The sequence below is a fragment of the Pelecanus crispus genome, chromosome 3 (assembly GCF_030463565.1).
Source record: "Pelecanus crispus isolate bPelCri1 chromosome 3, bPelCri1.pri, whole genome shotgun sequence".
NCBI classification, from domain to species: Eukaryota; Metazoa; Chordata; class Aves; order Pelecaniformes; family Pelecanidae; genus Pelecanus; species Pelecanus crispus.
The window spans coordinates 79,305,420-79,580,068 of NC_134645.1; the positions used below are offsets into that span (position 1 = coordinate 79,305,420).

General features: G+C 39.4%; 4 protein-coding genes across 5 annotated transcripts in view; 2 read left to right on the plus strand and 2 right to left on the minus strand.

Moving 5' to 3' along the window:
• TRAF3IP2 (TRAF3 interacting protein 2) overlaps window positions 1-4,472 on the plus strand; it is an 18,638-nt gene extending 14,166 nt beyond the window's left edge. Inside the window, exon 9 of the mRNA XM_009484637.2 lies at window positions 4,326-4,472. Coding sequence (XP_009482912.1) covers window positions 4,326-4,472 — 147 coding nt within the window. The remainder of the gene's footprint in view (window positions 1-4,325) is intronic.
• Window positions 4,473-40,833: 36,361 nt separating this feature from the next.
• Window positions 40,834-173,974, plus strand: REV3L (REV3 like, DNA directed polymerase zeta catalytic subunit). Of its 2 annotated transcripts, XM_075706686.1 has the most exons (32): window positions 40,834-40,972; window positions 93,783-93,972; window positions 96,947-97,021; window positions 98,499-98,659; window positions 102,389-102,485; window positions 112,850-112,944; window positions 113,512-113,616; window positions 114,592-114,676; window positions 114,762-114,910; window positions 115,212-115,340; window positions 117,939-118,176; window positions 123,191-123,330; window positions 126,240-130,446; window positions 130,824-131,806; window positions 132,406-132,488; window positions 133,569-133,694; window positions 135,292-135,484; window positions 137,921-138,032; window positions 147,403-147,518; window positions 152,603-152,721; window positions 153,349-153,467; window positions 154,459-154,600; window positions 157,560-157,804; window positions 158,816-158,924; window positions 159,802-160,008; window positions 160,645-160,754; window positions 161,820-161,934; window positions 163,715-163,852; window positions 164,733-164,923; window positions 167,977-168,223; window positions 169,682-169,891; window positions 172,871-173,974. In XM_075706686.1, the coding sequence occupies exons 1-32, from the start codon at window positions 40,834-40,836 to the stop codon at window positions 173,009-173,011; spliced, it is 9,516 nt and encodes a 3,171-aa protein (XP_075562801.1). In that variant the 3' UTR covers window positions 173,012-173,974. The 2 variants fall into 2 exon arrangements, with proteins under 2 accessions (XP_075562801.1, XP_075562802.1); XM_075706687.1 differs by lacking the exons at window positions 40,834-40,972; window positions 93,783-93,972; window positions 96,947-97,021; ... (1 more) ...; window positions 102,389-102,485; window positions 112,850-112,944 and having other exon boundaries at window positions 113,518-113,616; window positions 114,779-114,910.
• Window positions 173,975-178,123: 4,149 nt separating this feature from the next.
• SLC60A2 (solute carrier family 60 member 2) lies at window positions 178,124-185,267 on the minus strand. Its single transcript, XM_075708323.1, has 4 exons — window positions 185,058-185,267; window positions 184,752-184,920; window positions 181,621-181,737; window positions 178,124-179,337 (listed from the first exon to the last, which is right to left on the minus strand). The coding sequence occupies exons 1-4, from the start codon at window positions 185,265-185,267 to the stop codon at window positions 178,124-178,126; spliced, it is 1,710 nt and encodes a 569-aa protein (XP_075564438.1).
• A 7,823-nt stretch (window positions 185,268-193,090) lies between these two features.
• On the minus strand, window positions 193,091-265,803 carry SLC16A10 (solute carrier family 16 member 10). The gene is made up of 6 exons (XM_075708107.1): window positions 265,410-265,803; window positions 221,443-221,587; window positions 218,761-219,199; window positions 197,808-197,951; window positions 194,884-195,112; window positions 193,091-193,323 (listed from the first exon to the last, which is right to left on the minus strand). The coding sequence occupies exons 1-6, from the start codon at window positions 265,801-265,803 to the stop codon at window positions 193,091-193,093; spliced, it is 1,584 nt and encodes a 527-aa protein (XP_075564222.1).
• Between the last annotated feature and the right edge of the window lie 8,846 nt (window positions 265,804-274,649).

A 274,649-nucleotide genomic window follows, 5' to 3' on the forward strand; every position in this document is an offset into this window, starting at 1 on the left:
AAAATAAAGAGGATAATAAATATTAAAGTACTAGGCCATTGCCTGAACTTTGATGGGCCCATCAAAGGCAAACTATATAGATTTTTTAGGACTTGCAATTTCATCTGCCCTCCTTATTGGTTTTGAAGATTCATTTGAGAATAAGAAATAAGTAATGCAACAGATTCCCTTACCCTTCTTCCTCACTCTGAGAGAATCTCTTGGATTTTTACAAGGCTGGAAAAGTTAAACAGCTTCAGTTATATTTGAGAAATTGCATTCCTCCCCAAACTTAGAATGGATGTATTGCATTCGTGTTCACTTTTCGTCACTAAATGCTGTGTGCACTGTTGTGTAGCTGTCATGTTACCCCTACGTACAGCTGCATTTTGGAAGAGTATGGAAAGATTCTTTATATTTATTTGGGTGCCCAAATTTTAGAACATAAGTGAAGATTTAAACAATGTTACCAATGATTGTAAGGCCGTGAAGTCCCACAGCACTTGTGGATCTGAATGTGATCAAGTTCTTTATTTAGGCACTGACTTAATATAAGCTCAGAAATTTGAAAACATGTCGCTGGGTTTGTAAAATATGTGACGTCCTTTGGAATGAACTCTGGTAGTTCATGTCTTTCAGCTCCCTTTGTGAATGATCTCAGTCTGGCACTTGCCTTAAGTGTGAAAAGCTGGGAGACAGCACTGGTGGGAATTGGGCAGACCAAAGGCAGTGAACCAGTCAGCATTTTCAGTCAGTCTTTGCAGCTTGATCTGGGAGGAAAGGGCAGGACTGCTCCGAACTCTGGGGGCTCCCACGCAACCAGACCATACAGCCCGCAGCCATTTGGCACCTCAAGGGTTGCAGAGAGAAGTGGCCCAGCAGGAGCTAAAGCTGCCTTTGGACCTTGAGGCAGACTCAAGAACAATAAACTTTGGTTAATTTTGGCTGAATCAAAAGACTATTTAGCATATAGCAGTGGCTTGCTCAGACAGTGATCTATAAGGAATTTCCAGGGTTGGTTTATTCAGCTGCTCTTATCAAAGCGTCAGGCTCCAGGCAGCCTTCCTGCCTATCCTGTGTAGTCTACATCACCCTTCAGTTCTTCGAGAGGTGCTTTTCTCATCTAAATTATGCAGATCAGCATTTTCTACTGCTGTTAAGCTTTGCTCTCTTTCTTCACACATTTCTTTGATACATCATCTACCTTCATCTAACTAGTTAATGATAATATAACTGAGGACATCATGGGTGGAAGGAGAGCACCAGAGCCTGAACAAGTTGCAGTAATGAAGTCTGTGGGCAGAGGAGGTGAGGTACCTGAAAAATGCCACGTATATGTACAATTGGATGATGTCCGCAGGCAAATTACTTTCATTTTGTCTTTTTTATACTGTCCTTTACATGTTCAAGTACTACTGTAGCTGGCAGTGGAAAAGAGCAGGGGAGCAAGGTTTGGAAGGTTTCATTTGGGGATGTGGCTATTAGATGAGTTAATCTCACACAAAGCACATCATAAAGCACTGCTGGTATGTGAAAGTTAGTCGACCTCCAATGAGAAGGAATCTAGGTGATCCAAAGAGGATCATTAGGAAATTAAATAATGAGGGGAAAAAGCACAACACGCAGTTGAGGTAGAACTCACATTTCCAGCTTCCCATTGTACACTGCTAAAGGAAACCTGGGTCTTGCTGGTTCAAGGCTTGCATTGAGACAGTCCACAGAAATGTGTCCTCCTGATCCTGTCACTCAATGACCGAAGCATTAAGCCATGATCGCCCCACGTTGGAGGCTCCCTCTGGCAGAGTGGAGGCAGCCAGAGGGGTGAGGTGAGCAGGGTTGGTGCCAGAGAAGCCAGGAGAGCTCAAACTATGCTCCGCCGACACGGCCCTGAACGCACAGCCCTGCCCTCTGCACTAATATGCTCTGCTCTCTTTCTACCAGTTTGAGCCTCAAAGTTATCAAATACTCTCTATGGCCTAGAGAGAATTTCCACTCAGCTTACAGCTACATAGCCAAATAAAAAAAAAATTAAAATTCATCATTTTCCCATTACTCCCAGCCACAATGACAGCCAGTGTCATGTGGCAAGGAAAAGCCCCTTCTCACTTTTTCTGCTCTCCTTCTGGATCAAAATAGCAACTATAGTTACCCCTTTCCCCTACACACCTCCCTCAAGTTCAAATGATTGCCAGAGTTGATTAGCGTGCAGGTGCTTTTTGTACCGAGTTCATTATGGAGGATATTAAATGAAATTGGCTGCAGGAGCAGTTCTGGAAGAAAGGCGCAGAGCCTATCTCTGGATGTACAGTGCCTCTCTCACTGTATCCCCACTTGCTGGTTTCTTACCTACTATACATTTCTCACACTAATTTCCATCTTTTCAAGCTTAACTAATGATTTCCCATGTGGACCTATATCAAATGCTTTGCTGAAGTCCAGACCGACTAGGTCTACTGCCATTTCCTTCCTCCAAAAAATGTAGTCTCTTATCAAAGACAGAGAGAGGACTCATTTGGTAAACCCATGCTGTATTTTACTGCATTTCCTTCTATGGCTCTTAACAAGATTTAGTAAAGAAACAAATTTTAGGTAATAAGGGTGTGCACGTGCATGTAAACATAGGTTATCTTTCCCCCTCCCGGTAACATTTGAATGTCTTGGCCAATTTCAAACAGCTTTGTCAAAGGAGTAAAGTTCACAAAGATTAAAATCCATTCCTATGCAAAAACAGACTTGCAGGCGGAGGCAAGAAATCTTACTTTGTGCTCCCACCAAAGTGAATGTTGTGGGAGCTCACCCTTGTTGGGCAGTGGGGTGTCCACCTGGAAGAGCAACATATTAAAACCTCCACTCTGGGAGACCATTCACCAAAGCCTATGCCTTCTCAGTCACTGGAGAAAGCAGAAAGCCAGGTGTGATAGATAACTCTGCCACTCACCAAGCCGCTTGTTCAGAAGCCGATGTGAGGTCGGACTAATGGGTCTGTAGGCGCCTGGGTCACTTATGTCCTTCTTATATGTAAATCCTGTAGATTTAACAAAGAGGTCACACCAATTAACACAAATCACTCTATAAGCAGTGGAAATGACAATGCCTGGGCCCTACAGCTGTACAGCCCCAGGAGAAGACAGCCAATTTGAGAAGCACGAGGCTCGGGAGTGAAAGATCTGGACTGCAGCTAGGTTGCTTGCTGGCAGGCAGGACCTGTGCTGCTCATGCCAGGGCGTCCCCTGGCAAGACACCAGGGGCTTGGTGCATGCCAGCAGCTTTTTGCTCTGTCCTGTTGGAGCTAGCTCCACTGGCTTGACAGGGACTGTGCTGTTCCTAACAGGGGCCACCTGGGGAAAATACTGCTCTGCTAAATAAGAGGTCCAGGGAGCAAGTGCTGGATGTCTTGACTGCTCATGTTTACCTGCTGTCTCACTTTGGCTGTGTTCTGGTGTCTCCAACAACACATCTCCAAAAAGAAATCTCCATCTCCACAGTGGACATGAGCTGGTTTTGGCCAAGGATCAATCTTTGACCCTCTTTTAATTCGTGGTGTGAATATAGCCCTTCACCCCTACACATCCAGGCTGTCCATATGGAAACCTCCAAAGGCTGTGGAGACATGGGAACATGAGGTCTGAGCAGGCTCCTCTCCACCAGCCCGCTGTCACTGTCCAGAGCCATGGTGGTCCTATCTTAATTAGTTAATGGGCATTAGCCAACCCCTCTGAAAGGCTGCATCTTTCCCAGACTGCTGAGAGTGGTGGAGTTTTGACCCTGCTAATCTGGAGATGCATTAGCCTCTCCTCAAGCTCAGCATCAGCCTCAGCCTCCTGCTTAGGAGGTGGCTAAGAGACACCATGCTTGGTGAAGGAAGGTGCAAGGGCAGGGGGCAGAAAGCTACCAGGATGAGAAACACTCTCCTGTGGTCCTGCTCTTTCCCTATCGATTCTCATCTCAAGGTTGAACATGTTGTGTGGATCCTTCAGCAGCTACTAAGGTGGCAGCCTTTCCCTGGTAGGGGCACTGAAATGTCTCCCTTCCCTTCTCAATGTTTATTTTCACAAGCCTTTAGATGCCTGTCACTGAGATCAGAATCCCTTTGAAACGTGGTGAAATTAGCCAACATGATGGCAGAAAAGAGAGAGAGACAGGCAAGCTGTGAGATCACACCAAGTTCATTTATTTAGGAACCCAAATACAATTCTGAAGCCAAATTAAAATTTCTTGTTGTTACGGGAAGTGTCTAGAACAGACAAAATGAAATCTTGCTTGGCAGGCTCTGATGGAATCTGCAAGGTTCTGGTACAGATTCAGGAGGCTTTATGGGATTTCACTTTTTTTTTCTTGTTTTTTAGGAACACGTGCCTACCTGGCTGCAGAACACTCACATTTATAACTGGCCAAAGAATAAGAAGAACATCCTTTTGCGGTTATTGAGGGAGGAGGAATACGTTGCTCCTCCAATAGGACCTTTACCAACACTCCAGGTTGTGCCGTTATGAACATTATTACTTAAAGTGCACGACAAGCAGTTGTTAAAGGGTTGTTCTTGGCAGGGAGCCAACGCTCTTCCATATGGCTCTTTTTGATGACAGAAGACACTCTTTCTGCTAAAGGAATTGGTTTTCTTGGGTAACTCAGGCTCGGCTTGTTCTCTACCACGTTAAACATCTATTTCTGAAGCTGATGGGGCAGAACTCTTTTCTCTAGATTTTTAAATAAGCTGCAAATGGAAAAAATGCCCAGTTTTATTTCAACATCTGTTTTTAACATATTCCTTTATTCGTCGATATAGCAATCAAATACCAGAAATAATGTTGCAATAAGTGTAAAATAAAAATTACATCCTCCTTTTTGCTCAGGGTTTCTTTAAAGATATTCCTGGCTTGTATAGCATTATCGAACAGTTACTTTGTATATACACTATTAAATATATTTGCCTTTTGTAAGGCAACCTTATATATTGCGTCAGCTTTTATTACTGCTGGAAACAACGGAGGAATGGTAACTGTTGGGTAACGCAAGTTTTCCCTCGCCTGTCTTGCATAAAGACACTGTCTTCAATTAGAGGATTCTCAGATCTGAAATCTCTGGAGTTCCATCTCCTTACAGCTCAGCCCCTAACACCTTCAGCGTGTTGCAGCAATAGTCCACAAAAGGAGAGCTGAACGCATGACTATGTGTGTGCTGTCAGTACCATGGAACACTACAGCATTTTTTATAGCAGGCCTTTAGCTTCATTACTGCTCTTCAGCCCTTATTTAAAACAGAGCATGTCAAAGGACAATTGGCATTCGGAAAGCCAGCGATTGTTAAGAGAAATAACATCGACTCCTACAACTTGTATGCAGTATGGAACAATAAAATAATCAAAGATGTTGGAGAGCCACGGGGTGTTGGCAACCAGGAAGGCTCAACAACATCACATCTGCTAAAATTTGAACTTTTGTTTTTTACAGAGCACAGAAGTACGACTTTGGTGAGCTTTTTTTTTTTAAAACTGCCTTAACCTTACTGAGGTAACAGTGGACCCTGTTGGCTTGAAATTCTGCAGCCTTTATTCTTTAGAGTAGTCATACAAGAATGTCCTGCTCTGACACAGAGCACTTTATGCCTGCTCAATGCAGGCTCTTTCCAAGATCCCCCTCAGTTTTATTGTTACAGAATGACCCAAAACCAGCTTTATAAAAAAGCAGATGTGTCTGGTAGTCCAAAAAGTAAATTAGCCCAGAAGTTGATACTCCTGTTACATTATACAAATTATTTAATTAGCTTTCCATGTGGCAGTGCCAGTGCGGTGTGTTGATACAGGACATGCTTTGTGGTGCTCATGAGAAACAACTGAAGAACCACATTGCAGCTATACTCCGACTGTCCTTCAGCAGGCTTTTGCATAATGAGTTGCAGCCATTTAAGAGAACTGGGAGAAGGGTGTATCCAGTGTTGTCAACTCTTATAATTTTGATTGCGGTATTTGCTGTGCTTCTTACAACGCCGGTTTCTGAAGGCAAGCTCAACAACTGAAATAGGCTAATACCTGCCATGCCGGCAGCTTCCTGACAAGGCAGAATAAAATCATGTTAGGTAGTGGTACTTCTTGTTACCTACTTGCGTGTGGGGAGGGGAGGTCCATTTTCCATGGGATAAAATGAAAAACTAAGCTTCCAATTAAGAAAATAACTTTCTAGTATATGGTGACAAGCCTAAAATCATGACAGAAATCTTTCTTAAAAAGTTGCCAAAGTGAAGACAAAAGGAGTGGGATGTGGGTACCTAAACATTGACATTTAGGAGTGCCCTAACAGTACTGAGCTCAGCCTCCAGGTTGAGCAAGCCTCCTGAAATGCTACGGCATATCTGCCAACTCAATATGGCTGTCTCTGGTATTTTAAGATGTCTGAAGTGTTTTAACACTGTGAACTAGGCTGTCTCAAATGGCTTCTGAGCCCCTTAGACAATTTCTACCCCATTTAATAGGGAGAAGCTCAAAGATATTAAGTGCCTGTGAGTTTCATGGAAATAATTACCTTAGCAAAGAGCCAGCCCCAAACCTGCATGCTGTGGAGGGAGAGGCAGCGGGGCTTCAGGCCAGCGGAGTTCTCCTCCCAGAGGTGGGCAGCTGGCTGGCCAGCGCTCACAGGAGCCACAGCTGGCCACCCTGCCCCTGGGCAGGGCTAGCAGGGGGCTGGGAGGGCTTTTGGGGTGCGCAGCCTGGCTAAGGCTGGAGGAGAGAAATCTGCAGGGAATGAGGCTGTGTCAGTTTTGCCGCTTGCAAAGCAGCATATTAGGGAGCGCAGTTAAGCATTCAGAATCATTAGCGAGGCTGGGTAGTAAATTCCTTTCATCATTTTGGCTGTCATCCTAAAATATGTGCTCTAGATTTACCACAGATTTGCTTGGTTTGGGCCAGGGAATTTCATTAAGTAACTCCTGCATCATGTGATACACAAGGTTGCATTAAATGCTCCAGTGATCATTTCTGTTCTTCTGTTTTGATGATCCTTTTCCGAAAAACAATGCCAGTAGAATGAGGAAGAAAAACTAAGCATTGGTGTTTAGGAAGTACAAAGAGCCCAATCTATTTAACTGCTGGGGCATTATTTTTTTTTTAATTGAATAACAATTCCCGGGATTCATTGATCTTTACATTAGTTAGAGCATCCTACAAGGACAGAAACCACGACGGGGAGAGTGTGAGTAATGAGCTAGCAGCCTAGTGAATCATTTCCCCTAAAGCTTTGTATTTGTAGAGAGACAGATGGTGGGAGCTGTGAAGAGGGAGAGGGAGGAGAAAAGCCGTTTTTTGCAAACAACAAAAGTAGGGATAGAGGACAGGGAAAAAAAGAAATAATCAGCAGGTAAGGGAGAAGAAGAGGCTGAGAATACACCGGCTGTTTCAAAGCTAGCATGTTAATGTTAAAATGGATTAGGGTTAAGGGAAAATATAGGAAGGAAATTACAGAAAACAAGAGCTTTGTGGCCAAGAGGGGAAAAATTTACCAAGAGCAGCCCTAAAAATATATTTGTAGATGAACTCTTGAGTCAGTTATTAACTTTATGTGTAAATAATGGGAAGTAGCTGGAAGTATGCAAGTCTCCCTCCCACAGGCTGGCAGGCACCCACAGAAGCAAAAGGCATCGCTTGAACGGTGACAGTAGCGCCGGGGGTTTCTCTCCCAGCGCCTTTACATTTGCAAGGGGTGTGTGGGAGAGCAAATACACCATCCCTAACATGGAAACTAGGAAGCAAAGCAAGAGAGTTACATACTTAACGCTGGGATGAGTGCAGCATTAAGATAGAGATCATTCAGAAAGAGCCTGCTTTGCAGGCTTGCCAAAGCTCAGATGACATTAATGCATATAAAGGTTTTTTTATGCAAGTCACCTGTGTGACAAAAATATGGTTGTAAAGTTTTTATCCCACAGTTAAGCTAGATCGGCCTCTCCAGCGAGGGAAGTGTATGGCGGTTCTAATACAAAGTTAATCCAATAAGGCCTTGCATGCAAGACATGAAATGCTGCCCTAAGAGCTCATTTTCTCCTGGTAGGCTCTTAACTTCCATCATTTGGTGCCGCTTAAGAAAATAAAGCAGCAGACATCCCTGCAGCCTCTCTGGGACCAGCAGCAAGGCAGATAATGAAGCTGGCTCATTAGAGCAGCCCCACAGAAGGGCACCTTGCTAGGAGCATGACCTTCCCTTGTCTCCGGGTGGCAACTGGGCTGCAGGTACTGAAGACCTGGGCGTCTTCGTAACAGCATCAGTCCAGGCAGCAAACTTTGGTGGCGTGGTGAGGGGAGCTCCGCAATGACATGTAGCGATGGAGGAAACGGAGCGATTGCCACCATTTATCATGGTTCTGGGTTGTTGGATTGGAGGCGCTGGTAAAGCTGAGGGAGATACCTGCTCTTAAAAGGTAATGGAGGGAGAGACGGGGGAGCTACGTGGCCTCACAGTGCAAAAAGTCTACTGCGGTAATGAAGGAAAACACATCTCGGAAAGTTTCCTCGCTCTCAGTGTGCAGAACAGGTGCACGTTATCTTCCAAAGCAAACACCTCTCTTGTTACACTTTGGCTTTAATTTAGCAGATTCCCCCATGCCCACACCTGCGGGAGTCTGCTGCTGTTTAACATGTGTTTGGGAAACATCCTGCCTGGAAGGTCACGGCTTTCAGCAGTCTCCCCCTCCACCACCCTTTATCGCAACGTTGCCGCAGGAAAGCACTCCCATAATACTGGGTTTGCAGTACCGATGGGCTGGTGCTGTTCTTTCTCCCCGGTCCCCGACACGGGTCTGCTGAAGTTCAAGGCTGGCACACAGCACATCAGCATCATTAGAAAGCTCCGCTGTGTCATTCCTGCTCAAGCCGTGCCAACAGCTGCTCATGCAGGTCCCCACAGCCAGCACAAACTGTGCTGGCACACGAACATCTCACAAAAGCCACTTGTAAAGCCCTCTCTGAGATGCTAGGCCTTCAGACATACACCTCTCCCGCCTTTTCTAATGCTATTATAATTAGTGGAGGAAGAACTGTATCTATATTTGTGCGCTATTTGTATTAAAACAGTTACTGCCAGCAGTGAGAGGTGTCCTCTGGTCTGCGGGAGAAGCACGTCTGGAGCGAGCAGCGGCATCCATCGCACACCTGCTCTGCGCCATGGCCGCAGGCGGGTGCTGGATGCTGCTGCCCGTGCAGGCAAAGCCAAACCGGGCCCCGAGGTGCCGGCCCGCAGAAGGAGGCAGCAGAGTAGCAGCCTCTCCAATGTCAGCTCCAAATTAAGGCAGGAGTAAGCTGGGAGAGCTCAGCCCCGCTCCAGCCTCTGCAGGCTCGGAGCCCTGCCTCAGCCTGATCACGGAGCGGTGCACAGACCACCAGCTGTGTGTCCCTGTCCGCCGCCAAGACCACTTGTAAACAAAGAAAAAAACATCTAAAACTAAGTTTCCCAGCCTGACCAGATCTGCCAGCCAGGCTACATTTCAAGGGCTTGCTGGTGTAGGTGGGACCAGACAAATACAAACGCACATATCCTCCGTCGTGGTTCTAGGTACTGCACGCCATTGTGCAGATGCATGCAAACTGGAAGAAATGCCACCAAAAGCAAAGGGATGTTTCTTTTTCAAACACTTGTTCTTCATTGAAAGGTATCAGGGACTTCTCTAGTTTCCAGAGGGGGAGAGGGCAAGTGCCTGCCTGCCTGCCTACCTAACCCTTGGGTCAGGGGAGTTTTGCAGCAGCCTCTGCAGCTGCTGAGCCCTCGGGGCTAACGGGCGGATCCAGGGAATCTCAGGCAAAACACAGATGCACCCACTGGGTGTAAATCCCTGCAGGACTGGCTGTTGTGGAAGGGGGAAAGGGGTGGCCCAAATCCTGCCAGGGAGTAGGTGACTTCCCAACACCTCATTTGCAGGTTGGGCAGATAAAGTCCTTTCTGTTGTATCGTACGAGGCTTCTAATGGCGGGGCGGGGCGGGGGGGAATGCATGCTGTGGGAAAGCCCCAGAAAACTGTAGTGTGGGATTTTTGGGGGACTGCAGAAAAAGGTACCGTAATGACAGACATGGGACAAAAATTAATGATTAAAATAGTTAATAATTAAAGCTGATTTAAAAAAATCAAGACCAGCACCATCTGCAGTGAGCTCATTCTGGCTGTATTTCATTCTTTGGATTTTTCACTTTTTTTCCTGAAGGACTGTATTCTGGAAACACTATCTTGGAGGCTTTCTTCAAAGCTTCCTTCCTTTACTTGGGCTGACAGTCCTTACATGTCCGTTCTGTTTTTCATCAGCTACCTGTGGTTAAGACCTGCTAAATGCGACGCTTTGTGACCGGCACGTTCGGCACTGCAATGCTCTCATGTGCTGGCCTCGGGATTTCCAGCAAGCAGCAGGTGCTGCAGCTCGCTGTTAAAAAGCCTGCAGTCTTCAAAGGAAGCAATTTAGTGAGAAAGACTTCTAAACAGATAACACTACCAGGGATTGAGTTGAGTGGCCCAGGAGCAGTGAGTGCATTGAGAGTCTTTCATCCCTAGGCTGGGAGAGAGAATTGAGCCCAGCCTTGGCACTAACCAAACCCACTCAGGTTAGTGTATGGTAGCATCGCTTCAGCTCTCAGTGGGCCTTGTGTGTATCTCACTCGCATGTGTGAATGCACGCAGCCAGATGCACGCAACATCTGTCATAGTCTTCGTCCCAGATCTTCCCTCAAGCAGGTCGTGCAGAGACACTAAGATCCAGCCTCAGCATCGATACGGGCACTAGTGGTTCCTGAATGCCAAATGAAGAGCACACAGTGGACAACTGACCATTTCTCTTCACGGTAGACTAAAGAGATCCCTACCAAAAATGATTCCAGATGCTTGGTACTGGCTTTCCCCATCAACAGGGTAATGGGTCAGGCACTGAAAAATTATTTGGAAAATGGTAGTTTTGTTCTCCACTTTACTACTGCATTGCTGCAGACGGCAGAAAGTTATCAACTCGCCCTGCTCCAGTCTCCTTACCTAAGAAGCTGAGAAGATAGTGAACTGGCCGCTTAGGTAAAGTTATTAGAGGCTTACTGATTAAAGTACTACATGCATACAAATAACATTTATTTTTATGGGTCCATTCTCCTCCCAGCTTTACAAGAGAGACACTTTTTTCTTGAAGCACCGGCTGTGCAGAAGCTGAAACAGCGGAAACCCAGCAGTAAGACTGTCCCAAAAGAGAGATGAAAGGGGGCTCTTTAAATAGGCACAATAGAAACTAAGATGACAGACAGCGAGTATGATAAAGTAATGAGACAGAGGGAGGGAACTATACTGTAATCAAATTGAAGGAAGCAGCAAAACTAACCAGCTAGCATAGATTCATCTTTTTTGGCTACATGCTTTATTTTAAAAGAGGTAAAATAATTTAGCATTTACTATTTTTAAAATTAAGAGGATAAAGACAGCAAAACAGCATTTTCCTCCAGGCTTTTGTGTCCTGTTTTAACTTATGAGTTGGAAATCAACCTACTAAAGCAGCACAGTCTCTCCTGGGGACACAGCCAATGTCCCTGGGGACTGATGCCAATTTGATATATCAGTATATCAGCATATCGGTAGTCAAGAGACCGATGGCTGCATCAAGACAAGACAGCCAGGTACAAAGTACATGGAAAACAAAGCCAAAGCATCATCACATAACTTTTCATGTAACACAACGAATGAAAACTGCACATCTCAAAACCTCACATCTGTTGACTGATGCAGTCCAGACTCCTTGCTCACTCCAGGCTGGAGTTAATTACTCCCAGGAGTAATTAACAGGTTGAATTTTAAAGCTCTGGGTTGGTCGGACTTTGGCATTGGAGAGACAGGTTTCACTGTTCCCTCAAAGCGGTGCCTGGACGATGGTGTGAATTTTGTGCCCTGTTTCACTGGAGCTACGCTAGGGAAAAAGCACCATGCCCATCAAAACAGCTTGGGCTTTTTTGTTTCTGTTGCCCAGATTTCTCAGTCCTGCACACCTCCCTGTTTTTGATGTCTTAAAGAGTAGCTTGTCTGGCCAATGCTCCTTGTCCCAATGGCAGTTTCCAGTACGAAAGAAGGTTCATCTGGAGACCCACATCAGACTTGGCCTATGAGTCCCTACACAAAATCAACATTCGGTCTGGTGTGACCCTGTACTGCCTTCCCAGCCAAAACCAGGACAGAGGTGAAAGAAGAGGTGTAGCTGAGCAGCACTATCATATGGAGACAGGGTGGCGCTTGGGAAAATTATCCAGGGCATTTCTACATTAAGGTTGGTCCAAGCCTACATCTGTGGTGGTACCCAAACTGGTCTTTAGCAGACAGCAAGAGGGCAAGCCTTTATGAGATACTGCCTGTGAAATAGCATCAGTGAGAAAATCCAGTGAGTGCCAGGAAATCTGGTGTCACACTGCTCATGACAGAGCTCAGTAAAATGAATGTCTTCAAGGAGGCAGAGCAGCCCTCGACCTGCCTGCTCCCTACGACCAGAACAGTTCCTAGGTACATCACAGGGAAACGCATTTTATCCTACCAGACATACAGTGTACAAACACAGGTTGCAAACAGCATGTCTGCGAGCTCCTAGCTTGTCAGACAAGTCTCAGTATCTCAAACCCTAGCGCACGCTGGGATTTAGCAGGCTTTCAAGGCATTTTGCATCAGCCCAGATATCGGCTCTGCTGCTATTATGCAGTATATGTGCTATCGCCCAGCTAAAAGCATGGTTTCAGGTCTGATTTCTGTTTTTTCTCACACGCTTCCATTAGCTAACCTCTAATCAAAAGAAGCAAATAATTTCTCATGTGGCGTCTGTAGTTTACAACATTAGCACCAGCTACGTAGATAGCTGCTCTGTGCCTAATGCTGAAAACCAGAAGGCTGTTCTTGCGAAGAGCTTACGGTCTGACTCTATCTGGGATTTGAGTGGCTAACTAAAATCCTTTGCAAATTATCTGTCGCTTCTTTGTAAGCCCTGCTTCCTCTCTTTACGTCTGAATTCGGACTGGGGATAATGAACTTCCTGTATCATAGACTGGGATACAAGGAAACTCATTGTACACTCACCAAGGAAGAGTATATCAGCAAGTAGCTTATAAGGCAGCTCTGAAGGGTCTTGTTAGAATGACTTATTCTCCGAGTTTCAGTGGTTTGATTAAGTGGATCATGTGATAAACACTTATAATGAACTTCTTCAGATGCTGCCAGGGGAAACCCAGCAGATAAAATGCTGAATCCCATGGCATTGCTCTCTGCATAACAAACTGATTACAAAGATGGAAAAATCATGCAATTCACTTGCTGCTTCTCCTACTCAGGACAGCACAACAGTGTTATATAATTTTCTCTCTGCTGCCCCAAATTAAAATATCCTTGCTACTAAATCCAGTTCAAACTAGTGCAATTTTCCTCCTACAACTCACTAGGCAGATTACAGCTAAATGTACCCACTTGAGAGAAAGCCTAGTCATGCTTCTGAGTGATTGCTTTCTTATTAAAGAAAACAAAATAATACAAACAAACAAACAAAACCAACCAAATAAAAACTGAGCGTAAACTCACAAGTCACATATGCTAGCTTGATTTGTTTAAAAAATATAAATCTAAGTCAACCTGAATCACCACAGGGTAAAGCTCATTTCATTGGCCAGTGAGAGAGGTCAAACAGCAGGCCATGTTCAAGAGCATCCCTTGCAGTTTTGGCCAATACCTGTAGGACCAATGACCAGGGTAAGATACCAGCATCTGCTATGCTCTCTCCTCACACACAGTTAGCAGCTCGTTGTTCCTCCTTCTCAGCAGCACAGCCTCTCTTCTTTATCACACTCTCCCAAGTTGTCCCCACGTAACAAGCTACAGTGTCTCTGCAAAAGGCATCCTGGCTCAGGGATGAAACATGGGATGTACTTGTTCCTGCCCCATCAGTCAGCATAAATTACGGCGCTGCTTCTCCAAGGCCAGTGCTATATCCCTGACTCAGGTGGCAGCTGCAGCACGTGTGATGGATGGGCTGCCTTTAAGAAAGTCTTCTTCAGGTCCTGGGACTGAGATGAGGGAAAGACCCCAACAGCCTCTGCTCCCTGACTAGCAATACCCACGTGCTCCTGCTACCACGGGCAATAGCTGTCTGCACCAGGACACGCATGTTGGTCTGGTCCGATACCTGATTACAATATCCATGAAGGCTCTGCTACACAGAAAAGGGCTAGGAGCTCTGCTGGTGCTTTGAAGTGTTCGGGTAGAGGAGGCAACTGTTTCAGCTGGGCATGGTACTGCTGCCAGTGAGCATGTGGAGAGACACGCAAGTGCTGGGCTGTAAGTGAGGTAACTGGTTTTACTTGGGACCCTTAACTCAGCAAAGGGGTGGTGAGGGCATGAATGATGCCCTTCCCTTAAGCTACTTACTGACTGGGTTTCCCCCAGTCCAGATCCCAGACTTTACAAAGTGGTAGCTGAGATGGCAGAAGCTGCAAAGCCAGCCCCCCGTAACGCCTGTCCTCAGGCTACCTCACTCTGTATCATCCCACTGAGTAATCAGCTCTTTCGGGTCACTGGGTGAATCACCTTAAAGGGAATTGCTTTGGGAGTTCAGGTGTCAGGAGAAACAAGAGGGTAAAGGGTGGTAAACGGCATGTGACCTCAGCAGTTCTGTCCTGTGCATCGCCAGCAGGTCTGACATCTGTCAATGACATGTGGTGGAACTAAACTGGCAGTGCTAATTCCTCCACCACACTTACAGCCCTTGCATTTCCCTCCTGCTCGGCAGCCAGCATGCACAAGGCAAGAGTGCCCTGCCTGGCACAGAAGCAGCGTGATCGCTTGTGCATCGTCACTAGAAAGCCTGTATGGCCACAAGGCCGCTTTTGCACAGCACTTTGGAGAAGGATCTTGGTTATGGCTGGCATCTCGCTGTGCTCCCCACTCCGCCTGCTTCTCACGCACGCGAGCAGCCCCACATCGCCCGTCCGCTGCACTGAGCAGCGTGTTAAACCTCCTCACTGACTACCAACATATTAAACCACTAGACACGCAGACGACCTTGCAAGTGAGATCCTGTGCTTGCAGTTTGCACAGACACTAGAGCCGGCCCAGAGGCAAGCCTAGGAGCATCCTTGAAGCACAATACTGACATATTAACATGCTATGTGGAACGACAGACTCATCACACCTAGCACAGCTGTTACAAAGAGACCTAGGGATGAAGCATTTGCCAGATGAAGAACACATACATGAATATCAAACTGACTTGTCGAATGAATCAGAGCATCAGAGAGGTGGGAGGGATGCCTTGCTCCCTGGCTTGACCCATCAGAATACTTATCCATCAGTTCTGCTTTGAGGAATGGTCCAGCGGTTATGGCACCTCCCCGAAGTCCTAGGGGACAGTGCAAACTCTGTGTTTTTTTCAAGCAGCCAACCTGTAAATACGACTGCAGTTTAAAATGTACATCAAGCTTTGTATATCGGCTTTCCTATGCACCACTACTGGCCATGAAGTTTCCCCAGGTCACCTTATTTTTCAATTAATGGGATTACACAGGTGTAATCAAAGGGATAATATAATACCAATCAGCTCTCATCAGTTGTGATGGCATGTGAGAAAGAGGGCCTTATCTTGATTTATTTTACAGCCAAAGGGAATTCATGTCTCTAATAGTGAGAAAAAAGGTATCTTTAAAACATACTTTCTATGCAATCAGTAAGAATCAATAACAACAACAATACTGCTATTAGACTCAGTCATCAGAGAACAACAGAATTTCAATTCTGTAAACCAAGCGAAAATTTGCTCTAAATTATTTTGCTTCCACTTGACAAGGAAGACTCCTGAAATGTTGGCTCATTGTCCTTAATCACATTTTGGTATTTTGAACTGAATATGCTCTCCCAAAGCATTCCCCTCAATTCTACTTGAAAGTTTGCTATTTCAGATTAGGCATGGATATTGGACACGAAAGGATTGTTCTCTCCCACTTCACACTTCAAACAATTCAGGTACAAATCATTTAATTCTAGGAAGCAACTTAAAAGGAAAAAAGCCAGTATGGTTTTTCTGTTAAATCTGTGTGGTCCAAGCTCTGTGTGCCCGGTTTTAAGAAACTGAACCCCTCAAATTCCCCAAGAATTAAAGGACACTTTTGAAAACATGAGGCGTACTGAAGCTAGGTATTCCAAATCGAAAATCAGGCTACGGTACTTCATTTTTCACTCATCTAGCACCACATAATCCTATTACAAAGGTCTATTGTGAGACTTTAATATTTAAATATTTAGCAGCTGATGAGCATCAGTGAGCATTAAGTAACATTTCCTTCTGACTTACTAATCTTTACCACATCTCTTCCTTCTATATGACAAAACAGATAAAGGAGTTTGTGGTTTACACCATGGACGCTAACCTATCCACGATCTAGTCTGAAATTCTGAATTAGATCAATTTGGAACACCATTTGGTAGCTGCTTTTGTACTAGCCTCATACTTGTATGTATTAAATATCATCCACAGATTTCCTGTGTAGGCCTGTCCCCAGGGACCAAAAACCTGGTGTACACAACTCATAAATAAAGCTAGTGAGACATGAGCAAGAAAAAGCATAGCATACTTCTGGGAATCACTCCAGGAAAATAAATATGCAAGATGGCACATCACCCTACACAAAGCTGGCAAAGGTAAAATAACATTTGGGTTTGATCATTACAGAAAATAAAATAATTCTGTGTTCATATGTACATGCTGGTCTTCCACTGAAACAAAAGGGCAAAGGTAAGACCGGATTTTGACTCACAAGAAAACGAACCTGCTGGTAACAGTGTAGCTTATTTAATTAAATCGAGGGATCAAGTCTGAATTTGATCCCTGGCTTTCAGAAGGCCTGTGAGTTCTCTAGAAATGACCACCATCATTTATTTCCTATCTCTGTGGTTCACGACTCTTTGTATGGCATATGCTTGCTTTTAAGAGCCTATCTAAATTCCAGGCATACCTTTCCCTCAACAGTCACAATGCACGACTCTGTACAGAAGCAGGATTAAAACACGGTGAAGAACAAAAGAGGAACAATTGTCTTGCTTTTCTATAATGGGTTTGGATGAACATGCCCTCCTGTTTCCTTCTGTGCTTTACTCTCTTTTCTTGAGAGTAGTCCATTTACTGGTGTGGACTCTTTCCTCAGAGCTTATTCTTTTGCTCCCCTTCTGCTCTGCTTTCACTTTCCCAGTCTTTTCTACTTTTTTGTACAGTCTCCTGAATCCTTCTTTTCCTATCAGGCTTTGCACTACCTAGTCCCCAGTATTGTCTACTGTTGCTATTTATGAGACATTGAAAAGTTCAAGCCACTGTACATAAGGTATGACAACAATATGATTGCACAGAAATGCTCATTATTTAAGGGATGAATTGGCAGAAGAGACATCCTGCACCTACACAGATTGTAGACAGATACCTACCTGTGTTTTGCTTGGCTATAATTTGGAAATGTACAGAACTCTTTGAGAGTAAATGTGATGTGTTCTTGCCAATTTTCATTTCATTGTGGATTGGTCCATATTTTTGCTTTTAGGGATGAAGGCTTACCGTCGTCTTATAACCGTTTGCCTGGGATGCTTGTTGGTAATTTTGCTTGGGTTCTTAAATATTGTACACGACAGTAGAATAGCATACTTTGTGTGCAGATATAGCTTTAAAACAAGCTATTTATTGATGTCACCTTTCGTTAGAAAGTTTTAAGATTTGGAGTTTAAGAATAGTATCTTAAAAGTAGTAACTTACACTAGTCAAAATTTGTTTTGTTCAGGTACCGTTACTGTTGCTTTGGGTGTGGGTTTTAAAATTGCTTTATCCTTTGTATGATTGAACATGCTTATGCTATCAGATATCGCTACTTTCACTGCACAAAGAACCTGTAGGAAAGCTTTGCATGCCTCTGATCAAATGAAAAGTTACTTACGATATAGCACCAGGACTTTGATGAGAGGTATATATGCTTACCTCTGGGGTTGCACATTTGCTTATGGGACTGTGAGGCCTGATATACCTATATAGCACACGTAAACCTTGAGGCTCCTTAAGATTTTAATTTGGGCAATAGCACGCTCAGTGCACCTTATGTATATGAGAATCCCAAGTGTGCAGGAGTATAACGACAAGAGAGTGGGGGCTGTGTGGGATATGCACACGTCTAGCACTGATCGATTACTGATAGGTAACTAATTTTCTGTTCTCTTCCTAGCAGTTATCTGTATGCAATATATATCCGTATTTCCACCACAGTGTACTCAATAGCAATAATTTCTTTCTTCCATGGCAGACTCAGATTCTTGGGAGGTTGCAGTTGGAACAATGCTTTATGTTGTATCCCATCAAGAGTTGTTAATATACTCTATGTAACATCTGTTGAATCGGGAAGACAGAGCTTCAGGTCGATGCTCTGTACAGGTCTAAGATAAATAATTTTCTTGGTGAAATTGCCAGCACAGATGCTGCTCTGACAGAGTATGATCTAATGGTTTACCTGGAATTGCCGTAACGATCTTAAAACAGACTTGCAGTCTGGAATATAATGAGGTAGGAAAAGTCAAGTGAGTATCTTAAAATACTTCACTTTTTGTAGTTAACAGGGTACCTGTTACATCCCAAGTGTGGAGAAATGACTCTGTCTCCACAAACATGTGGTTTGAGGGAAGAATACAGAAAATACCATTTAGAGAAGAGGGACCAGCACTTCTCCTTCACTCTTGTCACTGAAGCAATGGCCTCCAGGAGGTCATCCTAGCCGACAAGAGTCAGCAAGGGCATAAAATTTTTGTCAAGGATAGGCACTCCTGGGAGCTGATGGGTCAGACACAGGTTCTAGTCTGAGGTGGGAGACCTAGCATATTTACCTTGGTTGGACCCTTCAAGAACCACAATTCAGTGAGGTGGGAGAAGCCACTGAATATAGACTGCTGCAAGTTCAACTTCTTTCAACCTGTCAGGATTCGCCACTGCTCTAAAGCCAGAAGATCGTTTAAAAGGTCATGTAGCAATTGCTCAAATGTACTTAAGATACTTCATAGCTCTAGGAGGAAAATCTCATTTCCTTCGCCAAATAAATTTGCCTCAAAGAGGTCTTCTTACCACTGATCAAGACTGAGTGAAAAGCAGCACTTCCTATTCTTAACAGCCATCCAGCATGCATGCAGGCTAAGAGAGGGAACAACTTCAAGCACAGATATCAACCCATTCCTTTGTTTGGTGGTTCCAAATGCAGGAAGTCTGTGAGTTCTGCAGATACTCTATTCAGGATATCTGGAAACCAGGACTCTTTTGGCAAGTGGAGATTAAAAAGGTTAATTTCGCTGAGTCTACTTGATTTTGCCAAGTAATCTGTGAATTAGAAGGACTGACAGGTAAGTATAAAAGGAAACAGCTATCCCTGGAACACGGAAATCATTGTCTTGTTGACTTGTGCTGTGAAGATGTCCATTCAGGACAGCTCTATTTTGAGAAGATGCCTTCAAATGTTTTTGATTTCCTGTCTGTGTTTTGAAGAGGAGCGTCTGCTGAAATCTTTTACCCAACTATTCTGCAGACTAAGCACAACATAAAAATGAAGATTTTATGCAAGTGCCATAATTTAATTTCTTCCTGGCACAGAGAGTAATGCCACATTCTCACACTATTGACACAAAGCCATATGAGAAGATCACTAACAATCATGATAGCTTTTCTGTTTTAGATATTTATCCACTGGAAACTGGTTTAAGGGTCTGACTTACCTGTAAAGGGGGCATCCAAAAACTATCAGACAACAATAACTTTCTGTCATGACTCGTGTGGTGTCAAGATCTAACCTACATCCTGTGAGTTACCCATTTCCTACATGAAATTCATCTTTGTACTATCATACAGCAGAATAGCAGCCATCTATTCTGCACTGAAAGAATGTCTGCTTTCTAGTGGTTCAATCTAGCAAGTATAATTCCCCTGAATTGATGGTATTTTTAGAGTAAAATGAGAGGTAAGGGTTCTGTGGTTTGAGGAAGTCAAAGGGGAATTCAATGTCTGATTCAAAACCAAATTTCCTTGTGACAATGTGCAAATTGATGGGTTTCTGTAGCTCACTGTCTCCAGCAAGACAAAAAAAAAAAAAAAAGAGGGATTAATTGATTTGTATTTGTGAAATATTCAGCTAATCTTCCTGCTTGACTTGTAAGAAACTGAGTGATGCATTTTGGGTTTGTTTTTTAATCCTCAGTATTTGGAAGCTCCATCTCTGAGATGATGAGACCACCACAACTATGTCGATACTGTAATGGAACAAAAAGTCCTTTGGACCAGAGGTAAGCATGGTATAACCTGTACCCACCCCGCCCAAGCCCCATCCGCTCCAGATACATTACGGCAGCAAGGACCACCAGCAGACTGCTTGTGAGCATTAGCATGCTAGTGTACTAACCCACCAAACTCACTCAGGTACCCGCTGCCAACACGCTCTAAAGAAAAGGCGACATGCCCATATCTGAGCTCAGTCCTGTATGCTTGCAGTATAAAATGAGGGTAAGTGTGATTTTCAGCAGGTTTCAGGTCTGCTTTCATTGGAGTACAGATCAAGGTCTTAAGTGATTATGCAAATGTAGTAATTATGTAAATCTAGAAGACTTATGACAATTGGAATTAAGGCTGAGAATGTAAATGTGGACCTTGCTATCTGGTGTTTGGTGAGAGAAGTTTTATTTTTCTGAACAATGTAACACATGAAACCTCAATTCCAATACAAATCTTTACTAACAAATCAGGTTGATGGGCGATAGAATAAAGGTTAAGCATAATTTGTTATTTACGGTTTTCAAAGTCATATACAAATCCCTATGTTCCCAGCGCTAAACTCTTATGCCCTATACATATGTTGTTTGTTTTATTAGACTACATGTGAATGAAAAGAACAGCTGTGACCTCCCCTTGTACTTTGAAAGGTCTCTGACAAAAAACAAACAAATCGTCTTTAAAAAAAAAAATTTGTAATTTGAATTCATTCATTCTGCATCTGTAAGGACCCACAGAATTATTCCACATTTTCATTACCTTCAAAATTAATAGTGAAAAGGCAGCGAAGGTAGAATTGCACACCTGTTCATATTTGGTTTTGGAGTTATCTCTTAACATCTCAGTTACACTGCATAGTTCATCACCACTGTTTTCTAATCTAGAAGTAGACTCATTGTAAACTGATATGACATTTGGGTAAGCCTCTACCTGGGCTGAAACTGTGAGTTCAAGTAATGCCATTTCTTCTTTGTACAACCTTTGGTTACTTAAAATATGTTATTAAAATGATTTTTCTTTTTCCATATATAATTTTAACAATTTTTTGTTGGATTGGGTGTGATTTTTTTAAGCATAATCATTAAGCTGATACAAGTATTTAGCTTATTTTAATAAATGCACTAAAATTACTGTATCTGCACTGCAGGCTTACGTCATTTTTATTACACCAAATGATTTGTTCCAAATAGCTAACAGTACACAAAAACTGGGTGTGCACAGGCCATAATTAAATTAATGCAAAGCCCTATATAGTCTTAAAAAGATTCAGCTTAAGTCAGTAAATGAAGTAATTAATCAGTATAGGTTTTGAATGTGACCAAAACATAATCATACACATATTTCATTGTTCAGCCCTCACAGCAATTATCTATCACCATCCCTTCTCTACGCCTTCTGGACTGCACGCACTCCTTTTTTCCCCAGAAAACACAGATCTTCAAATACAAGCACAAGTAATGAGAATACAACAAAACAAAACCAAAACCAAACCAAAACAAAAAGGCCTCTGAACTCAGCTGGAGATGGAGGCTGCTGCCTCCCCATCAACAAGATGGCATTGATCAGCTTGCCTTTCTATGAGGCAGCTGCTCACAGCTTCTGCTAAGCTGCACACTCAGTATGGGACGTGGAAGAGAGGAGATACAGGCGCTGGGATAGGAGTCTGGAAACAGGGAATATTGTAGTTCATATTATGGTGGGGAGGGAGGTAAGGAAGGAAAACGCAACCAAACAATTGATTTGTGACTCACTGACACTGTGTATTTCATTTGCCTTGTTCTTGGCCTGTGCAAATTTGAGGATCTCTGCCTTTTGGTCTTCTTCCACGTACTCCCACTGCTGTCTTAGCCTTCCTGTGTGTCAAATGACCCAAATGTTTCTCTTCCACTGACTGTCTTCCAATTTGACTGAGCCACTCCCGTCATTAACAGGCAGAAGGTACATGAACAGTGTGCATTTTCAGTAACAAGTTCTGCAGCTCGTTGAAAACTAAAAATTAATAAAAATACTTTTAACATTTAGGTAGTAGAAGAAATTGATTTGGTGTCTACTAATTTTGTTAATTTTCGTATGTAAACATATTTAAAGAAATGAACTTATATGATGAATTACCAAAGTCTGTTACAGAATCTCTCATTTTAAAGACTGAAGTAACAGCAAATTTGTTCATGCTTGCTGTGCCACTGCCTGAAGAGATACAGGAACAGGCAAAGAAAGCAAGCAGAACAGAGCTGTAGCTGGCTGTGTTCACGTAATCCAAATATTTAATAGCCAAATGTTCCTAACAATAAAAAAGCAATAATAATCTATTCTGTATCAAAGGATATATTTGAACTCCCTGGGCAGGTTTGGGCTTAAGCTTACAAGGCATGTGGTAGATGAAAGGAAATACACAACTAAAAGATAAACATTTTCTGAATTATTTTACCAACAAAGGGGAGGGGAAGGGGCAGGAATGACCTACACTGTTCTGGACTTTGCTCTTGAAACAAGCCAAGTAACTTCCCTCGAAGCACACACTGTGAACTGCACTGTCCCTGACAAGGTACCAGGCCTGGCCAGATACCCAAATCAGCTCAGCGTGCCCACTTGGAGCCACGTAATGTCAGCAGGCACGCTAGCTTAACGCTCAAAGCAGTGATAAGAATGTATTTACCCAGCCATGAGGAAAGTGCAATAAATCTCTCTGTGTCATTTTCCCCCATGTTCTTCAAACACAGTTACATAAACCCAACCCACATTTCCCTCTTACTATGTGCCAAATATAATCCTCACCCTTAAAAAAAAAAAAAATTCTGAATCTGAAATAACGTTAAATAATTTGCAGGAATTATTAATACTTCTGCTGACTGGTAAAAACCTGGTTAGAGCAGCTAGGGTATGACAGCTTTTTAGGAGCCGAATAAAGTTTATTTGATTCTCTGTAACTAAGTGTCCTCAGTTGAACCTACCAGCCCTTTGCTGTGCGAGGATTATAACTCACGCTGCAGTTGGATCAGCCTCCATTTCTATTTTTAGTGCAGATCTTGCTCCTTATTTAGTCCTGATTGCATAGCCAGAACTGCATTCTCAGCAGCTCAGTGAAAAGCTTGCCTGTTCTATTTTATAACTTTTCCAGACAAAAAGATGGGAAGCCTGTAGCTCTCCAAACAGTCTTATTTTAGGACCTTGCAATACGATACAGTCCAAAACCCAAGGGCCACATGAATCCCTGCTGAAATACTACTGACTTTCCCGGAGTTCTACACAGCAAGAATTTGGCTGCTTAGAAGTTAACCAGGATATTTAAAAAAAAACAAAACAAAACAACCTTCCCAAAAAACCTTCTTCTTCTAAATACTTAAAAGATATTTATTGAAACAGTAATATACATCTGGATCAAATTCTCCAGAAAACATTTTATCCTCCTTAGATTGATAGTTTATAAATCCCATTCATGGAGGCAACTACTAGCCAAAAAAGAAATAAACAGGGAAAAATGGAAAATGTTGGTTTTAAAGAATCTCCTAGCAGGGATGACCACACAGAAGTAATTTTCTGCCACTCAATTAAAACCATAAGAACATTTTTGGTTTTGAACAAAGTTTTCCTACTACAGCAAGGAGTTGCTGTAATTCTGTCAGAATCAGCTACAATGCTTCATCTTCACGTCTAGGATTTCTGGAATATCTCCTTAGTCATATACTTAGTAAGTTATATTTCCATATGTTGCATGTAAGTACACATAAGTGCAACATATGACTAAAACCCTAGATTAAGATGATCAAGGCCACTGTGAGGCTGTGAACACACAAAATGTAAAAAACCTACACTGATAATACATGTACTGAAATACACTGTTAGCCATGGATCTTATTTCCATGTGGGAAGACACTTTGCATCTTACTATAGATTGAAATTACACATACCTCCAAACGGGTCTTTTATTCCTAGCCCAAGACAAAGAGTCATATCCTCACACGCACAGATCTCTTCTTAGATGTAATCTTAAACCCTTTCTCTCCCAACCTGCCATAAATTGCTAAGGAATTGTTATGCTGGTCAGGCAGCGATCACTGAATTCAGCCATCTTTATTGTAAATGTAAGGATATCCAGCACTCCTCCTGCAGTGGGGAGACTGATTGCAGACAGAAATTTCCCTCAACTGCCCCTGTATTCAGGCCATCGACTAGTCCTTTTATGCTACACTGAAAACACAAAGGCAGATTTAAAAGAAAATTAACTGGAGGAGTAAAGAATTAAAATCAGTGAAGGGAAGGATGGACTAATATATTCCTATTGTAAATTCAGTAATTTAATTAGTCCTCAGTCAAACAGTGGACAAATTACAAAGCCAATACAACACAGAAGGGCCATAAAAATTATGTATTCAGCAGGTCTGAATTTGCATATTCTGTGTTCCCCAAATATCCTATTAATTCTGTGAAAACGGAGGGTATTCCAAATACATGAAGTTCTGTATCTTGATTTAAATGACACAGGTTTGAGAGAGAGAAGTTGAATGCCACAAGAAGTACTCAAGATCACTATCTCAAAGGCAGGAGGTTAGAAACTGAAAGGACTGGAAGTTATTAACTGAAAACAAAAGACCCAAGTACTTGAAAGCCTGTTCATCCTAGCTGCTATCAGGAACAGTGTACCCTTGTATCCTAAATGGAGACTACTGAAATTTGGGTATTTGGGATAGCGAGTGTCTTGGCTGTGCTTCTCAATGTGACACATAAAGTTGAAACTCCTAACACATTTAGAAAAATATAATAAAAATATAGTGGCACCGAGGTGCCAATGCTTGAATCAGGGCAATGGAATCATAAATTAGGAACAAAACTTTAAGCATGACCATTCTGACACAAAGGTATTTAAGAACAGAGCTTTATTCTCAAAGAGCCGTGAAGTCCACGCAGATTTTTTTCAAGATTCCACTGAAAGAGACTGAACTACATGTGAAATCCTTCAGAAAATTACTAAAAATACAACATAGCCAAAGACTGCTAACCTCCTTTGAACCCTTTTCAAGAAGGGGCTTTTGAGCTGATGCATGGCAGAGGAGCCCAAGAAGCTGATGCTGAGCTGCAAGGGGCCAAGACATAGTGTGGAAGTCTCTATACCTTTACGAGAATATGCCATGTTCCAGGAAGGTTTGGAGAAATCTTCCACAGGCACACTCTAAGAATAAAACTTAGAGGAAACACCTCAAGGAATCATGACAAGATTTTTCTCTAGCAAGCCCCTGGCATGGACTTTCTTATGAAACATGATAGTATAGTGCAAAAAGTATCAATTGGCCCACAACTACATTCTGGACATAATTTTTAATAATAAAAGTGACTGCTGAATCCATTTGGAAGAAATACTGATCTAAGTGTATATAGCCTTGTTTGTAACTCAACACTATAAAGAGTACCCTAACAAACGATGAGTATTTTATGTCTGATGTAATAGCTATTTTTGTATTTTTAGTTAGGAGTGACCAGTTCTCTGTTTTGAGTTAGGAAATGTGCATAACATTAAAATAAAATTATTCAAGTGCCATTTTAAATCGAAATTAAGTAGGTCACTTTGAAGTCAGCTTTGATAGACAGTTTTGTTGTTGGGTTTGTTTTTTGTTTTTTTTTTTTTAAATGAGAGCATGAGTCTGTTCCCTCAGCACCACTTAATCACTGGTAACTTTCATGAAGAGCAAACAAAAGGCCTCTTTTATTTATCCATTATGTTCCTAAGAGGTGAGAACAGCTTGATGCAAATGAAAATCATTAAAGCATTCTGCACTACCATTAACTGTCTGAATATCTGTCTATGCAAATACAGCACATAACCCAGTGAAACTGCAGCCTCGTGACCTTCTGCATTGAAAATCTACGCCTTATGACTCTCTTAACTCAACAGTTAAAATACTCTCTCTGACATGCCTTTGTAGAAGTGCTTGGTTTGGATAGGCATGGAAATGGAGTGCAAGCCATTACACAGATTCAGTTTCAGATACCCCTTCACCCTGACTGGGCAGGGGGTAACATCAGAGACATCTGATTTGTAACAGTGCTGCAGTATTGTTGTGGTTTAACCCCAGCCAGCAACTAATAAGCTAAAATGTGATTGCCCAGATCTGATCCTGCATGCAATTACACCCAAAGCTTCACTCAAATGAGTAGTTCCATTTAAGACACAATGAACATATAATAATGCAAAACCATAAGTGGTTTGTAGGATTAGAGGCCTAATTAGATATAAAACCTACTGACCTAATTCTTTAGAATTTTGTCATTTGTGTAGCCATTTATGCCCATGCAAACAGCGTACAGAACACTGCTATTCTAAGAAGCACTCCACCCGACCAAAGAAGATGGGTGAATGTATGGAGTCAGACAGTTTAGTCCTCCAACAGCAGTACCTAGCAACAGAAATGCACCAGAACCCCTGCATTCTTAATAGTTTTAACCAGAAACATACTTATGATAGCTCAGACAGAAGGTTACAGAAGGCCGTTTATTGCTGTTTAGCCTGTCTCTCTCCTTGGTGAAATTTAGGTCAGTCATTAGGCACAAATTTACATCTGCTGCCTACGAGCTTTTCTAGAACTAAGTCTTGGCAGAGGTTAAGGATATCTCCCCCTCCTTTTGGACCCATACCTTTGCTGCATACTCTTACGCAGCAGCAGAGGGGTTAGGACACTGCATTTTTCAATAGCAGCTGAAGAGAAAATACAACAGATTCTAGGCCTTCCATTGCTTGAATGACACCAAACCAGCTTCTCCTGTCTCCTAGGAGAGTGCCCCTATCAGCAGGTGGCTCCACAGGAAACATCTCTTACCTTCAGCTCGGGTTTTTGCCAATCAGTGCTGAGGAATGGAAGACTTAGAGGCCAAAAAGAATAAGGAAGCCTTAATCTCCTAGGCCTGCTTATATTTTTTTCATTAAACAGTAATTATATAGCTTGCATACATAGTACTGAGTGCAGGGACTAAGGACTCTTAAGCAAGTGCCCTTATTACTCATTTATTGGATGTTATGAAAAGTAACTAATGTATTGGAAGCACTTAGAAAAGAAATCAATCAGTGGAACTGAATACCCCTAAAAGTCTTGTTCTGAATTTGGCAAATCGTCACATTTCAAAAACCTTATCCGAGACACTGCTGCTCTGCCTATACTATTTAGCAAAATAGTACCAAGGAATACGCTTGAACACTGGGCTGCTCGTCACCCACGCTGTTAAGCTGCCAGCATGCTGCGTGGAAGCTTAGGCCCATAGCACCATCTCAAAGAGTACTCCCACACTGCTCAGGGGACAGCATTCGGAGGCAGAGGGATGCAGCGGTCTCTCTAGCCCTTTTTTTATTTCACAGTATAGATGTAATATATGGTAAGGAACATTACAAAGAAGCCAACAAGGAAATTATGAATTCTACTGTCACAGTACAGTTCATGCCAAATCATTTGGAATTTTTAAACCTTTGAAGTAGTAGTGTTATCATTTCATACATGATTAAATTAAAATAAGCTTTAAAAGTTTTATTTTTATTAGGGACATAGAAATAAATTACGCTAACAACAATACAGTATTTACAGAGACGTTGTGCCTCCAACATCCTCATTCATCTTTTCTGTCAGCACATAAGAAATAAGAAATAAAGTATATGTTTCCAAATAAAGGATATGTTTCCAGGTAGTGCACTTTATCCCTTTTGGCAACTACTGCTGTATTTTCTCTTTATTTGAGGGAAATTTACTTCTAAACAGAACTATTTAATTTAAAGAATACTAATATTTTCAAAGTGTGATAAAAGATAAAGCTACTGTGGCTAAGCTTGAAAAACATGGATGCTGTTGATTTCCTTGGTTTAAAATAAGCAATTTCTGAAGTACTCCAGGCAAAAAGCAATTCTGTGCTGGTCAGGAAAAGAAGAAATTAGGGAACTGACTAGTAATCTCGTGGTGGCTGGAGCAATAGAGAGAAACTCAGGCTACTGGTAGTGAAATCTTTATCACAGAACAGGTTTAAAAAGTTGCTGCTAGAACATGTGGTCTTTAAACACGTATTTTTTTCTCCAACAACAACTAAGAAAAGGTGGAGAGGTTTTGGCAAGAAATTCAATTTCCTTTTCAAAAAAATAGCTATTAAAAAACCCCCATACCTTACAGTGATTTAAAAAGCTTAGTTATTACAGTACAAAAATACAGTCTGGTTTTTAATGTGTACCTAAAGATTCACCCAGAGCAGCCACCATAACTGCTCTCTTCAGACAATTATGAAGAAAGACAATCAGGGGATGCAGGAAAGGTATTGTCTAATGAAAGACATACCCACTTTTCTCAAAGCACGAGAGGTCTTGGCACTGACAATTCTTGTTTCAAATGTCCAGTCCTAACGCCTTATTTCAGAATGATACGGTTTTGCAGACAAGCCCACAACTACATTTGATTTACTGACTGATTCTCTTCTGTTTCCTTTTAAAGATAAAGAATGTGTTTAAAGCTGAGTGTGAGAATGTGATCACTTCTTGGAAGGCCCTCTTCCCTCTCTGAACAATCTGAGACTCCTTCAAAGTTATTTTTACAGCATAATCATTTCCCATTTTCGCCTGCATATTAGTACTTTCACTCAACAATCATTTTCTTTGAAAAAAGCACGGTCCTAATGTGAACACGTCACTTAATTATTAGAGAAAAAAAAATTACATAGGACAAAAGCCTAAGTCCTGTGCTCAGGAAAACAGCTACACAAAATACTGTCTCCACACAATAGCTTGAAAAGTAGCATAGGAAAAGGAAGGTGGAGGTGCAGTGGGTGGGGAGACTGGAATATGGCATAGTACTTAATACTTTACAGATTGGGGGCAGTGTTGTTTAACCTTATTAGCCAAGACATCAAGTTCCTGCTTTTGGAGGAAAACAAATATCACTGATTTTCTAACTAAAACAGCTGCCAAGATTGCTCAAGAGACACCAGGAAACACGCACCATATTATAACAGAATCCAGTCTCAGTCACATAACTGCACAGCTTCCAGAGAGAATCTATCCATTTTCTGCACTTGACTAGGAGTCCATAAACAACACACACACATTTTCCTCCCAAGAATCTGGAAACAGAATCATGGTGTCTTTCCTTTCAATCTTCCCTAACTTCAATTAAAATATCACATTAGATTAGCAGATCTACTCTACGAATTTGTGTTTTCTTCCCATGTTTGTATCTCTAACTGTACCTATCTCATACTTTGAGATACAAAATGATCAATATACAGGTAAGAAAACTAATTTTATTTGCAAGACTCCAAAATTGTTGAGGCAGATCTGTGTGCTGATGGGGCCTGCATTTTCAGTATCCTTTAGTAGATACTACTAGAACTGGTAGATGATGATGATGATGATGATGATGATGATGATGATGATGATGATGATGATGATGATGACATTTCAAGCACACAGACAAGTATTTATAAATAGACCATATTCTGGATGAACTTCATCTCCAGTGATCTCTTTTGGGGATTACCTGTATACCACTGTTTGCACTGCCTTTTTCCATGTGGCATATGCCTAGCAATGTCTTCTTTGTGCACTGCATTGAGACTCAAGTTCACATTAAGTGAACTTACACAAATACAGTATAATTAATTAGCATAAATAGCAGTATTTTCATCTTTAAATGTAGGTGTGCTTTGATTTTGGAAAGAGTAAGAAGTTCAACTGTGTTTAACTGATGGATGTCACACTAAAATAACATGTTACTAATTTCTGGCTAAATATTACATACCTAGTAAATAGGTCCATGATATTTTGTGGCTTTCTGCATTTTATGAAGACACATTTGAATGTATGCACACCATTCTTCCCACCCCATCCTGTTTGTATATTCCCATTAAGATTGGTACTGGAGGCAGCAAACCCTTTAAAAAGTTGAAAAGTCCCTTCAATGTGAGTACTGAGCAAAAAAACACTAGCAAAAAGTGTTCAGTAAGTGAATGTTTTTGAAACTAGGTTTCAGTAGTCATAAAAGTAGGTTTTTAAACATCTAGGTAAAAGCACTACTTCTGAAATTCTAAACTACACTAAACTTAATTTCAGGTCAAGCAAGCCTGAAAATGTTAGCCTTAAAGGACAACAGAATACTAGGCAATATTTAGCTTGCAATAAAACAAACAACAACACTTTCCCCAAAAGCCAGAACAAAATACACAGTCCAAAGGAAACCTTTAGATATTATGTAACTCAATTTGGGGAAAGCATTTGGTACTCTCATGAAACCTCAAAAATCACTCAAAGTGTGTTGGATAGATTACAATGCTGAATGAGAGGTACAAAGACACAAGGACTGTGTAAAAATTCTGAAGCTTAAGGAAAACAGTGACTATTGTGGGGCTCAGGATAAACCTGTGAAAACTGACAGCAAATAAAAGAATCCTAGGATAAAGGATATAGCAACCTATCTATCTATATGTGTGGTGCCACAGGAACCGTTGTGAGGCCTTGTTTTATTTGACATCTTCATTAATCCCTGAGAGGCCACAATGTGGACAACTTTGAGGATACTGAGATACCTCAAAGTAACTTAGTGTGGCTAAAATGCAGTCAGAAAACAGTAAAATGAAACTGAGTACAAGAAAAAGCAAGCTACTGCCATGGAAAAGACTGAGAGAAATATTCTGGAATAGATTCAGTAGGACAGAAATACCCCAAAGGCATAGTTTTTGTAAACAATCTAAGGATAACAAGCAAGAAGAAACTACAAATAGATTTGTAACAGAGTACCGACAAAGAGACTAGTTTAGATTTGACTTGCACACTTGGAAGCACTGTACCCTGGAGCAGGAAGGTAACAGTTTCTTTATATACAGCTGTAGGGCAGACTGTAGAATACTTTATTCGTGGACAACCAACAAAGTCTTTCAAGCCTCTTGGTGGACCAAACATTAATACCCTCAAGTAATTAATTCTGCCCTACGCATGGAGGTCACATGGATGCCTGAAACAAAGTAAAAACTCTATCTGGACATAAACCATAAATTCTTCATCCACGCTCTTTACAACCATGCCTGGAATTCACCAATGAGTTCTAGGCATATTACAAGAAAGATCTCTGCAAATTGGATGGAATTCACATAAAAATAACAGAAATTCTTTGGGAGCTGGAAAGACTCAAAAGGAAATGTTACGAACCTAAACAGGTGTTACCTTAATCAAGGTAAGCAAGTACGAAGTTCAAAATGCTTTTTTCTTAACATTCATTTTTTTTCTGGAAAATTATTTCAAAGGAACAAACCCCAAGAAGGAAAAATAATTATTTGAGGTAATAAAAGGTTATATATACATATTTAATTAGGAACAGAAAGATTTAGACAGTACAGGAAACATATACTGAGTTCTAAACTATAGGCAATTATCCTAATAGGAAAAAATAGTAGGCATCTGAAACTGCATCATAATGTATACATTCATATATTACAGGGACCAATACTGGCAGATATGGACAAAGCACTTAATGGACCTCTGCCACCTCTAATCTAAACTTAAAACATTTTAAGTTTACTCTTATGGTGAGACTTCTCTCTCTTTTTGGATAACAGATGGCTGTTTGTGATCTGCATATTGGACTGAGGCTTCTTTCACTTTGTCTGATGCATGAATGAGGAGTGCCTCCCATAAGTCAGACTACATGGCAGAAAAAAATATAGCATCTAAAATTAAATGGATTTCACCACTTCCCATCCAGCCCCATTTCTGTGATTCATTCACAGAAACACACTTCACATTTTAAAACAACAAAAATTCAAATAATAACCACACACTCATGTATATTTGGCTACATAAGTTATAGGAGACTGATAGGGCTTTTGGCAGTTATAGCACTTGGAAAATTTTCCATTATGAAATTTTTTTAATTACTTACTATTTGAACCATTTGGCCTAACTCTCTTCACACCAGACTTATTTCTCAACAGGGAGTTTCAACTAAATGCTTCAGCTATTTATCAGAATTAGCATATGAAAAATTATGTTTTGCTTGCCTGTTTAAAAACAATTCTTACAACCATTTACCTGAGCTGCATTGTATGGAATAAAAACTTCAGAGTTTGGTAGGGCTATGTACACACATAGATACGTGTACACATAAATTAAATACAGTTTTTAAGTTAACAAACCCCACCCAGCCACAAATGCTTTCTCCTGGGAAGATGATGGAAGGATCAACCACATGAAGCCTCAGCTGGCAGCTCTGTTGTAAAAATAAACCATTTACTTTTATTTTTACAACAAAAGCTATTCAAACGCTCAACCATTTTTCTCTTTGTACTCCACTACTTGCCAGTAACTCTCACTGTTGAACATACCATTCCCACAAACAGTATTAATGTTCAAATGTGGTATGTCATTACACACAATTTTCTCTTTTAAATCCATACACAACTTTTATAGTCATTAGACACAAGCACTAGACAGCGGGTTTCTTTCTTATGCTGATTCAGCAATGCCACTCATAAAAACAGCTCTAGCACTATTCCTCAATTATCTAAGACTTAATCAGTTCATCTTAATCAAATTTCATCAAAATTCTCATTGTCGAACATCCAATCACTAAACTTCACTTACTGCTGTACTGTTAACTGTTCCCCAACAATGCATGTGTTCTTGTTATACTAAACTTAATTCCTTATGCAACCGTATAAATATTTTCCTCTTGACAATAGGTCATTCTCCAAGCATGGAAGGGAATCTCAATCGCTTCTTGACATGTAGAATTCTGTCAGCACAGAACAGATCAGAAATCTCATCTTTAGAATTAAAATTAGGTGGTTACTGACCATTTTCTTACATTATGCATATGCTGCTTCTCAATTAAACACACTTTCTCAATTAAAAAAGTGGTACAGTTCTACATTGTTACATGTGTAATTCTTTATTCATTTTTACATTTCAATTTATATAATTTTCTTGAATACTTATGCTTTTTCCTGTACGCATGTTCACTGGTAGGTTTTTCTGATATGAGGCAGCGGCAAGACCTGAAAATATTGGGAAAAAAAAAAAAGTTACTTTCAAAACAAAAAATTTAATCAAAACTTCTGTTTGAAATACAAGTTGCTAAATGCAAATACAACCCAGGAAACAAAAATGGTCACAGGTGGCTTTGCATTTTCATATAAACATGTTTGTGAATTTGTATACACAAATGATTTACAGAAACGAACACATACGTAAGGACGCAATACGTGTTGCAACAGGGTTGCATTTTGTGCTACAGTCAAGGTTTTCTGAAACAGAAAGCTATACCATATCTGTGGTATACAATGTATTTTGTATAATGATAATGAAAACTCATTTGTCCTAATGGCTAAATTGTCTGCATCGATTAGAGGAACCCACTACTGAAATGTTTGGTGAACTACATGCAATTCTCCTAGAATGTTCACCGTCAGGTGCAGTCATGTGCGATAACCAGCAAATATCATATAACCCTTTTCATAATCTCATCAACCTCCATATTAAAACTTGCTAAAATGCTCTGCCCTGTTACTTTCACTGAAAGAAGAAATTCATTCCTCCATTGGTTAGAAACGTTCTTTCATGGTCAGTTAATTTCCAGTTTATATCTAATAATTCTACACCAACACTGTTCTTTGGCTTACATATTTTTCCTTCTTGCTTACTCCAAAGTTACAGATATACTTACTAAGTTCACTTACATTCTCTCATCTTTTGTTTTTCTAGATGAAGCCAACTGATTTTTATCTTCTTGATAAAACAGACTTTTCACATCTACAGTCATTTTCAGAACCGCACTCTGTACCTCTTCTCATTTAAATTCATCCCTCCTGACAACTTAAAAAATAGTCCAAATAAGTTATGACCAAGATCTTGCATAATCACATTGATAATATCACTTGCTTTGACGGAAATAACTCACTTCATGCAGTTTAGGATTGTACTTATCTTTTAGACCCCATCATGGAGGTAGATTCATACTACTTTGACTCCCAGATCTTTTCTTCTGTCATTTGTGACATTCAGAAGTTCAGAGCAGAAAATTCTTAGCAATTTTAAAGTGCAAAATCTTTTATATGCAAGATGTTATGACATTTCTATTATTCCAATCCAAATCACACAATTCCTCCTATATGATATACCTGTTCTCCTCCAAACTTAAGGTTACCAGCAACTTTTATTTATATGCTAAATAGGACTACGCTAGAGACATTAAATGGGTGGACTCTACCTGTAGCCATCTTCCAGTTTTATGGTCTTTCTTTCAACACAATCCACTGTCATTTCCCATTAGCAATTCTTTACATTATGCATCCTACTTAATTTCTCATATGGCACTATACTAAATCTTTTTATGAAGTACAGATAAAATCTACTTCATTTCTTTTGTCAATAAATTAATTATTTTATAAAAAAATACCCAGTTACCCCAATAAAATCTACCTTTACTACACCAAAGATATTTTTTTTTTACTTCCATGCCTTTGCTTATCCTATGTTTTAATTTGTTTCCTATGTCCCACATACTGCAACAGTTGCACATAACGCTTCCTTGGGCTCCCCTTCAAACACATCTTTTACTTTCCAATCACATGGCACCATTCTTGCCATGATAGGTTTATTAAGAGTCTTTGCTAAAAGACTGCTTTGATACTTTTATTATTTTCATAATTGAGACCTAGGTGAGTTTTTCCATCAGGTTTCTAATGGCAAGACATTGTTGGTGTAAGGCCATTGATTAAAAGTGTGACTGCCCTGGCTCTGACAGAACCTGACTGCATGACTCTTCAGAGCCTATTGCCTAGCCTGTATTGATTCACTGCAAATTAAAAAAAAAAAAAAAAAAAAAAAAATTCTCATGAAGTAGGATCTTAAGCATTATTTCCAAAGCACAGTTACCTCCACAAATGAATTCAGCAGCCTGAGTGGCACTTTAAGCCCGTCTGGTATACTACAAGTTGCTCAATTCATTGCTGTTCACATGCTGTCCTTAGATTTTTATCTGATAACATCCAGCCAGCACTTGACTTCCCACTGGTATGATGGGCATGTGCAATGTTGCCTCCAATTCTGGCATAAGTGGGCCTAGCTACCTGGAGTATAAGCAGGGCTTGTCAGGACTCTCATATGAGGAATCGTCCTGTGTACCTTGCCTATGACGTCCAGTCTAACAAGCATTCTTAAAACATGAAAGACCACCAGAAATTAATCTTTCCTAATATTTTGCATAGGTGCATTAGTTCATCCATTAACCTACTGCTAAGGCACTCATGCATGAAATGCAGATCTGTGTTCAAATCCCAGATCGGCTCAACTTGGAAGAGAGGGCTATCTTTCCCTGTTCTTTTATCTCCCAAATAAGATAAAGGTTGTACTTGGTTAGGTACCTAACTCTAGGAGAGGACTCCAAACTAAGCATCCTGACAGAAGACTTCAGCCTTACTCCTTTGGGCAGGGGAACATGCAGTTTATACTTTCTCAGCATTTCTAGACAGCTTCTCATCCAGTGTACTCACTTTTGCGATGAAGAGGACTACTTGCACTGAGTGTTTAGGGAGCCTTAGAGGCTAACATGAGACTTCAGATTCTTATATGTGGCAAAGTATGTACAGGTTTGGCAGTCCAAAATTACACAGCATAGCACCAAGTATTTTAGTCTGAAGATTTAGACTTTTTACATTCACTACGTCTGTTGGGCACACTGGGAAATAAACTTCCCATGTAATGTAGAGAGTCTGACTGTCTATGTCAGGATACCAACTGGGTGGACCACATATTACTCCTGATCCATGTGCCCAGGTTTTCTCCCTGCAGAAACCACGTTTCTGTCACCTGAAAAAACAACACCTGAGAATATGTGGACCACATATTCAGCCCTCGATCTGAAATATGGTTTGGATAAATCCAGGGGATCCCCAGACTGAGAGCGCACTCCAAGATTTCAGACCATAGACCTCAGAAATACTGAACATCCTGGAGATCGATAGGAACTCGGATACATAAGTCAGTTTTCAAGTTAAGATGTACTGTTTGAAATGTTACCTTTGTGTTATACTCTAAACTTTTATCATCAAATTCTGTTGCATTCTGCTACTATAATTAGATATTTGAAAAATGTGGCTTTCCCCTGGCCCCCATAGTCGCTAGATGATTCTGTGTCTGCTCATATTTGCATTTATAAATTTTTCGTGAACTACAGATACCATTTTGTGACTAGTTTTTTTTTAAGTAGCTACATAGTAAGGATTAAGAGAAAGAAAAAACTGAAGTGCCTTTTGTTTAAAAAAACAAAACAGGCAAAACTATATTGATTTTACTCTATAGGGAAACTCTAAGACAGTCATCAGTTATGGTGATAACTAATACTCAAATTTTTATTGTACAGCTGTTTAACTGTGCATGATTAGAAGCAGTTATATATTCAAGCTTGATTATTTTCATGCAAATATGTGGCTGGCTAATGGGGAGAACAGCTGCTGCTTAGCAACTGGAGGAACAGAGAAAGGGGGTGACTTGCGTTACAACAGCAAACTGGATGAAACCTTAGAGAGAGTACATACAGAGTTTGGAGATACCAGGGAAAATGGGTGGTAGTGCTCTCTAACCATGATGTTTCCTTTTGTAAATATTGACATCCTAGGATGGCAGCATTTTCAGGTAGTAAAGGATAAACTACAAGAAAATTGATATATAGTAGATGCATACACAAATAAAACCAGTGCTAAAGACAAACCCTGACACACAAGCTGAAATGTAGGAAATCCAGAAACAGGCTTTCTGTCTATCATCTACTGTAAGGGTTAAACTGACTTTTAGACTTAAGCAACTTAAACTAGTGATCAACTTAAGCTACCACAAGCCAAGACTGCTGGAAGAAGTGTTCTCTTTTTCTTCCTGCTGCTCAAACTCAGCCCCTGCACTGCCTCCCCCTCTGTGCAAGTATAGGCTTTCACACACCTACATAATGAGGCAGATCTAGGTTAAAACTAACCTGTATTTTTTAGTTGGATCACTTTTACCTGGATCAGTTTCCGAATCCAGTTTGTAATGCAGCTATTCAAATGCTTGCACTGACATGAGGAGAAGGGCAGAAGACCTCCTGTGACAGTGCTGACTCAAACCTTTTCTGAAAACATATTCTCACCTTGGTGTGACCCTGCAGACTAACTTATCGACTCAACTGCAAGAAGAATATGAAAGCAGAAGTGCGCTCTAAGAAATGAAGGGAAACTGAAAAAGTACAGCTCAGAAAGCATGTGAGTTCCACATAAATGTCTGCATGACTCTAAGACTACCACTTGGATCAAGCTCTTTACATCAAAAAGGGAAGTAATTTTTTTTTTTCCTGACAGTAACATTCAACATTTTCAGAAATCAAATTAATACCTCATATGAACAGGAAACTGGCTCTAGGTTAGGTATCAGCTGTTCTTGTCTCAGTCCTGCTGTCTTCTGCTTGAAACAGTTCTTCCTAATTCAAAGCATGGTTCTCTCTGATTTAATAAACAACATTAAAAATTTGTAATGAAATAGAAGACTCTGAAGGACGTGCTTTTGATGAATCCTGCTTTCTGCTTCTAAGAAGTTAGTTATTACAGCTATCGGCACTATTCTGTTGTGGACAATTGCTTTCTCTTCAGCAAGACTACCAGATATGAACTTGTGCCTACACCTCACACACCACACTCATTTAGAAGAAGCCAGAATCCTCCAGTAGCTTAAATGTCTTGGATTATATACCAACCCAGCTGAGATGCAGATACACATCATGTTCTGCTGCCTACGTATATGACAACAGAATACAGCAGTGGACTGGTATCCCCTAGCACATAAGTGGACTGCAGATGTCATAGTATCTTAAACTCATGCAGGAAGGGGCACCAGAGCACATGTGCTGGTGTACAAAGACATTAAACTATCAATGAAGTAAACAGTGGTGGGAAGATAACAATGCTCAGGAAGTTAAGACGATCATGTGAACAGAAAGTCAACGGAGCATGGAATGGAGTAACACAAGAACATAGTGTCCCTGCCAGTCCTATGGAAAATGAGGGAAATTCATTTAGTTAAGCAGCAGTACAGAATTTATTCAAATAACATGAGTTAGATATGCTATTTGTTAACACGCTTCACCTGTAACCTCCTATTGATTTATTAGCCTTTGTGAAATTTAAGTATTCGTAAGAATATTCTTGCAGTTCCAAAGGTTTTCCAAATATTAGCCTTGCAAATGTAAATATCTGTCAAAAAAATTAAGGTTGTAGTTCAGATATTCTTTAGATACAATGAAGATAGTTTAGGGTTGAAACCCTATTTCAACTACTTGTGTGACACAAGATTTCTTGATGACTAGGTAGTTTTTTCTGTTTGCATAAAAATGAGTTTAAGGAGGAAAACAGAAGTGAGCTAGAGAAAATAAGCAGCTCACAAAGAAAGAGTAGGAAACCAGTTACCCGTGAGTAGACAGGCAAGCTTCCTGTTCATTACAATGAAAAAATGAAGGGTAGCAACTGCCTGACCTGTCTTTTGTTCAAATCTAAAACCAAAACATATGTAAGCAAAATGTGAAACATATGTTTTACATATTGGACTTTTGTCAGATTTTATAGATTTGTACATTTGTCTCATATCATCCAGTCATGCACGCACATGTAACAGTATCATTCTAAGTATATGCAGGAATATTTGGCCTCTTTATAGGCTGATCTTCCACGCTGCCAACTCTTTCAATATTTGCTGTGGGTTTTTTTTTTCGCCCTGAACCCTCAGCTCTGAGACAAAGAGACTGCAACAGGAATCCCAACTCAAGGTTTTTGTTATAATTTTAAATGAAAACTTGAGCGAGAGAGCTGGAAAAGGCAAAATAAGCTCTCCTAGAGGCCCAAGGACCAAGTAAGACAAACCTAAATCCTTGTAAATTTTACCCAAATTAATGACAGGGGGCAGGGAGGCACCTAGCTCTCAGGACTCGCTTCCCGCTGACTAACGCAGGTCTCCGAGGGGCTGTCTCGCCCACTCCGGCTGGGGTTCCGAAAGCCGGGTGCCCGACCCCAGGCTCGGGGCGCCCCCCCCCAGCCGGAGAGGGCCCAGGTGGCGGCCTCAGGACGACGAGAGGCCGCCCCCTCAGCCCCGCCAGGTAACAGCGCGGGCAGCTCCCAGCCCGACCTTTATTCCCGGGTCGCAGGAAGGTAACGGGCAAGCATGGAGAGAGGGGCGGGCGGGGGAAGAAAGAGACGCGGTAGCCGTGGGGAGAGCGGGGGAGGAGCGCGATGGGGGAGCACGCTGCGAAGAAGGGGGAGGAGGAAGCGGAGGCGGCCGCCGACGCGGGGCCGAGCCGCCCGCAGGGCCGGCGGGCAGGCTGCGAACAGGCCGCGGCCCAGCCCCCGCCGCTCCGCCGCAGCGCAGCGCGCCCCGCCCCGCCGCCACCCGCGCGCTCGGCAACGGCACCAACCGCCGCCGCCCTTCTCCAGGCCTCGCCCCCTCCCCGCAAGCCGCGCGCAGGGACCGTCACAACCAAAGGGGGCGCCGCCCCCAGCGGAAGCGCTACCGGCTACGCCCCGCCCCCCCCGGCCGCCCTGTGAGTAACGGCGGCAGGAGGTTTCCCCGTCTCCCTCCTCGCCCCCTTCCCTGCCGCCCCCATATTTTTTTTTTTTAATTTTTTTAGCGCCCCCCCCCTCCCCCCCGCAGGGTGCGGAGCCTCACCTTCCCGCAGCGAGGCGGCTCGGCATCCAAAATGGCGGCCGACCCAGCTTAACCCCATCGTGTCTCAGCAGCGCTCCCTCCCCCGCCCCAGCCCGTCCCATCCGCGGCTCGGGGTTCCGCAGCCTCACCCTAGCCCGTGCGGCCGATCGCCGAATCGCCGAGCTCCCCCCCCCCCCTTTCCCCGCCACCGAGGGGAGCAGCACAAGCACTGGGAACGTTTTCCCCCGCTCCCACGCACACTCGCGCCCCGTCTGCTGAGCCCACCCGAAGGGGGGGGGAGGGGGGCGTGTGCTGTGACGCCTCCCCTGCTCGCTACCCCCCCCCAACACACGGCCCGTCCACCTCCCCGTTCCCCCAATGGTTGCGTCCGTGACATCATCATCATGGCAACAACAGCTGCAGCCCGGAGCCGGGGAGCCGCCGCCGCCGCCGAGGTCTCCGTGCTGCTGCGTGGGGACGGGCCCGCGCTGCCCGTGAGGCGCTCGCGGCCGGCCGGGCTCTAGAGCCCGCGGGGCGTCCCGGCCCCAGCGCGCGCCGCCGCGCACGCGCCCGGAGGAGCGGCAGCAGCGGGAGGCGGCGGCGGCGCGGGGGGGAGGAGGAGGAGGGGGGGGGGCGGAGAGCGCGAGCGAACAGCGACAGACAGAGAAGGCGCGCGCCTGTGCGGGCGTGCGTGTGTGTCTGTGTGAGAGGCTGTGCGCGCGCCGGCGGCGGGGCGTGCGTGCGTGTGCGCGCGCGGGCGGGCGAGCGAGCGAGCGAGGGAGGAGAGGCAGGCGGGGGGCTGCGCTCGCTCGCTCGCTGCGGCGGGGGGGAGCCGTGCGGGCTCCGCGCTCGCTCGCTCCCTCCCTCAGTGCGTGCCTCGGCGGCGGCGGCGGCCAACAACATGTTCTCAGTGCGGATCGTGACTGCCGACTACTACATGGGCAGCCCGCTGCCCGGCCTGGACCCCTGCCAGTCCCACTTCCGAGAGGCCCCGACCAGGCGGGTGCCCGTCGTGAGAGTCTTCGGCGCCACCCCTGCAGGTAAGGGACCCCCGCCGCCGCCCCCCGCCCCCCCGCCGCCGCCTCCGCCCGGGAGGGAACGGCCCCGCTGCGGCGCGGGTCCGGCTGGCGCCGGGCCCGCCGCCGGCCCCCCCCCCCCCCCGCCCGCGGCGGAGGCAGCGGCAGCTCCTGCTCTTTGTGGCGGGGTCGCGCCCCCCCCCCGCCGCCGCCGCTGCGGCTGGTCTCACCTGCCAGCGGCGGCTGCGAGGGAGCGCGCCGGGCCCAGCCGGTCCCCGGCGCCGCGGGGCGGCGGCGGCCGGCGAGGAGGGTACCTGCCCCGGGTGTCCCCGCGGGGGAGCCCGGCAGCCGCCGCCGCGGGCGGAGGTGTCACGTCGTGTCGCGTCCCGCCCGCACCCCCCCCCCCCCGCAACCCGGCGGCGGGGGGCCGCGGGGCAGGGCCGCAGGTGCGGGCCGGGGCGGAGGGCCCGCGGCCGCCGGGGCTTTGTGCGCGGCGCGGCCGGCGTGGGGGCTGCCCCGGGCGAGCGGCCGCAGCTGGGCAGGCGCCGGGGGCAGGCGCCCGCTCCGCGCCCCGCACCCCGCGAAAGGGCAGGGTAGCGGCGGGCGGGAGGGGTGTTCCTGCGGGGCGAGTCGCGAAGGGGCGAGCGTGTAAGGGGAGACCTTGGAGCGTAGTCACGAGTGAGACTTCTGCGGCTCTTACGAAGTGGTTTTTTTTTTATGTCGGTCTGAACGCTTAGCGTGGTACAAATCGCGTGAAACGGTTGGCATTGGTGCTGCACTGCAGAAGGGAACGTCCTAACCGCTGGCCACATGTTGCCCCTTGAGACTTCCTAATGTCACATCCCACTTCTTTATTCCCTCTTCCCTGTGGGCTCATGGCTATAGCCTTCCCACATCTCAAGTATGTTTCCGACCGTCAGAACAAATTTCCAACACGTTTAATATTTAGGAAAATGAATTTAATATTTATCGTAATTTACCCATACATTAAATATTAAGTCGGAAAAAAAAATACCCACCCTGTTCTTTGAGATGTTAGACGTGTTAAGCATCATTGCTTGTGATCCCTTTATACTTATGTTGTGTAATGCTGACCTTGGGAATTAAGGTATTTCTGCATATTTTATTGACTTACATGTTGAAAATGAGGTATCGGTATGTATGCTAAATGTTAGGCAAGACAAAAAACATGTAATAAAAAAGCATAGTAACGGTATCTTTCCCTTCACCCAGTTATTATAGTAGAGCAGGTTTGTTGTTGTTGTTTTGGGTTTTTCTTTTTAATTTAGAATTCTCTCTCTGTTCTCTGTTTAGGCACAGAGGAATGCGAGATATAAAAGCTGTTGTGATCCGATGCATCTGCAGCGCCAAATTATTAAGCGGATGAGTGGGATTAATAGATACAATATTGAAATAGTGGGACCTATTTTATTGTAGTTCTAATTTTGCGTACAAATGAGATATTATGTAATAATATTTATGTAATGGCATGAGTAACTATTTCATTATTAAAAAATGTAGAGCCTGAGGTTGTCTGGCAGGTAGCAGGCTTTCTGTGCGTGCATGTGGTTAACTCATTAAGGCTTATTTTCTTTTAAGAAAATATTTAGGCTGTGCCATATCATGAATGTGGCATCATAAAGTAAACAGTGAAGTAGTTTAGTTGTCCAGCTATTAGGAACACAGTAGGAAATCCCTGGCTTCCCAAACTGTAAACTTTAGTATTAGTTTGCATAATATATTAGTGTTTCTAATTCATCTTGGTTAGAGGAGACGCTTCACTACAGTCTGCAAAGGAAGTGTGACTTGGCTATCTTCTATTTATTTCCTTGTTAAACTTTTTAATGCCTTTTTTTCCTTTCTGTACCTTTAGTAATATTTGCTAATAAGCTTCAAGAACTTCTTATTACATCTCTGTGTTACTTTTTTGCCTTTTAAAAAAAGGCAAATGTAATTCTGTCTCTTTTCAGAGGTGTTGGACCTAAGCAGTCATTGTCAGAAGTAGTGCATGTGACTTCAGAAAGAGGGCTATCCAATTATTTAATTGAGAGTTGAAATATGAAATGAAGTAAAATCACTTATATCCACCTTGACATTTTCTGTGAGGAAAAAGAAATACTAAAACCAGCTTCTAATATACTGTATAAGGCAATGGGGTGTACTTATCGTTTGGCTTACAGGCAGCGTGATGCTTGTCTTCACTTGAGCTGTCTGGATAAGAATAACCCTTTCTCGTTGGGCTTAACGTGTATATCTTGCCTGTGGGAAAGGTGCTCAGTTGCCATGCTGCCCACGTGACAGCAAACCACTATGTCTGTGTAGGCTGCTTCACCTCCGGCGTGATTAGCTCTGCGCGAATCTTGGTATGTTTAAAGCTGCGCGTCCATGCTGTGCAGCTAATTGGGAGTCAGGTTCAGAACAGACTCCAAATTCCACCTGCTGAGTGAAGGGGGATTGATTGGTATGTGGAAGTGGCTTATGCAGATGTTCAGAAAGACAAACGTCTAGCAGCACTGTAGCTTGTGTCTAGTATCAGCTACGGATGTTGGTTCTGAAGGCAGCTACCTACTCTTTCTGCCTCTTCTTCTGGAGGTGTTGCGCTCGGTGAGGTATGTGAATGACAAGGATTGCCAGTATTTTTATCTTTGAGGGCTTTTATGTAACCCTCTACTCAACAATTGATTTGTAAAGGTCTGCTGGTACAATCTATAAAATTAAAGCGGTTTGTGGTATGGTGGTTGGGGGAGGTAAAAACCAGACTTTTAATTACACATAATGGAAGGATGAACTCACAGAACAGACTACTGTGGCAATAACGTCTGACAACTTCTTTAGGTCTTTTGAAGAAGAAATCTCATTGTATTTGGCAAGACTGTGTGAGTCATCTCTTGATGTCCTACATCTTTGCGTAATAAGAGCTTGAAAGGCAAGGAATCAAAATTTGCTTTAAGCCCAAAGATCTGCCTACTGTTTTCAGTTGTTCTGCGAAATACAAAGAGTAAAATTCTGACTACAATAGCAAAAGGTGAAGTGAAGCACTATGAGGATTTATGTTTGAGTGCACCTTAGCTGGTTGAGCCATTTCATTCCATTTTAGCCGTTTGGTGTTGAAGCAGACTGGCATGTCTGTTGACATAGCGACTTGGACAAAAGTATAAAGTCAGAAATGCTACAACACTGCGATGGTGGAAATACAGTGAAAGCAGTGTTAAATTCATGCTTTGTTGTATAAGATCATAGATATTATTTGATACAGTAGTCTTTGTATCTCTAAAGGAGTCTCATAATATTGCTGCCTATATTTAAAAATAATAGATTTTAATTCACTGGGTAATGCTCAACTATGAAACAAAATTTCATTATATTCTCAGGCAGTATTTTTCTGCTAGCTAGCAATTTTTATAAATGCTTTTTATAAAAAAAGAAAAAAAAACCTTTGAGAAATTGCAAGGCCTGTTTTTTAGAGTGAAATCATAATGAAAATGGAATTTTCTGTTTACCTATGGTCTTTCGTTTAATTGGTAATTCTTGAATTGTCATTCTTGCTGCTAAGTTGTGGTCTGTGGAGATATCAAAGTTTTCCTACTAGCTATTGGCCATTTCACGCTCTTGGAGTCTTTCCTCAAGATTTCACTGACCACTTCAAAATAAGTATGTGAGTGCTCAGTTGGGTGTTTCTGTCAGGTGCTTATTCAACCGCAGGAAGACAGAACCAAGCTATAAATCCATCCATAAAGAAATCAGGGTGAGACTAGATGTCATGTTAGGAGAGACATTACCAAAGCAGCTGAGGTTGCTAAATCAGCGCTTCACTTAACAAGACTGAATGCAAGTAGCTGAGGACACTAATCGTAAACCACATACAAGATACCTGTTGGTGCATGATGAGTATTGTAAAACGGATAGTTGAAATATTTTTTTAAAAAATCAGAATTCTGATTTGGGTGTGATTTGAGGCTGATATACATGATAAATTTTACAGAAATAGGTAAACATTTTAAATTGCTTTTGAAGGGTGTTAGTCTGAGAAATGTGTGTTCAATTGACAAGAGGGCCTTTGGAGAAGGCAGATTAGGAATTTACCTAAGAAAGAGCAATGTGTAATTTGAGGAATAATGTGACTCTGCTGTCCCCAACTGCCACTTTATATATTTGTCTCTTTTTGAAGGTTTTTGTATTTTACATTATGAAATCACTGATCCAAGAATGAATCTTACTTCAGGGCAGCACAAAAACTCAGCCAAAGAGGAGGATGTTTTCAAGTTACTCTTGCATGCCTTTGATACCAATTTTTTTTGAGGCTAGGTGTAATTTAGAGTAGGGGTTTACAGTCAGCAAAATCTGCATGCGTTTCAGGTAGACGTCTAAGTTTGGTGGCTTCACTTCTTGGTTTTCTGAGAAGGGGGAAAAAGGCAGAGGCAAATGCTCCAGCTCAAACCTGGCTCCCTTCCAGCAGCAGTAGCTCTGGTATGATTCAGTGAGGGGGCCTGCTTATCTTCTTTCTTCTGTTTTTCCCTCCCCTTTCCCCCTTCACTGACCTGGCTGTATATCTGATCCCGTCCCAGTGTCTTTCCTCCGTTGCTGCTCGCTTGAGAAGGAATGAGCTCATTGCAGGAACTTGCTGCTTTCTACGCTCAGCTCATGGTTAACTTTTTTCTCCCCTCATTTTCATTACCATTGCAGACACTGTGTCCCACAGTGGTCATTCCCGGTGTCCTCCTTGGTTCATTATCCCAACATTCACAGCCAAGCATCGTTCCAGTTGCCGCTACTTCCCATATTCCATTTCTCAGAAGTGGGCACTTCTTTTTAACAGTCTTGCAGTCCCTTCTGTGGCTTCACAGTGAGGGTATAGGGATGCAAAATAGGATACAGCCATTGTGGTGAGGCTTATGCCTCTGCCTTACCTTTTCACACCCTCTCCCAAAATATACCAGCATACAACTCTTGATAGGGGGTTATTCTGTGGACTGCAGCATGGCCTAGAACATTTTCAGCATCGTGCGGTGTAGCTCCACTTCCAGCATACCATTTCTGTATCTTGTACTGGCAGGCTTCTTGTTCTTCTGAAGATTAGCCTCATGTCCATTTGTTTTTCTTCTCTCCAGAGGTTTATAGCTTCTGTGAGTTGTGAACAGGGCTGGAGTAGGAATAAGGATTTTGAGATAATGTATTTATTTTGAGATTGTTTTCAGTGTTTGAGTTTTGTCAATGATGTGATTGGAGCTCATTAGCCTGTAACTTACCTGGTTTTTAAAAGGATGTGTTTTCTAGTGTGTTGTGGGTGGGGTTTTTTGTTTTGGTGGGTTGGGGTTTTTTTTGGTTGGTTGGTTGGGTTTTTTTTTTTTAAGAACCTTCTCATTTTTTTTGAGGTATTTGTTACATACTTTGTATAGATTGCTGGCTGAGTTGTTTGAGCAATGAGAGGCTGCCTGAATAAACCGAGATTCTGCTCCACTGGCATGAAACTCGATAAGTAGCAAATTTAGTACCCATGCATATACGGCTTGCTTTAATTCTGTTTCTTAAAGAAGCCTTAAAATACTGTGACAAAATCGATGTTCTAACTAGAATCCAGCTATTGGTTTTATAACCATTCTTCTGTTTGCTACTGCAGAGTACCTCTTGGTCAAGTCACTGAATATATTTGTGCTTTTGTAATTAAATCAAAAAAATACATGTATCACTGACACTACATGCTTGGAGCTTCATGAGCTGCAGACTTCAAAGTCTTTCACAAAGTAGCTGCATCTATATTGGGTCTAATGTATAACTTGGGACTGATTTTTATGATCAGTGCCCCTGGAAGTAGACTAACAGCTTATCTATCTCAGCTACAACTTCCAGTTCTGTTACGTACTTCTTAAGGGTGCTTTTTGGCTGCTTGTTGAAATACCTTCTTTTTCAGTGTGTAAAATGAACCTCCTCAAAATAACACACTGGTCTGAAAATAGTTCTCTCTCTTATTTTTACCAGAGTAGCACATGCATATCACAACAGAGGTTGGCAGGATTAGACAATGTGTAAACACTCAGTGAGAAACAGCTCCTGCTTAGTAATTTTTGCAGCCTGAGTAGACAAGATAAATCTCTGGAAGAAGGAAACAGGTGCGGTAACACCATCCATGCTATCTGTTTCTTCTCAGTCTCTTGTTTCAGAGTTCTAGTATTGATCATTTAATACCTTGTTGTGCTAACTGTTGTCATTACCCTGTTTTTGTCCTTTACCCTTGATTGACTTGATTGACCTCCATGTGCAGTGGGCCTATGAGAAGGATGATGATGACAATGAAAATGTAACCATTTGGAAAGAGGCAGCATGAGCACTCACACTAAAAGATTTACAGTGGGTGTTCAGTCTCACAGATGAAGCAGCTGAAATCTTTGAGAATGATTGGACAGGGTCACTGGAGATTCAGTTTCATGTTAAGGGAGATCTGCTGATCAAAATCTCAGGACAATTCAAGTCAACTTCCCCGCCCCAGTTAAGCATTCTGTATCTCCAGCTATTGCAAAGCCAGCTTCTGAAAAGCCGGCATCTCATCCTTCTCATCTGTTATCTTTGGATGTTGAGTTGACAACTGATGAACTTGCTTTTTCCCCTCTGTCTGCTGTGTCATATGTACTACCCCTGTGTGTTACAATTGTGCGTGTTTTTTAAGTTCCTGTATATATCTCCTCCATATTACGTTTATTCTGTGGGGAAAAATTGTTTCACAGTGTATTGAATTGCTATCTCACATTTCAGGAACATGCTGTTGACAGACAGCAAGGTATACCTGTGTAAAGAAAATAATGGATTTGCTTAGGGTCCCACATCAAATCAATAGCAGAACTGGTAGTACAATGAAGAAGCTACTGTCTACAAGCAGTGTTATTTCCGTGCTACTACTCTGCCAAATAATAAATGAACGTAAACAGTAAAGTAATGTTCTTTTTTATGTTGACCAAAGCTGTATTTGTGGTAACAAGTATAACATTAAGGCCTAGGCTCGATTAACAAGGTCCAGGGACTGGTTGCAAAGATCTGCCATGAAATCTGTATAGTTAGGCTGTAATTTGTACTGTTATTCATGATACCTGTATGTATTCTGGTGAAACCAATAATTGTGAGGAATGCAGTGGAATAAGCAAGTATATGAGCTTGCAAACGGGCAGTATTTTTCTGCCGGTGATACAGTTACTTTAAGACTGAGGATAGAGCCCAAAATATAGAATAATCTAAACAAATGACCGAAAAGTTTGTACTAGGTATAGGGACTGTCTGAAATGCCAGTGTTTGCATAGGCTTCATTCATGCATGTTTGTTCAGGCTCTTTTCTTTCAAGAGCTGCTTTTTATTACAGAGAAGTTATAAGGTGTGTAGAAGTTTGTGGGTTTTTTGGCAGGGCATTTAAATAAAACTTCACGCTTGCTGGCTGTGGTGGGCCATATGGCTTGTTAGGGAGCCATTTGATGTCTGTATGCTCCACCCTTTCTGTGATCAGCATGCAGACAGCCATTTCAGATAACTTCTTCCCCCACTCATATATGTGCAGCCCGTCATGTTGACTGCGCATTTATGAGTTCATGTTATGTGACCTTGGTGGATGTGTGCATGCCTTCTCAGATTCTCAGGTTGTGGAGGTATTGGAGATATTCAGAAGCCATCTGGACATGGTCCTGGGCAGCTGGCTCTAGGTGGCCCTGCTCAAGCAGGGGGTTTGGACCAGGTGACCTCCAGAGGTCCCTGCCAACCTCAACCATTCTGTGGTTACTGAGATTACTCTTGTCAGCAGTGAGTATCCAGGTGCTCTTTACAGCCTGTTTGTGTGTCCAAGTAAACACAGTTGCATCCAAATGGTGTGGAAAGGTTGCCAGGTAGCTGTCTTTAAGTTGATTACCCTGCAGCTGTAAAAGTTACTGGAAGGTTTTGGAGGTGTTAGTGAAAACTGATTTAGATTTGGAAAGAAGAAGAAAAGAAAGAATATTCACTACAGAGACCATTGCTAGGTTGGCTTTGTCCCTCAGTGACAGGTTCTTTTCTTAAAAATTACAGAGAAAGCGGGAGCAGCCACTGCTTATTTACATTCAAGTTGTGCCTCTGTACTGTTTGCTGACTAAACCAGTGTTTACTACAGCAAGGCTGTATGTCCTATTTTAGGCGCAATAGCAACATGCGGTACTCGGTGCGAATATTGAAAGGGCTGTGGAATGTTGCACCTAATCCACAATACTTGACATTACTCCTCAGGGGAGGTTTACAATACAAGTTTTCTGAGTTTTGTATAATGAGATGTATAATGAGTCTTTCATTTTGTGTTTGAAACTACCTAGGTGGGTTTCTGTATAGCACAAATCTTATTAAGCAGTGGGAATTGGAAACTGATTCAGCCTTCGCTTCTGCAGGTACTGCCTTCAGATCAGTAATGAACAAATTTTTATTGCTGCCACCCCTGTTATATTTATTATCCAGTGGAGGAGGTTATTTTCTGGAGTTCTCAATATAGCAGCTTTTATATTTCCTTTTAAAAAGTTACCTCTTTAACCTAGCTAAAATGTTACAAAAGACTTTCATTACAGGTGAATCTTCCTTCATGTTCTTGTATATTTTTATCCATTGACCATTAAGCAAATGGTTTTGAGGCGTTCACATTTGTAAGCAGTGAAACCTATTTTACTGTCTGTAGGAAATCAGAAGAGATTACAGGCAGCTCCTTAGGTTGAGGTAAAATTTATCTATTTTTGTAAATACTTGGTATCAAATATTTTAATTTTTGAGCTGTTTGAATTAGTTTTGTAGAACTGAGGCTTAACTGTCTTTACTGTTAGACCTAAATAGTAGCAGTAAAAACAACACAGTTCTTCTGTATTATCTGTTTGTCTGTTTCCTACAATAGGAGTTTGTTTTTACCGTCTAATTAACGTTGAGGTTGGAAGGGACCTTTAGAGATCATCTAGTTAGTAGTCCAAGCGCCCTGCTCAAAGCAGGGTCAGCTCCAAGGATGGAAATGCCACAACCTGTCTGGGTAGGTTCCAGTGCTGACCACCCTCAGTAGAACAAAACAAACAACAGAAAAAAAAGAAAAAAACAAAAAAAAAACCCCAAACCCACCCAAAATGTTTTTTTAAGTTTCTTGTGTTTCAATTTGTGCCCATTGCTTCTTGTCCATTTACTGAGCACCACTGCGGAGAGTCAGACTCACTCTTCTTTGCTGCTTCCTATCAGGTATTTATACACATTGATAAGATTGTCCCCCCCCAACCCCCAATCCTTCTCTTCTCGAGGCCACAAAATCCTGACTCACGTGGCCTCATCATCTTCATGGCCTGGCTCCAGTGTGTCCATGTCTGTCTTGTACAGGCGAACCCAGGCCTGGACCCAGCACTCCAGATGCGTCTCACCAGTGCCGAGTAGAGGGGAAGGGTCACGCCCCTCAACCTGCTGGTGGTGTTCTTCCTAAATGCAGCTCAGGACACTGTTGGCCTTCTTTGCAGCTGAGGCACATTGCTGGCTCATGTTCATCCAGGACCCCTGGGTCCTTTTCTGCAAAGCTGCTTTCCAGACAGCCTGCCTCCAGGCCATAGTGATGTATGGAGTTATTCCTCCCCAGGTGAGGACTTTGCACTTCCCCTTGTAGGGCTTCATGAGATTCCTCTCTGCCCATTTCTCCAGTCTGTCAAGGTCCTGCTGAATGTCAGCACAACCCTCTGGTGTATAAGGCACTCCTCCAAATCTTATCATCTGCAAACTCGCTGAGGGTGCACCTGTTCAATGTCCAGGTCATTAATGAAGATGTTAAATAATATTGGCCTCAGTATTGACCTCTAGAGTACACCATGAATGACTGGCCTCCGTGTTCCATTATTGCAAGGCTGCTGCTCCTCACTTAAGTTAAATTTCTCTCCTGCTGCATAACAGTCAAATCTGTTTTAGAGCTCTCGGTGTGTTTTGCTGTTACCTCTTCCTTTTTTTAACATGCCATCCTCTGAGGTGAAAGTATATGCGCTTCATTTCACTTCTGGTTACAGCAAGGTTTGTTTTGTAGGGCTTATAAAAATTTCTATGTAGGTATCTCAGGTACGGCATGACTATGTAAAAGTAATAAATTCTGGGTCTGCGTTTTCTGGTTTTTGATGGTGTGTTTTACCTGAACAGAAAACATAGGAATGATGTAAAATAACTGAATATAAGTCATCATTTGACTAAAAAGGTGTTCTGTGTCAGAAACACAGTTTTAAATTGTCCTATGTTTTCCTTACTTCAGAAAAGTGGCATATGTTGTGCATAAAGTAATTTAACTTGCCATGGTAGTTTAGGTCATTCTTTATTACGCCTTTTTATGTATGGTTCTGAAGGAATTTGTGCATTCACGTGTACGTTTGTAAACCTGCAGTTACCATGCAGAGATGAATTTAGTATCTTTACAGTCAAATTCCTGTTTTGAGTCAGATGCATTTAAAAAAACCCCCCAAAACCCACCAAGAAACCCCCTCCCCCTGCCTTAGGATAGCTGGGAAGAACAGAATGAAGTTCTGCTAAGCATTTACAGATTGTGCCAGCATGTCAGGTTTTGGTGAGCATGTGTTCTTATGCCAGTAGTTGGAAACCTAATCAAGGAAATAAATAGTCATTTTAACCACTGCTGTATTAAAGATGAAAGACTTAAGAACAGAAACCAGTTGTTTTAGGCAGTGTGCAGATAATGGTGGATAGTCCTCACTCCAAAAAAATTATGTTCTGTAGGAACGGAGTGTTTAAAGGTGTAGAAAGAGTGATATGTTATGAAAACAGATGGCACGGCAATATTGTTAGTCATGATTTTGAAGTGGAATTTTGTAGGAGGGATTGCCTGAATGGAAAAACAGGAGGAGGGGAGGATGTGTTGAAAGGAAGGCTGGGAACGGAAAGGAATATGTGGAGCATGTGAGGTGAGCTGGGGAGGGGGGGTTGGACGAAGAAGAGTGCTGAGAGCCAGGACTGTGGAAAATACTGACGTTGGGAGTTGCAACAACAGGGACCAGCTATCTAGAGCAGTTCCCTTTTGATTTCACTTGCTTTAGCTCATGGGGCTGATTCATCCCCTGGAATTTCTTATCTCCAGACTTGTGGCTGGAAGTAGATGAGGTGTTATGTGAGGCTTATTGCTCTGTGCAGTGGGAGAAGAGAAAGAAAACAAAGTCTTCCCAATTGAGAACTGTCCAAGAGGTGTAGAACATAGCGGAGAACTACAGTATTCTCATGAGCACTGCAGTTTGTGAGCACGTTTTGTGCTGCCTGCTTTCGTGAAAATATGTATTATTATTTTCAGGTTAAGGGATGTGAAAATGTAAATAAAACAAATTCTAAATACCTGGTGTTCGTCTTCCCAGTGTATCAGTAGAATTAAACTAAAACCATCCAGAGTTTAAGCCTGACTCTGTAGTGTGATACATGCACAAGAAAATACATCTTTTGCTGGTAAAGATAGGTGGGTCTGCATAATGTAGGTGCATATGTGGCAGATTTAAAAAACAGAACAAAACCCAAACACAGTGAGAAACAGGTCACTTCTTCAACTGGTCATCTCTTCTTTAGTGTAAATGGGCTTTCTGTAGCCTGTTCGTATATCACGTTCTTCAGTTGCTTCCTTAAAAATCTTACTTGTTTTGTGTAAGATTGATTTGTTGAAAGAAAACCTTAGCAACATCTTATTCTTTCCAAGTAGTCTTTGCCTTTTTCAGAATGTCATTCTCTTATGGAAACCACTAGCAATACAGTGTTTTAATTTTATTAATAATTTGGCTTCTGTAGCCGTCTGACTCGGAGTAAACCATTTAATTTTACTGAATGTTTGAATTCTGTAGGTTTTAAAGGATGAGTGGTTGCATTTTTCATTTGTAGTACCCTCATGACCAGGCACTTAGTATTTGATATTTCTGATAGCAGAACACTGACGGTGAGAGGCTGAAGCTTATGCATTTGACAGTAAAGTTGTGGAGATAAAATGGTGATGGAAAAATAACAGTAGATCAGAGTGGAGCTGGCCAGAGAAACGTTAGCAAGAAGTTGGTTTAGGAGAAAACCTGGTGACGAAGATTGCAGTGCAATGCTTTTATTATCTGAAGATATGTAATTTGGTATACAAGGGTCAGGAGAAGCACAAGTAACGTTTAAAACCGAGTACAAAACTTTGGCTGTTTTTACAGCTGCTCTGCAGCAGCCATCAGTTGAAACTTAAAGCATGATCATACAGTCGAATCTCTGCACATGCCTCTAAGATGGATTGATGAGTTTTCAAATCCAGTAGCTTGCATTTTTTTTTCTCCCATAATTGGTTAATGATTTGAAACGTTTTATGGTGTGCAGTGTCGAACAGGAGTTTCTTAGTCCAAGAGTTTGATGCAGTCACTTTGCATAAATGTTGCTTTCTGAAGCCATCTGATTTTATTTGGCTTATGTTTGGACAAATGCACAGTGTGGTTATTTGATAGTGCTTTTACACTAGGAAGTCAGAATTGCGGGGAAGGGGGAAGAGGAGGGGAAGGACTGATGCAACATTTTGCTGATCTGCGGAGGCTTTGAGGGGAGGGTTGGTTTTGTTTTTTTTATGGAGGTAGACTCCTAAAATAATTGGGTTCTTTGTTAGCACAGTGTAATTGAGGTTTCAACTGTTCTAGAGCTGAAAATAACTTACTGTTTCAGAGTATTTTGTGAGCTGCTTATTGATGCTGTAATGGGTAACTAAAGAAGGGTAGATGATTTTCTACCAGTTGTGTGTTCTGAAATACTGCTCACATTGAAGCTCTGCAGAAGAATTCTCCTGTTTCAGTTCATCAAAATAGTAAAATGGGATACTGCTAGTGATAGAGGTAGTATATTCATGTGAGGATTGCAGGAAGAGACTTATATGAACAGCAAAAGAGGAAAAAATAAAACTTGGGGAATTAGAAGTCTATTCTATCTGCAGTCATGAAGGAGTCTCAAATTTTTTTCCTTCTAAACATTATTAAAATGGTTTCTTAATTTCTTCAAATATGTGGTGATCTGTTACACATACCAGCCATTCCTTAATGTAACTAGGCATGATGGAGTTAGATACACTCTGTTATTCTAAGTCCAGCTCTTCAGTATCTGTGAATTGTATATTTAAATGCATACCCAGAACCATAGTCTTTTTGACAGAATAGAACCTAGTATAGCTGTTACAATCTTATGATACAGTTTTCAACAAAATTTTGTATGTTAAAATTTAATAAAATTCTAATTTTTCACCTTTTTCTTTGCAATTAAGTCATAATGGGAAAATTCTGCAACTGTTATATTGATGCCCTTTATTTTCTTAGTTCTTAGGAGAGGAGAGGAGGAGTATGTGCTAGGGAGAGCTATCCCCTAAATCTTTGGCTCTGCCAATACCAGAGTGATTGGATATGAGTGCAGTCTCTTGTAATTATACTTTGAAGTGTGTGTTTCATTTGTTGGTGTGGGTTTGTTAGGAAAAATTAAAATGTTTCGGAAAATATTGTTTAAAAAATCAGTTTAAAGATTAAACTTGTAATTAAGGGTGATAGTGTCATCTATACAAAAGGAATGACTTCTAGTAAACTTCTAGAAAACTGATGGCAGTTTTGGTTTTGGGTTGGGTTTTTTTGTGTGTGTGTCAGTTTTCTAAATATTCTTAAAAATAGGTTATTGTCACTGGTGCCAGCCAAAATCTCTCATTGTTACTTCTTGGGTGGATTTTTCTATGAAACTTACAATGCTAGGCTGGCACAATGTTGTTGTCATAGTGGTAGTGAACTGGACCTTAATTATAACTCCACAAATTCTTTCCAGTGTTCCAGCTAAGGAATAAACCATGAAATCCTATTTGTGATTACTGTTAGAATACTAAACAATTATTTTTAAAAGTACGATTTTTCTTTCCTCATTGTAGTGCTTCTATTCTCTCCATTTTAAAACAAATGTGAGAACTAAATGTAGTTCTATGTAATGTCTTAAAAAATCACTTTATGAAAGAAAACAAGATTACATATTCCAAAGTACAGCAGCTGTTTTACAGCATCTGAATACAATGATTGTTTTTTCCAAAGCACTGTGTTTTAAGCAGTCTCTAATTTGAGTGTTTAATGTATTGTGATTATTAATACAATAATATAAAGGAACTCCATATTATCTGATATTATCGTTTGCAAGCTAGGATTGGAATTGAAAGGAAAGAACATGGGGGTTTTGTATGTAAGGAAATGGTCTTTTTTTTTTTTTTTTAACCTGCTGGGTTGGGCTTTTTCCTATTTTTGATCAGTTTTCAGTTGACCAGCAAAATTCATCACCATGATACATTACATATTTTACAAGGAGAAAAGTGTTTTTTTCATCAACCTATGTTCTAGTAGCTGCCAGCATTTAGAACAAGGAAATCTCCAAGTTGATATTGGAGGCTAGCCATGTAAGAGGATAAGGCGCCAACTGCATGAAGTGTTGTTTTTCTGGCAAATAGCTTCTGTGTACACTCATCCCTAACTCAGAAGTAAATCTGATCTGAGGTAGTTTCTGCTTTTGTGAGTTAGTTGAAGTTTAGCTCTGAATTCATGAACCATAGGTCACATCTGTAGTGAAAATTGTTGTTCTTTGACTGTTTTTGTAGTTGCACAGTGAGGTCAAGAGCTCTTTTTCCATTCAGGAACTTTGGTTACAATTTAAAATCAGCTCAGTTGAAACTGGACATCATTGTCTCTCATTGCCAAGCTGTATGTTGAACTATTTAGCTTTAAAAAGGCTTCTGAAAATCATTCCTCATGAGGCTTAGTGGTATTTCTACATAGGCCCAATCATAGACAAAAGGCTTGACTCCAAAGAAGGTTTCTAACGGTTGGAATTGTTGTAGTTTTGTATTAGAATTTGCTCAAGTAGTTCAGAAATCTGTTTAGAAAATGTCTGGTTTTTTTTTTTATCATGAATGTAGTGAAAATGGAGTGATCTTGTCCAAAAGTGTGAAATAAACTGATGCAAAAGGAAATTGTGGATGCAATTAGAACTCATAATTCCCATTTAAGTGAAAGGTGAAAAAAAGTGAGAAGTGCAGTAGATGATGATTATAATTCATACTTGTTTAGAAATGGGTTGCACTTTTTCCAGTGGGGAGACAAATATTTATGTTCTCTAATTGTCTGTTAACAAAGACCTTGATACCTAGCTATTGAACAGTAGCAGCCACAATAACAGGATTGGGGGGGGGGGGGGGGGGAGGTCAATTTAAAGGTTTTTGTTAACTCGCCATTGTTGTAGGAAATCACATATTAGATCTTCCTTTGTTTTAAGACAGTTTCCTAATATTTGAGACACGATTAAAATTTCAAGGGACAATTCTTCAGCTGAGTGCAAGGAAGTTTGTCAGTAGATGATCTGGCTAATGTGGTTCCCTAGCATCAAGACTTGATTTTTCAAAAGTATATAATCACTCTTCCTATAAAATCAGTATATTTTCTGGCTACCTCCAGGAGTTCCAGCCTCACAGTCATTTTTTTAATAGAAATGTGCTACAAATGTTTTTATTTAGAAACAGTACTTGGAGTCCTGTGTTTTTTTTCTAGTGCATAATTGTCAAGGGTAGTTAGTTATTTGTGGGAGAGAATAAGCAGAACCCACAGTCTCACTTGTGATTTGCGTATTAGGTTAAGTTTTTAGTTTTTATGACTGTAATTTTTAAGTGATTGCTATTTTTCATGCAGTCATAACTTAAGGTTTTTGTCTCCCCCACAACTCCCCAGTTCATGTTCTAAACAGAATTTTATACATCAAGACCTGAAAACCTGATAATAGCAGGATAAACCAAAAGACTTGTCACATCAAACCACTGCCCTTTTGAGCAATATCTCTGTTGTTCGGTCATTACTTTGTACTTTTACTAATTAGAGTTATTTTAAATGGGATTAAAATCTTGCAAGAGAATAATTCATTCAAGTTGGCCTTTCAAGATTACATTCAGATTGAAAGCTGAGAATCACATGCAGAACCTTTGCAAAGACATTTGACTTTTCTTTCTTTTAATTCTACTCCTGCAAAGAGACTTTTTTTTTTAGTGTTTATCACATATATAGACTGCATTTCTGTCTGAATGCCATATATGCAGTCAGCGAATGATCTTGTGCTTTAAAATACTTACATAATTCTTAATTTGGTATTATAGATATAGAGTCAAGACTGAGGGATTGAATAACTTGTACAAGGTCATGAGGGGTTTGAAGTGGGATTCATCCTTTTCTTGTCTTTGGGTGTCTTAATCACAAGACCATCATTTAAGATAATGATATGCACCGGTGCTTCTAAGAATTCCTCACAAGGTTTGTGCTTTTATGCCATAATATTGTGTGCAGATTTGTACAGCTAAACTAATGAGCAGACTGAAAACAGACATTGTAGAATATGTATTGAAAAGTTATAAACCAAAAGGTGTTATTAAAAGGATGTATTTCAAGGGGAGCCAAAGATGGCTGTGTTCATCAGTTTCAGCTTATTTCATTAAAGTTTTTGCTCTTTTTCATCACGTGCTAAGAAAGATTTTGAGTATTCTGTGCTGATAAATGATTTTGGAGACTGCAGCATAGCATTTTGTTTTCTGAAGACTGAAGTTTTGACTGTGCTGTGTCTTCTAATGTTTTTGAATCATATTCAAATACAAGTCTGCATACGTGCTAGTGCATTTCCACTTTCTGAAAGAATTGTTTGAAGGATAGTCCCTGACATAGTTTGGCTCACACAGTTCCTTTCTTAAGAAAAAAAAAAAAAAAAAGAAAACCTGGACAGGGAAACTTGGCAGACCATCATATTGGAAAATAATAAACACGCCTCTGCTAGAAGTGTTTGCATTTGTTACAGTCATCTGGTCTGGACTAGTAGCTGCTTAGAGATCTATGAATAGCAACAGTAGAGGCAGAGGAGCAATTTTTCTACAGGCATAGGGTTGAAATGATTCTTATTTGGAAGTCTGCCTTTGTCATCAAAGAGTTAGAAACATAGGTTTTTTTCTCTTGGAAGTTTTTTTTTTTTCCTGAAGAAATTAGTAATATATAAGCAATAAACATAATTTAAAATTTGCTGAACATCCATTTTAGAACAGGACAGTGCAGAAACACCCTGGTGACACTGATGATGATTTTCCAACCAAAATAAATAGCCTTACCTATGTTTTTAGATCTCAAGGTCTTTTGGTGGTTTTGGTGGCAATTATTTTTTGCTTTTCCTAGAAATAAAGGAATTCTTTGTCTCTTAAAGGGCTAGAGCTGTAGAAGTTTTTAATAGTCATCTTCTCTTTAGAGTTGCACAAGACCTGCTATTACTTTCTCTCAATACAAGGTTTTCAGGTTGTTTTCCCAGTCCACAGCCATCACTACTAATACTATGATGTAGCGGGCACCTGTGTGAGAAGTTCCTGTTGGTCTCTGCTTTGCACTTTGTATTTATTTTATTTTCGATGTATTCAAGTTAATTGACTAGGCTTTGAAATAATCAGTGAAGTGTTGGACTTAAATATGCAAAATACTTTTTAAGCACAGATTTTTATTCCTGGTTATGGTCTGTTTCCTCCAGTTGTCCAAGTGTTTGAATGTCCACTGGAAGAGTAAGCGTTGAAGAGCAGTCTGATGGTTAGGGTGTTAAGAGTTCAGATTTTGTTTTTTCCATCAACGTCCTGTGAGACTTTGGAAAGTACTTCTAATATCTATAAAAATACAAAATAAAGTAGAAGAAAAGTCCTAATTTATAAATTGGCACAGTACTGCACCAGTAATCTGATCTAAATAATTTGAATCTACATTATCATATTTTCACCTTTTGGTCTGATTGCTTATAAAAAAATACATCCTTTTCTTCATTGTCCTGAACTTTGCTATCAGTACTTCCATGTTCTTTTGTTCTGGATGCCTGAACAAGTTCAAGTGTGTCAGTTGTTTCTTAAGCTCATTGTTAATAATCTCATCATTATTGTTCAAAGGATTGAATTAAACCTTTCTCTCAGAAGGACCAGGAGCTGGGACAGTGAAATAGATTTCATTGTCTAGGATAAAAGTGCTACCATTAGTACTGGAAATAAAATACAAATACTTCCAAATCTGAAACACGAGAACAGGAATATTTGTAAGTAGTACTTTTACTGGTTTACAAAACTGGGTACATCCTGAGAATCTTTTTTTTTTTTTTAAATGAGTGAGAGATGATGGCAACTTTATGCTTCAACAGCCCAAAAACATTTTACTAATTAGTAATCTTTATGGACTGTGAGTTAACTGCAGCAATAACCATCCAGCAGACCTCAGGGACAAAAGAAATCGGTGGTATGATTTGTCAGTGTACTTCTGAACTTTTATAAACATCTTCATCTGTCTCCTGACACTGGATGATTAGCATGAAGTCATGAAGTTGTTGCATGGCTTCAGGAAGACAGCCTTTCTTTTCTACTCTTGAAAATGTAAATAATTGCTTCTGAGGAAGACTCTAAGTGCTCTTTTAAGGTGTGTCTTCACTAAGCAATAAGCAGTAGTGCTTTTGGTTCTTGCCCAAAAGTTTATCATACCATTTACATTAACAACCTGCATATGCTTTCAGATTTGGTCAAGTTTACAGACTTTACAGAAAGTCATAGATTGGAATTCAAGCACATTTCTTACTCAAGTTTGCCATGATGATGCAGGTAAAATTATTTGAGGGCCTGTAGTCCTCCAGTCCTCTTGTTGCAGTTGTTCTCGAAGGGCATGTAAGCTGACATAATGTGCTGGTAAAAGCTCTTAGAGTATCTCGGCATGAAAAGTAGAATATACCGGTCAGGGTACATGGATGAACAAAAACAGTATTGAAGATGCAGAATCATGGAATGGTGTTTTACAAGGTTAACCTGGGTCTTCGGATTTGGTTGCTAATCTTTTGAGTTCTCCATGGGGTAACCAGCTGCAAGGGTATCTAAACACACGTGAATAAAGCAAAAACTATTTTCAGAGAGATGGAGACAGTCACTTCTCTGACAATGGAAAGAAAAATATGTTCAGTAGCTTGTAGTCTTTGTTTTCTTTTAGGGCTAGCTTCTACTGTTCCAGTAGTTGTAGCATGGGAAAACAATGGTTTGGGAAGATTACCATATGTATATTCTGCTGTTGGCTAAAAAAAAAAAAAAGACCTAATAAACGCTTGTTTTTGTAAGCCCTTGGGTAAAAAGCAATAAAGCCACTACAGAAAACCAATTAGTATGGAATAAATTCATTTCAAATGCTTACTTTGTAACAGTTACATCAAAAGTTATATTCAAAATGCATAAAATTACCTATGAGAGGTAATCTGTAGTGTTATCCCCAAGTTTTACCTGTTACTGTGATAAGGAGACTTCATCCTGTGTACTTATGAAGTATACAGTGTCCTGGGAGTTAAATGGATTATATTTTGTTTAGTTTTGTTCCCCGCCCCACTGCTCCCACTTTTAGCTAATACTTAGTCCTAAAACTCTCCTACGTGCTTTTTGTTGTTTTGGTTTTTTTCAGATCTGTACTACCCCTGCTTCTGTATGAACCTTTAGTCCATGTGGACCTTTGATTAATGTAGTGAGATGTCTGTATTTTGTTTGGATGTTGTTATTTCAGTTATCAGGTTGTAGTGAGGAGCTTAATTAAGTCCTATGGGTATCTTAAATGTGGGATGTCCTCCATCCTATTACTAAAATATGTAGCTTTTAAACAAATTACAGATAAAAAGTGAGGACTGGCTTTGATCCAACTAGATGATGATTATGATTATTACTATTTTCTCAGTGCTTTGGAAATGCAAGTTCTCTTGCATTTTTTAAGCATCCCTGTTGCTTTTGATGATCCATTCAACTCAAATGCTTAATACAGTAAGATTTGAAATATTTATATTGAACTTGTATAGATATTTGATTCCTTTTTCTAAACATGGTGATCAGTAGACATAAATTTTCAAAACCTGAATCAATAAAGTTCTGTTAGTGGAACTTTGTATGCGGGTTTGTATAATACATGCTATTCCTTGCCATCTTCAAGTTAAGCAGGATTTTGTGTAAAGCCAAACTTCTTAGAATAATAGCAGCAATCCCAGGGGACATAAAAGAAAACATTTTGGGAACACAGGTAGACCTGTGTTTTTTGATTTGTTGTCTTAACTTTGTTTTCAAATGAGAACCAGTTCTGTAGTTGTAGTGAGGAAATATTCAACAGCAAAACCAACTCAATCCAATAAAATGCTGTCTGCTTGAGCTGTCAAAGAGCTTGAAACAATAGCTCTGAGGTATGAACTAACCCATTCTCAAAACTATGCCAATTTGAGTGCCAATAGTGATATTCTAAAATGTCAGAGTACTTTACTGTTTCGGTATTCATTGAGCTCTAGAAAGTAGTGCCATATTTATATGCATCTTGCGCACATTCTGAAAAACGTAGAGCTGATAGAGTCAATAAAATGAGTAAAGAACATACGTATGTGGATATTAAACTAAATAGCAGCAGACTCTTAGGTTTGGAATTGCGTCTCTGAAATAAGTATTATAAAACTTTAGACTTGCTGATATAATTACTGACAATTCAGGATGCTTCAGTCATAGGGCGTACACATGTTAATCGGTGAAGTTTAATGATACTTGTTTCCTTGAAGAAAAACTTACCTTCACTGCTTTTTCTTTTGTTTCTCTTTGTTGTTGGGCTTAAGGTTAACTGTGATTAGATGGCTTAAACATTTGTCAAAATACGTTTGTGTAGAAACTGGAGTCAAATTAAAAAAATCCTACTAAAATACTAAATGAGGTCGTAGGCAACCTGCTTTAGGTGACCCTGCTTTGAGCAGGGAGGTTGGACTAGATGGTTTCCAGAGGTTCCTTCCAACCTCAACTGTTCTGTCAATCCGTTATGTGACAGAAGAGTTGCAGTTAACATACCTGCATTAAAATAGGTTTATCCAGCTAGTTTGTATTTCAGATTTTGTTGTTTTGTTGAAATATTTTAACTCATTTTGTTGTTTTCAATTAAAAGAAAGAATACCTAAGTAATTTCTACATAGTATTTGTTAATGGAATTGAAACTAAAACCAGTTTTCAGCTCTTTCTCAGTTTTGAATGCTTATCATTGATCTATTTGAGAAAACTGAAGATGTTTGTTGGGCACTGGCTTGAGAGAGATGGTCTCTGTCACAAGCTGGATTTAGAAAAACTCTGTAATTGTGGGCTGCTTACTTTTCCATTTCCATGGTTTGATTTTTCTTCAAAAACGTTTGTGTTGGACATGGTTTCCTTAACTTCTAAAAGCGTTTAATTGAAATTATGTTAATGGATTACAGCAAACATAAACCTCAGTATAAGTTGTTACACTTTCAAACTTAATCCTTAAAAGGTTTTCTTTAATAGGAAAGGTTTTGTTTGAAAGTTACTTAAATGGAAACAATTTGGGTTTATGGCTGTCTCCTCCTAATATGACCCTATCAAAAAGTTTTAATAGTTTTGTGGTATTTAGTTGCTGAGGGGTTTTTGGTATCCATTTTGTGAGAGTCAAATGGTACTGCCCCCCAATTATTTTAGTGATTTCAGGCTCAGGATTGGGTTGATTATATTTTAGTTTACATTAATTGGTCCTTTCAGAAATGTGATTAATGAATAGTGCTAGCATATAATTTGTGACTCCCTAAAAATACAAGGGTGACAGTTAACTATTTGGATAAAGGACCACGATTTTAACTAGGTGAAATTAAGGGAGACATTCAGTACAGCTAACAGAGATGTACTCCAGTTGCTCATGCTGACATTCTGCAGCTGTTGCACTCAAGCATTACAGACTTCTAAGAACTATCTGAGTTTGAGGAGAAACATACTATTAAGTCAGTAAGTGATTAAATCTTCAATCATGGAACAAAGGCAAACAGCCAACACTTAGTGAAATTTGCATAGTTCAGATTAAGTTACCTTTGATTGTTGGCATTTAGCAGCTCACTTAACATGCAGAGTATCCCTTTAGCAGGTTTATATTTGTCAGTTTTGGTGATTGCAATGAGTGCCAAAGAATTTTAAACAAGGAATACTTCAACACAAGTGAAAAGAAAAAAGGAAGAAAAAAAAAAAATTCTGAGTTTGACAGTGCTCTTTTAGTCCTGCAAGTAAAATTTTAGAATGCAGACATTTTAACTGGAGTGCTCCTTATTTGAACAAACACACCCAAACGCTGTAACTACCATATATATAGATAAAATGCACATAGTTAGAAATGTTACTATGTTTTTTAATATACAATGTATCTTCTGTTCAGTTTGACTGTTTCTGAGCTCTATCACAAAAATATTAATTCTTGCATGCTTTTGCACATATGTTTTTGGTATTGTTATTGATGCATTTTTATTCTTCTAATGTTTGTTTTATTGCAGCTTTATTGTTCTTTAGCGATGTGCCATGAAGTATAAGCGTACTGGCTCTTTCTGGCCTGGTGAACAACAATATTCATTCTAACTGTAATAAAACTCATGGAAGTAATTTATTGAGAGTAGAAGACACAGAAGAGCTGCTTGGCAGTATTTTTTTTTTTTTTTTAATACTCATTGCAATGTACAGAATTCAAGGTAAAAGTTTTCTGATAACTCAGAGCATGTCACCTGATACTATATGCTTTCATTTGTTTTGAATTATAATATGCGGTTGCAGAGTAAGAGCTGGAGTTTGACTTTTTAAAAAGTTTAATAACTTTGGGGTTTTTATCCCTTTAAGGAGCATGAATATTTCACATGAGAAGCTACTGGTTATAATATTTATTTATAATAAACTATTTTAGTGCAAGTTTACTGTGTAGTTAGTTTGTATCAATAATGTATACTGTTAATAAAATTCAAGGAAGGCAAAGAATTGCGGAAAGTTAAATAGTGCAGCAGTCATACATAGTTATTTAAATCACTTGATAAGAGTTTGGGTATTCATACAAAGTGGGATGTTGTATGTAAGAACAAAGAATGTAGGCAGTGTCCATGGTATAGAAAGCAGTGACTGTGAAAAGAATTTCGGGTTGTTGCAGACAAGCAGCTGAATGAGCATCAGTGTGATGCTGAAAGAGCTAATGTCATTTTTGGTTACATTAGTAACAGGAGAATGCTGAGGAGGTTGAAGGTAGCATTTGTGAAACAGATGTGAGAAGCCATGTGTCCAACTCCTGCACCAATGTATTTTAAATTATGTTGAAGATACATAGAAGGCTCAGAAGAGAGCTCAAACATGTTTTTTCCTTCTCTAGAGGGTATTAAGATATATTTTTGTTAGATTGTATCAGGAGCTTGTGAAGAAGTGATGAGAAGTTCTAGTCTAGTGAAGTAAAACCACAGAAAGAACAAATACCTGAAATTTAAGCTAGTCAAATTCAAACAACTGTTCAAACAAATACTTAAGCAAAGAAGAGTTTTAGAGAGGCAAGTTTAAGGGATTTTGAACTGCCTGCTAAAGGAAAGTGGTAGCCTCCTCTTCTCCTAAAGCTGGACATGGATCTCTCTAGAATGACTGCTTTTGTCATGTGAGCTACTGGACAACCAGGTTAACTTCTAGATCTGTAATATCCTGGAAGGCAGATAAATTGACCAAATCTTCCCCCCGTAACTTAAAAAACCCAGTACATTAAGTATCAATCCATGCGTCAATATGATTCAGTGCTGTATCAGTGCAGGGCTGTGTCTGGGTGCGAAGTACTGCTTCTAGTTCAGTCTCAGCAATGTGGAGTACTAACCGTAGGCTTGTGAAGTAGAAAGATTTGAGTTCCAGCTCCCCATTAGGCTCCTTGCGTTATCTGAGAGCTTACTGACTTGTGCTGATCTGAGGTGTATGTAAACAGCTGACCCAAAATATTTGGGGATTTAGATAAAATCTGTGGGTAGGATTGTGCTTTCTGTATCTTGGAGCTCATGAGAGAGGAGCTCACTAGCTTCCCAGCACCACTCTAATGGTGTTACCCTGTAGTAACAGCTATGCAAACCGTCATGGCAGGAGCAGCTGATACGTTGTAAATTTATGTGGTAGTTCTGCAACTTGTGCATGTTGCTCATGCTTCCAGGGATGACAAGCAAAACAGCATGCCTGTGCTTTCATAAATAGAATCATAGAATTGTTTAGGTTGGAAAAGACCTTTAAGATCATCCAGTCCAACCATTAACCTACACTACCAAGTCCACACTAAACCAATCAAGGGTAGACTAGACTAAACCATGTCCCGAAGTACCACATCTACCCGTTTTTTGAACACTTCCAGGGATGGGGACTCCACCACCTCTCTGGGCAGCCTGTTCCAATGCTTGACCACCCTTTCCGTAAAGAAATTTCTCCTAATTTCCAACCTAAACCTCCCCTGGCGCAGCTTAAGCCCATTTCCTCTCATCCTATCACTAACTACATGGGAGAAGAGGCCAACACCCACCTCACTACAACCTCCTTTCAGGTAGTTGTAGAGAGCAATAAGGTCTCCCCTCAGCCTCCTCTTCTCTAGGCTAAACAACCCCAGTTCCCTCAGCCGCTCTTCATAAGGCCTGTGCTCCAGACCCTTCACCAGCTTCGTTGCCCTTCTCTGGACACGCTCCAGCACCTCAATGTCCTTCTTGTATTGAGGGGCCCAAAACTGGACACAGTATTCCAGGTGCGGCCTCACCAGCGCCGAGTACAGGGGCACAATCACCTCCCTGCTCCTGCTGGCCACGCTATTTCTGATACAAGCCAGGATGCTGTTGGCCCTCTTGGCCACCTGGGCACACTGCTGGCTCATGTTCAGCTGGCTGTCTACCAACACCCCCAGGTCCTTTTCCACCAGGCAGCTTTCCAGCCACTCTTCCCCAAGCCTGTAGCGCTGCATGGGGTTGTTGTGCCCGAAGTGCAGGACCCGGCACTTGGCCTTGTTAAACCTCATACAGTTGGCCTTGGCCCATCGATCCAGCCTGTCCAGGTCCCTCTGCAGGGCCATCCTACCCTCCAGCAGATCGACACTCCCACCCAATTTGGTGTCATCTGCAAACTTGCTGAGGGTGCACTCAATCCTCTCATCCAGATCATTGATAAAGATACTAAACAAGGCTGGCCCCAAAACAAAGCCCTGGGGAACACCGCTCGTGACCGGCTGCCAACTGGAGTTAACTCCATTCACCAGTAGTCTCGGGGCTCGGCCACCCAACTAGTTTTTTACCCACTGAAGACTATGCCCGTCCAAGCCATGAGCTGCCAGCTTCCCAAGGAGAATATTGTGGGAGACGGTGTCAAAAGCTTTGCTAAAGTCCAAAGCATTTGAGCAGTCAGTTGTAATGTCTTCACTTGGTGTCACTGTCACCATGGGCATTGTCACATTGGAATCAAAATTTGAAGCTAAATGTAACTTTTCTATGAAATGTGTCCTTGGGTAATCAGGGTCTCTCTGACATCTTACTATGGGGAAAGGAGTTTGAGTGTCACAGAGCAGGGAAGCCTGTAGTGTCTTCCAAAAGCAGCTGTTAAATGCACAATTTGAGTAAACTTGAGCTCAATAAACCAATTATTGAGATTGGCTTGTCCTGAGAAATGCATCTGATTAATAATTCAGCTCGTGCAGGATTGGATTATCCTGACTGCTTGTGACCTAAGAGAAGATGCCAGTACTGTGAGTGCTCTCACACCATGTAGCTCAGGGCATAAGGGGCAAGTGGCTTCAACCTGCTGTCTGTTCTTTCTGGTTATACGAGAGAATCCTATGAGGAATGCAAGACCTTACTCGTAGTAACTCACTTATTCAGTTCTTAGCTTATAAAATAGATGTGATGTGGATAGAATTTCCTTGCCCCGTGATTCTTTCTCCCTTTCAGATAAGATAAGCAGTGTTTCTTTATGTATAGTACCATTTCGGCCAGGTGCAAAGCCAGAAATGTTTGGGTTGAATCATTGGGCTTCATTATGTATCCATTATTGCTAAATATTTCTGATGCTTATTGCATTTTGGCAGATACTATTTCCTTGTTTCCTTTGTGTGAGGAAACCCTTCTCCAAAAGGATGTAAAAGACACATGAGATACCTTTTCAGTCAGTGTTCGATCTGGTTAGATCTACAGAAAGATCAGGCAAGCATGTCAGCCTAACAAAGCCAGTATTTTAGTAAACAGAAATGCAGTTTGGCATACCCAGTCTATTTTTATTCAAACCTCTTGTTGTTATAGAAAAAAACTAACACTGTAAAAATAGCTTCAGGAGAGTAGAGCATCAGGCCAGACCTGGTTTGGTTCTGTACTGCATAAAATAGAAATAGAAAGCCTCTGCTGTTCTTTTCTAAAGCAAGTTTACATTTGTTCCTGTTAGTGTTGAGCACTTCAGCATCAAGTGTACCAATGCAAAATACAGCATCACAATATTCTTTGAAACAGTTATCTTTATTTCTAGACAGATTTATTTATTTATGGCAATACAAGTATTACACTGGTATTGCTCAGATTTATGGCACTGGGACACCTTTCTGGCACTATCATTGCCCTTGCCTCTTTCTGAGAGTGTGAGAGGTCATTGCAAATACCAGTCAGTATTGTTTTGGAAACAAATGTTTCCAAATAGTCAGGCCCATCTACCGAAAGAAGCTCACCCCGAAAGAAGCTCACCCCTTGCCGTCAGAGATTCCTTGGTCAGTCATATTTTACACAACCCATGTTGATGAAATACAAGTTAGAATGAATTATTGGAGAAATCTCAGTGGACTGGAAAGATAATTGTGGTCATACAAGGGGCAGCTGACATTGTTGTGTTTACTCCAGTACCTGCACTAATCACAGGAGGACTGAGCCTCTTCTAGACAACTGGCTTCATTTGTTGTCTCTGAAGTTAGATGTCCTTTGCTGAATTTTCACTGAATTCAGTATTATTCATTTATGTCCTTCGTGGAGTATACAGTCCATCTTGAGTGAGTATTGTTCCTGGTTGAAACCCAATTCTTAAAGGGGAGAAACTAATAAAGGAAAAAATTATTTGCCAGAAGATCACTGCTTTCTGGCCAGTCCAGCTATCAACAATTTGCCTGTTGTTCCCCTTCTGTCAGCAGTCTTCATCTGTCAATTTGAAGGTTCAGGCAACTCACAGAAACTCCTAAGCTACAAAGCTATGCCAGATCTTCCTTTTTGAGGGGCAAAAGAGAGGTCTAAAAAATGGCCTTAGTTGAGAGGACTTTATACTCTTCAGTGTCAAGCTATCAAGCGCTCTTCATTGTCTTCTTTGTAAAGCTTCATAGCATAGAATCACTATGATTTGCTTGGCAAAGTAAGTTGCATTTGATGTTTCTGATTAAACATTGCTGTGACCTTGCTTCTTTAAGCAGAATGTGCTCCTAAGACTTTGACGTGATTACCATTGACCATTCCTCTGCTTAAGGAAGGCAGTGAAACTTTTAATTTAATTTAAAATTTCACAAATATCACAAAGAAGTGATTCTCTTTGTGCTTATGAAACATCATTTTGGAGGTTTTTTCCCCCCTCAACTTCAAAGGGAAATGATAGCAAGTCGTGCTCAGTTTCTGTTTCATGTTGTATATTTGTGTAAAGTTTTAGCTTGGATGGTAATAGGGAGAAACCTGATTTAGTATCATCTGGTAACTACAACACAGAGGTGAAAAGTACGGCAACTTTAGAACATGGTGGAAAAGTATTGGAAGTTTGTTAGAAGATGCATCTGGTGGTGAGAACCTGAAATTTCACACAGCTCTTCCAAATGTTTATGTATGTAACATGCCTGTAAAATGTAGTTCCAAATTTGCATGGCAGGGAATCACTTTTCCACCTTCTATTGCTATTCTGCTTTCTAGCTGTTTCTAGATGTAGCTGATTGTGTCCCTGAAACACTGGAGAGGCGTTGTCTGGAGAACTGCTGTCTTAAAGTAGGATGAATTACCTGTTGAAGGGGTCCATCTGCCCCTGCTCCTCTCTGACTTACAAACAGCATAGTGCTGAACTCATTAGACTTGATGAACTCCATGCTTAAAAGAAAAGGTAGGCCCCTGGACCAAGAAAAAAGATCCATCTGACTCATAGTAGGTATGTATAATATGCAGCTTGGTAGAGTTGATGGTGCTGTTCCTACTATTTTTTTTATGGTTCTTTCTCAACACTTACCTTTTTCCTTTCTCCTCGTAGGTCAAGCTTCAGTGGTAGGAGTCCTTAGGCTCATTTCACTGTTAGGTTCATGTAAACAGTACAGTTCTGTTGACAATTAGACACATGAAAATAAATGTACTCTTTTTTTTCCCCAGGGGACAACAGTGCAGAAACATCTTTACAGAGTGAACAGTAGCACAAAGTATGTGATGCAAGTTTTGGATTCAAGTACACATAGTGAAATGAGCCAAGATAGGGAATTCAAAATAAAGAGCCTCACACATGTACACAGGATGTATGGGCCCTAAAAGTGTAGGCAGGTAACTAGACAGGTCATGTTATTTATATATGGTGTGATAACTACATGCAGAGTAATTTTATCGGTGTATTGTCTTGTATCTACTTATTTTTGCAATGATTCTACTTTTGCTGAAATAATTGAGTTGGGACTAGGGAAGTTTTAAAAATTACTTTGACCGTATTAGCTCCATTTGAAGTTAGACAATCCTTTATTAGATCTGTTTCCATTAGAAAAAGGAAAGTTGTATTTATGCATGTTTATCGTGTACACTGGGGGCTTGTCTGCACAATTTTTTTTTATAAGCAATGAGCTGCAAATTAGACTGTTAAGCATTTTTTTTTTAACTAGAATAAAGAGACTTTAGAAAATAGCATGTTTTGTAATACATATCCCTAGAGCTATATGTCTTCCAGTTGAGTGCAGATGTTAATTATTAGTTGGTTAACCTCAAATTTCTCTGGAGCAAAAATGTAAGCCTGGTCACATGGCAGGCCACAATGTTGATTTCTGTCATAAGTATTTCTTAAAAGTTTTCTTAGCAATAGTCTTACTTTTTTCTGAATGTTTAAGTGAACTTGCGTTCTTTTGCGTGCCTAGCTACAGATTGTGGTGGGTGTGTCTTTTAAAGTGATTGATAAATCATAATTCTGACACAGTAACTAAAAAGCGTGCTGTACTGTCCCTGAGGAGGTGTTGCTTCATTTGTGCAGACATGTTTGAATCAAGTGTGAATGAAACACATGGTTTCACATTGGATATTTATTCTGTCCAATAAATAACTGCAAAGTATATAAAGCTTTACTGGTACATTTCTTGATTATGAACACCCCCCCCCCCCCCTTTTAAAGAAAAAAAAAAGCAGAAATTTAAGTTTCCCCATTCAATAGCCACTGTCCAAACTCTGATCCAGTTATATTAACATTGATATAATTGCTCTGCTTTTAGAAACACTTAATTTGCTTTACACTCTGGATTAATTAGTTCTTTTTCTCCACATGAAACTCAAGTTATGTTATGTTGTTTACAAATGATAAGAGTAATAGGATTTGTGTCCTGAAAATGTAGAACAAATCCCTTTCTGTTTTATTAGTCTTTGGAAGTTACTTGCTTTGTCAGTCTAGTTTGCCAAAACTGTTATAAAATACTGGCTGGCCAGCTTGCTTTAAAAGTAAGGAACATCTAGAGATCGTTATTGTTTTTAAAACCGCTTACAATGCTTTAAGAGTTTTCTGTCAATAGCTCATGAAAAGCTGACCTCAAAAAAGACTGTTTGCTCAAATATTTTATAGCAGTTAGTTAACTGGTGTTCTAGTATTTCCTTGTATTTGCAGAAAATACTGCTTTTTATCTCTCTTCAGTAAAATCATGGAGGGGGCACAACATAAAAGTTATATGGGTGTACAGACTGTCTAACCATTCCTTCCCACTTTTAAGAATGTGGCAGTACCGGATTGTTTTCCTTTGCTTTTAAAGTAGCTAACGTTTAGGTTATAGTTTTGAATACTGCTTTTGCTGTCTGTTAGCTGATGTTGATACTGCATGAAGCAAGAACTGCGCACAGCTGCCCTGTGCAGCTTTGCCTTTGTCTGTGCTGGCACAGTTAAGTTGTGCAGTTATGGTGAACTTGGGGAACTGATATATGTTGAAAGGGTAATCTTTTTGCAGGATGAATTTTTAGCCAGATTGGTGTTCCAGCTCAGTTCCTAGCGCAGATATCCAAAGTCTTATACAGTCTCAAAAGAGAAACGGCGAACGGGAGCAAGAGCAGATGACCTAGCGGTTTAGTCTCTGTTGTACAGCTAAATTGCTTTTTCTAAAGAATGATCTTTCTATGTCATGTCTTCTCTGTATAAACACCTGGAGGATATTTTTGTATTGAAATGCTTGGAGCACAAAGCTGGGGTTTTGGTTTTGGGTATTTTTTTCGCTTTTCTTGTGCTGTATTTTGCTTTTTTTCCTTTCCCTTGCCTTTCCTAGAGGAATAAAAGGGCAAAAATTAAAAACTGAGGAGCGTATATAGCAGGTTTAATACTTTGGTTTTGTATAGCTGTGTGTTATTTCACTTCTTCCTAAGTGTTAATGTTAAAAGTCGGTGGGGGAAAGGAGGTAGTATCTTGAACATTGACATGTTTTCCATTCAGTTCACCGTAATCTGAAAACTCAAAGATCTAGATGGACAGTTTTCTAGATGCTACGTTCAAATGGTGCTTTAATAAATCTTAAAAAATTTACTTTAAAATGTAATAACTTGAGACATGCTTGAATTTCAGCAATAAGTCATAGGTCATATTTAAATAAATTTGACATTTTAATTTGGAAAAAACAACCAGTAAGCAAGTACTTTACCTCTAACTCGAATCTATATACCTTTATAATGTAACTTCTGATGTGCTGGTATGAGACGTAAATCTTCAGCAATTCAGCTCTAGTATTTGCAACCAACTGCATTCATCGTTTCACCTTCTGATGCACTTGCTGACGTTGATGCATGCAGATGCTGAACATGCAGTACTGTCATAAAACTGGTTTTAGATTAAAGTTTATAAGGAATCTAGTACATTATTCATTCCAGCCACAAGGTGACTCATGCTGTTACGTTGCTCTTACAGGGCTGGAATTGTATGAGAAAGTATAGATTCACAATAAAGGGCAGCAAACAGAAATAGCTGAACCAAATGTGGTTTGTAACATACCAGGTTCCCTCTCTTTGGCCTGGCCTGATCTTGATTGAGAAGATTAAATAGTGTTAAGAAGTCAGTTGTGCTGAGGTTGAACTTACTGTTGGTCAATTTGCGTTCGGTAGATAGTTGTTCTCAGAAATGGCATGTAAGAGCTGATGTCATTCTTACACTAGCAAAGCATATATGTCATGATACCATTCATGGTTGCTTAGTTCTGTATGTTCTGGTAAGATATTGCTGTTCCCTATAGGAATTTTATGACTTATCAGCAACCTTGAACTTCAGTAAATTGATGTTTTCAGCTTGAACACACCTAGCTTTTACCTATCTCAAACTCTTCCGTTATTCAATATCTTATTGTTAATTGGCTTGTTTCTTTATACTGTTTATCAAAATGTAGTAAATCATCAGAGGCCTAACCTGAAATACCAGCTACATCTAGGCAATGAAGGAGAAATACAGGCTTATGGACCCTTGAAAATACCAACAGAAATTTTGATAATAAAGACTTTTGGTCCTTCTGTGTCCCGAGAGAAGGTGCAAATTACTTTAGTTCTTGACCTAGCTCAGCAAGGTCTGTCAAGTGGCATTTAGTGGCCAATTCAAATTGTTTTTTCACCTTCATAGAATCATAGAATGGTTTGGGTTGAAAGGGGCTTCTAAAGGTCATCTAGTCCAACCCCCCTTCAATGAGCAGGGACATGTTCAACCTTCAGAGTTGCCGAACTTATAACTACTTCCCCTCCCATCTCATCTTTTCCTCATCTTCTGTAGGAGTTCTGCAGTCCCTGTTTATCAGTGTTGCATATAAATTTTTTGTTAAAAGAACACCAGGGTTACAGTCCCTAAAAAGTATGAAGCTATGCCAGAAACCTTTTCCTGTGTGTGAAAGCATTAGGATGATTTCCAATAATGTGATCAAATGCTATCTTTTCATATTCTCTATAGCAATTAGCGTGTGGTGCTTAGTGACTTTTTGTACAATTACTCAGCATGTAGGCATAATCTTATTTATCATCCACAGTCAAAAACTTAACCCAAATAAAGCATTCATTTTGAGAGGGTTTTTTTCCTGTAATATTGATGTATTTATCATTTTTTGTGAAGTTACCTGCAAGTCAGAGCTGAGGTAATGATATTATCTTGAACATGAAGAACTGAGATTCCAAAATGAAGATACTAGATTTAAAATTTCTCAACTTTTGTGGGGTCTCAACCTGAAAGTATTAGGGCTTAACTTTTTATAATGTTACAGTGCTTAATGATTTAATTAAGCATAGAGATAATTAGCAGTTTTCTAAATCATTTTTAGTTGTCTCAGTGTAAAAAAGGCTCCCTCTGCCTTTTTTACATATGACTTACTCAGCATCACAATAAAAATTCCAAGAGAAAGGTGGGTATGGTATTTGTTTTCTAGAATGATATTCCTCTGCCTCGATGATGAATCTTTCTGTATTTGTTGGTGCCTGCTTTACTGGCATAAATTGAACTACTGTGACAAATGAGATATGTATTATGCAAGTAACTTATTCAGCATGTAGTTCTTACTTGCGGATTCCAGGTCTTTCCTATGTATCAGGTGAAGCTAAGCTTCTGTGAAAGAATCACTATCAGTTGCACAATTAAACTTTTATTTAATACATATACCTGAAGAGCCAAAAGGCTTAACTAATAGCACTTAGTTCTGACACTTACTAAGTTCTGTCAATTAGATTGGCTGTTTGAGTTGCAAGTTAAATTCAGGTTGTTATCAGTGGTTATCATCTGCCAGACTGCTCTGTCTATCTTTCCTGTCATTGTCAGACTCCTGCTTCCTGTTTTCTCCCTGTGTTTCTTTATCTCCCTGTTTATCTGTTCGCTCCCCCTCTCCAGGCATGGTTTGGTTTCTGGGGTTTGTTCCCTGCCCTTCCTTCCCCCCCCCCCCCCCCCCCCCCCCCTTTCTGTGCTTACTGGATACTAGCAGTAAGGCTACTGAGAACCTAGGGAGGGGGAGTCTTTGTATTTGATTGCGGTTATTCTGCTCTTGCTGCACACTTTTATTTTTTTATTAATACTCTTAGACAAAACCACTGAAGAAATCTCCATTATTGCTTGGATTTTATTTTTATTTTTAAAGGAAAACTTGTAGTGTGTAGTATGTCACTTAGTCACAAAGTATTAACTTGTCTTTTATTCTAGTTGGTCCTACAGTTATTCAGGCTTTTTCCTGTTAATTTTTGTTCTAACAAGGTGCTACAATAAAGAAAAATTAAATATCCAAACAGTTTCCATTTATAGCACTACTTAAAAGTACCATGATCATCCACATAGTTGTTATTGTAAATATGTGGATACACATTCCATTAAATTGTCAATGATAACGGTGATAAAAAGAACCTTTCAGTAGGTGTAGGATGCATCTGTGCTATTAAGATTCAAGGATAATTCCTAGTGAGCTGCCCAAGTAGTGAGTTCATTCCACAGTGACCTTGCAAGAACACGAACAATGCTGATTATACCCAAAGTATGTATACCCTTATCTTTGCCTCTGATTTCAGTCTGCTGTAGGACATTCAAAACACGGGATGAAAGGAACTTCTAAAGCATAGTATCCTGACTCTTAAAAGAACAGGAAATCTCTTAAAGCATTAACAGAAAACTACATTTAGAAAAAACTGTGGACTGGTAGTGAAAATTAAACATCCTTTTTGACAACGCATCAGTGCTGGAAGGACTTTGTCGTGCTTCTGTCACTTTTGATAATGTTCTAGTCTTGCTCTTAAAATTTTAAGGTCAAATGTGAGGAATACATTTTTGGGAAGGCTGGTTAAAAAGTGTTAAAAAAACATACTGCCTATGTATCGCTGCTGTCATTGGTTTGGGAAAAGGGATAAGTAGGGGTAGAGGGGCTTCAGATCTGAACAGAGCAAGGGAGCAACTGGTATTAAGTACTCCCTCTGAGCATTTGTTGGATTAGAGTAAAATGTGAAGCTAGATTGCTAGCTGTTTTTTCTCCCCTTGTTCTTTTTAATTATATGTGAGGGAGAGCTTTTGTTTTCAGTGCAGAAAGGTAGTCAATAATTAGAGTTGTGCTGTGCACAGAATTTCAACAATTTAAAATTTAATGGCCAGTGAGATGACCCTGTCAAATAGGAATATCTGGACTGGATGGTGCTACATCAGTGACAGATACTTCTGAGTAACACTTCAAAACATTTCTTAAAGGATGCAGACATTGCTATAAATGCCTTGTCTTAGCAAGTGAAACATCCAGTCTACACAGTCTTTACAGCCACTCTGAAGGTTATTGGGTAAATAAAAGACAACCGCATGAAATGGTCTGTACAAGGCAAGCAGTCTTTGGATAGATGCTTTCTGTAAAGTGCTCAAATGTTTAAATTCTTTTGCTGTAGCACTGAGACAGAAAAAGATCTTGCAGTTCTAATTATGTGAAGAACTAGAACAGTGTGTATGTTATCAATTAATGACTGTAACAAGCCTAAGATAGGAGTGCTACAAAGACTGGGCATTCTTTGCAGAAAGAAAGGCTAGAGCAGGCAAAAAGCCATGAAACCCTTCAAGTGCTGCCAAGAGACAGCAGGCTTTAGAGAAGATGAAAAGAGGGGGATGGATGCCTAATTCAAGATGAGGAAGTGAAGTAGCGTGTCACAAAAGAAACCGAAATAGGAAGTAAGATACTTAATAGTATTGCAAAATGTGCAGAATAAAATAGTAACACCAGCTGTATTACTGAAAGAGCATTCATTTACATATTTTGTAATATATAAAAGAACAGAAGAAGGCATAAAAAGATCACATTTGAAGAGTGACAGATGCTGTGCCTGCATTTAGCATCTATTGACTTTAGTGGATGCTAAGGTCTTTGTTTACCTGGAGTGGGGGGAAAAAAAACCTGCTTGTTAGTAACCACAGCTGAGGGTGTGGCAGAGATCTGAGGACTATATTCACAGTAGAAGACAAAAAGCTAAAATAGAGATTCTTTTGAAATACCATGGATAAATCAGTGGGAAAAGAATAAGTCTAAAAAGAGCAAGTCTCATTTACTTTTGGTTTCAAGACTTTTTTCCTGGTATAAGACTCTTACCCTCCCATGTCTTTTGACAAGCAAGCAGGCTATCTAATATTTTGCCAAGCAAAATGAACATAGAGAAATAACATTAGTGCAACATGATTTCCGTATACCACGCTATTGTAGTGTAAAGGAGGAGAACATGGTTCATCAGAATTAAAAAAAAAAAATACTGAAAAATACTATAATCTGAATTTGATTTTTCTAATGCTGCTATTGTTTCTACTGTTTAAAATGGTGTCAGGGTTTAGACCCGGCCAGCAACTAAGCACCACGTAGCTGCTCGCTCACTTCCCTACCCCGATGGGATGGGGGAGAGAATCGGAGGAGTAAGAGTGAGAAACACTCCTGGGTTGAGATAAGAACAGTTTAATAATTGAAATAAAGTAAAATAGTAATGATGATAATGATAATAACAGTATACAAAGCAAGTGATGCACAATGCAATTGCTCACGACCTGCCGACCAATACCCAGACAGTTCCCGAGCAGCGATCGCTGCTCCCCGGCCAACCCCCCCCAGTTTATATACTGAGCATGTCATATGGTATGGAATAGCCCTTTGGTCAGTTTGGATCAACTATTCTGGCTGTGCCCCCTCCCAGTTTCTTGTGTACCTGGCAGAGCATGGGAAGCTGAAAAGTCCTTGACTAGCATAAGCAGTACTTAGCAACAACTAAAACATCAGTGTGTTATCAACATTATTCTGCTACTAAATCCAAAACACAGCACTATGGCTGCTACTGGGAAGAAAATTAACTCTATTCCAGCCGAAACCAGGACAAATGGTTATTTTTGCACTTGCACAGTATCTCTCAAGTTAATCCTGAATAACTATTGAAGATAAGAATAATAATCATTGAACAACTGTTATACTGGAGGAAGAGGCTAAAAATGATCTGAAGGAAAAGGGGACAGTAAGGTTTTTTTTTTTGTTTTTTTTTTTGTTTTGTTTGTTTTTAGTGTGTGCATGTTGTGATACAAACTATAGAATTGCTCAGGATTTACAATTCTGTTAGACGAATCAGGATTCAGACCACCAGCTTTCAAGAATACAGCTTCTGTAAATCGTCTGAGGAGCTGCTGCTCCCTCTGTAACAGCTCTATAGAATTGAATTTGGCTGGGGATCAGCTCATAGCAAGCCAAAGGCTGCTATATCAGCTGAAAATCATTTCCCTTGTGTAGCTGGTTGAAGGGTCCTATCATGAGAATCCTTAGGGAAAACTTCGAATAAGGTTTTGAGGTATGTGCAGTCTCAATTTATAGCGGCTTTTTTAAAAGCTTCAATGAATTAGAGCGTTTTATTGCCCTATCTGCTTGCTGTACCTTCTTTTTCTCCCACTTGGAAATGTCTTGAACATTCTGCACCTTCATGCATAGCCTTTCTTGGAAGGCTCATGAACAGGCATATCATTCACTAACATGTTTTTAAATAGGTTTGTTATAAAGAATAATACTTTCTCCCACATTGTTTAATTATTATATTAATACAACAAATGGACAATGTTTATACCATTGTGTTATTTAATTTAAGTTATGGTAATATGACTAATTTATGGAAAGGTTGTGGTTAAATATGTTAACTTTGCATCGAAAGGTTTTATTACTTTGGGGATTGGGTCTGTATGTTGGTTTTTATGAAGTTAATATGGGTAGACTGAAACTTCTACTCTGAGTAAAGGTTTAAAGCAGAGGCTTTCAGCTGTAACACCCTCTGAAATCTTCCAGTGAAGTAATAGATCACAAGGTAGCAGGTATAAATCTACTAATGCTGAGACTTCCAAGCCTTCTGAAATAGTTTGTAGGCTCTAGAAGTTGACATCCAGGGGATCATTTCTGTTAACTGGGGTGTGCTGGGTTAGACTTTGCTAACAGCCAGTTTCCACCCAGCTGCTTGCTTGTGGCACCCCCGCTTCACTATGGTAAGGCAGGGGCATAAAATAGGAAAAACAGAAACAGTAAAGCAATAGGTTGAGATAACAACAGGGAAATTGCTTACCAATTACCATTGCTGGCAAAACAGACTCTGCTTGGGGAAAATGAACTAATTTATTGCCAATTAGAATTGATTCAGGTAGTGAGGAACAAACTCAAACATTTAAAATGGCACACCTTTCCGCCCCCCTCTCCCAGGCTCAGCTTCATTCCTTTAGACTCACCAAACCCCATACCCCAGCCCTGCCCTGCCAGCTCACATGGAGGATGGCAGGGGGGTTGCGGTCAGTACATAGCGGTATCTCTCTGCCATTCCTTCCTCCTCAAGTCTTTCCTCTGCTCTGGTGTGGGCTCTCCATGGGCTGCAGTTCCTTCAGGAATATCCTATTCAAGGTCAGGTTGGATAGGGCTCTGAGCAACCTGATGTAGTTAAAGCTGTCCCTGCTCACTGCAGCGGGGTTGGGCTAGATGACCTCTAAAGGTCTCTTCCAACCCAAAGCATTCTATGATTCTGTGATCCTTGTGCTCCACTGTGGGGTCCTCCAGGGGCTGCAGGGGATGTCTGCTCTGATGTGGGCTCTTCTGTGAGCTGCAGATATCTGCTCTGCCATGGAGCTATTCCTCCTCCTTGTTTCTCTGACTTTGGTGTTCCCTTTCTTAAACATGCTTTCCCAGAGGTGCCCCCAGCTTGGCTTAGGGGCTCAGCTGTGCTCTGTGGTGGGTCTGTTGGAGCCGGCTGTGTCCTGCATGGAGCAGCCCCTGGGCTCTTCCCACAGCAACCACCCCTGCAGCCGCCACTCTGCCAACAGCTTGCCACACAAACCCTGAACACAAAGTTGGTAAGATACTAAGAACCCAGTTTTTCTGGGTTATGAAGTTCTGTTCCCTGCTATTACTGTCACACACCATATAGCACTTTCAAAAGCTTATAGAGGAATTTAAAAGGTGTCTAAAGTAAGGAAGTACTCCCTAAGTAAGTTGCTGCTTGTCCAAAAACGATAAACTTAGAACATACAAAAGATGTTACAAACTTCTTTAATGAAATAAAAAGGTATGTGTGATAAGGAGTATCAAGTGTCGCCAATTTGCTTATGGGTGTCCTAAAGAACAGTGCTTGTTTTTGTGGAGCATGTCATCTAGCTTTCATCAGCTAGAGGAACAGGCTGACATGACAGTTACTTGTGAGTGGGAGACAATGCAAATACAAAAGAAAAGAAAAATTCCAAGAAATAGTCATAGAATTAGTTAGCACTGTTTGAAGAATAGAGGAAGAGAAAACAAACAGAGTGTGGTGTCATTTACTTGTTAACGTAAACTAATCTGACTCATGAGAGTGTGTGTACTCCACGGTGAATCATTTCTCTGGGATTACACAAGCTTGCTGGTGTTCAGGAATTTATAAATAGTCAACATTTCTGAAAAGTGTCTATGGGAGATAATACTGATGAAAACACTGTTAACCTTATCACAATTAATGTCAAGGTTTTTTGCCTGCAGTTTACAGTAACAAATAGACTTTGGCAATATTTATTGTACTTTTTTTCTAACTAGCTATCTAGCTGACAGAAAAATACCTGTTTTCTTCCAGTCGAACAAAAATGTTTCAACTGGTTTTGTCTGACACAGGAAAAAGAGGGGAATTGTGATTGGAACAGTGCACACTCACTACAGTATTTAATAGGCAGATGAGTCTCATGTGGAGGTGAAAGTTCAAGTTCAGTTACCAACCATCAAAACTTTTTCTCCTTTGAATATATATGCGCCAATTTCCATTTACATGTGGCTTGTGTTACTTTCATCAAGAAAGACTGCTAAGATGGCTAAGAGAACTTGTGTAGCAGTAACAGTCTTTAATGAAAACTAGTTGAAGGAGATGGAAACAAAAGGCTGTGTGACTGCTCCCCCTTTTTACTGCTGACTTATTTTTTCATCTTTTACAGGATGCAGTAAAGTACACACCATTAGTTTGTCGGGGACTAGTAAATATGCTCTTTTCTATTCAGCTATGCTTCGGTCAGTGTGGTCTAATATGGTCTGCCTCTGTTACATTCATGTGGTTGCTTTTCTTACCGGAACTGTAGCTTGGCCTGTGTTGCCAGCCTGTGCATGCCAAGAGCCTGGTATGATAACTAGAGTCTGTAGCTGGGGCCAGCTACATTTTCCTCTTTTATGTGTTTTAGTTCATTTTAGCTGGCATTGTAGTGATTTTTGACACTCATTCTAGAAATATTACTGATATTGTCTGGCTGCTTACGTGAGTAATCTGTCAATAGAGGAAGTGAGAATAACATTTTGTATATGGCTCGTTTTGTAGATGGGTATTTAAGCAAATACCTAACATCGCCTTATGTGTCTACTTGTTTCTACTAAGAAAAGAAGAAAATACTGTTGCCATTTCTCAGAACTCACAAGTAATCAAACTTGTGAAGAATGGTTTGTACATAGTTCATCCTTGATCTTTGAGGTCCTTAACTTCTTCTGTTCAAAAAACGGGTAGATGTGGCACTTCGGGACATGGTTTAGTCTAGTCTACCCTTGATTGGTTTAGTGTGGACTTGGTAGTGTAGGTTAATGGTTGGACTGGATGATCTTAAAGGTCTTTTCCAACCTAAATGATTCTATGATTCTATTATTCTTTGGTCTCCATTATTTCAGGACACTTGTACTTTTAAATTATCTTCTGCATCTCTGGACTTTCCTGGTTCTAGTTTGACTGCAAAACAGTAAATTTAATGAGTTATATTTTTTCCTACAATCTCCACTATGAAGTCAGTTATTTTGCTTGGCAAAAACTGTAGGTAATAGCTGTTCCTTTATGATGATGTACCTGTACATTCTATAAATGTTAGGTTTATTGGTAATTCTTCTGCAGTTGGAAACCAAATTGTTTTCTAATGTGACAGCAGGAATTCAAAGAAGGTCCTAATCAATTCAAGGCAGGAGGAGGTAGTTTTATGGAGATCATCAGAATATCTTCAATGAATTGACATATTAAGTATCCTACGTCAATTTTTATGCTTTTTTGGGGGTTTGCCAATTATTTGTGTGAAAAGGAATAACAGAGCCTCTCTTGCATACTGGAATGAAAAGATACAAGTTAAAAATTCTCGGTAAGACAAAAGTAGTAGCCTTCCTTTTGGGGCTTACAATTGATATTTTCCATCAACAGTAATGCCCAGTGTAAACTCTAGCATGAGAGGCCTCAGAGATTATTTCTTCTGTAGATACCTCACAGTTCAAAGTATCTAATGGACTTCAGTTTTGTGTGACTATTACGTGGCTTTCTAGACTGGAGAAGACAAGACTTGGTGAACCAGCTGGTCTCTTGGGCTTAATGTTTCAAATGATCAAGACAGCTTATATAAAAAGCTGTCTTTGAGCAAATTAATTGTATGGATATCAGTTGGAAATGTGACAACTGAAGCGTGTACTTCGGCACTCAGTAAAAATCAGTGTTTCAAATGTAATTTTGTTTGGTGTTATCTATGCTATTATTTCTGAACCTCTGAGCAGTAGAAACATCTGTTCCAGGGTTCTCAGACCTCTGGACCTTGGCACCTGACACATTTGCTAGAGAACTTGAGAGGAATTTGTCTTTTGGAAGAAAATGGATTCAAGGAAGCTTGTGGACTTAGTGCTCAAATCTAGAAACTGGCCAGAAATGTGGAATTCTGGGGAGAGGATCTTTGTGCTGCTTTCAAAAGCACAAGAATGCTCAAAGCACAAGAACCCATTATGCTTCTTGGTTTTCTTCTAATTTGTGAGATCTCCTTATCTGCTTTTAGGAGCCTGCTGAAGTGGTATGATGCTCAGTCCAAATTTTGATCTTTGTTTTTGAATATAGAAACTTTCCTCATATTAATTTTTTACCTTTTTTTCTCTTGTAGTGGTATATTTAGGCATCTTATATATTTGGATTCTTTTTTTTTTGAACGTAATTCAACTTCACATCTGAATGTTCTACTTCTCTCTCATCCTTTTCTCCCCCCCACAGTTCAAGTGGAAGAATAAATTTGTTGACTGACTTTTCTTGCTGCACTGAGCCGTCCCATAAGTGGAAGATTGAAGGCATATATTTTTCATATGGTCAGGTTTTTCAATTTTGCTGATGCAAAAGTGTTGAAGAAAGCTGGGTACAATTTCAGGGTTTAGTAGTGTAAGATAAAAAAGGATGAGGGGGCCTGCTATTGGAAGAAGAATATGTTCAATAGTGTGATTCTAGGCCTACAAATTACTTAAGAAAGTTTGCTTTCCTTTCTTGAAGGCTTCCTGAGACAGACATGGCAATATCCTGAATAGCATACTGCTGCTTGTTTGAACACTTTGCCCTACGTCTTCCTAGCCATTGTGTACTCCTAGAACCCATCTTTCTTTTTGTCTCAGAGTGTTCCTTTTGTATATTTATCCGTTTAACAGATTTTTCAGATAGGAAAGTACTGTTGTATCCATTTCACAATGAGAAGGTGCATCATCTATGGCAAGTAACTTGCCCAAGGCCACACATGGCGTCTCCCCAGATGGGAATTGAACTGTTGTCTCTTTGATTCTAGGCTAGGTATTACTTCAGTATGTGCCTAGTTATACAGAGATTTCTAATTTTAAATTACAGATGGAAAACCCAGCCTGTCTCCCTCTCTAAGGATCTCTACGTCAAGGGTGAGGAATAATCTAGTTGTAATGAGTCACAGGCCCTCACTTTCCTAGTGGATAAGCTTTCTTTTTATGACAGTAGAGGTATTACATGTTACAAGGAAAGGAACAATTACTGACTAAAGAATTGTAAATAACCAAACACTCCCATTTGGATTAAAACAAATCTAATTGAAAATATTTTTTTCTGTCCTGTTTACAAATCTTACTGAAGTAAGTGTTTTCTCACATGCCAGACTAAAACTGAAAGCCTTGGTACAAATATATGGTATAATATATGAAATACAGTCTTTGGCCTCTGTTCTTGATTTTGTTTTGAGGTTATCTTGCTGCTGAAAGACCTTAATTTATTATTCTTGTTTCTCTAGTATCCAGTATTTAAGACTACAATGTGTGTAGTCCTCACTTTCTTTTCATCCCTTGGAAAAAAGCTGACTTGTTTCAGGACTCTGGGAAAAGGTTGAGAGTTTCGCTTAATCACTGAAGAAGTTACATTAATGTAATATGCTACTAAAGAACTCTTTGGCATTAAAACATTAAACTCTTATGTTTTTGAATGACATAGCAAACATTTTAAGAGGGAAAGACCTTCCCAAGTTTCGCTAGGGAAGGGATTTGTCTTCATCAAAGTATTACCTTACTTGTATCAGTCCGTGTACGTGATTTATTTGCTTTCTGTGAGAGAGATAAAGAATGGCGACTTTAATTTCATAGACAGTATTAGCACTATAAAGTAATTGAGTCCTGTCCATTTTCAGTAGCTCAGTTCTGAGTGACATTCAGTGATCAATGTCTTGACAAGCCCAGTCCAGTGAGCGGCATAGCTTAAATTTAAAGCACCATCTACACTGTGCAGAAGATGCTCTGTTACAACTTGATGTTGCTCTCTGAAGCCTATTCCTGGAGAAAGTGTAAGTGAGATTGCCTGTGGTATGGTAGTTTTTATTGTGGGAAAGAAATTACTTTGAAATTGGGTTCTAATATTTATCCCATTTAGAAATTTTCATTTTAGAATTGTTTTTCCAACAGGATTGTTACTTTTCCCACAGTTTGTTTTTCAGGTTTTTTTTAATCTAGATGGTTCATCGGTTATTTGAAAATGCCTATTAGTCTTTTAAGGATGGTAGTATCATATCTTTTGGTTTCTAATGACTTTGCTTTACTATTGCTGTTAAAGGAAGGAAATCCCTTATGACTGTCTAGCCTTTTCCGCATCCTGCAGCAACACGCTTCATGTGTTCACGTGCTTTCTTCTGCTAATACTGTCCATGTTTAATTAGTCCTGCCACTTTACAAAACTGCAGTTAAAGTACTTTTAATAGATGGCAAGTGTATAAAAAGCTCTTTTTCTTCCATCTTCTGCATCTGTTTTTAATCTCCAGCCAGAATTTTCCTAAAATCTTGGGATTTTGCCATGTATTTAAGTGCTGCTGCATTCTCCTTTTTACTCCCACCCCATTGTATTTTACAATTGTCTGGGAGAAATGGATCATAGTTCAGCAATTAAAATAACAGTTTTAGGGAGAGTTTCAACAAAACTGGTTGTTCACTTACATATGGTAAGGAAGGAGACTTCAGTACAGACAGTAGGTTGCAACTAGTGCCTAGACCCTTCTGGAGAAAAGGTAAATACCTGCAAAAGATGTGCACAGGTTGATGATCTGTTGCGTCAGGTGGCCAAGTTGCAGGAAACAGTTAAAAGGCTGCGCAGTATTAGAGGGGCCGAGATGGAGATAGATGAGTGGTGTCAGAACTGTGCTCCTGTGGCAGACACCACAGAGAATGAGGCACCTTGGATCCTGTTGACCCAGGACTCTGCTTCAGTCCCCACCCTCCAGCATTACAACCAAAACCAGGTATGAAACTTTCACAGCTATAGACACCCACAAGCAAGGTTTGCAAGGAGAAACTGTACCAGCAGCACACAGTGGATACCACAAAAAGAAATGACAGGTGCTCATAGTGGGTGACTGTCTATTAAGAGGCACTGAGGTGCCCATCTGCTGGCCTGACAGCGAGTCGCGAAAAGTATGCTGCCTTCTGGGAGCTAAGGTCTGAGATGTTGCCGACAGGGTGCCACAACTTGTCAAGAGCACAGACTACTATCCGTTGCTACTCTTTTGTGTGGGCACGAATGACACTGCAAGCCGGAACCTGGACAGAATCAAGGACAACTGCAAAGCCCTGGGGGTGCAAGTGAAAGGTATTGGTGCCCAAGCTATCTCATCTTCCATTTTACCAGTTAGAGGAAGGGGTGCAGCCAGAAATAGATGTATAATGCGGCCAGAAATAGATGTATAATGCGAATCAGCTTCTGGCTTTATGGCTGGTGCTGTCGTGAGGGGTTTGGCTTTTATGACAGCGGGACATTCTTCAATGACTGTAGCCTGTTAGGGAGGGATGGGATCCACCTGTCTAGAAGACACAAGGGAATCTTTGACAGCAGGCTGGCCAACTTGGTGAGGCGGACTTTAAACTGAAGGACTTGGGGCAGGGGGGTCCAAAGTGTCAATGCTCCCACCATTGCAACCAACTGGGGAATAAGGCAGGCCAACCGGAGCAGTGACAAATGTTCCTTAGCTGCCTCCCAAGATGAGAACCAGAAGACCAACCACCTCAAGTGTATGTATACCAATGCACGCAGCCTGGGGAACCAATGGGAGGAACTGGGCCTCCGTGCCCAGCCAGAAAGTTTTGGTATCATGAGAATAACTGACACATGGTGGATCAGCTCACATGACTGGAGGATCATGATGGATGTTTCATAAAGACAAGCAGGGAAGAAGAGGAGAAGGAGTCATCGTGCTCTATGTTAAGGAGAACCTTGAATGTATAGAAGTCAGCTTTGGCCATTGTGGAAGCCTTGTTGAATGCCTCCGGGTCAAAATCAGAGGGGTCATCTCCAAGGGGGATCATACAGTAGGTGTCTGCTATGGACCTCCAAACCAAGACAGTAAGGCCAACGAAGCAATATTTGGGTCACTTAAGCAAGCTTCAGGTCAACAGAACCTGGTTCTCATGGGTGACTTCAAGTATTCAGACATTTGTTGGAAGAACAATACGACAGCTCACATGTCATCTATCAAGTTCCTGGAATGTGTAGAGGACTGCTTCCTCATACAAATATTAGATGTGCCAACCAGGAACGAAGCACTGCTGGACTTGCTACTCACAAACCCAAGAAAACCTGCTTTGTAATATCTCGGTTAGTGATAACCTTGGCTACAGTGATCACAATAATGTGGAGTTTGGGATGCTGCTGAGCATGCTGAAGGTTAATACTAAGGCAAAGGTTTTAGATTTTAGAAGAGCAAGCTTCAGTTAACTCAGAACTCAGTTGGGAGGGATTCTGTGAGAAGCTTCCATGGAGGATAAAGGAGCTAGCAAGTGCTGGGATTTTTCAAGAACGCTCTCCTGGAAGCACAAGAACAGTTCATCCCCTGTAAAGGTAAGGGAAGTAGGTGGAGCAAGAGACCCCCTTGGCTTAACTGCAGGCTTCTGAGTCTGTTCAAAACCAAAAGAGAAGCATACCAGAGATGGAAAAGTGAACAAGTACCCATTGAGAACTACAAGTGCATTACCAGGGTGTGCAGAGATGCGGTTAGAAAAGCAAAAGTTCAGCTCAAATTGAAATTGGCCAGAGATGTCAAAAATGCCAAGAAAGTGTTCTTCAGGTACGTAAACAAGCAGCAGAAACAGAAGCAGAGGCGAGTTAGTCACCAACAACGCTGAAAAGGCGGAGGTTCTCAACACTTTCTTCACTTCTGTCTTTACCAGCACTGTTGGACCCCAGGCTTGGGAGCAAAAATCCAGGTTGATGCAGACGCAGACCCACCGTCCGTGAAGGAAGAGTTGGTGTGTGAACTATTACAGGAGCTTGACCCCTACAAATTAATGGGCCCTGACGTTATCCACCCGAGGGTGTTAAGAGAGCTGGCTGACATTGTTGTGAGGCCACTCTCCATAATCTTTGAGAAGTTGTGGAGATCAGGGGATGTTCCAGAAGACTGGAAGAAGGCTACTGTCACTCCCATCTACAAGAAGGGCTTAAAGGAGGATCCAGGAAATTATAGGCCCATCAGTCTTACTTCAGTCCCTGGGAAAGTTATGGAACGAATCCTCCTGGGTGCTGCCACAAGTCAGAGGAAGCATGTGATTGAGAAAAGGCAGCATGGATTCACCAAGGGCAAATCGTGCTTGACAAACCTGATCGCCTTCTACAACAAAGTAAATTGCTCAGTTGATGTGGGGGGAGCAGCGGACATCATCTACCTGGATTTCTCGAAGGCTTTTGATACGGTTTCCCACAGCCTCCTCCTAGAGAAACTGATACATTACAGCCTGGACAAGTGGTCTGTGTGGTGGGTGGGGAACTGGCTGACAGGCTGCACCCAGAGGGTGCGGTAAATACCTCCTTTTCAAACTAGCAACCTGTCACAAGTGGGGTCCCCCAGGGATCGATATTGGGCCCAATGCTGTCTAATATCTTCTTAAGTGATCTGGATGATGGGATCAAGTGTACCCTCATGAATTTTGCTGATGATACCAAACTGAGTGGGGAAGTGGATACTTTGGAAGGGAGAGACACCCTGCAGGAAGACCTGGGTAGGCTGGAAGAGGGGGCTAACAAGAACCTTATGAAGTTCAACAAAGACAAGTGTAACGTCTTGGGAAAACATAATGCAGCACAGGCTGGGATCTACCAAGCTGGGGAGCAGCTCTGTGGGAAGGGGCCTGGGGGTCATGGTGGACAAGCAGCTCAGTATGAGTGAACTGTGTGCTGCTAAGGCAAAGAAAGCCAACAGGATGCTGGGTTGCATCAACAAGGACATCACCAGCACAGATAAGCCATTATCCCACTCTACTCAGCACTTGTCAGGCCACACCTGGAATACTGTGTTCAGTTTTGGTCCCTGCTACACGAAAAAGATGTGAACAGGCTTGAGAGGGTCCAGAGAAGGGCCACAAAGATGATTAAAGGACTGGGAAGACTGCCATATGAGGGAAGGCTGAGAGAACTGGGTTAGTTCAGCCTTGAGAAAAGAAGGCTTAGGGGAGACCTTGTCACGTGTTCCAGTATTCAAAGGGTGGCTACAAAGAAGATGGAGACTCTCTTTTTACAAGGAGTCACATGGAAAAGACTAGGGGTAATGGGTACAAGTTACTCCTGGGGAGATTCTGATTGGACACAAGAGGAAAATTTTTCACAGTGAGAACAATCAGCCAGGGAAGTGGATTCCCCAGCATTGGCCACTTTTAAGGCCACAGCTGGACAGGGTGCTGGGCAATCTTGTCTAGACCATGGTTTTAGCAAGAAAGTTTGTACCAGATGATCCTTGAGGTCTCTTCCAACCTGGTATTCTATGATATAGGAGTGGATTCCATGTAGTTGTTCCCCACAGCTCTGCTTAGCTTCTTATAATGGGATCAGCTGTTCTGTAGCAGAAATATCAGCAATATATGTTTGCATGTAGACCAGCATTGAATTGTTTTCTGAAGTCGTATTTACCTAGATTTAGTTTCAGTTTTCTAAATACTAAATGAGATGAGATGATGTCTATTCAAAATGTTTCCAGTATTGACTTCAGTTTGTGAGGGTTCTATAGTCCGTTCCTAAATTAAGAATTACAGGATAGGAGCTAAATGGCTTCAATATCATTTATAAAAAGTTAGTAAAACTGTGTCACAACTGTAGGACATGCTCTCATTCATTATTAGAAATGTCAGATGCAGGGATTTTGTATTTCAGAATCTTCCTATCTAATGCATAAACATTACTGAAGCTGAAACGCCCCTGAGCTGCCAAGTCAGGCTCTTATTCTTACTGTAGAAATCTTGCACTCCTGTCTGCAGTGATACAAATTCACGTCTGTAAAGCTTTGCCTGTAGCCTTGTGGTTAGGTCAGTCTAATGTGAAAACATTGAGTTTAGCTATTCGTAGGTAGAACAGATCCTACAACCTGGTGTGTGTGGTTTCCTTGGGGTGCCTTGACCTCCGTATTGACTTGTAGGCTCAGTAGATTCCAGTGTACTTTAATATTCTAGGCTATAAACTGCATTGGTTTAGGATCATCTACATGTTCTGTTCAGACAATCCTCCCATGAGAGTGTTCCAGAGGAGATAACTGGAGGCAGTATCTGCATGAGCTCTCCCCTTGCTGGAATATGAGCCAGCAGGTAGTCATCTATGTGTGGAACAACATCCAGAACAGATGGACTTCTGTCTTTTCCTCCTCGAATACATATACAGATTTTCATGTGCTAGCTGTGGTGAATCTTTAGGTGTTCCTTGTCTAACTTGCTTGCAAACTTTATTCCTGAAATGGACAATACAGTAAAGTCCCTTATTAATAATTTTCACAATTTTTCTTTTCTACAGAAATTTGTCCAATTTGATTTTAGCGGAAAGAAATTTTTAGAAGTTTAAAGCAAAATCAATTTTTTCAAAGGGTGAAAAAGCACTTCTCTGAGGACACTTGAATAATAATCCTCAGGTTCTCTAGCTTGTTGTAGTGTGAAATTAGGTGTTCATGTGCTTGTGCAGGGCGGGCTGGACCAGATGACCTCCAGAGGTCCCTTCCAACCTTAGCCATTCTGTGATTCTGTATAGATTGCATCTCAGTTTTATCCATACTAGATCATCCTGTATGGCTGAGCATTCTGGTGGTCAGAGGACGTCAGTTCTTGCATCTTCCTGAGTAGTTGTTGAGCAACTTTGCATTCCTTTATCATACTGCTTTCAGTTCTCTTCTAATTCTATTGAAGTTTTCTGTCTCCGGGTTGCTACAGATTTTTCTTCTAATATTTTAAATGATACAGTAGCTCAAGGATTGTGGTTGGTACGTGTTCCTAATAGTAATGCATATGGCAACCATCTTCAGAAAAATAGGCTGGCTTTCTTAATCTCTTGTGGGTTTCAAGTATGCAAAATGCTATATTTTGGTTTAATACTTCAGTAACATTTATGCTGCTTGCTTTTGCTAAGTATGGATTTGGGGAGTGGCGTCACTTTCTTTACTGTCTGAAAATATTGCATTTATATTATTTTGAAGTATTGACTCATTATTATTATGGCTATTCATCTATATTGACATTTAGTTTGGAGTTTCGTTTCTTCTTTTCAGAGAAAATAGCCAGTTTGCTAGTTGAGTATCTCATAATATCTCAAGGTTTTGTGTATTGCCTCTTTTCTGTGTTATAGCAGCACTTTTTGTGTTCCTTCATTCACCACTTCATTCAGTGCCTGAAAAAGACGTGTGAATAAGTCTCAGTTTTACCTCTAGATTTCTGTATGTTTACTCAGCAACCCCCTTGAGTCATACACTGGGATGTTTGATCTGTGATTTGCAGATAATTCAACCAGTGCAGACCCCATTCTTTAAGAGAGTGTGGGCCAGAGAAATTGTCTGGGCAGCAGCCTCCTCCTGGCTGATAACCTATTATCACCACCAGTCCTAGCATTTACATGCTCATTATGTTCATTTGTTAATGGGGACATCATATGTACTGCTTGTGTATAGAATGGTTGTGATACACGTGCGCAGTAGGTCCATGATGAGGCCACAGCATGAAACATTTTAGTGGCCTGTCCCATCTGAAAACTCTGGGAATCAATTCCAGGCATCCAGTTTTGCATTGGGAAATTCTGAGGAGAGCGATCATATAAACCGTATGGCTTTTCTGCAGAATCTGCTGTCGAGCACCACTTCCATTGATTCTACAGATGTAAAGGAAACTGATGAATAGATGTAAATGTTTCTGGGGAAACATAAAAATAACATCTGCTGGTCACTGTAGCTGTTTCTGCTGTTCTAGTGGTACAAATTTGCTTCTGTCTGTATCTCTGAAAAGAAACAGAAACATAAGATTGACACATTTAAAGCATAAAACTTCTTAACCTTATCCCAAGCCAAGTTTTTAATTTATGTTAATTGTTGAGCCTGTGTGGCCTGAGATCCTCAGTGGGTAGATCTGTTTTCTCCTTGTGGCTCTATTGGAAAGAATCCACCAGAATTTGTAATGGCTTAGTGCAAACTGTGGTTGCTATTACTGGAGTCCGGGCTTCAGACTCAACACCGTGACATTTGGTGCAATTTGATGCTTTTACATAAATGATGGAAGCAAATGGTTCTGTTCTTAACGCTAGCAGGGTAAGACTTGTAGTAATGTGGACTGTAAATAAAAATAGAAGTATAACCAAATATCATGGTAAATGAGTCAATACTAACAAAGATCAAAGTGAGTAGCTGTATAAACGCATGTAACTTGACAGCTGCTGGCCTACTAGGAGTCTTAGATCAGCGGTGGCTTGTTTGCTTTCTTGGCAGAATCAAAAATGAAAAGCGGCTCAGTGTGTATGTTTTATAAGCTTTCCCTGGAGTAAGGTGGTAATTTGAGTCTTTGGTCACTTGAAAGCTATGGTGTTTTTCATGGGTTTTTTGCACATAGAGGGGAGTACAGGGGACGGGGACAGAAGGAAATAGAAGGAAGCTTTCTTCGTACATGTTCATTTTTATTCAACAATAAAATGACATTTCAGTTCAGCAAGAACTGTTAAATAGCTGCAGTAGAAATGGATATATTGGTTTTTTAATTTAATTAACTTGAATAATCAGGTGCTAGCTATAAAACCATTATTAATGAATTGTGTTGCATAACTTGAAAGGAACCTGAATTTAAGTACAGTAAGTTTAGACTGTACTCCAGTTCTATTTAGTCTGGGGCTTTGTAATTTTGTTTCTGGGGAAACATAAATTAACTGTAACTCAGAGTAGTTGGGCAACCATTAAAGCAAAGGTATTTTTTTAAAGTGTTGTCAGAAAGAACAAGAGTTCATAGCTGTTAGTATAAAAAAAAGTAAGTGCAGAACTGATTTTGACTGACAAGCTGTAGGTAGAAAACACCTGAATTTATAAAATTCGTGGGGGTATAGACCTATATATTTGCCAGAAATTGTTAGTCTGTAGGTCCAATATCAAAATTAGTTTGGAGTGGGTTGGTTTGTTCACTTGCTTTTTGAAAGCTTCAGTAGGCATTCAGACAAATAATATGTATGAATTCATTTGAATTTCTCCCTGAACATGATCCTGGCATACATTTAAAAAAAAACAACCAAAAACAACCACCCCAACAACCCCTCCCATTCCAACCCAACCAAAAAAAAAAAAAAAATTCCAAAGCCCTCCCCCCCAAAAATTCAGTAGAGGAACTGTGGAGGTTTAAACAACTATTAATTTTCTGTTAATTATATTGGGGGGAGGGAATCCTTTATTTCAAAGTCAGTCTTAAGTACACCCATGAGTAAACACTCAGATTTGTTGGTGACCCAGTACAGAAAATAAATGGTCTGCTACCACTGCGCAGATCGATACTCTCTCAGTTCACGTGCTACTAATAAATTACTTCTCCCACATTACGGGGGCAGAGGTTTTCCTGCGATATAAAGCTGTTACTGTCCTGTATTTTGCCATTAAAAAACCCCTCTGGTTCGTAGTTTCTCTTTCTTTAGTCTCCTCTCTTTCTTAGTGTATTATTATTTGAAATACATAATACATAAATAAGAAATTTCTTCTCCTGAAATAGTTTAAAAGCATGGGCAGAATTCATCATAGATGATGACCTCAACATTATGCATATATAGCTTGCATTTAAACATTGCTGAAAAGACTTGATGGGGGTGACTTACAGGAAGAATAAAATTAACCTTGGAAAATGGACTTGTACTACCATCCTTAGAGCATTTTCTTTCACTTCTAGGCGCTATGTGAAGGTCTGATAAATATTTGAAGAAAGAACAATATATGACCCCCAGGAAAAAAAAAATGCTATCCTGTTTATGGTATTTGGAGGCATGCATTTCACAAGTATAAAAATTTGGAAGCAGACTTGATTCTGAAACTCTGTTCTTCCTATGCTTAAATGTACTTACAGCTGTCTTCACTGGGTGGCCAGTGGTGCACTAATGTGGGTATGAATGAGTGTAAATAGTTCAGGCAAGTTCCACCTGCTGAGAAATAATCTCAGTTTGAAAGAATGGACTTTTGGAAGTCTTTTCATTGGTCTTGTGGGCCAGTGAAGTTGTGCTGCCTCTTTGTCTGTAATATTTATCTCCTGGTTGATGAAAGCACTGCCTTTAGATACTGTTTCGCTATCTTCATGCAGGGAGTTTACCCAAACAAAATGCAAGATGATATACTTGGCCTATCTAATGATAGATAGTGTGGTGGGGGTTAATCAGTGACATGTTCATATAGTATTTTTCTGTGAAACTTTTTCATTAACCAGTGAGAAGTCATGAACGATTTCTGGGGCTGGACGGGTGGCGAGCAGGACCTGATGTTAGTTTCAGCAGTGAGTGCATGCTGTGTTGTATTGTGGTGAGGAAAGAAGAGAACATGCATTACAGTTGAGACTAGCCCCCCCAAAAAACATGGTAGGTTTGGGAGATCCCACTCCCCATCACTGTACTGCATTGTCTGAAGCAGAAGCTCAAGCTGTGGTCTAGTACAATGGTTTTCATGGTGTGTTTTTTCATTCTGCTGTTACTGCAGACTCATGAAAGCTAATGCTGAGAAGTTAAGTGTGTTGTTAGAAGGCTAGAGATCTGCATATGCTGTAGACACCTCTCAGGGATCCACAGATTTAAAAAGTTGAAAGTCACCTGTTGTTTTTCCATATCCCAACTTATGCCTTAATAACTAGAATCTTGAATGGCCTCTTAGATGCTCTGGATGTTCTTTTTAGTTTCTGAGAGGTTGTATGCTTATCCCAGTGAGCAATGGGAAAAATTTTGATACGGCAGAATTTTCACAAAGGCTGAGAAACCTGACTCAGTATACAAAATTATTCTCAGAGAGGTGTTGTGTTATTACTATAAAGAAAATTGTTAGGATTACGCTTGTATAACAGCAGAATTTGTCACTGTGTGTGTCATGTAACCCCATCTGTTCTGTATTGCTTTTGTCAACGAATCAAATGTGAGTACTGTACTAAATTGGTACCTTTGGTTTGAAATACACCTGAACTTGTTTCATAAATTTATCCTGTCTGCAGAACCTGAAAATAACCTGAAAAAATTCAAACTTAGGGACTGCTTGAAAGAAGAAAAAGATGCAGTCATTAGAAAATAAATGTTTACCTTTTCTTTTTAGGTCAGAAGACTTGTCTCCACTTACATGGTATCTTTCCTTACCTCTATGTACCATATGATGGTTTTGGACAGCATCCAGAATACTATCTTCGTCAAGTGGCATTCAGCATTGACAGAGCACTTAATGTGGCTTTAGGCAATCCATCGTCTTCTATTCAACATGTTTTCAAAGTGTCATTAGTATCTGGAATGTAAGTATGACCTGTTAGGATTTTTGGTTATTTGTTTTGAAATGTTTTTGCAGTTGTACTACATAGAAGCAATTACTATGGACTTGGGTGACTGCAGTGCTTTTCTGTTTTCTTTTCCAACATGTGTGTCTTCATGCAGGCCTGTACAACTATTAAATAACTCTTCTAACTTGCATTGATTTTAACGTAATCAACAGGTTTTCCCCAAAACGCTTGACACAGCCATTTTTTTCCTAAACTTGGATCCTAGTGTCTATCATTTTTCCAAATCTATTCCTTTTAGCTTTTTCTGTCTCTGCTATTACAGCAGTACTTTCCAGCCAGCATTTTCTACCTGTCTGGGTTCTTTTAGGTTCCCTGTGACCAGGCACAGTCTTACAGGAACCTGACTCTAGGTCTCCTTTGTTCATCTAAGATGGCCCCTTTAGGAAGCACATCACAGAGACTGTCAGGTCATGTTTATCCATCTGATTCTCCCAGCAGCACAGGCCATGAAGTGGAGACTCATAAACATTAATTTACTTATCTGTCAAGCTGACTGTTGTGTTTATGTGGTGTAGCCTTCTACTACTGCTAGAACTATATGGTATTATTGAATGTTAACATTTTGAGGATTCTCTTAATCAATTTTTGTTTAACTTGCATAACCAAGGACTGAAAAACATGTTGAATCATAGTGAATAATAGGAAGCTGTCCTGGAGGAGCACATTTAGTCTATACATGCATTGAATTTTTCGTCTTCAAAACAATGTAAATGCTGATTTTCACTACTGTGCAGTACTATCTTTTACTTCTTTTTTTCCATGCACTTTTGAAATATATTCTTTCTAACTGTTAAGTTTAGGAAGATAATCTTTCTGTTCCCAGCCAGTTTTAGTGGTACCTTCTAGATATTGCTAGTAAAGTGGCTACAATAACTTTTTTTAATTTTTAATCACAATTTTCTGATGTGTTTTTGCAGTAACAAGGAAGGTAACCCACCAGATTTCTTATTTTTGTTCTTTTTGTGAGAACTACGTGAATTGTAGGGTAGCTGCAACAGTGAAAGCTGGGCAGAGTAAACTGCTGGAGACAATCTTTCCTCGAATCGGTGAGAAAACAACAGGCAGAGATTAGGAGAACCTGCCTCTTTTTCACCTCTCTTGCATTACAGCTTCAAAACAGTCATTACTGAAACTCAGATGCTCATTGCCTCAAGCATAGGAAAGAGTGTTTCATCTACTTTGTTTGCTTGTTTAAGAGGCTAATGGGAAGCACCTAACAGAAATTGTAAAACATCTTCATCTTTACCTGGGTAGATAGACATTCTTAGGTAGTCACACAAATCCATTTGTGTTCCTCTGTTCTGACCTTAGTCAGATTCTGCTCATACATATTATAGTGTCTCCGTGGTGAGAAACCTGTTTTTCTTTAAGTCTTGGAGATTATATTATCCCTTCTCTTCTTCATTAGCAGGAAAATTGTTATGTAATAAAGGTGTTTGCTAAACCTTCATAAGCTTAGCACAAGATTTTTGCTGCATTAACTTCCAAACATAGTGGAGGTCTGGCAATAAAGAAGAGGCAAAATATGCTGTCCTTGTGCATTGTGAAGTTAAAGTTAGGTGTTCATAGCTAACCTTGGAAGTGTTGTAAATCTTGCTCTCCCTGCTGCCATGTCAATGTGAGTATGGCTCACTTTCCATGCAAGGGCTGACTTTGTTTTTTTAAAGTAGCTTTTAATTTACATGCCTACAGCACATTAAGTCATTATAACTCAATGTATATAACCTGTCATTAGGTTTATACTATCTCTATAAGAAAGAGATTGATTCATTATGCAAGATCTGATCTCCTCCTTTTCAGCTTAACAGCTTTAAGTTTGTTGTTTCAACTTAGCTCAGTTTTAACAACATAAACATTTTTTTAAACAGTTCAGTCTAACTTTTGGAGATACTAAATGTGTGTATGTTTAACCATATTAAGGATAGCTGTATTAATGCTGTAGTTGTGCAGTTCTGCTGAGTTTGCATTTAATTTAGGGCTGAAATCCCTCTTAGTACTGAACTTCATATTTTAGACTTAGCAGGTAAGCATCCCAGTTACTTTTTTAAATATTTTTGAGAAAAAGATTTTATTTTGTAGAGGTAACATTAAATGTATGCTTTCCTGAATTTCTGTTGACTTGGTCATGATTACTGCAAACTGTAGACTTCTTGAATTCATGCAATGTGTTGAATTATGGCCTGTTTCCTTAACATGCTGTTTTACAAGCATGTTATATTAGATTAAAATTCTAGATGTTGAAAAGTCAGTAATTCAGTCAAGTAATACCAGAATTAATGCTGCCTGTTCAACCTCAGTTTAGTCTTGACATATTCATTATGCTATGTATTCTTTAATTGCATTCTCAAATCCTATTTTCTTCAGGATTCATGCCTCATTTAGCACATGAGATGATAAGTAATCACTGAAAAGGGGCAGCTATTCACTCTTTTAAGCTGTTCTGTTTGTTCAGTTATTTATATTACACAGCCAGTATTTACTCATTTACACCTGATCTGCAGAATTAATGTTCTTAAGGACTTTGTTACAGCATTTATCAGAAAGGCTGAACACTGTTTTTTGAAGCAGTCCAGCACTAATAAATTTGTTAAAAGTACTATTATGATGGGTATGCCATCAGTGTGTTTACATGTGGGGAAAGTGAGAGACAATGTTAAACCAGAAGTGCCTTCTAATTTTCTTTTTTTTTTTTTTTTTTTTTATTTTATTTTGACATGCATAGGGCCTATTCTTTTTATCTTTAACATTTTATATAGTAATGTAGTGCTCCCCTTTGGCCTGACATGTGGGAATCTTCATTCTCCTGGATATGCAGTTTATCTTTTAATTTTTTTTCCCCTGGATTTTAATACTCCTTATAGTAAAATGTGGTTGAATAAATGCCACAGCATAACTGGCTAGCTTCTTGCTTTTACTTCTTCCTCTCCAGGCCTTTTTATGGTTACCATGAAAAGGAGAGACAGTTTATGAAGATTTATCTTTACAACCCTGCAATGGTAAAAAGGTAAGGATGTGGTGATATGAAGTACTGGCTGATTTCCTTATATCTTGTATTAAAAAGTCAATTTTTGAAGCAAGATTCACCTACATCTTAACAAAATAAAAGCAACAAAATTATTGTCCAAATTTTTCAAAACACATAAGAAAATTGCTAATTTTAAGCACACCAGTATTCTTTTTAAAGCAGTAGCAAGTTAGGAAAGCAAGACCAAAATATACTTGCCTTTAGTTGTCTTGTATTAACTGTAATTCTTGAACACTTGAACAAATTTGCATCAGGTTACTTTTCCTGTAATTCTTAAGGAAAACAGGAGAACAATGTAGTACTCTTTCATATATTATGAAGTGGATTTTGGTAGTTTTTAAGTTTTTCAATTCCAGCACCATTACTAAATTTAAAATATACTTGGGAAACTGGATAGTTCTTATTATTAGACAGTTTCTCTGTTTCTCAATAGGGTAATGTTCTGTTAAGTGAAAGCACAGTTGATCTCAATCTTACTGTCACAATAGTTGCAGTAAATTCAGGAACAAATAAGGAGCAATTACTTCTCAAGCATAAACTGAAATCCCTTGAGTGTGCAGTATTACGTTTTTTAACTTTTTTTAAAAGATCTAATACATGATCATAAGATAGGATTGTCTGGTTTTTGTTCTAGGCTAGTAAAATTTTGCCTGATGTTACATTTCTGTCTTGGTGTAATCTATATGCATGTATGACGTGACAATTGTCCTGAACTTTGGAGCTTCTCATGTTTGAATTACTCATATCCAAATAAGGACTGACACTTCGCTTAAAATAATTCCTTTGATTTTTCTGTATAAAATTTTAAATTTTTTAACCCAGTTTGTTGCATTTAGAAATGCTTAGTGCTTTTCTTTGATTTATAGATATATGCTGTTACTTTGAGATAAATTTATCACACCAATTTATAATTATCCAAATACCTGCAGTTATTTTTTAATGTGTAGATGTTTAAAAAAGCAGATTTGTCATGCTTCTAGGAAGCTGTTAAAATACTGCTTCTGTGTATATAGTATGTAACTTTAAAAACCATGCAGGACATCTTCATACATACGTTAAGGAGAACTAGAGAGACTTTCAAAGTTGTTACTGGTGTGTAGGTATACAGCTGCCACAGTTACTCTGTAGAAAGATTTCCATGGACTACAGTGGCTTTGGATCAGTTGCAGGAATAGTACATAGTATGATGTTTTTTTCAGAGGTTTGGGGTTTTTTTTTTTTCCCTTTAAGCTGGAGGATTCATGGCTCCTTTGTAATTAACACTCAAATATTGAATCATTATTAGCAGAGATCATTTTTGTGGGTCTGTTATTGTGAAAACAAAATTCTTAAGTTAATAATACAACTAAGGCAAAATTTAAGAAGCTTCAATATTTTATAGTTTGATAAAATCAAATAACAATATTGTTGTACTGAAATAATTTTTGGTTTATGTCCTAATTGTCTTTAATTTTAGAGTATGTGAGCTTCTGCAAGGTGGAGCCATAATGAACAAATCTTACCAGCCTCATGAAGCCCATATTTCCTACCTCCTTCAACTCTTTATAGACTACAACTTATATGGAATGAATTTAATAAACCTGGCTGCTGTCAAATTCAGAAAGGCAAGGAGAAAAAGTAAGGTGTTATTTCTTAAGACCAAATAATTTTTTTGAAGGCTAAAAACTGCCATTTTGTCACTAGCTGTCAGACTTTTGCCGTAGTTTGTGGCTGAATGGGTATCGTGTTGTTTCCCTATAGTTTGCTTTCTGTGACAAAACAAAGTCAGTGTGTATCTTTCTGTCATTTTTCCTTTTTGTGCCTGTTTATTGGGATTGAGGAGGAGTCTGCTTTCTGAAATGAGATGCTATATATCAAGAAACATGTGTTCTGTCAGCAGCACAGCTATGACCATTTTCACAAGATGGTCTCATCTCTTTTCAAGTTAGGAGATAAAAAATAGTTGGTATTTAGTTGAATAATTTACATGAAAGCTAGCGTACTAATACTGTTGTTTTAATTTTTTGACATTTGTTTTTGATCCCTGTATCAATTAGAATTTTTTTTTTTTTTGCTATGGTAGTGTATTTATAAAATTATGGCTAATCATTATGCTCTGCTGACAAAGTTTTTAATTGAAATGCTTGTGTTTCTACTAAGGTCATTTGCTCTAGGGTGAAATTTGGAATATAAACGTCTGAGCAAAAGAGGTATCTCAAATTTTCATTTTAAAAAATTAGTCTGGCATTTTGAGTGTACACACTAACATAAAATGAAGTTTGGCAAGAACGTCCATAAAGTTATATAAATGCTTCAGTATGAAGGGAAGATAACAGTAGGGAAACCATAATGTCTTTGGTGCTTAACATTTATAAAAATAAGTATTGTTTACTGGAATCATAATTGTTCCTACAGCTAAAGCAAGAATTGAAAAGAATGGTAAAGTATCTGTCTGTAAACAGCAAGGAAGAATCATGCTGACTTTAATTTTCCCATTATTTTTATGCATATATATTCAGATAGCAATAGATAAGGTTTCATAACTGATTCTCATCTGAAAAAAACCCCTCTTTTCATACTCAACTATAGGCCACACTTTTTGCTGGTGTCAAAACTGTAGGAGGACAAAAGCTCAGCCATGGAGAGAGCATCTTCAGTCCTGAGGAAGTATAGTCAGGTACCTTTCGCCTTGCAAACATCCAGAGCGGCCTTCTGGAAACATGCAGTGTGATGCTTTGTCCCTGGAACAACCTTACAGAGGCAGTGCTGTCGAGAGGGCAGTCCTTGCACGGCAGCCCTGAGAAGGGCCATCCTTTCTAAGCTCAGACCTGTTGGAGTGCTGTAGAAGGCACAGCCTCTGCTTACAACCGAGAGGCACGCTTACCTGCCTGTCCCACGGCTTCTGTGTCTTGGGGGTGTTCATTCATTTTAGTCATGTAGTTTGTGCCATGCAGGCCAGGCTGAACATTGTTTCTTAGGTGGCAGTAAAAGCCTTTGCCTAAAGATGTGCAGCAAACACATTTCTTACCTTGCAGATGATGATATAAAAATTGGTCTGGCAAGGCATAGAAAATTCAATAATAGATCTGTTCCTAAATGTAAGCAAGCAGCCTCAAGAGCCTATTTCCACTGGTATTTTTCTCACTGAGATACGCAGACTGTTTTGAAGGATGAGAGCGCTCAGCAGGCAAATTTGTAGTAGCAGGAATACTCTGCCTTCATCAGCCTGTATCCAGAAGATGCGGGAGTTCTTTTTTTCAAGTTCTTGTCTTTATGGATAGTGAGGAAGAAGGCTGCAAATTCATTTGTGCATCACATGCCACTAAAACTATTACAAAACTTTTGTTTTCAGTAGTTGAATCTTCTTCTGTAATATGACTCTGAAAGACCTTGATGTGTCACTGCTACTGTCTTTCAAGATCTTCATGTCAAGAAAAGGGGGATATTGAGTGTCCTTAAATCTCTATCCCTATGAGTAACTTTACTGAAGAAACAAACTGATATGGGAATTTGAGCCTCAATTTTTAGAAGTATTTGGAAGTAGGGTTCATAGGGAATACAAAAGGGGTTAATGCACTGAAACTGCTCTGGTGTGGTATTTGAAGTGCGTATGATTTTTAAAAATAATAGTATATATTTTACCAGTTGGCCTATAATCTTGCATAGCTGCTGTGATGTATTTTCCTTTAAAATACACATCTGTTCAGTCCCATTTCATCAACTCAGAATAATCAAGTTGCAGATGAAAAATAACAAGAGATGCTTCCATGCACAGTCAGATTGCATTTTAATATGGAGAATTAGCCAATATGCCACACAGTAAAAACATGGCTGTGTTTCTTCCTGCACCAGCTCTGCCCAGGGTCAGGTCGTCGCTTTTGAACAGCACAGGCACTAAGCTACACTAGGTCTGAGCTGGGTCTGTGCAAATGGGATCAGATATTTTGTGTTGTCTTTCTGGAATCACCTGCTTAGGCATCACAGTGTGCAGACCATCTTAGTGCAGGTGTGGCTGAATGTGAGTTAGCTCCTGCGTAAATCCAAGCATGTTGTTTCACCACACTCGAGTGCCACATTTCCAGTGTAAATTTAGCATCTGTGTCCTATGTCAGTGCACTTAGGAGTCTGATGTAGGGGCAGGGTTTGCAGGAACTAGTCTGGGTGCAGTAGGATTGGTCTGGAACATATTTAATTAAGCCTGCTGGATTTCAGTTGCTTCTATTTGTAGATTCTAAGGCACTTTTGACATGGTGTTTCCCAGTTGCTTCTGTAGTAACTGTATTATTCATGGCTTTTTGCTACATGAGATATCCCTGTCCCTGCTATTCCAAGTAGTAGAATTCACATTGGCAAGATTCTGTTATGAAATTTACTTTAAAATTGTAGAATAAAAATACATATTTGAACAAATATTTATTTATTGAAAGTCTCTGACAATTGAATTGTTCAGTTAGTGCATCTTTAACCAACGCAAAAGTGTTTGCTATCGGTGAAAGGTAAATTTAATACAAAAAACCCATGCTAGTGTGTGACACCAACATAGCTGAGAAAATTCAAGGTTCAAGCTGGTCTTTCACATAGAAGTGGGAGACTGAGTAATTTTCAAGGTCTTCTCCCATTCTGCTTCCCCCAACTCCATTCCTGGGCTTTTTTCTTTTTTGTGCCACATCCTGTGTATATTGTCTTTCCTTCCTCTGAAAAGGGAAGATTCAGGAGGAGACCACAAGGGAGGTAGTAAATCTTCAGAGGAGACTTCTGCAGCATGACTTCGGAGCATACTTCCTTACACTGAGACCTCCGAGCAAACTTACATGGTGTTTTCTTTATTTGTAGGTCAGACAACATCTGCCTTCGCTGCAGGTTTCCACTTACTGCTACTGCCACTGCATCTGGAATATATTCTGTATTCTCTTTCAGCTCACAGATAAGAAAGAGGAAAAGTGTGAAGCAGAATTTAGTGTTTTCTTTAGCTTCTAATTTCCATTGGGATCTGACCTGAAGACCCAGACACTTGGGAATTCTGAAGTTTACGTCAGACTCCGCATGATTTACTTTGAAACTCACGTGAATAGGAAAAGATTGAATTTAGGCTAAGATATGACTAGAACACAGCAAATGTAATTCTAATAATGTCGGTGTGTTGAGAATATATTTTTCTTTTTATATGTATCTACTTGTTAGAAAGAAAGTTAAATCATTTAAATGATAGCATAGTTACTTTTTGAAGCTGATACCATGCAGTGCTATGTATTCTTTAGGAGCATTTGGACTGGTAGTATTAAATAATAAACACAATTACATAGTTATATGTGTAAAAAATATTGCTGCATAAAATGAATTCATTTCTCATTCTGTTTTTCTTTCTAGATGATACATCAGGTGTAAGTAAACGTCATAGAATTCATTTGCCAGCAAATTCAAACAGCGCATCTTTCATTGAATGGGAAGAAGATGAAATACCAAGGTCAGCATGCCAAATTTTTTTTGTGCTGTGTTTTCTTATATACATCAACTTGTATATACTCCAGGGTTCCAGTCTCTCATTTAAAGGACCTTTATATGTTTTATATGTTAAAAAACAAACAAACAAAAAAAACCCTGCTAATGTGACACAGATGATCGTTATTTAGTTTCTTTGCATACTTTTGGTCATCTGACACTTTCTGGTATATGGTTGTAAAAATCTATCTGAAAGATAACAATAGGAACATGTGGCAATTTCAAGTTTCTGGTTTTTGGAAGATACGTTTCTAGCTAATGACTTCCAATGAAAAGCTAAGCAAGTTTCATAGTTATAGAGAATACTTACACATCAGTTCACAGATTCTGTTTCTGTAATCACTGATAACTAACATGAATAGGCTGCTGCCAGAGTATTCCAATTTGTCCATTTCAAATTGTAGCTACATAAGAATCTTAGCTTAGAATTTTAATATCCATCTCCAATGCTCTTCCTTTTTTCTAGACATTTCCTAGTTTACAGCTTTTAATTTGTATTAAGAATATATCTGGGGTGTTTGGGGTTTTTGGGGCCGGGGCAGGGAGAGAAATAGACGGTATCTGGTGCTACCTTGATTTGTATAGTTTACCCATAGCAAATTCATTCTTTAAGCTACAGGTCCTGTAAATACTCTGTCATCTAGTAGTCTTCTGACTCTTTGGGTAGTTCCTGTCATTATTCTCTGAATAGCTTATCAGGCTCAATATGCCATGCTGCTTGCTAGCGTTATGTACTGGGAGCATTCACTTTCCCAGTAGAAAGTAAGTGCCCTAAACTGTACTTCAGATTTTTCTAGTGTGCGAAAACTTGAGCTTGTGCAAGGTAGCATCTGTTTTTCTGATTCTACTACTCCTAATTTAGGGGGGTTTTGCAACAACATTCATCTGATGGTTGTCATGATTTTGGTCAGTTGTGGTCAATTCACATCCAGTTGTTCTTGGGCTATTTCTTCTCCTTTTTGGCTGCATACTTCATTCATAGTCTATTTCAACCTTTATTTGACTCAGTTATGTAAGCCGAGTTACTTAACCTTTGGGGGGTTGGATCGTAAATTAGACCAGGATTATCTGATGTTACTTTACACAGATCTGGGGAAGGCAGATAAAGAGAAAGTGAAGTAGCACTTCCTGGCTGTCAAACCCAGAGACAGATGAGCCCAGCATAGCAGGAGCCAAGGGCGTCTTCTCTGCAGGCACTCATCCTCATGGCTGTATCCACAAGCCTTCTTTCCTCCTTCCACACTTTTGTGTATACAGCCAGGGGTGCAACACCTCACTTGTGTCAGTCCTTCTCCGGCTCTCACACACTTTCCAGCAGTAGGATATTAGCAGTAATGGGGCAAATACCAAGACCGTCCATTTCCCTAGCATTCATTCTCTGTACTTTTGCGAGTAGGAATTTTTTTCTTGAATGTAGAGCCTGAATACTACATAGTATACCAAACAAATTCTCTCTAGCACCATATGCAATGATAGTGGTAGTTCTCTCCCTGATATGCTTTACAGTCTCATTTACCATGTCACTTTGGCTTATAAACATTTTAGGATTATTAGTACAAGACGTTTCTCTTCTTTCTTTTTTCCCAAGTGATAATATTCCATTTGGAATCCCTTATAAATTCATACAGGGTCTTGCATCCCATTTTTAAATTTTATCCTATTTCTGTTGTTCTACTTCTAAGTTATCCTGCTTTCATTTTATGATACTCTGATCTGGTTATGTATCCAGTATGTCTACCAGCTTGCCTTATCAGCATATTTCATTAGTACACTCCTGCATTTCCTGCCAACAATATTAATGAGATGTGAAGTAAACTCGGTCCCAGAAACTGGTCTATATTCGGTTCCACGAATTTTGCATCAACCCTCAGTCTTTTTTACATAACCAATAGGAATTTCACCTCTAGCCAGCTCTTTAAATGCTTTAATAATTTAGGAACTAATTTACACCTCCTCCAACTGAAATTGTTTCCTATTTGATGCTGTGTCAAACGTTCCTTTGTCTAGAAAATGAATTATTTTATTAAAGGTGTTCTAGCATGTCTGTCTTCCATATGCTGTAGGATGTACGTGCCACTGCAAAGTAACAAACCTAAACTCTTTTCCATTCATGATTTTAGTCTGTTCTGTATCTACACAAAATTAATCACCTGTTATAATTTCTCCTGGATTATTTATGGGAGGCATCAACTTAAAACGGTATTCTTGTAATCAAACCCACACTGCAGTTTTCCCACTTTCAGATTACCTTCCTACTTTTATTTCCTTTAAAATTCTGAAAATTTGCATCTAGGTTTGTTTAATGGACCCTTAGTTGTCATGATCAACCTTGCTGAGGGTAAATCTGACCCAGACAGCATGAGAGATCTCTCCAAGGAAACCCTTCTAACTGTTTCCTAAAATGGTTGTGACTCAGATTTTTTCCACACTGTTTTTATTCTTGTGATCTACAGCATTACTTGGTATCTGTAAAGCTGCCCTTCCTTTATTTCTGTCTTTCCTCAACAGAGTATATTCTGTATTCCAAACACTTGGTTTCTGTGTATAGCTATACCAGCAGCTCTATTGATTTATAGTTTCATGTGCAATACCAGCACAGTCCCCTCCCTCACTTTATTACCAGTCTTCTTGAGTTCAGGTTGAGATGTTTTAACCGTTTTGTGAATTGTTCAGCAAAAAAATTTTACTTGCTGTATTTTACCGTTTGACTGCTATTTCCAGCAGTATTTGGAACTTCTCCTGTGTGTCAGTACTGAACTTCTAAGTTTTTGCTTGTCCTTTATATCAGATATGAAGATCTCGTAAATCTTTCCCTACCTTCTGCCTGTACACTTCAGTTGTTAGTTGTTCTTTCAAGAAAAAGCAAAAGGAGAAAAGACAGTCAAATGTTGTCCAAAACCGCAAAATTTCTAGGGCTGCCTTGTATTGTTAGTGATTGGGATGTCTGTTTAGACTCATTATCCTTGGTTTTGTGTACATCGAGAATAAATTTTAGGTATAGTCCAATGTGTATCTGCCAAGTCCTTGCTGCAAGTGGCAGTTGACAAGTTATCTGGTTTTACCAAGCAGTGCCAGTGATTTGTCATTTCTTGACTTTGGAGTACATCAAGTGGTTGAAATCTGATGCTGCATGCCTGGTAGGTAATATGCAAAATATTATTCCAAAGTTATATATGTAACATTAGCAGCATTTTGCATGAGTAAATGACAGTGGTGGTTCCTTATTTCAAAAAATACTTGCAAACTATGCCAAAGTTTCTTGGTGACTGAACTCACTCTACAGATAGCACCTTGCTACTCTGCCACTTCTCCCAAACAGTATTTAACCCAGCCATGTCCCATCTTGCTCCTGGCAAATCTCTGAATTACTAACTTGCCGCTAAAATTAGTGTACTGTATTAAGCCAGGGACAGTTCTTTTAATCTAGTTCTAGAGTGATTCTGTTATGAAGTAGATAAATGTCCAAAGCCATTAGTGCCCAAAAATCCCTGATGTTGTAAGGCTTTTAGGCACGATTCTTGCCAGTGTTATCAGACTGGAACCTACAAAGCCCACCTTAAAATAGGCAGTAGTCACCTGAGCCTGGCAGTGCTATCCAGCAGTTTTGACAAGAGGAGTTCGTCACATGAGACACATTTACGTTACCCCTCAGGTAGCTGATAATAAATGATGAAACGCTTCCATGAGTTCCAGTAAGAAAACTTTCTGGTAAACATCAGGCTTGGAGTAATCTGCTGGTCAAGTCTACCACTTGGGCATGGTGTGTTAAAAGCAGAATGATTGGTAGAATGCTTTTGGGAAACACGTACTTTTTAAATCCTAGATTTGATATTGAATGCTATTTTATATGGGAATTGAGAGATCTGACAAATAACAACTATTGTACAGTCTAGCAGTTATATAATGTTAAAGATTGCTACTAGATTTGTGGCTGTCATAATTACTCGCATGCCAGGATGTACGTGTTTTTATATAGTCCTTTGATTCTTAATAAAATGTGCGTATTGAATTCAAGTCACTGGAACATCCTGCAAACAAAGACATTTTTTCTTTCATGAACAGAATATGGAAAATTATTATGTCAAGTCTAGAGTCCTTATCAGTGTAGTTGAGTGACACCTTTCAGATTCTCTGTGGGGTTAATTTTTTTATCTACTGCCCTCAGTTTAACATTATAAATACCCGAGATGTGGTCATCAAAGAACGTGTTTCCCTAGGCTGTCATTAATGTTGGTGAATTAAGATACTGACCTTGATGTCTGTTCTTCAGGGTGTTTGAGGGGTTTGATCTAGCTAACTGTATGTAGTAGGCACTTTTTAAATTGTGTCCACTGTTGCTTTAATTCATTGACTCAGCATCTGAGGAACCAAACCTTGATACTTTCTTTGAGCACAGGTTTCATCCTACATTATTACTATGCCAGTGGATAGTTCCAACAAACTTCTCCTTTCTTCAAAAATAAGGACCATTTTCTCTGTTCCCAAAATAATTTATTTGGAGCTTTTTCTACAAAGGTATGATGGATTTGTATTGCAGTTTTTCAGTATAGTGTGCAGGTAGAAAAGGTAATTTTAAATGAATTGGTTTGAGTACATCAAGTAGCCTAGCCATGGCAGCTCAATGTTGTGCAACCCTGATTTATCTTGCTGCTTAGGAGAGTTAACTTCTGTTCTTTTGCGGCTAGGTTGCTTCCATTCCTATGCCACCTCACTTAACCCTGCCTTTCATATATCTGTATTACAAGTTGTACCTTGTGAACAATTCTATCTGCGTTCTTTTACAAAACGAAACCTAGATGCTAGGAACAGCTTTGGCTGGGACTTGCTAAGTCTTCTTTTCTAACCTTGTTCTAATACAGATAATCTCAAATCGTGGTTTTGACATACATAAAATTATCTTTTTCTTTGCAAAACTCATGCATGTGATGTGAGGCAGGTGGTTAGCCTGTTGTATAGGACAATCTGTGTCAAACAGACCACTTCTGAGTATCTTCCAAGGCATAACAACTGTTAATGACCTGAAGTAGTTCATGTTTTCAACTAACTACAGCAAGGAGACTGGACATGTTTTGACTTCTTTATGCTGTCTTTTCACCTGCTAAATGCAGTACTGCATCTGCTCAGGAAATGTGGCTTAATCTAGGAGGGTGGGAGATGCAGTTGCTTTGTATATTTTCCTGATGTGTTGTGCATGTTTGTTCTTGGTGAGCAAAACCAGCAAACCTAATAGCTGACCAAGCTATTGACAGTGCTCAGATCAAATAGTTCTTCTCAAAGAAGCACGTAATCATGTTAAATAACTGTACTTCAGGACAGTTTGTACTCCTCCCTCTCCCTCTGACACTTTTGTTTTGTTCAGAGTAAATTAAAATGTTAGAAGGGCCAAGCTAAAGCTGCTCTGCTTTCATACACTGTTCGAGGTTTTTCCTGAAGAGGGAACAAATTGCTCCTTGGCCTTCATGGCTTACCTGGATGTTGCAGAAGCTTGTGATGCTACTGCCCTGACTTATGTTAGTGCAAGTGTCTAGCAACTCACCTTGACAAGGATGTTAAATACCAAGTTAATGACCTGGCTGTATTGAGAAGACATTTTTCAAATCTTAAGAAAATCTTACTGTCCATGTCAGTTGCCTTTATTAGCTTCCACATCAGTTTTTGGAGTGTGCAGTTTTGACTGCCAGCCCTGCCTTAATTCTGAAAACGTTAATGAGAGTTATGATGATAAATCCTAAATTTGTTTCAAAAAAAGAGCTCTGGTTAGCTCAGTGTTTTTAATTTGAATAATATGTTCTGTTAATTGGAATACTGTAGTTTTTGACAGAAAGATTCCTTTTATCTGTTTGATTTAGAGCTTGGGCAAAATCATAGAATCATAATGAGCTTTTCTCCTTCTAATTGCCCAAGTCGTTTGAACCTTGGTGAGTTGCAGACAAAGAACATGCTTCAAATTAATATTATTATGGAAAAAGACTTAAGCTATAGTGACAACTACCAGTTTGTTTTGAATTCAGCAATGTTGAATTTAGTGTTATGTTTATAAGATAAATCCATATTAAAATAAATAAGAAATCTGATTATTTGGAAAGCTCTTGGCCAGTTCTGTCTGGGATATTGATCAGTTCTCAAGACAAATCACTGGCCACACTCTTGATGGGGATGTGGAAAACCAAGACGTGGGGTTTTTTGACAAAATGTCTTAACTAGTTAAAGGGAAAAGAATAGAAAGCTGTCTTTTTGTCAGAGGAAAGGCAAATGTTTTCGTTAATGGTTTTAGTCATCAAGTAAACTCTTCAGAAATAGGTCACTAACACTAAAAATACGTTTTGTCTTAAACTTTTCAAGAATTCTCTCTCTTCCCCCCCCCCCCCCCCCCCCCCCCCCGACTCTTTTTAAAGAGGAAATTAGTGAAAGTAAAAAGCTCAGAGCTTTGCTGTTTTATCTACCAAACAAGTCGAAGACAGATCTTGACCAGATTTCTGGTCATTTACATGTGTCATTTAGCAAAAGAAAGTATTAAAATCAGATACTCTTCTGATATCAATGACTGTTGTGTATTGTGGTCCCTTTTCACTTGTTCCCAGAAACGCTTTGACAGAATTTTGCAGCCTCCTCCCTCATTGTTGTTTCCCAGTGATCTTGCAGTTCTTTCTTATCATGCGATCAAAATGCAAGTTTCAGCTTGCCTGCAGTTCCCGTCACCTGCTGTGCAGGCAGGCAGGCTCTGTTTGAATGCTTGAATGAATATGAGTACCCAAAGTGCATGACATGAAAAGTATGCATTTTGATGATGTTATGGCCTTGTTTCTCAGCTGATGGCATGACTGGGAAGGGAGGGGAATGACGGTAATGGATTGTCCTTAAAGTGTGCATTAGGGCATGGGCAGTCTACTTCTGCTAAAAGGCTGAACTGCTTTAGTTTAGGAATTCTATGATCTGCTCTCTTAATTCTCGCAATAACTCTGAAACAGTACTCCTGACTTGGAGGGATTAGTAATCATATGTTAGTGCATAGCATCTTACAGTTGTTAATGAATTCTACATAAGTGCTTCACAACTTCTGCCAGACTACTTTTGGATGTTTAGAATAAAGAAATATCCTGCTCTGCCTTCTTTTGGTGTAACCGAGTGAAACATACATGTACATACAGACTGAAAAATACATTTACTGTATTAATGCAGCCCCAAAATGTGACATCACAAATTTTTAAAGTATGGCTGCCAAGAAATTATTCTGGAAACTTTGTTTTCTCTGCTTTTAAACTATATGCTTTCAAAATGTTAAGTTTCAGGCAATTTCTAAAATTTACTTTCAGGACGCCTATTCCTTTTTTCCTACCCCTCACTCCATTAAAAATCCGATTACTGAGATTTCTGTTTTGTTTCTCAGTTTTATATTATGTATAACACAGGACTTTACTTTCCAATAAAAGTTCCACTATTCTAATGTGATACAGGAGGAGAGCAAAGATGATTCGTGAAAGCTGAGTCTGCTGTAGAGAGGTTGAGGTTATCACAGTAAACCCTATCAGCCTTACATTGGGGAATATTTCTTTCTTACCCCAGAAGTCAAGTTACACGGCAGCTGAGCAATTGAACTAGTAATACAAATTGAACTTTGTATTACTGTGATATATAGAAAGAGTCATTGACCAAATAGCTAGATCTCCTTTTGGTCCTCTCTGTCTTTTCCCTTACAAGTGCCAGTAAATAGATATTCTAGGACTGGTTTCATTTCTGCTTACGTTTCAAACACTGTTTATTTCTGTCTTCTCCAGTTCTTTGCCTAAACAGTTAAGCTAACAAGCTGTAAGTTTACTGGGTTTTTTTTATCTCCACTGGAGATTTTTTTTTTTAAAAAAAAAAGGTGGACTTTTTCAGAACTTCACTCTTTTATGGTTAAAAATAATTTTCTGATTTTCTTGTAAGGTCTCAGTGTTCCCTCTAACAATGCAGGAAGCTATTTCTGCATTATGCAAAATGCAGTTGGCATTTCAATTGACGAATGTTATTTCTTCATAGGTGGACAAATAGATACAGGCATAATAAAGTATTTATAGCCTAACAATTTTGGTTTCATCTGTGCATGATACTGTCACCTAACAGTCTTACAAAACAAAGTATTTGTTTTCCGGTGCCTTTCTTAATCTTGATGAAGTTCATACACTATTGTGGACCTTATAAATAATTCTTGCTTTTGTAATCACAAATGTATGGGTTTGGTATCTTAATTTAAGTCGTATGGTACATTGATAAACTTCAGAAATATTAGATCTCCGTTCTACTGTCAGAATTGGACAGCAGTCAATAAAAGATCACATTGCATTATCCCTTCAGATAAGCAGACCTCTTAATTTGCTGTGTTGTGTGTCATGTCTGTCCCCATCTGTCCCCCCCACCTCCGCCTTCTTTTGAAGATGATATCTCAGCCTTTACCCTTCGGGCAGTAGGACCTCAATTTGTGGAGGAAAGGGTTGTTCTTTTGGGGGAGGCAAGGAAAGCTGAGGGCCAGGAGGGAGTGCAACAGGAGCAATGGCGCACCCATTTAGAAGTACTCCTTTGTTCTGTACTTCACTTACAGTGTGGACTCTTTGCATAGGCTGAGTATCTCAGGTGTGATGTATTTCTGGTGTGATGGTAAAGTAGTAGACCACTGAAGCTGCCTTGAAGGCAGCCCTTTGCCTTCTGTTTGGGTTTGGGTTGATTAAACAGTTTAATTTCTGCAGTGCATTTGAGAGAACCTTTTGGTCTTTTGCTGCTTCAAAGTCAGGAAAAATATTTTAGAGCTTTCTTGCAGGAGGCATCCTAGCAGTTTTAATTAGCTCTCTACTGAGCAAATCTACATGCTTTGCCCATGGATAACCCTCTTAAGGAAGAGCACGTGTTTGAACTACCTTCAGTCCTAACTTCATGTAATCCATAGTTGGCTGATGGTCTGTGCCATAGACCTCTGCAAAAGGAGTTTAGAAGTAAATATTTTTCTCTTCTAGAATATTACAGATCGGGAATGTGATGAAGGAGTCGGGTTGTTCATTTTCTTGGTGTGCTATCTTATCTCTTGATAATAAATATGATGCCCTGAAGCTTTTTAGAAATTCAAAATATTTTTGTGGTTGAGTTCTCTGATGTTTTCTGAGAAGTCATTAGATTTTTGCTCTTACAACATAAGTGAAGCAATTTAATTTTACACTTCTTTCAGATTTAATATTTCTAGATAGTTAAATACTTAATTTTCAGAGAAGGTGTTGGGGATATCCAGCTTTTAGTTACACCATCTACTACCTCCTTGCACTGTAGTGACTTCTATTCAAAGCTTATAGAGAGCATGGAAAATATTAATGAATCATATCTTATATTCCATGCTGAGATTTTTGAAGCTCTGTGTATATCAGGGAATGTAGGAATACAAGTAGATGTTGTAAGTCGCCAGTTAATTAACCTAGACAAAGAGTCCTAAACAATAGCGTATTTTAGCCAAAGAATAGCATATTTTAACCATGGGGAGCTTTGAGGGGATTTTCTGTGTTTCCCTAAAAATTTTGAGAAGGGTGAACAGGCTTGCACGCAAACATGGGAGAAGGTTTCTCTTTCTTAGCTTTTTCCATGGACTCCTTAAAATTAGTTCACTGACAGCAGCAGGTGGAAGGCCACTGACCTTAGCAGATCTGAAAAAGCACAGTAGGAAGATGATCAGATCATTACACAACAAGCTTGAATCTGTTTCTAGTATTTTAAGTCTTTACCAAGCCAGTTATCCTTAGTTCTGCTCGTTTTTGGGATGCTAATACCCTGTTTATATTCACCAGGCTACCCCTAGGCCCCCTAAATAATTTTTTTAAAATATGAAAAATAAAACATTTTTGCTTCACTTCCCTTAGTTGGAAATGTTAAACTGTTTTGCATTGCTCTGAACTGTGAATGAGAGAGAAAAGTTCTTGCCACTGTGTTTTCTGGGCGTAAGACCATGCAAACGCAGATGGTCCTATTGGCTGAGAGTTCTATAGAACATTTCAACTTGAAGAAGAGAACATTATTGTAATTGCTGTAGTATTTAGAGTTGTTTACCACTTCTTCCTTTTCTCCCCTCAAAAGAAAAAGCTAATCCCTTTAAGTTGAAGATACAAATTTCTCATGTAATTAGATTTGGATAAGACTATTAATTTAATTTAAGGACTTGCAGGTGAGGATGAGAACTGGTAATTCTGTATGCAGGTACTCACCCCCATCCCCCTGAAATATTTTAGATGTTGGTCCAGTTAGAAAACAGTGATGATGCATGTTTCAAAATCAACATATTGATAAAATTAACCTGTGGTATTTATGTTGTCACAGCTCTTTAATGTTGAAAGGTGTTGAGCCACAAAGTACCTGTGAATTGGAGGTGGATGCAGTAGCTGCTGACATTTTAAATCAACTGGATATTGAAGGTGAAGTGTTAATGACTTTCCATGTAAAATATTTTAGGACAGGAACTACATTGTCATCTTTTTTTAAGGCTCAGCTTAGTTAAGCGACAATCCAGATTTCAGTGTTATTGAATTGCTGATCTAAAACTTTATAGAGTTTAAAAAAAAAAAAAAATTCAACGAACTCTGGAAGAAAACAGGTTTTAAGAATAGCCTATTGTCAGAGCAATAGAAAGAGATTTTTGTTAATGCATAACAGAAGGTTTCAGACCTATAAGGAGAGTAAGTGAAATTTCAACATCAAGTATGTGTGTATGTACATACATCTATACATACATATACATACTTGGTGAGAAGACCAGCAAAAGCCAAAGATCTAGAAAACAAATAGGAGCTCTAGAAAACAAATGAAGTTACACCTTAACTTTTACATAACACTGAGTCCTAGAGTAAGGCAACAATTGCAATTAAAAAAACCAGGTTAGAATGACAAAAGAGATAAAGAAGAGTGTCAGAATCTAATCTGGGGGGAAGAATGCTTTTCATCACATTGACAGACTTCCCTTCATGTATTATTGCATATTTCAGCCCAGATTGGCAGGAACCCTGGTTTGCAAGCTATATGGGAAGATGAAAAGCAGCGACGGAGACAGAAATGTGAATCTTCTCAGATTAAGACACCTGAGTCACAAGGTAAGAAAAAAAAAAATTGTGCAGCTGTTTATCAAAAACTGTGAATGAGAAGCAAGCAGGAGGCAGAATTTAAATCGGTATATCAAGTTTGAGGGCTTTTTAGATGTACAGTTGTTTCAGTTCCAAGCTACTGATTGCCCAGTATGTGTATTCCAATTTTAAAAGCAAGATACATAACCTTGCCTAAAATCATCTTGATTCAGCTAGCTGCAAGGCATTGTAGGCAGAACGAATGATAATGACAGTTAAGATTGCATGCTTTATGATGGAAAACATTTCAATGTTTAAATACTGGCAAAATTAAATCTCTTATTGTGAAGCTTTCTGTGGTAGTTCATGCACAAGGACAGTTCCTTTGCATTTCTGTGGAATTATAGCTAAGGTGATGTTAGATGAAAATTCTAAGTGGATGGACAAAACCTTTTTTTTTTTATGTATTTTTATGTAAAATTCATTGCACAGAGAAGACCATGCTCTGCAAATTAATTTCATTATGAACAGAGCTATTCTCTGTAGAACCTAGACCATGTTTCTTTTAAAATATGAATGATATTTGACAAGTAAGCCAGAGGATTGCAAGAAGGAAAAAGGCAGATTCCTGGCTGAAGCAGACTGCTTTCTGACTTGTGGTTTGTTTTTTTTTTTTTTCTTGCGTTTCTGTGTAACATTATTCAGGTGGCATAAACCAGACTTTTCAAAATTGTTCACTGATTGTTTTCCTGGATGCTCACCTTTGTGTAATTGCAACATGATTTGTAAATGCTGTTGATACTCGCAGCTGCAAATGAGATCAATGGGAGTATGTGAAGTATTTTAAAGTGCTTAAATACACTTGAAAAATCAGCCCTCCAGTTTGGCACTTAAAATTAGCAGACACTTCAACTTTGAGCCTAATAGAATTAGTAATTTTAGCTGCGCTCTGTGTTGAGAGGTCAGAGTAAAACTGAATAACAAATATTTTTTTAAAATTTAAAGACCGTGGATTTGTGCCAGCAACAGAGAGTGAAAAATTTTTTCAGAAGAGACTTAAAGAAATCCTCAAGCAAAATGACTTCTCTGTGTAAGTGTTTAGCCATTTACCATAAAGTATAGTATTCTATGCAAACCTTAAATATGCATTTAAAAATTGGTTTTCAATTAACTAGAACGTTGTCAGGATCAGTGGACTACAGTAATGGATCAGAGGAGTTCTCTGCTGAGCTAACACTACATTCTGAGGTACTTTCTCCCGAAGCCTTTCAGTGTACACCAGCTAATATGGTAGAAGTGCATAAAGATAAAAAGATGAACAAAGGTGAGTATTTTTAATAGCATAATTGTTTAGGCATAAATCTATGTCGTGCTTTGGCTGTTTATGCTATTAACAGAAGTAAGCCAAGGAAGATCTGATTGTCAGTTACGAAAAAATGAACAGTAGTTTTGTGTTTATTTTCATCATTGTTAGAGTAAGCCTTTTTAAAATTGCCATAGCAAATAATGGAAACATACTTGAATAGTAAAATCCATTTTAAAGTGGCTTGCTTTCATAATGTATTGATATCAGTCTGTGACTCTTCGAAGTTTTATCCTTTTGCTTTTTTTTTTTTCTTTTAAAGAATCCAATAGGATGCATACTGATAAAGAAGAGGAAGCACTTATTAATGAAGAAGCAATTTTAAACATTGTGGAGAATAGTCAGAGCTTTCAGCCTTTGTCTCAAAGACTGAGTCAGACTACAGTTTTTAGTGAGTATGACTGGAATGGCTTTTCTTTCAGGCTATTTTATTGTTCCACAATCTTTGTGGTGTTTGCTTATCTTACCACTCATGGAAGAAAGTAAGTAGTTTACCTCAGGGAGTTTGTCAAGCAGATTGAGACTTCACACACACACCCTGCCGCTGCCACCAAAAAAAACACCTCATCTTTTCTAAAAATGTCACCAGGACAGTGTATTTGGAGAGACTACTGTGCTTTACTGATTCACTAAGCCTGTGCTCTTGCCAGGTCAGCTCAATACAATCCTTATGGATATTGCCCTTCCTTGTGCTCCTAGGGTTATAGGACTAAAACTAGCAAAATAAAGAGGATTTTGACTGTCTATCCATGATACTCTTGCAGTAACTGGATCTTTCTTACAGTTATGGTAGAGAACATGCCCATGGGCTATCTTAAGAAGCACAGCTGTCTGGAGATACTGGGGGATGATAGGCTCATAATGAGAAGCAAGTTGCAGCAGAACATTTCCCAAAATTTATGGATACAAAAGAGTGGTTGAAGGTAGAGAAACAAGAAGAAAACATTAAAGAGGGGGAGCAAAACCATGACAGCAAACAAATGTGGATGGCATGAGAGGGAAACAACAGTAAAATAACACAACAAAGGAACCTGTATAAAAAGTTACTTCAGGTAGAAATAGTTTAAATACTCTAGAGAAGATGAAAAGCACATAGTTCATGCTATCTCTATATACATTCTTATGTAAATATAAGGTATAATGTTAATATGCATTGTTTATACTACAAGGTGCAGAGCGGGGAGAAAAATATCTAAACCCCATAGCCTCCAGTGCTTTTGATACATATATGGTGAGAATATATGCATGGGCAACAAGATGCAATATGGGCAACAATATATGACTATAGGCAATACAATATACAGTCTTTTGTTGCAAAGAAAGGAGGAGTGGATGGAGTGAGATTAAGAGTATTTTGCAGAAAGTAGGCAAGATTTTTGTTATGGAAGTTTAATAAGCAAGGATTTGGATTTATTGAGAGAACGATAAGTAAAGAAGTTATGTGGGAGCTGGCAAACATAAGCATTGATATATCTTTTTTTTTTTGAGTGAGAGAGAAGGTTGTGCTGAGAGGATGAGAAGTGACTAAAATAATATATAGGGAACATCTTATGACTGTGCATGTGAATTGCTCAACCCAATAGGAGTGTTGAAGTGTTGAAAGGGTCTGTTTTTCCAGTGGCTAGGGAATCAAATGGAGATTTTATGCCTTTTCTCTTTTTTTTGTCCTTTTTTTTATTCCCCCGCCCTTCTTATCATGGGGCTACTAATTGCTGGTGTCTTATGTGACCATGAGTAACATGCTGCATCTTTGGGTCTCTTATACTCTTCCATAGCATGAACTAGTCTTCACTATACCTTTGTAGAGTCATAGTGTCACAGGGGCTGTGAAGCGCACTACTTCTACTGCTGCTGCTGTGAAGTACACAACAAGGTTTATATTAATGGGAGTTTAATGATGGGCTTCACAAAAGGCAAAGGAGCCAAGAACAGAAAGTACAATTGAAAGTGGGTTAATTCAGAACTCTGGCAAAGGGGATGGTTTCCATTCTAAGCTGTTGTATGGTGTCCTGTGAAACCTTTGTAAAATATAGAAAATGCCTTCCTCACAATGTTGAGATCTATTTTATATGATTCTCAGGATCACTGTAAATCATATGATATTTCCTGAGGAAGGAAAGTAGAGATTGTAGTTCTTCAGCCAGAGGACAAGGAGAGAGAAGTAACAGTAACAAAGATGCCTGGTAGACTGGAGATCATAAATTGGTTATGAGGTCAGATGAAAGGTAAGCAGGAGGAGAGTGAGAAAAAATTGTGACTTGGAAGGATGTTTAAGAAATAAAAATAAAGAATGAGAAGGCAAGTACATGAGTTAGTGTAAGCTTGGGTCAAATAGAGGAAAGTGAAAACTAAAATTTAAGGGACGAGTGAAATCAGATAAACTTTCAGTGTTTAGAGGAACCTAGGAAGTGAATAGGTTGTAGTGAAAAGGCAGACGAGGTTAAGCATTCTAGTAAAGGACAGAAGGAAAGAAGAACTAGTTGGTCAAAGTCAGCATCACCTTTCATGAGATGGAGTGATTGAATGTCTTCCAAGTGATACAGAGAGAAGTGCCCAACAAAGTTAATGCAGCCATTGAAATGGTGAGAGCAAGAGAAGGCAGTGATGCTTCAGAAGCTAGCACTCACGATGAAATAAAATGGGAGAGTGAGGCTTTACTGACTGCGAGGGGGGGGGGGGGGGAGAGAGAGAAGTGCTTCCACTAATCTACTATAATCAGAAGAGGAGGGCAGAAATAAAAGAAGGTTGTCAAGATTCTAGATAAAGAGCTAGAAAAGATAACAGCATAAAACTTGAAGAAATAAGATATGAAAAGAGCCTTGTTTCTGTAGCTTGCCTTGCTTTAGACAGTAACAAACCAGTAGATTTTAAAATGTTGAGGGGTTTTTTGGTTTTGTTCGTTTGGGTTTGTTTTTTACTGGTAGACCATAACTAGTCATTTACAAATATAACAAAATACAGATTCTACCTGTATGGGCTTTTTCTGCAGTGGACAGTAGTGCTGATGAGGCCATGATTGATCTGTTGGCTGGATTGGAGAATGATGGATATCAGATGGGACAACACAAAACCTTCTCTCACCATCATTCTCTTGGAAGCTGTCGAAATTCTCAGAACAGTGATGATGAAGAAAATGAGCCACAGCGCGAGAAAGAAGAAATGGAACTTAGCTTGTTAATGTCCCAAAGGTGGGACAGTAGCATTGAAGAGCCTGGGCCAAAAAGAAGGTATATATGTGATTTTCTTTTCTTAATATGTCCTTTTCTGCCAGATCCTGCCCGCCTCCCACCCTGTTTTCAAGTGTGCTATGAGCCCAGTGAGCTGTAGAGAGGTTTCTGTTGACAGCATTGGAAAAATCTATGCAGATCTTGGGATAGAATGCAGTTGTTTAGATGATGCTGTGAATTGTCAGTTTTGTATGGAAATAAAGATTAAATGTTTAGGTTTGGCTAGACCTAAGCTTCTAGTTTGCTGTTTGAGGAGAAATTGAGTAGGTGTTTTGTCCTACAAGTCCAAATACAAAAAGCTTTAGTTGTAACCTCCTTTTAAGGTCACACCTTGGATGTAGTACAAGTGTTAATGTGTATCTTGTACGTCTCATGTGCCTGTAACTTTTACTGAAGTGAATATTTTAAAAGTATTCATGTGAAGACTGACCCAGAAGCCTGAGAAAAACACCCATTTGTTTCCATGCTCAAAGCTTAAATCAAAACATGAATGTTGCTCACTCTGCTGGACTGCTAAAGGTCAGCAGCTTGAGTATTTTTAAGGCCAAGATTCTTGGAACACCTTCTCAGGTTGTAATGACCTTTTGTACAGTCTGCACTGACAGGTGTTGAAAGAAGCTATATCCAGTTTCTCTTCACCCCTGCTTTGGGCCAGACCTTCTGGTATTTATAATTCTGTTTGAAAGATGAGAGACTTCACAGACATAACATTTTGATTTTTTTTTTTAACATCAGAAATCATAATTATACTATGATTCAGAGAGCAAGAGAGGCATAGAAATATTTAATCTTTTCTTTGCTGAAGACATACAGAAAAGTTGTAACAGAATCAGAAGTTAGATCATTAGTCTCCTAGTTCTAAAGATAATTCATCTCTAAAGCTACTTTTCCTATCTGACCTTTGATTTTCTTTGGTTTTTGTCCCTCACAATAATCTGAAAAGTTGGAATTTCCATGTAAAATGTTAATCTTCAGTTTAGTAGTAGTTTCTGTGTAAAACCAGCCTATATCTTGCAGAATTTATTAGCTCAGGCACAGCTCTGTATGGGCATGAGTGTACTGGAGACAGGTAGGATCCTGAAGGAATTAACTGCTTTTATGCAATAAAGAATCCTATTTAAAAACTCATAAGACTTGAAGAGCTGGCTCACGAATAATTCACCTATATATGTCTACATCTTAATCCCAGACAGAAAGCACTAGGGAGAATGTACATACCAGGTGCCTGAACTCATGTTCAGAGGGAATTACAAGCTCTGCTTCAGTGTGATCTCTGCAGAATTTGGACTGACTTCAGAAGAGAACATGGGTATCTCTGCCCCCTGCATGATTCTGCTCACGCAGAAAAGCCAGCCTGAGTCTAACAATGGATCCAGCCTTATTCTGCTCAGGCTCATTCTGTCTGTACTGCTTTCTAATGCATTCTATCATATCCATACTATCACTTTTCTGTTATTGGGTATTCACCAATCTTCCATTATGTCAAAAAATATATTGAGAAAATGAGGAGTAACAACACCCTACTGACTGAATTAAATGGCTTGGATTTGATTTGTGCTGAACTGGAGTAAAAAGCCCATCAAGACCTGGACTGGTTCACGTATGGTGGTATCATGCTGTGTTACACAAATTTTCCTGGAATCTAAACTGGTGGGCTTGAATGCAGAGATTTTTATCTGCAGAAGTTGTCTTCAGCCTGACTAAGTTTACTAAAACTGACAAAGATTTGCTTCATGCACAGGATTATAGCATAATTCAGGTTGGAAGAAACATCTAAATGCTGTGTAGTCCAGTGCCCTGGTCAAAGCAGCTTTGGATAGATCATTTGCTCAGGGCCTTGCCTGGTCAAGGTTTGAGTATCTCCAAAGACAGAGATTGCATAGCCTATATGGGCAACTGTTCCAGTCTTTGAACACCCTCGTAATTAAGAATGTTGTCCTTGTACATAACATTCCCTGAGACAGCCCTGTGCCCACTGCCCTTTTCGTATCACCGCACACCTCTGAATCTGGTTTCACGTTCTTTATACCCGCTCATCGCATACTTGACAAGGGTAACGATCGCCTCTTCGTTTTTTCTCAAGGCTGAATAAATCCTGTTCCCTTAGCCTCTCCTTATACATCATGTGCTCCAGCCCCCAGTAACCCTGGTGCTCCTCAGCTGGATTTGCTCCAGTTTGTCAGTGTCTGTCTTGTAGTGGATGCCCAAAACTGAGCACAATACTCCAGGTGCAGCCTCACAGCTACTGAAATTGGCTACAGTCTTGTAGTCACAGCCCAAGATGCAACTGGCCTTCTTTGCTACAAAGGTACACTGCACACTCTCAGGTTCAACTAGTTGTCCACCAGGGCTTTTGCATCCTTTTCCACAAAGCCACTTCCTAGCCAGCTCTCTCCCTGCCTGTAGCAGTGCATGGGGTTATTTCATCTCATTTGTGGGATATTTGGATTTGTATTTTTTGAAGTCCATGAGGTTCCTGTGAGCTCATTCCCCAGTCTGTTGAGATCCCTTGGAATAGCAGCCCTACTCTCCAGAGTATTGATTGAAGTCCCCAGTTCGATATTCATTTGCATATAGAGCTGAATGTCTTTGCACTGCACTTTTCCATGTTTTGGGAGCATAGAAGAGGGAGAACTAGGCTCACTTAGGTCATGGCCACTGTGTACCTAGCTGTGCTTGTTAGTTAGGTCTCTCTTCCAAGTCATGCTGATTCCAGACTTGAGTTAGTCTGGAAATTACATGGCCATATTTAAGCCTATTGTTCCTGAACTAATAAACATGGCTTGATTTATGTTGGCTCAGTGCTGAGCACATTCAGATGTCTGTTGTGTTATGATATATATAATTCATGCTCTGGTTGAACTCCACAGGTAAAAGTTCTTCAAAAGTACATTGTATTTAGGTTATCGTGGATATTCCTTCCTGTAACTTCAAAACCATTCTATTTATACCTTTTAAGGTACTACACGTTAATGTTTTGATATATCAGGCTACTAGGATAGATTATTATTGTCATCTTAAAAACAAAACAAACAAACAAGAAAAAAACAAACCCCCCCCCCCCCCCAAAACCCCAAACCTCCATTCCTTAATACTTATCTGGATTTGTCTCTTGTAGCCACAGAACAGCTTATTTCTATGAAGAATTATGTCCATCTCATGCTTTACTTTAAAGAAGAAGAAACCAAATTCCTAAGTGCTTATAGAGTTGTACTGCCGGAGCGTTTGTTTTGGGGGATTTTCTATATATTTTTTCTTTTCATCCCCATATGAAGCCATGCCATCTTAAAAACCTGAAAAATTCATAGAAGCTTTTCTTTGTAGATTTACTACTCTTTTGTTTTTTCCCCAGCAGATTTATGACAGTAAAAAAAGGCAGTGTAGAACATTTAACTTAGTAAAAGCGGCTTAAGTATTAGCAACAGCAACTTCAGAATGTTCAAGGAGGGATGGAAACAAACATTGTTTTGGTGGTTGTGCTGTAGTTAAGCCTGCCAAGAGACAGAACTGTTAAAATACAGTAAAGAAAAAAGTAAACATCTGTTTGCGAATAGCTAAACTAAAATAATTTTGCATAGTTGGCTTAGTCTTCAAATTTTGAGCACTTTTAAGCAATGAAATTAAATTTTAGTAAAATTGAAATAAAATTAAGCATCTAAATGCTTTCTCTCTAACTTCTTTTGGGTAAAAAACTGGTTGGGTGGCCGAGCCCAGAGAGTAGTTGTAAATGGAGTTAAGTCCAGTTGGCGGCCAGTCACGAGCAGTGTTCCCCAGGGCTCTGTTTTGGGGCCAGCCTTGTTTAATATCTTTATCAATGATCTGGATGAGGGGATTGAGTGCACCCTCAGCAAGTTTGCAGATGACACCAAATTGGGTGGGAGTGTCGATCTGCTGGAGGGTAGGATGGCCCTGCAGAGGGACCTGGACGGGCTGGACCGATGGGCCGAGGCCAACTGTATGAGGTTTAACAAGGCCAAGTGCCGGGTCCTGCACTTGGGTCACAACAACCCCATGCAACGCTACAGGCTTGGGGAAGAGTGGCTGGAAAGCTGCCTGGCCAAAAAGGACCTGGGGGTGTTGGTTGATAGCCGGCTGAACATGAGCCAGCAGTGTGCCAGGTGGCCAAGAAGGCCAACAGCATCCTGGCTTGTATCAGGAATAGTGTGGCCAGCAGGAGCAGGGAACTGATTGTCCCCCTGTACTCAGCGCTGGTGAGGCTGCACCTGGAATACTGTGTCCAGTTTTGGGCCCCTCAATACAAGAAGGACATTGAGGTGCTGGAGCATGTTCAGAGAAGGGCAACAAGGCTGGTGAAGGGTCTGGAGCACAGGCCTTATGAGGAGCGGCTGAGGGAACTGGGGTTGTTTAGTCTGGAGAAGAGGAGGCTGAGGGGAGACCTTATCGCTCTCTACAACTACCTGAAAGGAGGTTGTAGTGTGGTGGGTGTTGGTCTCTTCTCCCATGTAGTTAGCGATAGGATGAGAGGAAATGGGCTTAAGCTGCGCCAGGGGAGGTTTAGGTTGGAAATTAGGAAAAATTTCTTCACGGAAAGGGTGGTCAAGCATTGGAACAGGCTGCCCAGAGAGGTGGTGGAGTCACCATCCCTGGAAGCGTTCAAAAAATGGGTAGATGTGGCACTTGGGGACATGGTTTAGTCTAGTCTACCCTTGATTGGTTTAGTGTGGACTTGGTAGTGTAGGTTAATGGTTGGACTGGATGATCTTAAAGGTCTTTTCCAACCTAAACGATTCTATGATTCTTAAGCTAGTGAATCCTGCTGGTTTTGTCTGTAGTTTTTAAATGGTTGGCTACCACTGTTGCCTCTTAAAATAGTAACATTGAATATATTTTGAGTTTCTCAGAAATGTGACAAATTTTTTTGTTTGCTTCCCTTTGCTCCCCCAAATTACACAATCATATAGCACCACACCCCTTTGATTTTGAGGTTCCCTGTGGCTATTGGTATTTTCTGAGAGAAATATTGTGCATTAATTAGTCCCTTCATTTTCTCTAGGTCAGCTGGCAAAAATATGCATCGAAGTTCAACAGAAGAGGATTCATCTTCAGAGGAAGAAATGGAGTGGAGTGGTAACAATATGCTCCTAACTAATCTCTCTATACCTCAGTTAGATGGGACTGCAGATGAAAATGGTGGTAAGTACATAGAACAGCTTCGGACGTTATTACCTGGGTCATAGTTCCTTTTCAGATCAGTTTGCTGATTCTCAAAAGTGCTAACCATTTTCAGTTTTTGTTTCAATTGGAAGGAAATGCTATCAACGGATTGCAGAAGCAGGCCCTTAACATCTTGCTTATAAGCCAACAATATTTTAATCTCAATGCCCTCTACGAATTACCAGAATCTGCTTTTCCTATTGTATTAATGATCAAAAAATGGGCATTGTTTAATTAGTTTTATGGAAAAGATAGTTACCTTGTTGCAAGGGGTATTTTTCTGTTACTATTTGTTATGCAAATACGGTGTTAAAATTAATGATTCTGTAGGATCATTTATCCTGTTGGGATTTCATTTTACATAGTAAATGTATTATTCTGTAAATTTAGTTGGTTCTTTGCTTTGCGAGTATTTGCCACATGCTAAAATACGGTGAGCCTTTGTTTGAGCCTGTGTTTCATTCAGCAGATTGCATGTTCACGTCTTGGGATTGCGTGAGTTAAAACTATGCAGTGGCAAAGCTGATGCAGAAGAAACTGCTTTTCAAAATCTATAAAAAATTAAATTAATCTGTAGAGATATCTATTGCCATCTCTTTATAACCTGCTGTCTTTGATCAAAATAATCTTAGTTAATAGAATGCACACTTTGAGGTTAGGCAAATATGTAACTATCATTATTTGTTTGATTAGATGATCTACATGTTTTCACACTTATAAAATTCTGTTGAGCAAAACAATGTGAAATGTATGGATCTTGTGGGGGAAAAATATATATCTCTGTCCAGGGTTTTGTCAGTATTAGGTTCACCTTTGTTCTTGGTCTAATCAACAACAACTGTTCTTCTTTGTTTAGAAGTGTTATATTAGTCATACTTCATTGCCTTTAAAATTTGAAATTTGTGGCTAACATCACTTTGTACAGAAGCTTCTTTCTTAATCCATAGTACAAACTGGTTAATGTAAAATTCTGTTTGTGCTCATGCATGTACCTGATTTCCTATTATTGCATTTGCTCTTCAGGGCAGGAATGTAATCCTTTACAAAATTTCTGTATTAGTTCATGTCTCTTGAAGCTATTTGACAAAAATAACGAACATCATATTAGTATATAAAATACATATGCCTTAATATATCTATTAGGAATTCTGTATTAGAGAAGGTGAGCTATATGATCTTATTACATAGACAACCACAGCTATTCTTTTGTGTTCAGTTTAAAGCATAGTTTGCTTTTTTCCTTTGCTTTTATAGTTGTAATTTCTTTATTTGCAGTACTTTGTAATTTAATGTAAAAAGGGATGCTTCTGACTAATGAGACTGTATCTTAAATCACTGTTTAAATTTTAGAATATTTTAGGTATATGAAATATCACTTGCAGAAGAAGAGTGTCAGTTTAGAATGAGTTTATTACTGTGAACTTTCATATTAACTTCTTATAATAGAAGATACAGTAAATTCAAAATAGATCTCAGTCCAGTTCCTCTAAAGTAGAAAAAGCTCATCCACACATGAATCTGTGTCCATAACATCTGACTGATTGACAAGTATTTTTGCAATTTTTGTATCTGAATAGTCAGGTATCTTCCAAGTGGTGTTGATGCTTCACTAAACTCCCATTTTCTTGGTTTTTCAGTTAATCATCCTCATTCTTCGTGTGGACTACTATCCTTAAAGAATCATAGGCAGCATCTCCTAGCTGTGTTTCACAGCTCAGGGACTCTGTATATGCATTAGAAAATGTTATTAGAAACAGATTGAGACTTCCCTTTATTTTTCTCACCCAACAACAAATAAATTGCTAAGCTGAAGGCAGCATGAATATAAGATAATCTCCAAATTGGTTGAGACTTACAGTAAAGGCCCAAAGGATCCCCCATCTAGTACAACAGTGTTTAGCGCCTGCTTTTAGGTCATACAGAATGCTTCATAACTCCTACCTCCCTTCAACATCTCAGCTAAAAGATGTGGACACATGAACAAATTGCTTTGTGCCAGGAGCTCTGTGGTAACTGCCTCTTTGCAGAGGAATAAACTCCTTCAAATTACCTGGTGTTCGTTGTGGTTTTGGGCAAGCACACAGTGGCTGCAAACCAGCTGTTAGTTTGTTACTTCCCACCTGCCTGTCTACACTCACCCTGCAGTAAATGTGGTGAAAGTATCAGTGAAAGAGAGAGAGAAATCATCCCAGGTATCATGTGATGAGTCTACACAGGACAGTTACCGCAGTACACGCTGGTCACAGATCTGTGTGGGAGTGTTAATGCATGGATATGAATTCATGATCTACCTAAATGGTGTGAGCTCTTGCATAAACACCGGAATGGTTGGTGGATTGCTCTGCTTTATTAAAGCACAGCAAACTACCTATGCTTCGCGCACAGGACAGTTAATACAAAGCCCTTGTCATGTTGTAAGACAGTACTTCAGCTTTCTGTGCAGTGACTTTTCTATATGGGGAAAGTCATCTAAATAAGTTCTTTGTTTTTCAGAGCCAATGAGTATGCACATTTCTCAGGGACAAAGCAGGATACAAGCTTTTCTAGAAATCAGTCTGTTTGTATTTAGTTATCTGAAAGTGATTTTAGACACCTTCTTTCAGAAAATCAGCATGAAATCTTTGGCAACTATATGCAAGCCTACCATTTAGGAGTAACTGACAGAGCGGCTGACACACAAATGTACTGACGATGTGATTGTGATAAAGCAACTCATGTACTCGGGGTCTGTAGATGTCATGATCATAAATGCAATGTGATTTAGAAGAGTTTTGTTTCTTCTTTGGATGGGAGGGCTTTCAGGAAAATGTCATTGAAATAGTTAATGCCTTAGGTTATTTTTTTTTTTACAGGAAAACTAGAGTAAAATTGCTTGTCTTCCATTTCAGACAATCCTTTGAATAATGAAAGTTCTCGAACTCACTCCTCCGTCATTGCAACAAGCAAAATGTCTGTAAAGACCTCAATCTTTCACAAAGATGCTGCTACGCTAGAACCCCCATCGTCTGCTAAAATTACTTTTCAGTGTAAACACACAAGTGCCCTTTCTAACCATGTTTTGAATAATGAGGATTTAGTAGAAGATCTCTCGCAACCAAACACAGAAACAAGACCTGAACTTTCAGTCCATGCTCTTACAAAAGAAAGCACTTACTCAGCAAAGTACCCAACTCCATTCAGCAATAGTACCCATGCAGAAAACTCTCACAAAGAGAGTAACAAGAAAGATACTCTCCCAGTTCCTTCATGTGAAAATAATATTTTTGAGTATGAAGATGATATTTCATCAGTGAGCAGGCAGATACCTAGTAGGAAGTATACTAGCATCAGAAAAGCTGAAAAAGATGTCTCTTTTCTGCATGTGGGCCGCCACATTGGTGACAGCATGTTGAATAAAAACTTATTTAACTTTTCCGATTTGAGCCACTCCAGCCACTCCAAAGGTAAAATGTCCTCTGAAGTAAATGAAAAATCCAGCAGTGCAAATATAAATAGTTTTTTTCCAGCAACAGTTACAGAAAATTGTGAATTGGTGTCTTGTTCAGGAGGCAGTCGAACTGTGGTACATTCACTTGAAAATAACACTGATGAAGGTGGCCTTAATAAGCTTAAAATTAGGTATGAAGAATTTCAGGAGCATAAGGCAGAAAAGCCAAGCCTCAGTCAACAAGCAGCACATTATATGTTCTTTCCTAGTGTTGTTCTTTCTAATTGTCTCAGTCGACCGCAGAAGTTAGCGCCCGTGACATATAAATTACAGCAAAGCAACAAACAGTCCAGGTTGAAGCTGAATAAAAAGAAACATAGTTTTATCAATCATCAGGAGCCTGCAAGTGTAAATGATGTTGCATCAGTGAAGGAAAGCTGCTATACACAAGGTAATGCTTGTAGTAACATTCCTGATAAGGATAGTGCTTTACCTAGTGACTTAGTTCAAGTTCCTCTTGAGGCTTTTGAAAACAAAATGCCTACAAGTACTGCTAATTATAATGACTGCCAGTTCACAGATGGATCTCTTGAAACCGAGCAGTCATTTGGATTATGTGGGAATAAATATACGCTCCGAACAAAACGGAAGGTAAATTATGAGACTGAAGACAGTGAATCAAGTTTTGTCGCACACAACTCAAAAATTAATCTACCTCAACCGATAGAAAGTGTTGAAAGTTCGGATGGGTCTCAGAAGTCTCGAAAGCGTAGAAAACTTTCTAAAAAATTGCCACCTGTTATTATTAAATATATTATCATCAATAGATTTAGAGGGAGAAAAAATATGCTTGTTAAACTAGGGAAAGTAGATTCTAGTGAGGAAAGAGTAGTACTCACAGAGGAAAAGATGAACTTATATAAAAAGCTTGCACCTTTAAAGGACTTTTGGCCAAAAGTTCCTGACTCTCCTGCAACCAAATATCCTATTTATCCACTAACACCAAAGAAAAGTCACAAAAGGAAAGCAAAACATAAGTCAACCAAGAAAAAAGCTGGAAAACCACAAAAAACAGGTAATAAAAATATTAAAAGAACTTTATCTTTCAGAAAAAGGACTCATACAATTCTTTCTCCTCCTTCACCATCCTACAATGCTGAAGCTGAAGACTGTGACTATAACTATAGTGATGTTATGTCTAAGTTAGGTTTTCTTTCCGAGAGAAGCACAAGCCCAGTAAACACCTCTCCGCCTCGCTGCTGGTCTCCCACTGATCCAAAAGCAGAAGAAATTTTGACGAACCTGGAGAGAGAAGCTTTATTTAGTAGGGGGCCCAATATGTACAACAGCAAGACTGTTAATTCTAGTGTAGGAAAAAATAGTCGAGCAAAAACTCAGGTTAAGAAATGTAAAAAGAAATTTGCTAGCCCCACTGTATCTGCCAAGAAAAAGAAAAAGATTAATCAGGCTGATAAAACAGCAGAAGATGGAAAGAAGAAACCTAGAACAAAACAAAGACAAAAAACAGCTGAAAAAGTGTCCTCAAGAAAGCGTGTTGTATTTAAAGATGAAAAAGGAAATACTCGCTCTACTGCAGAAGTGAAGTTTGTGCTGAAACGTCAAGATCTGCCTGAGTTTTCTTACAACTCTGTTAACTCGCAGCCACTTCATAACCGGAAAGACGGTCCTCTTCCTGGCTATTCAGCAGGATATCTACCATCAGCACAGCTCCCTTCAGCAGCTGATGCACAAGGTAATTCATCAGGCTGTTTTCATCCATTGATGGAAATTGATAAGCCTGTAGATGCACAGTGTTTACTTGCTCCACGAGAAGACCCTCATTCATCTCTCATATCTACTCCTGTGGCATCTGGAAGGGAAGTACCAAAAATGAGCTCTCAAAGGCCCAGGACTCAAAGTGCTATATTTAGAATGAAGGATTCTGCTCTCATTCAAAACATATTTGATCCATCTAATCACTCAACTCGGGTAACACAGAATGTGCGCATCTCTAAAGATAAGACTTCTGCAAAAGCAGAAGAGATAAAAAATTTGCAAAACAGATACTTACCACCAGCTGGCAAATTAAATGAAGCTCGTGACTCTTTGGACACAGCGAAGATGGATCAGTTACATGCCACTAACTATTTGCATTGTAAAGACAATAATCAACAGCAGATTTTTTGTTTACCAGAGGCATCCAAGCATTCTGATCCTTGTTCTTCTGTTCTTAAGTCATCTGAGGATAGCCCTGGGCCACTTCAGTTGCCTAAGAACTGTTTTGTAACGTCTTTGAAGAGTCCAGTGAAACAGTTAAATTGGGATCAAAACCAGAGAGGATTTATTTTGGATATGTCACATTTTAAACCTGAAACGGTAAAACAAAGGTCTCCATCAGAAACAACCATGCAACAAAAGCCCATCTCCCAGTATAAAAACAGGACTATAGTGGCCCCATCAGCATTCAGTGAAGGACAGTCTGGCCTAGCTGTTTTGAAAGAATTGCTCCAGAAGAGACAGCAGAAAGCTCAGAATGCAAATGTTACACAGGAACCATTACCAGCTAAAGCACAGCTGAGCAGGAATATACCGTGCCCTCTTGAACAGAATAAGGCAATCAAAAGGTCACGGTCAGTCACATCACCAAGAAAATCTCGTGCTCCCAGGAATACAAAACCTAAAGAAAAAACACCGAAACTTTCAAAAATGGAGTCTTTAAGCCAGCAGATCAGTAGTCGCATTGATCACACTGTGTCTGATGACAGCCCTGTTATTTTTTCAGACCCCGGTTTTGAAAGCTGCTACTCACTTGAAGACAGCTTGTCTCCAGACCACAATTACAACTTTGATATTAATACTATAGGGCAAACTGGATTTTGCAGTTTTTATTCTGCAAGCCAGTTTGTCCCAGCGGATCAAAATTTGCCCCAGAAATTCTTGAGTGATGCAGTTCAAGATCTTGGTTCTGGACAAACAGAAAATGACTTTCTGTGTCATAATGACCAAAAATCTGAGGAAGAAAAGCAGCATTCTTCAAGCACAAGTAAATGGATAAGACCTGGTTCCCTGAGCCCTGAGCTTTTTGAGAAAACCTCACTGGATAGTAATGAGAACCACTGCCATAGCCAATGGAGGAAAAACGTTCATCCTTCAACTTCTAGATCTAGTTCTATCGATACCTCTTGTATGCAAGAGACTGAGGTCTGTTTAAATGAAAAATTCAAATTGAATAGAAACACAGTAAATAAAGAGAGATTTCTTAACCTTCCTCAGACAACCAGCTCAGACTGGATTCAAAGCCACATTAGAAAAGAAACCACTTTTGAACCCTGTCAACCACTTGATTCAGTTAATACCTCTTTTACATCCATATTGTCTTCTCCTGATGGTGAACTTATAGATGCAGCTTCTGAGGATTTAGAATTATATGTTTCAAGAAACAATGAGGCATTAACTCCAACTCCAGATAGTTCACCAAGATCAACCAGTTCTCCCTCACAATCAAAGAATGGAAGTTTTACACCCCGTACTGCTCACATTCTTAAGCCTCTCATGTCCCCACCCAGTCGTGAAGAAATCATGGCAACTTTGCTAGATCATGATCTCGCAGAAACTATTTATCAGGAACCATTTTGCAGCAATCCTTCAGATGCTCCAGAAAAGCCAAGGTACAGTGTTAAATGCATTTCTGTCTACATATGCTTGTGATTATATTAAATTGAATTTATTCCTGTAAACAATTTTATGCTGTTACGTGGCACAGATGCATGAAAGATCCCACCTGATATACATATATCTGAAGTTGAAACTTACTGTACTTCCCGTGCAAATACCCGTTTTCATTCATGACACTTTGGTTTTTTTATTGCTTGATATTATTGTACAAAGTGGGAATGTGCCTGCTTGGTTTGTAGAAGAAAGATACGGCCCACAGGAACTGCATAGTGAGAAAACTAGTTAGCAGGGCTCTGCTTGTATATCATCTTGAGGACTGCCTGCGATGCAGTTTAGAGCAAAACAATAATTCAAACTATTTTCTTCACAGGGAGATTGGAGGACGGCTTCTCACAGTGGAAACTAGACTTCCAAATGACCTGCTCGAGTTTGAGGGGGACTTCTCACTAGAAGGTCTACGACTCTGGAAGACTGCATTTTCAGCAATGACAGAAAGTCCTAGACCAGGGTCTCCTCCCCGTTATGGTCACTCTACTGTTAATAAAAGAGAAAGTAATAGCCATAAAACTAGTGAAGACAAAAAAATAGTCATAATGCCATGCAAGTGTGCTCCAAGCCAACAGCAAGTTCAGATATGGCTTCATGCCAAAGAAGAATATGAACATTTCAAGAAATTGCCTAAGAATCATCCTGCTGAGCTGGAAAAGGCAGCTGAGAATTTCAGCTCTGCAGTACTGTCTGAAGAGAATTCTCTAGAAGTAGTAAAAGCAGCTAAGGATTTTAATTTACCTAGCCTGGAAGATGAAAGACCTATTGTGCCTACAAAGAGTTCTCCTCCTTCTGTGGCAGAAACTACAAAAACACAAACCAAGGAAACCTGTGATAAGTCTATAAGCACTATAGGAACGTCTATAAGTACTAAAAATGACGTAGACTCTAATAAAACTCCATCTGAAAGTAAGACACTTACTACTTCAACACTAGAACATGATGAGGAGGAGGAGGAGGAAGATTATTATGTCAACTACAGTTCACCAGATTCTCCAGTACTTCCTCCTTGGCAGCAAGTAGCATCTCCAGATCCCAAGCAGTCCAACTTAGAAGACACAGAGTGGAAAAGTCCAGATATTATTTTGTCTTCTGTGGAAGGAAATGATGTAGTACCTGCTGGAAGTGCACAAAACTCTCCATCCACCCAAGAGGACGTTAGGACATCCTTTGACACGTCTCCATTTCCAGTTAATGAAGATCCCGGAAATTCTGAATCCATTTGCCTACATAGTACACCCATTGTGCAGAGAAAAAATCAAGATGGAGTACCTGAAGTTCTTGGGTTTACTCCTTTATCCACAGGTAAATCCATTAAGTGATCCCAATGATACACAAAAAAAAAAACCAAACCAAACTGTATTTCTTTTGACATAATGAGAAAATAATTACATCTCCACAAAAATGTTTTAAAACTACGTTTGGAAAGGAAAAGGCCTCTGCATTATTGTTAAAGTAACTATTGAATTATGAAAAAAAGTCTAGAAGCAGAACACCCTCTTGCTTCCTGATGGTCTCTAGTATCTGAACTCTGAAGTGCTAGTTAAAAACTTAATTTAAAAGTATAGCGTATTTTGGGGATTTTGAAGTCTTGTCAGTTATATTGCTTGTATTTTTCCAAACATAATCTCAATATAGAGGGTGAATAGCATTGCAGCGTTCAGGATGATAAGCATGTGAGGTTTGGTAACTTACTGGCCTTGTACTATACATTCCTAAATGTCCATAAATACCAAATTGTAATAGTTGTGCTTTGGATTGGACAGAGAATAAAGTTGTATTTGTTTATATATAATAGTTGTTTATAATGTTAACCAAATGTCTCTGGTTGTTTCCAGCATGTTGTTTAATGTCTAGACAGTATTATTGAGGCTAAGCAGTTTTGCACTCATATGTATTCACAGAACCAAAAGCCCAGAAACTGAACCACAAGAGGGGAAATAATACTGATGGTCTTCGAAGAGTACTTCTAACTACACAGATGAAGGTAAATTAAGATTTTATGTACAGATGTATTTTTATTACGCCACACATACACATTTCCATTCTCTTTCTTCTGTGTTGTTTTTTTCTTTTGCTGTTAAGATCTTGAAAATGCATTTAAAATGGTGGTGTGTAATTGCTGTAGAATCAACATACACTAACAGTTAGGAAGAAGAAATCAGTTTAATTTGTGGGGGGGGAAAGTTGGTTATTGAGAGTGTGTTCTATATTTTAGGGTAGTGAGATGCTAATAAAACACTGAAGAGACACTGTGTTGTTTTCCTCTTTTAGTTACAACACCCTTTTTAACTTCTATTGTCATTTCCCTTTTTTTAATATGTGTGTGTGTATACACAGACGTGTATATTTATGTATCTCTGTGTGTGTATTAGTTTTCAGACAATATTCTAGGCATTTTCTGAAAACAAGGTAGGCAGTGAATGGCAATGGCATGCTGACAGAGCAGAAAGGGAATGGATCGTATAAAATGATTAGACTCTTATGTTTTCCCTAAACAGCGTTTCTGCTCCCCATGTTGGAAACAGGATGGTCGGCTAGGTGCATTACCAAAATGACCCAATAGTCTTTTCTTTTGTTCTTCACATACTTGTATTCACCCAGTTCAAGTGGGTACTTAACTGTACCCTTAATTCGGTGCCTTAAAAAGTGGTGACTGAAACAGAGGGTTTTGATGAATTGTTGCTCGAGAGAGAATAGAGATTTGCTGGTTCCCCTGTCCTTCGACTTCTAAGAAAGCCAGTGTATGGGTTTTTTGCTTTTTGTGTTTTGGTTTGGGGTTTTTTTGTTGGTTTTGGGGTTTTTTTTAAAAAAAGTATTTCAAACTGCCTCTTGCTTTACTATGGGGTTTCATTAAAATTACTCCTAAAAGGCAGAAAGATACAAGTATTGTTTCCCTGTTGAAAAATGACATGAGGAGATTGTGAATGCTTTTTTTTTAGTAATTGTAGTGTAGCATTCGCATTTTCATTGATAAAATTGTATTTAATATTGCATATGAATTTAGCAACGTGTAGCTTTTTCAATACTATACTGTGCCTTTTTTTTCTCCCCTCCCCCCGCAAAGAATCAGTTTGCTGCCCTTGGCGCTCCAAAGAAAGAGACTTCTCAGATTGAAGGACCATCTTTAAATAACACTTACGGTTTTAAAGTCAGTGTGGAAAACCTGCAGGAAGCAAAATCTTTACATGAGGTAATTTACTGTTACATGTTATTTTATAAAATGATAGTTTATCAGACCATTTTTTTAATGGCAGAATTTAAAAATCTTTTCCTCCTTGGTCCCTGCCTGACTTAAAATTAATCAGTGTGTGATGTCTGCAGCTTTAAGGAGTTGCTCTACTAGTTCTAGCTTGATCTCTAAGTGCCTTTATTTGATAGTATTGAACTACTGAACTATGGTTGGGTTGTTTGGTTTTTGGGGTTTTTTTAGAAGGTGGTAAACCTTCCTTTAAAAAATAAAAATAAGGGAAAGATCAGAAGCAAGAAATAGTAAGTTTTGTATAAAACTTAGTAATGTTTTTATGTAAAAACATTACAAAAAACTAGTTGACCATAACTTTCATGGATCATTTCCTTAAGAAACAAGGCATCTGGCATCGTTCAGTGAGGCCCTCCCTGTACCTCTACACGTTACCTTCTGAACCTGTTGGCCAGTTTCTACTACATTTAACAAAATGGTACATGTCTCAAAGAGTGTATCTACATACTTCATGTAGATCAGTGATTGGCCAAGGAAGAGAGATCAAAATTGGTGCTGGAGAAAGAGATACAATGTGAATATAGTACTGCTGTGTTTGGCTGCTAACCCAGACAGTCACCACATCTGTGGCTTGGAATTAGCTGCTGATCAATTTACAGATGAGATGGGGAGATAGAAGTTTTATGTGATGAGTAGATGACATAGGAGGAGCCACAAGAAACTAATGATTGTGCAGGAAATGGAGATAGAGCTTGATAGTAAAACTTCATTTCAGTGATGTCTGTAATGATTTAGGCTGCAAATCTAGAGGAAATCAGGCTGCCCCCAGGGCAGCTTACATACTCAGAAATATTTGTAACTTTTCCCTTGTCGTTCCTCCAACTTGCCCATTAGTCCACATTATCAACTGTATTATGCAAGACAACAGAGCAACAACATAGCGTTGAAACAGTATTAAATACTACAGTATTTATTGTAGAGTCAAAACTGTACAATATATAGGGATTAGCATTTTCTTACTGCAAACCATTCTGCAAAAAGCTGTAGCAACATGATGTGGAAGTTCATTAACGTAAGTGAAGGGAAAGTTAGCTATTCTTCATATCTTCCTGAACATGACTTAGTCTTCATGCTTGTTTGCACATCTTGGGTGAGGGAGGGAAAGGAAGATATAGATTATAAAGTGATTCTTTGTTCTTGATCAGTCCAGAAACTTAATTCAGCTCAATATGCAAAGCTGTTTGAAAACATTACAGGAATTTACAATTGTTGAAGTTGGAATATTTCTGTTTGTTTGTGTTTTCTGCTTTTGGTAGAAGATAGTGCTCAGAAACAAATATTGAATTTTAAGAATTGAGTATAAAAATGTATTAAGTGATTAATCTTTTTTTTTTGTAAGACAATGCTTTTTGCATCCAGAGGTGCATGTTTAATCAATTCTATTAATTTTCAGGTTTGACCTTTTAGTTACAATATAATATGACCATATAAATGTCTGCAGTGAGTTCATTTGCACTAATAATCTCCTCTTAAATTTTTTTAAGAAAGCTCCAAAACATACTAACTTATTGTATTTATTTGTTGGTAGGTCCAACACCTTACCCTCATCAGTATGGAGTTACATGCTCGAACCAGACGAGATTTGGAACCAGACCCAGAGTTTGATCCGATCTGTGCTTTATTCTATTGCATCTCATCAGACACAGCACTGCCAAATGCTGATAAAAAAGAAATCACTGGTGCTATAGTGATTGATAGAGACAGGACACTCTCAAGCCAAGGTTCCTATTTCTTTTTTCCTAACATATTTTACAAAAATGCTTATTTCTTATTCTGAAGTAATCAAACAGTAGCAAGCAAAATATAATCGAGTATCTGTATTACTATTTAGCTCATTTCATTTTGTCTTGTTGACTGTTGGATGAATGGCCATATTAAACATAGAGAGAGTTTTCCTGCTTATATCTTCCAAAGAACTATTGCATGGGCTGTAAACCACAAATAACATACGCATGTGCAAAATATCTTTGCGTACTTGTGGACAAGCTCCTGCAGTATTCTGAAAGTATAAAGAGGAAAACCTGCCTTTAGTTTCCTACTCAAGTTGCTGGATAGCTACAAGTAGAAAATGTTAAAAGCAAGACAGTATGTTTTATATTTTACTTAAGGGTTATTTTTGTGGTTTTATCTGATCCTTTTAGGATCTAAACAGGGGCCCTTATTCTATTGTACCTTTTTGGCTTTGTTTAGACCAGTGATACTCAACCTGTGGCTCTAGAGCCGGATGTGGCTCTTCATGGCCCTACAGGCGGCTCTCGCAATGTAGGCGTCTGATCGGCGCTCCACTCTATCAGGCAGCGCGGGGAGCACTGAGCAAATGGACCAGCAGTGTGGGAGTCGCTGAAGTTCCCCCTCCCATAGGGGGAAAGAAAAGGAGCTGCTGGGATCCCCCCACAGGTAAGAGTAGAGATCACCTCCCACCCAGCAGCTGTGGGGCAGAATGGGGAAAAACTCGCCCTTTTGCCCCTTCCACCCCTCCACCCCACTCCTTCCTAGCAGCCAGAAGGGGTTGAAGACAGAATGCTGCTGGGAGAGAGGATGCTGATGTGTCATGTCGTGATGTATCAATATGTGATGATGTTGAGGCAGCATCATCACACATTGAAGTGTCATGATGAGGGGAAAAAAAAAAAAATCACACTGTTGATACTTGATTTTTATGGTGCTCTACAACTCCATTTAATAAAGAAGTGGCTCTCCAGCTGTTAAAGGTTGAGTACCACTGGTTTAGGCTAGTAAAAAAAAAAAACCAAACCCAAACCAAACCAAAAAAAAAAAAAAAAAGTCCTCTTTCTTTCAGGGTTTCTTTGGCATTGTGAATGTGTATTAAACCACAAAATACTGTCTAAAATTTAAGTGTGGACAGAAACCTACCAAAAATAAATTTAGCATTAAGGCAACAGCTCCTTCTTTTACCAGTTTATTTTTCAAAGTATTGTAGATATTATATTATGTTAAACTAAGTTCTTACTATTCTCAGTGAAGTTTATTCTGGTATTATATGCTTGTTACTATCTTCTAAAAAATAATCTTCATTACCTTAGTAAGTGAGATTTTCCACAGTATAGCCACTATGGCTCCCTAGGTGTGTGCCACTGATAAATTATCAAGAAAAAGCTCTCTGTAAAGAGGCCCAGTAACATTTTGAAAAAACAAAGGTTCTGATCTGGTTCTGTTAGTGAAATAAAATGGTATGTTTAAATGTTATTGTGACATTCCTTGCTTTAATTGATGTGTGCTGTCAATATTTTCTTGGTTAGAACTTTTTGAGTTCCCTGTGGAGTGACTTGACATTGAGATACACCTTTTTTTTCCCCTTTTTGTATTATTATTGCTTTGTAAGTTACAGTGCTCATTTTAAAATTTATTTCTGAAAGCACACTTTTTTTTAATTCTCAAGATCTTAAGAATGTGTCAAAGTAGAATGCCTTTTAAAAACTCCAGATTGTTGCTTTAATCAGAGATATTACTATGTGTTGTATAGAGAAAATGAAAAGACAGAGTGTGTGTTGCATATTATTCATTTATAGAGGATTTTTATATGGAAGGCAAATGCTGAGTTCCTGCATGCATATGAATTTAGCTATTATTCACACATTATCAATGTAGACACTCTTAAGTGCACTAAGTGAGCAGTTGCTCGTGTTTTTCCATTTCTATTAGTAACTTAGTGGTGGTTTTAAAGTGTACTGAAAAAAGAACTATACTACGTTATGTAGCATTTTCAATCTTCAAAGCATTTTGCAAAGCACTACTCTAAGCTAGCAATTAAAATAAATATTTTGCATGAAAACGCTTTGTGAGCTGTCATATGGTCCTTTAATATTTCTTATTAAAAAATAATTTTCTAATAGCTGGACTCTCGTACATGTAAAATGGTGAAATTTCTCTTGAATCAAATTTATTTATATCTGAGAATTTGTGCAAGATTACCACTATGGTAGAATTTTACAAAGTGAAAAGAAAAACTTTTCCACCCAAGAGGAAAATAAGACCATTTAATTAATTGTGATAATAATTAGTGTTAAAGATAAAAATAGGTTGTATTCCATACTTCTTTTCAGTTGTATGTTTTATAGTAAAGCGATTGTTGTTGACTGAAGTAATGGAATTCCTTCTAAATTGTAATGATTTTTTTGTTTTACTTTATTTTCTAGGGAGCAGAGACCAAGCCCCCTTGCTCACAAGATCTGGAGTTACAGGACTAGAAGTCAGTTACGCTACTGATGAAAGAACTCTTTTCCAGGAAGTAGTGAATATTGTAAAAAGGTAGCATATCTGTACGTTCTGCTTTTATTTTTCAGGCTTGGTACAGCAGATTTAGTTCCTTCAACCCTTGCCAGTCTCTCAAATACTGATTGTTGTTGTTTCCCTTGAAGGATTATTTCTAGAGTGGACAAGCATGGTGGTCTTTCAAATAAAAATACTTTTTGCTTTTCCTTTTCTCTGACAGCAAGAACATTCAGATCCTCTTAAGCAGCTGAATTACAGTCTTGAAACTAATCAGCCATATAAGTAATCTTCTTTAACATACAACCTTTCCTGTTAATCCCAGAAGTCATTACACATCTCTCTCTCTCTCTGAAGCTCTCAGTCTAGTAGATATTAACAGTGCTGAGAGCTATAGAAAACCCCTCAGATGGGAAGAATTTTTCTAGGGACTCTGAGGCAAGACAGAAAAAAACCTACATGTTACTGAAACTGCTGTGGACAGATTAAAATAACAAGTAGTTGAAAAATCAGTTTCCTTCATTAGTTTTGTCTTCTCTGAATGGAAATCCCCTGCTCCATCAGACTTGGAAAACTGCTGGTTTTCCCCATCTCCACCAAGGCTGGGAAGCCTGTTTGGTAGCCCTCTCAGCTGGTGAGTAGGTGGAACTGCAGACGTCTCTCCAGGCCCTACTGACAGAGGTGCAAAGCTGTAAAATTGCAAGGAAAAATAAACAGATTTAAACTATGAGTCATCCTGCTGGAATAGAGGCACAAGAGAAAAATGTGTACTAGGCAGAGTACATTTGCAATTCTTTCTCTCTCCAACCAGAAAACCTCTGATGAGAAAGACATTGACCAACCCCATGAAGCCAGAATACAAAAAGAGTTGCTGAATGCAACCAACACAGGGTGGGTCCTGGCAGAGCAGCAGATCCCTGTTCAGAGAAGACAAAAGTTCAGGTAAGGAACATAATTTTATTTTTCTCTTTCTTGGAAATCTAGTGCTCCATCAAACTTAGGAAAATTACTGAGAATGAGAAGGTGCTAATAAATGAAGAATTCTCCACCAGTTGTGTGGAATTTTAAAAAGTGACAGTACATAAATAGTATGAGAGAGAGAACTCAGCAGTTAGAAAATATATATATTGCTGAAGAACGGAAGTCTACAGCCGTACATATTGAAGGCATTACAGAATGAAAAAAGCATGCAATTTTTGTAGTACTTCAAGATGGAATGTACCAATCACCAGGTTGCTGACTTGAGAAATCTATTCTTAAGAGATCCTCTCTTTCAACACTGTGCTAGCATGCCTTTTTGACTCAACAACTTTATGTTGACGATTGAGTTAGTTAACTTGTACTCCTTACAAGATAAAAGATTAGATCTATTAATGGAGAGGCAGACTGCTGTCGTCGTCTTAGTCTACTTCCCTCCTAAGGAATCAGACTTCTGCTGAACTCTCAACAAATATGTTTTTAAAACTTGGACCACATCTACAGTTTGCAGCTCTTTTCCCCCTTTATTTTCTGTAGCCTAGGCGAAAGGGAGTAAGAAATTTTGCTGGAGTAAATGTTGTCTATTTCTTAAGCACAAAACAGGTGTCTAGGACCAGAGTAACTTTAACTGAAAGAAAAAGTATGGTAAAACTACTTGATTAAAAAGTAGTGGACTGCAAAAATCTTCCTCAGTGAACAAGCAAGCAGCTTTAATGAAAACTTTGAGCATCAGGAATTATTTTTAAAACAATCTTCTGTTGCTGTTTTTAGCACAAGCTAAGCACAAGCTGGGTGCTCTAGTTGTTCTGGTAGGTGCACTTAATAGTAGGTCTGATAGGGTAGAGAAAGAAAACAACCAGGCCCTGTTTAAGAAGCATTACCACTTGGGGTCCATGGAGCAAAACTCAAAATCACATTAATTTATCAGCAGAGGACCATATCAGTATCTTATATATGGATGTATGCATTGGGCTAGAGGATAATAGGTTCTTGTGACCAAATAGCATGCCTAGCATGACCGCAGCTTGCTTTTGGTTCATGCTCTTGGCTTCTTTGGGTGGTGGAGGGGGAAGGGTGGAGGAGTGAAATTCCAGATTCCTGGCACAGTGAATGACAGAATATCTATTCAATCTTGATTGTCAGTACCAGGAACAGACTTTTCAACTTGTTGGTGCACTGAACAGGGGTACCTCAGCTGTGGGAGGAATTGCCTTATACAGTCCAATTGAAGAATTCTTGTTCCCATTTCTAGTCATTCTCTTAGTAGTTGGCCTAATTCTTGCTCTTATTTCGTATATGTGAAATTGTGGAACATACTCATTTGTTTCAAGTTCCAGTCTTCTCTGTTTAGGTCTTTTGTTTTTATTCTGTTCTGGTTATTGAAAATAAGAATGGTTGATTCCGTCACTTCTGGTCAATAGATGTTAAACTCTGGAAGAGCACAGTAGAGAATTCTTGACCACTCTTCCCAGCACACAGATGAGGGAAATGTGATTCCTGGGAAATGTATCACTTCCTGCAATACTCTTAGCTCATCAGTCTCTTTTTTCCATCAGAAACCTGCAAGCATTTTGTCTTTGAACAAATGACTTAGAGTATCTACACAAATAGTCTTTATAACATGCTGGTTAATATTGAGGGACACAGATGCTGTGGCAAAGAGTGATAAATTAGTGAGGTTTGAATGCTTGCTGGTGTTTTATTTTTGGCTGCACCACTAGCCTTTTGTCATTGAAGAGTGCTTCCCAAATCTAGCTTTTTATAGCAGAGCTAAAGTTATTCTGTTACCTGTTCACCGAAGATGAATGTTGCTCTAGAAAGTGCAGTGGAATTGATGAGCTGAAGTTATACCTTCACTGTGAAGTTGTGCAGCATGTGCTAGATCTGAATGACCACAGTAAGATTAACATGTGTTTCCACCTAGACGTCTGTAAAGTAAATATGAGACTGAATGTTCTTCTGTGAAATTAGTAGATGTTGTCTCTGATTAACTGGGGGCAGTTGGCAACTGAAAGTAAGTCATCTTCAGGTCTGTAGACCAGAAGAAGACCTGGTTGTTTCTGTGGAATTGTGATCTGTGATTTCATCTATGCCAAAAACTAGCAGATTTGTCCAAATATTAAGGGGAATAAGCACCTTCATTTCTAGGAGATTATTACTGAGAGTGATTCAGCTGTGAAATGGGAGTACTTAAAAGTGTGAGTACCAAAATCTATGTAGACATAGCTAAAAGAAAGCACATCATTGTAAAAGGAATTTGAGAATTCTCTTTAATTCTAAAAGGTATTGAAATACTGAGCTACTTGAGGGTTGAGAGGCAGGAAACAGTTTGAAAGGAAGAGCCATAGAGGTGAGTTTGGAGGAGGCAGGGGAGAATAAACGACATGGATTTGCAACAAAGAAAAGCATAATTAAAGTGGTTCTTGGAACCCTGACAACCATCTTAGAGTTTGAGAGGAAGCTTCACCTACATAGGTCCAATTTTCCTTTCTTTGGTAAGCTGTCCTCTGGCTGTAAACAAAAAAATAGGACTTCAGCTCAAAACTGGCATAAAGCAGCTGAGAAACAACCTCCTTCCCATCCTGTGCAGCCAGTGTGAATGATCTACAAGCACAGAGCGCCAAATTGTAGGCTCTTTGGAATTGCCATAGGGGAAATCAATTTTTTTTTTTTTTTTTTTTCCTTGAAATGGAACCTATACCTATATTGGTGTCCTGAAGGATTCTGTCATACTGCCTGAACAGCCTTCTTGAATAGACTGTCTTTATTGTAAGGTGTCAACTGCAATGAGTTGGGAGAAAAATTGGAAGAGTCTGCTTGAAAAAGTAAACCAGAACCACCTCTCTGTCTGAACCTAAAGGTAGAAAAAAGAGTAAACACATTCACGTAGCTACATAAACCAGTCAGTACAAAATGCAGGAAAGCTGGCTGTTTGAGGAGGAGGAGGAGGAGGAAGGGAATGCTACAAGAATGTTTGTCTTGGAGATTTAAAAAACACGGGAAAACTAGAGATGTCCGAGCCTGATGGAGCAGTGGATTCCCATGAAAGAGAAATTAAATGTCTGGGCCTCTCCTACACTTTTAAGGCAAATTACGCCATTCTTCTGTAAGTGCAGATACTACCAGATATCAGAAAAGGGCTGGTCCTGCAGGTATGAGAGGAACAAAATTTGGGAAATTCATGTGGGAATGCACAGTCCCCATCTCCGTGACACGCAGAGGATGTGGAAACGGGATGGGCTTGAAAAGAAGTAGTAGATTCACTGCTACTTGAGACTCACCAGCCACCCATGGCTCTTTGTCCACATGGAAGGAGTTTCTGATAAAAGTACAAAACTAGAGTATAAAGCTGAAAGATTTTTCTTAAAGATTTTGGGGATAAAACATTTGTACATTAATTAGTTGTTAATACGTAACACTTAAATGTTTTCTATAATGTTTTTCTTGTAAAGTATGATGCTAGTCAATTTTTTGTGTTGAATACAATGCATTATATTTGTTCTTTTGTAAATGTTCTAGCAACGTTTTCTTTTCAAAATAGAGATATGTTAATCTAACCTTCTTTTCCCAGGCCAGTATCATCATCTGTGGTGTTTTCCTGTAGAAATCTTTACTTAATGATCTGTATCAACTTCATGTATTTTTATTGTCCAAAGCAAACTGGAAAAATTTTCAGAGATTTCAGTTATGTATTTCAGTCACCAAGTATTCTGCTGCCATGCACAGTTACTGCTTTTGTCTGTATCATAGGTCTGGCCTAATTTTTTTTTCCCCCTTTTTCTCTTAATTTTAGCTGGAAGAAAAATAGCAGTCAGGAAAACCAGACACATGATAGAAGGGAAGGCATAACTGGGAGCTTTAGTGTTCATTCACAAAATTATCAAATGAGAAAGAGGAAGAGATGGCATAACAGCACATACAACTTAGCTAGAAAGGAAAATAATCACATTTCTTCTCTCTGCAGCATGTATGAGTTGAATGCTAATGCTGTCGTCTTTAAATCCTGCCAGTATAAATGCTGCTTTTCATCTTTACAGAGAGACTGGCAACAGCATGCAAAGCAGTATCAGTGCCCATCCTTTTAACCAAAGAGCACTATGTTGGCAGGCACACGTCTTATTCCTGTTGTGTTAGTCCTAGCCAGCAGCTTTCAAATAGCAGTATTACAACTTACTAGTTTCTTACAGGTGTGAGAGCTGGTCTCATTACAATTTCTTTTAATAAAACAGCTTAAACTGATGATGAAGACCAACTGGATAGTATACTGTAAAAATTGTGAGAAGGGAGGACGAAAAATATAAAGCTTGTCCTCTCCTTAGCTCACAGCCTGTCATTTTGTGGTACCACATGAAAAGGGGAGAGAGAAAGCAAGAGAGAGACAGACTTCAGTTGAGCTCACATCAGCTAAACCTTGGATTTACCTGTTCATTTTCCCATTTGGAGTAACGTCATCTTTTAGCTCCAGGCATCTCTTCTTCTCTAATAGCAAAAAGAATACCACAGGAGGTCTCAACAAATGACATGCTGGTCCATTGGTACAGCTGGTACGTGGGATTGGGCTGCAGGAGAGGGCACTTCTGCTGCATAAATTGAGACGGGAGTTGATCAGCAAGGAAATAAGAAGCAAGAAACAGCAACGCCTCATGTTAGGTCCAAGAAATCCAATAGGTCTGTTAAACCTGTTGCATAAGGTAGACCTTATGCATACTGTAGTACAGGAGTTTGGGGTCCCAAGTGTTGTTCAGTAGAAATGAGTTCTACTTGAATTTAATCTTAGTTTTTTCCTTCAAAGATAATTCAGATACACACTTAACCAAAAATTATTTTGACTGTAAAGTTAAGGAAATACCTAAGCATCCATAAATTTGTTAATACTAATTATAGTTCTTTGTGCATATACATTGTGAATGCATACAGATACACATATATGTATTTTGTATGTGTAACTTACTGCAGTATCTGAGCAACTCAATTGCTGGTAGTGTGTTTATTGGTTTTGATGCTTTCAGAAGGACACCACTTGGATCCAAGTTTTAAATATGGGAAACAGAGACTAAGGGACTGTGTTTACAGGGAATTTACAGTAGGATTTGAATTCACCATTTACTAGGTACTCTACCTTGGTTTTCCATGTAGATAGCTTTCTATGAGTTGTCTGACTGAAACTTAGACATCTATATTTCATTGTCAGTGTCTTAAGTAGCTACCCTCATCATCATGTATGTTAAACAGAAAGAACAGGATCTCATTCTGCAAGAGATGGCTAAAATATAAGGAATAGTTCACCCAAAGAGGCCTTTTTTCTTCAATGACAATAAAGAGATCAGCTTAGAAAACTTGAGATGCCAAAATTAGTTGAAATGAGACCCTCCCCTTAATGCACATGCAGTGTCTACTTGGGAAGGAAATGCAGAGTAAGTAATGCACTGTAAAGTGATACCCTGTGACTTAGTAATGTGCCATTATAGGCAATCCTTAGTGGCCCATATAAGCAAGACTGAGTTCAAAACTAGCACACTGTTGGGGTTTTTTTAATCTTTTGAGTGATAAATGTTCCAATCTACATGTGAATTTACATAAAATTGTGTTAAATTATATAATATTTGTTAGATACAATTTCTTTATGTAAGAAAATGCATGTGTCTGAAAACAGCATAAACTAAAGTGCGTTTATGTCTTGTCCTATAAAACATCTTCCCATCTGAAGGATACTAGAGAAGCAATTCTTGAGATAGTATGCAGATGCTTTACAGAGGTCATTTTATTCATTAGCTTAATAGAGAATAGTAAGTTTAACTGAAGAATTAATGAAGAGTTGTATTCAGTTGCAATACAAATAGAGGTATTTGCAGTAGTAAGGTAACAGCCCACTAAAATTTGGTTAAGTAGGAAGCGAGGGAGGTAATGCACTACTTAGGCAAGGAAAAACCCAAAGCAACTGTCCTTCATCACAGGTGGTAGCTGCTAATATAATTATGGCAACTTGCTGCTTCCGAACAGTATGCTTGTTTCTGTTCAGAACAGGCTTAAAAGAGCAAGCAAATTCCTGGCATAATGAATACTGTTTTATGTACCACATAAGCGGTTCTTCACAAGTTTCTCATTCACGTTTGCATCTATCATGGAACCCATCTGCATAACGTCTTGCCCTGCATAAAATCTACAGTATTTTGAATTATGTGAAACCAGTTTTCAATTGTGAACGTAAATGATTACTTACTCCATTTTAAATAACCAGTAGTGTTTTGCAATATGCTAGGTCCAGGATATTTTAGCTGCAAGAATTAATGTGAAAATATGTTAATTTTTATAACATTTGTAACTTTGTATAAACTATTACATAATTCCTTTTTATTTCAAAGCTTAGATGGAGCTATTCATAATTTTGCACCCTCCACTGGCAATCATTGTATGTTGTGTGGAGCAGCAAGCGGTCATAACTCTTGCTGACACTGATTCTGCTGCTGGAAGGAACTGCAGGCTAGTTTCATTCGTTTGTCCATAAATTGTTCAAAGTAGCTTTGGGTTTGTACCACTGGTAGAACAGGCTTTCGAAATGAGTAAATTTACTACTTCTGATGATCATTTCCTGTCTCCAAAAACAAAGAATCATTCATTTGACAGTAACAGCAGATCGCAAAATAGCCCCCAAATGTTAAGTGCTATTTCTTTTACTTTCTCTAGAATCCTAGAAAATAAAATTTATTTTAGAATCTTCTGCTTTAGCAAAAAATTGCATCAAAACCATTCCTTCACAGGTAGAAGTAGGTGGAAAAAGGGATTTTTGCAACTTTTGCTGGCTGGTGCAAAAGCCCAAATTGTAATAGATAGCCATGCTGAGTAAGAAGATTCAAATACTTTCCCTTTATTTTTCACAAAAAGTTAGTGGCTGTGGCAGAAGTGTGGAGAAGCTCTTTTCTGGAGCTATTCTAAGTAGTTAGTTACTTCAAAGTGAGTTGTCATCTACCTTTGGCTGGAACACACAAGCAAGGAAGACACTTTCATGACAAAGTCTGAAGCTTCATTTGTAATGTCTGTGATACAACTTTAGGATTCAGGGAAGGGGTATTCTCCTATATCCAACAGCAAGGAAACTTTGGTATTTTTTGGTGCATTTAAGGATGCAAAAAGTACAGCGGTACTGTTCATAAGCCAAGGCCCCTCCCTACTTGTCCCATAAACTAAGGGCTACAAGCCTGCATCCTGTTGTGGGGTTGGGCATAGAGTGTGGTACAGGACCCTCAGGCTATCGTCCAGTCCTCTACCTCCTGACAGCTGCCCTTTTGTCATTGAGTTGTATTGAATGCTGCCTGCTGGAACTCAAAACCCCTTTGACTGAGCTGCATTGAAAGAAGCAGCTATTCTTCCCAGTGAAGCTTCCTTTCTTTTTTTACTGTAAAAAATAACACATACCTGATGTTACTTTGTCCAGTCTTTTGCTGCCCAGCCCAAGAAAATCATTCTTAGGCTCTTCAGCACGTGACCAGATCGTGACTTCTGGTTTTAATAGTGCCTCAAAAAAGTAGGTGATACAGGCTTCTCCGAGCTATCTCCTACCTGTGCTTTGACTTGAAGCCACCTTGTTTGTCCTCCTGTCTAGTCAACTCTTCTCTGAGCCTGATTGGAAGATGGGCAGTGACTGTGTCAAAGACAATTCTGACTTTTCTTTTTGTCACACCTGAGCCAGTCAAATTTTCCACCTGGCATGAGATACAGCATAAAATGAGTTTTTCTTGTGTATCTTATAGAAAGAAGGTTATTTTAAAGGAAGAGGTATTTAAATAGAACTGGTAGATACGGTTGCTTTTCTCCATGTTTCAGTTTTGACAGCTGTCACTCAACTGTGAATTGTAATTTCCCAATAAAAAGTCACCGTTTAGAAGTGTCCTCTGATTATTATAAGCTACACTGCAGTATGCATGACACATTATTTGCAAAACATTCAAGTAGCCTAGTAGCAAGCTCTGTTCTGTTTCATAAAGGAAAATAGTACAACAAAGTTTGAGGACAACACTGTATTTCATTGCACATCTGTCTTGTGCCAGTAGCTGTGTTTCAGTTCATGCTCAATACAGCCTGATTCCATTGATAAAACCTGATTAGACCTAGATTTTGTTCCTTGTTTGTAAAGACTGAAATAATAAAAGTATGTTAAAAAGAAAAAAGAAAATATTATATCCCAAAAGAATATATATCCCAAAGAAAATACTCCCTCTAAAAACTTTTTCAATCGAATGTTACTGAAAATCTTAAAAGATTGTCTGTTTTAAATATTGTCTCCTAGTCCAGATGCTGCTTTCATAGAAACCCATTGTGGCTGCTTCTTTTTTAAACTCAACATGATTAGAATGAAATCCTGTTTATACTCCATTCATGGAAAATGTTTTCTTAAATAACATGAAGCTCATTTTCCTTTCCCCCCCCTCTCTAGATATGACCCAGACATTTTGTTAGGCTATGAAGTCCAGATGCATTCCTGGGGTTATCTCTTGCAGAGGGCTGCTGCACTAAATGTTGATTTATGCCAGATGATTTCTCGTGTGCCAGGTAAGTTATTGTATAGGGTTTCAGTTCAGTTCCAATAGAGGCAAGTTGAAATCTATGAGTAAATTAAAAAAATAAATGCAGAATATTTCTTCAGATGGACCTCTTATTTTGTTGTTGCTGGTGTGTTGTTATAGGTATAATCACACAAAAATAAATTTGAAATGCCAATGAGATTCTGGTTTTCAGTGTTTTCTGAATTTTTAAATTCCTTGTGTATTCCACTTCTGGTTGTGTCCTGTATCCAGGCACCTAGGCTCATTTTCAGTAGTCGTGTGTGTTTTCACTTCTTGGAGGTGCTTCTGCTACCAAACTTTCTCTTGCTTCTCCTTGCTTCATATGTACGTGTCATTCAGGGCACCTATCATAATCATTATTCGTGGTTTCTCTGGCTGGGATACAAGGACATAAAGATGCTCCTGAGCTGGTCAGCAGCTCTGTAATAAAATCCTTACTTGCAATAGCCATTCTTGTACTGTGGGCAAATTTTACTGGCCCAAGCGCTGATGCTTTCCTCCAACATTCAGAAGAAGATTTGTTTGGGGTTTTTTTCTTGAAAACCTGGAGAAAGTTATCCAGGAGAGTGGTAAGCCTAGTGTCTATACTTAGCCAATCAACAGAAGCTGTTATTCTGAAGAATGCACTTAGTGAACAGCTTAAATAAATGTGTTGCACCTGAGAAGAGTCAAGATGACTTTGAAAAATTAAAAACTGTCTCAAAAATTTGTTGCAGGTCTTTGCGGTCATCAAGATGATGTGGGTGAGGGAGATACGATTTTAAAAATCAAAACAATTGAAAAGCTGCTTTTGTCAGGGCTCTTGCCAAAGATCTGTACAGCAGTTAAATAGCCATGAAATAAGAAGTGCTTTCCTGTGATTGTCCTATTAAAAACTTGATCATGTTACTCTGTAATGGTTGAAAAAGCAAATGAAACATTAGGAATTACAGAACAAGGAAAATATAAAACAATGAATGTAAATGTAAAAATCTGTAGTGTGCTTGCACCTCAAGTACTGCAGTTCTAGCCCCTTCATAACCTTTCCACCATCAAAATGGATATAGGAGAACTGGTAAAGATGAGAAGGGTAATCCAAATGTGTCTAGTAATTCAGTAAGTTAGGATTCCATAAGAGACAAAACTGGATAAGGAAGGTAGAAGCCTATGAAATCTTGAGGGATATAAAGGGAAATATGAATTGGTTGTTCATGGTCTTTTCCAATGCAGGAACCAGAAGTCATCAATGAAGCTAGCAAATGGCAGCTACAGAATAGGAGTTGATTTTTCACCCCTGGGTTGTTGAACTGTTGAGTTCCTTGCCACAAGGTAGTACAAATGCTTAAAGTGAATGTTGCTTTAAGAGGAGATAAATTCTTGGAAGAAAAATCCATTGGGAACTATTATATATGTGAAAATAACGTCTGGCCCAGGAAGCTGCAAATGGTTAGAAGCTGGAAGAATTCTAGAAAGATTATCAATAACTGCTTCCCCTGTTCTTGAAGCATCTGCTTTTGGGTACTTGATAGAACATGATACTGGGCTAGTTGCATCTTTGGGCTTACCCAGCATAGCAATAGTATCTTATGTTGGCATCCTGTGTGCCTGGCTAGGAGAACGTGATGTTTTGGAAAAGCTATGTTCACACACTACTTCCTTGAGGTTTGAATATTTGTGCACTCTTTTGCTGCCCTCAAAATCTTTTGATACCTATGACCTGTTTAGAAAAAGGTCTGAGTTACAGAGACCTCCCAGGGACAAGAAAACATAAGAGCAAATTTGCATCTTCAGTTGAAAGTTGTTAGCAACTGGACCTTTGTGAGTTTTTAAATACTTAATATATGGAAACAAGAACACCTGACAGTTTAAATATGGATTGGCCATCAAAGGTCACAAGTTTCCTTCTTCAGCACAAAGGTCTCAAATTTGTTCTTCAGGAATAATAACTGATTGCATGAACCTTGTTATTAAATTCCCCTGATGGCTCAAATTGAGATGATACACTGGTTGCAATAATAATGCCTCTGGGTACAGTCTTCAGAGGTATTGAAGGGTGTTCAGAAAAAATGTTGACCCCTTACACTTCAAGATTTGCAATGTCTTTGGTAAGAGGAATGGTACGTGTTGCAGTCAAAGGTTTCTTGAACTTCCAAAGATCACAAAGGTTTACTGCTCTACTGTAGAAGTATGGCTGAACCATCTCTTCAGTTTGAGATGGGTAACTAATGTGTCTCTCCTTTTGACTCTCAAAGGCTGAGTCACAGCTCGTCTTGCAGGACAGCTATGTCTGCACTGTAGTTGATGCAGAATCAACAGTTAAATCAGCAAAGCTCTTGATAGTACCCATCTTCATGACATAAGCTGTTGTTCAAGTTACTGGAATTGGGATACACATGAAGAGTTCCTCAAAGAAGAAAGGTCACTTCTCTGGGAACTGTTATGGTTCGTAATGGTGATGTCCCTATGTATTTAACGGTCGGGCTTCCTTCCCTACAACTATCAAGTCCCAAACAACATGGGTTCAGTTCTAGTGAAGGAAACCAGGGTTGTAGCCCGTAACATCTTTGGGAATAGTTTGAGTGGGCATGCAGGACACAGGCATGATCCCCACAGCACTGGTATTCATAGTACAGATCTTCTTGTGCCAGGTGGTAGATGCACACCCAGAAGTGGAATACATAGCACTTAAAATGTTTCTAAGAACTAGTGTTACTGTAAGGTAAGTAATTATTCTTTTTTGACTGAATTGCAGGAGAAAGATAAGGAAATGTTCACACTGATGAGCTCCTCCCAAAACTGTCATGCCATAAGTGTGGGCTTGCATGCGTGACCATAAATGTACAAGTGTTGTGTTCTCTGTTGCTTTGTGGCTTCCTTGTCCATGGTTTTGACCCCATCTATGTTCCTCTTGCTTTTCCAACCCCTATGCTTCATATTTCCCTCCCTTCTTCACATGCTGTATTTTCAGAACAGGAAGTGCTCCTTCAAGCAGTATGCTCCTCTTTCCTCCTATTGAAATAAAGATGGAAGGTACTTTTCCTTCCCTTTCCTGTGATTTCAACTTAACAAAAAGAAAGCTGGACTTCTCTCTGGTTTTGCTTTATTGGCTGAGTCTGGTGCTGCCTCTGCCATTTACAAGTGAACTATTCATAAGTCATTAGGACACACCACAAGAGAAGTGAGTACTGTGCCTGTGCGTAGTGGCATTTTTTGTGTGTGCACTGTGGCCTCCTGTTTCCTCCTTTGCATCACAGCTCAAAGTTAGGGAGTGGGTAACAGAGGATGAGAGGAGACTTCTTTTTATTTCATCTCACACACCTGAAAGATTGGAAGAATGTCCAGTTCTGTTGCTTAACAACTTTGTTTCCAAAGAGGCTCACGTGGTTCTACTGGTATATTCCCCGCACCAGTTGTAGAGCACTACAGGTTTTTGTAATTTTGCGATGGCTCATCACATGTAGAGTCTCTTGTTCATCAGGGCAATGGGTCTCTTTTGTGACCGCAGTATACTTTGTTGCCTGTCTTTACCAGCAAGACATGAAGCAAACTTAAGAAACATAGGGAATCTCCTAAACAAGTCAAAAGAGAACTAGGATGACACTGCAGAAAGTAGAACTGATAGTTTCTGCTTCCAATTAAAAAAAAAGGGGGTGAGGGGATGTAAGTTCCTTACTTTTGCAGGAGACACAGCATGTGCAAATGAAGAAAAGCAGAAGAAAAAAATTTGCTGCTTGTGGGGCTTTTTTCCCATCCAGACATGAAAAAAGAAATCACTATTTTTCTTCCTTAAAAATCTGAGACAATAAGGAGGTTAAAAAGATGGTGTGCATTTTGATAAAGTGTGAAAGGTCTCCTAATTTTGTTAAGGCTTTGTGATTTATTGATAAGGTCAGTAAATGACAAATAGGTTTGTGGTGGAAATTGATATGATACGTATTTGAAAGATCAACATAGGAAGTTAGTCTGTATTATGTTGTTCCACAGCAGTTCTGCAGAATTTCAGGCAATTTTTACTTCTGTCTTCAAGGGTAAATGTGCTTGATGGCTGTCTGAGGAACTAATTGCTCAGTTCTGATCATTATTGCAAAGCATTGTGTATCCACACTTCTATATGCTCTGTCCAAAATGTTCTGCTTTTTATTAGTAGGATACTGTACAGGTATAAACGAGTAGTGGCAGAATACACAACCAATGGTTGAAAAATGGGTATGGATTTAGAATTGTGGGAAAAATGCCTCGAAGTGTTTTCTCTTCCGTTAAACTAATAAGAAGGAACAACACTGGAGGATCAAATAGTACAGTGTGTTTTCATAATGAATTTTAACCTGTGTTGTACATTTTAAAAAAACATCTATGTAAACTCAGGAAAGAATACCAAAACTGTAGCCTTAGGTTGACTGAAAAAAAGACAGTTTCCAGAAACGTATACCAAAAAGACTGTCTTCTCTTGTGATATTGTATTTCAGAGCATGGCAAAAGAGGATCTCTTTCCCATACTGTAGTCACCACTGTCTTACAGAAAGATTCAGAGTGCTACTTCTGCCTCTGCATTTGTTCCTTCCTATTTCCTTCTCTTTCCATTTGTGCTATCCAGAACTCACGTCTACCTGCTCCCACTGCAGTGGGTTTGCTTTTAGTATATGAAAGGCACTAAGTTTTCTGACTGGTTCCAACTGTGTAAGATCATTACAAGCCTTGAGTTGTAAACTCTTTAGGACAGAAATATCTTCTTTTCTTTTTTTTTTTTTTTTTTTAAATTCTTGTGCACTAATGTCCGTGCAGCTAGCTCTCGAGTAACATTCAGCATTGTTTAACCAGTATATTTGCTATGAAGAATATATTGCCATGGACACCATTTCAGTGAAACCAAAGTAAAAGTTATCTTCAGAGGTGTGTGCAAGAGCAGAAAACCTGGGGGAGTTTTATTTAGAGATTGTCTGGAAGACTGGTAAATAAATAATCTTGTGCAATCAGTAACAGTCTTTTTGAATTCTTATTTTTCTAGAGAGCTCAGATTGGAAGAGGGATAGCTTGATCTGGTCTTGACTGTCCTATAACTTGTCTAAATATAGTCTCTTTGATTGTCTTTAGATGATAAGAAAGAGAACAGATTTGCGGCTGAGCTGGATGAATATGGATCGGATACAATGAGTGAAATACATATTGTTGGACGAATTATCTTAAATATTTGGAGAATGATGAGAAATGAGGTAAAGTTTTTAGAAGGTCAATGTATTTGACTTACTGGGTTTTTAAAATTATTGTAGACTTTGAAAATTTCATGCAACTTAGGTAACTTTTGTTCTTTGTACACCTTTTCAAATAGAGCAGTCTGCCACTTTGTGAGAATGGATTTTGCATCTCGCTAAAATGTAAAATACTGAAGCCCTTATTTTTCAGTAATGTTTCTTAATGATATTCCCTTTCACTTCTTTGTGGGTTTTGAGAACAACTTAACCTGTTTCAGCAATTTGTCTAGTATGGTGCTTTCACTAAATTAAATACTTGAACTTATTTTAAGCTGTCAGACTTACTCATTGTTTTGCTGTTTATGACCTTACATTTAATACTCAAACGGTTCAGTCTTTACGGATTTTCTTCTGACCAAATTCAGACCTGATCTTTGTCACCTACTTAATTCCACATATTCTTTTCAGTTGATAAGGAATATTCTTTCCTGACTTGTAAATAGTTAGGGACTTCTAAGTAGAAATGTTTACCTTGTTAACAAATACTGATAAGTTAATAAATTTAGTTGTTACAGTTTTTAAAAAGTAGAGATTTCTTTGACTATGAAAGACCTCGTGCATGTTAACACGTCCTCTGTGTTTTTCCAGGTGAATCTAATGAGTTACACTTTTGAAAACGTGGGTTTTCATGTTCTTCATCAACGTTTTCCTTTATTTACTTTCCGAGTTCTGTCTGATTGGTTTGATAATAAGGCAGATGTCTACAGGTAATGATCTGTTAATCCATTTTGTTTGTTCTTTTTAAGGCCAGATTCTTAACATTGGATAGATAATAAGCTAAAGTTAGCATAGGAAGAAATAATCAATTTAGCTCAGGTACTAGAACAGTCTATATGCAGGAACATGAGCTTATTTACTCTGCTGTTGTGCTGTGTTCTATTGTGTAGTTATACCCTCAATATTTCATCTTTGTGTATTTTTCTGTTTAAAGTATACAAAAACAAAACAATTTTTCAGTTACATTTTCAATGTATCTGAACAGATGTGCTATTTTTAAGTTCTGTAAGCTCTTTACTTTGTAGATACTATTCATCAGAAGGACTTTTAATGAACTGCCAGGTTTCTGTTTTACTGCACAGTGCATGTCAACCAAGCTAGGCTTAAAAATAGTACAAAACAGCGTGCAAGATGTTAAGACAGTAACTACAGCTGCTTTAAAATACCTTTATATGACACGTATCACACTGGGCTTCACTCTTGGAGTGATTTGGTATTGTGTGATATGAACAATTCATAAAACTGAGTACTGATCTGAACATCATTTGTGACACACGTATAGTTTCTGTAAAAGTGAAATACTTTTCAGCTAGGTGGAAACTTGGTTTAGTACTGAAATGATGCATTTATCTTCAGCTGAGATAGGTATTCTTAATACAGAAGTCCACTCAGTTAAAAAAACAGATGAAGAGAAACTTGAGTTTCTGGTTCAAGTAATCCTTTAGGGCAGTAAGGAAAACAGGATACGGTATGTCATTGAGATATGCCTTAACAGTAGTTTGCTGTAACGCATTCTCTGTGTGTCTTTAGAATATGTGAGTGTATGTTTATATGCGCCACATTTTTGAAAGAGCCATATGAAGATGTCCTACGGGAAATTTTACTTGCTGGTTTGTAACAAGCTATCATAAAAATACGTTTTTCTTAGTAGAAAGAGCAGCAGTCTCCTGATTGTTTATAACACTGCGTTCACTTTCACAGGTGGAAAATGGTTGATCATTATGTTAGCCGTGTCCGTGGGAATCTGCAGTTGTTAGACAAACTGGATCTGATTGACAGAACAAGTGAAATGGCAAGACTTTTTGGCATTCAGTTCTTACATGTATTAACAAGAGGCTCCCAGGTAAGATTTAGTTTTCCTTACACTTCGCAGAAGCAAAATAGTCTTTACAAAATGTTTTAGTTCTTCAGTATCTTTTCAGTCAGTATATGTATTTTCATAAAGTCACAGAAGACTGTTTTGCATAACATGAAATTGAAACATAAAGAAAGGCAATCCAAAAGCAGTGATAATGGAGGGAATGGTTAGTCTCAGAGATGAAAAATAGCTGTTAAAAATAGAGTGCCCCAAATGTAATCATGCTAGTGAGTCTCTTCTACTGATTTTGGGAGCACTAAGTTTTTCGTTTGAGTTGGTATGTTTCACACTTCGATGGGTCTGAAAATGAATGTTTTTTTAAAACATTAAGAAATATAATTGAGCATGTTTTAGAAAGATGAGATTATTTTCTTCCAGGGCAGACAAAGCTGCACTGAGTATGTTCCAAGTGACATTTCCTGTGAAGCAGACCTCTGAGTGAGATTTGATGATAAGACAAGGAGGGCTCTGGCTTTATTAAGTACATGTGTCATGCAAGTTGTGTGTCGTTCTGTTATTTTGATACTAGCATTGGAGGGAAAGGGAGCAAGACAGAGTGAGATATACACTACTCTTTCTTTGAGACCCCAGCAGTCTCCAGTAATACCAAAGGCTTTCCTTGCCCAGGTTCTGAGTCACTAGACTAACTAGACTGTTTTCGTGGCTTCGCACGAGCCCTGAACAGCACCTGAGACACATCTACTCTCACTCACATGTCTCTGCTCTTCTGTTGTTGTCTTCTTTCCTACCATCTTTCTGCTTTCTGTTTTAATAGACTGTTTTAATAGCTGAGCTGACCGGGATTGATTATTTTGCCAACTTCTGTGGACAAAAAGACACCTTAAAAATTAATGTCCTAAGCAGACCAGCATTGTCTTAAGCCAGCCGGAAACGGGAGTGTGTGAAGCGGCGGTTCCTTAACAATTCAACCCAATTTAAAAATGTTGCCACCTTTTTTCCCTTGACAGCAGTTGCCTGTGTCATCTCTTGACCCAGTGCAGGTTCTTGTCACTCTTGCTGGTACTGGCCCTGTATTTTGGGGATGGGGGCAGCACTGGTGGCAGAACCATGGTGGTGTTCAGTAGGTATTTGCCAGTTTAGCTCCGTGATCTGGCTTACCATGTTATCAGAAAAGTACCGCTGTTGGAGCAAGGGAAGAGAAATGCACAGTTAGGGACAGGGAGGGTGGAACTGGCATACTGCCAATGTAGATATGCTTAAACTGTCATGATTGCAGTCTGCAAAGACTGTTCTGCCTGTCATTTTCTCAAATGGCTGTGAGTGGGAGTGAGCAACAGAAACATGCTGCATTTTCTATCCTGACTGTTCTTTTCTCTTCCCTTCTGTGCACGTATGTTTCGTTTCCATTGAAATTTCTGAGATCACAAAAATGGCAGTTGCAACAATTCCCAGTCACCTCAAATAATTTTTTTTCCACTCAGAGGAATCATCACTACCTTTTATGAAGATACTCCTTTTCTCCTTAGCTGAAAAAGATGTTAAAATAGAATAGTACTAAGAACAGATTTCAGATATTTTAAGTTATTTTTTCCATATTTTTATCTCTCTTATTAAGTTTTACAAGACCTTTTTTAAAGGTGATTTTTTTTCTTTTATTTTATTAAGCTGTCTTGAATATTCCATAGTAGACTAAACAAACCTAACAGGAGATAGGCATACGGATTATTAGTCAGATGATTGAAGAATTTGCTGAAAACTAAAACAAAAACCAAAAAACCTACCTCTTGCCAGATCCAGTCCCTGACCACCTCATCATGCATCTGAGGTCATCACTGGACACAAATTAGTGTGCAATTAGTGCAAGGCAGCAGCAGCTTACGCTGCTGCAAAATGACACTTTCAAACCCCAACCTGTTTGTAAGGTGGCAGGGTCTTGTTAAAACTGTTGGTTCTGTAAGTTCATTTATAACATCAAATTTAAAGAAATTATACCTAACCCGTTCAGTACAATGATTGAATATGTAGTGTGTCAGGCAGAAGGCTTTTGAATAGTGATTTAGTTGCTTTACAAAGCACAGGATCTTAGGATTATACAGAATTGTTCTTTGACATTTTGGGACTTTCAGCCCTTTGCCATCCATGTATGTAATTTTCAGCTATTTTGGTTTTTATTGTGAATAGGCACAGTGAATACCTGGCTATTAGTGCTTTTAAAGCCTTACTAAAGCATTGAATAATACATAAATAAATAGAGCTGGGGGGGGGGGGTTCTCATGTTGCTACTTCCCCATATGAGATTTTGTGATGTCTTGAGCAAGGTGAAAGTTCTTAAACTTTTTGTTATTTTACGCTTCCTGTAATATTTGTGGCATCATCAGGAAGAAAGCAAGATACCCGGTGCAAAGCAGCAGACTTTTGAAATGGGCTGGCATAGATTATTCCCTTGGTTCTCTTGCTGCCAAGTACATTCTGGTTACTTCTCATGGTCAAAAGCTTGGAGGCACGTGTTATCAACTTACACAATTTGCATGTTATTTCTCTGTTTTCCAAAATGTTGAAATAAAATTGCCGTGCAGATTCCTATGGAAAATGGTCATCAACTGCATATTATGCTTTTTCTTCAATGTCCTACAAGTCTAAGAAAAATACAGTTTAGCAAACGCTCATTCACTGACTGTAGCGTGGCCATCCATATATATTGTTGCAGCCTGTTGGATGTTTATTTTTTTAACCTGCGCAGGATGTTTATTTTTTCCATAGATAAAAATTAGAAATACTTGATTTTCAGTGATTAGTGGAAAAGTTCCACCATATGGGATAGAAAATGTACGTTAAGAGTGTGGCTGTTTATTTTGGAAAATTAGTTGTCCGTACTTTAAATTCAGGAAATGTAAGTGCGTATTTACACAGTTTTAATCTACCCATGTTTATTCTGCATTTTTGAAATTATAATTACAATTATTATATCCAAACTGTTTTGCAGTATCGTGTGGAGTCTATGATGCTGCGTGTTGCAAAGCCAATGAATTATATTCCTGTGACACCCAGTATCCAGCAGCGAGCTCAAATGAAAGCCCTGCAATGTGTTCCCTTAATAATGGAGCCAGAATCCCGCTTTTACAGCAATGCTGTTCTTGTATTGGATTTCCAGTCGTTATATCCTTCCATTGTGATAGCATACAACTACTGTTTTTCAACCTGCCTGGGACATGTTGAAAACTTAGGAAAGTAAGTTGTTATTCTTTTCTCACAAACTTTAATTCCGCAGAGACTTTAGCATCTTTTCTAAGGTACTGAGAACCCTTGGTTGTCATTGGAAACAATGGCCATGTACGAATAGCACCATTTTGTGTTACACGATAGAGATGATAAAGATCTACCGTGTGGGTGTGTGCATGTGTGTATACACACACAGACACGCACATATACACATCGATATGTATTTTTAATTAAATACAGAATTAGACTCTGTTCTGTTAAAAAAAAAATTAACTTTGTATATGCATGTGTATATGTTCCATTATTGTGGTGATGCTAGTTTTTAATACTGCTTCAGAATATGTTAAAATGTTACATAAATCCACTACCTATTTTCAAAACTGGACTAGCATTATTCCACTGTATGTTAATAAATTGTTGTTCTCTTTCAACAGTTGTAGTTCACTCCGGTCTTACCTATTCAAAATGAAAAGATACAATTAATTATTCTGTGTAGCATCTCTTATTGAGCTTAACAGTAATTCTGTTAATTGGAAAAAAAAATCTCATTGGTCATTATAATTATCTCTATAAAACCATATCTGGAAGAACAGGAAGATGCATGTGATGATTGCTACGTGTCACCATCAGGTTTTCAAGTTTCTGATTTGAAATTCTGAATTTGTAGGAAGAAAATATATGCAATGTGTTACTTGGTAAACATGCATGGTTTCCATAGGGGATTACGGTATGAGTACATGCCTCCACTAACTCAGCATTTGGAAATAACGCATTAACGCAGAACAGAATTAATAAATTACGGATGTGTTGGAATTTAGCCATTTATTACTGCTTTATTCCTAGAGCCTTTTCCATGTAGCTAAGAAATTTTAAATGATAGTATGTTTGTTTATACCTGAGATTATAATTGTCATTGTATCCTTGCTGTCATTACCAGCATTTTAATGTGAGTTGATGCTTTTGCTTGATCCGGCTGTAAATGAATGAATTGTCTTCATATTTAATTTTTCTCTTTATTAGATATGATGCATTCAAATTTGGCTGTACATCTCTCAGAGTACCTCCTGACTTACTTTACCAGATTAGGCACGATATCACAGTGTCACCGAGTGGAGTAGCTTTTGTCAAGGTAATGATATTAGTGCTCTGTGACAGGTGTTTTCTCTTCCTGTTGGCTGACTAACTCGAGATCAAATTGATACTGTAGTTTATATTTTGCTGCATTAAGAGCAGACAGAAGGGGGGATGTTCAGTCTCTCATTTCCCAATGTTTTTTGATATTTGTCAGAGTGCTGAACTTCTGGCAGTTCAGGAAATAAAATGTCATCTTTATGCTTTCATTTATACTGAAGGCTTATTTCATCTATAATTAAACTGTATTTTAGTTGTGCAGTTTGGGGATCAAACAGTAATTATCTGTGTACAACAATTCATTCTTCTCCTGCCTGTATAGCAGAATGCTTTCCTAGAAAAAGAGTCATGGTTCAGGAGATGAAACTCCCTGACTTGCTTTCTATTGTTCTCATTTTATATTATGTGTACTGCTGGCTGATTTGTAATGAATTAATACATATGGCCTGGAGCTCTTACAAATAATTAGCCAACCACCAGCATACATATATTTAATGTAAAACAAAAACTTTAAGTAAAGAATATTTGCAGAATTTTTAAAAGATAATAGTCCTTTAATATTTAACATGTTGAGAATTAACAGTCTAATATTGAGTCCCATTTTAGTTAATAAGGTTATCTAAACGTTGCATTAGCAGGGCTGATGAAAACAAAAAACAGAAAGCTATTTACCCCGTGCTTGAGAGCTTTGCCTGTGTTCTAGGTTGCTTGTAGCATTTGTGGGAAGAGCCAAACTGCTGGTGCCTAGGGCATCTTGCTAATTAATGTCTTCTTAACAGTGATTATGTAACAGTTCTGGGTTTTGCTTTTACTCCTAACTGTTGTTTAGGTTGGGCTTTTTAACATAATTTTTTTCTTTGTTCCCTTTATGACAGCCTTCAGTAAGAAAGGGTGTGCTGCCAAGAATGCTAGAAGAAATCTTGAAGACTAGGATAATGGTGAAACAGTCAATGAAGGCTTATAAGCATGACAAGGCTATAACTCGAATGCTTGAAGCTCGTCAGTTGGGTCTTAAATATATAGCTAATTTTACATTTGGCTATACTGCTGCTAATTTTTCTGGAAGAATGCCATGCACTGAGGTAAGAGTTGCAGATAAAAATGCAGAAAAACTGTGGAAAAGACGCTATTAATAAAGTATAGCCAGATAACACAGTATTATTATTATTTGAAACATGTTTAATCTAAATACCTTCATAAAAGCTGTTTTGATTTGTAGTACTGAAAATCAGCAACTTAGGATTTATTTGTGATCCTTTTTTAAAAAAAAAAAAAAAAGTCTTATTTTTCTTCTTCCCATAAAAGAGCATTTGGAGTTGGCATTTCTGTAGAACTCTCTCCAAAGGTAGATTGGATTCCAGTTCTTAACAGTGGAAATAAAATAAAACATTGTAGCTGTTTCATAGTTTTCATAAAAGGAGCAATCAGCAGAATCCAAAAACTAGAGAAAATGATCCTAAGCGAACTTGTCTTGCTCCTTACACTTTTATTTTAATTCTTAATAATTTTTGATCGCTCTTCCTTTAATTCTTGCTCTTTTGGGGTAATGTAAGCAACCTTTTTATTTATTATATGCATTTAAACCATGAAATAAAATATATTGTCTCAGTATAGTAATTGTCATAAACAGATCAAGCAAGGTTAGACTATGTTTAGCAAGAGCTAGCATTGGGTTTAGCAGTAGAAAAAAGATTTTCAATTTATCTTTAACTTTGCAGGTTGGGGATAGCATTGTCCACAAAGCCAGAGAAACATTAGAGCGTGCTATAAAACTGGTGAATGATACAAAAAAATGGGGTGCTCACGTTGTGTATGGTGATACTGACAGGTAATTAATGGTCTGCTTCTTACAATGTTTAAAAATCATAGTAGTTCTTCATAGATATATTTTTCTTTTGTCTCAGCAAGGGCAATTTATGATACTGAAAAGAGTATGTGGACTCTCTTTGGGATGTTGCTTACTGTCTTGCAGAATATGCAAAGTAAATAATACTTATTTTCTTGGAGTTTCTTTTAAGACTCTTAGCACGTTGAGGGTTTCCTTTCTTTTGAAAATTAGGTGGAACAGAAAGAAGGGAAAAAAATCCTATTTTTTTCAGGTATGAATGAATATAAGTCTTATTCATTAAATGAGTATTTTTGTGCCTGTTTCTCATGCCATTTTTATTTTGGAAAATGGAGTATTTATAATATAGTAGGCATTGCACATTGATACGTAGAGGAGGGCACTATTTTAAGCTTCAAAAGTGGATACAATTTAGAAGCAGCCACCAGAGCATGCAAAGATATGATTAGGCTGCCTGAAATACATCATATAAATATCTCCCCTTTCTCAGTCAATCTGTCATCTAAATAATAGCCATGCTCCAGGCGTATCCATCTCTGGTGCTAGACTTGGATAATTTTTCAGCCATGGGAAACAAAGCTTGTCTCGCTGTCCTTCCTTAAGTAACTTGTGAATCCAATGACTGATTTCAGCCAGATTTGATGAAAGACTTGAAATTTCAAAGATAACTAAGTTCATAGTAGCTTCACCAAAAAAAAAACCTTATTGGAGAAAGGAAGTAAAATCCTGTTGCTGCCCATAGTAGGGGAAAAAAGGGCGTACCCAGAGCTCTTTACAGTTGTCTCCTGGGAACTCAAGTTTTGTACTGCCTGGGAGCAGTCACGTTCCCTGCCTCACCAGAGAGTCGCAGCGTTCGTCGTGCCTTTGGCACTCCTGATCTCATACTGAACGCTGAAGTTTCTCAGGTTTTTGGCTTTTCTAGCTGAAGGAAGGGAACAGAATTGGTAACAACATCCCTGCCTTGTCACCAGCAAACTATAGCTTTGTAAGTTTCAGGAGTTATGTTGAACAGATTTGTGCTTATTTCCTATGTCTGATTTCTTGTAGCATGTTTGTACTCTTGAAAGGAGCCACGAAGGAGCAGTCTTTTAAGATTGGTCAGGAAATTGCTGAAGCTGTAACAGCAACAAACCCCAAACCTGTTAAACTGAAGTTTGAAAAGGTAAAAGGAAAATACTTTGCTTCAAGTGTGTTGGGTGAAAACATTGTTATCCTAAAAAAACCCAAAAGATAAAAGATTTTTCTGGGTGCTAATGTAGCATAAGGATGTACAACAGTCACGTGCTGTACTGTTTCTGTGGGTATATTGTAAGCTCCTTAATGCCTCAGGGACCTTGTCAGAGGAGCACTGCAGCATGAACAACAAAAAGAAATATTCCTACTTTCACATCAGGATGCCTGGTGGCCTGTTGCACTGGCAGCACCAGGCAATTTGAAATTCCTGTCTCATCAATTTTTGGAAATGTCTCCCTCAGTTTTGTATTATATACATACAATCAAACCGATGTGTGCAACTTGGTAGAGAAAATGTACACCATCCCTTGAAGTGATTCCAATGCGTTAATTACAGGCCTGATATTTATTCCTCAGCCAGCCTTAGCACACTTCAGGATGTGTGTGATACATATAAAATGAAAAATCGTAAAAATCCATTCAGTGGGCTTTTGGAAAAAGTATTAATGACAATAAGCCTTTTATAGAAGAGTGAAGCAATGTGATACTAATTTTGGTGGAAGTTTATCATTGGAAAGCCATTAGCAGTCAGTTCAGGTGCTCTAGATATTTTCAAAGTACATACCTGACTCAACAGGTTCAAGTAGACTTTTTAAGCAAATGGCCATTTTTCACAGAAAATACAGTAGAAAAATCTTAGCAAGAAGAGTCAGGATACCTGTGAAAAGCACAGCAACTGTTCTTCACTGACTAAAGTACAGGGACCCCTCCCACTTTGAGGCAATTCTGTGTCATTAAGCTGAAGGAGTAATTAACCAAAAAAAAAAAAAAAAAACAACTAGGTGTGAGGATATACTTGAGATGTCAGTGCTTCACTTCAAGTGCCCTTAGTCACCTGTGGGTCAAAATACTGAGTACTCTCCTAGGGTAGCTTCCTAGCACAGGAAGAGGAAAATGCCTCAAAGCTGGAGCATCTGTTCAAGAAGCGGGACACCTATGTACGGGACCTTCTTCAGCCTGAGGCAATCTAAGCTCACTGCTCCCTCTTCCATGAGAGCCAGGAAGAGGTGGTGTTATCTTAGTAATACTGAGAAGAAATTGTTCCCCATTCTTTCTTTTAAAACCAGTCAAGGAATACTGACACAATTAAGAATGAAGAAAGAGGTTGGAGAAAACAAGCAGAAAAGACCATGACCCTGAAAATCCATTCATGAGGAAACCGTTCTCCAAGCATAGGCATTTAAAAAGCATGCTTTCCCCATATCAAGATACGAACTGATTTTAGGCACCTCATAATTAGATGACGTTTGAAAATAGAAAGTTTGAAGCCACTATTTTTGCTGGGAAAGTTTTCTTCTCTGATGTTTAAAATGAAGTTGTCTTTTTAAGAAAGATAATACAGTTACATTAAAAATGCTGACAGGTGCAATCTAGAAAAGTAAGAGTACTCAAAACAAATTATACTGTGTGTCACTTTTCATCTGAGCTTCAGGTTGCTTAGCCTTTACAGTTAGATGAAATATAAACTCATTTAAGAATGGAACACCACTGAATCCCAACTTCCTCAGCCATCCTTCAAGAGCTCTTTGATCTAGTTTATTGGTTTTAATGATTTAAAAAAAAAAAAAAAAAAAAAACACACCACACAAACCAGCCAAAAAAAAAAAAAAACCAAAGTAAAGCATTCCTTAGGAAACCCTCTATGTTCAGAGCTGCCTTGTATTCCCAACACACGCCAGATTGGGTTATCCTCTTTCTAAACATTCCAGGTCTACTTGCCATGTGTCCTGCAAACTAAAAAGAGGTACGTGGGTTATATGTATGAAACACTGGACCAGAAGGACCCAGTATTTGACGCAAAAGGCATAGAGACAGTCCGAAGGGACTCCTGTCCTGCTGTTTCCAAGGTAAAATACTCATGCATTTCTTCCTGCATGAAATTATAGTATTCTGTTATTTCATTGTGTATTTGTCCTTTCTCAGAGTTTCTAGTCCTTGTGACTTGTCTGAGACTTTGTCTGTTTTTCTGGTATGAGCCATTTGAAAGATTAATTGAAGATCTTCCACAGTGTTACAAGGACTTGCACTTTCCATCTTAACTACTATCTGTCAGCCCCTAAAAAACCCATAAAAAGCCCTCAGCCCCATGTAAGTTCTCTAGAAGATGATTCTTGATCCAGTTTACTTTAACTGGAAGTAAGTATTACTCCAAGATGAGTGAGGCACACTGATGTGTCTGCTAAATAGCTCACATAAGTCTAGTTTAGCTAAGAATTTGTTTAAAATAAACTTCCTTGGTTGTTTATTTTAAGCTGTGTATTGGGGGGGTTAAAAAGAAAAGGCTCTTGTTCTTAATCAAGTCAAAACAAATTTATGCCAGTAAGAAAGGTAACCACTTAGGAGGATAAACTTCCATTTTTCTTTTTAATCCCAATTCTTTTCTTTGCTGAGGTGGTCAGAAAGTCATGGCAAAATATTTTAGATGATGGGAAGAAACATCTCTCATACTCTGGAAAACCTTTGTAATTATTGAAACAGTCTTAGTGCCAGAGTGTGGATAATGTCATGAAAGATGTGTCAAACTGAGGAAAAAGTTGTCCAATAATGTGTTTATGAATGAGTGGAAGAGAATGCAACCTGTTGTCATATTAACATTCTAGTGCACAACTGATACTTTTTCTTAGGAGTGTATCAGTATTTCCATATAATTTACTGAATTATTTATAAGTAATTATTTTTTTAGTTAAACGTACATGTTTTTCTCACCTTTTTCCTTTGGTTGTAAAGATACTTGAGTGTTCTATCAAGCTGCTATTTGAAACACGGGACATAAGTCAGATCAAACAGTACGTTCAGAATCAATGCATGAAGTTACTGGAAGGAAAAGCCAGCATGCAAGACTTCATCTTTGCAAAAGAGTACAGAGGGAGCTCATCTTACAGACCTGGATCCTGTGTACCAGCCCTGGAAATCACCAGGTAATGAGATTAAGAAGTGCTAGTCTGTGGTGGGTTGACCCTGGCTGGATGCCAAGCACCCACCAGAGCCGCGCTGTCACTCCCCTTCTCAACTGGACAGGGGAGAGAAAATCCAACAAAAAAGCTCGTGGGTCAAGATAAGGACAGGGAGATCACTCAGCAATTACTGTCACGGGCAAAACAGACTCAACTTTGGGAAAATCGGTTTAATTTATTACCAATCAAAACTGAGTAGGAGAGAGGAGTGAGAACATGTGTAGGGTAATGAGAAATAAAACCAAATCATAAAACACCACCCCTCCCTTCTTCCCGGGCTCAACTTCACTCCCGATTTCCTCTACCTCCTCCCCACAAGCAGCACAGGGGGACGGGGAATGGAGGTTGCGGTCAGTTCATCACACGTTGTCTCTGCTGCTCCTTCCTCCCAAGGGGAGGACTCCTCACACTCTTCCCTTGCTCCAGCGTAGGGTCCCTCCCACAGGAGACAGTCCTCCACGAACTTCTCCAGCGTGGGTCCCTTCCATGGGGTGCAGTCCTTCAGGAGCAGACTGTTCCAGCGTGGTTCCCCCACGGGGTCACAAGTGCTGCCAGCAAACCTGCTCCAGCGTGGGCTCCTCTCTCTCCATGGGTCCACAGGTCCTGCCAGGAGCCTGCTCCAGCGTGGGCTTCCCACGGGGTCACAGCCTCCTTGGGCACATCCACCTGCTCCGGCGTGGGGCTGCAGGTGGATATCTGCTCCACTGCTAACCTCCATGGGCTGCAGGGGACAGCCTGCCTCACCATGGTCTTCTCCACAGGCTGTGGGGAAATCTCTGTTCTGGCACCTGGAGCACCTCTTCCCCCTCCTTCTCCACTGACCTTGGTGTCTGCAAATTTGTTCCTCTCACATACTCTCACTCCTTGCTCCAGCCACAGTTTGTGTCCCGGTGTTTTGGTTCCACCCCCCCCTTCTTAAATATGTTATCACGGAGGCACTACCTACCACCATCGCTGATTGGCTCAGCCTTGGCCAGCGGTGGGTCCATCTTGGAGCTGGCTGGCATTGGCTCTGTCAGACATAGGGGAAGCTTCTAGCAGCTTCTCAGAAAAGCCACCCCTGTAGCCCCCCCCCCCCCCCCCCCCCCCCCCCCAAACCTTGCCACACACACCCAATACACAGTCATAGATATTTTTTCTCTTGACCCTTGTACTGCCAAGTTATGGGTAGCAGCAAGATGTCTCCTTCAGATATCATTGCAGCAGTTGGCTCTGACTTTCTTCTGTGTGTGGAGATTGATCAGGCATCAGATAGTCCTAGAAAGCCATTTCGTAGTCCTGGAAAGAGCCACACATGTTCAAGAGTAAAGTCTCTTGTCAGGGTGCTGTAATGGTGTGTTCACTCCTGTTGCTTATGCTTTGGTTTTTGTACGGGGGCTTGACTCTCCAAGATATCCATCACTCATGGATATTAGATATGTTAAAAATTGTAATAGTGATGTCTCTCAGTGCTGTGAAATACAGTACCATGCACAATTTTTCATTTTTAAAAAAGTACATTACTTAATATTTCATCCTGTTGATACTGTTTATCAGCAGCAGATAATGTGAGCTGGCATGTTTTGCCACCTTGCTTAATATAAAAGATCTTCAAATTAAGCTATGCTTTTTAAATAAAATAAAACTCAAGTCCTGGATTGATACCTGCTTCAGATTGAATGCTCCTTTGCTTTCTGGGTACTTGAGCTCTTTTTAGTACACTGGCTGCTCTTTATTAAAATATTTCTCCAGTTGGCGGCCAGTCACGAGCGGTGTTCCCCAGGGCTCTGTTTTGGGGCCAGCCTTGTTTAATATCTTTATCAACGATCTGGATGAGAGGATTGAGTGCACCCTCAGTAAGTTTGCAGATGACACCAAATTGGGTGGGAGTGTCGATCTGCTGGAGGGTAGGATGGCCCTGCAGAGGGACCTGGACAGGCTGGATCGATGGGCTGAGGCCAACTGTATGAGGTTTAACAAGGCCAAGTGCTGGGTCCTGCACTTGGGTCACAACAACCCCATGCAACGTTACAGGCTTGGGGAAGAGTGGCTGGAAAGCTGCCTGGTGGAAAAGGACCTGGGGGTGTTGGTAGACAGCCAGCTGAACATGAGCCAGCAGTGTGCCCAGGTGGCCAAGAAGGCCAACAGCATCCTGGCTTGTATCAGGAATAGTGTGGCCAGCAGGAGCAGGGAGGTGATTGTTCCCCTGTACTCGGCACTGGTGAGGCCACACCTGGAATACTGTGTCCAGTTTTGGGCCCCTCAATACAAGAAGGACATTGAGGTGCTGGAACATGTCCAGAGAAGGACAACGAAGCTGGTGAAGGGTCTGGAGCACAGGCCTTGTGAGGAGCGGCTGAGGGAACTGGGATTGTTTAGTCTGGAGAAGAGGAGGCTGAGGGGAGACCTTATCACTCTCTACAACTACCTGAAAGGAGGTTGTAGTGAGGTGGGTGTTGGTCTCTTCTCCCAAGTAGTTAGCAATAGGAGGAGAGGAAATGGGCTCAAGCTGCGCCAGGGGAGGTTTAGGTTGGATATTAGGAAAAATTTCTTCATGGAAAGGGTGGTCAAGCATTGGAACAGGCTGCCCAGAGAGGTGGTGGAGTCCCCATCCCTGGAAGTGTTCAAAAAACGGGTAGACGTGGCACTTGGGGACATGGTTTAGTCTAGTCTACCCTTGATTGGTTTAGTGTGGACTTGGTAGTGTAGGTTAATGGTTGGACTGGATGATCTTAAAGGTCTTTTCCAACCTAAACGATTCTATGATTCTTTAAAGAGGGGGTAGCTAGAAAGCAATCTGCATGCAAATCCAAGTGACCTGAAACAGGACGTGTCTTCAGGGCTCATGTTCCAAGTTCTAAAATTTGGTTCTGACCATGAGACAAATTAAAAATGAAACAACTTGGTCCTGTGCTTCATAATACACACTAACTTCAGTCATCTGGAGAGCTACTAATATAACCAGATGGGGAGTTTTACAAGCAAATTAAATAACTGAACTTGTCTCTGGATGCATTATAAAGGCTATTTTTAAACAGGAGAATGCTTGCCTATGACCGTCGCTCTGAACCACGAGTTGGGGAGCGAGTGCCCTACGTCATTGTGTACGGCATGCCCGGACTGCCCCTGATACAGCTGGTGAGGCGGCCCGTGGAAGTCCTGCAGGATCCCAACCTGAGGCTGAATGCGACGTACTACATTACCAAACAAATTCTGCCACCGCTGGCTAGGGTGTTCTCCCTTATTGGCATAGACGTCTTCAGCTGGTACCACGAGTTGCCACGGGTAAGTGTTTGAAACCAAAGAGATTACAAACGCAGTGTATCTATACAGTGTTTGGTTTATCGTGACATTTAATGGAATGAGGTTTATATGAGGCAACAGCAAGGGATATTTTACAAGGCAGTGTTTGATGCCCAAACATGCAGACCTGATTCTTGGATCTTCTGTGTGTTTTTTTTTCACTTAGTAAATCAGTTTTTTCGGCTAGCCCTTCTGTGTAGGGTTGATCACACTGTCGTCTTCTATTTTCTGACCCCTTCCATAGTGTAATAGAATACTTTGCTGTAACTGTATTTTTAGCAGTACTTGTATATGCATCTATTTGGCTGTACCACCTTTTAAATTGGTCTGTAGTAGGTTGGAACTCCTGTTTTTCCAATATGTTCTGAAGATCCTTCCTCTTTATAGAAAAGGTGGTAATGCCCCAGCAGCAGGAACACTTTTTTAAAAATCTGTATCACCAGAAATTTTAAACTAATTCTATCCAAAACTGACTTTCCTAAAAGTGAAAGAAATCATTGAGATGCAGGAAGAGAAGTGTTAGATAGCTGGATTTTAATTTGTGATTCCCCTGACAAAAAGGGATGGTGAAAGACAGCGTATCTGTGTAGTTTGGTTACTCTGCTTAGTGTAGACTTCAGCAGCATAGTAGTACATCGTGTTTCCCACTGCAGACTTTGATTATAGTCTTGATTGACTTCAATTCTACTTCTTTTCTCTACCTTTCCAATGGCACTGTGACACCTACCTTAAGTATCTCCAACAAACTGTTCTAAAAAGGCAAAAAGAGCCCTGACTTTCTGCAAGGCCAGGGAGCACCGAGGAGGTCATAGGGAGCAGAGTAGCTGTGTGTTGGAAGCAGGAGAGTGAAGGATAGCGCAGAGTGAAGGATAGCGCAAAGCCCAAGTCCTGCAGCGCCAGAGCGAGTGAAGAGAACGAGCTTCCCTGGGCGAGGGGGCAGTGGTGGAGCTTTGTCTGGGGACATCAGAGCATGAGCTGGAGCCGCGGAGCAAAGGACGGTGGCAGCTCTGTGGCCGGGACTGCACCGGCACAGAAACTCGAGCGGAGGCAGGATCCGGCAGGCAGCCGCTGGGGCTGCAGCCAGGGCACGTTTGGACGCGAAGGAGATGAGCACCTACAACTGCAGGAGGCAGAGTGTGAGATGAGATCAGGAATTTAGCGTGTGACTGAGGATTTCTTTGGTTACTCTTTCTCTTCTCTGGTGAGATTCCCTGTGAAATAGGTGTGGGTGGGCTCTGTTCAGTGTATCGCTTCAGGGCAAGAGCTACGCTCTTCAGAGTGATGCAGTCCACGTTAATAATTTGTGTATGAACCCATGCCCTGCAGGCTGTGTTGCACTTTCATACTCCTTTTAAAAAAAATAGGCTATGCAGTCGAGGAATAAGGCGAGCTGCTCTCCTGAAAGTTCATTACCTCTTCATTTTTATTTTTTTTTAACAGATTCAAAAAGCTGCCTCAACTGCCCGCAGTGAGCTAGAAGGACGCAAAGGCACAATCTCCCAGTATTTCACGACTTTACACTGTCCCGTGTGCGATGAACTGACCCAGTATGGGATCTGTAATAAATGCAGAAGCCAGCCACAGCATGTGGCAGTGATTCTCAACCAAGAAATCCGAGAGTTGGAGCGTAAGCAAGAACAGCTGGTCAAGGTATGATTAAAGCATTGTCAGATGTCTGTCAGCCAAACACAGGGGCTGAAATTTCAAAGCAGTGTGTTACTGAATGCCCCCAACAGAAACGGGAAGTATGATCCGGGTGTTAAACGCGTTACAGCTTGTTTGCTTTTCCCATTGCTGTTGAAGGCAGCATAGCAGCTGTTACTCTCCTTAGCTTTGCGTAAAACTGAAGGCAAAGGCGGGGATCAGAACAGAAGGTGCTCTTCTCCTTTTTTTAAGAGTATTTTACACAGTTTGTGGGTGCCTTATTATAATGACAGTGGTGGAGAGTTGTAAAAGTATGAAAGATTCACCTTTTTTGCATTAAAATAACTGATGATGCTCTAGTAACAAAAACGTTTGTCCCAGAAAATGTATTTGTTTATACATATAAGGTGGATGTGTTTTAGCTTGGGGGTTTTCTTGTTACCTTTCCTCTCAATAGGAATTTTCCAAGCTGGTTTTTTCCCTTGAGCTGGAAGTCAATTAAGAGGGTAGCTGACTGTGCTCACGAATATATTATAGCAAAGCACAGTGCCTCCCCTTGCGGAAACATATGCATGTCCTCACCTAATTTTCGTACTGTCATATTTTATAATTAATAAATATTTTTGCTAAAATTGATTTTTAGCACTAGCACGTGAACCATTTTAAAGACACGTCTGAATTGCTGGCATATAAATGTTCCTGTCGTCTAGGCATTGATTTGATAGGTCCCCATGGGGCTCCGTTGCTAGAAAACCATTATAATTCACTATTCATAAATATTGCATTACTAAGGTGTGGACTTCCATTTCTTGCTGTATTTTGTAATATTTGCCCTGATCTGCATTGTAAATGGCAGTAAAGGAAGATGATGCATGTTCTGCCGTTTCCCTGTGGTACTCTGAACCCTTTACATTGCTTTTGTTCTGGAATAAATCTGAAGTCGGCAGATTGGTCCAGCCCCACGGAAGGATGGGTGGGTTTGATCAGAACATTCCCTTGTCCTTGCAACATGCGACGGGCCTGGGGTCCCCATCTAGGCAGTGTTCGATGACTGTCGTGGTTTAGCCCCAGCCAGCAACTAAGCACCACGCAGCCGCTCGCTCACTCCCCCTACCCCGATGGGATGGGGGAGAGAATCGGAGGAGTAAGAGTGAGAAACACTCCTGGGTTGAGATAAGAACAGTTTAATAATTGAAATAAAGTAAAATAGTAATGCTAATAGTAACAGTATAATAATAATGATATACGAAGCAAGTGATGCACAATGCAATTGCTCACCACCCGCCGACGGATACTCAGACAGTTCCCGAGCAGCGATCGCTGCTCCCTGGCCAACCCCCCCAGTTTCTATACTGAGCATGACGTCATATGGTATGGAATAGCCCTTTGGTCAGTTTGGGTCAACTATTGTGGCTGTGCCCCCTCCCAGTTTCTTGTGCACCCGGCAGAGCATGGGAAGCTGAAAAGTCCTTGACTAGCATAAGCAGTACTCAGCAACAACTAAAAACATCAGTGTGTTATCAACATTCTTCTCCTACTAAATCCAAAACACAGCACTGTGCCTGCTGCTAGGAAGAAAATTAACTCTATCCCAGCCGAAACCAGGACCATGACTCAACCTCTCTCTAAGAGCATCTGTCTTATTTTAATATGAAGATGTATGTATCCTTCACAGCTTAAATTCTTGGCCCTCCTAGATTATAAACATGCTGGAGCCAGCAGAAATCTGATATAACACTGAACTGTACATCACTAAAACGCACTTAAAAATTACATGCCATAGATTAAGGCCACAGCCTTCTCCCCTCTGTGCAAACTGAACTTAGAAAGTGTCTTGAGCACCATTTAGTTTGGTCCCTGGCATTCAAACCAGCTGCAGCCTCTTCCAAAAGAACTAGGGTAGACTTATTTCTGAGGTTCTTCTGGTGGTTACAAACCTGGACCAAACCGTTTAAATCCTGTTCCTTTTGGTCACAGTTGCAGGTCAGAGGACTGGTGTCCTCTGAGGAGCTGCGTGTGGGACTCAGCCGAGAGGGGCTGCTCCTCTCCAGCTATTGTCAGTTTGAGTTGCTGGTCTGCAGGGGTTCAGTGCTGAGAGGGTCACTGGTGCCCAAATAATTTTGACATGGAAAGAAGGAAAAGAACTAGTTTTAAAAGCAAAGGATATGATTTTGATTTGTTGTTCAAACTATGCAAACGGTAGGATAACATTGTGTAACACCTTGATGTCACAAAACAAGTGTGGTTGGAAGCAAATTTCTGAGTTTTTGGAAAAACCATTGGAGGTGGCAGAAACTGGAAGGGATTAAAAGTAAAATAGCAAAGCAGGGGCCTTTAGTTTCCTGAAGGTAGCTACCTTGGTGCCTTCTGCTATTTTATTCTATCAGGTGTCTCATGTTAAAAGTACTTTCAAGTGGCACTAACTACATTAAAGAGTAGTTCCATCAACAAGGAGAGCAGTGGAACTTGCGTGCCCTGTGTATTTCTGTCTTGGGATTGATTAACTCCGACTTGGAAAGTACAACTCAAAGCTTACCTGGAAACAGGAGTAGTTTATTAAGTCCCTTCCTTTCCCGTGTAGAGAACACCTGCAGAATAACATTTTTGTCTCTTTTGGCTAGGAAACTTTTATACAGGAGGAGTTTATCGTGAATGTAACACACTGCCCCACTTAAATCCACTCAACCCATTCACCTTATTTTTCCAAGTGCCACCACGGACGAGTGGAAGTTAATGAGCAGGATTGAAACCTGAGCTGTACAGTCGAGCTGTCGATCTCTGCCCAGCTCAGGGCGGGTGATGCCGGCCGGGCACCAGCCCCAAAAGGAGCCTCCGCATCCCTCCGCGCTGGGGAAAAGCTTGGTGCTGGTGGGGCTGTGCCTGCTCTGCTGATACAGCCTTGAGGACTTTGCAGTCCCACGGGATTTATGCCTTGCTTGTCTTAAGTTTAAACTTACCTGGTTTGCTTTTTTACCTGTGACCTAGATATGCAAGAACTGTACGGGCTGCTTTGATCGACAGATCCAGTGCGTCTCCCTCAACTGTCCAGTGCTTTTCAAGCTCTCCAGAGTAAACAGAGAACTGTCAAAGGCACCGTATCTTCGCCAGCTACTTGACCAGTTTTAAATGATCTGTGTTACAGGATTCCAGGTGCTATTTTTTTTTTTTTTCCTTCAGTGTTTACCACACTAAGACTATTGTGCATGGTGCTTTTTCAATTCTCATCTAGTCCAGGATTTCCATTTTAAGTGTTGGGTTTGTTATCTGAAGAATAATGAACGCTTATCCTAACTAAATTAAAAAAAAAAAAATTTGTTGATCTATGAATAGCTCACTTTTTAAGATGTACAAATTTCTTCTTTCTTTCATGTTTCTAACATACTGTTTTATAATGCTGATGTTGAAATAGCTATGTGTAACATCTTGTAAATCCATTTCAAAGCAGAAGTCAAGTTTACTTCCTGGAGGAAGGAGCACTGAAAACCTCTTGAAACGATAAACCCATTCGTGTGTGTTCTTGAACTGTCAGTATCAAGACGTGTTACTTATATATTATCCATTCACTTTATAATTTTGTCTGCGAAATATTTTGTAAATACACTTTTTTACTTTTCAAACAACTGAGTAAAATAATGTGCAATGACTTTTATACAGATAATTTTAAAGTTGGTTGGTATATCTCCTCCTAAGTTTTGCTTGATTCCAAGTAGATTGTTATTTTGATCAGACTGTGCAAGCAGTAGTATCATGTGTAGCATTTTGAAACATTATTTTCTAAAAATTGCTGTCTTGCTTTAGCTATTAATGGGGCATTGTGAGGAACTGTGCAAAGACATTTTTGTTACAAACCTGTGGGACTGTTGCAATACTTTAAATATAAAATTTTATTCCATTTTTGCTTGTTTTGTATAGACATTTCTATTGCTTCTAAATATGCTTAAAATATTTTCTTTCCTTATGTACTGTACAGTTAAATCTTATTTGCCACCATCTTGACAAAATGTGTATTTAGAATATTTGTATAACTGTATAAAATGGAAAAGGAATTATGTGGTCAGTGCATTGTTTTCTAAACTGGAAATCATTTTGTTTTAGAAGTTAATAATGGAAACCATATTAAAGTTGAATAAAATGATATGGTAAAAATTAGGTGCTTTTTTTGTATTTACCCTCCATTGCAGACACCTTTGCTACCCTCGCTTGGCACACAAATAGTCACGTAAACAAGACTGCTCCAAGAAGAGTTAAGAATCCAGAATTCAGTTTCCAGCTTAAGCTTTGGGATCTAAAACCTCGGCACCAATTCTTGGAGGCCTTCCCCAAACCAGATGAGAAACATCTCCAGTTTTCCATTAGGCAAAGCAGGAGTAAGTTTTAAATTTAGAAGTCCAGAGTAGCTTTGAAAAACAGAACAAAACTTTATTTTACATCAAGGACCCTGAGTGCCTTCTCCAGTTAAGAATTTATTACATTCAAGATACAAGTCAGTCTATGAAATTTCACATTCTACAGTACAATGTAAACCCACACCAAGCAGAATAAAATCTATTAAATACATAATAGAACATCCACAGATTGCAATGCGCTTTTATGCAAAGTAACAAAAAAAAAAAACCTTCAAGGCACAAAACTTTGCCTACTCTTGCATTCTAGCATTGGTCAGGTACAGAATAAAAGTGCAAATGCCAGGACTCAACATGTTAGTGCTTGCGGTACGGTCCAGCATTTGGCAGTGCTTTGGGGATAAAAAGAAAAGAAATACATTCAGTGACGCTTAACTGCAAGAGGTTACCTTTAACACTGGAGTAAATGGGCAAGTGCTCATCTTCAGCTCAGTCCTGGCTTCCTGGAGAAAAATATGATTCTTAATAAAATTCAGATACCTGATCCATGGACCGCAGTTCTTGTCTTCAACGCAGAGATGACTGTTCTAGCATAAGCAAGGCAGTGGTAAAGTAACACGCTTTACTTCAAGTAATTTCAAGCCATAATGTGTAAGTCTAAGTGTTTAAGCTTTCTGGAGGATCTTTAATTTAAAAGGCACTGTAAATAGATCCTCACTTTAACTGCATACGCCAGGAAGCAATTTACTTTGGAAGGAAATTTAAACATGTAAAACCCAACATTCATTGCCTGAAAACAAGCCTTGAGGAACACCGAAATCCAAGAACTAGGAAAGCCACAGCCTTGAACATCAAGGATGTCTGGAACTGCTGTGAGCTGGACTCAGTGTTGGAAATGTCCTAGGTCTGTTTTAATGTTAAATTGCTTTAGACATTTCCTTTTCATTAAAGGGCAGCCCCTGCTATTAAAAGCATGCTTTCAGGGGATACGGAGAACCAGTTCTGTAAGTATATTCCATTTCCAGTTTGAGGCCAGAATTGAGACACTGAAGGCTCTAAGTGCTCGCCAAGATGACTCCAAATTTAGACGCCATCCAGACAAAGGCCCCCACGTACCAACTGGATGTCAGTCTACGTGGTGCCACTCAAGACAACTCCATGAGTTCCTCTCCGTCTTCCTGCCTGCTTTTCGGCTCCTTTACCTTCTGTAAAAGGCTGCTCTTACCTTGGCATTCCAGGCTGTTGCTCTTTTCCTACTACTCAGGCCTCCTGCCTTTAAGGGGGAAAATGGGGATGAATTCAAGTGACTCGTGCAGGAATTAATAATAAAGCCAGTGAAAAAAAAAAAGAAAAAAAAAATCTTTGTTTTGCACAGTATTTTTACATTGGTTGGCAAGACAGTCGTCAGAAACACAAGTAACTGTATATATATATAAGTAATAAGTAGATAAGGTTCAAAGAGGTTACAGTGTATTTCCCAATGTGGCTTTAATTTCATTTTCTGGTGTTCTTTTTTTTTTAGTACTTGATTATGCAAAATGTGTAAACTATCCCTGAAAACAATCTTACTTGTGGGACGTTCCCATTTGGAACTTCATTCCAAAAATTAGCGTATGAATTGGGGAGTATTTAAAATCTTCCTGTTGCCAGGCGTGTTTCTTAAACTAATTTTCTTCCGGCAACATGATCTCGGGTATGAGGAAAGGTTTGGTTTTTTTTTTTTTACATCGCCATCAATTCAGGTAAAGCCTCTGGATTGCAGTTACAGTGGGGAGCTGCCGCAGAACCATTTCCGTATCGTCTGTTGTTTGTCCTGCACCAAACCCAGTTTCTGCCAAAGGAAACCTGTGAGGGATTTGTCCTTCCCATCAGCTAGCCCCCCCACTTCCTAAACACACAGAGCAGTTACTGTAGCGTGCGGGAGGAAAAGGGGGAAAAGGAAAGTTGGCGCAATGCAGGCTTAGGCTGCGCTCATTTAAGTCACTGCACCGCTTCATTCGTTATCGTAGGAAACTACCTACACACAGCCAGCCCTACAGACTTGCTCCTGCTGAACAAATGCTGTCACATGTATCTAGAACAGGACTTGGCCTCATATTTAAAAGCATTTACCACTGCTTTAAGCGAAGAAGAGAACCCTTGCGTAGCAAGTGAAACAAGGCCGTACTTTAAAGCGCAGGTTCATGCATTGCACTGGAAAAGATGCCACAGAAGTGTGTGTATGCACCCAAGAAAAAAAAAAAAAGGACTTGGGCAAAAAACCACAGTGGCATTTAAGTGCCAACAGCAGAGGGAGAGGAAGGCCCTTCAACATGGCAAGATGCAAAAAAAATACACATTTTTCACTACAAGTTGATTCCTGCTTCTTCCGAACTTCTCAGAAGAAAGAAAAAAGGTCCTAGATTGCACAACCTAGATGACAGGAGAGAGAACAAAACCAGACCTGAAAATACACTGAACATCTACGGTTCTGTGCTATGCTACATCTAGAGCGCTTTTGTTAGTAAATTAAACTTCTTAGCAAGAAAAATACTCCTGAAAGTGCAAAGTAAAAAAACAACCCAAAACATGAGCACATTCTGATTATGCAGCCTTTAAAAAAAACCAACCAAACAAACAAACAAACAACCACAACTTAACCTACAACTTTGGAGTTTCAAGTAGACAAACTGCAAGACTGCTGTTTCAGAGTCAGATTTTTGCCATTAGCTGCTGCTTTTTTTTGGAGGGCTCGCTGGCACAACGGGTCCTTCCCAGGTCTTCCTGCTTAGCAGCACTGAACCTCCAAACACAAACCACTGTTGCCCTGCTAGGAAGAGCCTGCCTGGAAGTCATCACCCAAAGAAACAAAACCCAACCAGCACCAATCCGACTGGCAAGGGGCAAGTGACTGTACAGTACAACCTGAAAGGATCATCTCATCGATAAGTCCCTCTCAAATTTTCACTTTAACACATCACTATGTTAAAGTCTTGGCACAGGAAACCAGAAAAGTCGTTACCTTCATTTAAACCACTGGCTTAAAAATATCACAGCCTGATGTCAATACCATATACTAAGTAATCTGTTTATATATGATTTTTATCTTCTTCTTCATACATTTCTTGATTTTGGCGGTAGCACAGTAATTAAAATCACAAGTACAATCAAAGTACTTTAGACTATTTAGATTTCTCACCACTGTTTAACTAGTAAATCAGAGTTAAGTATTATAGCAGATCAATATGACCTATTTTGTCCCCCTTCCCATACACCACTTTTAAATGACCCAAAGACATGGTTCCACTCCTAAAACTTGATTTTTCTTTTTTTCTCATCTTAGTGACAGAACCAGAAAATTACACAGTTTGCCAACAGGCTATCCGTTTTACAGCCACTGGGCATCACCTGAAATTTGACTTGAGTTCCTGGTTTATGTCACACACAAACTTCCAATGCAGCAGAAACATTCTTCTTTCACGAGATAAGAAAGCTCAGCATCACAGGTAACGGGTTTCTCCCCTCTCTCTTGAAAACATTTTGTGACCAAGTGCCTTGGAACTGTACCCTCCACCCACCCCCAAAAAACTGAGTGGTCTGAGCAGCCCCCTTCTTTCCCAGTTAGTCCTTATTACAGCATATAGTACTTAAATGCATGCCTCACATTTAGAAAACATCTCTTATCTTTTAACATTTTCAGTAGAGTCTATACATTTTATCACTTCACCCCATTTGCGTCACAGTGGACTTTCCCAGTCCGAGACGCGTTGCTGCAGCCTGAAAAATGAAGGAGGAGAAAGGGCCGGACAAACAGACATGAACACGCTGAGCTCTGCGCCGCTATAAAAGGATTCTTGAACCACTTCTACAGCTCCATTGCATTTCCCTTTTTTAAAAAAAAAAGTCAGCTTGTACTTTAATCATTCTTCTCCCGGTCAACATTCACATTTTTTCTCCCAGGGGAGCCACCAGCAACCACTGGAGAATCACGCAATGCACTGTCCAGATGGGGCTGGAGAGAGACTTTGGCTGGAGAGTCCCCGCCTATCTTACGGGAGGTCTCTATCACAGAGTTTCTCAGCGTGTCATTCATTTCTATTACCTCAAAGTCAGCTTCGTTCCACTCTCCCGCATCCTCCTCGTCCTCTTCATCCTCATTAAGCCCCGAGTTTGACAACAAAGCTTTCCGGTCCTCGCTCTCGCTCAGTTCTTTCAAGTCGCTCTCCCCGGCAGAGTTGGCCAATTTGTACATCAGAGGGAAGAGTATAACCGTCATTGCAGAAGTCGCCAAGGCAGTGTACATAACCACAGGAACGTGGCGAAACCTTCCTTGAAGATACCCCACCACGGCAGGAATGCACATCTCGCCCAGCGCGGCGCCGATCACAAACAGAGAAGCCGATTTTCCTTGCACCACGGTGTACTGTTCTATCCAGGAAATGCCGCTGGGAAAGATGGTAGCCATTGACGCTCCATACACAGCGGTTCCGACCCACAGCGAGGCGGGGGACCTCGCGAAGAAGGCCAAGCACGAAGAGGAGACAGCGGAGCCTACGATACTCAGCAGGATCATGGTGCCAGGGTACAAGCAAGCGGCACAGAATATTGCCACTCCTCTGCAAGCGGCAAACGCACCCCAGAAGACAGAATTCAAAGCGGCCGCTTCATTTTCTTTCATCTCGGCAAACGCTTTTGCGTAAGTAAATATGTAAGAGCCGTAAGTGACCTCCGCTCCCACGTAGCAGAAGAAGAATATGAACAGGAGAATAATAAGGGCGTAGTGGTATTTGGCAAACATGCATTTCTGCAAAGAAGCCTTTGATTTGTCTCGAGCTGAGCTGCCCTTTGAATACAAAACGAAAAAGAAGAAAGAAACAAACAGAAGGTAGGTCCCTATGACAACATAGGACCACAGAAAATCTGCACCAAGATGGCGTTGCAGTGCTGACGCTGCCGGCACAGACTGGTTTGTCTTTTCAGCTACTGGAAGCTCTCCAGATTCGGAGCCTCCCAAGGCCATTTTAGCCAGGATTGGAGCCACAAACGCACCGACAGCAAAACTGAAGTGCAAGGCCTGCATATGTGGCCCAGCCTCTGCTCCCCAGGTATTCAGCGCCAGTACGTTGCCACCTGCAGATCGGAGAGAGGATTCAGTCATCTTAGTCTGAAACCAGATATTGGGGTTAAAAAAAAAAAAAGAGACAGACAAAACAAAACAAACCGTAACCTGCGTATTATTAATTCAATTAGCAATAATACCAGGTTTAGCAAATACAATGTGCAAAATTGCAGTTAACTGAAATTCTGCCTGTAAGCACCTTAAACACACATGATTACTTGAGCTTTAGGAGGGTGTTCACAGCAGTCAAAATGAAGAGCCACACACTGGCTTAATCCAGCAACAATGGCTGTACTTAATTACCCTACTTGACAATTTGCAGCATTTTTCAGCCTTTTTTCAAAAGAGCAAATTTAACTGCTGCTCATTTCTGTAAGTTTTGAAAGCAACAATGCGCAACGCTAAGAATCAGAGGCCTCATTAAACAACATCCCAGGAAACATCGAGAATCGCTTGCTTCTGATGGGCTGGGACTACCCCAACTGCGTTCAAATGACTTTCCAGATGCGGAAAGGTTTACAATAATACCACTGCAGAGACCAAACTACAATACCCTCAGATCAACAATAATGCTAGAAAATAAGATCTCAGGGAGAGATTTTTAAGTAGTCCCCAAGAAGAATGCAGGAAAATAAGAACAGTAACTAAATTCCTGTGCTACAGTACAGCAACCCTTGTCACGCAGCACTAATGCTCTTCCAAATTAATTCAGTTACACTCTGCTGCCTTACTCTGAATTTCTCCTGCGGGGAAGTCTCCCTGCCTCAAAGGTCTAACATCCAAGCAGCACACCCACCCACTGAAGGCATTTTTTTTACAATAAGCCAACAGGGTTTTCCCCTATGAAGAACTCTGAAACCAAATGCCACGTATAATGACCCTACCAGAGGCAACAAATACACCTCCGCGCTCAGGTTATTTAGCATAACCTGTGCCACACAAAACCATCTCTTTCACTGCCGGATCCCGTATCACGCTCTCTTTGGTGTTAACAGAGCTCTCTCAAGCTCTGCAGAATGAGGGTAGATGGTTCACACGTGCAGCCGTCACTCCTCTGCGTGGCCTACCAGCCAAGCCACCGAAAGCAGGCCCTGGCTGGGATGCTTCCAAAGCTGTTCGGATAGCTGGGCTAATTCATTAGCCACCAATTACTCAGAAATAAGTCTGCCCCAAAGCTGGTCAACTGGATCCAGTCGTACCTCACTGGCTAGTAAGTAACCACAGGCTGCCTTAGTAAGCCAGGAAAGTCAGTACACTGCTGGGACGTCCCCGGAGAGGTGCCAGGTGAGTGGCCACCTGTTGTGGCTTCACCATCACCTACAGTAATGCCAGAACCCTCCACTGTGGATGCATTTTTGGTTGTTTCCCGATCCCCATCTGCAAGGATTGCCAGCATTACCCACTCGTCTCTAAGCGTGCTTAGGTCCCTCGCTGTGGCCTCGCATCCCGATCCAAACTGCCTGCTACAGCCAGCCATCACTAACTCAGCCTTTCTAAGCCATGTCCAACAAACTAATTTCTGTGGGAATTTCTTTTAAATACCTCTGGTATAACTGACCTTTCCAACCGCACCTGTAGACGTTTGCTCTGCAACTTCACCGGAACATCTTCCTCCAATTAGGAGCCTCTGCTAAGAAATTGGTTTTCAACAGGTTTCCAGCAGAAGTGTTTTTTCCAGGCCGTTTGCAGTATACAATGCCACAGACTTACAATTCGGGGCATAGAATAACTCCGTATTCCCAAACACCTAAGCAAGGCCGGCCAAGGGCAGCAAATATCCCTTAATTCAGGGAGATGGACGACATGGTGCTGTGAGCGAGCTGTGGCACTAAATGCCTGCCGTGACTCCCCAGACGCCACCTAAACCTGGCCAACTCTCCAACACAGCAACGTGAGAATCTCTCTCTCAAACACCAGGGCTTGCTCAGGACTAAGCTCCAGCTAACACTAATGAACCGTAACCCAACTGGCTTCCTGTAGATGAGTAGTTTTAAGAAAGCGCTGTTTCAAGAGCATGTGACACTTCCTTTACGTCTGTAATTGCCCACCGAAACGCGTATTGATCTTCTCCAGGAAGCAAGAGATACCCACCTCCCCAAGCCCCTTAAGGAAGGTCTGTTACAGAGACACAAATGCTGGAAGTCTCAGGACCAGAATAATCCAAGAATCCCGGCGAGGTAAAGCAGCTCCCCTCTTTTAATTCAAGATGTGTCACATGAAATACCAGCAACAGTTTTGGTGAGCTTGACATTTCCACTTAGTTCAGTGAACCATCGGACCACGTGGTCCCTTACCTGTGTCTAGAATTCCCATGGAAGCTCCAATAACTGACATCAAGGCAGTTAACAGCAGGGATTTCTTACACCAGGGGATCCCATAAAGACCAACCGTTGTTCCAGACATGGATAATGCTGGAAAGGTTAAAAAACAAACACCCCAGATACTACAGTTTCCATTTAAACTACAAAACACATAGAAGACCAAGAAATACAAATACATTCATCATTATCACAGTTACAGTTAATCCTAGTAGGTCAGGTAACCTAATTACCTCAATTCATGACTAGCAGGAACAGCTACAAAGTTCAAAAGAATCATTTTTCACTTGGAAAAAAGGAATTTTATCAGAATATAAGCACTACGTGAAAAACCTGTTTTGCTAAAGCTTTGTTTGCAAAGGGAGCAGCATCTGCTGCCAGAACCCTAAGAAGCCGCCTTCTGCAAACTTTTGATTTAGAAGTGCTATTTCAGTATCTTCTGCAAACTTCTGATCTAGAAACGTTACTTTACCACACAAGAAGTGAAACGTGGTTTTGAACAGTCTGAAGTTTTCCCTCTGAGAACTACAGAGCATTAAATTTGGCTCCATTTTAAAAGAAACCAAGTCACTAAACTCTGAAAATCCTGTAAAGTGATTGCACCTTGGCCAACAAGCAACCTCAATATAAAAATGCTGACTTTATTACATTCTGTTCTCACATGAGGGATGTGTTCCAAGGGATTTCTAGACTTTTAAGAGACAGAACTACAAAACTTCTCATCATAAATTTAGCAGTGATTCATTAACTGTATTAATTTTGCTGTTATTAACTACACTTACAACATGCCATTTCAAAAAGCTTTTTTTAGCAGATGGAAAGTATTTTTATTACAATTTGGGAGGAAGTTCAGCGATTGAATTCTACGCATATAATCACCTTCATAATAAAATAATCTGCAATTACTATCTTGAATATACAGTATCAGGTTTTGAGAAAGCTTGTGCCAGTTCAGACATCTCTATGATTTTTCAAATCAATGCTTGATTACTTCATATGTGGGGCAGATATTTAAAGATCAATGGGGAATGATGTAATTAAGAACTTAAGTTAATTCAGAATAAAAACAACAACAATAAAGGACAAAATAAATACCCAGAACCCTAGAGGCCTAGCGAGATGCTTGGAATACCTGCCTCAAAACATTTTTGGAGGCTAGCATGCTGAGCTGCGTAGAGAAAAAGCTAAAGATGGGGTGTGTTAAGTAAAGCTTCCCAGATGCCCCACTCAGAGCTGAAAAGTAACTTCTCAGCAAGTTCTCAGTTGTCCACTTCAGCTCTTCACTGCAAGACTGGTACTTAAAAGCTTCCTTGACAAAGACAGATTGTGTCTTTGATTTTTTTCCTGTACAGTAGCAGAGTTTCAGCAGTTGAAAGAAAGGAGATAAAACTACACGAGCCAAAATCTCTTACAGGCAGCCTTCAGATGACAGAAATGAGAGAAGATTCACTAGTTCAAACTGTGCTTTTGCCATAAGCGCTACCAAATTGAAAAGGATTAGGAGATTAATTGTTTTCCAAGCAGTGTTGACAGACAGCTATCTTGTCTGATACTTCAGGAAAAGAAGCAAATACTAAACTATTTCAAGTCAACACTCAGGTGTATTAATTCTGTTATGGAAGGTAAAGTCTCAAATGTCAGACAGGGACAACTCCGACCTTGTCAGATGTACAAGGGGGATAAAGGAAACCCATTTTACAGGTGTTCTGGAGGGGAGGAATAAAGAACAGGGAGGAGACCAAATAAAGACATTTTGGAACAAGAGCAAATAACTGATGCAGGAAGATGAAGTTGTCCTCAGATGAGGAGGGGAAAAGAGAGAAAAGACAGACAGACATTATATGACATGACTCCTGATAGCAGGAGACAGGCATACGGGGCCAGAAAGAGACTTAGTTCAAATGCTAGTGATGGAAAATGGATCTTCTTGCGCTGTCTGAACTGACCCTCTGATTACAGCACGGTCCTCCGCGGAGGCACAGTTTTGTTTGAATCTCCCCAAATAAAAGTATGGGAAGGAGAAGGAAAAGGGTGAGCCCCAGTATCTGCTTTAGTCCCTAACTTACAGCACAGAGGCAGATACTACCATTACTGCACTTGAAAGAAAAAAAGACGGGGCTTGCTTCCACTATTTTAGGTGTGCTCCGAGAATCTCTACCTGAAGGAGACACTAATGTGACTCTGAACAGAGCACCTCATTTCTGCCTGCTGAGCGTGGCTCCTGGCGACCCAAGAGCTGAGCAGCCCTGCTCTGCCAGGACGAAGCCCATCCCGTGCTCCTACAGGAGGGAGTTTCCACGTGTCCAGAAAACCGTTAAGATCATAAACTGTGGTTCCTATTGAGTTTAAACATTTTCATAGCTAGGCAGCAACTGAGCAGCAAGTTTCCACCATCACAGGTGGCGTTTAATATCTTTCCATTTTAAGTAAGTTCTAATTTGTTTAAAGCCCTCCAGCCAAAATCTCAGTACTTTTATCCAGTACACAAAGGTGATTGTTTCTGCTGACCTTTAAGAAAGGGAAGCGTTTTACAAAGCTCTCCCCACCGAAGTGTAACCTCAGCATGACTGCTGGAGGTTTCCGCTGTGGGCAAATGAAAGCCAAAAAACAGCTTCCCCTGGTTTGTTTATGCGTTTTCACAGAGCGACATTACAGAAGCCTGTATGTTCCAAGATGATCTATACCAAGTGCATTACTTGATACAAAGGAAAAGAAAAATTCCAGTTGTACTTTCTTTATCCAAACCAAAGGCACCTTTTGGTCAGTTCAAGCAGGTTTTGTCAGTTCAAAACCAGTTACCGCTATCAGTATGGCCAGCGAGCCCAACCGCTTGGAAACAACGCTGTACAGCAGCAACGCCGGGACACGCACGGTGCCCGAAACCGAGCAAAACCGAATATCGGGGACCAGCGCCACAGGCCCCCCATTTCCAGGACTCAACGCCGCCACAAAACCACGACGCATCTCCCTGGGCGGCTGGGCGAGGCGAAGAGAAGGGAAAGTGGGCCCGAAGGGTTTCTGAGGGAGCCCTGTCCCCCCCGGCCGGCGGCTCTGAGGCAGCCCGGGCCGGCGGGGCGGCGGGGCCGGCGGGGCCGGCGCTCACTCACCGAGGAGGAGGTGTGCGTTCATGGAGTCGAAGAGCACCCCCCCGAGCACCGAGCCGCCCAGGTAGCCCAGGGACCGGCCCACGAAGATGTAGTAGATGTCGCTGACGTTCTTGTGGACGTTGGCGGCCAGGTTTTGGAAGGTGGGCCCCAGCACGGCGATGCTCATCCCCTGCAAGGCGTTGGAAAGGGGGTGACCCCGCGCGCCGCCTCCCCGCCGCCGCCGGTTGGCCGGGCCGGGGGGAGGGGGTGGGGGTGAGGGAAGGTCCCGCAGCGGCGCTGAGCCGCCCGCCCGCCCCCCGCGCTCACCAGCCCCAGGAAGGCCGCGCACAGCGCCCCGGAGATGCACCACCGCAGCGCGGCTCCCTCCCCGCCCCGGCAGCATCGCCAGCCGCCGCCGACCGCCGCCACCTCCGCCTGCGGCGCGCCAGGGAGGCGCGGCCCCGGCCCCGGCGCCGCCGCCGCCCGCCCCCCCGGGGCGGCGAACCGGACGTGCTTCTTCCGCTCGGCGCCGGCCATGGCTCCTCGCGCGCGCCGCGGCGCCGGCACCAACGGCCGCTGCGGCCCGCCGGGGGCACGCGGCACCGCAGGCCCCGCCCCCTCGCATGGCGGCGCTTGGGGGAACTGCAGCTCCCGGCGTGCTCCGGGGCGGGGGGGGCTGCGGCACGTGCCGGGCCCCGCCCGTCGCCGTTGCCGGGGGCGGTTGCGAGGGGGGGAGCGTGCGGAAGATGGCGGCGGCGGCGCGGCCTCTGGCAGGGGCCCGGCCTCTGGCAGCGCCCCGCGTTACCTTTTTTCTTTTTCAACCGTTTTCTTCCACCGTCTGCCGGCTCTGGCCGGGTTATTAAGGCCGGTATCGCCGGGGCAATGAGCAGCCTGGGCTTGCGCGCTGCCAGCAGGTGCAGTCGTACGCCGTACCGGTTTCATTAGATCGAGGAGCCGGGTAATTAACAGCGCCCTTAGGAAACCAGCAACTGAAAGTGAGTCTGGGTTCGTGGATACAGGCAGAAGTGGAATACACACGGGATTTAAAAATTCAGCAAACACTGGAAAAATGCAGGCCTCGCTGAACAAAACGATAACAAAAAAAAATTCTAATTAGTTAGGATCCCCTTTCACAAGTGATTTTTTTTTTTTAAGTACCGGGCCTGCCTGACAGAAGCCCGATCCACGGGGAGCGAAGCCGGGGGACACCCCAACGCTTGTGCTTACCCTACCGTCGGTTTGCCCGCTTCTCCGCAACATCACGGCGTTAGAGAAAGCCGGGCTTAGTTTCTCTCTCTTTACACAGATGGTGTTATGAGCGCTTGGCGAACACTGCAGATAAATTTTTTTCAAAGTCATTTTTTATATATATTTTTTTCAGCAGAACATCCCTAACATTAAGGCAGCTTGCTCTCACTGCATTCCTTGTATCCACTGGGTCAGACACAAAGCAAGCACGCTTTTCATTTCCCCCCTTCCTCCTCTCCAAATCTGTGTTATCACATAACTTAAAACTGTACCAGACCTTTCAGACAACTTGGCATCCAAGGTCTTTGTCTTCTACGTGGAATGTGTCATGTCACGCTTACAAAGCTTGCCAAGACACACATAGTTGTTGGGTCTTAGCTTATATTAAAACACTCACATAAATTCCTACTACTTGCCATGAGTAGGTCACCGGGTTTTCAAAGCGTTTCACTTCATTATTGCTGTTCAGCATGGAGATGCTACTCTGTAAGAAAGGTTTACCTTTCAGACTACTCATTATTTTTAAGCCTGACAAGCAACTCAAAGACAATTCCAAGTTGGATTTTTTGTTGTTTTGTTTTTACTTGTTTTGTTCTTCGAGTTGTTCGGAACAGAAATTACATGCTAGAATATAACAGCCACCGTATGTAGACTGCAGCAACCTAATCCTGTTTCTCCTGGCCTTGGTTAGCATGTTGCAGGTACAGCTCCAGTTCAGGATAACCTGAGGGAATAAATGTATGCATTAAAAAAAAAAATCTAGCTACAATAAACAACCATGCAAGATAACATTTAAATCTGATTGTTCATAGCCATGTTAATATCTTTGCAACAAGTGCAAAGTGTTACTATCAGATACTTGCAGCACACTGCTGAGCTTCTGTCCGTTAGTCCACAGGTAGAGAGTATTTCAAATGAAGTAAGTTCAAGTATAAGATAACAGTATTTCTTTTCTGAAAAATCATATACGAGTCAAACCACATTTTTGTTAGTATTTTGCCTTGCTAATTAGCTTTCATGATAAATACTGGTATAAAAATAGCTTCCTGAAAAAGTTACGGAAGTATTTGAAATGTATTCTGTAGGCTTCTCCTCATTTTTGTTTTACATACTTACAAAGAGGTTTTGTACCTTGAGAGCATACAAATGGCAATGGCACTCAGGTTTTTATAAAAGTTTTGGGCATCTTTTTCAAATTTGAATTTGAAAAACAAGCAGAATAACCCCAGGTGGAATGGGAATGTTTCCCCCTTATCATCAGATACATTTATTAAAGAAAAGGAAATACTTGGCCCTACAACAAAGGAAAGGTGAATGAACTCCTGTGATTCACTGAAGCTGTCAATGAGGAAACACTTCATACCTCATGCTGCCAGGGTAAGTCAAGGTGAAATTGGTAATAGGCCAGTAAATGATCAAAGGTCAACTGAATTACACTGGCAGTTCATGAAGCAAAACATACAAAAGTCTTTTAAAATGCCACTGAAGTTCATTCCAATGCAGTTTACCTCCCTTCCTCAATTTGACTTTTGCCTTTCGTGAATGCAACTGTTCTGTAAGTCTGATATTAAACCCCAGAATGGAAAATAGAGTAGATACAATTTTCAGATGTGTGTAACTCTGGAAGTCAGTAGTTGAGTTTTATAAACGACTGGTCTTAAAACGGATCGTCAGTGCCATCAGAATGAAATGGGTTGCACCATGTATTAGTTTAGGAGCAAATGTAATGGGGACATTCCAATCAGAACGCAGTGGTAATAAAAGCTGTAAAGGCTTTTGTATAAAAGTCTGCACATGAGGTTCAATAATTATCAGAATATAACACAAAATTACTTTTAAAAAATTACAAGCTTTACAGGAGAACAAGACTAAAAATGATGCATGCAGTAACAAGTGGGGCACTTGAGAACTACCATCTTTATTCTGAATAACTTGAGACTGATCACAGTTACTTTAGCACCATGAAAAACATTAGACATTCATTTCTTACCCTTCTAACAAAGCAGAACTTTAAAGAGTGGAGTTAAGGCTACCAAAACATATATCCTTTAATATCAAAAACAACATACAAAAGATGATGGCTATAAAGATACTTAAACTCAGCATTACCAATATGAGCACACATTTTAGTATAAAATCACTGTAATCTTAGCATACGCAGTTCTGAAACATTAAAAATGTTGACACAATATATATATATATAAAGACTAAAAGGCATACTGAAAATATGCCAGTTTACATGACTAGAAACTCACTGGCTGGAACTGTCATGGTGCTGTGCTTGTCAACAGTGAAACACACAAACGAAAACAGTTATTCTTCCTCAGCTCTCCCCCACATTCCAGTGCTACAGCTCCTGTAGTTAAATGCAGAATATTTGTGTATGCCCTGGGTAAAATACATTATACGCACGTACACACACACTCTTAATATCAGAGGGCCAGTTCTGACGGAAGAGTTAAGGTGCCTAAAGGCCAGCTTCCATAACGCTTCCAGCTCCCCGGCGGGGAGTCGGGCCCCGAACAAGGCAGCGCCTCTGCCCCCTGCCCAGAGGCTGCCGAGCCCGGGCGCCCGCGCAGCGAAGCAGGGAGCTGCCCCGGGCCACCGCAGTGAGAACCCGGCTGCTTAAGCTAACCCCTAAGGATGATGCTAAGGCTAGCAGCCACAGCTCCCATCCTCAGAGACTTCCTTTGGGGCTGCAAGGAAGCATCTCCTGTCCCTTTGGCATGTACGATCTGATGCAAAAAAAAAAAATCCCAAACCATGAGCAGGGCATTTTTGCTTTAAAATGGTAGTGTCCAATTTTTACATCATAAGTGTGTGATCAAAGCATTCATCTCGTATGTGTGAGAACTGCCTTCAGCACTCTTGTGAGTCGATTCAACCTCACATCTCCCACTTCACAAAAAGTCGCCCGGTCTATGAGGCTATGGCAATTCAAAGGTTTAATGCAGGGAGGAAGTTTGAGAAAGGAAGGCTGCAAAGTACCATCCGTATCCAACATGGTGTGCATCAGCTTTGACAATCCAGTGTCTCCAAAGGGAAGGGGGGAATGTATATGCCCAGGCATCGTACATAAGGAGCCAAAGGAGAAAAATGTCAGTTGTCTACATCACCTGATACTGAATAAACCCTGAAGGACGGCCACAGAACGGCTGCGTCGTCTTTGACTCGAGTAAGCAATTTAGGAATGTCCATAAATGGTTGCTGAAAGTAAACTTAGAAAAAAAATTTAAATGTTAATGCTGAACAAATATCTGGATGAAAGAGATTCTAACTAAGAATTATTATGTTAATTTGAAGTCTTGGTTTGAGACTTGTACAGGTCCTTTAACATGTAGCCAGAATAAATCCAACAAAACTTTTTTCATTAATTATACATTGTATGTTGTTGCATAGCTTAGGTGTAAATAAGAACCTGAAGCATTTTCATTATTTCGGACTCTTTGCTGAACAGGCAAGATTTACAAGGATCTCATACCTACTGAAAAGACATTCAGTGTCAGCAGCACATAAAACCAACCCCTTGTTCAAAACTAGTCTTGGTTTCAAGATCTGGTGTATTAAATCACAGCATCAAGTAGGACTGGAAATTTCACCCTGCCATTTTAAGTGAACCTCTTTCTACCCAATTTCTTCTGAAGTTTACCCTGAGAACATTTAATGGAAGAGATGAGTATTCTGTTTATAGGATGGGAGAGCAATGTCTATGAGAAGGACTCTGGGAACTGTTCTCAAGAGAGGGATGCATCTGAATGATTTAAGAGTTTTCTTGAACTAAGCTAGTATTTTAATTTTAGAATGTACTCCCAACAAGATTAAATCTGGCATGAATTAGGTCATCAAAATATGAGTTCAGCATGTTTCCCATGAGCAGGTTTTCAGACCTAAAATTAAACTTTGTTACAAAAATTTATTTACATTTAGTCAGTCAAAATAAAATGAATATTCAGTGCTTTTCTCTCCCAGTTTTCAGAATAGCAACCATTTCTACATTATTCAATCATTTTTTCATAGATGTACTAAATAGTTGCTATTTGTGTTGGGTTTTTTGTTTTGGTTTGGGTTTTTTTGTTGTTGTTTTTTCTTTTTTTAAAGGGAGACCGCTAACCTCATTTTTAAAACCTCAGGGCATACAGAATCCAGTATATCTCTAAATAAGTTTCTCAACAGTTAGCCTGCCTCACTGCTAACCACCTGAGCTTTACTTCCATTTTAACTGTGTCTTATCTAGCTTTAGGACACCATCTTCTTATGCTTATGTCCAATAAAAAGCATATTCTATAGCTACAAGATACAAGCTAACAGTAAAGATGCTAACAGAATTCTCATGCATTAATTTACTCTTTTTTTCCCGTTTCTGAAAAGTCTTTTTTTTTTTTTTTCCTGAAGCCTTTCCAATTTTAGCATTGTTGTAAAACAAGCACTGGTATCAGAAATAGGTTCATTATTCCAACATCATCACACCAGCATAGCTTCCTTACCCCTAACTCTGCTTCCCTCGTCTGACATCCCATTCACTAGGTGTTTTTAACATAGTAATCACTCCTAAACAATTATTCACTCATCACACCCGCTTCCTGGAGTCTCTGGAGTTGTTTGGTTGGTTTTTTTAAACGCCATCCTTCATATTTGTGAGCATAAATTACATTTGCAGTTACTCAAATATGAGAGTGGATTTTTATGTACAGATACATTTTTAAAGGGTATATCAATAATTAATCCATACTATTGTATCAATAATTAATCCATATTATTGTTATACTATTTCTGTATCATTTCTAAAACTTAACAACAATTATTTTATATTCTCTCCCAGGTAATCTATATAGATAGAGAGCAGCAAGTCAGGAAGATGCCACAATTACATCAAGATGTCTGGTCACAATGATTTCAAATTGCATCAGTGCTAAAAAGCAGCCTTGTTTTTAGTTAAAAACTCAAAGCTAAACCACCTGAAGTGTAAGATCTTGATGAATACTAGTGTTTCATAACAAAGCAACAGGAAACAAGAGGCTTTTACCACACTTACTTAACACCTTTTGCATTGCCCAAATAGAAAGTAATACTGAATAACATGTTCTACAGAAATACTCCAGACAAGAACAGCATAGGCTGTTAACATCATTTTTGTAATGAAGGCAGCAGTTTGTACTCATTTTAATTAACAATACTATGAATATTTTAATGACATTTTTAGAAGTACTGATGAGGTGCAGAAGCAGAAGTCCCAGTGAACCTAAAGGGACCTCTTTTACAGACTGGTTCGGGGTTTTTTTTTTTTAATCCACCTCCAAGTCACTCCCATACACCTCTAACATTTTAAGATTCAATTCTTTTAAACCTCAGTCATGTAAAGCAGGGATTGAAATTCTGCAATATAAAAAAGAGGTATGAGCTTTGGTCTCCAATAATTAGGATGCTTTGCATGATTACATTTAAAGGACTTTTGTAAGTTGATAGATGTAAACATTCTATGCAATAGTATTGCTGATATGATGTTTTGTATCACAAATGTACATGGGCTTTCTGAGCAATTTAGTACAACTCTGGAGAAAGAAAAATAATAAAAATAGAAAAGACAATAAAGGTTATAATTTTAGAATGGTACGCCTTTGTGGTTTATGTAAAGAACAGGTATTGTTACTAAGAAAATGCACTTTAAATGTGTGTTTTGTCATCAGATTGCATTTAGTTTACTCTTTGCTATGACACTTCTAAACAAGAAAACAAAAGTTACTGGTATTGAATGGACCTGAAATAAAAAGTGATTAGGTATTCCACTGCATTGCTGATCCATATCCACAAATACTTGGATGTGTTTTATGATAAACTGAAAAGCAGTTTTTTCAAAGTATTATGCTTTCAAATATTTTTCAAAGAGGTTTTCAGAAATACCTTCTTGACAAACAGTGCATAATACCTAAGAATACATAAAGTAATAGGGCCACATATGTTTAGTATGTTAAGCAAGAAATACAACGTGCAAAGACATTTCTTTATATTTGAATAAAATATGGAGCTATATCCTACACACAATTGAACACAGCTATAAAGACCTATAATAAACCTGCATTTTCACTTAGTGCAAAAATCTTTAATTGTTGAATGTCATTTTAATAGCTCATGTATATTTCCACATTAAAAACAACTTATTATTGCACTTAGAATGTATCCTTTAAAGCTGTCTTGTTTTTAAAAAGAGAAAGGACCTAACAAGTACAACAGAATAATTTGAACTTTAGTCTGATTCACAGTACTGCTCCAAAGTATTACTGTCAGTACAATTTCAAATCTATCAGCTATTCTGAGGTTTAGCTGGAAAAAAATACACATATACATTAATAGTATTGCCTCACCAAATAAAAAAATCTATCATTCAGCAGCTTTACTTCTGAACGTGTTTGCACTCAGAGCTTAGTTACTGTAGTAACTTAGAGCATATTCAAAACCTGTGCCCATCAAAAATTTCATCCTTACTGTTCTTTGTTTGGGCTACTGTGAAAAGGTGAATGCAAAAACAGGTGAGTGCTTAAGCAAACTGAGCAGGCTGGGGTATTTAGAGAAAATAAAACAGATGTTTAATAATTTAGCTTTCTAACAAAAAATCATTTCAGCAAGAGTTAAGGTAATAAAAACAAAAGATGCATATTCATGATACAGAATTGTAAGAGACTGTAAAACAGCATGAAAAACTTCAAACCCAAATCAGTCATAAGGGCTACTACATTTTCCAGTATAAACATCCATGGGTGTGCCTGCATTGGATGGACCATAAGAGTTATTGAAGAATCCTGGGTCAATGATACAAAAACAGATTTCACACTTCCAGAAATAGGTTCTGATGAATTAGAAAAATATTCTCTTCACACACAGAATCACTATGCACATACACACTAATGCTACAAAATTTCAAACACCTTGAAAATGTGACTTGAAATCAAACTCAATGACGCATCAAAAAAAGTTCAATGGTATAAAAGATTCTTATAGCAGTTTTGCAGTTCGAGCAATAGTTCAAAACTTCTTCAGAATCATATAGTATCTTCAGCCAAAAAGTACAAATCTAGCTTCAGTAGAAGAAGGTTGGGCTGGTACAGGAAAAGAAAGCATCAAAAACCAGATTCCATTTCTTTGATTGGCTTTTCTGTAGTGTCTGACAAAGTGTTTTCGTTTTCCAGCATTTTCTCAGTAGTTTCTCCATCAACAGGTTTTGCTCTTTCTTTTAACTTCTGCCGTTCATGGACCCAGGGGATGAAACATAATACAGCTCCACCAACAAGGGGAGGGACTCCAGCCAGGTAGAATGCCACATCATAGGTGCCAAGGTAATCATGCAGCAAACCTGTAAAGACAGAAGGTTGCCGCTGATGAATAATGGGGCCTCGGGAATCTACAAAAAACATGTCTTTTCATTGGATTCAGAAACTTGAGAGCTGCTGTCATGGTTTAATCACTCACCACCCACCGAGCAACACCCAGCCAGTTCCCAAGCAGCAATCACTGCCCCCAGCCAACTCCCCCCTGTTTATATACTGTGCATGACATCATATGGTAGGTATGGAATAGCCCTTTGGCCAGTTTGGGTCAGCTGTCCTTGCTGTGCACCTGACAGAGCATGGGAAGCTGAAAACATCCTTGACTTAATATAAAAACCGCTTAGCAACAACTAAAACATCAGTCTGTTAGCATTATTTTCATACTAAATCCAAAACACAGCACTATGCCCGCTACTGGGAAGAAGAGTAATTCTACCCCAGCCGAAACCAGGACACTGGCACAGATTATTTTAACCACTAATCTGACTACCTGTTGGCCAAATATAGGCATATCTAGGTAGAAAGGTATTCCAGAGTTGATTTAAAGACTCCAAGTAACAAAGACCTCAGTATGTCACCACTTGACTGCTTAATTACCGCCCATCATTAAAAACACATACCATATTTCTTATTTGAAAGTTGCTCATTTCAGCTTTTCCAGCACTTGAATCTTGTAATGACTGGGAGAAATTCTCCCTCTTTTGGTGACAGTTGCCTTTGATCAAGATGCCTCCTAATCTTATTCTAGATATATTGCATATACTGCATTCCTGGTAGCTTCTTTTTAATAAAGTGTATTATTTTCCAACAATTCACTGTAATTGCTGTCTAAAAACTCCTCACATTAATCAAATTCTATTTAAGTATTAATAGCTGTGATAGTGTATCCAGATCAGGAAACACCTAGTCTATGCTGTTCTAGCTTTAAAATTTTGTACTTTATAATGCTGCATAGTTCAGTTATGTCTTACTAAGCATCTTTCAGTAGCCCTCACAAGACCTTAGGGAAAATTATGATTGAAAATCATCAGTGGTAAGGATTATAGCTTAATCTTTTACCACCTCCCAAAGAACTTCCAGTTTTCATGTTCAAAACCTGTACTTTGTCAAAAAGTCTAACATCAGAGAATGAAAAAAGCCAGTGTTCCTACTTATAAGAAGTAATTAAAGTGACTGGAGCTTTCATCCTTGCAATTGTTTTTGCATGAGCAAATTTTGGAGTCCAGTTAATTTTCAGATTCTGATTTGGGGTCCTTCTGTAACACAATCAACATATAGGCTGTCACCTCAACAGCATGGAAAACATCATGTCCTCAATCCAACTGGAAACCTATCTTTCTTTTGAGGAATGTTTATATCTGCATACCTTAATTAAAAAAAAAAAAAGACGACCAAAGCAAATTTTAAGCAGTACAGTAAATTAATAACGTATGAGCAGCAGGTAAATTCACCATATATTCTGGAGCATGTACCAAGAAAACTTCCAATGTAAGTGCACTGCATATAATGCAGGAATGGAAAATATAGCCAAAGAGTCATGCAACCATAGAAACACATTTACAGCTACAGACCATATCTATACTTACCTGCAATGGGTGGACCAACTGTCATAGGTATTGACATGAGTCCTAGTAGAAATCCTATGGCCTGGGAGATGTCCTGAGCCCCAACAAGCTCAAAGGCAATAGGAGCCATAATGCAAATGAAGCACCCATCAAACAGGCCCATGAAGAGACAGACAGCAATGAGACCTCCAAAGACGTGGCACAGTGGAATCATCATAGACATCAGGCCAATAAAGAAGAATGAGGCCACCTAAACATGACCAGGGTGGGGGTGGGGGGGGGGGAGAAATAAAAACCATGTTGCATCAAATCAGCAAGGATAAAGGGAACAGATGAGCTTTCTTGCATTTGTAGTGAATTAAATTGTCTGCCTGTATTTATTTTAAAAATATAAGCAGTCTCCATGGATTACCACCACCATCAGAAGTTACATACCAAGATAAGACAAACACATATAACTGTCATGACATGCAATCAAAGAAATTCTACTACCCATTTTACAAGTTTTCAAAATGCATTTAGAATCAACTATCCTGCAGTGATTATGTAAGGTCATTTCAGGTGCACCATTTTTTGAAGAGTTACTCTCTGCTCTTTTCACAAGTGAAAGCCACAAAAATATCGGAAGTTTAATATAGCTAAAACACTATAATTAGACTCTTCACTGTTGTAATTTAAAAATATCAGTATCATGAGTGATTACTTCAGGATGCTTATATTCAGAGGTGGTATTTGAAAGTCTCATTTCATTTTTTCCACATGAAGGTATCTTGCTGTATTCCTGTAGCCATGCATACTTACAAAGATTTTATATTATAATCTTAATCTAAAGATTATTATTTGTTGTAAATTAAAGGAATAAAACTCTGTCTTTCAGAAAAATGAAGCAGGAAGGAAAGAAAATAAAAAAGCTAAGAGTTTTGCTTGTGTACCATCCATATGTCAGCATAGGAAACCAATGTCCCACCTGACTGCACAAACACTTTTTCCAAACAAGACACATGCATTATGCATTGGTCACTTGTAGACCATTAAAGAAAAACAAGGTCACTTAAAGTCACAATTTTTTGATGGATAAGTGACATCAAGTAAATTAATTCATTAGGAAAAGTCTTTAAGGAGACAGCTAAATGAAACAATTTTCAGGACAGTATAACAATTCTTTTAGGTAATGTACTTTATTTAAGCATAGTAAAGAAAAACTGCTGTGAAGCATCTGAAGGCTGGTATAGAAATAGAAACACCGAAAAACTGGGCTGCTTATAGGAACTTCAGGATAGAGGTGAAGAAATTCTCAGTTCTGTGTATTCTAATACAGAAAATACAAACATTATTTGAGATCAGTTTGTATTTAAGTAGTAATGTGGTTATCTGTAGACAAACTCTAAACAAGATATTGTTGACCAGATTCTTTGTATTATCATATTATGGTAAAAGCAGCACTAAAACCAGAATCACTTAACTTTTGTATCCAGAAGAGAGAGAATGCATCATTCTGTTACTAAAAGATAGGATTTATAAAGCAAAAATCCAGCAAAACAGGTCCATAGAAAAGAATGCAGAAACAGAAAGATTAAGTTTGAACTTGCTGGTAGAGCTCTTTTAAGTTGTTCAACTATAAGACAGTAAAGTTCTAAGAGGAAAGAGGTTTTATTTGCATTAGTCAAAATTAATTCTTAAACAATTTTTGCATGAGATAAGATGATAGTATGAACTGTTGGACAATCCAGAATAATACTTGAGGTGTCTATTCACTTCCCCTAAAAATGCCGATTTGAAACAGGAGAGCTGAAGATGCTGGGGCATGGCTTAGTAAAAGTGAACATGGTTTTCCTGCTTAAAACTATGCAAAACCAACAGTACTCAGAATCATCCTAGTTTATGCCCTAAACAAACATCCATGTTTTTCATTTCTAGCTGTTCAAGGAAAAGAACAAAAAAGCTTGTAGTTTTACTGCAAGTTTGGTATTTGTGCTTTGTAAGTTATGTGCAACATCTCGGTGCTGCCCTTCTACTTTTTATCTTAATATTGACATTTCCTGAAAGTGTAACAATAGGTATTAAATCAATGCAAATGAATGAGATACAGTCCCAGTCTCTATCACCACGGAATCTAAATTTATGTAACTATGGCAACAAATACTCCATCTTCAGAAAGATGGTTCTTTTCTAAGAATTTTTGTTTTCAATAATGTAGTACAGATAATAGCCATTAGATGTCTCCCTTGTTATTCATTTTAAAACAACAAAACAAAAACACCCAGTGGTTGATAACATACGTGCGAGTTATTAACTAAAGCTTTTCCAAAAATCTACACTAACACTGCTACTTTCTCAAAAAAAAAAAATCTTATATAAGAGTGGAGGGAAAAAGTGTATATCCTCCTTCATCCCCAAGCTTCAGCATTTCCGAAGCTGTGACACTTTGTGCAGGTACCCCCTTGATTCAGCAAAATCTCTTCAACTAAGCACCTCTTATACTCCCATGGTTTTACCAGCATGCACTATGCACAGAACATGCTTGACACCAAATTATCACCTAAAGATCATGAAAAGAGATCCAAAATCCTTAATGCAGGAACATCAGAAAAAATTAATCTTTCTGCAACCATTATGAAATCGTGGGATAAAACAGGGAAAGCAGAATCTAGAGAATCCCCAAAGGTTTTCTCACTCACATGCTAGCGATTAGTAACTTCTTTCATTCCCAGCTGAAAACAGCCAGCAGGTAGTAGACACATTTCCTTAGCATTAAAAAGAGAATAAAAATCAGAGATTCATGAACATTGCACCAAAGTCTCCTAGTATGAAAAACCATACACTGAGTTTTGAAATTTCTCAAATTTGAATCTCCAATAAGTTAATTCTGCTTACTTAATAGTACCTGCAACCAAAGCCTTCAGAATACTGTTTGTATATTCCTTCAGAACGGTGTGAAGACATACCTGTAAATATACTTTTTTTGCACCAGGAATATAATCTGCAACTCTGCCAAAGATCAGTCTGCCAACTCCTGAAGTAATGCCCAGACACAGCAGAAGCACTTCTTCTGGCATGCTGTCACCAAATCTGTCTTTTACATGCTTCATCTGTTTAAAAAGAGGGTTGAGAAAATGAACTGGCTTTAGAATTATAAGGAAGATAAACCTTAGAAAACTTGAGTTAAATAGACATAATCTGTGAATCTCAGACTTACAAGCATGGCTACAAATGGTCAACTAACTTTGCTTTTACAGATTTTAGAGTAAGTTTTGCACTGGCTTACTAAGTGCAATACAATGAAAAACAATCTGAAACATGTCGTTGCTTTATTCACAAATAAGGAACTTAATTTAAGAAAACAACAAGGCTACATCTAATACCAAGACAATTGAAGAGAACCTAGAAGTGCTCTCCCCAACCATATTTCATTTACTAGTCATAGATTTAACATAACACAGAATCAACAAGGGTTGCCTAGAACAGGTTGTTTCACTGGCTGGGGCATGCTCTCAGGTCTGAAGGTACTGAATGATTAATGAATATCACCGCAGTACTGTGCATTAAGACAAAGATACATGCTACCAAACTTATAGCTCAGGGCAGGAGCAAGAAGCAGAGAGGCAGAGTTGAAGGCCAGAGAGTACAAGTAGGAGGGGCCCTCTAGACTGCCTCATCCAGACATCCATGATCACCATGACATCCAGGGGCAAGGAGGAAGAGGAGCAGGAACCACCTGCAGTACCAAACACAACAGCAAGCACTTCCAGGAGAGGGTGCAGCTACAGCAGCAATGAATAGGGCAAACTGGAAGAATGATTTATCAGCCACTTCAACCTAAAGCACTAAGGCAACTGACCAACAGTCCTGACAAGACCATCAACTACAATGTGATGAACTACTGGTGTCAGTAATTCTAACCTTTCAAGCCATGTTAAAAAAAAATGCTAAGACTGGCTTGATAGATTCGGATTTTTTAATATTCTGTCTGGTTCCACAGTATTTGTTTCTTCATGGGTTTTTTTTAAAAACAACCATGAAGATCAGAAATTACCCATAAGAAAGAATTTTTGCACAATCACTTTGAAACACGATGTAGAAGATGTAGAAATCATTTGCATAGTCCTGCAATCTCTGTGCTCATAACTAGTTCCAAACAAGAAACTGTGAAGACTCAGAGGTGTGAAGAGGCAAATGTAAGAGACTGATTTTAAGGAAAGATGTAGTAAAAACGTTTGAAAGACAAGGTGACCACAGGCTGACAGACCTGGATAGCAAAAGCTGCACACCAATTTTTGTTATTAATTCTGATTATGTGATTTCACTTCAAACTAGAGAACCCTTATTCTCCTATCTACAAAAAGGAAAAGTTCAGTTTCAGTAAATACATCTAGAGCAAAATAGTCAAGATTTTCCTGGCTGGAGTGTTAATACACAAGCAGAGCCTTTTTTTTTCCCCCCCAACATAAACAGGATTTGCTGAGTGATGGTGACTGAGTATAAAATCAGTTGGGTTTTGTTTGCATGTCACGAAGTCTATGAAATCTAGTATTAATTTGTCCAATATAATTGATTTTGTCAGAAAGGAAATAAAAAATAAGGGCTAGTGGTTTTGTTTTGGTTTTAAAGAATAACTTCTAGCTTCAATTGAAGACAGATGCTTGCTCTTTCTCTTTCTGAGGAGATTTTTTTTTTCTCTGCTTTAAGACACATTTGGGAACAGAATCTGATGAAATTTTTCTTCTGGAATGGTATTTAAACATAAAAGATCAGTTGTTCTATTTATTCCCTTTCTGTCAAAGGTGAGAAGAGGAAAAGCTGACAGTTTTCCCACGCCTACCTTTATATGTCCAGCAAGTGAGAGAAACCAAGGTATTTTCTGCCATTCTTGTCACCTGTTTCACTTCCATGTTTCTGCAGCCTCTAGCTTGTTTAATTAGCAGACCTGATTTCATCCACTCCCCAGAGCCTTTTCAAGAGGTAAGATAAAGCTCTACATCTAGAAAACTATTAACCCTGCATCTACAACTGAGTAACTGGATTTCTCAAAGCAGCACTCTCAAGGGTAAAATGCTGTCCTCTCTTAGATCAGCAGAGGAAAATACTGGATTCAATCAACTCCTTAAGTAGGAAAACAACCACTACTCATCTCTTATCTTCAAATATCTAAATTAGTGTTTATTTTTTTAGCTTTCACTCTTCTTAAGCATACCATAACCTTAAAGGGAGCTTCCAACTAGATGTCAGGAGAAACTTTTTCCCCAGGAGGGCAGTAGGCAGTGGCACAGGCTGCCCAGAGAGCTTGTTCAGTCTCCTTCCTTGGAGGGTGCAGAAAGCCCTGAGCAACCCAGTCTGATCTCAGAGCTGACCCTCTGACCCTTAGCAGCATATTCAATCTTCAGTGATACAGTCACTAAGCAAGCTGTAAGTAACAGCAGTATTAACTGGATATCTGAAAATACAGCAAATCAGGATTAATTCAGTACTGTGTTAACTCATTATGGACTTAGAGATATTTCTTGTAACTATAGGTTAAATACATTTATTTATGAAGTAACTTAAACAAAATTCAGATTTCCACAGATTTTTAACTGATAGAACTACTCAAAAATCCCATGATGGGCAATTACTTGCGAACCTTCTCAGGCAGCATCTCATGCATTAACGTTCCTGTCATTGCAGAGCTACACAGGTTGTAATTACATGACTCTTTAGGCATTATCTACAGCAGTCAAATGGGGACCCAGGCACACAGCAGACACATCGAAGGCCAAAGTATTTCCCTGTGGGTTTTGCCTCTTCTCAGTAATGTAGCTTGCTCTTCACTCATTAGAGCTGTGTGCAAGCTGAATTGCAGGTCTGATTTTTCCAATGTAGAAAAGGCCTGTAATTTTGCCTGAGCCAACCAGTACAAGATTTTCCAGGCTAGCATGGCTGCTTTACTATTTTAAAATAAGTTATCTTTGTACAACGCAATTTTCCAAATTAAGACATAGACAGTGGACAATATAACTGAATGCATCCCCAAAACCAGCATTTTACCTTATACCCTCGCTCTCTATTATCAAGGTAATGCATACAAACAGATCTTATTGTCCACATTCTTGTTACTGTCAGGATGAGACTAGGAAAAAAGATTAGCCGGGCGGTAGTGGCTGGAATGCTTTCAGATATACTGTCTTGGCTAACCTCTTTCCATCCAACCAAGACCCAGATTTTGTCAAGATCTTCCATTCAATGCACACACATCTTAGCTATATTCATGCACTGAATCAAAAATAGAGCAATCTGAGTATAGCTCCAGTTCCTTTTTCCAAACAAAGGACCCAAATCTGAAAGAAGTGGTAATGAACTAGCAAGAAATAATTCTGTCAACTGCTTTCCTCCTGCGTATAATCCATTTTGAGAATTCCCAATCAAGTAAAGCTTTAGTAGGCTAAATGCAATGCAATCTTTCTCACCAAGAGATGGCCAACAGCAATATATAACCTAGAAAAGTTTGAGCGCATAAAAACCAGCATTTTCTTCAAGTCCTGATGTCCGACACTATCCTTACACTGGTTCTGAATGAAAAAAAGGAAACGTTTGCAGAGTACTGCTGGTACCATTTGTAAATTGGAGATACTATTCCTAACTGCTCCAAATTAACAGTTTTCTGAAAGAGCTGAGGGGGGTTCTTCTGGTTTTGATTTTTCTTTCCCAGACAGGAAAAGAAAAAGGATAGCCTGCACAAACTTTTCACTCTTCATGCTTTCCAGAAATGCATGAGTTTCGATAGAAATCCAGGGAAAACTGTGCTTCCTTGGAATGCAAAGTCGTGAGCCATGCCTGTAAGTAATGAAGATGAAACTTTGCACACAGTGTCAGATGAGTCTAAAACATAACCTTACAGGCAAAAACTATGATTAGAGACTGAATCGATCATAGGACTTATGGTATGGAATCTGCCCTGAGGTATAAGCACTTGTAATATACAGAACTGCTTTAATTAACATGTTTTTTTCAGTATTAACTGGCCCTCTTAGCCATGCAACAACTTTAAATCCAGACACCCAAAATAATTCTAGACTTGTATAATGTATGAGACTTAGCCATCAATCTAGGTGTGGCAATACCTCCATAATCTACTGATTTGATTGTAACTACCATGGCCTTCAAAAACCCATTCAGTATTACTAGAAGACATGATGGCCTTGTCATTCCATCACTCAATTTTTTTTTTCCAAGCTTGTCCTGGTTTTGGCTGGGATAGAGTTAATTTTCTTCCTAGTAGCTGACATAGTGCTGTGTTTTGGATTTAGCATGAGAATAATGTTGACAACACACTGATGTTTTAGTTGTTGCTAAGTAGTGTTTATGCTAGTCAAGAACATTTCAGCTTCCCATGCTCTGCCAGGTGCACAAGAAGCTGGGAGGGGGCACAGCCAGGACAGCGTACCCAAACTGGACAAAGGGCTATTCCATACCATATGATGGCATGCTCAGTTTATGAACTGGGGGGCCAGGGGACAGAACCACTGCTTGGGAACTGGCTGGGTATTGGTCAGCAGGTGGCGAGCAATTTCACTGTGCATCACTTGGGTTTTTTTATTATTATTTTCCCTTCTTTTTCTGTCCTATTAAGCTGTCTTTATCATAACCCACAAATTTTACTTTCTTTTCCCCCCACCCGATTCTCTCCCCTGTCCCACTGGGGAGAGGCAGGGAGTGAGCAAACAGCTGGGTGGTGTTTAGCTGCCTGCTGGGTTAAACCACAAAGCTGTAAGTGCAAGAAAGGGAAAAGACAAAAATAAACTAAGTGCATGTCCAAGTAAGGGTATTAGCAACAGACAGAACACAAATGGAGTGGGTATATGTAGACAAATTCTGCTGGTGCTCATCTTCAAGACTACAATTAGATCTTCAAAATTTCAGAAAACTAAGAGGTTAGGTTTATTTCACACACATGTCCTGAGAAAAGAACAGCCTTACTGATGATGTACAGATCCTTCTGTACTGTTAGTGCCATCACACAGCAGCCTTCCTTCAATGAACAAATCAACCACATGCCTGAACAAGCCGACTCCTTCAAAGGCCTAGAGAAAAATATTACCTGTTGCCTTGATAAAGATATATCAAGAACTTTGCAGTGAACTGTCCTGGAAGATTGAAAGTTTCAGGATGTGCTGAAGAACAGAGCATAAAGTAACTCTGGACAAACCACTCTATTCTCTAACATAAGGACTCACCACAAATCGGGGGCAGGCGGGATCAGAGAAAGAAGCTTGGTTGCCAGAGAACTGTATGAAACTAGGCACAGGGAAGATCATTTAATGCAAATACATTTTTGGTCCAGACTCCAAAGAAACTTTTACTGACGAGCCAAAAACTAGCAAACAAACCAGCAACTCCTGACTCCTGAACACCTACTGAAACAATGATCTTCATGTTGAGACACATGAAATAACATTACTAATACCTAATACAGATCCATTTTTAAGGGAGTGCCATCATCCTGGGACAGATGCAGTAGCATTTTTTTAGAAATTAAGTGTCTTCACATGACAAAAATATGCATGTATACATCTTCAAGGTAATTCCTGTTTACATACCTGCCACAACAGTGATATTTCCTCTTTCTATCTCTGGTCAATTTAAACTACATAATGAACAAGGAGAGAATTAAAGAATCAAGGTGATTATTACATGGTGATAGGGAAGTTTTCTATTATCTCATTAAGTAAAGCAGATTAAACAGAATGATCCATACATCATGAAGATTCAGAACAAGTATAATCTGAATTTCTTAAGTAAAACTGAACATAACAGTTAATCTGTTAACTGTTAAGCATATTTAATATTAGAAAGGTTAAGAATTCAGATTAGATGAAGAACTCAGATTGACAATTACATAGTTAAAATTGTTTCTTTGGTTTTCCCCCCCAAAATATCTAGTCCTGAAGAATTTTGCCCTAAATAATAAAAAAAAAAAAAACCCAGAGCTGTTAGTGTTATCTTTAAGAGCATGTGGAGGATGAGTATGATCCTAGAGGTCAAAATAGACAACTGACAGCAGAAAACTTAAATTGAAGAAACCAAGACAATAGTTGTTAACCAAGCAACAGTCTTCCTACATAAAGTCACAAATACTAATAATTTTTACAGCAATTAAACCAGTTCTCAGGTCTTCAGAGAGTGAATGCCAATTGGTAGGCCTGAAAGATATCTGGGGAATAGTGCAAGAAAGCATGCTGGGGACTGTGAAAAGCCCAAAGCATGGGGGACAACCCCTACACTGCAGCACAAAACAGTCTGTGACTTCTGCTCTTTCCCTCTTCTACTCCGCTTCATCTCAGGGTATTTTCAGGTGCTATCCTCCACTAGTAGCTCCTGGAGGTGCCACCAGAGACTGGATCCCATTGGAGGCACAAGAGACAGCATAAAGAAATGGGCACAAGGATACTGGTGGATTAGTGTGGCTTGGGCAGCAGCAGCAGCAAGACAGGTAAGGCACACGTGTTATCTGGGGAAGCTCACGGTGACTGAGAACAAGGATGAGGAATAAAGCCAGGGATATGTAAGAACTGAAGCATTAGGTACACATGAGGACTGAGAGTTAAATTGTCAAATAACTTACCCTTTTTAAGCATTTTTTTAAAATTGATTCTCATTTGTGACTACAATCCACAACTTAGTCTTAGTTCTCACTGTCCCTTGTGGCCCTAAAGCAGTGTTTCCTGGGCCTGTCTTACTCTGAAAACTCAGCTAGACACTATGTCCAAGATTAGCTACCATCAGCAAGTCCTGGAGAGTTACTGGTCAATCACATTAACTTGAATTTCCAGAACAACATCAGAAAAGGAAACAAAACCAGAACTATTCATAAACATCTAACAGGTAACATAAGCTAAGGATCAACACAGATTTTGTGAGAAAAACAACGCCAATTTCTCTCTATTACATAGTAGGTAGCAAGGCTTGACAGAGGGAAGGGCAGATGTAACACATTCTGACCTTGGCCAACATTTTGAAATTCTCTCAAACATAACAATTCTTATAAGCCAGTTTGGAATATATGACTTAAATAGAACAACTGTAAAGATGGATGTTCAAATGTTTGGAAAAGCTATTTTTAATTAGTGAGTCATTGCAGAATTGAATATGCCAAAGAAGGCTCTGTAAAAACCTGCTCAAATCTACCATTACTTAACATTTTCATTAATGATATGGACAGTGAAATACAGAATATACTTATTAAATTGACAAATTACATCAGATGATGAGTATTGCAGGCACTGTAAAGAAAAAGACTGTAATTCAAAATGATCTTGGCAACCTGCCGTCTCACTCAATAGTATGAAATAAATATGATTAGTTTCCATAAAAACATCATGAGGTAAATAATATTCAAAAAACACTACCTGATATAGAAATCAGATGCATGAATACAAAATGGAAGAATGATCTGGCAACAGCTCTTTAGAAAGGGAATTGAAGGTTTAGCAGATTAAACTTCAGCATGTTCTAATAATGTAACAGAATGTATCAATTCGTGGCACAACGTGACCTTCACATATTGCTCAGTACCAGCAAGGCCTCAGCTGAATCATTATGTCCTATTTTGGTCCTTACTCATTATTAAAGACATGGATCCAAAAGAAAGATCTGGCAATAAGTAGGAGTTTGATAAGCATGACTTAGGAAAAAAGATTAAAAAAAGAAATATTTAAAAAGGCCCTTTACCAAAGCAAGTTTTTACTCAAAAAAAAAAAAAAAAAGGGTAAATTGGATAAAGTACTGGGACACCTCCAGTCTTATTTTCTATCATGCATGAAGTGATTTGATGGATGCCTTAGTACAGTCACAAATACATACTTATTGAGTGTTATAACTTGAGAACTTTTTTTTTAGCTCTAGCTTGGTAAAACTCTGCTGCACATTTGATTAAAAGTAACCTGATGACTGAAGGAAGCAATTTTCTGGCATCACCACTTAAATTTTAGAACCATAATGTAAGTAATTGTTTTCAAATCATTGTGGCATTTACTAATGTGATAAAGTATTATCAGGTTATAACTTATGTAATTAAGACTAAGCATATTATATGATATGCTATGATTAAGAAATTAGGGAATATCAAAACAATGGATTAAGATATCCTGTACAAACACCCAAAGTAACAAGAAAATACCTCACTAACCACTGATGATTAACATTGTATGCACTGGACTTAAAAAAACACTTTGGCTAATTATTGTAAACACAATTTAAGATGGATTCTCAAAGCAGATAACAGAAGTGAAGCAACTAAAACCTAATATAGCAAATTCATCTTCATAAAGTTAAATTAAAAGCTTATAGTATGGATTAATTTTATTAGCATACTTGAAGTAAAATTTTAATACAAGTCTGCTGCTACACATCCAATTTAGTCTTCCTCAACTTTAAAAAAAGAAAAATACATCTATTGTACTATTCTGTCTAGTGTTGATAATGCCTTGGCCTTGACTTCCAAACAAATAAGGTCAAACTTCGTTAGCCTAGCTTAAAAATAAAAATAATAAAAGAATACTGAGAAGAGGAATATAACAGCATATACTATCTGCCCAGAAATAAGTGCAAAATAAGCTTACAGCTGACTATCTGGGAGGACAAGTGGGACTGTGTATTAACCAATTAAATGAAATAGTGAATGGAAAAAGGGGGGTGCTAACACCATTATAATACAACAAGCAAGACCTCTATTATAGTATTGTGTTAGCTACAACATTTACATGTCACAGAAGGATGTCGTCTTCTCCCTGCTGAACTTAAGATGTCTGCCTTAGCCAGCTAGTCTTCCTAACTGATACAAAAAAAAAAAAAAGATTCTTTGAGAGGCAATTCAGAAGCCTGACCCTGATGCTCCAAATTGCTCTCTGAAGAAGCTTCTTATTCTTTGAACCATAAGGACTAGTCAGTCAAACTAAAGGTCTTCAAGTGAGGCGAGTACCCCCCAGCTTGAAAAACATTTTGGAAAACATATACAAGACTGATTCAAGGTCTCTGGAATCTGCCATACTGGAAAAACTTATCAGGAGAGAGCTCATGTTCTGTAACTACTCAGAAAGGAAGATGACAAAAGGCAAAGAGAAACACTGGAAGGTGGACTAAGATCAGAATGAAAATATTTATCTGTATCAGTGAAAGTAGTTAGCCAGGAACAAAAAGCTTTTACAAAAGGATGGGTTTCCATTTTACAAAATAATGCTATTACCTCAAGTAAATTTTTCAACTCATTGGTAGAATCAGCAATAAGATTACTTGACAAGATTGTACAACTCATTTGTGTGGAAAAAAAAAAGTAGGTTATCACAGTAACCCCTTCTAAAATTTACAAACAAAGATTGTATTTCTTACCTATCTTGAAGAACAACACAATAAGCAATTAACTTGGAGTTAACTGGTTAGTAAAAATCGGGACTCATTCATCTACCTACATGTTACAACACTATTGTCATCTTCTAAGAGAGGTTGACTTCCTTATTCCACAACTGAATTTGTGCTACTTTTATCAAGTCTCTCAGGACTAGGCTCCTTAACCATAGGACTTAAGTGAGAGAAATCAAAACAGATTCTTAAACCTTTATTCACTTCAGGTGAAGGGCCTGTCTCATTCTACAGGGAAACACAGGAGAAAGCTCTCACAGTAGTCTCAATTCTAGATCAAAGTCCCAAATACACTGCCAAATATCTACCAGAACAGGGTCCAAAGAAATTGAATCAAGTAGTCATACTTTCATTCAAAACACAACAAAGAGATGATAATGATAGTCTCCCCTCCTCATACAGAGATATAGTCCTTACTCAGGATACAGACATTTACATTCAGTTTTCTTTCCTGCCTGGAACAATCAAAAACCACCTCTCCCTTTTCCTAGGAAATATTCTCCTCAGTAGTAATGACAAATTTTAACTCACTCATCAGAAAAGAACCTGAAAAATAGCTCACAGCTTGACAATTACTGGCAATTAAATGGAAAGAGCTAGGTTCGAGGATTTCCTCAAAGGAAAATTCAAAATACATGGAAAGAAATTCACAAGTCTGAACAGGATTTAAAAAGCAAAGAGGATTTCTATGCTGCTTTTCCTGAAGCAGAAACTGGACACAAAAACTGGTCTGTATATAAGTGAAGAAAGGTTCTTTGCTTAATTTTGGTGATTAATTTTCTTTACTCTGTATGAGGATAGCAGGAAAAAATGTCAACTGTGATCTCAGACTTCTGGGCACTTGTGGAGCTTGAAGAGTTTAGTTCAGGTCAAGATGCTTCAAGCATCCAAAGACAGGATGCTGAGTTTACCATTAAAATAATGTTTTCAAAAAAAAAAAAAACAGCAAAAAACAAACCAAACCCTGAAAAAATACACTTCACAGTTTAATCTGACTTTGAACTATATGATCTGTTTGCTCTTACAATAGTTTGTCTTATGCAAGAGTACACTGTGCTGTTAGAGACTGACAGAAAGGAAATCATAGTGTAACTCAGACCTTTTAATCTGCTAGTATTGCATAGACCTGAGGAAGACTGCCTTGCTCTTACCCTTCAACATCATCTTATTGCTTGTACCCAAGCATACCTGCTACCTAGAATTTTTATAAACATCCATTTACTTTTACTTCTAAAAAAACCAGAAAACATTTGTTTTATTCTTTTCAGTTTCTATTCTTTTTGTACTTATGATTTTTATTCTTCTCCAGTACTTATTTGGAAAACATAGTTTAAATATGCTTTCATAACAATTACAAGTATAAAGTAGGAAATAATTTCTTTCTTTCCCCACCACCACCCCCAATGTCAAAAGTGGACAATCTAGCTAAGAATAAATACTGCCAGATCAACATTGAGGAATACCAGGAAAGAAATAGGTGCACAGGATAATTACAGAAGCCGATAAAGGGGGAAAATTTCACTAACCTGAGCAGTCAAACTGCAGGAGATGTTGAGATCTGAAGGGAGATAAATGCAAAGATTAGAAAAGCAAGTAAAGCATGGGGAGCCACTGAAGATTTGGGGTCTCAGAAAGATCTGCTTAATAATTACGTTGGACCTTTACAAAACCAATGCCTTGTTAGTCTTCTGTTGGAGACAGAAACATGGGAGACTAAGTGGATGAGAAAGGTAATAGTACTAAAATTGACAGCTATACCTACAGTTTTAGCTTTTTTAGATTATCTACAGTATAGAGAAATATCTGACACACAGTTATCTGTTAGTACTGGACATAGTTTAAAAGATACTATCCTATCATTACAAAACATACTAACAGCAGATGCTGGGAAATAAAAGATGTAGCAGACAAATGACCGATGTAGGAGATCTGAAGAAGTGAACAGGTTTCTTGAACAGCAGCCCATAAAAGCAAGAGTATATAGTGATGAAGGCTGACTTTTTTTCTAGTTTGAGTAAAAAAAAATCCAGACATACCAATTAGATATTAAACATTACTTTACACAACATTTTAAAAGTAGCAAGTTTATGACATAATACAAGTGGTTCACAAAACAGAGACAGTACTTACCTTACAAGAACTGAATTTCTTCAAGATGTGCTACGTGTATGTGCTTTACTGCAGATATGCATGTGTTTTGTATGTTTAAATTTAGAGATTTTTGGTTACTAGAGTTCATACATCATACTTTTCATCATGCTTTGCACTCAGACATAAAGGACAGCATTTAACTGCTTCTATTTGTCTCCACTGTGGAATCCAGGGGCATAGGACTTCAAGGGAGGAGAGAGGTGCAGGATTAGGACTGTGCACACAGAATGCACAACCTGAAAAGCTTCACTTATTGCAAGGTATGTAACTGCTTTCTACTATGGCTCCTTGAGCAGATGCATGTCATGTCCTACTGCAGAGAACACAAAGCAACTGCCACTGTCTATGTGGAGATGACCATTCTTGCAAGGACAGCAACTGAAACACTGGTTTGTCAAATGAGGATTCAATCTAGAGATGTCACACCTGACAATATTTAGGAAACACAGCATCAGTAGGCTGGGCTTGAAGAGTTACAAGAATATTTGTAAGCAATGTTATGGATGATGACTAGGGCCTTGTTGGGCAGAACATTGACTACTGCAGTGAGATTCATCCTGACTATCGTATAGCTTGTCCAGATATGGCAGCTCAGATCTGCTTGGAGAATCTTGGGTGGTTTCTATACCCTTCATATTTTCCAGTATAATTCTTCTTAATGACCCAAAGCTTTTGCTTAGCAGGGTGCAGTTTACAAGTGGAAAATGGCTATTTTTCTGAATGGACAGAATAGAGAGACTGTTTTGTCCTGAATAAATAAGGCCTTTTGGAAACTGAGTATATGGAAGTGAATGCAGTTTTCAAAGTACATAGCAAGAATTTCAAATAAGTTTCTAGAAAAACTGTGGGTACAGAGGATCTCACAAGAGCTTGGCTCTTCATTTCTCCAAGTCAATTGCACAGGAAGACAGTTTTTATTGGCACATGTTCTAGGGGACAAAGGTTCAAACACTGAATTTGCACAGCAGAATCTGATCTCTTATTAAGAAAAACAAGGCACATCGCTGATACAGAGTTAGAAATAGGTAGAGACAAGTCAAAATAGCTGGCTGGTAAAGAACAGAACTGAAGGACAAATCATCCTGGTTCAATTTAAGAACACAGTCCAAGGTGATAAAATAGTTGTAGAATAGTTAAAATCACATGAAGGCAAGGATCTTAAACTACAGAGGGGAAAAGGCGGGGAATCAAATCTGGCAACAAAAATCTGCATCATATCAGCAAATCTTCCTGTTTACTATGTTGTTTCTAAAGTGAAAAAAAGACAACTTTTCTTAGCTAAAGAACAGAAACAAAACAGATGTTCCAGCAAAAGATAGGAAGTACAGAGCAGCAGACAGCACTATCTTTGTCCAAGGACAGACTACATGGGCACAGCACTAGACCCCGCAACTTCAAAGTAACAAACACAGAAGATCTGGAGACAGACTAAGCCACACAGAAGTATTTATCTGAGCTGTCTGGTTTTGTGATGCAGCCTAGAAAATTAGTTTGTTTATGCGCATTAAAGTTTTATGACTAATAAAGTACTTTACAGAGATTCCAACCATATCCATGCCCCTCCCAGGAATAAAAATGTGTCTTGTTAGGATGGTGACTATTTTGAATGCAGTTTAGCTTCCATCTGAGAAACAGACTGCCTAAAAGATTTAGCCTTTAAGTGCCCATCATCTGTTCTGATGAGAAATATCTGAAACACATTGCTCTAAAGCTTCCCTATACAGCAGCAGGACCATGACCTTTCTCTCTGATAACAGAAAATACAACTGCAGTATTGCCCATACTTGTCTTTAAGCCCAGAGATTGTCTAGAGAACAGATTCATGAGTTCTGTAAGATGTTTTACATTTTGAGGGCACTGTATTTGTCACTAAAACCAGTGAGCTTCCCCCAGCGAACTAATTGCCCTGGATGTCAAAAGGAGGTCCCCTCACAGACACTTACTAAACTCTTCTAGAATTTCAAGAAGGCAGCAGCATATACATAAAAAAATACCTGCCTGTGGAACAGGCCAACCTTCAACAGCCCATATGTGATCACAGATGTAGCCTGGCATGTGGCACAATGTACATTTTCACTGTTGCCTTTTGATATGCAAGCCTGAACAGGCTCTAGAACTTACTAGAAGAGAGGTACACCCTTGCAAATGTGGAAACCAAGGAGGCCACCATAACCTTCATTATGCCAAGGAAAAAGGTTGGACTTCCAAGGGTTTAAAAACCCTATCGAGCCCTTTGATCAGTTCTTTAAATATTTCACTACTAAATATTTTCTGCAGAGAAGATCTGTCTGTATTAATCAGTTACCTCAAAGACCTGGGTTAAAATCCTCAAAGCTGTCAATAATTCAAATGACAAGGGGTCTGGTATTGTTAATGGTTTTGACCTAATACAAGCTAAGGAACTTCACACATGTGGTAATGTAATGGAAATGTTGAATTCTCAAAGTTAGGACATAAGAACCAATCTCTCAATTACATTTAACTTCAGTTTGCAGACAAACAGGTTTCCCCAAATCTATTCTTTTCTGGAGGTAAAAGTGAGTAATTTCCTATTTCCCAGGAAACTTCTGTTGTAAAAGATATCATTGGAAGGACAGCTGAAAGACCATGGGAGGTAATGAATAGGAAACAAACTGAACTGAAAGGATTATCCAGATGAAAGATAGCCCAAGATGACGAAGCATGCTACATAATGCTGACTCAAGTGCCCAAAATGGGCTAAGTGGTCTCCAGTGGATAACACAGCAAGGCACTCAGTCTGTCACAGCTGTTTGTGGACTGAGCAGAGCAGGGGATTGCTGGCCCGGTAAGAATACTTATCATCACTGGCACTTCTTCCCAGCCATTCCTAAGGTCTATAAAAAGAGAAGGTGGCTAAACTGACTTCATGCAACATATAATACTACAGAAAGAACGGAATCTCCTCTGAGCTCTTCCAGACATAGTATATTCCTGGTTTTCATATAGCAAAGCACAGCACCACAGAGGACATACTATGGTATATTTTTATTTCCCACTGAAAAACAGCTACAGGGTGTCCACTGCTGGCAGCCAGGCTTATTTAGAGGCTTATTTATTTACAAAGTTTCCCCAAGAATCTGAAAAGGCAGTTTACCAGCAGAGCCAGCAACTCTTGTATTTTCAAACAAGATGCCAGCAGAGCCTGAGAGTCTGTACCTAACAACGGTCCTGGGGCTGCTATATCTTTTTGGAATACCTTTTAGCTGGCCAGCTGCTTGGAAGCCTCTTTACTTTTCATTGTGAAATGCATTTTCTTTTCCAATACAGCTGATTAAAATCTTAGAGTCCAAGGTAATGCTTTGTTTCTCAGTGGCAGTTTCTAGAATCTGAGGCAGTATTACCTATTTTTTCTAACCATAAGTCTGCAGTCTCACTTCCCTGTTCCTTAGAGGTCCAGCTGAACCTACTCCTGGCACATACAGATTCAGAGAAGCAGTAAGACACTGAATCTTCAGTATGGAGGAGAATAAATCCAATATTTAAATCTGTCTCCCAAGATGGATTCTCCCAAGGAAGTTGCTGGAAAAAACAGCCAGGCACACACCATTTTTTCATATCTAAAACATGAAGCACACAGACACAGAACACATACACTCCACACAGCTACTGCTAACCAAAAATCTCTACATATGCAAGTATGTACCCATTATGGAATATGAACATGGATAAGCACCAAAAGGAAAAGTCAGATTTACACAGTAAATTAAGAAACAGGCAGCAAAGCAGGATAAGAAATATTGAAATCTATTTTTTCCTCAGCTCTTCTGAAGTTTTAAGAGTATATTCAGTGCTATGGTAACTTCCACATTGCTTATCAATTAATGGATAGCTTTGTATACAAGCCTATAACCATATTTAAACAATAGGCCTAATTTTCACATAGATCTAGCCATTCTTTAAGAGTATGTATTTTCTTTATAAAAAAAGATTTAGACTTAGAAAGGTAAACTTTATCAATACACATTTTTATTGCATTGTCTACCATCCAGTTGCTTTTTTAAAAAGCAAGACATGTAATATTTGCACTATTTTGTTCAACCATTCAGTTGTTCAATTCACTTGTTCATCCTGCAAGGTGTCAAACACTATAAAATAAGACAGGACCTATCATTAGCAAGAGGCATTTAATAAAAGTAACTGTTAAACCAAACCATGTCCCTATACAAATTACTACAGAACCTTAGTGGTGACCTTAGTCACTGCTTAGAAAAGACTAAGCAGTGACAACATCCATTTTAAGTATTTCTTTTCATCCTGCTAAATAAAGCACAAAAAGCAACAGCATATCTTTTAAACTACCTAACATGTGACCAAATTTTAACAGAATTGACCTAACAAGCTCTAAGAATTAATGATGTATGATCCTGATTAAGTACATACTTTTTTAAAGGGTAAGAGAACAGCAGTAAATTCTTAACGTTAGACTGATTCCTGAAAAACAGGATTTCCCTGTTTATTACCAGAACAGGCACAGGACAAGAAGTGGCACAGAGACTAGGTATACTTTCTTTCAAATATACTTAATATTCAAATATACTTAATCATTTCCTTGAGATAGTCCTTATTAAAAACAACCTGGAAAGAGTGCTTAGCATTAATCTGACAATATTTCTGTTCTGGACTCACAATTTAAACCTGAATGGACTAAACTAGATTTTTTATTTGGCTATTTACCTATTTTAGAGAGACGTCAAAAGAAAAAAAAAAAACCACTCTCAATCACTGCAGTTTAGACTGGATTTAAAATTGAGAGGAATAATTCATATGATTACTAAATCAAATGGTTGTTATCAGTTTACTATTCAACAATCTGAATTCATGCTAGAAGTACATAACAAAATTAAGTCAAAACCTATTTATAGTATTTCTCACAACCCAATTGCCCCAAAATCACATGGAATAGGATACCTACTAATGGAATTTGACACCTATTAAATTGGGATAAGAAAAGCTCTCCCATTTTGGTTCTCCCCTACAAGAGCCAAAAGGAATATGATGCCTATTTTGCATGCAGCTGATATTTACCAGTCAGGGACTGGTAATTCTTGTCAGCTCCTTGATATGAATCCTATCTAGCATGCAATATAATTAATTTGTTGATTTGTTTAATTTTAGTTGGAGCCTAGTTCATGAGCAGCTTATTTTCTCTGGTTTTAACAGCTTTTACTATATCTAGCAAATATGGTGCAGCTGGCTAAAATTGCCAAGACCTGGCTAATTCTATTATTCCAAAGCCCAAAATTAGCTTTTCTTTCTTTCTCACTACAAATTTCACAACATGCATCCTCCTTTCCAATATGCTTCAGAAAACACAAGAGACACAAACAGAAATCAGGGCTGGCCTCAGAAGCACTCAGAGGTGCTGCCTGGGACCTTAGCAGCTCTTCTGCTGTGCCAAGCCAGCAGACAACAACTTATGCACAATGACCACAGCACACCAAGTCTGCAACCACCAGTTACCATGGACCCAAGTGGTGACACAAAACGGCCCTAACCAGTAGGGCCTGTGGCACCTGTGTTTCATCACATGGTCAAGAGCACCCAACACTGATAGCAACTGCCTTTCCAGGTGGGAAAAATGGGACTTGGTAAGAATAGGAACCAGGTCTGAGGGCTAAGGGAAGAGTTGTAGGCATGAGGCTCCACATGTAAGTGTTGTTTCTTAGGGCACTTGCAACGAGCATCCCATTCTAGCAGTCTGTCTGCTGTCGGCCAACCCTAACAGTGGGAAAATTTCAAGAGTTTTAGCATGACAAAAGCTGTCATTTGTCTGAGTATCATATCTCTTTTCCAGTAGTGCTATAATTTTAAAAATGCAAACAATGGAACAATAGTAACCTTCCTTTTCAAAAGCTGAGGAAAGTAATCACTAGTTTGGCAGTTGTACCAGCAAAAAGTTATTTTTTCTTATACCCTTTGACTTATCTGGAAGTATGTACTTTCACATACTTCTGGAAGTACATAAAATGTGGTTTTATCAAAAGCAGACAAAACTAGGATAAAAAAGTCCAGAGCTATCTACTGGAGTTGAAGTATCTGTGTTGAAGGGCAGAGTCTGTGCTGTTCCTTCATAAACACCGACCTATTTACTTTCTCAAATACAGATCCACAGAGACTTCCTAAGGTTTTAAATAGTCCCCCCAGCATACATCATTGCCCACCAGCAATAAACACTATGGTTCTTCACTTACTCATGTTTTCATAAAAATAAATACCTCTTTCAATTAAGAAGATTTTCCCTTCTTTTTGAAATTATTAAATTTGAGTTAGAGGGATGAGTGTTTGCTTAGTTCTAAAGGCAGACCTAAATTCTTGAATGAGTTTAGGTTTATGTAGAAATAATTACAGAAATGGTGGGTTTAGCTGCGAGAACACTTCATTCTTTAAGCCCCAAGCAGCAAGTTTACTGTTAGTCCTATGACTGCATTCTCCAACCCAGCAAGATTCAAACTCCTGCTTTCTGTCACAAAAATTTCTGCTACTGAGCATACATTCATCCTTGGTAATCGCGTATAAAATAATTATAATCTTAAATATATGACCTGCACGTACTAAACTCTTTTCATCTTGATCACTTATCCAGGACTGAAGGTTAGAAAAATCTTATACATTCTGGAAGTGGAAAAACTGCTATTTATGAAATTCAAGTTTTCATTTTCCATTTTAACATCAGTAAAGCTAGGAATTATTTTATTAAACTATTTGTATGCCAAGGTTTCTGAAAGATTACTGAGCACTTACATAGTACTTAATGGACCATATACATAAGCAAACAGAAATCTGACTTTGGCAGTACCTACATAGCTTCTTTATCAGTATAAACACATGAAATTTTATTCCAATTCATACTGTTTCTTACCATCCCTATCATACTCACTGATCAAAGTTTGGTTTAAGCTTTAAATATTTCAGAGTATGGTCAAGAGTCCTGGGTACATAGCACAAGTTAAGTAGTACCTCAGTCCTCCATGTATTCTTTGTGTATATTGAAAAGTACCTAAATTAAACTTTGGACAGAAATCTGAATCATAAATAATCAAATGTTTTAAAAGACTGAAGGGGGGGGGGGGGGGGGGGGAAATCAAGCTGTTTTCCACTTAATGCTATCTGCAAAGCCAGTAATGAAAGCTAAGCTTCTTGTTTAGAATGGTTTTATTTAAAAGTAGTGGAAGCTTACTATACATTGCTTAAGATGACTTTTCTCTCTGGTTTACAGGAGGACCAGAGAATTATACAGTAAAATTAATTATTTAGAGACAAGTAAATTCAAACAAACTTGTGGGTTTCAGGAGGGGGGTTTGATAACAAAATTTGTCAGTGAAGAGTTCCTAAGAGCTGCAGAAGCTTCCCCTCTCAGAAGTGGCATACAAAGCAAACTGACTACCCATTGAAGATTTTGTTATAAATAGTTAAGCTTCATGGTTCCTCTGAAACTGAGAAAAAAACCCCTGGGATTTAAATCTTATAGTATATTTTTGAGCTAATCTAAAATATCAGATTCTAACTATACTTTGGAATAGTTTTATAGTGTTATCAAACATTATATTAGAAATAGCCCTGATCAAGTTGTGTTCCTGTACTGGAGCTGTATTTTGCAGTCAGAATTTGTGCCAATCTGATATGGGGGGAAAAAAGGTACTCAACAGTGAAAGCACACTATAAAAAGAAAAATTATAACATGAAAAAGATACAGGGGTTTGTCCTCTACAAGTCAACCAGCAGCTTTGGTCCAATCTAGAAACAAGAAGCATTTGTACAAGCACCTTGGTAAAAAGTTACAAGCTTTTTGTTAAATAAATGTATTTTAGAAGTTCTATGTGACTGCTTGTATAGCCTTGTTCTTCAGTTCTCTGCGAGCGTTAATGGTCTTTTACAATCTATCCAATAGCTTTCTCTACACCACTTCCCTTCTATTCCTCTGAACACTGTTTTAATTTCAAAACATCTCTACAAAACTTATGGGGAAATAGCATAAGATGTCACAATGGCTTAATCAGCTGATTGTACAGTCCTTTGAATTTGCCTAATTCTAAGTGTTATAGAACAAGACCTACACAGTTAAAAACTAAGTAACAAGAACTAGCCATGAATAAAAGTCACTTTACGGCTGCTCAAAAACAAGCCAGCCCCCACCCCAAGGTAATTTTTAAAATAAATATCTGATGCAGAGTCAGTAATCTAACACCAATGTACCACCAGAAAGCAGCAACACCACTTCCTATATTGCATACAAACCTGTGGGCTTTTAAGGAGTTGAAGATTTGACAGAATTCAGGACATTTATTACCATTAATCTTACTGTTTTATCACAGATGAATAATAAATATTAATATGATCCTTCTGTTTTCATAGTGGGTATTAGTTCTACTAGTCCATGCTCTTTATCAAATACTCTTGAATATGAAGATGTATAATGGTCTAAATAGAGCATCCAGTTGCAGGTTGTGGGCTTTTTCCCCCCTTTCCCTTTCAAGCCTTTTGGTATGCACCACTTCAGTTTAGACAGCACCACCAAGAAGCCATTCAAAAATAATTCACCATTTAAATAAGTAGTGCAATGAGTGCCAGCCAGATACATTTCATGTAATGCATCTCCCAGTTGCATCAAAATTTCCTGGGTTAACAGGATACTACAGAACAAAAAAACCTCTGCTAGGGAAACAAATTAACTTTAGTATATGTATAAGAAATGGCTGATTGACAGCTTCCCCATCATCAGAAGCTAAAGCTCTATCAGTTACTGTAGACAGCAATAAAAAAAAGCCAAACTGGCAGCTAGAAGCACCAGATAACAGGATCCGTTATACTGGTGCTATAGTGATAAACTACAAAGTTGAAGTTTGAGAGAAAAATCCAAGTATTTTTGCTTTTAATAAACCTGGAAAATGGCCAATAAAAAATACCCTAAAAATGCACATTTTAACAAACACACCTCAATTTAAAGGAACAAAAATTAGATGTTTTACCCATTTTCTGTTATTTACTCCTTCCATTATTCCTCCGAAACGCACAAGTATCATTGGCAATGTATGCAGCTGAGTACCAAAATAAAGAATTCTTTGGAACAGTACAGAACACTTTTCAAATGTCTCTTTTCATGGTTAAGTATTTTAAACCTTAGATTGAGAACAAGGAACTAAAATTTTAACTGGCTCAACTAATTGTTCTGGTTAGAGCCCTCTTAACCACAGACAACGTCAAAATTAATTTCGTGTTTCTCCCCAACAACACTTGCACTTTAAATATTGCTTCCTATCACCAATAATTTTCTTAGTCCATAACACAAAGGAATAGCTGTAGTTTTAAATACATCATATGTAGAAAGAAATGTGCACTTACCAAGTGAACATAAGGCACAAAGTATCCAAAAAGTGCAGCTGGGATCCCAAAAGCCCAGATTCGGTAACTGAGAACTTTGAAGACGGAGAAATTGCAAATCTTTTTTTCAGGAGGAAATCTGAACTTTCCCTTCTTTCCTCCCTCCTTGTCTTTGGCATTGGAAACAAGGGGTTTGTACGTAAAGCCAGCCAGGAACAGAATAAACATAAGGATGCACAGGACCCGCAAGGTGTTGTATAGGCCAACAGAATCAATCAAAACTCTCAAGAGGAAGGGCAGTGACACGGTGAACAAGCTGCTGCCTGCAGTGACAATGCCATTCACTAGTCCAAGGCGTTTCTTGAAATAGTGCCCAAGAATGACCAAGGATGGCTGGTACGCAAATGAGCAGCCACAGGCAAATAAGATTCCGTAGGTGAAATATAGAGGTTCAATGGTGCTATATCAAAAGAAAAAAAAAAAAGAAAAAAAATCATTGTACAACACTGTATGCTTACATTTGCCTACCATATGCAAGACAGTTTTTCAATGAATTGACATATTTACGGGAGTTAAGAGTTTGTATGTACTTATAGTTGAAATACACTGTGTCGGCTTAATTCAGCAGTTACTCTATTTTCTTCCACTGAAAATTTCATGGACTTTGCTGAACAGGTAAAAAAGCAAAATTATATTCAAGTATAATTACATGAAATAGTCTGACTAAAAGGAAGTTTTAAAAATCGTTATCAGGGTGAATTAGCCAAATATAAGTTCAACCATTGCTGGGGTTTTGGTTTTTTCTTTTCCAAAGAAAATTATATTGTCTCAATTTACACATTTCATTGTGCTAACAGTTCAAGCTTAATACTGAACATTCCTCATGAACCCAGAAAAATCAAGTATTTACATAGTTTATTATGAAAATGCAATATCAAAAGTACTAAGTGTCATTAATAATTAAAAGTAAAACAAAAATACTGCCAAATTTTGGTAATACAATACGTTATTGGCAAATGATAGACTTTTTGGGTATTAATTCTTTTTTAGACAAATAATCCCCTTTTTATTAAATATTCTAAATTCTGTGTTTTGGTCCAGATATTGGATATGCTAAGAAAGAAATGGGAAAAAAGTTAATGAAGAATGAAACATTTCAGCTCATATTAAGGAGTAGCTTCATCACAAGGTTCTCCACCATTACCATCTACTATACAACTGAAATGAAGCAGAGCCATTGTATTAGAGCACAGGCAGACATGTGACATTAAAAGGTACTTGTGCAAGAAATCTTAACAGTATGAAGTAACAGTGTTAGTATAATTAAATTAGTATTATAGTATTAATAAGTCAAAGGAAACATTTTTTACATTTAGATGAAGGAGGCAATGTGTGAGAAATGTTTTTATACAAGATTTCTGAGGTGGCACATGATTTTTTTTTAATACTATGTTTTCAATGAACCATGGGCTCTTTTCTATCAGCTAACACCTGCTTTTAAAGCAGTTATAGAAAACCATTTAACCTGCTAGCCAATATATTAACTTTTTTTTTTTTTAAAAGTATGGATGCTTCATATAGTGCTTTTTGTCATAGGATGTTACCTGCCAGCACCCCTCTATACCAAAATAGACTCCACAAGCTTCCCATGCAATTACAGAAATTCTTAGAAAACAGTATTTGACTAACAAAGGTCTGACACCAGGAACTCTGGTTTTGTGTATTACTGTGAAAAAGAGTATTTGTGTAACATAATATTGTTGCTTTCTATATGAAACTATCAGTTTATTATACACAGATAATACACAAGGCAAGCCAGCAGAAACAACATAAGGGGGAAGGACTGATTACCTTTATCAATGGAAAATAACCAGGAAAAAAAATAAAACCAGAAGTTATAAATAAGAGAAAGAACATAATACAGTAAGGACAGAGAACTTCTGCTTCCATCTGTAGACTCATTCAAAGAATTTGCAGCATGACATACATAGTAAAATATTTTCCTGCATTACAAATACTCTTGCATCGTAGCTTCCTAAGAGAAAATTTATATTAAGAAATCAGTATGTAACAAAAGCAGTAAATCATATTTACATTTATCTACTGTACAATATTTTACTTTTAGAACATTGACTTCTGTATCCGAACTATACTCCCTTAATTAACTGATAACATCATAGGCATAAATCATTTTAGTGTAAGCAACATAATGAAACACCAAGAACGCACATTAACATGGCATGTACTCTAACAAGAATTTACCTTTATCAACATTAAAACAGTGTTTTAAAAGCAAATTGAGGGGACAGGGCAGGGGGGAAGGCAGAAACTATGTTTGTGTACCTGTTAAAACACAGCATACATCAAGCAAACATACCACAAGTTTATCCAGGACAGTGCTGTTGAACTTATAGCATTAGTCTTGCTGTTAATATGTTTATACATAGTGGTTCCTGTTAAATAGGGAGTGCTGTTATGAGGTTTATTATATTTTTAAAATTACTTTTGAAGTTGAAAGTACCACTTGGAGTTTTCAGAAGTCATAGTGAGAAAGACAAAAACAAATAAAACAAGGTTTCTACTCTTAACAGGTAATATAAAGTAGCACTGCTTGCTGCTTCATATTATGTTGATAGGATCAGCATTGCCTCTACACTGTAAAATTGATAAAATACTTTATATTTAAAGAAAAGAATTTTTTACCTTACAAAAGAGCTTGAAAGGAGTCCAGCAAACCCTACTGCAGCTCCAATCACAGCTACTTTTCGACAACCAAACAGGTCTGTGAATACGCTGACTATTGGAGAACAAAAGAAGACCATCCCCATAGAAAGAGAGCTCACCCATGCTGCAAAATAGAAAAAGACAGCATTTTAGAAGACCAAGTGATTTAAGCTTTCAGCTACTATTTGTTTTAGTTCAGCAACATAAAATCTTAGACAAAATTGTCTAACAATTTTAAAAATATTCAAATACATTTTTAAATATATTTACCTAACATGGTAAAAAAGCCTGACCAATTTACATAATCAACTAATTTAGACTTTATCAGCTCAAGGAATGCAATTAGCTACAGAAGTTATTATTACTTTTTTTTTTCAAAAAAAAAAAACCACAATTATTCCTCTAGTAACTAACCTAGTATTCAAGCTGATGACTAGGCCATTAAAGATACCTTTGAGGCTCCATATCCATTCTGACATCAATTAGCACATTTCACTTGATTTATTTCTAGACTTTAAACAGCTAGAGTTGCTGAAAAAAATTAACAAATTTTTAACTTAATTACACAGATCTAGATCATACTGAACATTAATAATGAGTAAATGAACACTAGGCTTTTATATGTGATATACACATTAGAAATGTGATTTTACTTTAAAAGAAGTTGAGCTAGTACAGCCATTTTCCCTATAAAATGGGAAAGTGTCACTACATCTGATAATGTCTGTAAAGCTGGAGCAGTGTTAAAACTGTATTTTGTTTATAAATGAGTCTTTAGAGCATTAAGATTCAGTTCAGGTGAGTACAGAAGTTTCAGCTACAAGTGTGGTTTTTATTCCAAGTGTACCAAAAATATCTTCAAATAACTTAGGTAGAAGAGAATTTGATTCATTTTAAATTAAAATTCAACTTTCTGCTTCACTTCATACAGGTGCTCAGAACCACATAATTTACCTGCTACCATCTAATCTTCCTTTCAAATATGCATTACGGGTGTTAAGCCCAACAGTTCTCCCAGGGCATAGAGGTAAATCAAGCTGCTGCAGCACAATATTTACAACAAATATATTCAGGTGGGTACATCTCCCCATCTATTTGGAAAAACAAAATTGGTCTAAACGGGTAGTGGAAAAAGCTGCTGATGCAAGATGCATTGGAAAAAGTATTTTAACTACTTTTTGAATTCTATGGAAGATGAAAGAACTCTTTCAACCTGGAATAGATTTAAATCTGTGTAACTGGAATTTTGTTTAGAATATCTTTTGTAAAGACACAGTTAAGTAAACAGTGGTGATTCAGTAATAAGGGCAAATAAAATTATCTGGGGAAAAAAAATATAACCAAGAGACCTAATGAAGAATATTTGCAAGTATATCTGTCAGTACCAAGACTTGGAAGTTGTGTTGTTAAAGTGCCAGTGAGCCCATTGATGAACACCCCATTGTGCAAGGCACTAAAGAAAACAGAGCAAAACAAAACAAGCAAACAAAAAAATCCTTTCTTCAAAGAGTTTACAATGTAAGTGAAAGACAAAAGAGAACAGATGGCTAGAGAAAAACAGAAATGAGAGTAGAAGAAAAAAAAAAACCTTTATTTTAAGGCAAACAATGATCTCAATGGACCATGACCTAACTGTTTGGGGCAGGGGGGGTGTTATTGGGGTTCTCTGAGCATGTGATAAATACAATGGAGTTTCAAGGCACAATGTGAAGAGTGAGGTACTTTTATGGGTATTTCCTGCATTTCCTGGGTATGACTAACCCAGACAAGATAGCCCTGCCAGCCTCGGACCTCTGCAGCAGAAATGTGATCTGTATGAAGGGAGAGCACCAAAGAGTAGGAAGAACAATGCCCCTGTGACACTGACTGAAAGGCAAAGACCAAAGTACGAAAGGTCTGTCCTTTCTCTTCCTCTGCAGTCAAGGGAGGTTCAAATGCACCTTGGGCAAGAGTGACTTGGAGATCTGCCCCATTTTACAGCCCAGATGGCTCCTGGTATTGCAGGATAACATTATACCAACTACAACCTGTAAGTAGGAGTCAGAGGGAGTAAATGCTCTCATACAGCCTGGAGACAAGCCAGTTGCAAAGCTTCTAAGAAGTCCAACTTCTATAAGACTCCTCATCTTTTTAGTTATCTTTCCCAGAGTGAGCTATATAGAGCCTGCAGTTCTACTGTCCAAAGGAAACTGCAAACGCTAGGAGGCAGAATGTCTGTGGCTGTCACCCCCCTCAGTTAAATGGTAGCTCTACCACCATGAACAGTCCTCAGTGTCTCTGCATGAATTGCAGTGCAGCACTAAGACTCACAGAGTACCTGTGACACCTGAGGTATCTGCAAGGCCAAGAGAAAAGGCAGCCAAGTCTTGAGAAGCAGGCATTGCAAGACTGTCATCAGATTCACAGTGGTATGAAGGTACCAAGGAATGGTTAAACCTCCTGCTGGCCTTCCTGCCTAGGTATGAGAAGACAAAGGCAACTGTGGCACTAGACAAGCCCACCAGAGATTACTGGTTATGAGAATCCAGTCTCACATGGACAGGTACATGCACCCCATTCATGGGGACAAACAGGTAAATAAACTGGACAACTGAAACAGAGTTTTTAAGTAGCTTGCATAAAGTCACAGACTAAATTACTTCAGAGCCACAGATACAAGTCCAGCAGTCCTAATTTCCAGTTAGCACAGGCTGTGATTCAATTAGCATTCCCCTCAGTAAAATCTAATAGTTTACAGTACATTTTGATGGCTTATATACCTAATAAAATAATTAGAATATAAAAGCCTGAAGTGAAAACATTCAGCTCAAATTGCATTCAGTTAACATGCTGACTTTGTCTCTTCATGCTTCCAGGTACTAATGAAAGAAATGCCTTTCTCATCACTTGATTCTCTCTTCTTTTTGTTACAGCAATAACAGGCAAAGCCTAGAAAAAAAGAAAGGTTCCCACTTATTTTCAACACAGCTGACAGTTAAGAGGAAGCACAGTGGCCTTATCTGAAGCATTTCAGAATGGTACTGCAGTTAAACTGCAGAAGTGGGAGCCCATGCTTTACCCCTTATCTACCTAATGGAAACTGGAGCCCTTAAATTACGACTTTAAGTTAGTACAAGGCTCTTGGGACCTACAGAAATGTAACTTAGAGAAGTTACTGGCATGTCTTGTATGAACAGCTTTATTATTTAATGAAAAAAATGTTCTTGAAGTTTAACTTCACATGTATGCATAGTTCAAGAAAATTTACTGTATTCATCCTTTGTGAAAAAACCTAGCACCAAAAAGAATTAAGACATAACAGAACAGCACGTGTGCAAATCGTTAGTTTCCTTAATGCAAATAATTCTTGCTGCAATACCTTGATCCTATTAAGAAATTGATGGCTATAAAATATATTCAATAGATCCAAGTAATTTTCAATTTCGCTTTGCTCAGGTAATTTTTCAAGCATTCTTACTTTTTCACCCAGTATGAAAAAGGTGCAATGAATTGTCTTCCACATTTTTAAGTAGAAATTACAACTGTCCCAAATAAATAGTATGAATAATGACAAATGCAGCTTGCCAGAATAATGAGAGCTCTCTAAAGCAGTTATTACATATTAATTAAAACATTTCTCCTCCAGGCTATTGGCTGCTTTCCTGGCCACAAGCTGGCTCTATTCCAGAGCTGCTAATTCAGATACTAATACAGAACCTAATCGCTACATATAACTACATTCATATTCATACACAAAACATTTTGATTGCCATGGAAGAAAAGGTATTGCTACTTTAAGGACTTAAACCTCCCTTAAGGCACTGGAAGTTAAGAATTAGCTCCTCAAAACATGTAATTGCAGAATAACCAATTCCCAAGCTTCCCTAGAAGATGGAACAGATAAGAGAAAATATCAGACCAGAGAGCCTATTGGTAGTATCTATACCAAAAAGTCACAGCGACATGTTCTTTTCTTATTAGTTCACTACAAATGCATGCATTTCAGCTATAATCCAAGTATATGTTCTCATATTTTAGTTGTTTCTCTGTTCAAGAGTCCATAGCAATGAAACTATACCAGATACTCCACAAATATGCTTTTGTTTTACCATGAGGTTTTAAACATCAGCCTTATTTTAAATAGTCCTTTGTCTTCAGCTATAAATATAGTATCTAATATCTGAGCATTCACAAAATCTTTCCCATTGTCACAGCTAGATTATGTAATACATATTTATCTACCAAACTATGAACCAAGCTGTTAAATGTTTTAGTTAATCCTTTAGACTCAAGCACTAGGACTTACAAGACAACAGAAAAAAAAGCATTAATACCGTATCACATTGGAGTGCTTTATCATACATAAATTTAAATAAAGGCTACTCATCCATAGCATTCCTCTTTACAATCAAAGTTTGTCTATGCATTACATTAAGAATCTTACCAGTTTTATCCTTGCAAGTGTCTTTCAAGTGGTTGGCTTAACATAGTAATAACACCCTTCATTCTTTAATGAACTTCAAGAAATTTTTAATATCTTCCCCTGAGATTTTTCTGGTTGAGACAGGGAACAAAAAGCTACTGTCTGGAAGACAAGTTATATGAAGCAAGTGAAGAGAAGAACACTTAAATTGAGGATTTAAAAATCAACTCAAAAATATTTTGTTTCCGCACATTTAAAAAAATCAGGTATGTGTGTTTGTGTAGCTCATGCAGCAAACCAAGACAACAGTAAAATTATAGCTCGCTGGAGAGCTTGCAGAATAATCTGTTTGGCACTACACATACTAAGACAGAAGCAGAGACTGTGGAAAGCGAGAGCAAGCTTTGTACATTTAATATAACAGATTCTCATGTGCAAAGACCTATAGCTACACTGGTTTTTAAGCACTTGCAAAGTAGACTGGCCAACCATCCCCTAAACCAGTACCTCTGCTCACTGTCAGACATCCTTCTTAAAAATTAGTTATGTAACCAGGACAATAGTTCAGGCCATACTACACTGCTAATACTTTTAAGTACAAGCTATAATGATGCTGGATAATGAGAAATTCTTGTGCTAACTCATAATGAACAGAAAGTACAAAATCAGAGACAAACTGCTTCAGAGTCAGTCTCTTGATTTATAAGATGGAAATAATACTTCTCATACTCAAAGTATGTGCAATTCCTGCTGTTTTGCTGAAAGTACTCTACAAAGCAGATTTCTAAGAAATAAATTTTAAAATTATTGTGTAAAACAAACAATATAGGACAAGTTATATGAATCGCATATGTTTAAAAATGTTTCATTGTCTCACACTGAAAAGGTTTATACAGAAGTAGCCTATTACAATAAAATCATAATGCAGAGTTAATACAACTGCTTAAGTAATAGCACTCAGTAACTTCTGAAAGCTCAACTTTAATAATATTTAAGAGGGATTTCCTTGTGTTTTTTATAAGGATACTTGGAGAAAAAGGGAAGGACAATATTTACAATATTAAAATCTTCATGCTTCCATTAAGTTATGAGTTGTGATTTATGTAAGAATAAGGAAGCCTGTATGTACTCTCCCTGCCTCAAACCATTAACAGCTGAGGGACTTCCTAAGCCAGTTTTGTTTGTTTGTTTGTTTTTTTCCTACTAAATAAGTTTGGACATTACTTTTTTCAGTGTATTTATCAATATTCACCAGAATATTGATAATGAACTCCATGAACTGCCATCCACTTCTGGAATGCATCTGCAATATCTTACAGCAAACTACTCCATAGCTCAACTATGGGCTGTGTGAAGGACTTCCACTTCTATTATGGCCAAGGATATTCTCTTCAGCAAAGCAGAAGATTGGCTTCCACAAGAAGATTTGTTATGAGCGTAGCTTGGGAATTTGAGAGATCCTGTTTTGGAGGAAACAAGTGGCTGTTCAAAGTTATTTCTGGAGATAATTTGCTCGTCTCCAGTTAGCATTAATAATTTCTTGCCTGCATAATCACATTTACATGGCATGTATTTTTAAGAACAAAAGAGCTGCAATATGGTGTAGATCAAAGACTGATTTAGCCCAGTATCCTGTTTCTGACCACCACAAAATACTTAGACAAACAACATTTGAAAAAGGGCTAGCATCCTGCAATACTTTTTCCCCAGTTACATCCTCCCAACATCCCGCAATAAGCAGCTTAGAAACCTCCTGAGCAGAAAGTTGCATCTAACCATTCTTCAAGAACATTTAGCTCCATCAGTATTACTTTGGCTTCACTGCATTTTACCATAATCAGTTACAGAGCATGCTCAGGCACCAGCACCACATAAAAAATAAACTCCCCTTTGTTTTGAACTTGCTCATACTTTTAACTCCTCTGCTGTAAGAAATATGAACCAATCATCCCTGCTAAACTTCCTCTTGCAATCTATGATTTTATATGCCTTTATCAGATCCGTTCATACTAGTTTCTGCTCCAGAATGAAGATCTGTTTGACTTAGACTGTCTTTGTATAGAAAATATACTTTTCTCTCTTCCCCCTTTATATTGAGTCCAATTGTATCATACTGTTTCCAAGACAGGGTAGTCAGAACTGTATGCAGTATTTAATATGGGACGAACAATAAGTTTCTGTGCTAACATAACTTTTTTCTCATTCTCTTTCTCCTAATTATCTTTTTTTTCTCTCTTTTTTTTTTTTAAAGTCTGCTTCAGAGCAGTTTAGAGATCATTAGAAAACTATCCATGACCTTATTTCCTGCTAATAATGATTGATGTAGAGGCCTTTTTTTTTCCAGCATGTATTTGGATTACATTTCTCCCCATGAGACACACATGTACACTGAATTTAATATTCCATATTAATCACTCAGAAATAACATAAGAATTCAACAAGTCTGACAGTTAGCCACCAACATGCTCACATATGCGGACTGGCTACAAAGTTTGAGTTTGTTCAGCCTGCAGATAAGACCACCAGCAGCTCAAAAGGCATCTAATTAGTGCCTCCAGATATCTAACAGGTGATTATTACAGAATATAGAGCTAGTCTCTTTTCAGTGGTGCAAAGTGACAGGACAAAAAACAACTGAAACTGTAATAAAGGATATTCCAATTAAATGTTATGAAACAATTTTTCACCATGAAGGTAGTCAAACACCAGAATATGTGGTCCAGAAAAACTGTGGAATTTCCATCCTTGGATATATTGAAAACTTGGCTGGACGAGGCCATGAACAACCTGATCTAACTCAGAAGTTCAATGTGTTTTTAAGTTGGCCCTGCTTTGAGTGAGGGGTGTCAGACCAGATAACCAGAGTCTCTTCCAACTCAAGTTATTCTAAGACACTAATTTCTAGAAGACACTGTTCTAAACCCCTGCTTCTTGAAAAACTGGATTCTGAAGATCATGTTAAACATTAGCAGTTCTTCAGAAAAAAAAAATTTAGGTTGGCAATATTAGGCCAGCCACCAATCCCTTGTTTGTGAATCTTAGGAAGATGTAAAAACTCCTTCAGGTAAAAAAAAAAATAGAACAAAGCCGTAAGATTAAACACACACACCCCCCCCCCCCCCCCTTCAGAAATGGGAAGGAGTTGAGGGTGTCCTTGAATTCTAAGGCAAATAGACCCTTACAAGTAGATCTCATGAAACCTATTGTTACCATTATAGATGTAAGCTTCATTGCTTAGGTCTAGTGTATCTCCCTCCTACTGATGCACATCAATATTGTTTTATTCTCATTGCCTGTGCCCAGCAGCACAGAGTTACCCTTTGCCTAATGCACTCTAGATACATCCGCTTTTATCCATTATCTGTTTTTCTTTCTCCAGGGAAAAGCTAGTAATTTCCAAAGGAGGGAATTGTTCAGATGTTGGGTAACCAAACAGAACCATTAGACCCAGCAGGTATCAAAATATCCTCCTGTGTCCACAAAGAGCCTCTGTAGGTCAGTCAGCCTCCTGGAAATGGCCAACCCTATTTTCATCCAACCTATCACTACCCAAAGATGACGTCAAATGTCTTGTGCTACATGCCTTGCTTACTCACGCCTGTGAAGATTGTTTCAGAGACTGCTCAGTAGCTTCTCATGAATTCTGAGGAATTTCAGTTTTGCTCCCTTTTGCACCCACAACTAATGAATTTCTGCATAGCTGTTCCTATTATTGAGCAATCCACAGATCACAGAACAGTATGTCAGTAGACAAGGAAAGCAGATGTTGAAATGCATGTATTGACACATTTAGAATGCCTACTGTCAAAAAAGCGCACCGCTTGTTCTATTCAAGAGTTCTGCTGATCCCATTAGAGAAGGTATGTGTTTAAGGACTAAAAATAAATTTATGACATAATGCCGCCACAGGAAGTATCCTATACTCTGAACTCAGGTTACATGACTACAGCTTTCAGTTTGCTTACTTTCAAGTGTATAGTTTGCAGATGCCTGAGCTAGGCTTTTTCCCTTAAAGCAATGCTAGAGAAAAAACCACAAAAAATTAAATACCAATTTAAATGAAAATTCTAAAATACTTTGGGCAAAGAGAATTTAGTGCAAGAAAATACCATCTCTTTTGGACACCAAAGTATCTTGAACAAGCTTTAAGAATCAGAATGATCTATAAAGTATCTAATCAGATTTCTGTAACACATCATAACCCATACACAAAGATTTATGAACCAGGGACCAGTGGAAGTATCTGATGGGAATACGAGACATGGTCTTTTCCCCACTCTTTTTTTCTTGTCCCTGAGGCACAAGTCTTCTATTTAATAGCATTATTACTGAAAGATACTGGTAGTTATAATGAGTCAGAAACCAAGAACTATATATGACCGACTGGATCCCAATAAAGAGATCTTTGAACAGACACCATGTTTCCATATCACAAACAGGAAAGTATAACCTCTGTTTTCAGCAGACTTTAAGTCATTATCAGACAGTCTGAATTAGTTTATTCTGAATGAAAAGATTGAACTCGCAACTTTTACCAATAGCTGTAAGCTTTCCTCTGTGCCTATGCATAGCATCTCTTCAGTATACATGCCTTGTGAGAGCTACTACAGGTTTGTATGTACCATTTTGATCTTGATACAACAGGGTGGAAAGAAGCATAAACTTGCCAATGTGTTGTAAAGTTAGAAAAATAAGCTCATATAGTAGGAGTAAGAAACAAAAAACAAACATGATATCAAGTCAGAACGTACACTGATTTCTTCCAAGGCTTTATACACCATAAGTGTTTTCTGCCATGATGCGTGAGGTGAAAGACCAAGTGCCAGAAGAGATTCACCTATATCCTTAATACAGTGACCCTCCCCAAGCTTGCCATTTACAAAGATAGGGCTAGAAGAGTTTCACCCTCTGCCTTCATAAGTAATGACAACACAAGATCAGAATTTCTACTGAGATCAAGTCATTTAAGCGTAAGCAGCAGGAAAACTGAAAAGTCAGAAAGATGGGTATTCATGCACTGACAAAACATCCCATATCACTGCAGCTAGCTGATTACTTAACTACCATCTAATTTACACTTGTTATAACACCACAAGCTTTGGCAGAGTTTTGGGGGCTTTTCTGCTTATTGGTTCTCCCTTTAACAAATGAACAAAACAGACAGCAATGCTGAATCCAAAGCAACTATCATGGGAACCTGATCATGACATTTTCTTCAAACTATAAGGCACAAAATAGGAACCTGAAACAGTTAAAGAAAAAGATGTTCTTATAGGCAAACAACTTTTACTACTAGAGAGACTGCAAATCTATGCAGTTTAAAAAGCTAGAGGAAAATAAACAAATGCTTAAGTTAGTAAAAGCTAAAACAAAAGCTCAAAAGCAAAAAGTGCACTGTTAGGCAAAATATTGCTGGTAGAGATAAGTATTAAGCCTTCAGGAACCTTTAAATGAAGGCTGAAGTCAATCATTAACAGAAAAAACACATGCATTTGGATTTCATGGCAAACTGAGCTTGAGCTTTGACACTTAATAAAGTCTGAAAATGCTGTGGTAGGAAGAATAAACAAGGAACAAATCGATAAGAAATGGCTGTAATCACTTGTTTTTCCTTTTAGTAGTCGTACAAGAATGTTTTCTGCTGACTGTCTGAGACAGTTTTCAAAGCACAACATAATCACATTTTTAACTAATGGCCTAAAAAAATTTAAATTCCAGATCTGATTTCCAGGCATATTTTTATCTTTCTTTCCCTCCCCTCCGCCCCCAAATTAGCACTAGTTTCTTTATTCATTTTTTTAAAATACCCAACAGTTGAACACAAAGAATCATGTTCTGTTTTGATTTAGGATCAGTAACCTTCAGCATAAGAAAGTATTAGCTATTAACTTCAAAGATGACAGCCTGATTTAGCAGAAAGGTTTAATCCTAACTGGTCTCACAACCAACAGTTACACACATATTCCAGACACGTCTGCGACCAAACATGTCATGCAGTGGTCCCATGTTTTAGAACGGCAGCATAGATTAGACCTCAAGACCCAAATTGCTAAACTCTTAGCAGAGCTTAGTCACCTTCCTTTCCCCCACCTCACTTGCACTGGGGCAAGACCTGCAAATGAAGGTCGCCTTTTAGATGGCACAAGCATACATTCACTTCTACAGCATCAGAAGTCCTCATGAGACAATGATGAAGATAAAAATGGGCAAGATAAAGAAATCTTACTTCACAGGTAAGTTTGGTACACTATTTGAAGTTCAGGAGTATATTTTGCCATCAAGCAGCTCACAAACTAACCCTAACTTTTCACATGCAAAGATCCTTCTGAATCCATCGCAATCAGCTAAGAGACCCCCATCACATCTCAGTAACTTCATGAGCATCCTCAGGACAGATTATAACAGCATGTATTCTCTGATTACATCAACATATATTCCCCTTATGTTCTGTAGGTCCCTACAGAAGAATCAAACTTAATTTAGGTCTTAAACCCATATATTCAAAGCTCAAAGTGTTACCTGAAAGATCTCCTGATGGTACAGACCACCATTCCCCACTATCCACCCTAACACAGTCGTTAAGAATATCACATTTAGGGCTTTATAGGCAAACAGGCAAGCTACAAGTCCCCATTTTCAGCAAGGGATAGACTATTTACCATAAAGAAAAAAGACACTAACCAAACCCAAAATACTATTAGACAGAGCAAAAAAAAACCAGAAGAACAAGTGATTTTAGGACAAATCATTTAGATGCGGTAAGAGGTAAATATTTTTCAAGGTAAGATCTGATTTATTGAACTAGCATCTGCTTCAGAGGGGAAGAAACTGCATTTATATAGAAACAAAAGTGTCTATTTTGAAACAGGACATTTCAATCCAAAAAACCAGACAAGTGTTCAGAGGCATGTGCCTGCATTTAGTATTACAAGTACAAACACTGAACTACACAGCAAAATTCTGTCTTTGCAATTGTAACATTATTTTATGCTACAAGTTATGTGGAAAGCTACATTTGACTTTACAAGAAGCAATCTAAAGGTGAAGTGAGGCGACATAAGAAGTTCAGTATGCCTACCTTCCATAAAGAATGCTTCCCCCCCCCCAATACTTATATATAAATTTAGCAGTCTCATCACAAATACACTGCCAAATGGAAATACAAGTCCAAAACTGGACTATTTAAATGACATTAAGAATTAAATGTTGTTTTCACAGGCTGAGGAAAAGAGGGGATTTACATGCATCACATTTTCTTTCACCCATATCTCCCATTCTCTTGCCTTCAAATACTGAAAACTTAGTAAAATAACACAGGTACCATAAGTTTTTACACAGCAAACAAATGGATTAAAGCGTTGTCCCTTTCAGAGGATTAATAGGAAGAGTAAATCACTTGCATGGAAAGCTTGATAAGAGCAAATACAAGAAAAAGCGTATATGACAGGGTAACTCTCTATGTCAGCATGTGCCCTTTATATCAGTTACACACACACATGACTCAGCTGCTGCACTCTGTAACCCTTGTAACCAAGTGAACCAGCCACTGTAACCTTGCTCTTATACCTCATCTCCATCCAAAATTTTCAACTCTGCCAATATCACTTGCTGGGACAATAAACTATTTCTCATTAATTTAGTGCCCACCTACTCAGGCAGTTATTTTATCTATCTGATTTCCAGCAATCCAAATGCCCAGGTTGCCATACATCTAGAAAAATCTGAACAAATTGCTACTTTGCACACACAAAGCAACTTTATCTTAGATATACAGCTGATAAACCCCATGAATGCAACTTGCTGCACATGTAATATTTCACATATGCAACTGAGAAATCAGTCTGACAGATACAGGACATATGAACTACAGCTTGTTGAAGTACTTAGACTAGATGGGACAGATGTGGACTCCAACTCTGCTAATACCCAGTTTGAAAAAAAAAAAACCTACCACAAACTCAAAAGCAAGAGGTTATACATATTTTTATTTATTCATTATACCAACAGGATTTTGACTAGAGTCTCTAGACACTGCAAATATTACCCACTGGTAACAGTTATAATTTAGATTATATTTATATTTAGTAAAGTACAAAAAAAATTTAAACAAAAAGCTTCTTGTTCAGCTGTTGAATCACCAGCCCCCTCTCCCAACCACTAAAATATTTTGGGTTTCTTTCCTTAGGAAAAACTACTGAGTCAAACATGAAAGCAAACACTTCCTCAAAACTATTTTAAAGGAGCACCATATTTATTTTAAGCTCATATTCTACAGCTGAGAATTTAAATTTTACTGAGTTCATAAAAAAAATTAAACTGAGTTTTTCATAGCCATTTTCACACAACTTCCATATTTTACACTCAGTACCAGGTACTTCCAACAGCAAAATACAGCTATTTCATTTTAAAATACAAATAATGGGCTAGTAATTGAGCTACTTGAGCATTGTTTTATAATTTTAAAACTACAATATTTCTTTTGAGCTAAAATTCGATTTACTTGAGATAAGGTACAAATTTCATTCTGCAACATTTGTCATATATAGGTACTCTTTAGCATTACAGATGGTCTCCTTCATAATACTATACTACTCTGCAAAAATTATTTTATTACACTTAAGACATCCAATCAGTTCTCAAAATACTGGGTATACTTCTAAAGAAAATATTTAAGTTTTTTTTAATTTTTATATAGTAAAGCCAAAAAAATAAGGGAGTAGTAAAGCATATATACACTTTTTATTTTCTATAGGTTATATATAAATAATGATATCTGGAATAACTTTGTTGTTTAACTCAAGAAACACATCTTTCTATTCCAATAATATTCCTACTACATTACTTACTCTTTTACTTTGGATCCACCTATTAGTGATCCTTTACCAAAGGTATGATACCTGCTCCTAAAAAAACCAAAGTTTGGTTAGCAGATACAACTTTCTGAGGATTCTTTTAAAGAAAGAATAGTTTTGCTTGATAAAGATCCCACCATCTTATAAACAAAATTTTACTGAGTATTTCGCTGTATTCTGAAAAATATCAGAAGTCCAAAGCTCCTATTTATGAAATAAGTACATATAACACCACAAAACTCAGAGCCAATCACACTGTTGCTTCATTTCCTCCCCTGTTTTTCACCAATGCCTTTAGCTCTTCAAGCTTCTGGGTGTCTGTATTAGAAAGACTCTTTGTACCCACCATGAGCAAACAGACACAGGCACACACTGTCTAGTATGATTTTTTTCTCTGAAGTCCCAGATTAAAACATTGTTTATTACTTCCTTAAGATATGAAAGTCTTTTCTTCTTTGAAGAGAAACAGTAAAATTTAGTCAAGAAAACTGCTGGAATCAGTCATCTTCAAATATCTGATGAGGGTTGGAAGACAGAGTTTCATGCCTTACTCCTTAATCATTCACTAGAGAACATTTATCTCTGTTTGTTGAAAAGAAGCCTAAATCCACCACTTTGCCTAGCAATTGCAATAGTCTTGCTTAAGCTGCACAAATCTGTAACACTTTCCTGCATTGACTCAGCCATTTTTGCTGTATCAATGGCAAGAACTGGTGTATAATCAGTATGGAGATACTTTTCTCCCACTTACATTGCATAATAGCACATTATGGAATAGTATAAGAGTTATCAAAAAAGAAAAGCACTCAAGTCTTTCTCCTGAAGGATCAGTCTCCATCCATTAACAATGCACTCTAACTTCTTAGAAGAGTCTGAGCATTTCAAATGTGTTTTTATTTTACCAGCTTGCAATCTAAGCAAATAGCTTAGCTACTAGCATTTCTACAACCGTGTTCACTTTAATGCTGTTCCCAGAACAGTAACCCCACTAGATCAGTTAAGGAATTACACCAACAGTTTGCCACATTCACAGTCAGATCTTAACTCCAAATGAGTTAGTGAGCTATATTATTCCCTATTTCTAATTTTAAGGGGAAGGAAGGGAAGGACTAAAAATAATATTAAACCTAACAAAAATGCTATTACATCATAAACAGTAAACTGTCAATGGATAATGTGTGAATAATAATAGTATTATTAATAAAAACAATGTGCGTATAATACATACCCACACTTCACAGAAAATAGCCATATTACATGTACAGGGATTTTTGGTCTTCTAGAATGTAAAAAAGAAAGCTTCTAGCTCTTATAATGATCTAAAAAGCTTAAGACATAAGGCTATTTCTGCTGACAAAAAAGTTACAGCTTCTGAGAAAAAAACGCAGAAAAAGCATTTACTTCTCTCAGAAGACAAACAAGGAAAACTGCTGTTACACATATTATATGCAAGATGCTGAACAAAGCCTTTGAGTTCTGTTGCTCATGTAGTACAACTCTGTTGAGCTCGGTCAAAGGCCTGCTGCAGGCACCACTACTGACCTTAACAGGTACCAGATTGTGTCTTCCATCAAGCTCCATTTGCACAGTGTTAGGTTATGTGATAAAAGATCACCTGCACACACACAAAGGGGCACAAAGAGGCAATGGCAGGAGGGGGAGCCCAAATAATGTCTTGCCTTGGCTCCTGCCAGCCCACAGCAGAGGCCACTGGCCCTGATATCACCAGCCAGTCTCTACATGCCCAGAGGAGCACAGGGGTGAAGGCGGGTGGGAACCCAAGCTGCAGGCTCAGAGGAGGGGACACCCTGTCCGGTCCTCCCTGGGCTGCCCTAGGAGAATGTCAGCTCCCATGCCCAGATGTGACACCCATCAGGATGAGTCAATGCCAGGGCACTTTTGGAAAAGAGGGATATTACTGCCTTCTGGCATGGGACACTTTGGGGGATGCCAGGGGGGGAAAGCATTTCAGGATCACACAGAACTTATTATGGGATGTTCAGGGGAGGAACCAGGGAGGGATTTAAGTGATCTGGGGAGGAGCAAGTGTGAGAAAATAAGAGGGATAAGAGGACAAAAAGGGTTGGTCACATGTGAACAGTTTGCTGGTCAGTACAATTGTCTGGCCACACTCTGCACCTGATCAGCGCAGCCTGTCCTGTCTTCTTGCTAAGTTCCTTTCCCAAGCAAGGGACTTTCCATCTGCGTGCATATCTGAGTGTCTGAGCCCAGCACCTGAAGGGATCCACATCGCAAACATGTATACATATAGATATAGATACATACACACACACATTCTCTCTAGCAGACCTCCATTCTGTTCAGCTAGAGGGGATCAGGATGAGGCCATTAGTCCTGTGTTCATGTGAGTGTTATGTGAATGTCAGTCCATCTGTGTGGCTAGCCATATATACATCTGTATGTGGTGTACCTGTGTACTCTGGCATTTTCAGCCACTGGTTAGCTCGGGGACACAAAGCTGCAGCAGCCTCACTTCTCTCAGGCTGTCAGATCTGGCCTGATTATTTTCCCAAACACTTAGGACCTAAAAGGAAAAATGTCATAGTCCTATTTAAAATACACTAGTCCTTCCCTTCTGGTCCAAGCTTGTATTTTCAGGAAGTTGCACTTGTCATACAAGAGCTTCTGTCAGTTAAATTCACAAGTAGCTTTTATATTGATAAAAGAGTACTTACTGGTATTACTCTAACATAAAGAAAACCTCTGGGAAGCTCTGCACTTTCTCCCAAGGACTCTCACAGTTGAGAGAGTTGCTAGGACAGGACACTTTCCTTGCAGCAGCTGGAATACAAATTAGGCAACTTAGCAGCTGCTCTAAACTACACCAGCCAAAGCATCCAAGAAGAAACAGGATAGCAAAGTCCAAATATCTTTATGGAATAAATAACAGACTTGCATGTACTGATTCCTAATCAGAAACATGGAAATTTGCTGCACATAACTTCATCTTGATGGCATAACATGGTGTAAACCAGCATTAGGCAAAAGTTACTAGAAGGATTCTCTTAAAGAAGATACCAGCAGGTGAAATCAAAAAGCAAAATCAAAAAACATTATAGTATGCCTGCCCATGAGTACAGTTTGGAAGAACTTTCAAGTAAGACTGCAAATAAAAACTTCAGTCCAATAGACTGCACAAGTTATTAACTATTGTGAGTGTGGACAGCAAGAGAATAGTATTTCTTTTTCAGTTATTCTGAAATTATTAAAAACTAAAGCATACTGTGAGTATTCCTTTAGCTGGAGTGCTTCAAAGAAAAACTGTTAACAGTCAGCATCCCCTAGCCAGCCCAAAGGAAAAAAAGAATCAGCGAGGCCTGCTTGTTTTCAATTCACCCTGTAGACTGGAGTGCAGAAAGCTGTTGCTTGTGCTTTATTTAGTAAAAGGCACTGGGTGCCAAAGGAAGACATCAGCAGTAATGCGAGGAGCCCTTGGCAGTTCAAACCTGGTAACAACTACCCCACCAGTCCTCTAGGAATCCACCTCCAGAAGGTGGTTGCTCTTCAGAGAGTTTCTTTAAGGAAAACAAGAGAAGATTTACTGTGCAAGGAATGTCCATGAGAGGAAAAGGATCAGGAGCCTAAGACACAGAAAAATTACAAAGTATTGAGCAGGTTAATAGGATTTGAGGATGGGTAAATCTGCATGTATAAACAAGACAGGAGCCTGCAATACCAAGAACAAGAAAAGGATTAAGCTGATAAGCCCCAACAGCTAAAGCTGGTGTGACAGCAGAGTCCTGTGTTTCCTCCAGCACCAGCAAGGTAGAAAAATCAAGAGAAGGGGGAAAAGGAAGACTAGAGAGATTTCTTGGATGACAGGATAGGAACAAAAAGATTCTAGCAACAAACTGGAGCCCCATACAACAATAGGTAGCTGAAGTTATGTTAATAAACAAGTGCATAATTTTAATAACAATTCAGACAATAGGTCTGATAAGCATATTTTGGTAGTTTAAGGGATAGTAACAGACTAAGAGCTGCTAACATGAAACAGAGGGAGGTGTTCCCTCTTTTTTGTACAGATGTAAACACATTTTGTAATGGAAAAGTTAAGATTGATATGATTGGACAATGAATGGGAATGCCTGGGTGTGGGAACACCACAAAGAATGGCAGAAGAAAGGCCTTTAAGAACAGCACGTGTTGATGACACCTAGATAAGCAGATCAAAGATCACAGTACAACTAAATATCAGCTCCTCAAAATACCCAAGTCAGTAAAACAAGGACTGCATTTACACTACAACAAAGGACAAACTATAGACTTAGTCATTAAGCAATAATGGTAGGAAGATAAAATAACAGGAATGAAGCTGTAAGACAGCCAAGACAGGGAGACAAAAGACTGAGGAAATCCTAATGACTCAGAGTTGCACTAGGATGAAGAGATCCCCACCACTGTCAGCTCCTATAAGGTACAAAAGTCACATCCAAATTCAGCACAGAGCTGCTGACCTAAGAGAACCCAGAAGACATGAGGATCTGATAGCAGGAATCTCTCATCAGTCATTTCATTGTGAGGATTTCTAGGAAGACCACTTTGACACATTCATCTGTATGGTCTGATTGCTCAGACTACTTTGATACATGTGTCTTAATGCTCACAAATATGTGGGTACAACGGTGTGAGTGTGGGAAGGTGTGTGTGTCAGGCTGGCTGGTGTTTTTGTGTGAGTGTTTGGTTTGGTTTGTTTCAATTAAAAAAAAAAAAGAATCACCTCCCCATCCTCTAAGGGCTCACAATGAGCTTTGCTACAATATTATTCATCACACAAATGGCGGGGGATGAGTAGGACAGGCAAGAGGAAAAAAGTACTATAGCAAAAAGGGAAACAGTCCATAACATCCATGCATATATAATCCAGGCATTAAGGAACCACACATACTAGCCTTAGTACAGACCATGTTATGTCTGACTTGACACTTACCCCTATTTGACTGGGTGGAAGATTGGTGGCAGGAGAAATTCCTGCTTTCCTAAAGAGCATATAACACTAGTTTATTGTGAAAAAACTTATACAACTTAAATGCCAAACCACTCCAAATTCAACATGCTTTTAAAGCTCCAATTTAATCAATTCTCTCCCTGGGTATTCCTGGCTTATGAACCTCACAATTTAAAGAACAATTCAGACAATTCCATACACCAATACAACGATGCTGCATTTTAATACATTCTTAGACAGTAACTTACATGTGATGTTGTGTTGTCTAGCTTAAATAGAAGGCACCACAAGTCACTTGCATCCTTCAGTCATTTCTTAGGATTACCTACTCAACCCAATGAAACTGGCAAAAAGTAAGACCCATTAAGAAAACAAAAACAAAGTAAAGCTTGTTAAGAAACAAAAGGAAACTAATTAGGACAGGAATTTGATCTAATAAATTATTCTGCATGAATAATGATCAGCCTGTCAAAATTCATAGTGTTTGTTCATGAAGCTCACAGCTGGAAACAGCAGGGATATTTCAGGTCAAGAATGAGGTTCTTTGGCAAAAACTACACAAAGAAGTTTGCATAGCTCCTGCCAACACCATGCTTAGCTTGAGGCAATGCTTTTACTTTCAGGAGCTCTGAATTGACTCAATTTTAAAAAAAAAAAACCCTTACTAACATATCCAATAATGAAAACAAAGGATTCTGGTAGTTCTGCAACCAGTTTACTCTTACTAATATTACAGACTTCATATGAGAAATTGCAGAAGCTTGAAAATTAAGACTCAAGCCAGCAACATTTATGCATATTTATCTTCCTTTGGTAAATGCAACTAGATGCAACTAGGGACAGCCCCTTGGAAGACAGAGGACAAAGTCACTAAAGTTTCTCATACACAAGATGGCTGCTGTCAGACAGGGTCATTCCTGCTCTTAAAAAGCCTGCCAGGAAGGAGACATGAGAGTATCTTTCTCCCTTGTCCCTCACCCCTAGTCAAAGAGTGCCTTGGCAGGATTATGTGAAGATAAACAGATGATGCCATACACATCAATGTTGGTGACCATAAATAATAGTTCTCCTGACAATCAGAACTAAATATCCTCTAGGTGCAGGCTGGTAGGAGCTTCATGAAGAACATTTACCCTTTTCATAGGTTTAATACAGCCAGATACAATAAAAGTATTATTAAACAAACCACAAAAGATGGGGATAGGAAAAAACTTTTTGTTCTTGTTTAAGGAAAAAACCCAGCATTTCCACATGGCGGAGATACAACTAGGAATCATTTTAAGAACTAATCGTCTAGAAGAACAAAGACACTTCAGTAAATTATTTAAGAAATTATATTTAAGTATGTTTTCTGCATTTTGTTGAGAAACTAGAATAAAACTTACAAGAAAAAGTGAAAGTTAACATTCTTTTACAAGGTTTCTTTTCTTTTTTCTCTTTTAAGGAGGATTCTCTTCTCCCTTATCTAAATTTTATTCTAGAAAGCACTAAAACAAAAAGTATTTCTTCACCGTAATGAGGAGGTCACCTCCTCTGATGCAAGGCCTCTTCAAAGTGACTGAAGACCATGAGCTTTTGTACATCCAAAAAGGAGCTTTAAATCATTCATCAAGCAAACATGAATCATGCGATTAAACATTGTTTGAATAAAAAGATTTCTAAAAATGCCAGTGTTTAGATATAATCACTTAATGAGAATTATCTGGATATGCTAAAGTAACATGCCATTCAAAATAAGTCTAATGTGAATTGCTTAGAACTTCTTACAGCTTTCAACAGAGGGTTCATCCATCACAAAAGATTCTTAGAAAAACAAAATTTCCATGGAATGAGAGGAAAAGCCCTCGGAGGTATGAATAAGCTGGCTAAAAGAAACAAGAGGTCAAATTAGCATACAGAGAACAGTTACCAGCAACATCCAGAAAGAATCCACATTGAGTCCCCTTGCTGTTTGGTAATTAACAAATCACCTGGAAAAGGGAGAAGGGCTGAAGGGACAAAACTCCTCACCTTAAAACAGAACTCAGGTGACTACAGCTAAAGGGCAGGTTTTTGTTTGTTTTGACAGTGGGTTTGAGTTTTTTGGGGGTTTTGTGTTTGTTTTTAGAGAATATATACAGATGATAAGAGGGTGAATTTTTTTTCTCATTTCTCATAAAACATAAAAATGGGATGGGACTCCCAAAGTTATCAGAAAGCACATTTAGAACACAAGGTAGTGTGAATTATGTTGAGAAAATAAATTCAACTCTGTATCCTCTACAACCAAGTATTCTGAAGTCCACAGGTATTAAGTGACTTTAAAAAAAAGCAATTGATATAGGGTGGGCTTCTTTGTCTCTCCAAGTCCAAAAACCACTGACTGGCCAAAGAGAAGAACGTATACATCAGGAAGGACTACTTCTTAAGCTTTGTAAGCATCAGTTACTAGTATTGGATACAGAACACCAGCTTAGATCAAAAATAGGTCATCATTCAAATTATGTAATCCTATTTGTTGATGCATGATACACAGTCATGCAATATGTAGTGTTATAGTCTCTTTTATTAAGCATTAAAGCCATACAGCTTGTTTTACAAGAGATAATATGGATGAAAAGGAAGACTTCACATGCACCAAGTCTAGATAATACCACATTGGAAGGAGTGACTGATACACTGAAGGACAGGGCTGCTATGTGCAGGGACCTCAACATGCTGAGAAATGGGCCAACAGAAACCAGAATGAATTCAAGAGGCAGATGTAGAGTCCTGCACCTGGGATAAAAAAAAAAAAAACCAACAGGAACCAATAGAGACTGCAGGTCAATCGCTTAGAAAGCAGATTTGCAGAAGGGGACATGGGGGACCTCATGGACACAAGCTGAAGCCGAGTCAGCAGTGTGCCCTTCAGCAACAAAAACTGACTGCATTCCAGGTTGCATTAGCAGGAGCATTGCCAGCAGGCTGAGGGACATGAGCATTCCACTTCCATAGAATCATAGAATCGTTTAGGTTGGAAAAGACCTTTAAGATCATCCAGTCCAACAATTAACCTAACACTACCAAAAGGGTGTATCTGGAGTTACATGGAGTTTTCTGCTCCCCAGAGCAAGAGGGACAGACATTGACATATTGGAGAGAGTGCAGGAAAAGGCCACCAAGATGATTGAGGGCTGGGGCACCTAATATAGGAGGAAACAGTGGGAGAATTGCGTTTGTTCAGCCTTAAGAAAAGGCTTGGGAGGCAGAAGCAATGCAGATCTTATTGCTGTCTACAACTACCTAGAATACATAGAAAAAACAGAACCACAATATTCAAAGGTGCACAGCTATAGCACAAGAGGCAGAAGACAAGATTGAACATGAGATTTTTCATCATTAAGGTGGTCAAACATTGGAATGTGTTACCCAGAGCAACAGTAGACTCTATCTGAACTCGATTGGACCCCAGTAATCTGATCTGACTGAACTTGCTCTGAACAGAGGTTTGAACAAGATGGTCTCCAGAGATCCTATCCCACCTTAATTATTCTATGAATACAGACACCACAGCTAGAAGAGTTTCACAAGCAGGGCTATTTCCTCTAAAATCTACTGCCAGGACACTTGAAAGCAAAGGTCATAGGTCTTTCTTGCAATTAATAGGAGGGTCCATACAAGCACAGCATTATAAATTGAGGTTTTGGAATGTTTTTATGCAATGAGACTCTTCTCCATAGCTACCAAATACAAATAAGATACAACTGAAATATCAAAAAATATAGTTATTGTTGTTAAGTGAAATAATCCTTAGTTTACCCTAGAGGTTTGTTCCCAAGTGGCTCCAGCTGATAACTGTAAATAAAACATCAATTTTTAATCAAATTTCTGCCAGAAAATTGAGTTGATTTACATATTTCTGTCAACAGCTCCTGATTCTCTTTGGAAGAGTTATCATACCACTGAAGATGCTACTTTAAAAAGACGAAAAGTTGAACTCAATTATTCCAAAAAGCTTTATGATCAGGTTTAACACCAAGATCGTTTGTTTTCTCAACCATAGTCATGCCACTGAGCACACTGACACAATTTAACCACTCATTAGTCACAATTCAAATCTCATTAAAAAAGCATGAAATCACATGGTCAGGAATGTATGCAACCATTTATGTCCAAAATAAAAGCTGTGACTGCTTCTTATGTTGCCATGTTCTCAGTTTGCATTCAAAAGTTAAAGTCTGGATGAGACTTTAACTCAGTGTCTCAAGCATTTTAACAGCTAAGGACTTAGAAGCCTGAGAGCATGTGAATGGAAGTTCTAAGGAATCTGACTTCTGTCTTGCACAGTAATCCAAAATAGAATTAGCATTGATTTATTAATAACATTAACAGCTATGTGTAAGAAGATCTTGATTTAAATTTAATAGAATTCCTTATCCCTAAAGTTACGCAGAAAAAAATTCTAGGATATGTTAATAGTCAAGACAAAACATCCATCAGATACACCACTGGAAAGTTAAGAAAAGCATGGTAAATATGAACCAAAATAAACCGTTCAAAGAATGCGAACCCAATAAAACTTTACTAGCCAAAGAGCTTGGACAGTGAGGCCCAGCATCAGCAAGAATAGCAGTCATTTATCTTGCACATCACATTTGGAGTCTCATTTGGAAAACTTTCTGCAATCTGACAATTTAAGTAGCTGGTTTATATAAAAATTTGCAGTTTCAGGGCCTATATCTACATTTATACTGTGGTGCTGAACAAAAGCTCTAGTCTACCACACAAGCATTTTTATTATTAAATGCCAAATGCTTAAATTCAATATATATGTGTATAGATTCTTTTGCATACACTAACATCTCTAAAATTTAGAAGTTGAGCCATCTGTGTTTAGATCCAACTTTCAAGTGTTCAAGAAAGGTATAAAGCAATTCTAATTAACTCTGAATTAGCAATAAAAAGACATTAGGAAATACCAAATCAAGTAAGTTTCTATTAGCAGTAGTCCAGGAAAGCAAAACACTAATTAAAGTACTTACAAACTCAAGTACTTACAAACTCAAGGACAATATTGGGGAAAAAAGTAACACAGTTCCAATTTACTCTGTTTCTGATAAGCTGGTGCACAGTGCAAAACCCGTAACTGCTGAAAAATGCTAAGAATAAGTCATTTTCTAGTTTGCATGTGACAACTGCATATGCATGGTACAGGAGACCCATAAATTTGATATTATATACCTCTGCATTTTATATCAGCCTATTCAAATAATTTTTGAATACATTAATTTTTATTACTCTAATCAATATTAGTATCAAAATTCAGATCTATAATGACAAATACATACAGTAATATTGACCTTTTTCCCTTAATGAACATATTTCCACTGTGTACAGGTTTTATGAACAAAACACTGGGGCTGTGTCATGGCAGAAACAAATCTGAAAACACCAGGCTGTTTGATTCTGCTTTTATACTTTCCTAAAAATGCGTATGTGTCTGCAGTCAGAAACAGAAGTTCCTGTATGCAAAAGGAAATGCTGTTTTCTGTTTGTGTTACCAACACGCGGATGTCTGAACGTTGACTGCTGAGGAGTGCTCTGAAGCCTCCATGCCCACTCTCGTCCTGTCCTGCTTCCTGCAAGCATTCTCAATAGCCTTTGGGAGTTATGCACCCTTTCCTCCTGGGGTGGGGGGAGTACAAGTGCTTGCTATAACCTGTCTCTGGAGAGATAAAAATGCATATACACCCCACCTCTTCCTTAGTGTGCTAAGAACAGCTATAAAACTGATCCACTCAACTGAGGGTCTGACCATGGTTAGGTCTAAGGAAAAGTGGTTTCAAAAGCATAGCTAGACCCACCTCCAACACTAACAGTATATCTGTAACTAGAACATATTTAAGATTGTGGAGGATATCGCTACAGGCCTTAGGAGTATAGAAGCATCTGACTTCTTGATGCACCAGATGACATCTGTGAACATTCAAATGTTTTTTTCCCTATTATTTAAAATGGTACCGTGAAGACAAATTTACAGCAGTATTAACATGAAATTCTGTGACAACTCTAAATATAAGTCAAGCATGACTTAAGATAAATTTGTCCTTAAAGAATATTAATAATAGTATCCTTATATGGCAAGTCTGCTATATCCTGATATTTTGACAGTAATTAAAACAAATGGAAGGAGATTAAATAAAGCCTACTTCTTTAAATTGAGGAAGTTTCAAGCAGAGATTCCACAATGAAAAGACTGTCTACATGAAAGAAGTCCAGTTGTCATTGACAGGCAGAAACGTACTGCATGGAACAACTACTTCCAGGGTATTTAATCTGAGTTAAGCGAGGGTATTGTTATCCCTTTGCCAGAATCCCTGTGGAATTTTGATCTAGATGTAATGTAATAAACATTGTAATAGACAGTGTAAAAGAATCAGAAGGAATATATCCTGTAATTTGTAAAGACCGGGTGCAGAATAGGAATTTGACAGAGGCAAATACAGATTTTTATAGCCTTAAAAAAATGCATTAACTGCCCACAGCAACAATCTACAGAGACAGAAAGTACCCATCAGGTCAGAAAGATCCAGGAGCCACTTAAATTACTCAATTATCCTGCAAACACAAGATGTTGAAAATAAGTTAACAGGCATTGTATTCTGATAGAGTAAATTTTTAGGTGGATTTGAGGTTTGCTTATCTAATTCCTTTGGGGCCCTGAAAGTTTCCAGATGTATGTGTGGGGGAGGAAGTCCACTCCTAGACAAAATAGAAGAATCCAGTGATGTCAAAGCAGTAAGGGTGGCCAAGACTACTGAGTAGGAGCTATGCATGATGACTCCTAACACACTCTTTCAGGCTGCTCTCCAAAGGCAAAGGAGTGATGACCACCAGTGACAAGAAGCATGACTTTCAAATACCAGTACTGTAAAGATATAAATCACAAGTCCACCCAGTTAAAGAACAAAAAGCGTTTTGAAAGCTAACCTATGTCAAATAAAGGACAACCAGGAAAATAGCATGCATGATGTAATGTCACAGGGTAGACTGTCTAGTGCCAAAAAGCACATGCCTTCCTCTATGTCCAAATTAGAAGACCAACCCAAAATGAGTAAGAGTTACTTCAAACCCCAAATGGTTTGGTCTTTCAAAACAGCAATACATACTGTATCTTATTCCACATATGTCTTAACTCTGTACTGCCAGAAACATTGACACAAATTTCAGTCTTCAGCTTAAACTTTGGTTGATAAGTTATACTAAAACTTCTAAGGGGAAAGATAATATCTATCTCCACATACTATGTATACTGCAAGGTTCAACTGCCATAGTCATGAATAAAAAAAAAAAGAAAGCTCAGCTTCTGTTCATTTATTGTTAACCTTTTTAAATAGTTCACTAGTTCTGACAGTTCTATAAATTCACAAAACTAGTTTCTTTAAGAGCTAAGATCTCCTGCTCAGCAAGCAATTATCCAAAGATTAGTGTCTGGTAATTCATTTATTCCCTTCAATGAGCAGAAATAATGGGGATTGGGTTTCTGTGACTTTAAGCAGCTCATGCTCAGTTACTACCAGATGCTCAAAGTCATCACAATGAATCAGAGCAGGAAAATGCATTAATTGGATTAAGTGTTACTTTTACCTTTTCCTCTTTCTGATTAAAAATTGAGAGCATTTTACCTCATTTAATATGAGGAATGTAAAAGCAAATGTACTAAGAATAATGGTAAAATGAGTAAAATAACAGAAGAGTAATGCCATTTTCCTGCATTTCTTCTCTGATGTGAGAGCTCAGAAAAGCAAACGGTTGCAAACAGCTCAGCTACAGAAACTGTAGAAACCAGTGTTTCACAGTGGCAATTTGCATCAGTATGAGAGCTGATACATGCAGGAAGTCAGAAACCTTACATCTTGCTGCTGAAGATCAACAAAACAAAATCTTCAAGATGAATTGTCTAGCTAGCATTCTTACTTAAGGGGAAGAAGGAACAATTTCAGAAATAAAAACCCTAAAATATTCTTCAAGCCATTTTCTAATAGGGCAGCACTGACCTTTCCAGGTGCTGCCCATATATAGACAATAAGTGTTAAGAAAAGAAAGAAGTGGCCCTGCATTTGCATGCAGAACCTTGGGAGTGCCACTTGTTGCCTACACCTGTTTAAACCAAAACCAGGCAGCATGCTATTCCAATAGTCTATTTTTATAGCAACTAGTCTATTTCCAGAGAAACCGAAAGCATTACAGAAAAAAGTAGAATGCTCAAGTTAAATAAATTATACTAAAATTTTTCTATTTTGTTTTTATAATATATATTTAGCATACGTAAAAGTGAGCACCAATGTGAACATAATCAGGACTTCTTACACAAGAGATCAGCATACATAATGTCTAGGCTTCCAGATTCAGTTTTTTAATTGTTGTTCTATTTAACTTATAATACCAACATAACACAAAAGTATCTACAAATTCTATGTTATAGCTGTGTACATTCAATACATATTTGCTACAATGTTTCCTTAAGTGTTTTCCTTAGAATAAGAAAACATTACCAGAACACCTCCACTTGTATTTGCCTATATCCAGCTAAATCCTAGTCAGCTAATTTACTTATTAGACTGTTTCCTCCTAAAAAATGCCAAACTTCATTTACAAGTATTTGGTCATCTTCATGAGATATAATTAACACATGATCAAAAGTCTCAAATAGCATATTAGCCCAGCCAACACTTTAAAATTAAAAAAAAAAAAAAAAAAGAGTTGACTGGCAGGTACCAACTGGCATCTCCCAGATACTTTGGCAAAGCATTGTGCCCTGTCATGACAACTTGCAGAGGAACAAGACACTGCTTCAGAGAGGAAGCAATTTTCAGTTTCTAGCTCCTACCAAATGTGGGACTCAGCATGAATTCCCTTTCCCGGAGATGGGACATTACTGACTGGCACTGTCTGGCCTCTATATATGTCAGGGGCTCTGTAATCCTGCCAAGATCAAAACTGGAAACAGAAAGGTTACAGAGGCAAAGGGAGGGGAAAAAACAAACAAACAAACAAAAAAATCACACTGACCAGCTGTATCTTGCCTCTGAGAACACACTTTAGAAGTCTACCAATGTTGGCTGGTAAACTACATCATTCTTGATGTATTCACATGGATTTTTTCTTCTGTGTAGCTTAACCTTGCACATCAACAAGCCACTGGCCACAATCATGCCTGGAAAAGCTGCCTATAACTGCTTCATATTTGGAAATGACTGAAAATAATGCAGCACCTACAACTATAGTTGAACTGTTAGAAGCTATGCAAACAAATTTAAGCATTCCAAATACAAGATTAATTTACCTTTACTTCTGAGGAACAGAATCACACAAAAGCATTGGCCACAGAAATTCACCATCAGCCTGTTTTCCATATGCACATGAACTAAATTCTAGAGCAAATAGAGGTTGAAGTTCATACAACATCACATGGAAGACAGTTCAGCAAATACAGCTAAATTACTAACTACATACATCAGAGCATCAAACAGTTCTACGGGGCATTTCTGTACCGATCCTGTCAGGCTCTGATAAACCTTCAAAAGGGAAGATAACTTTGACAATAAAACCCCTAAAGATCCAATTAACTGGGTTTATAAATGTGATCTCTAACTAGCAGGCACTGGTGTGCATGTCGGTGTGTGGATATTGTTAGTCAGAGCAAAGACTGTACAGATGTAGCACATACTCACACGTGTATGACAGTATTTTTTGTTGTGCCCACCAACAAAACCAAAACACTTGGTCAATACAGGACACCAGGAGTTGGATTCAACTTCCATGTTAGAGCACCCAAGTGTAGATGTCTGGGTGAGTGAGCAAAGCTCCCACTAGAGTCAGTGGAGATCTAGTCAGCACAGCTAGGATAAACCACAGAGTTTCAGCCCACCCTAAAGTTGAAGCCTGCATCTGCCCAGCTGAATAACTCCCCAGATTCCACTGGATGTATGGACTAGATCTCCATCCACTGTAATCTGCAAGTTGAATCCCATACCTTGCCAGTTCTCTCCTGGGATAACATCACTCTTGCATATTTTGCATCACTGACTGACAACACCTGTGTCACCCAACATTGCAGGACAGAAAAACAGGCAAGCAGAGCAAGGCAAAAGAAAACACACCAATAAAAGCAAATTGCACATTACTGGTCCAGTGCGGCACCAAGCATCACCAAATGGTTGGCACCAGTGCCATTTAGGAAGGCAACATTGCACCTCAGTGCATATCATGCCTTTCAGACACAACAAAACCCTCCATCACATTTGCTTCAACAGTCCCATAGTGACCCAGATAAAAACAGGAAAAAGAAAGGCAAGGAAGGGAACAACTATATATAGTTTACCTATTTATGATTTTAGCACACGCCAGAAATGACTACGGAGGGTGAAGATGCAACTATAATACTTCCAAATTGATGCTCCTTAAATCAGAGACAAACATATGAACAGACTAGCTCTGAAATCCTATGGTACTGTTTTCTATCACAAAACATTTGTGATATCCTTGTCTTACTAAACTGAAATTCATTACTTACAGAATTTCAAAAGGACCTGTGCCTAAGCTAAACCAATTGCACATAGAAAAAGGCTTTACAATTATGAAGTGACTTCATAAAAAAATGGAGAGAGTAGCTAAAGACAAAAAGTAACTGCTAAAACAAATGACAATGCCAACAGCAAAGCATAGCTGTAATCAGAAGCAGTACAAGTCAATTTGGAAGACAAGAGCTTATATAATCAAGCAAATAAATCTGTGTGGATGCAGCATTCTCACTAGAGGGTGGCTCAACAAGACATGTCCTACCTTTAAAATAAAGAGATTGATTTTACCTTTGATCTCTTCTTCACCAGCCCTAGCAATTGGTGGAAGCTCCTTCTTCCTTCCACTGCATTTACACCATTCCCAAATTGCCCTCATTTCAACTATCTTTGTGTAAACGCTGCTAAACTATTCTCTAACCACCTCTCAGATTCCCACTAAACATCTACACACTCCCTCCGACCACAAACCCTTAATCCCAATTCCTCAATCAATGTCTTTGTGTTATACAAAGCTACACTCAACACTTCACTAAAAGGTTGGCCACTACAGGCACTTATTCAAGAAAATAAAAAATTTTAATAATTATGTAGTTTCACACTTAGTGGCAAGATTACCTTAAAATTAATTGATCACACTCCCAAGCTCTGAGTTGTGCACACAAAGACAGGGGGTAATCACATGGGGACCCTGAGAGAAAAACAGTTTATGGCGCTTACAATTCCTCTATCAGGAAATTTAAAGTTAAGAAAAGGTAAAGCTTACAAACTGATGGAGGGCCCTGCATTACAGAGTAGACACACTGCCTTTGCTAAAAATAAAGAGTAGGCAGTGAGGGTCTATAGCTTGTTAGGAAACAGATAAGGTATATACAAGATACTGTGATTGTTAGAGGGCAACCTCTCCCCCTCCTCCAGTTGAAAGGTTTATGGACTTTTGTCATATAGGTCATAAAAGTAACACTGTTAATTTTATACATATCTATGAAGCAGGATGCAGAGCAAAAGTCAAAGATTTATCTTAAGCTCCAGAACAGGAAATATTATCAGCATTGATTCTTAAGTATATTAATAACGTATTTGATCAGAATCATCACTGATTTATAACACAGGAAACAGTGCTAGAAACTATGTGGACAAAGTCTGGCATTTAATGTCTTAAAAGAAAAAAGCATGATTTACTTAAATTCTGAGAAGATCCAGTAAATCTACTAGTCAGCTACAATGACACCAGCCAGAAATTCGCAAACTAGTCACCTTGTCCACATTACTGCTACTAGTCATTTCTAAGGCTAAATATGACCACCACTCAATTATCTGTTGAAGTCCATTGAGCCTCCTCCATTTCAGTTTTTAGTTTAACACCCAAGAAAACCAGTGACCAGGTTTTAAGCCATCATGCCCAAACTGTGGTATCTCAGTCACAGAAATTGTTCTTTTCCAGAAAAACATAAATAAGTATGTTGAAGAGGAGTTACACAGCAGTTCATGCAGTGCTCTACAGAGCTCTGCAAAAGCTCAAGAAAAGCAGAGCTCCAACTTTGTTTTTAAAGCAATATCTTGATAAAAACAATGACAGTCTTTCCATTCTAATACTGTTTGTAATACCAACATCTTCTGCAGAGTAAACACTGACCAGCAATTTCTCAGTTCCTATCCCACTCTCAGTTTTCACAGAATCCACACTGCTTATGAACAAGAAGCAGTGAGAAATGCTAAGATTTATCACCTTCAGAAGGCAATGTAAAACTTGCAGCAAAATTTCATCTTGAAATTACGTTTGTATCCTTTTCATTCTGATCCTTAATTTGAAGCCTACAGGAACGCTCTCACATTAAGAACCTACACCCTTTTTGTTTGAAACTCCAGAACAACCAGACAGGCCCAGTTGTAGGCAGTTGTAAAGACATGATACAATTTATCTCCTGGCTTTTAAATTTTCTGTTTATAGCACCACACTTACCTACCCTGATCAGGAAAATATGCACCTAGAAGACTGATAGGTGGGATACCTCATAAAACAGGAATGAAATCTCAGTTGCTCCAAGGCAGCCATGACCATATCCTGAAGAACAAGCAGCAGAGTAGTTTGTAGGGTATCTGCGTGTCCCCGCCTGTATTTTCCCAATACAGTTATCCTTCATAAACTGCTATATTATTTACAAAATATTTTAAAATATTTTGACCAATTGCTGAAATACATGTTCAGCTAAAATAATTTATTAATACAGTATACAGCTGTTTTGTCACAGACCTTGATAGAGACTGAACTTGTATCATATAATATACATTAATAAATATGTACATTAAATAAATAAAACATGTATAAAAGGTTAATACTGTCTGAAAAACAAATGCACTGAACAGTGGATTAACACTATTTGAAATTAGAAGCTTACAAAAGCATTTTGTCCCATTTCTTGAAAGTATTTGCATAGGCAAATCAGTTTTACAACTCTAAGGTAGCATGAACTACATGCAACATACTATTTTCTTTGCCTAATATTAGAAAAAGCAATAAAAATCCAGAACACCAGAGCTGGGTCATGCTGACTAAACTTCTGACTGTGCATACAAAGACTAACATTGTCCATACCAATTTTGTGCAGTTCTACTCCAGCCTCCCCACTAAGCTATCCAGTTCTCTCCCCGTCCCCCACACATATACCTTCAAGGGTCAGTGATTTCACTGCATGAAACTAAATGTTCATTAAACTGCTGCACTATGAACAAAAAACTTCGATATGTACAGAGGTGTAAAAAGCTGTTAATGCTCCATGCTTCAATTTGTAAAAAATGGGGTTACTCTGATAGGATTAGAAAAATATGTCTCGAGCTTGCACATTTTATTTAAGCTTCCAGAAAACTTCCTAGTGTTGATTTAATTTTCTAGATCACTGCCTGCACCCACCAGTGTCAGAAATCATAAACTGAGAGTTCTAATTTCTTTCAAGTTCGGAATGCAATGTTGGGTTTTAAAGAGCCTAAGCTACATAGATATTTCAAAGGTAGGAAATTACTTGAAGGTATAAAAGAACAAAGGGCAATTTCAAATTTGCTTTTATGTGCCAAAGCCACAAAGCCTTTCTTTAAAGTACATATCTTCAGTTTTTTCACACACATGACAACTTAAACCAACAAACTCAAGGGGCCACAGGCAGTATTTTTTGCAAGTGAGTTGAAGGAGAACCCAAAAGTCATCATATAAATTGTACACTCAAGATTTGAAAAACTGTTATCTAGCAACACTACATCAGCTTTGAGAAGGTTGTTACTCTGAGCCATGACACATACCACTGACATGTCCCAAATATGCACCATAGTTCAGGTTCTTGATTTCACTCTCGCTTGCTTTGAGGTTAATAGCATCTTTAGGTAAAGCACCATTACCACACCTTCTTCCCTCTCAAAAAAAAAAGCAGCATTATATACCAGCTGATGTTATCAACCAGTTCAAACCACTCTGAAACATGGAGCAAACTGACAATAAGTAGGCTTTCAATCTATGTACCCCATTGAGATTATTCCAATCCCAGCATGTTTAATTATAACACAGGATCAGGTTACTGTCCAAGTAAACCCTGGCTGTGTGGCCCAAGAACACTCAGTACTTGTGATAGGAGGTACAGGCCTCCTTGGGCAAACCACATTGATTTCTGTTTTACACCAGTGTCCTTGTTCAGCTGTTCATTCTGTATACTGCTTAGCTACCATCCAAGATCGTTAGTCTAGAGCAAACTAAGCAGCAGCTTAAGAGACATGCTGATAGTACACACCTGGATATAGAAAGTAAACAGGACAGAGTCACAACAGTCAGTCCATGGACAAAAGGGGGGTCTGGAGTACCAATACCAGAGACAGGACAGACAAAAGCCTCCAAAGATGAGGCACATCTCAACATTCACTATGGATCACTTTTTAATGAATACTAACATTCTCTGTTCTTTTCCTGAATTCTTTGGCTCTTAAGCATTCAATGCAATACAGTAAGAGCACAAACTAGGACTTCTTTAATTAGAAGAATGCTTTTTTGGTGTTGTAGTTAAGACTTTTTTCTGGCAAAAGAGCAACTTCCTTGCCTTGTATGCAAGAACACTGTTCCTGGTCATCATATAATGAACTTGCAATTATCAAAGCTATTTTTTTGTTCCAAAAGAACAGACTGTTAATTTCTGCAGAAATGAACTGCAGAATAGACTACAGAAGTGGAAAGCTTAAAGATCAGTTTATTTAGGACATTCCACTGTAGTGTTTCATCCTTGCTCAGAGTTACAGCATTGATAAAATAGAGTTAAAATTAAATCATTTAAAAATCTGTCAGCTGTGGTATCAACATACTTCTTTACAGTGAACTAGAAAGTTTTCTGTGTACTTACCCAATGCATTTTCTATTTGGAACCTCATTATTGAAACATCTTGAAAAAATGGCTAAAACACAGACCATGAGCCAGAAGACAATCCTTACTGTCCATTTCACAAGTCATTTACAAAAGGACAATAGTTACAGATTAAAGGAATTAAATTAATAGCGAGCATGTTTTAAATTACTTATTATTCCTCATATATGTATGTTCTTAAAAAATGCAAAAGAAAAACTATTCTGAGGTACTTCGAACATAAAGTACAGCTCTAACGAACACAGCGCACTGCAGAAGATAGCCAAAGAATTCACTACTTCTGCGTATCACAGCAAACAGGCAACAAGAAAGTTGCTTTACAACTGGTCCAAATACACCCCCCCACCTAAGGGTTCCTTGGGATTATAGACATGCTACTGATAACAGCAAGAGGCTGGGTTCAACATCCCAGTAATGCCTTCCTGTGTGTGGGAACTAACACTGATGATTTTTAAATTGGTCCCATCCTTGCTAGAGGGCTGCTACTCTAACTTAGCTATTCGAGCAAGTCGTTCCTATCCAGTTCCCATGAAAATTAATGGCAGGATATAAAACAGGGCTGCTATTATTGTAATAAATTAGATTTCTGGAAGTAAAACAGATAATGTAAGATCACAAGGGAATGTTTTCTCATAGAATTATCCTTTCTGTACATATTTGCTGAAGGTTAAACTGCAGTAGACTAAGGCTGTGTGTGTTCACAATACAGAAGATTAAAAAATTTGTGGAAGAGATATGAAAGAACCTATATTATTCATTCTGCCACAATGGGTATTCTAAAATAAAGCAGTTATATTATCAGTGCTACATTAACTTCTATGCCAAGTAATCAGTACAACTCCATCCTTGTAGTTCACAGAGCAGAAGCAATTTCAAATTGGGCAATTACTTGCTAAGCATTATAGATCAATGTTTGTTGAAAAATCCTTATTTTCCTTAGCAACACACCACAATGCAAGTTAAAATTCTATGAATATTCCTCTCATTTCAAAGCATGATCTCTGAGGTGTACGATTCTATTAAAAGTTTTTATTCATAATTCAGACCAACAAACCCTTCTCCTCCCTATGATGATGTTACATTACATAAAGATTTGGAAAAAATCCAGACTAAGACTTACATACGTATTTCTGAAAACTAAACTGAAGATCTTTTAACACACATTTTGTTTAAAAGACTAGAAAAATATCGAGAGTTCCAATTACAAGATTTCCTTAACATTTAGCAAACTAAAGATGCTTTCATGTGACTGATCAAATACTTATACCAATTCCCAAATGCTTTATAAGTATTAATAAACTAATCCATAAATCTAGAAATGAGGACTTGAAATACTGATTAGGACAATTTCCACATGTATAACAATTCTACAGCTAAACCTGAACTGTCATTTAGTTCCTTGCTTAAGATTATCTGCAAGTGGCTCTTCTAATAGCAAATAATATCTATATAAAATCGAGAAAACTTTAAACACCAAATTTCACATGACTGTTGAACCCTCACACTATGAAAGGGGCTGGCCTAGAGCACAGCTCCAACAGCGCAGCCGAGGCAGCCAGACACAGCAGTTTGCACAGCAGTTAGCCAGCAGCAGGGCATACAAAAGAAGGCCAGCAGCTCTTCTCAGAAGAGCAAACACTCGCTCAGCAGTGGTGATGCTGCAGGGCACAGTCCCCAGCAACCAGTGGAGCAACTGTCCCTGTCACACCATAGCTGCAGCCCCAGACTGTGCTCCTGAGGGAGGATGCATCTGAGCAGATCTGGGGCCCCTAGGGCAGCAGGAGCCAGACGACTTGCCTGCAGGAGGTATGTGCTGGTCAAGTATGTGTGTTACCAAATGAAGGAAACGTGGGAGGTGCTCAGCACACTGCACAGCATCGAAGATGACAAGAAAGAGGTTGACTTTATCTTCTCCGAGACCCTGAAGCTTCAATAGGTTGAATGCCCAACTGTGCTGAAGGAGGAGCAGGTAGTCTGCTTACTACTGTGAATCCAGCAAAGGGCTGCAAAGATGATCAAGGAATTGGAGCATCTGACATACAATGACAGGCTAAGAGAGGTGGGGTCGGTTAGGCTCAAGAAACAGCTCTCAGGGAAATCTTATAAGTGTGCATAAGTACCAGAGGAGAGGAAGTAAAAAAAGACTGAGCCAAACTCTTCTCAGTGGTATTCAGTGAAAGGACAAGATGCAATGAGCACAAATTGAAATACAGGAAATGCCATTTAAATGCAAGAAAAATCTTTTTTACTGCAAGGGTGGTCAAACACTGGTACAGGTCACCCACATAGGCTGTGAAGTCTCCATCCTTGGAGATGGCCAAAACCCAACTGGGCAAGGTCCTCAGCAGCCTGCTCCAGTAGATGTTGCTCCAAGCAGAGGGGCTACAACCATAACCATTTTGTTATTATCTATAATTACTGAATTAACTCAAATTGGCTAAAAGAGTAAATAGACAGATTATGCTGTAACAGTTTGAGAACAGTCCACTGCATTTCTTCGTGCAAAACTAATAACTAAATAGAAGGAAGAGAGACCATTAACATTTAAACTTCAAGTTGGCCTTTAACAACACACCTCTTAAGAGGCTCAGGAAATCAAATAATGAGAAAAGAGACAGAATATTATCAGGAAACTTAAAGTGTCCACAGGCAAAGCAAAGTCAATTAAGATTAAATCATCTTTATGGATAGGCAAACAACACTAAGCACTGGTACATCTTGCTAAGTCTAAGAAGAGGGACTGTTAATAAACATATACATTTTGCTAGCTTCCTCTTTAGACAGCAGTTACTTAGGCTAACTCAAAAAATCAGGAAGGGATTTGAGGAACCTCAAAGAATGGTAGCCAGAATGGATGAATAAGACAACAGTGAACAGACTACAGGGACCAATTAAACAAAACAAAGATGAAGAATGAGGAGCAATGCACACTGGAAAACTTCAAAGCCAACTAAAGTCCACTGAATGCAGGTATTAATAAAAAACAGCAAGAAAAACATTGGATTATGTAAATAATGCAAACTAGATAGCACAGCATCATCATAGTACATCATGTCATACCAAAAAACAGCAGAGCCTCATTTGGAATATGACACACAGTACCTTTCTTCTCCACATAACAGAAGGTTTATAGAAACATCAGAGACAATGACAAAGAAATAACATCAACTAAGGGTATGAAAAATGTTCCACAGGGAAAAAAAACCCACTGTTAGGACTTGAAAGATTTATTCAAGGAAAACACATAAGGAGACACACACATGAAAATATATATGTATGTACACACACACCAGTCCGAAGCCACTTAGTCTGAAAGCAAAATGGCAGATGACAGGCCAGCAAGCCATCTAGATAAAGAATCTTCAAAATGAAGGACAAAAAAAGTTTCTTCTGCTACTTGGAAATCAAACCAAGTTTGAGTCTTCATCCATCCGCAGAACAGTCTAACCACATGATACTGCTGCTTACTTGGATTAGAAGTGAGAGTGCTCAATAAAAAGATTTTACACACACCCTTTAGAAATTGCCATTTAAGGATGAGACTGGAAAACATTTAGTTTTAATGCTCTCTGAAGAACCAAAGAGGGCATTTCTCTTATGAATAAAAAATAAGCCAAAAATAAAGCTTCATTTTAACACTTTCATTTAATTTTTTTAAAGATGTTTTAAACTATTTTGACCTCATTTCTAAGAACTCTTTCATTACTTTGATGCATGTAACTAGATTAGTATAGCTGCAGGCAACCACTCACTACATTTAGCTTTTTAGTGTTGCAACAATGTAATAGCTTTAAGAGAGTTTCATCTTTACTGATAAGGTTACACTAAGAGCAAATTACTCTGCAGGACATTCAATAGCATTTTGCTTTCATCCAACTTTTTACCTCATGAATAAAGTACAGTAAAAAGTATTTAGGTGGATTTTGTTGAAGGAGATTTTAGAGGATACCATTTTTTCTGAAAGGCAGCACACAAAAGCTCATAATTTGAGGCACACGCATTTAATGCCGAGTGGTGGCAATAGCCGGCCATCTTCAGAATTTTATAGGGGTGGTTCATCCCTGTGAAATTAATGTACTACCTCTAAAGAAGCCCACAAAAATAAACTGGTAACTAGCTTTCAGACACATTAGGAAGATTATTCTCCTTAATTAAGCAATTTGTTGCAAGTTAAATCAGCAGTTGGAACATGAAGAGATCTAAACAATGTAAATTCCAACAAGAGAAAAACACAAAAAGACAACCTAACTAGCAGGCACAAGGCTAATCAGTCTACAAACTAGTTTTCAAGAGTACAAGAGAAATGGTCCAGAGCTGGAGGCATAAAGGTATATGTGCAGGTGTAAACAGTGGTGGTATTAACTATTCCATCCTAAAGAGAGACAGCATACTAAAGAAACTACTTTCAACTTTCTTTCCAGTTTGACTCAGTCATAATTTCAACTACTCCAGAGCCTTCATTTACATATATATTTATAATCACAAAGCCAGGTCAAAAGAGTACAAAAACATGACTGCAGCTGAATAAAGTGAATCATTACTTTCACATCAGGTTAGTTTTCAGCCAGTCTGCTCGCATTGCTGGTTCCCTGCACTGGTTTCAATGGCAGCACAAACATGGGAAGGAAGGCAGACTACGTACACCGATATCCATTGGTCCCAGTTTTTGTGGAACTACATCCTTCATTGCAATGTAATCCTTATTGATCAAACTGTTACATAGTAGTGTGCTTTCTTGTACCTTGGAACTTCTGTGTTCCAAATTTGATTTATTTCTTTTTAAAAAGAGAAAAAGAAGTCAGCTGCTTTTTCATAAGCCATGTGACATAGTTCCAGCTTGCCAAGCTTCCCAATGTACTGGAAACCACATCCCATTGAATTAGAGATGAAAGTGTGGTTGTGAAGGGCAGTTACAGAACAAGGTCCTGAATGATAACAAAACTGCTGATCGTGTTTTTATCTCTGAAGCAAAGCTCAGAAAGGTAGCAAGATTCATAGAATCATTTAGGTTGGAAAAGACCTTTAAGATCATCCAGTCCAACCATTAACCTACACTACCAAGTCCACTTTAAGCCAATCAAGGGTAGACTAGACTAAACCATGTCCCAAAGTGCCACATCTACCCGCTTTTTGAACACCTCCAGGGATGGGACTCCACCACCTCTCTGGGCAGCCTCTTCCAATGCTTGACCACCCTTTCTGTGAAGAAGTTTTTCCTAATTTCCAACCTAAGCCTCCCCTGGCGCTGCTTGAGCCCATTTCCTCTCATCCTATCACTAACTACTTGGGAGAAGAGAGCAACACCCACCTCACTACAACCTCCTTTCAGGTAGTTGTAGAGAGTGATAAGGTCTCCCCTCAGCCTCCTCTTCTGTAGGCTAAACAATCCCAGTTCCCTCAGCTGCTCCTCATAAGGCCTGTGCTCCAGACCCTTCACCAGCCTTGTTGCCCTTCTCTGAACACGCTCCAGCACCTCAATGTCCTTCTTGTATTGAGGGGCCCAAAACTGGACACAGTATTCCAGGTGCAGCCTCACCAGTCCCGAGTACAGGGAGACAATCACCTCCCTGCTCCTGCTGGCCACACTATAAAGGAAAAACTTCTCAATTTCAAACTGCCCTGTTAAATTAAAAAGCCAGCCCTGCTCAGCAAAATTAAGTTACCATATACAGTAGTGGTTCACTTGTTCTCAACACTTGTAGATCTCTGTAGTCATCCAACATCATTTTCACAGTATCCAAGTTATGGCCTGGATATGACAGCAAAGGCAGAACTCTCCTCCTTGCCCTATCAGACCCACAGCAATCCAGCTCCAGGAGTCCCAATGGTTCTGATGGGGTTAAGCCAGCTCAGTGAACTACCAATCATTCTAATATCCAGACACATCACCAAAGGCTGCACCTTACAAAGTCAAACCAAGGTAGGTACATACAAGCACACAGATAACCGGTTCAGGCCAGCTGATGCACTGTCTTCTAATAACACTTGCTAACACAAAACAAACATGAGGATGCAGAACAGTAATAACAGTATATACTCACTGTGCAGGTCTATTTGTACAAGTGAAGATGAACAAACATACAGAGAATAATCCAGTGGCATTACAGAACCAGCATTGTAAATCATAGAAAGATTAATTAAACCAGAAGAACTAGTATTTTTATCTACCTTTTTTTAATAAAACCCACTCTTTTTCTCTGTTGTCACTAGTATCTTAGTATTTATTTGCACACACACAAAAACCTATATAGCAGAGGCATCTATCAAGAGAGCACAACACAGGACTAGTGAGGCTCACATGCCAGATCTCTTAACTGAGACAACACAGGGGCTGCCTCAGTGCTCCACATCCCGCTGTGCCAATGCCAACAGGGAAAAGAACAAAGTGCTCTTCCTGCCAGAACCTGGAGTGGCCCCAGGGCCCAATCCTTCCCCTTCAAGGACAGTCAGACTACAATTGCATTTGAACACTTGAGGCCTACTAGGTCTGCCCTATTTCCAAGGACTAAGAGCCTCCCATATTTCGTTGCCATTGCATTTTTCCACCCAATTTGTTCCTCAAACACAACAAGCTATAAATAACAAACGGAGTAGTTTCCTGAGACTTCAGCCACATCTTCCTATACTTACATTGGAGGCTTTTCCTCTTTGTAGTTGTGCATCAATTAGCTTTTGAACAAAAAACTCGCTACATAAGGAAACAATGGAAATAGTACACTACATAACCAAAGAAACAAGCTTTTTACTAATAATGTTGTCCCTAAGATGTGTTATTCACCTGGTGTGCAAGAACCAATTCACACACTGAGTCAAGATAGTTGCTTTATTCCATTTCTGCACAGAGATGGGTGCTAGTGGTAATTCCAAAGCTAGTACACCCTGTTATCCTTGCTTCACATATTTATACAATTAAACAAAGTCACTACACCTACTGTTAACACCTACTTGTTAGTCATGGGTTATTTCTACTTTTGCTTTGACACCTACTTGTTAGTAGTTGGTTATGTCTACTTTTGCTTCAATTTAAAGACATAGCTCCCTCTAAAATCACTATGCATGCTCAGTGGGTGGGGGTCTCCCTTTGGAGGTGGGTAGCTCTTCCAACAGAGGTGTGATTTTCATATTATAATTATCTGGTTCACTTAGGGGTCACTAATTAGTGGATCTTGCTGACTAGTAAAAGAGTAAAGGGGTGTTTTGACACTCAAGGATATATGCTCAGTGTTTTAGAGATCTCTTGGCCTTCTGCTCCTTGTTATAGATATCCTGGTGTCTATTATCTTTAGTACATTCCTTCAACAACCAGTCATCAATTTGAATACCAAAATATTGTATACTAGTTATGTTCAAAATTTTTTGTAAAAAATATGAATTATAATTAGATGCCCCTTGAGGAAATTTGTGAACCCTCTATAACCCACAGTACAAGTTTTTCCATTAACACTCCTAAGTCCTGCAACAATGTTAATTATAGTTATTCACCTTATTTATCCAGTGCCAATGCTGCATTCTGGAGACAGCCTTGCTGCCTTGTCTGTACTTTTGGTTCCTTCCACTCTTTACCTGCAAGGCAGAGTCATTTGACTACATCCTCCTCCCCTCTGCCTCCTCCCATTTTGCCTTTTATACTGATAAATATCCATCCATCTACTAAAAATAACGAAAATAGCACATATTATGATTACTTAATTCCCTCCCATTTTGCCTTACATAGAGATAGGCATGCATTATTAAGAGATTACAAAACATTATTAAGAGATAACAAGAATAGCACATACTATAGCCTGCTTAATTCCTCTTTTTGAGGAAAACACCAGGCAAGAGACTACTATTGGCTGGTCCCAAAAGCACAGACACACAAAAACTTTTGGCAACACGCATACTTCTGACAACAGCTAAGTAATCTTGTAGTTTAAAAAAGTTCAGTTCTGTGGTACTTTGGATCAACTGCAAGACTCCACAGACACCTCGGGTCCCAGGAAAGATAGTCTGAAATATTCATGCCTCAAAAATCAGCATTTCAGATTTTAAAGAAATAATTTATTTTTCAGAAGGAGTAGAATATTAAACTTTGTATTCCAAAGCAAAGCCACACAGCAAGAAAGCTTTCATTACAAATCGCAGTTTTCAAATTCATTAAATCTGACGCAAACTCAGTTTCCACTGCCAGTTTTAAGTCGCAATTAGTCCTAACACAAGAGACTAACTAGATTAAATACTATAATCAATGCCATGGGAATGATCAAGCTAGGGTTTTTGCTAACACTAAAATCTCTTTCTACAGCGTGCCAGCTAATCAATCACTGTTCAGTAAGAGCTACACTAAGTGCAATTTGCCATTTCTGATCATAGCTCCCCTTTATGGCAAGCTAAGTATTGTATCAGAATTTGTTTAGTTCAGTTCACTCTTGGTCCTATCTTCAACAAGAGAAACAGAATAGTAGACAAACAGTTTCTAGGTGATGAAGTTCAACATTAAGGAACAAAAAGTCCTGTTTGACAGTTGCTGCTTAGCCCTTACGGTGCCCAGATATATTAGGGTACTTTCAGGTATTGAAAGGAAGGACACCTTTTTATCTGCTGTTCTGCTGTTTACAGTAGGTGCTTTTGTATTTGCAGTGCTCCTCCTTCAGATACACACAAGTCATCTAGTCAAGGCAGCTATCTCATGCTCTTTCCCTCAACTTAAACACATTCGGATTTAAAAAAGCAAAATGAGTGTCTTCTGCATTACCCAAACCAGAGCACATCTGACAGAGCAAACCAAAATGCAGCTGTAGGTTTGGGTCTTTTTTTAATAAAAAAGTCATGCAGGAGGTGCTGGCTGCATCCAGTACTCTGAACTCTTCCTCTTCTTCTAAACAGGATGTAAAACAATTAGGCTTTAAAGGCAGGTTCCATTTTTTCCCCCCACTCTTTTCTGCAGTTGGGCAAATTTTTAACAACATGGGTGGAGCACACCTGCAATCTCACCTCACTTGAACACCAGTGGTGCAATTACTTTTCTGGAAGGTAAGAGATAACAATTTCAGTCCTCCTCTTGTTGATTATTTTGACTACTGCACTACTACCTACAAGTCAATTTTTTTTTTTTTTTAAGTACAATACAACTATTTTGAGACATCATTACTAGAGAACCAGATTCTCAGAAAAAGCAATTACACCTCTGTACCATGAACAGACAGAAATACATGGGTGGCTGTTGGTACTCTGCATTTTTTTACAAAGCCACCTGGTCAGTGGCTCCCAGGTTAGCACGCAAGTGTTCACAGCACCTCCTCTGAACAATCACATTATTCTCCTGTACAGGCTAAGGAGCCTAGGCACCTACTTCTGGATATGCATTTCCCTTCTGTGAAGGCACTGCCACACCTGACGTGTAGACATACACAGCTTCCCATCTTTCTAGCTCAAGAACACTAAGCAATACACCTTGTACATCACCACAAACAGTTCAAACACTGGAGAGCACATCACTTAATGCTCTACCACAGCTCTCCAGCTTTCTCACTTCAATCTAAACACCTGCCCTGGTTTTCTACTTCAGACAAAAATATTTTTATTAAGTCAGGGGAGGAAAGTCAGCTTCTTTGCCTCCTACATCTCAACTTTAGGCCCACTTCTCCTGATATTTGAGAAAAACAAATTTCGGAACTCTTTTCAAGGTCCGTAACACCACTCTGTACTGAGAAAGTTTCCTAGAAGGCTTACAGCTCTGCAGGGCTACATAGCCAGAACACCTTTTTTTAGTGAAGAACAAAACCATAAAAGACAATGTCTGTGTTTTCTAACATTTCTTTTCACTATGTAAGCTACCTTTTAAATGAGCCAACTTTATTATTATTTACTATAAGAAATTATTATAATTATTAATTTGTTATTATTGTGAGAGCCAAAAACTGCATTTCCTCAACTTACAAAGTCAAAGCACAAGACACTTTTCAAAGAGAACTTACATAAAATAAAATAGAATATATGCTGACTTTTGAATTAGTTGATACTTGTGTCTAGAATGATTTAAATTAGTAACAGCAGAGTAGAGATTTGATTGTGATAGTACTGTTACATCTTTGGAGTGTAATAAACCTCATTAACTTTACTGGTGAGGTTTGGGATATTGGTTACAGCAGTAACTAGACTGCACATCGAAATGCTGGTTTTGGGAACTGTTAAGCCCATTCTTGACATATTTTAAGTGCCGCTATACCCCACTGTAATAATTTCGACTAATCATTAGGCCAATGGGGGCGGGGGAATAAAACTTTCTGGGACCAAAAGTATGCATTTTTCCCATAATGCACGATGACAGACGCCTAAAAATGCCGCTGTGGAAGGAGTCAGAGTACACCTGCTTCCCTCCCCGCAGCTTCTCCCGCGATGTCCCAGGAGCTCGCTGCCCCAAGCCCTGCCTCTGGAGCACGGCTGGGAGCGCAAACCCCCGCAGGGAGGGGAGAGGGGCTTCTCCCCGCCTCGATGAAACGAGTATTTCCGAGTCCCTCGGCCCAGCCCCACGTGCTTGCGGCGGGGCAGGCTCCGGCCCGGCTCCCCCGCCCGCCCCGGGGGGGTCCCGCCGCCTGCGGACAAAGCGGCGGGGGCCGGGCAGCGGCCGCAGGCCGGCCCTGACAGCCCTGCGGGGCACGGGCACCGACAGCCGGAGCGGCTGCAGCGCTGGCAGCGAGAGCTCCCGCCCGGGGCACCCTCTCCGCCCGGGCTGGGGGCAGGGAGAGGCCCGAGGCGGAAAGGGCTGGAAGCCACCCCGGCCCCTTCCCTCGCCGCCCCCCTCACCTGTTTTGAACGCCAGCTGCTTGTCCTCGCCGCCGCCGAAGAGCTGGAGCATGGAGACGAAGAGGACCCCGCAGGAGTTCTGGATGCCGAAGACGGCGCCGTTGCACCACATGGCGGACAGCATCACCACCCAGCCCCAGCCGCCCTCGGGGGGCTCGGGCGCCGCGCTCCCGGGGCAGCCCGCGCTCCCGGGGCCCTCCGTCCCCGCCGGGGGCTGGGCCCCGCTCTCGCCGCTCGGCGCGGCCGGGCTGCCGCTGCCGGGGCACCGCTCGCCGCCGTTCTCCCGCCGCGGCTCCACCACCACGGCCGCCGGCGGCGGCGGGCCGGGCAGGGGGGCGGCGGCGGCGGGGTCCCCCGCGCCCTGCGGCGCCAGCTTCTCGCTCACCGGCGCCATCCTCCGCCGCGCCGCCGAGCGGAGCGGAGCGGGCACCAGACCCTCCCCGCGCGCCGCTCCCGCCTTCACCACCTTCCTCCTCCTCCTCCTCGCGACCTCTCGGCCCCCGCCCGCCTCAGCCCCTCGCCGCGGGAGCTGCGGGCATCCTGCGGCGCTCTGTCTGTCTGTCCGTGCCTGTCTGTGTGTGTGTGGCGCGAACGAGGCCGCCCCGCCGCTCGCTCGCGCGCGCCCGCCCGCCCCACACACACACACACACGCGCCCCCCTCTTCCCGCCGCGCCGCGCACCGAGGGGCGACCCGCCGCCGCCGCTTTATTTTAAAAGGGGGGCTCCCGCGGGGGCGTCAGCGGCACGAGGGCTTTCCTCCGCGCCGATTGGCTGAGGGAAGGGAGGCGGGGGGGGGGGGAGAGGGGGGGAGCAAGGGGAGGGAGGCGAAGCCGCGCACCTCTCCCCCCCCCCCCCCCGCGCGCTCCTCCCCCGCCCCGCTCCGCTCCCCGCCGCTGCAGGGGGCGGGGCGGGGCCGCGGCGTTGTCAGCGGCGGCGATAAGCGCTCGTGCCGCGGCCCCTTGCCGCCGCGCGTGGGGCGAGCGAGCGGGCGAGGCTGGAAGGCAACGGTTAACGGCCGGCGCTGGGCGGGAGGCGGGCGCCTCAAGTCCCCACACACAGGTACCGCACGCTGCCCTCGCCGGCCTGGGCGGGGAGAGCGGTGAAGGAGGCCCCGCTCCCAGGCCGAGTTAGTTCCCCGTGAGGCAGGGCAGCTACACCCAGGGGTGTCCTCCTGCGGCTACCCTTTCTCGGCAGCCGCGAACTGAGGGAAAAGCCTCAACCTCCCTCCCCCGGCGGTTTGCTAACGACAGCCAAGGAAAGAAAAGCCACCCCAAAACGCTGAGCGAGGGGCGCCGCTCCTACCCCCCCGCTCCCCCCCCCCCCCACGTGTGTTGACAGCCATTGCGCTCCCCTCACGGCCTTTGCTCGCCCCTGCCCGAGGCTCGCTAGCCCCCGGGGAGCTCTCCATCGCCCACCCTCCCTCTCGAGGGGAGGGCCCGGGCTCTAGGCTCCCCGCTCCAGGGCCCTCGGGGCATCTGCCGTCCTCAGGGAGCAGCTCTCCGCGATAGCTCTCCACCTCCCCTCGGGCCACCCTTAGCCCTTTGCCAGGGGTGACCGTGGTGAAGCCATTTCTCCCCGCTTGTCTTTTTTTTTTTTTTTTTTTTTTTACAAAGGAAGAGAAAATACTGCACTTGCACACCTCGTGAAATGTTTCCCACCTGCACAGAGGCATCAACTCTTTACCTTTCCTCCCCACAGTCAGCAAAGTGAGAGGTAAGGAAAGCTGAGGTCATAAGTGTCAAGCGATAAGCTTTTTGAGGGGTGATCCTGCTTCCAAACTCTCAGCCGCACATCTGTTTATATGTTTGGCAACTACTTACGCTTTAAGCAGTTTGGGCCAAATGAGGAAGAGGAGCTTCTTGAAAGAAAATCAGCAGATTGAATCTGGATACTTTGTCCTTCCCCATGAGACCTGGAGGGCACAAAGCAGCCTCTTGCATTTGTACGCCATCCCCATTACTTCTGTCAGAACCTGGGCTGCTACTGCTATACCTGTTGCGCCATCCAACTCCTGTGCCTGCCTGTTAAAGCCTCTTCCTCCTGTTTTGACCCTGAAATCACCTTCTCTGGCCTACCTGCCAGCAGCCACATGGGGAAACAAAACTTAGCCCAAAATAAAGCACAGATTCTTAAGACCATGCCAGCACAAATTACTCAGTCATCTCCACATGAAAAAGAGTAGCTAAAGAAAGAAAACCATATAATGACGTAATGAAAGCCTTTATAATAACGCACATTGAATGGATGTCAGCTTTAAGAATGCTTGGCTTTCGGAATTAATTGACCTTTGGATTTTTAATTTTGCATGTTTAGTGTCCTCCAATTTGTTTTAAAGTAAGTTAATTTTTTAAAAAAAGTTTAGAAATACATTTATGATAATAATGAAGCATTTTATAGATGCGCTAATCTTGCTGCATACTCCCTTTGTCTCGTTAACGCTGCCCATCTAAGTTAAACATAAAAATATTACACATACACATACAACAGCAGAAGAATATGGAAAAAATAAAAGCCCGTAACAAAACACAATATAGCTGCATGAAATACATAATAATTGTCAAAGCAAAAAGAGAACTTTTGGCCAACCATTGGAAACACATCTGTTCCCCCCAAGGAACAAGTTTTAATGCTTATGAAAAACCCCAAGCCTATCATAAGCTTAAACATGCTCAGAATATTTCATAAGCAATTTAACATGCAAACATTAACACTTCACATTCTCCAGCAAGCCTTTGTTCAGCGGCTGTTGTCCAAATCTATTGAGCTTTCTTACAATAGATCAAACTTCGCCCACCACAATATAACATTTTTGAAGAGTTATGACAGAGCGAACCTTTTTTTGGAACCAGATTCAATCGTCATTACGTTTGCCAGCAATGATTAACTTAATTAAACTTTCAGTTGCATAGGTATAAACAAGGGCAAAATCCGAGCTTGGATCTTAATATGACTGATCAGAAGGGACACAGTTCTGCAAGCACTTAAATATGTTTCTAACTTTTAGTTAGACTCAGATTACTTCAACTACCTTCCTGAATGGGGGGCTATGAACTGCATGATAGTTGAATCAGCTTGAGGGAAGGAAGAATCATGTATTTTTTCTGTTTTGGACAGTGTTCAGTTAAGCACAAGACTAATTCCTTCTCCACATGTTTTTCAATATAATATTTACGTATTGCAGTTTCATTTCCCTGTTCCCCATAAACACCACCAATGACTCCCCCCTCCCCCCCTTTTAAGATAAAGGATGTGTGTTTAAAAAAAGAAACATTGTGAACATACTGTGTGCAACTTCTATTTCTTGACATTTTTAAAATAGATTCTATTTTCCAGTTAAGTGTTCATTTTCCCCTGATTAGTATGAAATAACTATTTTCCCGTTCTCACCTGATTCTCCAGCACATATAATTTTTATACATTTGATGGCTATAACTATTCTGCACCCTCATTCAGTATTCTGTATCTTATTGTCCTAGTGCTACTTATCTACACTAAAAAAAAAAAGAGGTTTATGTTATCAAAAAATTAGGGCATATGAGGCCTTCCTTTTACAGGCTCTTTCTAGAAGTCTTAAGTAGCTACCGAGGGAAACTTTGTACCTCTTTGCTCTTTGGTACACTCTGTTCCTGTCATGAACTATGTCTCTTCCCTTTCAAGAGAGGTCTCGAGATCTCAGCTCTTTCCCTAGTAGTTCCCAAGAACAGGAACTATAAAGGCTCACTCTTCATAGTCATATAGTTTTCAATCCCCACCTTCCATAGAAAATGTACTTTGCAAACAGAATACAGGCAGGTTTGACTTCAGTTTGATTTCTAAATTTTTTGTAACCCAAATAATTCACAATAAAATCATTGGCTTTTAAATTCTCGATATCAAAGAATTTAAAAAAAAAAGACTATTTGAAATTAAAAAAAGAATACTAACTCTGGAAAGATATGTAAAAAGAAAGCCACCCTTGTGGCTCTGTTATTTGAGCCCTGCATGATTATGAGAAAAATAGTTTAAAAAGAAGGGGAAAAAGAAGGAAGATGGACATGAGAGGATTACCATAAAAACAGTGAAAATAAAGAGATTACAGGCTTGTATCTATTTCAGCTAAATTGTTGCTATGAGCAAGGGGAAAAAAAATCATAAAACCAACACCAAAACACGGAGGAAAGTGAAAGAATCAGCTGAGAATGGATAAGCTGAGAAATGTGATGTGAGAAACCCCTTGGTCTTGTCTAAGATTTGTTCCTGTTGATAGTAATTTTCTTATTCTAGATGTTTTATTAGTACCCCACAGCTGATAAAACAAACAAACAGCAATTGTGCATGCAAAAGACATAATGCTCGTGACAGACATCTGCTATGGTGGTACTTAGGTTATGCCTGTTTTAGGATCAATATATAAAATGCCAGTGCCAAAGGAGGAATTTGTCCTGTCATTTGTGGGCTCTCAAAAGCCACAGACCAGGAAATGGCATCTTCTGCAATCCCACCTGAAATTCTAGCCAGCTCCCTATTAAACATTCACTCGCTTTCTCACAAGCTGAGGAAAATAGATCGATACTTCCGTAGCTCTCACATGCAGCATTTTCTTCGACCGTAAGGAATGTTTCGATTGCCAACTACTTCAAAAAAAATTTACCTATATAATTGAAGTAAGCTGCTAGTGACACACCAGGACAGCTTTTTCCATAAATCATTTTATTTGTAGAGCATTTCAGAATTATGTAGTATTCTGCAAAGGTAAAGTAGACAGGATGCCAAGCCTGAAAAGTACATGTCCAGAGAGTCTAGTTCTTCCTTCCTTCCTGTTGATCTGATTAGAATTTATACAGTAATCAATGAAAGGGTATGCCTACATCATCCAGAAAAAAAAAAGGTCTTTAGTTAAACGCCTAACTGTGTCACAAATTTGCAACAAGCGGTACAATAGATGCAAACCCAAGAAAGATAGGCACTGTACGGAGAGGACATGAGGCTAACACAAAATAATGCGCCCACGTAGGCTAATGCACTTTCTTAACGATTAAGCCTTTTTGTTGTTTAATTTTCAGCTAGCATTAATAATGCACCTATGCAACAGAAGGATTTGGCCTTAAGTCAGAAAGATGAGATAAACAAGATAACCATTAAAACACAAAACATATGTTATCACCAACTGCGTGAAGATCAACATTAGATTAAATCCCATTCAGTAAGCAGTGTTTATGCATCTCTCAGCCAGACAGGATGTTCTACTGATGTTTCTGACTGGGCTCCAGCTGAGTAGGATGAAGTACTGGGACTGCATCTCATTGTTGAAGCAAATTAATCACATTTTCAAAGATAAAAAGCACAGATTTTACTTGTTTACTGTGGGGACCATGAGGTGTGTCTAACCTTACTTTCAGCATTTCATAATACCTACAGTAAAAGTTTCCTAAAGTGCTATTATTTGTCTAAATATTGTCTAAATATAGGTTCCCTCCTACTTCACCAATAGGTAGCAAATTTTCTTTTTTTGTCCTTTTGAAAGAAAAAGAGCAAGCAGAATGAGAGAGGGAAAGAGAGTAGCCTAAATGTCTAACTGGTGAAGCTGAGGGTAAGCAACATGTCCAATTCCCACTTCTACGTTTATTTAAAACAATGGTTCCAGGCTTCACGTTTTCCTCTTTTAGGTTCACCTAAAGCATGGGTTATGGCTCAGGTCTGGCTCCTTTACAAATTAAATTTGGTTTTAGTTTTTTATTCAAGAAAGTGTAGATGGGACTTGACAGGCTGTTTCTGGGACATAGTTAACATATAACTGCTATTATTAAAGGTAGGCAAGTGAAAGAAAGTGATAGTTACTAACTGTAACAGCCCTCTGCCCCCTGCAAATCCTCAGTGGCACAAAGCTAAGTTTTTGATGGCAGACTTTTAGTGTAGGATTCCTCTAGCCTACCTTGTCACTGTCTCCGCTGTGAACATCTGATCAGAGCTGATCATCTACATAGTGTTGGTAGGAGGGAATAGGGAATTCCAGGGAACAAATTACTTAAAACATTAACATTTATGATGATATTAAAGTGATATTAAAGGAGCCCAGACAACTAGCTTAGATGTAGATGTGAGAACTCTAGGCACCTAAAAGTTTGTGAAATTAATCCCACCCTTGGATACCAAGTTGAAGAACAGCGTAAGATAGTTTTTATTCAGACCCCAAACACGGAATTTGTTTTGATCCCATTGCTAAATGAGGAAGCATGAAGAATACATTGTCCTAGCACGATCATTCATATCTTTCTTGGCAGTGAAATAACGAATGCTGTTGGCAACATTCTCATTCAGCTTCAAAGTTAACATCTCTTTCAAATGAGCAGGAACTGCTTCAAGCCATTGGTTTAGGCTGTCTTCAGGCTTGGTTTGATACTGCTATCCAGGTCAAGTATTTCCTATTGCATCCATTATCATAGGATCTAAGCACCTCAAAGTTCCTTTGTTCACATAGATTTAATATCTTCCAGACCACCTTTGTAATCTCAAGAACTCAATTTTGTTTTCAACAAAAGTTCGGAGCATTAGAGAAGCAAATGTTTTATCAAATAAACCCAATCTGGTTGTTGTCTAGAAGCAGATTTTGGTTGTCTGCTCAGTTGCTACTCAATTGACTTCTCAGGTTGCAAAAAGTCCAAAAAGCAAAGGGCTACTACCTCTGCGAATACTACGTAAGTAACAAACCACCAGGAATAGAAGTGATGCTAATATTGCTTGCTTGCTTTTTAAGTATTCTAATTTCTATTCAAGTTAAATTAACTTTGTTTACGACCATTTTCTTTTTGTCACTTTGAAAGTGCTTCTGTAGTAAAGGCTATAGCAAGGGTTAGCAGGTGTTACTGGCCCCATTTCAATATATGAATTACAACACTGTCAGCATTTTACTTACTGGATAAGCAAAACTGTCTATCTAAGTGAGTCAACTGAAATATTAAGGCATATGAAAACTGTTAACAAAGTCTTCCATGTAGAAAGTCTACTTGCCTTTGCAAATTGAATGGGTTTGTATCAAGAAATACAAACATTAAAAAAAATCTGACATTTTAAGAGTAATATCAGGATACTAAATATAGCAAGGAATACTTTCAGGTTGTACATATTTGCATTGAAATACTTAAACTATATAGGACATATTAAATATATGATAAATCACTTCATACAGCATATTACCTTGCAGCTGGCACAGAAGAGCTTCATTTCATTCTACTTTTCTACTCACAAAGAGTTGCTTTAATATATGAAAGAGTAACAGAAATGCAATCTTTTTTCTTTTTTCTTTTTCCTTTTTTCTTTTTTCTTTTTTCTTTTTTCTTTTTTTTTTAAATTATTGTGCTAGGTCTACACCTATTTCTTAACTACTGTCTGAAATCCTGAATTTGAAGTTGGGTATCCCACAGCAAAAAATCCAGTCTGTTGCAGGTCAGTACAGAACAAAATTTACATGCTCTCTCTCATTCAGTTTTCTCCAATTGGTAGACTATTTAACCCACAATTCATCCCATATCTGGTAATATGGGTAAAACAGATTTCAAAAAAAGGCATATGGAAATTCCTTGTTCAGTTTGCAACGACTGTATTTTGTGAAATAAACATAACAATTCTTGTTAGTACCATCAAATATCTCCTCTCTCTCAAAAGCAGAACTAAGTTAATCCTTGAATTGACAGGGATGGGGGTTTCTTTAAGTTAAATAAATCCCATATCAATGCCCTTCCTCTAAATATATATTTACTTAGTGGCTAAGTAAAAATATACTGCTTGCTCAAAAGTAAGCACATACATAGGCCCTGCACTTTCTATTTATAGTCTGATAAAAATCCATTCCTACCAGATTAATGGGATAACCCTTACTTTAGATATAGAAATAAAATAAATGAATACAGAAAAAAAGGATCTATAGTATAGCATATATTCACACAGGTCAATTTCGTAAAGGAATCCTAAATTTAACTATTATCATCTCCCGTATTGCTTAGGTTGAGAAAGACAATGTGCTAGCCCTGGCTAGCCTCACTCACAAAGACTACCAGGTTACCAAATAGCTGGTCGTTCATAGTGCAGCATTTACTTGAAAGCCAGATGTATATCATCCAGATTCAGTAGCTCCTGAGTGCCAGTTGCACTCCCTCTGAAATAGCATTTTTTGGTAAGTCAAGGGATGCAAATAAACTAAGATTGCTCTCTGGGAAACCTAGTTTGCATTCCCTTAGATGGATAAAATTAATAATCAATTTGCTTTATCATCATAATGATCCTCCCAATCATTTAAAAGAAAGACTATGGAAAGAGTCTGCATTACAGCAGCATATGATCACAGAGATGTGACACAACAGATGCAGCATCAGTTTTCAGGCAGAATTATTCAGTATAAAATTTTATATAATAGTATAGTATATAGTATATAATGTTTTTGTGGCTGTCTGTGTCTCATATTTGTTACAAGCACTTAAAAGAAAAAGGCGAGTCTTCCCTCCTCCTCTCACCAGGGTAAAATCAAGGTCATGTTTAAGAGTTAATTCTCCCTGAGACAGTAATATTTAAAATTAAATGACACTCCATCTAAAGTATTTTACTAAAAGCCTTCAACTCTTCTAAGCTTTGCAAGTAGCACCTTCTAAACCTTTAAGAAGTTGCCAACTGTTTGAATAATATAGTACTCAGAATACCACCCTTTAAGGGAAAGATAGTGTGCTCAAATTGGGCCAAATAAGCAAAAATGATATAAAACCAAGCCACTTAAACCACATGAATGATTCCTAAACACTTAGGAATCTGATTTATAATGATATGCAAGCAGCAGTATCATAGATTCAAAATTCACTTTGCTGGAATTTACTGCAGGATCCTACTGTGTAGTAACAGGATTTTACAATTAATAAGACCTATAATGCTACTGACTGGGCATGAAAACTGTGTACTAAATTATGTACATTTCTTCTATTTGAGGTAAATTTACTATGGATAATAGCATTATTAATCATTAAGTCATCTCAGATTTCTATATCACTATCCACTCACTCCCAGTATTCTTACTAAGTCACCACTGACATAAGGAGGTGATATTAAAAATAACCCAGGACCCCTATTTTTACAGAAATAATGTTTTCAGACCTTTCATGACCCACTTTGTTCCCAGACATTGTAATTCTGTAGTTCCTTTGATCTTAAGGCATTCTGCTAATCATACTTCTGCAGGTTACCTGATATACTGCCACCAGTCAGTAGAAAAGCAGAAAC

Excerpts from the sequence above, each read along its gene's own strand:
- REV3L (XM_075706686.1), top strand. The coding sequence starts at position 40,834 with ATGTTCTCAGTGCGGATCGTGACTGCCGACTACTACATGGGCAGCCCG. Across the intron at positions 98,660-102,388 it reads CAGAAAGGCAAGGAGAAAAA|ATGATACATCAGGTGTAAGT; the intron begins GTAAGGTGTTAT and ends TTTTCTTTCTAG. Across the intron at positions 132,489-133,568 it reads TTCTAACTACACAGATGAAG|AATCAGTTTGCTGCCCTTGG; the intron begins GTAAATTAAGAT and ends CCCCCCGCAAAG.
- SLC60A2 (XM_075708323.1), bottom strand. The coding sequence starts at position 185,267 with ATGGCCGGCGCCGAGCGGAAGAAGCACGTCCGGTTCGCCGCCCCGGGG. Across the intron at positions 181,738-184,751 it reads GAACGCACACCTCCTCCTCG|CATTATCCATGTCTGGAACA; the intron begins GTGAGTGAGCGC and ends TAACCTTTCCAG. Across the intron at positions 179,338-181,620 it reads CATGGGAATTCTAGACACAG|GTGGCAACGTACTGGCGCTG; the intron begins GTAAGGGACCAC and ends TCCGATCTGCAG.
- SLC16A10 (XM_075708107.1), bottom strand. The coding sequence starts at position 265,803 with ATGGCGCCGGTGAGCGAGAAGCTGGCGCCGCAGGGCGCGGGGGACCCC. Across the intron at positions 221,588-265,409 it reads GCAGCTGGCGTTCAAAACAG|CATGGGTGAGCTCTCTTTCT; the intron begins GTGAGGGGGGCG and ends TCTATTTTGCAG. Across the intron at positions 219,200-221,442 it reads CTTTCAAGCTCTTTTGTAAG|CACCATTGAACCTCTATATT; the intron begins GTAAAAAATTCT and ends CTTTTGATATAG.